This window comes from Jaculus jaculus, chromosome 1, assembly GCF_020740685.1.
Source record: "Jaculus jaculus isolate mJacJac1 chromosome 1, mJacJac1.mat.Y.cur, whole genome shotgun sequence".
In the NCBI taxonomy this organism is placed as follows: domain Eukaryota; kingdom Metazoa; phylum Chordata; class Mammalia; order Rodentia; family Dipodidae; genus Jaculus; species Jaculus jaculus.
This window is the reverse complement of record NC_059102.1, coordinates 314,964,298-315,229,281: the sequence shown is the minus strand read 5'-3', so window position 1 is coordinate 315,229,281 and position 264,984 is coordinate 314,964,298. Positions and strand designations below refer to the sequence as shown.

At 46.7% G+C, this 264,984-nt stretch overlaps 15 protein-coding genes, 2 non-coding genes and 2 pseudogenes across 44 annotated transcripts; 9 read left to right on the top strand and 10 right to left on the bottom strand.

The window, feature by feature from the left end:
* Positions 1 to 31,631: 31,631 nt before the first annotated feature.
* LOC123458234 lies at positions 31,632 to 31,735 on the top strand. The gene has a single exon (XR_006635531.1). It is a non-coding gene; the product is annotated as a U6 spliceosomal RNA (small nuclear RNA).
* Positions 31,736 to 35,090: 3,355 nt separating this feature from the next.
* On the bottom strand, positions 35,091 to 36,745 carry Tstd1 (thiosulfate sulfurtransferase like domain containing 1). Of its 2 annotated transcripts, XM_004671176.2 has the most exons (4): positions 36,556 to 36,745; positions 36,255 to 36,377; positions 35,357 to 35,519; positions 35,091 to 35,266 (listed from the first exon to the last, which is right to left on the bottom strand). In XM_004671176.2, the coding sequence occupies exons 1-4, from the start codon at positions 36,629 to 36,631 to the stop codon at positions 35,215 to 35,217; spliced, it is 414 nt and encodes a 137-aa protein (XP_004671233.2). In that variant the 5' UTR covers positions 36,632 to 36,745; the 3' UTR covers positions 35,091 to 35,214. The 2 variants fall into 2 exon arrangements, with proteins under 2 accessions (XP_004671233.2, XP_044997439.1); XM_045141504.1 differs by having other exon boundaries at positions 35,091 to 35,519.
* A 216-nt stretch (positions 36,746 to 36,961) lies between these two features.
* Usf1 (upstream transcription factor 1) lies at positions 36,962 to 44,711 on the bottom strand. 5 transcript variants are annotated; one of them, XM_045140613.1, is made up of 11 exons: positions 44,560 to 44,711; positions 41,941 to 42,039; positions 40,723 to 40,772; positions 40,475 to 40,590; positions 40,047 to 40,148; positions 39,080 to 39,275; positions 38,771 to 38,858; positions 38,578 to 38,636; positions 38,342 to 38,436; positions 37,965 to 38,093; positions 36,962 to 37,641 (listed from the first exon to the last, which is right to left on the bottom strand). In XM_045140613.1, exons 2-11 carry the CDS (start codon positions 41,946 to 41,948, stop codon positions 37,552 to 37,554), a joined length of 933 nt encoding a protein of 310 aa, XP_044996548.1. In that variant the 5' UTR covers positions 41,949 to 42,039; positions 44,560 to 44,711; the 3' UTR covers positions 36,962 to 37,551. The 5 variants fall into 5 exon arrangements, with proteins under 5 accessions (XP_044996548.1, XP_004671180.1, XP_044996544.1 ...); XM_004671123.3 differs by having other exon boundaries at positions 44,578 to 44,699; XM_045140609.1 differs by having other exon boundaries at positions 44,496 to 44,696.
* A 1,968-nt stretch (positions 44,712 to 46,679) lies between these two features.
* Positions 46,680 to 72,957, bottom strand: Arhgap30 (Rho GTPase activating protein 30). Of its 2 annotated transcripts, XM_045144780.1 has the most exons (12): positions 72,716 to 72,957; positions 60,307 to 60,409; positions 55,248 to 55,392; positions 54,001 to 54,083; positions 53,738 to 53,845; positions 52,665 to 52,792; positions 52,115 to 52,289; positions 51,928 to 52,031; positions 51,774 to 51,851; positions 50,503 to 50,904; positions 49,029 to 49,294; positions 46,680 to 48,939 (listed from the first exon to the last, which is right to left on the bottom strand). In XM_045144780.1, the coding sequence occupies exons 1-12, from the start codon at positions 72,810 to 72,812 to the stop codon at positions 47,350 to 47,352; spliced, it is 3,279 nt and encodes a 1,092-aa protein (XP_045000715.1). In that variant the 5' UTR covers positions 72,813 to 72,957; the 3' UTR covers positions 46,680 to 47,349. The 2 variants fall into 2 exon arrangements, with proteins under 2 accessions (XP_045000715.1, XP_045000716.1); XM_045144781.1 differs by lacking the exons at positions 55,248 to 55,392; positions 60,307 to 60,409; positions 72,716 to 72,957 and adding an exon at positions 54,196 to 54,203.
* A 923-nt stretch (positions 72,958 to 73,880) lies between these two features.
* Positions 73,881 to 96,341, bottom strand: Nectin4 (nectin cell adhesion molecule 4). 5 transcript variants are annotated; one of them, XM_045130490.1, is made up of 10 exons: positions 96,283 to 96,302; positions 96,044 to 96,182; positions 84,454 to 84,813; positions 82,459 to 82,749; positions 79,128 to 79,248; positions 77,698 to 77,846; positions 77,281 to 77,437; positions 76,411 to 76,486; positions 75,955 to 76,029; positions 73,881 to 75,617 (listed from the first exon to the last, which is right to left on the bottom strand). In XM_045130490.1, the coding sequence occupies exons 2-10, from the start codon at positions 96,117 to 96,119 to the stop codon at positions 75,393 to 75,395; spliced, it is 1,530 nt and encodes a 509-aa protein (XP_044986425.1). In that variant the 5' UTR covers positions 96,120 to 96,182; positions 96,283 to 96,302; the 3' UTR covers positions 73,881 to 75,392. The 5 variants fall into 5 exon arrangements, with proteins under 5 accessions (XP_044986425.1, XP_044986424.1, XP_004671182.2 ...); XM_045130489.1 differs by having other exon boundaries at positions 96,044 to 96,341; XM_004671125.2 differs by having other exon boundaries at positions 77,281 to 77,434; positions 96,044 to 96,341.
* An 11,855-nt stretch (positions 96,342 to 108,196) lies between these two features.
* Positions 108,197 to 108,477, bottom strand: LOC101605487 (annotated as a pseudogene).
* A 2,551-nt stretch (positions 108,478 to 111,028) lies between these two features.
* Positions 111,029 to 113,032, top strand: Klhdc9 (kelch domain containing 9). The gene is made up of 4 exons (XM_004671127.2): positions 111,029 to 111,678; positions 111,964 to 112,123; positions 112,203 to 112,401; positions 112,757 to 113,032. The coding sequence occupies exons 1-4, from the start codon at positions 111,152 to 111,154 to the stop codon at positions 112,921 to 112,923; spliced, it is 1,053 nt and encodes a 350-aa protein (XP_004671184.2). The 5' UTR covers positions 111,029 to 111,151; the 3' UTR covers positions 112,924 to 113,032.
* An 846-nt stretch (positions 113,033 to 113,878) lies between these two features.
* Pfdn2 (prefoldin subunit 2) lies at positions 113,879 to 129,367 on the bottom strand. Its single transcript, XM_004671128.2, has 4 exons — positions 129,253 to 129,367; positions 116,131 to 116,219; positions 115,917 to 116,040; positions 113,879 to 114,171 (listed from the first exon to the last, which is right to left on the bottom strand). Exons 1-4 carry the CDS (start codon positions 129,325 to 129,327, stop codon positions 113,995 to 113,997), a joined length of 465 nt encoding a protein of 154 aa, XP_004671185.1. The 5' UTR covers positions 129,328 to 129,367; the 3' UTR covers positions 113,879 to 113,994.
* Positions 129,364 to 132,836, top strand: Nit1 (nitrilase 1). Of its 4 annotated transcripts, none has more exons than XM_045151403.1 (7): positions 129,364 to 129,474; positions 130,056 to 130,151; positions 130,545 to 130,796; positions 130,906 to 131,009; positions 131,188 to 131,321; positions 131,423 to 131,548; positions 132,293 to 132,836. In XM_045151403.1, the coding sequence occupies exons 3-7, from the start codon at positions 130,549 to 130,551 to the stop codon at positions 132,563 to 132,565; spliced, it is 885 nt and encodes a 294-aa protein (XP_045007338.1). In that variant the 5' UTR covers positions 129,364 to 129,474; positions 130,056 to 130,151; positions 130,545 to 130,548; the 3' UTR covers positions 132,566 to 132,836. The 4 variants fall into 4 exon arrangements, with proteins under 4 accessions (XP_045007338.1, XP_045007337.1, XP_004671187.1 ...); XM_045151402.1 differs by having other exon boundaries at positions 129,367 to 129,505; XM_004671130.2 differs by having other exon boundaries at positions 129,399 to 129,656.
* Dedd (death effector domain containing) lies at positions 132,745 to 173,449 on the bottom strand. 3 transcript variants are annotated; one of them, XM_004671131.2, is made up of 6 exons: positions 173,357 to 173,449; positions 171,550 to 171,582; positions 149,010 to 149,398; positions 148,713 to 148,820; positions 147,612 to 147,758; positions 132,745 to 134,313 (listed from the first exon to the last, which is right to left on the bottom strand). In XM_004671131.2, the coding sequence occupies exons 3-6, from the start codon at positions 149,332 to 149,334 to the stop codon at positions 133,937 to 133,939; spliced, it is 957 nt and encodes a 318-aa protein (XP_004671188.1). In that variant the 5' UTR covers positions 149,335 to 149,398; positions 171,550 to 171,582; positions 173,357 to 173,449; the 3' UTR covers positions 132,745 to 133,936. The 3 variants fall into 3 exon arrangements, with proteins under 3 accessions (XP_004671188.1, XP_045007341.1, XP_045007342.1); XM_045151406.1 differs by lacking the exon at positions 173,357 to 173,449 and adding an exon at positions 173,192 to 173,290; XM_045151407.1 differs by lacking the exon at positions 173,357 to 173,449 and adding an exon at positions 172,909 to 172,927.
* A 577-nt stretch (positions 173,450 to 174,026) lies between these two features.
* Positions 174,027 to 193,793, top strand: Ufc1 (ubiquitin-fold modifier conjugating enzyme 1). 2 transcript variants are annotated; one of them, XM_004671134.2, is made up of 7 exons: positions 174,027 to 174,193; positions 188,357 to 188,552; positions 191,939 to 192,006; positions 192,391 to 192,454; positions 192,741 to 192,817; positions 193,057 to 193,147; positions 193,339 to 193,793. In XM_004671134.2, exons 2-7 carry the CDS (start codon positions 188,430 to 188,432, stop codon positions 193,417 to 193,419), a joined length of 504 nt encoding a protein of 167 aa, XP_004671191.1. In that variant the 5' UTR covers positions 174,027 to 174,193; positions 188,357 to 188,429; the 3' UTR covers positions 193,420 to 193,793. The 2 variants fall into 2 exon arrangements, with proteins under 2 accessions (XP_004671191.1, XP_044998370.1); XM_045142435.1 differs by having other exon boundaries at positions 188,214 to 188,552.
* Positions 193,794 to 194,522: 729 nt separating this feature from the next.
* Usp21 (ubiquitin specific peptidase 21) lies at positions 194,523 to 200,329 on the top strand. Of its 2 annotated transcripts, XM_045142237.1 has the most exons (13): positions 194,523 to 194,579; positions 195,382 to 196,002; positions 196,755 to 196,814; positions 196,983 to 197,103; positions 197,287 to 197,398; positions 197,601 to 197,756; positions 198,229 to 198,293; positions 198,540 to 198,643; positions 198,831 to 198,917; positions 199,181 to 199,259; positions 199,459 to 199,566; positions 199,649 to 199,763; positions 199,958 to 200,329. In XM_045142237.1, the coding sequence occupies exons 2-13, from the start codon at positions 195,403 to 195,405 to the stop codon at positions 200,046 to 200,048; spliced, it is 1,698 nt and encodes a 565-aa protein (XP_044998172.1). In that variant the 5' UTR covers positions 194,523 to 194,579; positions 195,382 to 195,402; the 3' UTR covers positions 200,049 to 200,329. The 2 variants fall into 2 exon arrangements, with proteins under 2 accessions (XP_044998172.1, XP_044998173.1); XM_045142238.1 differs by lacking the exons at positions 194,523 to 194,579; positions 196,755 to 196,814.
* Positions 200,330 to 201,033: 704 nt separating this feature from the next.
* Positions 201,034 to 204,741, top strand: Ppox (protoporphyrinogen oxidase). 5 transcript variants are annotated; one of them, XM_004671136.3, is made up of 13 exons: positions 201,034 to 201,340; positions 201,426 to 201,520; positions 201,635 to 201,769; positions 201,890 to 202,005; positions 202,195 to 202,327; positions 202,609 to 202,753; positions 202,863 to 203,053; positions 203,501 to 203,561; positions 203,742 to 203,860; positions 203,939 to 204,049; positions 204,148 to 204,297; positions 204,432 to 204,474; positions 204,556 to 204,741. In XM_004671136.3, exons 2-13 carry the CDS (start codon positions 201,434 to 201,436, stop codon positions 204,696 to 204,698), a joined length of 1,434 nt encoding a protein of 477 aa, XP_004671193.2. In that variant the 5' UTR covers positions 201,034 to 201,340; positions 201,426 to 201,433; the 3' UTR covers positions 204,699 to 204,741. The 5 variants fall into 5 exon arrangements, with proteins under 5 accessions (XP_004671193.2, XP_044998052.1, XP_044998053.1 ...); XM_045142117.1 differs by lacking the exon at positions 201,426 to 201,520 and having other exon boundaries at positions 201,035 to 201,340; positions 201,874 to 202,005; XM_045142115.1 differs by lacking the exon at positions 201,034 to 201,340 and having other exon boundaries at positions 201,874 to 202,005.
* An 85-nt stretch (positions 204,742 to 204,826) lies between these two features.
* B4galt3 (beta-1,4-galactosyltransferase 3) lies at positions 204,827 to 211,852 on the bottom strand. Of its 5 annotated transcripts, none has more exons than XM_045141892.1 (8): positions 211,773 to 211,852; positions 210,833 to 211,005; positions 209,647 to 209,943; positions 208,657 to 208,892; positions 207,598 to 207,788; positions 207,348 to 207,470; positions 205,737 to 205,841; positions 204,827 to 205,613 (listed from the first exon to the last, which is right to left on the bottom strand). In XM_045141892.1, the coding sequence occupies exons 3-8, from the start codon at positions 209,906 to 209,908 to the stop codon at positions 205,340 to 205,342; spliced, it is 1,191 nt and encodes a 396-aa protein (XP_044997827.1). In that variant the 5' UTR covers positions 209,909 to 209,943; positions 210,833 to 211,005; positions 211,773 to 211,852; the 3' UTR covers positions 204,827 to 205,339. The 5 variants fall into 5 exon arrangements, with proteins under 5 accessions (XP_044997827.1, XP_044997830.1, XP_044997829.1 ...); XM_045141895.1 differs by having other exon boundaries at positions 209,647 to 209,921; positions 210,833 to 210,907; positions 211,773 to 211,810; XM_045141894.1 differs by lacking the exon at positions 211,773 to 211,852 and adding an exon at positions 211,510 to 211,699 and having other exon boundaries at positions 209,647 to 209,921.
* Positions 211,853 to 224,576: 12,724 nt separating this feature from the next.
* On the bottom strand, positions 224,577 to 235,439 carry Adamts4 (ADAM metallopeptidase with thrombospondin type 1 motif 4). 3 transcript variants are annotated; one of them, XM_045151488.1, is made up of 9 exons: positions 234,434 to 235,439; positions 232,990 to 233,313; positions 232,660 to 232,792; positions 230,202 to 230,372; positions 228,257 to 228,543; positions 227,971 to 228,157; positions 227,547 to 227,722; positions 226,209 to 226,386; positions 224,577 to 225,630 (listed from the first exon to the last, which is right to left on the bottom strand). In XM_045151488.1, the coding sequence occupies exons 1-9, from the start codon at positions 235,088 to 235,090 to the stop codon at positions 225,185 to 225,187; spliced, it is 2,559 nt and encodes an 852-aa protein (XP_045007423.1). In that variant the 5' UTR covers positions 235,091 to 235,439; the 3' UTR covers positions 224,577 to 225,184. The 3 variants fall into 3 exon arrangements, 2 of the variants coding, with proteins under 2 accessions (XP_045007423.1, XP_004671195.2); XM_004671138.2 differs by having other exon boundaries at positions 225,228 to 225,793; positions 226,211 to 226,386; XR_006637675.1 differs by lacking the exon at positions 224,577 to 225,630 and adding an exon at positions 225,733 to 225,793 and having other exon boundaries at positions 225,999 to 226,386.
* Positions 235,440 to 239,498: 4,059 nt separating this feature from the next.
* Ndufs2 (NADH:ubiquinone oxidoreductase core subunit S2) lies at positions 239,499 to 257,453 on the top strand. The gene is made up of 14 exons (XM_004671139.2): positions 239,499 to 239,640; positions 240,197 to 240,303; positions 245,159 to 245,349; positions 249,580 to 249,700; positions 249,850 to 249,962; positions 250,414 to 250,488; positions 250,621 to 250,698; positions 250,835 to 250,920; positions 251,169 to 251,288; positions 254,950 to 255,079; positions 255,583 to 255,678; positions 255,853 to 255,936; positions 256,981 to 257,038; positions 257,223 to 257,453. The coding sequence occupies exons 1-14, from the start codon at positions 239,546 to 239,548 to the stop codon at positions 257,258 to 257,260; spliced, it is 1,392 nt and encodes a 463-aa protein (XP_004671196.1). The 5' UTR covers positions 239,499 to 239,545; the 3' UTR covers positions 257,261 to 257,453.
* LOC123458212 lies at positions 246,789 to 246,892 on the top strand. The gene has a single exon (XR_006635509.1). It is a non-coding gene; the product is annotated as a U6 spliceosomal RNA (small nuclear RNA).
* LOC105944955 lies at positions 247,097 to 248,104 on the bottom strand (annotated as a pseudogene).
* A 481-nt stretch (positions 257,454 to 257,934) lies between the features above and the next one.
* Fcer1g (Fc epsilon receptor Ig) lies at positions 257,935 to 262,716 on the top strand. Its single transcript, XM_004671140.2, has 5 exons — positions 257,935 to 258,090; positions 261,556 to 261,647; positions 261,783 to 261,809; positions 262,239 to 262,259; positions 262,367 to 262,716. Exons 1-5 carry the CDS (start codon positions 258,039 to 258,041, stop codon positions 262,427 to 262,429), a joined length of 255 nt encoding a protein of 84 aa, XP_004671197.2. The 5' UTR covers positions 257,935 to 258,038; the 3' UTR covers positions 262,430 to 262,716.
* The last annotated feature ends 2,268 nt before the right edge of the window (positions 262,717 to 264,984 follow it).

The following is a 264,984-nucleotide window of genomic DNA, read 5'->3' as shown; positions in this document are numbered from 1 at the left end:
ATTTTGAATTTTATTTATTCAAGAGGTGGGTGGGAGGGAAAGAAGCAGATAGACAGAGAGAATGTGTGGGGTTCTTGGGGAATAGAACCTTAGGCTTCACAGGCAAACGCCTTAACAGCTAAGCCATCTCTCCAACCCTGTTACATCATTTTAAATTGAAATTTATGCCCAACATCTTTACTATTTGCAGTTCCTATTTTACAGTCATTTAATTTTTTGTTGTTGTTGTTTCCAAACTGTACAATTGCTTTCATTTAAACGATGTCCTTGAACCAAGCATAGTGGCTCACACTTTTAATCACAGACAGCTCTTAGAAGCCTGAGGTAAGAGGATCAAGTTCAAGGCCAGAGTGAGTTCCAGGTCAGGCTGGGCTAGGGTGAAGACCTGCCCAAAAAAGGGGAGGGGCTGGAGGGATGGCTTAGCGGTTAAGGCATCTGCCTACAAAGCCAAAGGACCCACGTTCAACTCCACAGGACCCATGTAATCCAGATGCACCAGGTAGTGCATGTGTCTGGATTTACTTTGCAGTGGCTAGAGGCCGTGGTGCACCCATTCTGTCTCTCTGTCTCCATGTGCTTCTCTCAGTAAAAAATGAACATTTTCTGGAGCTCCAAAGAACATGTGCAGATAGACTTGTGAGTTTTGTTAGTTGCTTACAAGTTGGCTTGTCAGAAAATGTAATATTGTTTCATCACAGGATGACGAACTCTTCATCAATGTAGAGAGTGATTTAATGTTAACTGTGCTAAGGACATCCAAGTTGCATGTAGAAAACAAAACAGCAAGAGTCAGACATGGTGACACATGCCTATAATACCAACACTTGGATGGTAGATAGAGGAGAATCAGGAGTTCAAGGTCAGTTTAAGCTATATGGTGAGTGGTAAGTTCAAAGCCAGCCTGGAACATAAGATATCCTATCTCAGAGAAAGATTATAATTCTGCAAGTAAAAAGTTCTCACTTTTTTCTAAAAGGATGGTATTTTTTAACTTATTGCCTCTTTTACCTTTCTCACATTCCCATTTCATGATATGAGCCAGAGTTTCCACTCATGGATGTACACAATTTATATAATGTTTTATTTATTATTATTATTTTGGATTTTCTTTTTCTCTTTCTTTCTTTTTTTTTTTTTTTTTTTTTGTTTTGGGGGGGTTTTTCAGGTACGGTCTCACTCTAGCCCAGGCCAACCTAGAATTCACTATGTAGTCTCAGAGTGGCCTTGAACTCATGGCAGTCCTACTTCTGTCTCCCAAGCATGTGCCACCACACCTGGCTCTTTTTTTATATATATTTAATTTATTTGAGAGAGGAAAAAGACAGAGAGAGAGAGAGAGAGAATAGGTGCACCAGGGCCTACAGCCACTACAAATGAACTCCGGATGCATGTGCCACCTTGTGTATCTGGCTTACCTGGGTCCTGGGGAGTCAAGCCTTGAACCATGGTCCTTAAGCTTCACAGGCAAGCACTTAACTGCTAAGCCATCTCTATAGCCCAATTTTTTTTTTTTTTTTTTTGAGGTAGGGTCTCACTGTAGCCCAGGCTGACCAGGAATTCACTGTGTATTCTCAGGCTGGCCTCAAACTCACAGCTTTCTTCCCATCTCTGCCACCCAAGTGCTAGAATTAAAGGCATGCACCACCATGCCTGGCTTGTACACAATTTAAAATAGTATTTGTTGGTCTGGAGAGATGGCTCAGTGGTTAAGGTGCAGTTAAGGTATTTGCCTGCAAAATCTAACAACCCAATCTCAATTCCCCGGTACCCACATAAAGCCAGATGCACAAAGTGACATATACATCTGGAGTTTGTTTGCAGCAGTTAGAGGTTTTGTTGTTTTTTTTTTAATTTTTTTTTAATTTATTTATGTGAGAGCAACAGACACAGAGAGAAAGACAGATAGAGGGAGAGAGAGAGAATGGGTGCACCAGGGCTTCCAGCCTCTGCAAACGAACTCCAGACGCGTGCGCCCCCTTGTGCATCTGGCTAACGTGGGACCTGGGGAACCGAGCCTCGAACCGGGGTCCTTAGGCTTCACAGGCAAGCGCTTAACCGCTAAGCCATCTCTCCAGCCCCAGTTAAAGGTTTTAGTGCACCTATTCTCACTCTGTTTCTCTGTCTCTGTCTCTGTCCCTCTCTCTTTCTCTCTGTTTGCAAATAAGTAAATACATAAATTTCAAATAATATCAAGCACCCACTGAGTGCTCTAAGGAAACACAAATAGCTATAAATCACAATTCAGACTAATTACAAAACTAATCCAGGGGCTGGAGAGATTGCTTAGCAGTTAAGGCGCTTTTCCTGCAAAGCCATAGGACCCAGTTTCAATTCCCCAGGACCCATGTAAGATAGGTGCACAAGGTGGTGCATGCATCTGAGGTTCCTTTGCAGCAGTTGGAGGCCCTGGCATGCCCATTCTCTCTCTCTCTCTTTCTCAAATAACTAAGTAAAATATTTTTTAAAAAATTAAACCAGTAAATACAACTCTGTAAACCAAAAAGAAGCTTTGTGTTACTAAATTGAAACAAATATTTGGGTGCCTGCCAAGAGCAAAGGTTTGTTTTTACTCTCAAAGGAATTAAGTTTTAAAGACAGATACACGCACAAAGCCAAGAATGGCTTTGAGTTCCTGATCACAGGTGCTGCTATGCAAGTTGTATTCACAAAATTAGCACTGTGGGAAGGCTAGCCTGGTGGTACAGGCCTGTAATCCCAGGTACTCAGAAGATTGCAAGTTCAAGGCCTTTTGGGTTACAGGGTATAAATTCAAGGCCAGCCTGAGTCACTTAGTGAAGCTGTTGCAAATGAAAAAGAGAACAAAGAAAAAACAATAGAGAAGCCAGACTCAATGACTCATACCTTTAATCTGTGTACTTGGGAGGCTAAGGTAGAAAGGGCACTGTGAGTTTGAGGCCAGCTTGGGCTACAGAGTGAGTTCCAGATCAGCCTGGGCTAGTGAGACCTTGCCTCAAAAAATACAAAAAAGGGAGGGGGGAGCTAGACGGATGACTCAGTAGTTAAGGTTCCTGCCTGCAAAACCTAGCAACCCAGATTTGATTCCTCACTACCCACATACAGCCAGATGCTCAAAATCATTTGCAGCAGCTAGAAGCCTGGTGCACCCATTCTGTCTGTCTGTCTGTCTGTCTGTCTCTCTCTCTCTCTCTCTCTCTCTTTTGGGGGGAGGGAGTTTCAAGGTAGGGTCTCGCTCTAGAGATGGCTTAGTGGTTAAGGAGCTTGCCTGCAAAGCCAAAGGACTCAGGTTCCATTCTCTAGGACCCACGTAAGCGAGATGCACAAGGGGGCGCACGCATCTGGAGTTTGTTTGCAGTGGCTGGAGGCCCTGGCGTGCCCAATCTTTCTCTCTGTACCTGTCTATTTCTGTATCTCACTCTCTCTCAAATAAATAAAAATATGAAAAAAATTAAAAATAAAGCTGGCATGGTGGCACATGCCTTTAATCCCAGCAGTGGGGAGGCAGAGGTAGGAGGATCACCTTGAGTTTGAGGTCATCCTGAGACTACATAGTGAATTCCAGGTCAGCCTGAGCTAGAGTGAGACACTACCTCAAAAAAAAAAAATTATTTGTTAAAGGGTAGAGAAAGGAAGGGAGGAGGATACTTAATAGGTTGATATTGTATATATGTAAGTACAATGATTGTAATGGGGAGGTAATATGATGGAGAATGGAATTTCAAATGGGAAAGTGTGGGGGTGGGAAGGGAGGGAATTACCATGGGATATATTTTATAATCATGGAAAATGTTAATAAAAATTTAAAAAAAAAGAAAAAAAATTATTTGTAAGCAGAAAGAGAAAGGAGACAGACATAGAGAATGAGTGTGCCAGGGCTTCTAGCCACTGCAAACAAATTCCATTTGCATATGCCACTTGGTACATACATCTGATTTTACATGGGAAAAAAAAAAGAAGAAGAAGAAGAAGGAAGAATGGAAGAAAGGGCACATCAGGTCCTCTAGCTGCTGCAGATGAACTCCAGATATTTTACATGGGCACTGGGGAATTGAACTCTGGGGAATTGAACTCTGGCCATTAAACTTTGCAAGCAAATGCTTTTAACTGTGGAATCATCTCTCCAGCCCTGCTTTCTCCTTTTTAGTCAGTCCTGGACTCCACATTCTGAATGCATCTTCTCACTTTAATTAAACCTCTGTGAAAGTGCCTGAACAGACAAGCCCAGAGGTGTGTCCCCTAGATGGTTCTAAATCAAGTCAACAATTAAGGTTAACTATCACATCTTTTTTTCCCCCTGTTTTTTCTTTAATATTTTATTTATTTATATGAGAGAGAATGGGCACGCCAGGGCCTCTACCCACTACAAACTCAAGACACATGTATCCCCTTGTGCATCTGGCGTTCATGACTCCTGGGAAATTGAACCTGGGTCCTTTGGCTTTCCAGGCAAATGCCTTACCTGCTAAGCCATCTCCAGCCCTTTTTTTCCCTTATTTTCACATATGTGTATATATATAATTTGTCGACATCTTCTATACTTACAGACAACAAAACATGGTATTTCTCTCCCCTTCCCTACTTCCCCCTTCATATAACTCTGCTCTCTGTCATATCCCCTCCCTCTCTCCATTAGTCTCTCTTTAATTTGATGTCATCATCTTTTTCTCTGATTATGAGGGTCTTGTGTCTTGCTAGGGACTGCAAGGTCTTGGATATCAAGGCCAAATTCTGTCCGGACAGTTTTATGTCAGGAGTGGTACCCTTCCTTTGCTTTTACACTCTTTCCGTCTTGGAGGGTGTGAGATGTTTCAGTGTTGGACACTCCTTCACCCCTTCTTCTCAGCACTGTGGTGCCTTTTGGGTCATCCCAGTGGTCATCGCCATCTGAAAAGAGAAGCTTCTCTAAACCAGAAGTGAAAGTAGCATTAATATAGGAATATGAACATTAAGTGTAGTGCTTTCAGGGCAATGTAGTGAGAGAAATATATGCATTTATCCAGACAAGAGCAGGCTTTATACCCTTAAGGCTCATGACCTCCCTTGCCATAGGTTTTTGGTTAGGTTTTCAGTACCAGGCATGTATTCCCTCCCATAGAGCGGGCCTGCAGTCCAATTAGAGAGCAGTTGGTTTCCCCCAGAGCAGATATGCCACTCTTGTACTCGTTCATTTATTTGGCCTCTCTGGCCAAACCTGAGGCTTCCAGGGTCCACTGTTTTCACCACTGATGACTTCTGTCTCCCATAGGGCTGCATGCAGTGCAGCTTTTTCCAGCTTTCAGTTGGCTGGGCTACAGTGACTGCCACTCAGCCATGTGAAATATTCTGCAATAGGGTCTTAACATCTCTTTCCATGGAAACCAGGGACCTTGGCAATAGCCTATAATGTTTTGGAGGCAACAGGGACCTCCCTGGCCAACAACTCACTGGAAGTTATCCCATCTCAGGCACTGAAAATTATCTAGTAATGATCTACGGCTTCTGGATGTGCCATTGTTCAAGAAAGTAGATTTTGATATGTCTTATTCAGAATATCTTGAATTTTGATTGACCCTCCCTCAACCTTTCTTTTATTTATTTATTTTTTTATTTTTTTTTTTTTCCCGAGGTAGGGTCTCACTCTGGCTCAGGCTGACCTGGAATTCGCCATGGAGTCTCAGGGTGGCCTCGAACTCTCGGTGATCCTCCTACCTCTGCCTCCCGAGTGCTGGGATTAAAGGCGTGCGCCACCACGCCCGGCTCAACCTTTCTTTTATACAATCTCTTCCCCTGACCTCACTTAGGCCTTTCCCCTCCCTGTAATCTGTTCTTCCACTTACATATATACAATACCATCCCCTTAAGCCCTGCCCTCTCCTCCCTCCCTTATAGCCTTTTTCTATCTTATGGGCTTCTGCTGATGATTTTTGATTCCAGATAACACACGTCTAGACATTTGTAGCTAGGATCCACATGTAAGAGAGACCGTGCAACGTTTGGCTTTCTGGGCCTGGGTTATCTCACTTAGTGTAATCCATTTCCCTGCAAATTTCATAATTTCATTTTTCTTGACCACTGAATAGAACTCCATTGTGTAGATGTACCACATCTTTATTATCCATTCTTCTGTGGATGGACATCTAGGCTGGTTCCATTTCCTAGCTATTGTGAATAGAGCAGCCATAAACATGGTTGTGCAAGTATCTCTAAGGTAGTGAGAAGAGACATTAGGATATATGCCTAGGAGTGCTATAGCTGGATCATATGGCAAATTTATTTTTAGCTGTCACAAAAACCTCCATACTGATTTCCATAATGGCTGTAACAGATTACATTCCACCAACAATGTAGAAGGGTTCCCCTTTTACTGCATCCTTGCCAACATTTATTATCATTTCTGTTTTTTGAATTTTTTAATTTTTTTGTTTATTTATTTATTTGAAAGTGACAGAGAGAGAAAGAGGCAGATAGAGAGGAGAGAAAGAGAGAGAATGAGCATGCCAGGGCCTCCAGCCACTGCAGACGAACTCCAGATGCCTACGCCCCCTTGTGCATCTGGCTAACGTGGGTCCTGGGGAATCAAACCTCAAACTGGGGTCCTTAGGCTTCACAGGCAAGCGCTTAACCGCTAAGCCATCTCTCCAGCCCTATCATTTGTTTTTTTAATGGTAACCATTCCGACAGGAGAGGGATGGAATCTCAAAGTAGTTTTAATTTGCATTTCCCTGATGGCTAAGGATGTAGAACACTTTTTTAGATGTTTACATGCTATCTGTATTTCTTCTGATGAGAACTCTCTATTTAGTTCCATAGCCCATTTTTTGATTGGGCTGTTTGATTTCTTATTATTTTGTTTTTTGAGTTCTTTGTGTATTCTGGATATTAATCCTCTGTCACATGTGTAGCTGGCAAAGATTTTCTCCCATTTTGTAGGTTGTCTCTTTGCACTATTCACAGTGTCCTTTGCTATACAAAAGCTTTGTAATTTCATGAGATCCCAGTAGTTGATTAGTGGTTTTATTTTCTGAGCAACTGGGGTTAATTCAAGAAGTCATTACCGGGCTAGAGAGATGGCTTAGCAGTTAAGCGCTTGCCTGTGAAGCCTAAGAATCCTGGTTCGAGGCTCCCTTCCCCAGGACCCACGTTAGCCAGATGCACAAGGGGGGCACGCATATGGAGTTCGTTTGCAGTGGCTTGAGGCCCTGGCGTGCCCATTCTCTCTCTCTGCCTTTCTCTCTGTGTGTGTCACTCTCAAATAAATTAAAAAAATGAACAAAGAAAAAAAGTCATTACCTATGCCAATATGTTGAAGGGTTTCCCCTACCTTTTTCTCTAGTAATTTCAGAGTTTCAGGTCTGATATTAAGGTCCCTGATCCACTTGATTTTGATTCTTGTGCATGGAGAAAGTCAAGGATCTTTTTTCATATTCCTACATATAGATAACCAGTTTTCCCAGCATCACTTGTTAAAGAGGCTATCTTTTCTCATCAAATGGCTGTAGCTGCCTAGATTAACATCTGGGTCCTCTATTCTGTTCCATTGATCTACATGTCTGTCTTTGTGCCAATACTATGCTGTTTTTGTTACTATGGCTTTATAATATAGCTTAAAAGCAGGTATGGTGATACCACCAGTCTTAATTTTGTTGCTCAAAATTGCTTTGGCTATTCAAAGTTTTTTTGTGCTTCCAAATTAATTTTAGGATTCTTTTTTCTATTCCTGCAAAGAAAGTCACTGGAATTTTAATGGGGATTGCATTAAATGTGTAGATTGCTTTTGGTAAGATTGACATTTTAACAATATTGATTCTTCCAATCCAAGAACATGGGATGTGTTTCCATTTCCTTGTGTCTTCTGCAATTTCTCGCTTGAGTGCTTTAAAGTTCTCATTGTATAGATCCTTCATGTCCTTGGTTAAGCTTATTCCAAGGTACATTTTTGGTTTTTTGTTTTTTGGTTTTGTTTTTGTTTTCTTCTTCTTCTTTTTTTTTTTTTTTTTTTTTTGAGTTAATTGTGAATGGGAGAGATTCCCTGATTTCATCCTCCACATGTTTATTTTTAGTCTGTAGGAAAGCTACTGATTTCTGTGTATTTATTTTGTATCCTGCTACATTGCTAAAAGTGTTTTTCAGATGGTAACACCCTATTGCTGAAGACTCCACACACTTGGTCTGAAAGGCCACTGAGAAATCCTGCTGGAACTGAGCTGATAACCTCCTCCATGTAGACCAGCTGACAGAAAGCTGGAAGAAGCCATTCTGCATGCAGTTCAATGGGAGAAAGAGAAATCACCAGTGAAGATACTCAACAGTGGACACTGCAAGCCTTATATTTGCCCAGCCAGGCCAAATGAGCCAATGGGTGCAATAGTGGCATGTCCTGTCCTGGTGGGAACCAACTGCCCTCTAATTGGACTGGAGGCCCGCTCCATGGGAAAGAATACATCCCTGATACTGAAAACTTAAAACAGGGATAGTCATAAGCCTTAAGGGTATAACATCTACTGCTGTCTAGCTAAATGTTTTTTTACTATGCTTATCAAACTACCCAGTAAGCACTTGTCTTAATATTCATACCCTTATATTAATGCAACTCTCACTTTTGGTAGAGAATCTTCTCTTCTCAGGTGGCAGTGAACTTGGGATGATTCAGAAGGTATCATGGTGCTGGAAAGAAGTGACTGGAGTGCTCAGTACTGTAATATCTCTATCATACCTTCCAAGGCTCAGGGTCTAATGTGGAAGAGGTGGCAGAAAGAATGTAAGAGCCAAAGGAAGGATAGGACTCCTTACAATGTGCTCCCCCCAGACACAAAATGGCCTGGATATACATGACTTCACAGTGCCTGACACTACCTACACAAGACCATCATAAGAGGAGAAAAAGATCATGACATCAAAATAAAAGAGAGACTGATTGAGATGGGGAGGGGATATGATGGAGAATGGAGTTGCAAAGGGGAAAGTAGGGGGAAGAGGGTATTACCATGGGATATTTTTTATTTTAAAATATTTTTTGTTCATTTTTTATTGATATATTTGAGAGTGACAGACACAGAGAGAAAGACACATAGAGGGAGAGAGAGAGAATGGGCGCACCAGGGCTTCCAGCCTCTGCAAACGAACTCCAGACGCGTGCGCCCCCTTGTGCATCTGGCTAACGTGGGACCTGGGGCACCGAGCCTCAAACCGGGGTCCTTAGGCTTCACAGGCAAGCGCTTAACTGATAAGCCATCTCTCCAGCCCCCATGGGATATTTTTTATAATCAAGGAAGTTGCTAATAAAAATTTGGAAAAAAAAAAGTGTTTTTCAGCTCTAACGGTTTCCTGGTAGTTTTTAGGTCTTTTATGTGTAGAATCATATCATCTGCAAATAGTGATAATTTGATCTCTTCCTTTCCAATTTGTATCCCTTGTATGAGTGTTGCTTGCCTTATTGCTATAGCTAAGACTTCCAGTACTATATTAAATAAAAATGGGGACAGTGGACACCCTTGTTTTGTTCCTGAATTTAGTGGAAAAGCTTCAAGTTATTCTCCATTTAGTATTATGTTGGCTGGAGGTTTGTCATAAATAGCTTTTATTATGTTGAGATATGTTCTTTCTATTCCCAGTTTCTGTAATACTTTTACCATGAAAGGATGTTGAATTTTGTCAAATGCCTTTTCTGCATCTAATTAAATGATCATGTGATTTTGTCCTTCAGACTATTTATATGATATATTACATTTATTGATTTGTATATGTTGAACTATTCCTGCATCCCTGGGATAAAGCCAATTGGTTGTAGTGAGTAATCTTTTTGATATTTTCTTGTATTATGTTGACAATTTTTGCATTTATGTTCAGGAGAGAGATTGGTCTGTAATTTTCTTCTTCTTTTTTTTTTTTTGTTCTATCTTTGCCTTGTTTTGGTATCAGGGTGTGCTGGCTTCAGAAGGAGATCGGTAGAATTCCTTCCTTTTCTAAACTTTATGGAAAAGTTTCAGAAGCAGCAGTGTTAGTTCTTCCATTAAGATGTGATAAAATTCACCAGTGAATCCATCTGGGCCTGGGCTCTTTTCTAGTTGGGAGACTTTTTATAACTGCTTGGGTCTCTGTACTTGTTATAGGTCTATTTAAATGGTTTATCTCATCTTTATTTAATTTTGGTAGGTCATATGAATCAAGAAAATCATCTAGGCTTATGCATTTATTTGCCTGCAAGGCCTAATGACCCAGGTTCAACTCCCCAGTACCCATGAAAAGCCAGATGCACAAAGTGGTACAAATATCTGGAGTTTGATTATAGTGAGTAGGGGCCCTGGAGAGCCCATCCCCATCCATTCCCCCCACCCATTTCTCTCTGCTTGCAAATAAATAAATAAATAAAAATATGTGAAAAAAATCATCTATTTCTTTCAGATTTTCAAACTTAGAGGCATATGTATTCTTAAATTATGTCCTTATGATTTTCTGAATTTCTTTGGTATCTATTGTAATGGTGCTTTTTTCATCTCTAATTTTATTTATTTTTATCTCTTCTCTCGCTTCTTCTGGTCATATTTACAAAGGGTTTATCAATCTTGTTTATCCTTTCAAAGAACCAACTCTTTGTTTTAATGAGTCTTTGAATTTTTTGCAGTGGAGGTTTCTATTTCATTAATTTTTGCCCTAATCTTTATTATTCCTTCCCATCTATTGATTTTTGGTTTGCCTAGTTCTTCTTTTTCCAAGGCCTTAAGGTGAAGCATTAAATTGTTTACTTGTGAGCTTTCTAATTTTTTTGTTGTTTTCTTTTTTTTTTTCTTTTTTGAGGTAGGGTCTCACTCTAGCTCAGGCTAACCTGGAAATCACTCTGTAGTCTCAGGGTGGCCTCGAACTCATGGTGATCCTCCTACCTCTGCCTCCCAAGTGCTGGGATTAAAGGCATGCGCCACCATGCCCGGCTTCTAATTTCTTAATATAGGCCCTTAGAGTTTAAATTTCCCTCTTAGGACTCCCTTCATTGTGTCCCAAAGGTTTTGGTATGTTGTATTATTATCATCATTTGATTCTATGAATTTATTGATTTCCTTCTTGATTTCTTCAATGACCCATCGATCATTCAATAGTGTACTGTTTAGTCTCCATGAATTTCTGTACGGTTTGTAGCTTTTCTTGTTGCTGATTTGCAGTTTAATCCAATTGTGGTCAGATAGGATACAAGGGATTATTTTAATTTTCCTGTATTTGTGGAGATTTGCTTTGTATACTAATAATATATAGTCTATTTTGTTGTTGTTTATTTTTATTTATTTAATTTGAAAGTGACAGAGAGAGAAAGAGGCAGATAGAGAAAGAGAGAGACAGAATGGGCACCCCAGGGCCTCTTGCCACTGCAAACGAATTCCAGACACGTGCGCCCCCTTGTGCATCTGGCTAACATGGGTCCTGGGGAATCGAACCTTGAACCGAGGTCCTTAGGCTTCACAGGCAAGTGCTTAACTACTAAGCCATCTCTCCAGCCCTATAGGGTCTGTTTTAGAGAATGTTCCATGTGCTGCTGAGAAAAATGCATATTCTACAGCGTTTGGATGGAATGTTCTGTAGATATGTTAGGACCACTTGTTCCATAACATCATTTAATTCAGATGTCTGTTTATTTTTTGCCGGGATGACCTGTCAATTGATGAGAGTAGAGCATTGAAGTCTCCCACTACAACTGTGTTTGATGTTATCTGTGAACTTAAGTCTAATAGTGTTTGTTTGATGAAACTGGGAGCCCCCATGTTAGGTGTATGTATGGGATATTGCTTACAATCATTGAAGTTGTCAAATAAATTAATTTAAAAAATTAAAAATAAAATAAAAATCAGCCCAAAGTATGCAATTGTGGGTATTAAAACAAACATTGTCTCATAACACCAAAATCCCTAAGGGTGTGTGTCGTTCTGCACCCTTAATCTTGTCCGCTGGGAGGTAGAGATTTCTGTTCTGAATTGCATTCCAGGTCAACCTGGATCTGATCAGACGCAGCCCACAATAATGACAGAACCAAAAGACAAAAGCCCTAAAAATATGAAAGCATCAAAGGCAACAATATTCAACCCCAAAATACAGGGTATTTGAAAATGGTAAAGCCAACCAAGAATATATGACCCATTTCCTGCCCTGACAAGGAAAAGAGATATTGGCTCTTCCAATACAGGTCTATGTAGCTGTTTTTTGTTGTTGTTTGTTTTGTTTTGTTTTGTTTATTGTTAGTCGGCCTCGATACCTTTGGGGGTGGCTTCTAATCTCACCAATGCCGAGTGCCCTCCTCCATCCCTCGGCATTGTGCTGTGGGGCTGAACGCCGGAGGTTCCCGGTTCTGATGGTGGGGGACGGGAGAGTTCAGACTTCTGGAGTTGCTCTACTTTCAGTAGCTCCTTAGTTGATCTCAGCTGTCTTTCCTTAAGATTTCTTAACTTTGCAAGAAAGCTGATGAAGTTGAAAAATCTGCTGTTTGTTCTCTGCTGCTGCTGCTGCCGCCGCCTGGCGCGCCTGCCCGGTGGGTGCACAGAGCATGGATCGCGGGTGCGATCGCCTCAGTGGGACTCTGGCTATTTTCCTCCTTTCTGTTGGATCTCGGTCTCTCAGGCTTCTCAGCTGTGTCTAAGAATAACTTATACTTCACTTTTCAGAAGAAGAGTGTATTTTGCTTAAATCCCTCCCTAGGCTGGTTTGGCATGGCTATTATGCCGCCATCTTACCCAGAAGTCTTTTTTTTTTTCCCAAGGTAGGCTGACCTGGATTTCACTATGTAGTATTAGGGTGGCCTCGAACTCACAGCATTCTTCCTACCTCTGCCTCCAGAGTGCTGGAATTAAAGGTGTGTGCCACCATGCCTGGATCTCATTGAAGTCCCCCTCCCCTCAAGCAGGGTTTTGCTCTAGCCCAGGCTAACATGGAATTCACTATGTAGCCTCAGGGTGGCCTTGAACTCATTGTGATCCTCCTACCTCTGCCTTCCCAGTGCTGGAATTAAAGGTGTGTGCCCCCACACCTAGCTACACTGAAGTATTTTTGTTGTTGTTTATTTTTATTTATTTATATTTGAGAGAGACAGAGAGAGAGAGAGAGAAAGAGGCAGAGAGAGAGAGAGAATGGACACGCCAGGGCTTCCAGCCATTGCAAACGAACTCCAGACAGTGTGCCCCTTGTTGCATCTAGCTAACGTGGGTCCTGGGGAATCGAGCCTCGAACTGGGGTCCTTAGGCTTCACAGGCAAGTACTTAACCACTAAACCATCTCTCCAGCCTCTACGCTGAAGTATTTTTGAAACTTAATTTAATTTTATTTTAGTTTTGGTTTTCTTTTTCTTTCTTTCTTTTTTTTTTTTTTTTTTTTTTTTTTGGTTTTGCGAGGTAGGGTCTCACTGTAGCCCAGGCTGACCTGGAATTCACTATGGAGTCTCAGGGTGGCCTCGAACTCAAGGCAATCCTCCTACCTCTGCCTCCCGAGTGCTGGGATTAAAGGCATGCACCACCACGCTTGGCTTATTTTTAGCTTTTTGAGGTAGGGTCTCACTCTAACCCAGGCTGACCTAGAATTCACTATGTAGCCTCAGGGTACCTTCAAACTCAAGTCCATCCTCCTACCTCTATCTCCCAAGTACTGGGATTAAAGGTGTGGACACCTGGCATTAAATAAAGAATTATCTATTTGCAAGAGAGACTATGGATGGACACAGCAGAGCAGATGCATGTACTACTTTGTGCATCTGGCTTTATACTGGAATCAAACCCAAGCCAGCCAGCTTTGCAATCAACTGCCTTTAACCACTGAGCAGTCTCTCCAGCCCCCTCCCCCACCATTGAACGTTTTTCTTCAAGGTAGGTTCTTACTGGAGCCCCAGCTGACCTGGAATTCACTATGTAGTCTCAGGGTGGCCTTGAACTCACAGCAATCCTCCTACCTCTGCCTCCTGAATGCTGAGATTAAAAGCATGCACCACCACACCCAGAAAAATTTTATATTATTTATTATTTCCAAGTAGAAAAAGATAGAAGAGAGACAGAGAGAATGGGTGCACCAGGGCCTGTAGCTGCTGCAAATGAACTCCAGGTACATGTACCACTTTATACATCTGGGTTTACATAGGTACTGGGAAATCAAACTCAGGTCGTTAGGCTTTGCTGGCTAGCACCTTTACCACTGAGCATTCTCTCCAGTCCCTCCAATGAACTTTTTGCTCTTCCTGCCTCAGTCTTTCTGGTGCTGTAATTATAGGTGTGTGCTTTTATACCTGGAAATACACGCTTTTCTTTTTTTTTTTAATTTTTATTTATTTATTTGACAAAGAATGAGGGAGACAGGAGAGAGAGAATGAGTGGGTGCGGCAGGGCCTCCAGCCACTGCAAACAAACTCCAGATAGCGTGCTTCCCCTTGTGAATCTGGCTAACATGGGTCCTGGGGAATTGAACCTGGGTCCTTTTGCTTTGCAAGCAAACATCTAACCGCTAAGCCATCCCTCCAGCCCTACACCCTTTTCTTGTACTCATGGATCGATCATTAACAAAAACTAGCTACAAGCCAGGATGGTGGTACATGCCTTTTATCCTAGAACTTGGGAGGCAAAGGCAGGAGGATCGTTGTGAGTTCAAGGCCACCCTGAGACTACAGGTCAGACTGGGCTAGAGCAAGACCCTACCTCGAAAAAAAGAAAAAAAATTAGGCTACAATGTTAAGTATTCAAATTACATAGCGTATGTTTTCTGCCCATGCACAGTACTGGTTAAATGAGTTGGTTCATTTTGTAACAATGTATCTAGCTGCACACACATATCTGTTTTTATTTATTTATTTATTTATTTTGAGACAAGCTTTCACTATGTAGCATAGCCCAAATTCCATCCTCCTCTCTCCCACATGCCTGGGTTCTTCCATCAAATGTCAATGATGTCTGTGCTATTATACATACCTTTTAAAATAAAAATATGCAATTATATGTACGTTTTAAAAAATATTTTAATGATTTATTTATTTGCAAGCAGAGAGAAAGATAAAGATAGAAGAGAGACAGACAGAGAGATAGAATAGATGCACCAGGGCCTCCAAACACTGCAAATGAGCTCCAGTTGCACGCACCACTTTGTGCATCTCGCTGTACATGGGCACTGGGGAATTGAACCAGGGTCATTGTCAGGCTTTGTAAGCAAATGCCTTAACCACTAAGCCATTTCTCTAGCCCTTTAAATTTTATTTATTTATTTGAGAGACAGAGAGAGAATGAGCGTGCTAGGGCTTTTAGCCACTGCAAACAAACTCCAGATGCATGTGCCACCATGTATATCTGGCTTATGTGGGTTTTGGGGAATCAAACCTGGGTCCTTAGGCTCTGCAGGCAAGTGCCTTAACTGCTGAGCCATCTCTCCAGCCCCTCCTTTTATTATTTATTTATTTTGTGTTTCAAGGTAGGATCTCACTCTAGCTTAGGCATACCTGGAATTTACTATATAGTTTCAGGTGGCCTAAACTCATGGTGATCCTCTTACCTCAGCCTCCCTAGTGCTGGGATTAAAGGCGTGCACCACCCAGCTTTTTTTTTTTTTTTTTTTTTTTTTTTGAGGTAGGGTCTCACTGCAGTCCAGGCTGACCTGGAATTCACTATGTAGTCTCGAACTTATGGCAATCCTACTACCTCTGCCTCCACAGTGCTTTAGGTTTAAGGCACTTTAGCTTTAATCCATTGCAAATGAACTCCAGACATAGGCGCCATTTTGTGTATCTGGCTTGATGTGGGTGCTGGGGAATCGAATCAGGACTATCAGTCTTTGCAAACAAGTGCCTTTGACCACTGAGCTCTCCAGCCCCATCTTTATTTTTTTATTTTTTTTTATTTTTGAGGTAGGGTCTCACTCCAGTCCAGGCTGACCTAAAATTCACTATGTAGTCTCAAGGTGGTCTTAAACTCACAGTGGTCTTCCTGCCTCTGCCTTCCAAGTGCTGGAAGTAAAGGCATGCACCACCACACTAGACTAATCTTTTTTTTAAAGGGTATTCATATGTATGTATGTATGTATGTATGTATGTATGTATGTGTGTATATATATAGTTTATTTATTTATTTCAGAGAGAAAGAGAGAGGGACAGAATGGGCACTCCAGGGCCTCCAGCCACTGCAAACAAACTCCAGATGCATGCATTCCCTTGTGTATCTGGCTTATGTGGGTCCTGGAGATTTGAACCAGGATCTCTGGCTTTGCAGGCCAACGCCTTAACCACTAGACCATCTCTCCAGCCTGCCCCAAGGGTATTTTTTTAATATTTTATTTTATTTGAGAGAGAGAAAAAGATAAATAGGCAGGGAGAGAGAGAGGAAGAGAATTGGCACACTAGGGCCTCCAGCTGCTGAAAATGAATTCCTGATGTGTGCGCCCCCTTGTTCAGCTGGCTTTCATGGGTCCTAGGGAATTGAACCTGCGTCCTTTAGCTTTGCAGGCAAGTGCCTTAAGTGCTAAACCCTTTTGTTTGCTTCTTTCTTTCTTTCTTTTGGTTTTTCAAGGTAGGGTCTCACTCTAGTTCAGGCTGACCTGGAATTCACTATGGAGTCTTAGGGTGGCCTCGAACTCACAGCAATCCTCCTACCTCTGCCTCTTGAGAGCTGGGATTAAAGGCGTGAACTACCATGCCGGGCTGTTGTTGCTTTAATAATCTTAGGTTTTGCCCCCTGTGTTGAGGGTTTCTTATAGCCTTTCTTTCTCTCTCTCTCTCTCTTTCTTTTTCTTGTTTTTCGAAGTAGGGTCTCACTCTAGCCCAGGCTGATCTGGAATTCACTATGTAGCCTCAGGATGGCCTTGACTCACAGCAGCCCCCCTACCTCAGCCTCCTGAGTGCTGGGATTAAAGTTGTGCATCAAAAAATAAAATTAGGGCTGGAGAGATGGCTTAGCGGTTAAGCGCTTGCCTGTGAAGCCTAAGGACCCCGGTTCGAGGCTCGGTTCCCCAGGTCCCACGTTAGCCAGATGCATAAGGGGGCGCATGCGTCTGGAGTTCGTTTGCAGAGGCTGGAAGCTCTGGCGCGCCCATTCTCTCTCTCTCCCTCTATCTGTCTTTCTCTCTGTGTCTGTTGCTCTCAAATAAATAAATAAATAAATAAATTTAAAAAAAAAAAAAAATTAAATTTAAAAAAATAAAGTTGTGCATCACCACATCCTGCTCTCTTAAAACCTTTCAAAGGGAAAAAAATGCATATGTTTTTATTTTAAGTTTTGCCTGTATGTGTGTGTAATGTGGTGTGTGTGTGGTTTGTGCATTTGTACATTTCCTTGCATGCCCCATGTCCCAGCCTGTGGGAGGGCTTGTTTCATTGCTCCTCTGCCTGCTCTTGTTTTGAGCTGGAGTCTATTTTTACTGCTGGTGGAGATGATTCTCAGTCTGTTCCCCTGAGAAACTAAATTTACAGGATGTGTGGCCACACCTAGCTGTTGCCTGGGATCTGGCGATTTGAACTCAAGGCCCCTTATACCCTTCCTCCTGCTTGCCCAGAAAGCACACTTAGCTGCTGAGCATCTCTCTAGCATGGGTTAAATTTTATAACTATCATTTTACAGATGTAATAAGAGTTGAACTAGGTGAAAGTACATTCTGATGATTACTAGGTGCTAAGCCAGAACTGGAACTTGGAACTCTCCACAATAATACACTATACTCGTGAGTGCTATCTTCAAATTTCTCCTTCCCACTTTCCCTGGAAATGACTAATTTCAGTTACTGCATATATGTCAGGTTCTAGTTTCACATCTAACCAATGACATAAGGGCTGGGAAATGGCTTCGTGGGTAAAGCGCTTACCTCTTAAGTATTAGGATCTCAGTTCAGCTCCCCAGTTGCCACATAAAATGCTAGATATGGTAGCATGCGCCTTAAGCCTAGCACTGGAGAGGCAGAGGCAGGTGAATCCGCAGGGCTCATTGGCTGTGTAGTCTAGCTGAACTAGTCTAGGTTCAGTGAGAGACCCTGTCTCTACAAATAAGGTAGAGGCTGGGGAGATGGCTCAGTGGTTAAAGGTCCTTGCTTGCAGAGCCTTATAGCCTGGGTTTAATTTTCCAGCATCCACATAAAAGATATACAAAGTAGGCTGGAGAGATGGCTCAAAGGTTAAGACATTTGACTGCACTGCCTAACAACCCTGGTTTGATTCCCCCAGTACCCAAATGCACAAAGTGCCACATGTATCTGGAGTTTGTTTTCAGCAGCTGGAGGCCCTGGCATGCCCCTTCTCTCTGTCTCTCAACTTGCAAATAAAGAACTTTTTTTAGTAGATGCAGCTGGGCATGGTGGTGCACACCTTTAATCCCAGCATTCAGGAAGTGAGTTTGAGGCAGCCTGAGCTAGAGTGAGACTACCTCGGAAAACAAAAAAATGCAAAAAGTGGCACAAGCATCTGGTGGCAAGAGACACTAATGCAAGCACATGCATGCGCGCGTGCACACACACAGACACACACTCAAATAAATAAGTTAAATAAAAAATATTTTTCAAGGTAGGGCTTCAGCCCAGGCTGACCTGGAATTCACTATGTAGTCTCAGGGTGGCCCCAAACTCACAGTGATCCTCCTACCTCTGCTGGGATTAAAGGCATGCACCACCACGCCCAGCTCCCTTGCTCTCACTCTTGTTTGGAGAATCTGCCTTATTTTATAGATGGCCGAGAGAACAGAGGAGAACCAAGATCCATCAGTAAGATGTTAGCCAACTTCCCACCATGAGATGTACCACCTCTACCACATCTGCCACAGCCCAGAAGAAACTGTAAGGGAGAACTGAAGGGATAGTTTAGCGATTAAGGCACTTACCTGCAAAACCAAAGAACCCAGGTTCAATTCCCCAGGACCCACGTAAAGCCAGATGCACAAGGTGGCGCATATATCTGGAGTTCAAATGCATTGGTTTGAGGCTCTGGTGCACCCATTCTCTCTTTCTGCCTCTTTCTTTCTCAAGTCAATAAATAGATAGCTTATAAAAAAAAAAAAAAGAAAGAAAAAAGTAAAATAGCTTATAAAAAAAAGAAAGAAAGATCACTGTGAGTTCAAGGCCACTGTTGCAGTCCAGTTCACATTGCTGGTAGAAATCACCCAACCAAGAGCAGCTTCTGGGAAAAAGAGATTTATTTTGGCTTACAGGTTCAAGGGGCAACTCCACCATGGCAGGGGAAAACGATGGCATGAGCAAAGGGTGGACAACATCCCATGGCCAACATAAGGTGGATGACAGCAACAGGAGGGTGTGTCAAACACAGGCATGGGGAAACTGGCTATAAAACCCATAAGCCCACCCCCAACAATGCACTTCCTCCAGGAGGTGTTAATTCCCAAATATCTATCAGCTGGGGACCTAGCATTCACAACACCTAAGTTTATGGGGGACACCTGAATCAAACCACCACATTCCGCCCCTGACCCCATAAACTGATATCCATACATGATGCAAAATACAATGCATTCAGTCTGACTTTAAAAGTCCCCACAGTTTTTATCAATCTCAATGATGTTCATACATCCCCATAGTCCAGGATCTTTTAACTGAGCCATAATACCAAAAAATAACCTCAAAAACCCCATAATGGCACAGAATATTCACACTGCAGTAGATGGCATTGGGCATAGCAAAGAAACATTCAACCAATTCAAGATTTAAAACAACCAGGACAAGCATCAAACTCTGTAGCTTCAAGTCCAGCAACTCTAGCCAGTGACAAATCTTCAAGTCCGATAATTCTAACCAGCAACAAGTCTCTGGCATTCCAATTCCACCCCTCCAGCTAGGCTACTCACAGTCCTGGGAAACTTCATCACCAGCAGCTCCTTGGCAGCCATCTCATGGTCCCGGCATCTCCACTGGGTCTCCACTGCAAGCCACGGTTCATCCTCATGGCCCCATGGGGTCTCTGTGCAGGCAACCAGCAAACCCGCTTCACACTGCCCATGGCCATTTCCAAATCACAAGACTGTGTTGCAAACTCAATGACCCTCTTTCCAGCATTTCTTATATTCCATGATACCAGGTAGGTGCCAGTTTGTTAATCCAGGGGGGAATAAAGCAGACTTTGAAGAACAGGACACTCCTTGAGCACTCAGGCCCCTTCAAAAGAGTTGACGTTCTTCCTGTTGCTCCAGCGCAGGTCAGCTAGCCCAATCTCAAAGGTTGTAATCTCTCAGTTGCAGCTGAAGGGGCAACAGTTCACCCAAAGATTTTTCTTTCTATGCCGCATCCCTCTGCTCACACCAGTTCATTTCTACGCAAAGCAACCCTGCACAACTTCTCAGAACATGGGCATAAGAGCAAGCTCCTCACACAAACTGCTAGCCCAGTCCAGGTACAGCTCTTTCTCACCTTCATAAACCAAACCTCACAGTCCATAGTTTTTACTGTATTCAGGTCTTGCAGCTCAGACCAGAACAGTCCATCAAGCTGTACTTACAGCACTGCAAGGCATCTCTTAGACCAACGTTTCAACTCCTTCCACCTTCCTCTTGAAAATCAGCTCCAAAAGGCCAAAGCCACACAGTCAGGTGTCTAGCAGCAACCCCACTCCTGGTACCACTTTACTGTTACAGTCCAGTTCACATTGCTGGTAGAAATCACCCAACCAAGAGCAGCTTCTGGGAAAAAGAGATTTATTTTGGCTTACAGGCTTGAGGGGAAGCTCCATGATGGTAGGGGAAAACAATGGCATGAGCAGAGGGTGGACATCACCTTCCTGGCCAACATAAGGTGAACGACAGCAACAGGAGGGTATGCCAAACACTGGCATGGGGAAACTGGCTATAAAACCCATAAGCCCACCCCCAACAATACACTCCCTCCAGGAGGCATTAATTCCCAAATCTCCATCAGCTGGGGACCTAGCATTCACAACACCTAAGTTTATGAGGGACACCTGAATCAAACCACCACAGCCACCCTGAGACTACATAGTGAATTCCAAGTCACCCAGGGTTAGAGTGAGAACCTATCTTGAAATCCTCCCTCAGGGCTGGAGAGATTGCCTAGTGGTTAAGGCACTTGCCGGCAAAGCCAAAGGAACCAGGTTTAATTCCCCAGTACCCACACAGAGTCAAATGCACAAAGTGGCGCATGCATTTGGAGTTCACAGTGGCTAGGGGCCCTGGTGCACCTATTCCTCTCTCTATCTGCCTCTTTAACTCTCTCTTAAATATTTAAAAAAGAATCCCGACCCCCAATTTGGCTGTGGTGGTTCATGCCTTAATCCGAGCACTTGAAAGGCAGAGGTAGGAGAATCACCATGAGTTTGAGGCTACCTTGAAACTACATAGTGAATTCCAGGTCAGCCTGGGTCAGAGTGAGACCCTACCTCAAAAAACAAAACAAACAAACAACAACAACAAATAAAGAAATCCAGAGGCTATAGAGAACTTATCACCAAATTAGACTGCCAAAAGGCCTTCTATGGCTCAGGAAATATTACAGAAGAGTGGTTAGAAAGATTGTAAGAGCCACAGATTGGGAAGGAATATCCTAAGGAACAGTTCCCTACTACCCCACAAGGACTGACTGAGGCTTTTCATGACTGTGTAGTGAATGCCATAACCCCACTGAGGAGAGTCTCCAGGGTAATGGGAACTCAGGCAAGGGGACAAAAGAGAATAACCTGTTATAATTAATATAAAATAAATTAAAAATATATATACATCTATATATTTTGTTTGTTTGAGGTAGGGTCTCAGTCTAACTCTGGCTGACCTGGAATTCACTCTGTAGTCTCAGAGTGACTTTGAACTCACTGCAATCCTCCTACCTCTGCCTCCTGAGTGCTAGGATTAAAGGCGTGTGCCACCACGTCCGGCTTTACTATAACATCTTTAATTAAAAAAATACCATGGGGCTGGAAAGATGGCTTAGCGGTTAAGAGCTTGCCCGTGAAGCCTAATGACCCTGGTTTGAGGCTTGATTCCCCAGGACCCACGTTAGCCAGATGCACAAGGGGGCGCACGCATCTGGAGTTCGTCTGCAGTGGCTGGATGCCCTGGCGTGCCCATTCTCTCTCTCTCTCTCTCTGCCTCTTTCTCTCTCTGTCTGTCACTCTCAAATAAATAAATAAAAATAATAAACACACACACAAAAAAAAAAAAACCACGGAGACCTGGAGAGATGGCTTAGCGGTTAAGGCATTTGCCTGCAAAGCCAAAGGACCTCTGATTTGTTTGATTTCCCCAGGACCCACATAAGCCAGGTGCACAAGGGGTGCATGCATCTGGAGTTCATTTGCAATGGCTGGAGACCCTGGCACTCCCACTCTTTCTCTCTCTCTCTCACTATCTCTGTCTGTCTGTGTGTGTCTGCCTCTTTCCCTCTCTTGCTCTCTCAAATAAACAAATAAAAATTTTAAAAAACACAGTGGAGCCACGCATGGTGGCACATTCCTTTACTCCCAGCACTCAGGAGGGAGGCAGAGGTAGGAGGATTGCTGTGAGTTTGAGGCCACCGTGAGGCTATATAGTGAATTCTAGGTCAGCCTGGAGTAGAGTGAGACTCTACCTCAAAAAAAAAAAAAAAAAAAAAATGTGGAGAGCCAGGCATTGTGGTGCACACCTTTAATTCCAGTACTTGGGAGGCAGAAGTAGGAGGATTGCTCTGAGTTCAAGGCTAACCTGAACTACATAATGAATTCCAGGTCAGCCTGGGCTAGAGCAAGATCCTACTTGGAAAAACCAAAAAGTGGGGGGGGAAAGTAACATGGAGTGGTGGGTGTTGTGACACACACCTTTATTTATATATTTGTTTTTTTCAAGGTAGACTCTCACTCTAACCCAGGCTGACCTGGCAATCACTATGTAGTCTCAGGATGGCCTTGAACTCACAGCAATCCTCCTACCTCTGCCTCCCTCCCAAGTGCTAGGAGTAAAGGCATGTGCCACCACACCAGGCTTTATTTTTATTTATTTGTTTGTTTGTTTGTTTGTTTCCAGGTAGAGTCTCGCTCTAACCCAGGCTGACCTGCAATTCACTGTGTAGTCTCAGTGTGGCCTTGAACTCACAGGTATCCTACTATCTCTGCCTCCTGAGTGCTGGGATTAAAGATGGTTTAGTGGTTAAGGTGATTGCCTGTGAAGCCTAAGGACTCAGGTTTGATTCCCCACTACCCGCATAACCCAGATGTACAAGATGGCACATGTGTCTGGAGTTTCTTTGCATTGGCTAGAGGTTCTGGCATACCCATTCTCTCTCTCTTTCAAATAAGTAAGATATTTTATTTAATTTATTTATTTATTTATTTGAGAGCAACAGACACAGAGAGAAAGACAGATAGAGGGAGAGAGAGAGAATGGGCACGCCAGGGCTTCCAGCCTCTGCAAACGAACTCCAGATGCGTGCGCCCCCTTGTGCATCTGGCTAACGTGGGACCTGAGGAACCAAGCCTCGAACCGGGGTCCTTAGGCTTCACAGGCAAGCGCTTAACCGCTAAGCCATCTCTCCAGCCTAAGTAAGATATTTTAGAATAAATAACATGAGCCGGGTGTGGTGGTACAAGCCTTTAATCCCAGTACCCGAGGAGGCAGAGGTAGAAAGATCACCATGAGTTCGAAGCCACCCTGAGACAACATAGTGAATTCCAGTTCAGCTTGGGCTAGAGTGAGACCCTACCTTAAAAATAATAATAAGGGCTGGAGAGATGGCTTAGTGGTTAAGCGCTTGCCCGTGAAGCCTAAGGACCCTGGTTCGAGGCTTGGTTCCCCAGGTCCCACGTTAGCCCGATGCACAAGGGGGCGCACACGTCTGGAGTTCGTTTGCAGAGGCTGGAAGCCCTGGCGTGCCCATTCTCTCTCTCTCCCTCTATCTGTCTTTCTCTCTGTGTCTGTCGCTCTCAAATAAATAAAAATTAAAAAATTTAAAAAAAAATAATAATAAAATAAAAATATAACAGGGAGAGTTGGGTCAGTAGTTAAAGGGACTTGTTTGCAAAGCCTGACAGCTGGCTTCAATTCCACAGTACCCATGTAAGCCAGATGCTGAAAATGGCACATGCATCTGGAGTTGGTTTGCAGTTGCAAGAGGCCCTGGTATGCCCATTCCCTCTCACTCACTTGCTTTCTTTTCACCAATTAAAAAAGAAAATTAAATATAACATGGAGTGGTGTGGTGACACATGCCTTTAATCTCAGCACTCAGGAGGCAGAGGTAGGGGGATTGCCATGAGTTCGATCCACCCTGAGACTACACAGTGAATTCCAAGTCAGCCTGGACTAGAGTGAAACCTTACTTAAAATATATGTGTGTGTGTGTGTGTGTGTGTGTGTGTGTGTGTGTGTGTGTGTATGTATATCATGGATAAATCAGATGTGGTGGTACATGCCTTTAATCCCAGCACTTAGGAGACAAAGGTAAAAGGATCACCCTGAGTTCAAGGTCATCCTGAGACTGTAGTGAATTTCAGGTAAGCTTGGGCTAGAATTAGACCCTACCTCAAAAAAACAAAGAAGAATCTACCTCAAGAAAACAAAAAATAGGACTCCAGAGATGGCTTAGCAGTTAAGGCATTTGCTTGCAAAGCCAAAGGACCCAGGTTCAATTCTCTAGGACCCACGTTAGCCAGATGCACATGGTGGCGCATGCGTCTGGAGTTCATTTGCAGTGGCCGGAGGCCCTGATGCACCCGTTCTCTTTTTCCCTCTCTCTCTGACTCTAATAAATAAATAAAAAATCAAAAAACTAAAAACAATAATAAAATAAAATAAAAATAACATGGATTGTCACTGAGGACACCCAGCATCAACCTCTGGCCCACAAATATGCACACGTGTGCACCCCCACATATATGAGCATGTATGCACACATGCCAAAAATGAGAGAGAGAAATGAAGGTTACAATGCAGTGTGATAAGGGCAACAACAGAGCTATGTGCCTGAGCCAGTTTTGCATCTTGTGTCCTTTATGGAATCCAGTTACATAATTTTATCTATTTTTGTTCTCCTGAATTAAAAAAAAAAAAAAAAAACCCTCTTGGGGAGAAGAACAAATCTGCCAACTACATTCTCCTAATTCTTACAAAATTCTTAGGGCACAAAGTGCTGGAAGCTTCCCAAGAAGAGGAAATGAGGGAAAGCCAAGGTCAGAAAGACGGAACTCTAGTCTTCCTGGGACACTAAGGAAAGGGCAGAGATTGGGGGGAGACCGGGGCTGGAAGGGAGGTCTGGAGAGAAGGGGGGATGCGGGAGGCACACAGGGAGGGGCTGGGACTGAGCTCCAGCGACCAGGCAACAAAGAGCTACTGTAAATTATCAAGTCTGACTGATAAGATAAAAATGCTATTTTAAGATTGGCCAGGCAGTAATAGTTCAGAAAGGCTGGAATTAGAAGATTCTGAAGGTCAGAGGGTAGTGAGCCTCACCAAACACCTCCTGGGAACTCACGTGCAAGGCACTGGAGGTTGGAACAGCTCCTGCCTCTTAAGTCCCGCCCAGTCAGCTGCGAGAGACAAAGAGCAAAACTAGTGTGACAGATATGACAACACAGGCATTGGTGAACATCAACATAGGATGAAAGAGAGGGGTGTCCTTTTGTATAAAAAGGAAGGCAGAAGGTGGCAGGGGAGTACCCACAGCTGGCAAGCCCTAGTGCTCAAGGCCCTTTTGTCACAATAACCATGAGGAAAGAGAAATCTTTCAAGGGTGAGTGACAGATGGGATCAGCCTAGCTGAGTTAGTACTCAATGAGGGAGAAAGGAATTTTCCTTCCACAGGGATCAGAACAGAGAGAGCAGAGTCAGTGTGCCGGGCCAGGGAGGTTGACTTATAATATAAGGGTTCTCTCCAACCCTCAGCTATGAAGATGAAAGAAGCAAAAGAAAGACATTACCAGAAAAAAATAAAAATAAAAAAGACATTACCAGATCAGGAAGGTGGCTAGAAAGCTAACTAACTGATGGCGTTAGAAGATAGAAAGTGCTTGCCTAGAAGCCAGGCATGGTGACCGAGGCCTGTAATCCCAGCATTTGGGAGGTGAAGGCGGGAATATGAGTTTGACACTAGCCTGGATTATGTAAAGAGACTATTAAATGCAAGCTAGGCATGGTGGCACTTGCCTTTAATCCTAGCACTCTGGAAGCCAAGGTAGAAGGATCGCCATGAGTCCAAGGCCACCCTGAGACTCCATAGTGAATTCCAGGTCAACCTGGACTAGAGTGAGATCCTACCTCAAAAAAACAAAAACAAAGCCGGGCGTGGTGGCGCACGCCTTTAATCCCAGCACTCGGGAGGCAGAGGTAGGAGGATCGCCATGAGTTCAAGGCCACCCTGAGACTACAGTCGATTCCAGGTCAGCCTGGACCAGAGTGAGACCCTACCTCGAAAAAACAAAAACAAAAAACAAAAACAAGCCAGGCGTGGTGACGCATGCCTTTAATCCCAGCACTCGGGAGGCAGAGGTAGGAGGATCACCGTGAGTTTGAGGCCACCCTGAGACTCCATAGTGAATTCCAGGTCAGCCTGGGCTGGAGTGAGGCCCTACCTCGAAAAAAAAAAAAAAGGGGGCTGGAGAGCTTTTTTTTTTTTTTTTTTTAAGTATTTATTTGAAGGCCAGGCGTGTTGGCCCAGTACTCAGGAGGCAGAGGTAAGATCACTGTAAACTCGAGGCCACCCCAAGACTACATAGTGAATTCCAGGTGTCATCCTGGGCTACAGTGAGACCCTACCTCAAAAAGAAAATTATATATATTTGAGAGAATGGGGGCACCAGGGCCTCTATCCACTGCTACTCCAGACACATGTGCCACTTCGTCCATCTGTCTTTATGTTGGTACTAGGGAATTGAACCAGGGTCCTTAGACTTGGCAGACAGCACCTTAACTGCTGAACCATCTCTTTAAAAAAAGAAGTCTTTTTGTTTATTATTTATTTGAGAGCGACAGACAGAGAGGAGGGAGGGAGGGAGAGAGAGAGAATGGATGCGCCAGGGCCTCCAGCCACTGCAAACAAACTCCAGATGCGTGCGCCCCCTTGTGCATCTGGCTAACGTGGGTCCTGGGGAACCAGGCCTCGAACTGGGGTCCTTAGGCTTCACAGGCAAGCGCTCAACTGCTAAGCCATCTCTCCAGCCCCTGAACCATCTCTTCAGCCCATGTTTTACGTTTTATTGTAGGTGAACTATGTCTCAGTACCTAGTAAAGAAATGCTCTAGTCAAGTGGGGTGATGCACACCTTTAATCCCAGCACTGAGGAGGCTGAAGTAGGAGGATCACTGTGAGCTCAAGGCCAGCCTAAGACTACATAGTAGATTTTAAGTCAGCCTGGGCTAGAGCAAGACCCTACCTCAAAAAACAAAACAAAAACAAAAAAAAAGCTGCAATCTATAATGAAAAACAAGACAAAAACTAAGAAAAGTTCCCTATCTCTGTGAGAATCCGTGGGATTTGGTTATTTGGGGAAGAGTTAACTGACACCTGCTATTTACCAGACCATGCTAAGAGTTTGTCACTCATCCTTATCTCCAGACCCAGGATTTGGGGGTGTGGCTCAATTCCCAGCACCAGGAAACTAAACACTAGATTTAATGAAGTCAGGCTAATCTCAGAAAGTGGACTAGTAACTGTAACTGAAGCTGGAGAGCCCAGATGTAAGGAAGAATTTAGAGTGTCAGCTGAGAGATAAGGGATGTGTGACTGGATGCAGTCCAAATTAAAAGGAAGCGGAAAAGGGGGTGAAAAAGAAACCACGGGGTGGGGGGAGCTGGAGAGATGGTTGAGCAATTAAGGTGATTGCCTGCAAAGTCAAAGGACCCAGGTTCAGTTCCCCAGTATCCACGTACAACAGCTGCACAAGGTGGAGTATATATCTGGAGTTCGTTTGCAGCTTGCAGTCTCTGCCTCTTCCTCTCTCAAATAAATAAATAATGATGCTAATAATAATAAAGAAGCCAAGGAACACAGGATTAGCCCAAGCTAACCTCAAACTCATGACGATCCTCCTACCTCAGCCTCCCAAGTGCTGGGATTATAGGTGTAAGCCGCCACACCCAACTAATAAACTTTCTTTGGTCACTTGGAAAAATCATAAAATTAGGTTCCTATCTGAGCTACCCCACTCTTTCACAGATAATGGAATAATTTTTGTCTGTTTTTTTTTTTGGAGACAGGGTCTCACTACATGGTTTAGACTAACTCAATCTTGCCAGCCTCCTGAGTGCTGGGATTACATATGTGTATTATGGCTGGCAGGAATAAACTTTTCTTTTTTTAAATGTGTGTTAAGGTCAGAAGGCAACCACAGGTGTTCCTCCTCAGGCACCAGCTGCATTTTTTTTTTTTTTTTTTTTTTTAAGATAAGGGCTCTCACTGGGCTGGAACTCACTAATTGCCAGAGCCCCAAGGGTCCACCTGTCTCTGCCTTTCCAGTGCATGGCTAACAAGCATGTGCCACCATGCCCAGCTATTTTGTTTTTTAATTTTTATTGGCAACCTCTATACATACACACACTGTACCATGATCCTTATCTCCTCCAACCCTTCTCCTCCACTGAATTCCTTCTTTCCTAGTCCCTATATGTATGTATGTACACACACACACCCCACACGTTTGCTTTCTTTTTTTTTTTTTTTTTTTTTTTTTTTGAGGAGCTCCACCAACACCAGCAGGATGCTGGGTCTCCTTTTTTTTTTTGGTTTTTCGAGGTAGGGTCTCACTCTGGCTCAGGCTGACCTGGAATTCACTATGTAGTCTCAGGGTGACCTCGAACTCACGGCGATCCTCCTACCTCTGCCTCCCGAGTGCTGGGATTAAAGGTGTGTGCCACCACACCCAGCTTTTTTTGGTTTTCTGAGGTAGGGTCTCGTTCTAGCTCAGACTGCCCTGGAATTCACTATGTCGTCTCAGGGTGGCCTCAAACTCACAGCAATCATCCTACCTCTGCCTCCCAAGTGCTGGGATTAAAGGCATGTGCCACCACACCCAGTTTTTTCTTAGGTTTTCCAAAGTAGGGTCTCATTCTAGTCCAGGCTGACCTGGAATTCACTATGTCGTCTGATGGTGGCCTTAAACTCACAGTAATCCTCTGACTTCTGCCTCCCAAATTCTGGGATTAAAGGCATATGCCACCATACCTGGCTTCCCTGCTCCATTTATGTTTGCTTATTTTCTGAGGTAGGATCTTACTCTAGCACAGGCTGACCTGGAATTCACTATGTAGTCTCAAGGTGGTCTCAAACTCATGATGATCCTCCTACCTCTGCCTCCTGAGTGCTGGGATTAAAGATGTATGCCACCATAACCTGCTCCCTGTTCTATTTTTTAATGTTTATTTACTTATTTATTTATTTACTTGAGAGACAGACAGAATGAGTGCACCAGGGCCTCCAGCCCCTGCAAATGAACTCCAGAAACATGCACTTCCTTGTGCATCTGGTTTACATGGGTCCAGGGGATTGAACCAGGGTCCTTTGGCTTTACAGGCAAACAATTTAACCACTAAGCCACCTTCTCCAGCCCTCCCTGTTCTATTTTGAGGTCATCATTTTTTTCCTCCTTTTATGCAGGTCTTGTAGCAGGTAGCTTCAGCCTCTGTGAGGTCATGAATGGCACCACCATCTGTGTCTGGAAGGTAGCACTGTAAGCACTCTTCCCCTTCTCTTGGCTCTTCCTTCCATTCTTTCCACCCAGGCAGTTAAGAGTGCCAGGGCCCCAACCCCAAAGTAAAGATAGAAATGTCCTTAAATCTGCAATCCCCACTTTGCTGGAGATCAAAGGATGACATCTTATCTCTTGCCTAAAGGAGTTCCCTAGATCTGTTTTTCTACAAAAAAAACCTAAATCCCTACTGGGAGGGAGGAGCCCTTTTCTAGAATTTAAATGTAATCCTGACATTGTGGTTGGTCAAGTTCAGCCCCCAGAACTTGGTGTCATAGCTGCCCTCTTCCTGAGCCAGCCCCTAGCCCAGACCAATCAGCTGCCGCTTACCTGAGCCTGAAGGCTGTAAATAGATGTGTACCAGGAGACAAGCTTTCTTGGGTGGCCCCAGCTCAGCCTGGGCTGAGATGAAAGGGGACCCCAACTCTTATTCCCACATGGGCTCTCTACCCCCTCCTGCCCTCCACATGGCAGGAGCTCTCTGCACTTTCTTCTCTGTCCTTAATCTAATCAAATCTCCCTAGCTCAGTGCAGATTTAGTTCACCAGAGTTCTGCAAATTGACACAGCTACACTCACCTTGACTCTGCCGTCTCCATTACTGTTGCCTATCTATAGCAGCGTCTTACTATGCAGCCAAAGCTGGACTAGAACTTCTCACCACCCTCCCGCCCTCAGCCCTTCCGGAATGCCTCTGCCGCCTGGGTGCTGGAATTACTGGATACAGGTGGGGACCAGCACACCAGCTCTGTGCTGCTTCCTAAAGTTTAAAGAGAAGGAAGAACTGGGGTAGCTCCATGGTAGGGCACTTGCCTAACGTGCCCAAGATCCTCAGTTCCATCCCCCAGCACTGAAAACAATAGAAATAATCAAAATCCAATGTGGGATAAAACAGGCTTTAAAAAGTAGAGCTGGAAGCCAGGTGTGGTGGCGCATGCCTTTAATCCCAGCACTCGAGAGACAGAGGTAGGATCACCATGAGTTCAAAGCCACCCTGAGACTACATAGTGAATTCCAGGTCAGCGTGGGCTAAAGTGAGACCCTGCCTCGAAAAAAACAAAACAAACAAACAAAAAAAGAAGAGCTGGAGAGATGGTCCGGCAGCTAAGGCGCTTGCCTACAAAGCCTAATGACTCATGTTTGATTCCCCAATACCAGGTGCATAAAGTGGCACATGTGTCTGGAGGCTCTATTGTGCCCATTGTCTTCTGTCTCTGCTTGCAAAAAATAAATAAAATGTTAAAAAAAAATAAAAAGGGGGCTAGAGAAATAGCTTAGTGGTTCAAATGCTTGCCTGCAAAGCCTAAGGGCTCAGGTTCAATTCCCAAGCACCCACGTAAACTAGATGCACAAGGTGGTACATGCATGTGGAGTTCATTTGCAGTAGCTGGAGGCCCTGGCATTCCCATTCTCTCTATCCACCTCTTTCTTTCTTTTTTTGGTTTTTTGAGGTAGGGTCTCACTCTGGCCCAGGCTGATCTGGAACTCACTAGGTAATCTCATGGTGGCCTCGAGCTCATGGTAATCCACCTACCACTGCTTCCCGGGTGCTGGGATTAAAGGCATGCGCCACCACGCCCAGCAATCTTTCTAATAAATTTAAAAACATAAAAAGGGAGAAAAGCTTCTTAAAAAACAAAAAAAATAATAAAGTCTCTCTAAACCTTACCCTCTGGTCTACAGATTTTAATTATTTAAATCCATAAGAATCCAGGGTACCCTAAATTTGTTGGTGCACCGGCATATTGGAGTATTGCCAACGAACCCCAAAATTCCTATTCACTATCATCTCTTTTGCAATGGTTCCTGAGCCTTGAAGGGTGTGATAGAGAGGTTTCTGTGCGGAATACTGCTGTCTCTTCTTTTCAGTACCTTACTGAATTTTGAGTCTCTCTAGTCACCCAGTGCCACCTGAAAAAAGAAGCTCTTCAAGTTGAAAGTGAGAGGAAGTCGGGCGTGGTGACACATGCCTTTAATCCCAGTATTTAGGAGCCAGAGGTAGGAAGATCGCTGTGAGTTTGAGGCCACCCTGAGAATTCTGGGTTAGTTTGGGCTAGAGTGAGATCCTAACTGGGGGGAAAAAAATAGAGGTAAGTGCTCTCATTGGCAGTACATATATTAAAATTGCAACAATACAGAGATTAGCATGGCGTCTGCACAAGGATGACATACAAATTCATGAAGTGTTCCATATTTTTAAAAAAATATTTAATTTAATTAATTAATTTGACAAAGGGAGAGAGAGAATGGGTGCGCCAGGGCCTCCAGCCACTGCAAATGAACTCCAGATGTGTTGTCCCCTTGTGTATCTGGCTAACGTGGGTCCTGGGGAGTTGAACCTGGGTCGTTTGGCTTTGCTTTCCCTTCCTTGCCAAGGTTGGTAGGGTCTCCTAACCCAGGCTGTCCTGGAATTCACTATGTAGCCCCAGGGTGGCCTCAGACTCATGGCCAACCTCCCATCTCTGACTCCCAAGTGCTGGGATTGAAGGTGTGAGCCAACATGCCTGACTCATTTTTTTTTTTTTTAAAGTGAGAGTAGCATTAATATATGATATGCTGATCCTTTTGCCCTCATGGGTTCTAGGAATCTAATTCAGATTTTCGTGCTTTTCCAACAAGTACTTTGTCAACTGAGCTATCTGTCTTAGTCTTTGTTTTGTTGGAGAGGCAGGCTCTTGCTATGTACCTATTGCTGATCGTCCTACCTCAGCCTTCTGAGTGCTGGGATTATAAATTTGTGCCACTATACCCAGCTTATATCAAACAGTTGTTTAAAAAATATTTTTATTTACTTGCAAGAAGAAAGAGAACCGGTGTATGAGATAATGGGCACACGAGGGCCTCTTGCCACTGCAAATGAACCCCAGATGCATCTGGCTTTACATGGTGTGGTGGTTTGATTCAGGTGTCCCCCATAAACTTAGGTGTTCTGAATGCTAGGTTCCCAGCTGATGGAGATTTGGGAATTAACACCTCCTGGAGGGAGTGTATTGTTGGGGGCCGGCTTATGGGTTATATAGCCAGTTTCCCCATGCCAGTGTTTGGCACACCCTCCTGTTGCTGTGGTTCACCTTATGTTGGCCAGGGGGTGATGTTCACCCTCTGCTCATGCCATCATTTTCCCCTGCCATCGTGGAGCTTCCCCTAGAGCCTGTAAGCCAAAATAAATCTCTTTTTCCCTGAAGCTGCTCTTGGTTGGGTGATTTCTACCAGCAATGCGAACCGGACTGCAACATGTGGGTACTGGGAAATCCAACCTGGTGTCGGGCTTTGCAAGCAAGCACCTTTAACCACTGAGCCACTCCAGCCCCCAAAATACATTTATTTTTCAAGGTGGAGGTCTCACTCTAGCCCAGGCTGACCTAGTATTCACTCTGTAGTCTCAGGGTGGCCTCGAACTCTAGGACCCACATAAGCCAGATGCACAAGGTGGCACATCCATCTGGAGTTCATTTGCAGTGGCTAGAGGCCCTGGCAAGCCCGTTCTCTCTCTTCTTCTCAAATAAGATTTAAAAAAAAATTTTTTTTTGTTCATTTTTTATTTATTTGAGAGTGACAGAGACAGAAAGAGGTAGATAGAGAGAAAGAGAGAGAATGGGCATGCCAGGGCCTCCAGCCACTGCAAACGAACTCTAGACGCGTGCGTCCCCTTGTGCATCTGGCTAACATGGGACCTGGAGAATCGAGCCTCGAACCGGGGTCCTTAGGCTTCACAGGCAAGCGCTTAACCACTAAGCCATCTTTCCAGCCCAAGTTTTCTTTTTGAATAAGAAAAAATATTTAGGGAATTGGCTTGGTAGTTAAAGACACTTGGTTGTAGCCACTCACATAAAGCTGGATTGGCATTTGCTTATAAAATACTCAGGCATGCCTGTGTGTGTGTGTGTGTGTGTGTGTATCACATATATATATATATGTATATATGTATATATATGTATATATATATGTATATATGTATATATACACATACACATGCAAATAAATAAAAATTCAAGTTAAAAAGAAAATATGTAAAAAAATATTAAAAAAAAACTAAGTACTAGTTGCTGAAACTAGACTCACTGTACAGTAGGTATATGACTTCCCTCTAGCATGGTGCATTGTTTGATGCATATCCTTTGAGATACAATTTAATGACAGAGTTTTCATTTTTTTTGGCACTAGGAATTGCATTTAAAGCCTTGCATATGCTAGGCCAGTACTCTACCACTGAGTTGTGTCATCATTTATCATTGTAAATGAATACAAGGTGCATGTACCACTTTTTTGTTATAGTTTTTTCAAGGTAGGGTCTCACTCTAGCCCCGGCTGACTTAGAATTCCTATGTAGTCTCAGGGTGGCCTGGAACTCTTGGAGCTCCTCCTACCTCTGCCTCCCAAATGCTGGGATTAAAGGCCTGTGCCACCCACCCCCAGCAACTTTTTGTTTTCAATCAGAGAGAGAGAAGACAGAGAAAATGGGCATGCCTGGGCCTCCAGATGACTCTGCAAATGGACTCCAAGATGCATGTGCCTCTGTGCATCTGGCTTTATGTGGGTACTGGGGATTCGAACATGTGTCGTCAGAATCTTCAGGCAAGCACCTTAACCACTGAGCCATTTCTCCAGCCTTTTATTTTATTTTATTTTATTTTATTTTGTTGTTGTTGTTGTATTTTTGAGGTAGGGTCTCTGGGATTAAAGGCGTGTGCCACGCCCAGCTTTTTTTTTTTTTTTGTTTTTCGAGGTAGAGTTTCACTCTGGTCCAGGCTGACCTGGAATTCACTCTGTAGTCTTGGGGTGTCCTCAAACTCACAGCAATCCTCTGCCTCCCAAATGCTGGGATTAAAGATACACAATACCACACCTGTTTTTGTTTTTTTTTTTTTTTTTGGTTTTTGGTTTTTCGAGGTAGGGTCTCACTCTAGCTCTGGCTGACCTGGAATTCACTCTGTAGTCTTGGGGTGTCCTCAAACTCACAGCAATCCTCTGCCTCCCAAGTGCTGGGATTAAAGATACACACTACCACACCTGTTTTTTTTTTTTTTTTTTTTGGTTTTTGGTTTTTCGAGGTAGGGTCTCACTCTAGCTCTGGCTGACCTGGAATTCACTCTGTAGTCTCAAGGTGGCCTCGAACTCAAGGCGATCCTCCTACCTCTACCTCCCAAGGGCGGGGATTAAAGGCATGTGCCAGCCACCACGCCCAGCCTTTTCTCTTTCTTAAGGTCATTCTGACGTGTATCTTGGGTTGAAAAACCCAAGCATACTTGTTCCTCCGCAAACTGCTACAATTTGGGTGATGGTGAGAAGTAGAAGAATGCTGGAAGCCAGGCATGGTGGCGCATGCCTTTAATCCCCACCCTTGGGAGGCAGAGGTAGGAGGATCGCCTTGAGTTCGAGGCCACCTGAGACTACAGAGTGAATTCCAGGTCAGCCAGAGGTAGAGTGAGACCCTACCTCGAAAAACCAAAAACCAAAAAAAAAAAAAAAAAGGCTGGAAGGCCAAATGATACAGGGCCAAATGGATGAATACTAGAAACATTTTTTGGCGTACAAATTAAGTGCTTTCAATACTATGATTAAATGCTCTTTATTTGAAGTTTTTGTGTGCAGAAGCACCATAATAACTTGTTCAACACAGCTCCTTATTACCCTCAAAAGGAGGGATGGGGATTAGGGCCAATCCGTAAACCACTTTTTACCTAAATCTCTCGACCCATTCCTTATAAGCCCCAGCATAGTTTCGAGCCCTGTGGAGAAGGAGGGGTAAAGGAAGGATAGGTCCAGGAGGCAATCCCCAAGTCACTTCCCAGCTAGTACGCCTGTGCACCTTGCCATACCCTGTATATCCAAGGTTATGGGCTATCTGGGTGGCCTGGTGGCCCCGCCTGCCAACCTGACAGAAGAAAATAAGGTTCTGGTCTTCCCGCTTTGGCTTCTCAGCAGAGTACAAAGCCTGGAAAGCTGCGGGCTCCATCTTCAAGGCACTTTCCAGCTCAGCCACTAGGAGAGGACAAAATGAAAAGCCCGTGGCGCACCCAGGTTCTGAATTTGGCCTGCAAGAGCTGTGTCCTGGTGGCAGGCCAAATCTGCACCCCACCCCCATCTCCAGTCCAAGAAACAGCCAACAACACAAGGGTAGGGAGTCATCCAGTGCAAGCACTTCCTGAGTCCCACGGAGGCACAGGAAGATCAGGTGAACTGGGGTATCCAGCCTCGGGGAGGTGAAGCCTTCTGCAGTTGGTCCACCCCTCTCACAGCCCGCCGTCCCCAGACTGGATCGGCTGGTTCTGCTGCCAGGATTTGCCTCCATTCAGCCCTTTGCTTCCGGAAGCAGAGGGCTGGCTTGAGTGAGTGTATGGCCCCCACCCCCACCACACACACACCCGCTAAGATCCTCAGGGCTCACACACACACACACACACACACACACACACACACACCCGCTAAGATCCTCAGGGCTCACACACACACACACACACACACACACACACCCGCTAAGATCCTCAGGGCTCACACACACACACACACACACACACACACACCCGCTAAGATCCTCAGGGCTCACACACACACACACACACACACACACACCCGCTAAGATCCTCAGGGCTCACACACACACACACACCCCGCTAAGATCCTCAGGGCTCACACACACACACACACACACACACACACACACACACACACACCCCGCTAAGATCCTCGCACACGGAATTCCTCTCTAGCCCATACCCGGGATGTTGAGTGCCCCGGGGATGGTCCCAGCCGCGGCCTCCTCCCGAGTTCGCACATCGAAGAGCCGGGCTCGGCCTGAAGCTATCAGCGAACAGAGCTCCGGGAGCGAGACAGTGGGCACTGAGAAAGAGAGGCATGACAGCTTTCAGGGAAGGGTGAACGCAAGGTATTGGCCATCACGGTGCCCCTTTTGCCTGGCAGTGCCCCAACCCGCTGGGGTTGCTCTTGTAGACCTCATCTCCACCAGGGGACCTGCAGGCAGTCCCCACCCACCGGGGACCATGTCTCCTTCAGGTACCTCCAGTCATGACGGGTGCAGCCATTCTGGGTTGCAGAAATTCAGCTCCGGGCGGCCCCTTGGGGGACTGCAGCATCTCCCCCACCCTCTCGGCCAAAATGGGAGACCGGAACCGGAAACGAAGGCCCCGTCTTAGCACAAACCCCGCCACACCGGTTGGTGGTGCTTCTAACACCCGTCCAGCGGAGAACTCCTTAACGATTGTCCAGCGTGAGCTGGACACACTACCCAGGTTTGGCACAGGCACCTGGACTCGAGGTAATGAGTACAGGAGCTGCACCCCACCCTCATAGTGTCCCAACCCTTACCGGTCAAAGGGTAATATGCCCGCCCCCACACACACACAAAAGAAAAGTAGACAACTGTGGCTTTGAACAATTTTATCTTTAAAAAAAAAAAAGAAAGGAAATAAAAAGAACCACCCCTACACAGGGAAAGGCCCCAAGTAGGTCCCAGCCTATTGTTCTCCCTGGCTTCAGAGACTTCTGCATAGGGCTCAGCTGCTTGCTGGGCCATCTCCAGTTCTCGGGCTGGCAGGCCTGCTTCGATCCTTCCCATCCTTCCTTCATGTGAGTAAGCCTGCTCCTCAGTCACCAGGAACACATGGGGGCCTGGGCTCCCGGAAAGGAAGAACCAGTGGAAGAGCCAGATATCACTTGTTGGCAGACCCTCTGCTGGGCACTCTAAGCAAGCACAGGGCAAGCCCCCCATTTAGTGTGTCCAGTGTCCATCACGGAGACAGCACATGCATTGTGCAAGAGAGGCACAAGGGCCCAGGGACTGCATGGTGGGGGAGGGCAAGGCTGTCCACGTGCCACGCGTGTTTAACACCACACACTGCAGGCTCCTATACCACAGGGCTTCAATTCAAAGACATGCCTTCCAAACGCCCCAGTCCCATGCCGGAAGTGGGCAGTGAAGGAAAGGGACACGAGATTAGTCTGCTGCTCCTGGGCTATCTGCAATTCCCGGCTCCAAGCCCCTGAGTCCCCAAAGTTAGTTGCTGTCGTTCTTGATGACGACCTCTAAGCCATGGTGCCGTAACTGAGCTCGAAGCAGCAGATTCTTGTTTTTAAGGTCTTCCACCTGACAAGGGAAGGAGAGCGTTAAGCAGACTAGATAGAAAAAACTGGCAGCTGGGTGTAGTGGCACATGTTTTTAATCCCAGCCCTAGGGAGGCAAAGGTAGGAGGATCACTGTGAGTGCAAGGCCTCCCTGAGACTACATAATGAATCCCAAGTCAGCCTGGGAAAGAGGGAGACCCTACCTTGGGGAGGGGGGGAGAAAAGGAAAAAGTGGTAATGCCAAGCCACATAGCCACTAGTAAAGAGGGAAATGTGTAGTGTTCCCAAACCAAGTCAGAGGCTTCAGGGCTGCCAAGGGGCCTACACGGGGGTGAGAAGTCTGACCTGCTGTCGGAGAACATCATTGTCCAGCTGCAGTTGGTCTAGCCCCTGCAGTTCTTCAGATAACCGGTGGTTACTCTGCCGAAGCTCCTGAATATAATCGCAGGCTTTGGATAGAATTCCACCTTTACTCTGCAAGACAAACCCATTAAAATGAGGGCTAGGGTCTAAGACAGTTAGCTTGCTTTCCAAAAGCACGTTCATGCTTTGGACCTCAGTTTCCTCTCAGAATGGTGATGCAACATCTCCCATGGATATAAGCACCTCAGGAAGAGATATGAAAAAATTCCTGCCATCTGTGCCCCTCTCCACCACTTCTGGGAACAATACCAGGAGACAGAATTCAGGCCTCCTGCCCACTACCAGGGTCTTTTCATGACCTGGCCAGACTTGGTGCTCTCCATAGAGCAGTCTGGGATGATCTTAGACAGCTGCACGATCCAGTTGTTGATCTTGTCCCGACGGCGGCGCTCCACTGTGGGACAAAGTGGAGAATACAGTGACCAGAGAAAACTCACCAGTCTCTAGGGTCAAGGACCAGCCCCCTTCCCCTCGCACAGCACTGCTGCCCGCTCCCACCAAGCAGCACCTACCTCCACACCTGGATCTTACCTACCTTCATTATGCTGAGCCCTGCGTTTCTCATCCCGAGTTGTCCGGGGAGCCTCTGACTTCCTGACAGCACAGCCAGGGTGGCCAGAGTGAGGAAAGGACAAAAAGGTAAAATTGGAATTTAGGCTGAAGACTTATACAGGACTTAGCTGTTATTAAAATCACTCAGTAACCAAGAAGAGACAAGGGTCACTCACGGGGAGTAAGGGTGGGTCCTGGGGGCAATTGAGCGCTGGCTCCCTCCCTGCAATACTTCTTGTGGTGACATCATCACAAAGAACTGACCTGTGAAGATGTGGGGTGGTTTCTGTCAGGACTTGGGAGCAGGAACCTCACCAAGGCCCATGGAGCCTTCTCTGAGAAAGTGTTCCCTCGTGCTGGTGGGGTAGCCCCAATTTACTGTGATCTTAGAGGTCAGTTAAAGCCATGAGTTAAATAAGGCCACTCCCCCCAGCCACATTCCACAGACCAGCCCCTCCAGCCAGCATCTCTGTGCAGCATCTCACCGGTGCTGGGAGGAGTTGCCTGCCCCAGCAATGCCTCTGAGCCCTGAGTGGTAACGACAGCAGCTGTGCTCCCAGATGTGGTGCCCCCTGCTCCGTCTCCCACGGCAGTGCTGGGGAAGTAAGCATAATGTGTCTCAGCAGCTGTCCCCTCTGTGTCAACTGCATCGTCACTGCTGAAGGCACCCTGGATCACTGCCTGCAAGAAACAAGAGAACAGAGTCCAGTCAGACACCTCTTTCCACTCTGCAGCTTCTATCATTTAATAGAAGGAAGGAGAAACATCTAGAAAGACAGTGCCTGCCTGGCGTGGTGGCACATGTTTTTAATCCTAGCATCTAGGATGCAGAGGTAGGAGGATCAGTGTGAGTTTGAGGGCAGCCTGAGACTACATAGCGAATTCCAGGTCAGCCTGGACTAGTGAGGCCCTACTTTGAAAAACAAAAACAAAAACAAACAAACAAAAAGCAGTGCCTAGTGCCTTGGGTTAAATCAGCCAGAGATGTTCCTAATTGCACTCTCTTATTGAGGCCAGAGGACAACCTAAGTATCATTCCCAGGGGTGCCATCTACCTCCTCTGAGACAGGGACTCTTCACTTTAGCCCAGGCTGACCTGGAACTCACACTGTAGTCCTAGGCTGGCCTTGAATTCACCATGGTCCTCCTACCTCTGCCCCCAAGTGCTGGAATTAAAGGTGTGTGCCACCATGCCCAGCTGAGACAGGGTCTCTTCCTGGCTTGGAGCTCACAAAAAATCCTGGCCAGTGAGTCTTAAGTATCCTTCTGTCTCCACCTCCCCAGCACTGGTATTACAGGTGTGTACCACAGTGGGCATTTATGTGGGTGCTGGGTTTGAACTTGGGTCCTGACATTCATACAGCAGTACTTTATCAACTGATTTTCCCAGCCCTCTCTTTTCCCTCCTATTGCTCAGAGCTCTAGTCCCCTCCCCAGCTTATTCTCCCATACCTGGGTCATGGATTGAGTGGCAGGATAGCCACTGATGGCACCAGTACCCTCAGTCTGGCCATCTAGCTGCCCCTCAGACACCTGGATCACCCTGTACATCACCTAGAAGCAAAGAAGAAGGGGGAAGGAAAAACAGAGAAAAGAGTAAGTACTAAGAGCCCCAAGGCCTCTAAGAAGGCATTTCTTGGATTGTGTCCCAAGAGCCCTTCAGAGACAGACTCAGCTGTTCTCCCTTTTTTCCCCATACTGATGCCCAGCCTGCCCTACCCTACACCAATCTCTCCTCCAAACTTGCTACCAGCCCCTCCCTCCAACAGTCTATAGTTTGATCTCATCCTCCCAGCCACAGCTCCCCAAGACGTGTTCAGGTACCTCCCTTAATCCCAACCCCAGGTTAACACCTGCAGCCACCTGGCCCCCTCCCTTACCTGGCCCCCATTCTCAGTTCGGAAGACGTACTTGACGTTGGGATCAGGGAAGGTGGCAGCTGACTGGATACTGGCGATGGCCACACTAGTTGGGTCCTCCCCAGTAGCCACTGCACCTACATGAAAAGAGCCATGGAAAGGTCTGTGGACATACAGCTCTTTTTCTGGTCCATTAACAGTCACGTACACACACACTGTACAAAAGGTAGACCCATCCAAGGGGTGAGAGACCATGAAAGAACACTCACCTTCCTGAATCTGAACTGTCCCCTCTTCCGTTTCAGCTGTTTTCTGCTGCCTTGTTTGTGGTAAGAAGACAAAGGTATTAGTGGTGACTAGTTAAAAAGGAGTTCAAAGGAAGGGAGGAAGGGGGGGGCAAGACAAAAGAAGGTATTGGCAGAGGAATATGATAAAATTACATTAAGTTCAAGTATGAAAATGGTCAATTAAGGAAAATAAAATTAGAGCTGGGCATGGTGGCGCATGCCTTTAATCCCAGCACTCGGGAGGCAGAGGTAGGAGGATTGCAGTGAGGTCAAGGCCACCCTGAGACTACAGAGTAAATTCTAGGTCAGCCTGGGCTAGAGTGAAACTCTACCTCAAAAAACCAAAAAAAAAAAAAAAAAAAAAAAAGAAAAGAAAAGAAAGAAAGAAAGAGATATAAAATTAAGGGCTAGAGAAATGGCTTAGTGGTTAAGTGGTTAAGACACTTTCCTGCAAAGCCAAAAGAACCAGGTTTGATTCCCCAGGACCCATGCAAGCCAGATGCACAAGGTGGCGTGCATGTGTCTGGATTCTGTTTGCAGAGGCTGGAGACTCTGGGGCACCCATTCTCCATCTGTCTCTTCCCCCTCTCAAATATATAAACAAACAAAGAAAAAAAAAATTTCTCACCAGGCATGGTGGTGCATGTCTTTAATCCCAGCACTTGGGAGGCAGAGGTAGGAGGATCACCATGAGTTTGAGGCCACCCTGAGACTACATAGTGAATTTCAGGTCAGCCTGGGCTAGAGTGAGACCCTACCTTGAAAAAAAAATTCTAAACCTTAAGAGAAAAAGAAAATTAGAGCCTGAACTAGAGCAAGACCCTACCTCAGAAAAAAAGAAAGAAAAGAAAAATTAAATTAAAATAAGATGTGAGTGAGAAGCTTGTTGGCCTAGCAACATATGGATTGAAAATTCATTGGCATTCCCAACAGATGCTGGAGTCAGGTTATTATCATGGCAACTAGTATTTACTACTTACCATGTACATAGGCAACAGGCTATTAGCACTTAACACATACTGTACTACTGAATACTAATAACAGTACTCTGAAGCAGGTAGTCCTACTTCCATTTTACAGACAGAGAAACCAAATCCCCGTGCTGGTTGTGACAGATCTGGGCCTGAATGCCAGACAAGTGCTCATATTCATTCTCCCAGGTCACCCCTCTTTCATCTCAGACACCACTTCTTCACTCACCCCTTCATCTCTCTGTGAGGGGGCTCATCCGAGGAACGGGTCCTTTTTTTGGAGGTCTTCGTATCGTCTCTCCTGACTCACAGGCCTAGGTGCTAAGTCCTGGTAGAAATCATGGAGACTGCAGTGAGTTTAGGAAACTGAACCGCTTCCCTGGTTCTAAAACCAAAGCTCCATGAAGACATGGTCAAGAAAATAACACACAGGAGACAGCTTCCCCATTCTGATGCCAGACTGGCCTGCTGTGACTAAAAGAACCTTAGGGGTGTGGTAGATCACACCTGTAATTCCAGCACTGGGGAGGCTGAGGCAGGATGATTTCTTTTGAGTGTAACTTTGAGGCTAGGGCTGGAGAGATGGCTTAGCAGTTAAGGCACATGCCTGTGAAGCCTAATGACCTGGGTTTGATTCCTCAGAGCCCATGCGAAGCCAGGTGCACAAGGTGACAGAGGCATCTGGAGTTTGTTTGCAGTGGCTAGAGGACCTGGTGCATCCATTCTCTCCCTCTCACTCAAAAAAAAAATTTTTTTATACTTTATTTGAGAGAGAGAAAGAGAGACAGGGAGGGAGAAACAGGCAGAGAGAAAATGGGTGTGTCAGGGCCTCAAGCCACTGCAAACCAACTCCAGATGCATGTGCCACCTTGTGCATCTGATTACATGGTTCCTGAGGAGTTGAACTTGGGTCTTCTGGCTTTGCAGGCAAGTGCCTTAACCACTAGACCATCTCTCCAGCCCTCAAAATATTTTTAAAATAAAAATAGCCAGACATGGTGGCACATGCCTTTAATCCCAGCACTTGGGAGGCAGAGGTAGGAGGATTGCCGTGAGTTCAGGGCCACCCTGAGACTACATAGTGAATTCCAGGTCAGCTGGGTTAGTGTGAGACCCTACCTTGGAAAACAAAATAAATAAATAAATAATATAAAAATATGTTTGGGGATAGTGAGGAGGGAGGCAGGGAGAGAGAGAACACTTTTCAAATAATGTTCTTCACCCCTTCATTATCACTCTAACTCCCACTGGGCAGGAGATAATTATACTGGAAGATTGAGAAACATTGAGAAACAATGTATTTTTGGATGGTTTGTTATTAAGGCTATTATGATCTGCTAAAATAACTTCGTAAGAATTAGCAAGGGCAGTATTTAGACCACCACTATCAAAAAAGTATCATGCATTAACACTTCTTCCAGCTTCTCAGACACAAACTATACATGAAGAAAGTCCAGTCCTCGAACCTGGAAAAGGAATACCTGGAGCTTTTTACCATTAGAAAATCTTCACTGCCGACAAAACCTAGATTTAGCCCTTGGGCCCTATTCTAAAAAGGCTCTTGTTTGGGGGTGTCCAGATTTATAACATCCGTTATAGACTCTACAGCCCAAGTGCATCATATTCAAATGCCTTCTCTATTTTATTCAAGACTTCCTGTAGAGCAACACAGTTGCTAAAATGTTGCCATGGCAACTCCAAATCAACGGAGCCCTTAGGAGGAAAGGGAGAGCAGGAAAAAAAAAAAAAAAAAAAAGCTCCAGTCTCTGAAGAAGAAAAGACAATGGGGAGGAATCCATGGACTAGGTGCCTCTGTCTTAGGACCCTGACACCCTGCCAGAGAACAGGAAAAACAAAGAACTGAGCGCAAAGACATACCCAAGGAGAAAGAGCTACACAATGTTGACAAAGCCAAAGATAATCCCAACACGAACAGGGACAAGGCTTTGGTAAATTCTCCAAGCTTTCCTAGCCAACAGACATCTTTAGCCTTGGAAAGCCTGTGTCCGAGGACAACTGATCACAACAACGAAAAGGAACTGAAAGTAAAACTGCGTGTAGGAAGTAGCTCTGCGGGGAGCTCCAGTCTCGAAGAGGAAGTAGCGCCAGTGTTTTGGGACCACTTAGGTCTCCATCCTCAAAGGAGAGGAGGAAATGTCCATTGGAGGTTCGTAGAGCTGCCGGCAGGAGGCAATGAAAGAGGGAAGGAGGCACTCCGTAGCCCACAGCTGTCAGCTACAGACAGCCCCTCGGGGCGGGGTGGGGGGAGAAGAAGACATCAGACACCGAGGTTAGGCTACTTACTCAAATGTTGGTTGCACATCCGGAAGCATTTCCTGAGCATTAAGGAGATGTGACACAGAAACGAGGACGGGGTGCATCCGATTTGCACGGTCAAAAAAGAGGGCCCAGCAAATGCCCGTGCTAAGCACGGACACAAAAGCGAGAAGAAAAACGACCAAGTCCCCAAAGAACCCCGACGCCTTAGACCTAAGCCCGAGAATGCGGCGCCTCGCTGCAGGCCCACCAAACCAAGCAGGCGCTTCGAGAGCCAGGCGTCCCCCCGAAGCCCGCGTGGGGAGCCCGGCTGCGCTCGGCCCGCGCCCCGGCGGCTCCGCGGAGGAGGCGGGGAAGGACGCCGGGGGCTCCGGGACAGCGCCGGAGGGTGGGGACGCGCGCACGGCGGGGCGGGAGATCGGCCCGGCAAGCACGGCAGGAGCCCAGGAAGCGGACACGGCCCCCTCCCCACAAAACAAAGGCGCCCTGCCCCACGAGTTCCCTGACCTGAGAAACAAGGAACACCCGGGCCGCCGCGCCTCGCTGCTCCACCCCGGCTCCAGGCTCTCACCGAGTCCTGCACACTCACTGGCCCGAGCCGCTGCGGTCGTCAACTCCTCCCCGACAGGGTTCTCACTCTCTCTCCCGACCCAGGTATCGCCATAGACAGCTGCTCATGCGCAAGCCCAGCCGGCGGCCATGTTGGTAAGGGGCGGAAGTGCCTCCTCGACCTGCCCAGCCTACTCATCGCCTCTGAGCCGCCCCACTTCCGGTCGCTCCATCTTGGTGAGGGGCGTTAAGATGCTCGGGTGTGCGGGGTGTAACTGGCGTCCAAGAGCTTGGGGGAAGATGCCGCTGGGAGCTTAGAGGCTTCCAACCATAACAAGAGAGAAACGACTGATTTGTACTTCCATTCCTGTGCCTAGGTGGAGCCTTAGTTACAGAAGAAAAAAAAAAAGGAGGAGAAATGGAGCGCTGAGGTGCCATCTTTAACAAGGGCAAATTAGGAAGCCATCTTGGATTGGGGCATCATTTTGAAGGATTTCCAAGCGGAGATCCAGATATTTCAGGGCATGTAGATTTGGGGTATATTTTATTGTATTTAGTGATAGCAGCTACTCAACCCCAAACCCCAGCGCTTCCAATTTTCTGAGGCTAAGTACTTATGACAAGAATCTTGATTCCCAGTCTTCTCATTCAGGATGTACCTTTATGGATTTAAGCAGTGATAATTGTAGGAATTCAGATCCAGGCACCATTTAAACCATGATCTTAAGTTCACCTTTGAGATCTTTGGTAGTCTTTTATTTTTTATTTTTGAAACATAGAGACGGAGAAAGAGGAGAGAGAATTTGCTTGTCAAGGCCTCTAACAACTGCAAAATAACTCCAGAGGCATGCGCCACCTTATGCATCTGGCTTTGTGGGACCTGGAAAATCGAATTTGGGTACTTAGGCACGCAGCTTAACCCCTAAGCCATCTCTCCAGCCCCTTGGCAATCATTTTGACTCAACTGACCCTTAGTTTCCTTATTTGTAATAGTGAGTACCAGTCTGCCTTTAATCCCAGTATTCCAGAGACAGACGTTAGAGGATCACTGTGAGTTCAAAGCCAGTCTGGGACTACAGAGTGAGTTCCAGATCAACCTGGCCTAGACCCTACCTTGAAAAAGAGAGAGAGAAGAAATACTGAGTACCACCTTTACAGAATTGTTTGTGGGTTAAATAAAATCAATTGTGAAGTTTTCTTTCTTTATTTCTTTTCTTCCTTTCTTCTCTCCTTCCTTCTTTCCTTCCTCCCTCCCTTCCTTTCTTTCTTTCTTTATTTGGTTTTATTCAAGGTAGGGTTTCACTATGGTCCAGGCTGACCTAACCTGGAATTCATTACATAGTCTCAAGGTTGCCCAGAACTCAAGGCGATCCTCCTACCTCTGCCTCCCAAGTTCTGCGATTAAAGGCGTGCCCCACCACGCCTAGCCTAAGGGTAAAGTTTTTGTTTTGTTTTGTTTTGTTCTTTTGAGATTGGGTCTCACTCTAGCCCAGGCTGACCTGAAATTCACTATGTATTCTCAGGGGGGCCTTGAACTCACGGTGATCCTCTTACTTCTGCCTCCCGAGTGCTGGGATTAAGGGCGTGCCCCACCACCCCCAGTTAAGGGTAAAGTTTTTAGGCACACACAGAAACCTAGTCCAGTTCCTGGCATAAGGTGGAACATTATGTAAATCAAGTTTCTCTTCCTCATTTCTAGACCACTGTGAACCCCAGTTCTAGTTTCTAGCCACAGGTTTCCTTGACAACTGAGGAAGCATACCCAAACAAGAAAATAAATGAGATACAGCCAGTGTGATGGTGTATGCCTTTAATTCTGGTACTCAGTAGGCAGAGGTAAGAGGATCGCTGTGAGTTTGAGACCACTACATAGTGAATTTAGGTCAGCCTGGATTAAAGCGAGACACTACCTCAAAAAAAAAAAAAAAAAAACCAGAGAGATGCATCATATATTTATTTGACAAACACATAAAAATATGTTTTCTCTCACCTAAGACTTTAATAAGAGTCATGAGTCCCAACACTATTTAAATGTAAAAATAAAACTTTTATTCTGAGCCATCTACCACTACCACAGTGGGGCCTGTGGCCCCCATCTGTATGGAGAAGCAGTGCCAGAATCAGAGTAACACCATTCTGGAACTTTTCTTAAAATGGGAGAAAGTCATTCTAATGGACAAAGGAGGAGCCAGAGGGATCTCTACTGGACCTCTCTTCTGCAAGGTAATTGAAGGCAGACAATGTTATACATTTCCTTCAGCAAACAGTGGAGGACATCAAAGAGTTTCTTGGACATTTTTCTCCTAATCTGGAGCTAAGAGGGTCAGGAGATATCCAAGGATCTTAGGAACAAAACACAGATACCTGGTTTTTCTAGATGTGTGGGCATTTCTATCTAACCTGGCTAGGTTCCCTTCTTTTACTCCAGGCTTCCATGAAGTCCACAGCTTCAGAGGAGGACAGGAGCTTCTTGGAAATCCCCAGTGTGTTCTTCACTTTGTGAAACCCCTTAAACTTTCTACCCACCCGGTGTTCCCTTTGGTCAATGACCAGATTGCATAGGAACAATATTTTACAGTATTTCACCTAAGAGATCACCTAAGTGCTGTGTCTGAGACAAGCCCAAGTAAATCCAAGGCAGTGCCTTCCATGGTCAAAAAGAATGGCCGGGAGGCCAAAGCCCATGGAATGCAGTACAGCTGCTCAGATGGGAAAGACAGCTATAGTGCTCAGACTGAAGAGACAGCTAGGAGGGGACTCCAGAAAGTCAACATCATTTACTGGTCCCCTTTGCCTAGAACTTTGATCCTCATTACAGCCCGTCATCTTTCTCAAGGTTAGCCTGTGTTTCAAATGCGTATGTTCTGCGCTGGGGGGACATAACAGAGATAGGGGGATGGGGCTCTCTAGGGGGCAAACTAAGCCGACTCCGTGCCTCAGACTTTTCTGTGCCTTCAGGTGGGAGTTCCAAGTAGCTAAGGGGCCGGAGAGAATGGGTAGGGATCATGCTACAGGCTGAGGTTCTGGGGTTGAGGTTATATTCTCCAGGTCCAGTACAGGTCTGGGCCCGCTGAAGTCCCTGAGCCTCAGTCCTGTGGCGTTCCCGGGCCAGGGCCACAGCAGCATCAAAGGAAAGACTGCCTCCATTTCTCCAAGAAGCTCTGGAAGTGCGAGACCCCAAAGCCCTTTCCGTAGGAATCCCGTCGAGCCGTCCAGGCTTTGGACATGGGCTGGCAGGTGCAACATGGATCTTGCTACACGTTACACTGGGCATCTTAGCAAACTGTGGTTTGGGAGGCACTACAGGCACAGAGCGGACCTGTTGTACCTGAACCAGCGTGGAAGCCAGGCGCATGCCCACCCCGCCAGCAAAGCCAAAGGAACTGGGCCACAGGTCACATCCCTCAGGACTGAACTGTCCCTCCGGCTCAGGTGGCAGTGGGAAAGGCTGTTCTGTCTCAGAAGCCTGTGCAGTGGACTCTTCAATACTGTCAGCTCTCAGGGACATGCCACGTGGCCCTTCAGAGAGAGCTGCCTCCTCACAATGGCCACTTACAGCCCTCCGGTCCTCAGCTTCTACATCGTCATTCCCTTGCATCTTGCTTTCTCCCCGCTCTTCAGCTGCTGCTCCTGGCCTCCCACTGTCTTCACCATCTCCTTGGTCTTTTCTTGCCTTGTGGTCCTTATTAGCTCTGTGCCCTTGGCCCTTATCCTCTTGCTTGGGTACAACTTCTTCCCAGCTCTCGCTGGCAACCAGTTGTTCCTGGGCCCAGTGCTTGAGGTCCTTTCCAGCTGCCACTGGGGCTTTCTCTCCTTTCTCGAGCTCTTCTCTCTCAATCGCTCCTTCCTCGTCCTCATCTTTATTGCATCCTCCCTTTGGCCCTTCCACACATTTCGTCTCCTCCGTACTTATGGCCTCTGGGCCTTTGGATTTCTCTCCCTTGGCCTCTGTCTCTTCGCTACTTCCTCCTTCAGAATCTGCCATCGCCTCTTGGCTGCCCCTGGCCTCCCTTTCTTTCTCACTAGCCTTTTCCACCTCTGTTTCAGTCCCTGGACTAGACCCAGCTTCTACCTCGATGTCTGATGTGCTCTTGGGCTGAGCCTCAGGGTTTTCCTCAGCTGCCCAGCATGTCCGATCTTCTTTAGTCTGTAGCGGGGGTTGTTTCCCACCCCCTGTTGCCTCTTCCTTCAGATTCCCTACACCTTCCAAGCTCCTGGGTTTAGGTTCCAGAAGGGGACTCAGGTCATCATAGGCACTCAAGAAGATTTCCTCCCCATTTTCTTCCTCCACTTCAGGCGTGAGACCAGCAGTGTCCAGGGAACAGCAGCTGGGGGCCAGGACATACTGTGCCTCATCCAGAGACAGGTCATCCAGGGGTGGCTCCACAGAGAACTCTTCCACCTGTAGGCCGCAGCACTGTGGGTCAGGATCAGGTCACCCTGGCCACCCCCTGGATTCCATACCCCCAAGCCCAGTATGCTCCTCCTTACCTGAGGCCCAACTCCCAGGAGCTCCTCCAGGTAGCCCATCCCAGGGTCGTCCTCCCCAAGGGAGAAGGCTGCTCCTGTTGCTCTTGCCTGGGCCACTTCCCCATCCTCCGCCCCCACCCACTCAGGCTCTGAGCTGCTCGAGTCCTCTAGGAAGGAGAAGGAATCCTGCACCTCTTGGGACAGGGAATCCTCCAGGGAAAGAGTCATGTCTGCCGGATCTGAGTCAGCCAGGGGACCTGGGACTGGTCCTTCCTCCGACTTCTCATCTGTTAAGAAAAAGGTACCCTGGAAATACAGAAGTGAAGGCCAGTCCTGACCCTTTCTGAGACAGGTCTTCCTGGCATGGATGTGACAGGGGCTCAGTACTCCCAACACAGATACCCCACATGTGAGTCTGCCCAGACTAGAACTAATACCCTCGCCATTATTTTGTAGCTGCTTCTCTTAAGGCTCCACCAGGGCCATGCACTGTGCTTCCTATTTTATAATACAGTTCCTTTCTCTTTTCTGAAAAATAAATCATGTAGGAGATTGTCCCTATTTGTTTGTTTATCTACTTATTTTTATTTATGTAGTTTTTTTTTTAAACGGTCTCACAGTGTATCCCTGGCTAGCCTGGGATGTGCTATATAGACTTGCTATGTTAGCCTCAAATTACCTGTGATCCTCCTCTCTCTGCCTTCCAAGTACCAATGTCTTACTGTGTTGTTGTTGTGATTTTTGTTGAGGTATAGTCTTCTGTATCTAAGGCTGGCCTCAAACTCAGGAATGTAGCCAAGGATCACCTTGAACTTCTGATTCTGCCTCGACCTCCTAAGTGCTGAGATTACAGGTACACACACCCACACCGAGTTACTACAGTGCTAGGGTTAGGCAGACTCTATCAACTGAGTTACATATTCTCAGCCTCCACAATAAATGATTTTTCTAAGGTCACACAGCCAATTAGTGGCACAGCAAAATTTGGAACCCAAGTCTACTTAACCCTATAGCCCATATCCCTTCCCTCTATCCTATGCTGCCTCATAGCTTTTTATCAGGGACACTTTTAGGAATAGGAATCAGAGCAAGGATTTGCCTCTTCCTATATAAATCAGTAACAAATTTGACTCCACTGCTGTAATAGAAGGATAGCAATGTCAGCAGATGATGAGGAAATGAAATGAGCAAATACCTGCAGAATGCCTGACACAGCCTTTGACACATAGTAATAGGTGCAGCTGTCAGATAGTTACAGTGACACAAAGTCATCTATCACATAACTTAGTAAATCCCTGCTATATGTGTCTTACACAGACCCCTATTTTGGGGACATTATCATGGTCATGTAACGGATTCCCCAACCTCGAATCCAAGGAAGCCAATGAGGGTAATTCCTCCAACCCCTAAGAGCTGAGGCCTCTGGCTTTCCCAGGCTACATCCTCAACAAGTTCTAGGCCCCTCTCCAGTCCTGGGGAATCTCTGGGTTCTCACCTGGGGGGCCAGGGCCAAGGCCAGAGCCTGGGCCAGGACCAGAAGCAAGGCTTGGCCGGGGCTGTAGAGCGGGACACTCAAGACCACGAGTAAGCCGGGCCAATGAGACATTGGAGATGATGTTCGGAGGCACATTGAGGATAGAGGTTATGTGTGCTGGGAGGTTGACGTTGTAGGGGTCTGAGATGTGGACCCCAGCACAGCGCTCTGCACGGCTGCTGCCCACAGCTCGGGTGGCTAACCGGCTAGCCTGTGGGGTGCCTGGCTCAGAGTTCACACCGCCCAGTGTCTCCACTTCAGGATCCTGTTCACCTTCTGCTATTTCCACAGAATTGTTCTCCAGGCTCTCAGGTGTCAGTGAACTTGACTGGAGACTGCTAGGTCCTACGAGCCCTTCTGGCTCTGTAAGGAGAGAAAGGACCAAGTAGTCAATAGCCTGAGCTCCAAAGGGCCTCACAGCTCAGGAAGACTCTGGGAGAATGCTCTCTGCTTTTCAGTTCCTTGGACCCAGTAAAACCTGAAAGGTACCAGGCCCAGCTTCCTTTGGCCACTACTATAAACCCTTCCTCTAGCCAGTAGGTCTAAAACCACACCAATGGGCCTCTTCCCTACCTGCAGATAGAGTCACTGGCTGCCATCCCTGCCTCTTCCCCACAGAATCCTCTTCATGTACAAATACTTGTGAACACATTCATGGATTAGAATATAAGCTCATGCTATAAATTTGGCATCAATCACAGGAGCTGGTATATAACAGGCACTCATTAAGTATTTTTGGAGGGCTAGAGAGATAGCTTAGTGGTTAAAATGCTTGCCTGTGAAGCCAAAGGACCCAGTTTCAATTCCCCAGGACCCAAGTAAGCCATATGCATAAGGTGGTGCATAAGTCTGGAGGACGTTTACAGTAGTTAGAGGCCTTTGCACATCCATATTCTCTCTCTTTCTCTCTTTCAAATAAATAAATGAAAATAAACTATCAAAAAACACTTTTGGCCAGGCGTGGTGGCGTACGTCTTTAATCCCAACACTCGGGAGGCAGAGGTAGGAGGATCGCAGTGAGTTTGAGGCCAGCCTGGGACTCCATAGTGAATTCCAGGTCAGCCTAGGCTAGAGTGAGACCTTACCTCCAAAAACCAAATATATATACATATACATATATATATATATGAATCACTGAATGCAGAATACAGTTGGCTTCATTATGAATGTCCATGCCCATGCTGTCGCTCTACAGAACACACACACACAACGCATTGCACACCTATACTCACCATCACTGGCTCCAGCTGCAGCACTCAATGAGTCCATGCTCCTGGCTGGCCGCAGTGATCCCTTACTGGATTTGTCCTCTGCAAGAGAAGCTGGATAGCATCAGGGCCTTGCATGACCTCAGCAGAAGCCCATCTCCTACCATCCCATACTCACCCCTGTCCTCAGGCCCTCGTGGAAGTTTACGTTTTGTCTCATGGCCAGAGCGACCCAAATTGAAGATAGATCTCCACTTCCTGACCTTCAAAGAACCCTTCCTCCTGCGGGTTGTGAAGAAATCGCTAGGGGTGGAATCTGAGGATTGGTGCAGGTAGGGGAGGAGGGCTCCGGAAGGAGGACTTACTTGTGCTCTGCGATCTCAATGATAGTGTGGTAGGGCCGGATCTGTGGGGGTCCATCGCCAGCCTGCAAGATGCTAGGCAGGTGGTAGGGGAGAGACCTGGGCATGAGGTCCTCAGCGCTGCCCGATGCCCGCGTCCCTGGAAGTGACCGCCATCTATTCTCCATTTCTGCACCGGCTAGAAAGAAAATGAATTTGGCCAGACAAGAACAAAGCCAAGAGTGGGACCTCAGATTCCCAGCCCCATATCTCCCCTCACCAACTAACAGGATATATTTAGAGACACCTGGAGACAGGCCCCTCCCATGTCCAAGAGGTGTCCTCATGACCAAAGAAGGCCAGGAGATCTCAGGACAGTGGCCTTAAGATTCAGAGTCTATACTGCACTATCTCTCTAGGTCCTATCCATATGACTACCACCACCATATCTCTGTAAGACTCAGTTTTCCTATCTGAAAAGTGGGGAGACAGAACTAAGTGGCCTTCTGGTTCTCTGTAACATGATTCCCTAGACAAAGAGTAGTGGTAGGCTGTGGGCAAGAAGGACACTGACCAGAGAGAGTAGCACCCCCGAAGAGCTGGTCCACATGGGTGAGGATGAACTCGACGACAATGGACTGCACGCGCACCTCCATGAAGGCCGCTGTCCCATTGAAGCCTGAGGCCTCTATGTCCTTAGACCTGTGGGGATATGGAGTTATTCTTCCCTATCCCCTAATGCACTTTCCCATCTAAATTTTTCCCTCCTTGTCCTTAACCCCATTTTTACCTCTTAAGCCATATGTATGATTCAAGTTTCAAATACTACTGCCTTCAGGAAACTTCCTTGGTCACCCTCAGGGTTAATCTCTGCTTTCCTTACATACTTCCTTGCACTGTGGTACAAAGCAGGCCATGAGAGTTGCCGTAATTCACCATGCCTCGTGCAACACGAATGTGGGAGGGTATGGAGCCCAGTTCTCGACTACACTGTAAGACACTTGCTCAAACATTTGGCAAGGGCCTAGAGGGTTCTCTCTAGTCCCTGAGCTCAACAACACCGTGCGTGTAGAAAAACACAAAGGCCTTGCTTTTCAGGGCTTGGCTTCTGGAAGGTTCATATGGGTGGGGCTCATACCACTCAACTACTACTTTTATTTATTTATTTACTCAGTTATTTATTTATTTTTGGTTTTTCGAGGTAGCCCTGCCTGACCTGGAATTCACTGTGTAGTCACAGGGTGGCCTGGAAATCCTGGCAATCCTCCTACCTCTGCCTCCCGAGTGCTGGGATTAAAAGTGTCCACCACCATGCCCAGCTTTTGACTTCTGTTTTGAGGCAGGTTTTCATTGTGGGCCAGGTTGACCTAGAAGTCAACACCATCCTCCTACCTCGGCCTCTGACTGCAGCAATGATGTACGTGAGCTAACACACACACACACACACACACACACACACACACACAAACGGCTGCACATGACCGCTAAGGAGCCTTTTTGTTTTGTTGAGCTTTGTGAGAACCCCTCACTCCTCTCAAATTCACCCACACAGCCACACCCATCCTCATATATCTTGCTACAACAAGATGAGCCTTTCAGAGGCGAGTCTCTCCAGCATCCCCTCACACCGCTCACACATACACCCACCTCAGCAGGTTGGGAGCCCACACAATGGCCAAATTGCGAGCGTGCATGTTGGTCTGGGCACGGAATGAGGCCATGTGAACCAAATGCCGCATGAGAAACTCCAGCGTCCTACAAAAGTGAGGCAAGGATCATGTAGGAAACATGAGTGCAAGGGTTGGCTTGGAGCTGGGATAGAAAAGCAAGCCTCTAGGGGAGAAACCAACTGGGCAATAGGTGAGGTCGGGATACAGGTCTTGGGGTGTAAGGGATGGAACCCCACACACCTGTAGTTTGGGACAGGGAGTTCTCGAAGCACCTCTAGGATCTTGACCAAGCGATCCGGCTCTAATTGCACTGCCACTGCCTCCTGATTGGTGACAAGGGTACAAGAAGGAGAAATTGACTTAGCAGTCACCTCCTTCTTCAAGCTCCGCATCAAACTCTAAGGAACAATCCGCTGTAGTCCACAGCGCCCCCACCTGGATCTTCGAGGCACCACGCATAGTAAAAAGAGCTCCACATGAACAGAGTGGGGCGTGTGTGTAATCCCAGCATTCTGGAGGGAGAAGAGGCCTCAGAAAACAAAAATAAAATAATAAAATAAACCAAGGACTGAGGTGTAGTTCTGTGGTAGAGACAGTGTCTAGCATTCACAAAGCCAACCCCTAGAACCATAAAAAGAAAGCTTGGAAGTTAGGGCCCACACAGGACAGCAACTGAACCGTTCTTACGCCACTTACAAACTGTGTGATCTTGGGCGACTTAGTGCCAGTCCCTGCCTCAGTGTCCTCACTGGTGCAGCTCTGGCCTTGGCTGCATCAGTGTGCCCACCCTGTGCTTATCCCAGGGACTGCAAAGTTGTCTCAAGGTGTCCAGGAAGGCTTAACCCACCCAGGCTAGTCTATGTAGACTAAACAGGGGATGCTGTGACCCAGGACCCTGCAGCGCTGTTGTGCTCAGAAAATACACCTTCCTTTTTTTTTTTTGGTGGTGGCTGGGACACAGGGTTTTGTTATAATTCCCAGGCTGGTCTTGAACTCTGGGCCCCAGCAATCCTTTTGCCTCAGCCTCCTAAATAGCTGAAATTTTATTTTAAAAGCATCACTCAGTTCAGGATGGCTTTTTTTTTTTCATTTTCTCATGCAAAAGCTGGTCAACACATAATTAACAGTTAGTGGAAAGAGCCCTGAAAAGGTTTCGATTTTCTAAAGAAGTGTTTTGTTTTCTAACTGTAGGGCAACTCTGGTGTGGGTGCTTTCCAAGGCCTTCCAGCTTGGACAATCTGGCCTTTACTTCCCCTAAGCCTTAGGGAAGAGACACTGTGGAGGGAAAATGAAGATAAGAGGGATTGGCAGAGGCTGGGACGGGGGGGGGGGTGCTGGGAAGTTCAGGGAGGAGGGGTCTCCCCAGGGATGCTTTACTGTCATTCAAGACCACTCCGATGCTGGCTGACGTGTACACACCGGAGATGTCAAGGTTGGAACGGACTGCCCCTGAACCCTGTCTTCCACCCATCTGCCGCTCTACTCACGGCAAATTTGTCATAGAGCCGGTACGTCAGCAGGGGGTCTGGCAGTTCTCTGAAATAAGCCTTGCACAGGGACGATACGCAGTGAATGTCCTGGAGGTAAACATCCCGCCGAAGGTCTGGCTTCCGCTCTGCCTCAAACTCCTGCCTGGGGAGCGGGGGAGGCAGAGTGGTCAGGAGTGGTCAGGATCGGAGAGGACAAATTTGGGGAAGAGGAGGAAGCTGTGAGGTGAGCTCCAGGCAGGGTCACGGGTCGACACATGTGGGACTTGTAAGAACATACACACATGCATGCACGCCCGCACACGCGCTCATGTTGGCACGTCTGTATGTACTTGCCATCTATGTATCAACAAGTATAAAGCATTTATGTTCTTTTCTGTTTGTGGTTTTTTTGTTTGTTTGTTTGTTTCTTTTCCAGGTAAGGTCTCACTCTAGCCCAGGCTGACCTGGAACGTAATCTGTAGTCTCAGGCTAGCCTCAAGCTCCTCCTAATTCAGCCTCCCAAATGCAGGGATTATAGGCATGAGACACCACACCAGGTGGGGTAGCTTGAATTTATGGCCCCTATAGAGTCAGGTGTTACTAACAGTGAGTTTGAAGCTTCTGCTCCTGCTGGGGTGGGACACATGTGACTTGGGGGCAGATCCTGATTTTAGCCTGAAGGTGTGCAGAGTGACTGAGCTCTGCCTGGGGGTTCCCGGGTGTGCTTGGATCTGTGTAAAGGGGGCCAGCTTCTTCCACCATTATGGAACTTCCTCTGGATCTGTAAGCTTCAATAAATCCTTTCCTCCTAGAAACTGGGTCTGGTTTGGAAGTTCATTCCAGCAACATAAAGCTGTCTACTATACCAGGTTAAGACATTATATGTTGATGTCTAGATTTGGCTATGAAAATGGGCATGTGGTTAGGCAAGTGGATTTTTGCATGACCAAAGATAAGCCAGGGACACCACTGCCGGTGTGAGCAGCAGTGATGGAGTTCACGGGAGTCGGTAGAACTGGGAAACGGAGCAAAGTAAGCACTTTTGGGTAAACGTAACACCGGATTGATGTAGCGTTTGCAGAGAAGCACAGGTGTTAGGCCTCATGGCCTTGCTGGGATTGGGCACAAGCAAACACAGAGAAAAACGTAGATAACCTGACATCACAGGAGCTTTTACCGGGGCTCGGGTGTGGTGCTTAACACCTGCGGTCCCAGCACTTGGGAGGCTGATGCGGGAATGTCCCGGTAATTTCAATGCCAGCTTCACCTACTTAGCAAGTTCCCAGCAACCCAGGGCTAATAGAAATACTATGCCTCAAACCTTCCACCACCCCTTCAAAAAAAAGAACTTAGTCTAGATACGATGGATGGTTCATACCTGCAATCTCACTGCTCAGGAGGCTGAGGCAGGAGGATCACCATGAGTTCAAGGTCAGCCTGGGCTACAACAGTAAGTTCCAGGCTTGCCTGGGCTACAGAGTGAGACTTTGTCTCAAAAAAGAGAAAAAAAGCCGGGCATGGTGGTGTACGCCTTTAATCCCAGCACTGGGGAGGCAGAGGTAAGAGGATCGCCTTGAGTTTGAGGCCACCCTAAGACTCCATAGTGAATTCCAGGTCAGCCTGGGCTAGAGTGAGACTCTACCACACAAGACCAAAAAAAAAAAAAAGAGAGAGAGAGAGAGAGAGAGCAAGAACAAAGAAAGAAAGAGAACCTTTTGGGCTGGAGAGATAATTTAATGATTAAGGTGCTTGCCTGAAAAGCCTAAGGACCTACAACCCACCTAAACCAGATGCACATAGTGGCGCATGTGTCTGGAATTCTTTTGCAATGGCTAGAGGACCTGGCATATCCATTCTCTCTCTCTCTCTCTCTCTCTCTAAAAATAAATAAATAAAAGTATATTTTTAAAAAGAACGGGCTGGAGAGATGGCTTAGCGGTTAAGCGTTTGCCTGTGAAGCCTAAGGACCCCGGTTCGAGGCTCGGTTCCCCAGGTCCCACGTTAGCCAGATGCACAAGGGGGCGCATGCGTCTGGAGTTTGTTTGCAGAGGCTGGAAGCCCTGGCGCGCCCATTCTCTCTCTCTCCCTCTATCTGTCTTTCTCTCTGTGTCTGTCGCTCTCAAATAACTAAATAAAAAAAAATTTAAAAAGAACCTTTGGGCTGGAGAGATGGCTTAGTGGTTAAGCTCTTGCCTGTGAAGCCTAAGGACCCCGGTTTGAGACTTGATTCCCCAGGACCCACATTAGCCAGGTGCACAAGGGGAGTACACATCTGGAGTTTGTAGTGGCTGTAGGCTCTGGCGCGCCCATTCTCTCTCTCTCTCTCTGCCTCTTTCTCTCTCTGTCTGTCACTCTCAAATAAATAAATAAAAATAAACAAAAAATTTAAAAAGAACCTTTGAGGGCTGGAGGGATGGCTTAGCAGTTAAGGCATTTGCCTGCAAAGCCAAAGGACCCAGCTTCAATTCCCCAGGACCCATGTTAGTCAGCTGCATAGTGGCTGGAGGCCCCAGCACACCCATTTTTTTTCCTCTCTCTCCCTCTTTCTTTGTCAAATAAATAACAATAAAATATTTTTAAAAAAGAACCTTTGAGCCAGGCATGGTGTAATCCCAGAATTTGGGAGGTAGAGGTAGGAGGATTGCCAAGAGCTCGAGGCCACCCTGAGACTCCATAGTGAACTCCAGGTCAGCCTGGGTTAGAGAGAGACCCTACCTTGGAAAACAAAAAAACAAAAACAAAGAACCTTTGAGTGTCAAAAGACAGTATCAATAAAAGACAGTATCAATAAAGTGAATCCTAGGTTGAACTCCAGCACCATGGTGGGTGGTGGGTGGGAGGGGTGAGAAGAAAAGTGAAGATAATCCACAGACTGGGAGAAGATATTTATGAAGCATTCATCTAGTATTCAAAACATATAAAGAGCTCTTTTTACAAATCAATGATTTTGTTTGTTTGTCTTTGGGTTTTTTTTTTTTTTTTTTTTTTTGAGGTAGGGTCTCACTCTAGCCCAGGCTGACCTGGAATTCACTATGGAGTCTCAGGGTGGCCTCAAACTCACAGCGATCCTCCTACCTCTGTCTCCTGAGTGCTGGGATTAAAGGCGTGCACTACCACACTTGGCTAAATCGATGATTTTTTTTAATGGAATTTAAAAAAATTTTTTATTCGTTTATTTGAGAGCAACGGACAGTAAGAAAAAGAGGCAAGGAGAGAGAGAGAGAGAGAGAGAGAGAGAGAGAGAGAGAGAGAATGGGTGCACCAGGGCTTCCAGCCACTGTAATCAAACTCCAGACGTGTGTGCCCCTTGTGCATCTGGCTAATGTGGGTCCTGGGGGATCGAGCCTTGAACCAGGATCTTTAGGCTTCACAGGCAAGCGCTTAATCACTGAGCCATCTCTCCAGCCCCATGAGTCAATGATTTTTTTTTTTAAATATTTATTTATTTATTTGAGAGAGAGAAAAAGAATAGACATGTCAGGGCCTCTAGCCACTGCAAATGATTCCAGACAAATGCGCCACCTTGTGCATCTGGCTTATGTAGGTCCTGGGGAATCAAACCTAAGTTCTCTTACTTTGCAGACAAGTGCCTTAACTGCTAAGCCATCTCTCCAGCCCATAAATCAATGATTTAAACAGTCATTTCTCAAAAGAAGTACACAAATGCACGATCAGCACATGAAAAGACGTTGAACATTGCTTGCTGCTAGGAAAGAACATGTATAAATCACAGTGACATGGCAGCTCCACCCACCAGCATGGTTACAATTAAAAAGACAGTCAGAGATGTTGGCAGGGGTGTGGAGAGATTGAACTATCCCTGGCAGGGATGTAAATGGCACAGCTGTTATGGAAAAGAGTTTGACAGTTACCTGGAAAGTTCAACACAAAGTTTCATAAGACCCGCTACTCTGCAGTATGTGCTTAAAAGGGCTGAAAATACATGTTCACGAAAACGTGTACATGTTTATAAAAGAATTTGTTCATGCCAGCCAAAAGGTGGAAACAAACCAGATGACTATCAAGTGACAAATGAGTAAGAAAATGTGACATAGCCAGAAAGGAATAAAATGCTGGTGCATGCCACAACACGCATGAACCTTGAAAGCATTCTAAGTGAAGATCTAGACATACAGACACATACTGTGTCATTCCATTTATATGAAATAGACAGATCCCTCCAGACAGAAAGTTGAGAGGCTAGGTGAAGGAGAACAGTTTCTTTGGGAGATGCCAAAGTGTTCTGGAGTTAGTGGTGATGGTTGCAGGTTATGCAATGCTTTTTTAAAATTTTGTTTATTTTTATTTATTTATTTGAGAGCGACAGAAAGAGAAATAAAGAGGCAGAGAGATAAAGAGAGAATGGGCGCACCAGGGCCTCCAGCCACTGCAAACGAACTCCAGATGCATACGCCACCTTGTGCATCTGGCTAACGTGGGTCCTGGGGAATTGAGCCTCGAGCCGGGGTCCTTAGGCTTGACAGGTAAGTGCTTAACCGCTAAACCATCTCTCCAGCCCCAATGTTTTGAATGTCCTAAAAACCACTTACTTGTACATCTGCAAATGGTAAATTTTATGTTATACAAATTATATCTAATTTTTTAAAAATATTATTTATTTATTTGAGAGAGACAGACACAGAGAGAAAGACAGAGGGAGAGAGAGGGAATGGGCGCGCCAGGGCTTCCAGCCTCTGCAAACGAACTCCAGACGCGTGCGCCCCTTTGTGCATCTGGCTAATGTGGAACCTGGGGAACCGAGCCTCGAACCGGGGTCCTTAGGCTTCACAGGCAAGCGCTTAACCGGTAAGCCATCTCTCCAGCCCTATATCTAATTTTTGAAAAAGGTAACTGGGTATATGTGGGAGGGAAAATGTGGAGATATGTGTGTGTGTGCGCGGCGTGTTGGGGCAGGAGGACCCATGACCATGCCTGTAGAGACGACACAGCTCCTCCCTAGACAATACTGTCGCTATGCTTCCTTCTCCCACCTCCTCTCCCCTCTGCTGCTCTGCATAGCAGCTCTCACCAGAGCCCCCTGACCTCCTGGCCACAGAGCCCGCCCACTCTGACTCACCGGAGCTTCTGTATGTTGGAGGAGACCCCTGAGAGGCGGTAGATCCCGTCCACCACTCCATACTCCTCCACGAACTCTGCACAGCTCCTTAGCACCTGAGGCACTGACAGATGGGCAGAGAAAGGGTTAGAAAAGTGGAGAGGCCAGAGATTGGCCAGGACTCTGAGAAACAGAAGCATCAGGGAAAGGGGCTCCTGGGGATGGAGGACAAAGTTTATGGAATAAACAAAACTCGGCAGATTTTTACAGGTTAACAGCTCCAAACTCTCTGTACCATCTCTACCCTTGGTCTTGGAGCCTTGACATAAACCCTTGCAGTGAGGGGTGGGTTACATGCTGCCCACTGTGCTGACCACTCCTTTCAGTAGTATCCCTCCCATTTATTTTTTAAGATTTTTGAGGTAGGGTCTCACTCTAGCCCAGGCTGACCTGGATATTCACTATGTAGTCACAGGATGGCCTCAAACTCACAGTGATCCACCTACTTCTGCCTTCCAAGTGCTGGAATTAAAGGCACGCACCACCATGCCTGGCTATACCCTTTTTAATTTTTTTTTTTCACCACTCTTGGCTTGTACCTTTTTTTGACTACCAAGTATATTCTATTTGTTGTTTATGATTTACACAGAATATTATCAGCTGTGGTTGTAAAACAATAAACCTTTATAACTGGGCTTTTGAAAAACTTGCATTCTATTTTTTTTGTTCATTTTTATTTATTTACTTGAGAGTGACAGCCAGAGAAAGAGGCAGATAGAGAGAGAATGGGCACGCCAGGGTCTCCAGCCACCGCAAACAAACTCCAGACGCGTGTGTCCCCTTATGCATCTGGCTAACATGGGTCTTGGGGAGTCGAGCCTCGAACCGGGGTCCTTAGGCTTCACAGGCAAGCGCTTAACCACTAAGCCATCTCTCCAGCCCAAAACTTTGCATTCTATGTTAACAGTCCATATATATTTAACACCTTATATGTAAATCCAGATCACAAATAAATCTTTTCTTTTTTTTTTAAATTTTTTTAAATTTATTTATTTGAAAGCAGCAGACACAGAGAGAAAGACAGATAGAGGAAGAGAGAGAGAGAATGGGCACGCCAGGGCTTCCAGCCTCTGCAAACGAACTCCAGATGCGTGCGCCCTCTTGTGCATCTGGCTAACGTGGAACCTGGGGAACAGAGCCTCGAACTGAGGTCCTTAGGCTTCACAGGCAAGCACTTAACCGCTAAGCCATCTCTCCAGCCCACAAATAAATCTTAAGAAGTTTGCTTAGAGGGCTGGAGAGATGGCTTAGTGGTTAAACGCTTGCCTGTGAGGCCTAAGGACCCCGGTCAAGGCTCGATTCCTCAGGACCCACGTTAGCCAGATGCACAAGGGGGCACTTGCGTCTGGAGTTCGTTTGCAGTGGCCAGAGGCCCTGGCATGCCCATTCTGTCTCTCCACCGGCCTCTTTCTCTCTGTCTGTCGCTTTCAAATAAATAAAAATAAACCAAAAAACAATTAAAAAAAAAGAAGTTTGCTTAGAGATAAACAAATCAGAAACACACACACACACACACAAAGACCCAACATGAAAGTAACTTTTTTAAAAAGCTTCTTTTGGGGGGCTGGAGAGATGGCTTAGCGGTTAAGCGCTTGCCTGTGAAGCCTAAGGACCCCGGTTCAAGTTCGGTTCCCCAGGTCCCATGTTAGCCAGATGCACAAGGGGGCGCACGCGTCTGGAGTTCGTTTGCAGTGGCTGGAAGCTCTGGCGCGCCCATTCTCTCTCTCCCTCTATCTGTCTTTCTCCCTGTGTCTGTCACTCTCAAATAAATAAATAAAATATGAACAAAAAATATTTTTAAAAAAGTTTTTTTTGCAATATTTATTTATTTATCAATTTATTTATTTGAGAGAGGGAAGCAAAGGCAGAGAATAGGTGCACCAGGGCCTCTTAGCCATGGCAAATGAACTCCAGATGCTTGCACCACCTTATGCATCTGGCTTACGTGGGCACGAGAGAATCAAACCTGGGTTCTTAGGTTTCACAGGCAAGCATCTTAACTGCTAAGCCATCTTTCCAGCCCTATTCCTGTATTATTAATGCTGACATTGACAGTTAGGTTTGGGCCAGGCAGGGTGGCACGTGCCTTTAATCCCAGCATTTGGGAGGCAAAGATAGGAGGATTACCATGAGTTCAAGGCCACCCTGAGACAACCGAGTGAATTCTAGGTCAGCCTGGGTTAGTGTGAGACCCTACCTTAAAAAACCAAATGAATAAAAAATAAAATAAAATAAATGAAGTTAGGTTTGGGCTGTGGAGACAGCTTAGTGGTTAAAAGTGCTTGTTGTATAAGCATGATGACCAGAGTTCAGATCCTCAGAACCCTCAGCCTGGGCTACCTCAAAAAATTATATATACACACACACACACACACACACACACACACACACACACACATATTATAGAGAGAGGGAAAGAGAGAGTAAAAGAGAGTATGGGCACAACAGGGCCTCCTTCCACTGCAAACAGACTCCAAATGCATTTTGCCACTTTGGGCACTATTAGGTTTAGCAAGCAGGTACATTTAACACCTGGGCCATCTCTTCAGCACTATTTTCTTATTCCTGTATTATTTTTATTTTATTAATTTAGTTATTTGAGAAAGAGAGAGAGAGTGTGGGTGCACCACGGCCTCTAGCCACTGTAAACAAACTCCAGACACATGTGCCACCTTGTGCATCAGGTTTACATGGGTCCTGGGGAATCAAACCTGCGTTCTTTGGCTTTGCAGGCAAGCACCTTAACCATTGAGCCATCTCTCCAGCCCTACTACGGAATTTTTATTTTTTTTTTAAATATTGTCAGTTCTTTATTTGCAAGCAGAGACAGAGAGATGGGGGGGGAGAATGGACATACCAGGATATAGTGCCACTACAAACGAACTCCAGATGCATGTACCAATTTGTGCATCTGGTTTGATGTGGGTATTGGGGAATCGAACCTCGGTCCTTAGGCTTTGTAGACAAGTGCCTTAACCAATGAGCAATCTCTCCAGCCCTAGAATTCTTATTTTTTTATTTATTTTGTTCTTTTGAGGTACGGACTTACTATAGCCTAGGCTGACCTGAATTCACTATGTATTATTCTCAGAGTGGCCTTGAAATCACAGTGATCCTCCTACCTCTGCCACCTGAGTGCTGGGATTAAAGGCATGTGCCACCATGCCTGGCTCTGTTGAATTTTTTATTTTTTTATTTCGGTTTCTCAAAGTAGTGTCTCACTCTAGCCCAGGCTGACTTGGAATTCACTATGTAGTCTCAGGGTGGCCTCAAACTCATGGTGATCCTCTTACCTCTGCCTCCCGAGTGCTGGAACTAAAGGTGTGTGCCACCATGCCTGGCCTTCCAGAATCTTTTTTAAAATTTATTTTATTTTATTTATTTACTTATTTGACAGAGAAAGAGGGAGAGAAAAAGAGAGAGAAAGAGAATGGGCACACCAGGGCCTCCAGCCACTGCAAACAAACTCCAGATGTGCCCCCTTGTGCATCTGGCTAACGTGGGTCCTGGGGAATTGAGTATAGAACTGGGGTGCTTAGGTTTCACAGGCAAGCGCTTAACTGCTAAGCCATCCCTCCAGCCTGCATCTGCAGAATTTTTTTTAAATCTTTTTTTTTTTTTTTTTTTTTTGAGGTAGGGTCTCACTCTGGTCCAGGCTGACCTGGAATTAACTCTGTCATCTCAGGGTGGCCTTGAACTCATGGCAATCCTCCTACCTCTGCCTCCCGAGTGCTGGGATTAAAGGCATGCGCCACCATGCCCGGCTCTTAAAAAATCTTTGAAAATGTATTTTTATTTGAGACAGAGAGAGAAGGAGAGAGAGAATGGGCGCACCAGGGCCTCTAGCCACTGCAAATGAACTCCAGACACATGTGACACCTTGTGCATCTGGCTTACATGAGACCTAGAGAATCAAACCTGGCTCCTTAAGCTTCCTAGGCAAGCACCTTAACTGCTAAATCATCTCTCCAGCCCTCTGTAGAATTTTTAAATTTTTATTTATTTATTTTTTATTTGAGACACAGAGAGAGAGGGAGAGAGAGAGAAAGAGAGAGAGAGAGAATGGGTATACCAGGGTCACTACCCACTGCAAAAAAAAAACTACAGACACATGCACCATCTTGTGCAGCTGGCTTACATGGGACCGGGAGAATTGAACCTGGATCCTTAGGCTTCACAGACAAGCACCTTAAACATTAGGCCATCTCTCTAGCCTCCTCTGTAGAATTTTTTTTTTAATTTTTGTTTATTTATTTATTTGAGAGTGATAGACAGACAAAGAAAGAGGCAGGGGGGGCGGTGAGAAAATGGGTGCACCAGGGCCACAGCCACTGAAAATGAACTCCAGATGCATGTGCCACCTCATGCATCTGGCTTATGTGGGTCCTGGGGAATTGAGCCTCAAACTGGGGTTCTTAGGCTTCACAGGCAAGTGCTTAACCACTAAGCCATCTCTCCAGTCTTCTCTGTAGAATTTTTAAAGGGAGCAGCAGTCTTGTGGGCAGAAGAGGCAAAGCAAAGGAGTAATTTTGAGAGAGATAGAGGACAGACAGACAGACTAAGAGAGAGAATGGGCACACCAGAGCCGCCAGGCCCTGCAAATGATATGTCCATATGCATATGTCATTTTGTGCATCTGGCTTTGTGTGAGTAGTAGAAAATCAAACCCTGATCTTTAGGTTTTGCAGGCATGCACCTTAACCACTGAGCTATCTCTCCAGCCCAAGGTATATTATTTGGAGGCACTTTCTCTGGTAAGAAACTGAAGGCTATTCATTCTGACATTGGAAAGTACACAAAAAAGTTGCTGACCTTCAAATGGGTCATTTCAGGAGAGAAGCAGCTATGTGCCCAGCCATGTATTAACTTCTAGTTCCCATTTAATTCACAATCGGAGAGAGATAGAAAAGAAACCAAGAGAATGAGCACACCAGGGCCACCAGCCATTGCAAAGGAACCCCAGATGCATGCGCCATTTGGGCATCTAGCTTTACATGGGTACTGGGGAATTGAACTTGGGCTGTTAGACTCTGCAGGCAAGTGCCTTAACAACTGAGCCATCTCTCCAGCCGCTAGTTCTCATTTAACAAAGTATCAAAGAATAATGAGTGCCCAGATGTAACCAGCTATAGCTAGGATTGAACTCCAAAAGTGCACAAAATTGTTTTCTCTCTCCTGACCCTTGGCCCCTCCCTGTCACTGGACTGTAAGCTCTTTACGGACAAGATCTAATGTGATACAGCTATGTTTTCTGACAGCAATATAGCCTCAAAACAGTGTATCGAATCCCAACTCAAATGCCAGCTGTAAAGCATTTGCTGCACACACATCCAGCCCCATACCATCTGTTGCAGTCCGGGTCGCATTGCTGGTAGAAATCACCCAACCAAGAGCAGCTTCTGGGAAAAAGATTTATTTTGGCTTACAGGCTCAAGGGGAAGCTCCATGATGGCAGGGGGAAATGATGGCATGAGCAGAGGGTAGACATCACCCCCTGGCCAACATAAGGTGGGACACAGCAACAGGAGGGTGTGCCAAACACAGGCAAGGGGAAACTGGCTTTAATACCCATAAGCCAGCCCCCAACAATACACTTCCTCCAGGAGGCATTAATTCCCAAATCCCCATCAGCTGGGAACCTAGCATTCAGAACACCTAAGTTTATGGGGGACACCTGAATCAAACCACCACACCATCCAAACATTGATTGCTTACTTTAGAAATGCAGATTGGTGGCTGGAGAGGTGACTCAGCAGTTAAGGTACTTGTCTGCAAAGCCTAACGACCCCAGTTCAATTCCCCAGTACCCACGTAGAGCCAGACGCACAATGTGGCATACATATTTCAAATTCATTTGCAGCTGCTGGAGGCCCTGGTATGCCCATTCTGTCTGTCTCTCTATCTCTTTCTATTGGTAAATTATGTATATGTATGTATGTATATATATGAAATACCTTATATATGTGAAATACAGAATAGCAGGGAGTGGTGGCACAAATCTTGGAAGGCTGAGGTAGAAGGACTGCCATGAGTTCAAGGCCACCCTGAGACTACACAGTGAATTCCAGGTCAGCCTGGGCTAAAGCAAGACCCTACATTGAAAAATAAAAAAAGGAGCTGGGCATGGTGGTGCACACCTTTAATCCCAGAATTTGGGAGGCAGAGATGGAGGATCCTGAGTTCAAGGCAACCCTGAGACTCCACAGGTCAGCCTGGCTAGAGTGAGACCCTACCTCAAAAAACCAAAAAAGAAAAAAGGAAATACAGAATAGTTTATATACACACCTCAGTGTGGTATATACAACCATCACAAACCAAGTCCAGTGTGGTAATGTTGAGATGGTAGAACATTTAAGGAGGGACTTAAATTGATGGTAATTAGGTCATGGGGTTCTATCTTTTTTTTTTTTTAATTCTGTTTTTTCGAGGTAGGGTCTCACTCTAGTCCAGGCCAACCTGGAATTCATTATATGAAGTTTCAGGGTGGCCTTGAACTCATGGCAATCCTCCTGTCTCTGTCTCCCGAGTGCTGGGATTAAAGGTGTATACCACCATGCCTGGCTTCTATCTTTATGAATGAATTAATAACATCTCTTGGATTTTGTTTGTTATATTATGTTGGTGAGCACATGTTTTGTTATAATTTGAGGAAGAGTCTTTATATGTGAAATACATATAGCTCAGGCTGGGATAATAGATGTGTACCACCAAGCTTTGAAATATTCTCTTGGACATAGGTTAGATCTCATGTGACTAAATCAGGTCTCAAAAGAGAAGGTACATAAAGGCCACCCCATGCTCTTGGTCCCTTCTGTATACAGCCAGTTTTCTTTCCATTTCTTCACCATATTGTTTTACAGCAGGGGAGCCCTTGCCAGGATGCCAGATGCATAAAGTGGTGCTGCATTTGGAGCTCTTTTGCAGTGGAAGGGGCCATGGAATACCCATACTTTTTCTCTCTCTTTCTCTCTGTGCTTGCAAATAACTAAATAAAAATATCTTTTAGGAGCCGGGTGTGGTAGCACACGCCTTTAATCCCAGCACTCGGAAGGCAGAGGTAGGAGGATCGTCGTGTGTTCAAGGCCACCCTGAAAGTACATGGTAAATTCCAAGTCAGCCTGGGCTGGAGTGAGACCCTGTCTCAAAAAACTAAATATATATATTAAGCTCGGAGATTTCCAGTCAGCCTGGGCTAGAGCAAAATCCTACCTCAAGACAACTAGAAAAAAAATCTCATAAGAATACATCTCAGCTGGGCATGGTGGCACATGCCTTTAGTCCCAGCACTTGAGAGGCAGAGATAGAAGGATCACTGTGAGTTCAAGTCCAGCCTGAGACTATATAGTGAATTCCAGCTCAGCCTGAGCTAGAGTGAGACCCTAACTCAAAACATACCCCCCAAAAATACATCTAAAACACTATTTCCCTGCAGGGCCCAATGGTACATGCCTATAGTTCTAGCTCCTGGGGAGATCAAGATGGAGGGTTACTTGAGCCCAAGCACGCAGGGCTAGCCTGCAACAGATGAGACTTCATCTTAATATGTGAAGCAAGCCGGGCATGGTGGCACACGCCTTTAATCTCAGCACTCGGGAGGCAGAGGGAGGAGGATCGCTATGAGTTCTAGGCAACCCTGAGACTCCATAGTGAATTCCAGGTCAGTCTGGACTAGAACAACACCCTACCTCAAAAAACCACACACACAAAAATTGATACAAGTCCAGCCTGATGGTACACACCATTAATCCCAGCACTCAGAAGGCACAGGCAGGAGGATCGAGGTCAATCTGTAACTACAGATTGAATTCCAGATCAGCCTACCTTGAAAAAAAATAAAATAAAATAAAATTGAAACATGGTCTGGAGAGATGGCTCAGTGTTTAAGGTGCTGGCCTGTAAATCCTAAGGACCAAGGTTTGATTCTTCAGTATCCAATATAAAGCCAGGTACACAAGGTAGCACATGCATCTGGAGTTCATTTGGAGTAATGAAAGGCCTGGGTGAGCCCATTCTCTCTCTCTCCCTCTCTCTCATAAATAAATAAATAACAGGAACAGAATACCATCTTCACTTCTGAACCCTTTGCTCAGTTCTCACAGTCATCTCTATTTATTATGTATTATTACAGTATTATAATACTTATTAGACAAATGGAAGTCTTGTCTTGGTATCTAGCACAGCAGTGAAAAAGAAGGTACTCAATGTTTATGAAATGATGCAGCGAATTATCAGTCAGCTAAAAGAATTGCTGACATCTCTTGGAGATTCAGTAAAGGATATGCTCATGACAAAACTGGGTCTTGGGCTGGAGAGATGGCTTAATGGTTAAGATGCTTGCCTGCAAAGCCTGAGGACCCACATAACTCTCCAGATGCACGTAAGCCAGACACACAGGGTGATGCAAGTGCGCAAGGTCACACATGCGCACAAGATGGCACACATGTCTGGAGTTTGAATCCAGTGGTTGGAGGCCCAGGAGTGCCAATTCTCTCTCTCTCTTTCTCTCTTTTTCTCTCTCTCTCTCATAAAAAAAAAAAAGAAAAATATAAAAACAAACTAGGTCTCACCAGAGAAATTCCTCCCATATGTCAGTGTGTTTCTTCCAGACCCCTCATTTTACTCTTTGTAGGCCTTCTGAGTCTGAAATGGCAACCACTAGGGAACCCAAAGCCCACTTCTAAGAACCACAGTGCTAACAATGGTGTGCGTGCAGAATCCTGAGAGTGAGTACCTCCTTAAAAATGAAGGACCGGGCTGGAGAGATGGCTTAGCGGTTAAGCACTTGCCTGTGAAGCCTAAGGACCCCGGTTCGAGGCTCGGTTCCCCAGGTCCCACGTTAGCCAGATGCACAAGGGGGCGCACGCGTCTGGAGTTCGTTTGCAGTGGCTGGAAGCCCTGGCGCGCCCATTCTCTCTCTCTCCCTCTACCTGTCTTTCTCTCTGTGTCTGTCACTCTCAAATAAATAAATAAAAAATTAAAAAAAAAATGAAGGACCTAGGGTTGGGTAGTTAGGTGGCTCAGTGGCTAATGGTGCTTACTTGCCAAGCCTGATGGCCCTGGATTCAACTCCCCCATGCCCATGTAAAGCTAGATGCACAAAGTACGGCATGTGTCTGGAGTTCTGCACAGCAGCAGGAGGCCATGGTGTACCCATTCTCTCTCTCTCTCTCTTCTTTCTGTCTCAAACAAATAAATAACTTAAAAAAAGAAGAACCAGGGATGCAGGACTCTCACATGATCTACTAGCAAGTGGGTCCTCAAGCTTGGGCCCTTGTCACCTTTAATTAACTGTAGTCCCAGGTCTGTGGACTACCCATATCTTCAGGAACTGTTCCCATTTGCTAGAGGCCCTCCTCCCCAATCCTGTCCTCAGGTTCTCAGCTCTGAATGTTCCTCATCGGAGCCACTGCTCTATCCTTGGATGCCTAATGCTGCACCAACTCTTTTGGCCACCACACTGCTCTGCTCACTCCCAGTCTGCTGGCTGGACTTTCTGGTGTACACCTGTCATCCCCGCACTCAGGAGGTTAAGGCAGGAGGACAAGCCAGCCTGGGCAAAGTAGTAAGATTTTTTTTGTCCCCCCCCAAATCAAATAATAGTCTGCTGCTGTCATCTAAAATCCTAGATCCTTGGCACACAAACAGCTAGCAAACCAGATCTTCCCATTTTAATCTCTCAGCTGACTTTGAACTTCCAGAGTAGGTCCTCAGAGAAAGCATGCAAAGGCTGAAGGAGTCAAAGCTGTGGAGGAAATGAGTCAAGAAATGTTGTGGGGGGGAGGGACAGGATCAGAGAGATGGGGGGTTGGGAAGATAGCAATCACCATCAGAGAGATGAGGTCAGAGATACAATTTAGAGACAAGGTTGGGATGACGAAGTTAAAATGCTGAACACATGAAGGATATGGGCAGTCAAGGAGAAATACCTAAAGCAAGCCTGAAACCTAACGGAGATATCAAAGTGTGTGCAGAACTTGAGAAAGATAGATCCTGGGCTGGAGAGATGGCTTAGAGGTTAAGGTGCTTGCCTACAAAGCTAAGGACCTAGGTTTGACTCCCCACAACCCGTGTAAGCCAGATGTGCATAGTAATACATGCATTTGGAGTTGATTTGCAATGGTTAAAGGCCCTGGCATGCTCATTCTCTTTCTCTCTAAATAAGTAAATAAATAAATAGATGGATAAATAATAAAATATTTTAAAAAAGAAAGGGATCCATTTGGGGACAAAGAATTGGTCTAAGGTGGAGCAAGGTTCTAAGGATAGTGACATCCAAGATGACCAGGAATTACCAGTTAACCAGAGGCAGACCTCACTGGTGTGGGCTTTCATTTTCTTGCTGGGCCTTGGGTTAGAGAGAAAACCATCACCACCAACCTCCCTCAGTCCTATCACTTGCCATCTTTTTGTGCCAGGAAGGGTTGCATGCTCTGCTACCCTTACATCCAACTCTCCCCCCTTGGGTTCCGGTGAAGTTCTGAAGACGGCAGAGGGTACTTCCCACCTGCTCCGGGGTTCACCTGGAATCAGGACGCAGCCGCCACATGCTTATTCCTCGGGAGAGAATGCCCTCGCCTGCTGGGAACAGAGACCGTAGCAATGGTGGGCCTCAGAAGTAAGACCTGGACTGTTTGGGGGACCAGGGTTTCAAGAATAGGGTTGATGAAGGAAACCCCAGGAAAGGACCATGCCAGAGCAAGGAGGCTGAACTGGGAGGCTTGCAGAAAGCTAGAACATCGTCCCTAATTAAGTACTGAGGTTCTCAGACAAGAATCATCTAGAGAGGAATGCTTGTAAAGCAGTAAGGCCTATGCCACAACCACCTGGCCTAGGAAGAAAAGGAAGGGAAGGCCCAGAGAAGTCTGCCTTAGCTGTTTAACACTCTTTCTTGGGGCCCAGCCTTTCCCTTAATGGAGGCCCATAGGGATGGGGGCCCTCTTGGGGAGGAGAAAAGGGGAAGGAGGTATCTGGGGACACAAGGGCGGGGCCAAGAGCAGGAAATGAGTTGGGAACCACCAACACCCTCCCTTCAATGCAGGCACCACAGCCAGAGAAGAGGACAAAGAGGAAATGACAGATTGGGGTGGGGTACAGTGGGGGGGGGTGGTAGAGAATCATGCCCTTCTCTGTAAGGCACTCAGCGTGTGGCAAACAAGATTGGCCATACAGTCAGGATACCTTCAAATCACATTAAGAAATGGCTTTGAGGGCTGGAGAGATGGCTTGGCACTTAAAGCATTTTGTCTTCAAAGCTCAAGGACCTAGGTTCAATTCCCCAGTACCCATGTAAAGCCAGATGCACAAGGTGGCATAAGTGTCTGGAGCTTGTTTGCAGTGGCTAGAGGCACTGGGACACCCATTCTCTTTGTCTCTCTCTGTCTCTTATCTGCCTCTCTCTGAATTATATATATATATATTTTTTGGGGGGGGTTCGAGGTAGGATCTCATTCTAGCCCAGGCTGACCTGGAATTTCCTATGTAGTCCCAGGGTGCCCTCGAACTCACAGCGATCCTCCTACCTCTGCCTCCCAAGTGCTAGGATTAAAGGCGTGCGCCACCACGCTTGGCCTAATAAAATGTATATTTTTTTAAAGAAATGGCTTTGAGTGGCTGGTATAGGTCATGAGTCTGTTGTTGTCCCTGGTCCTGCTGGCTTCCAAATCCACTTCACTCCAAAGTAGCTTGGAGGAAGAGCTGAGGGAGCTGCAGACAGCCCCAACGCCCACCATCCTTTGAAACTTCCACTCTCAGCATTAAACTAGGACTAAAGTCATCTCCTTCACTCTTCCGGTGTTCCCCCTACCAGCAGCTTCTCCCCTTGAACTCCACTTTGAACCTGTTCCACCTTTGCACAGCGCCTGTAGAAGGAGGCCGCCCCATCCCAATCTCTCCAGCGACCCAGCAAGCCTGCACAAGGACGCGCTCCTTGCTGTTAAGCTAGGATGCCTGCTTTCTCTCTCCCCAGGTGGCATCCTCAGAACCGCCGGGGGCCTTCTGAATCCTTGCATTCGGACCCAGAACGATCTACTGTTCCTTCACTCTCCTCACTCGGTCATCTTCACCCCCACTCTCTGTGTTCTCAGTCACTGTTCCTGTACCTGTATGTCCAAGCTCTCCCCTCACTGCTCCCTGGGTGAGTGCATCCTTGAGCCCTCAACCACCCATCCATCCCTCCAAATCGACACAAGGGAGCGTCTCTTGAGCCACGTTTCTTGTCTTGTGTGCTCATAGGCCTCTTGGGTAATGACCCTAGGCCACTGCCATTTCCTCAGAAGCACCAGAAGCTGCTCGAACCCCTTAGACCAGATCAGACTGGAGACACCTGGAGTCTGGCCACCAGCCCACCCCAGCTCCCCGTTGACCTCCTTACCCTCCTGGCCTGAATGCTGCAGATGCTCCTGCAAGTCGCACCCAAACACTCGCTCCTTGGGGTTTCCCTTCTTCTTTCCTTTCTGCCGAGACTTCATGGCAGGAGCCCCAAGCCCGGCCACCTCTGTCCCCCAAGACCTTTGCCCCTACCAGTCTCCCATGGGATCCCAGCCAGTTGCTGGGATTTGCCCAGCCTCAGGGTGAGGGGTGGGGGCAGGCCTCCAAACTAGGGGTGGAGTTTGGCCCGGGTAACGGTAACGGACAGCAGCTCTTGCCTCTGGGGCCTTGGCCACACGGAAGTGGATATGGAAGAGGAAGCTACCAGGACCCAGGAATGAAGCTGTGTCTCGTGGCCCAGCAGAGCACTTGCCCTTCTCGCCTGCGCAGCTCTTGGGGGGGTGAAGGGGAGCGCCAGGAAGCCGTGCAGCTCCTCAAACCCACTTCCTGTTAGAGCATCTTTCAACCACAGGCCCTGGGGTGGGGGAGGTAGCCAACACATCCTCACCCATTGCTGGGACTTTACCTATTGGTCAAAGGGACTGTGATGTCAGAGCCCTGGGGTGGAGTGATGGTGCCTAGGGCGTGAGCAGGTGACTGACATCCCTAGAGACCCAAATTCTTGGGTGGGACACAGAGACCTGAGGTTTGCCTGGGAGCAAGGCAGCACAGGACTGTGTGGGGCATGCCCAGGAGCGAGCAGGCTTCTTGATGGGCCTGTCCCTTTGGTCAAGCCTCATTTCTTCACAGAGCCTCACTTTCCATGCATTTGACAATGAAAGGCACCCGCTAGACGACTTTTAAATTCTTCCGGTTCTCATAGTCTGTGGAACGAACTCATTTAACTTGTGTTTCGGTTTCTTTATCTGTAAGAAAGGTACGAGGTTCTCGTGGTTCTCTACCTCCAACAGCTATTTTAAGTTTCCATACAAGATTCAAAACACTTTGCAGATTAAGAAATTGCCTATCCCAGAGGAGGTTTGTAGCTCCTACCGGAAGATTCTCAGAGATAGCTGAAGGCCTTGTAAAATCCCATTCTTTCCCCTTTTCCTCCTGGCTGCTGGCATGGGACCCTTGCCCTGCCCGGAGAGGGACAATGGCGCTGAGACAGGGCATGTGGCACTCGGGCCTTACACACTTCGAGGGACAAGACAGGAGCCACGCAGAAAAGGTTTTATCTGTTTATTTAAAAACAGAATATCATTTTATGTACAAATATGCACATATTTACACAAAATGTACACATTAGGATCCCAGGTGGTTGGGTTCCACTCAGTTCTGGGCTGGGCTGGGCACCTGGACGGGAGCCTCTCCGTTAGTAAGTCCAGCAGATTTCTGACCACATTGAGTTTGGATACTAAACCTCAGTATTCTGGTTGAGTATGTGTGGCTGGGCCAACGAAAAAATAAACTTCTAACCCCAACCCCCATCCAGAAGAACCCTGAATTAATGACCCAGAAATCTCTGGGGAAAGATGTTCTCACCCCAGCACCTCCTTCCCCTCACCTGAACTCCCCACCTTTCCTCAATCTGTCCCCCACTATCTCTGTCCCCTACATAACCAAACCAAGAACCCTTGAACACCAAGTCCCAGGAACTTCTCAAGGGACCACAAGCAATTATGGAGACAACTAAAAAAAGAGGTGAGGCCAGGGGGAGAGTAGCAGGGCCCCTAGGGATTAGCACCCCTACACCTTCCTCCCTCAGCTACTGCCCACTGCTCTGGTTCCAGACGCCACCAGGTGTTGGTCCCCCCGCCCCAAGGTGCTCCACAGATGTAGATGCCTTACAATAGTACCTTTCCCAATCTCAGGAAGGAACCCCTGGGGTGGGGTCTGCACGAGGTCCAGCTTTGTTGAACGCCTGTGTTGGATGGCCTCATTTAAGCAAGCCCAGTAACAAGAATGCAGATAAATCAAAAAGAGGTTTGTTTTCCTCTTATGAAGGGGGTCTGAGCAAAACTCTGAAAGGTTCCCTGAAGGTTAATTTACAGAAAGTATGTACATCCAACAGGCCTACCCACAGGCCACCAGAGGGCAGAGGGCTTCTGTAGCAGTTCAAGCCTCTGGCAGACCCCTGGATGGCTGCTTCACACTTGCCCAGGGCTCCCAAGTGATGGGAGGGCTCCTCCCCAACTTTTAGAGGCCAGAGTCCACTTCCAGCTATGCCCGCACATCTGGATCTGGCCCACAGTCTCCACCTCTTACCTCCAATCTCTGCATCACTAATACTGCTCTGGGGTCTGAGGAAAATATCTGCATCTGCAGGCAGAGGTCACACACAGCCACATGACACAAACCGAACCTAACAGTGTTCCACACGCAGACTCAAATCCTGGAGCACACATACCGCCATTCACTTGGACATAACATGACAATATAATATACACTATGACAGTCACTCTTACATGTACATATCACTGGTGAACACTTACACACACACACACACACACACACAAACACACACACACACACAGTGACCTACATATACGGTGGGAGGAACTCAACCAGTGGGGCCCTCCCGATGAACAGAAGGGTTGGAGGTAAAGGTTGGAGCAGTCAGTGGAGTGGGGCGCATCTTCCTAAAAAAGCGTAGACATTTAAGGAGGTCCCTTAAGATGAACTGAAGTCCCCCATGTCAGAGGAAGGAGCCAGGCCTAGGGGAGAGAGGCAGGCCTGGGTCAGACCAGATGCCCCCGCCCATTGATGTATATGCCATTGCCCGTGGGCTTGGCCCTCAGGGTCCCATTCTCCTGTACAAAATGGTTCATGGCCTGTTTGATGCCTTCATCCTGATCTTCCTCTTCCTCTGCCCGCCCAGAGCTTGGAGACAGCAGCTCGGTCTGTGTTTCAATCTCCCTCACTGTGGTCAGCGTGGAGTAACTGCGGCCCTCGGGCTCTTCACTCTAAAGACCAAGGACGGACGACAAGTCGGAAGCGAGACGAGGCAGGCAGATGCCGCGGGGGGCTATCTATCGGGGGGCTATCTATCGGTTGGGTTGAGGTGGCACAGCAGGGGTGATGGCGTAGGGGTTGGGGATGGGGAGGGGGCCAGGAACAGTTGCTAGGCATGGGGACAAGAAGACAGAGAACAAAGGCATAGCAGAGAAGCGGGACACGGGCCGTGTGAGCCAGGGCTCAGGCTTGGGGGCTGGTAAGGGGGCTGCTGACACACCCCGTTTGGGGCCAGGAGAGGGGCCCGAGGAGAATGGTCGGGACACCAGTGGGGCCGGGGGGCCTCACCATCACAGAGCAGCTACTGTTGTCCTTGAGACTATCAGGGTGGCCCTCGGCTCTCAGCCCTACACTCTCCTCCGGCTGTTGTGGGGAGGGCCGGACAGGGAGGGGGAAGGAGTTAGAACAGAGCTCACTCTCCTCCCCTCAGCCTCTTCACCCCTCATCCTCCACCAGCCTCCTCCCACAGGTCCATAGTTTGCCTGACAAAGACAACCTCGTCCCCGGCTGCCACCCGAAATCCACCCCAGACCCAGTGCTGACGGTGGATTCCTAGAGCAGCCCCCAGGCCAGTACTGGGGACCCTTTGCAAGGCATCTTAGCAGACCCAAAGAAGCTACAACCCACAATCCCAGCCCCAGCTAGGAGCCACTGGGGAGGACGTCACTTCTGTCTGCAGAGGACCCAGGTCCAAGCACACCTGTGTGGCTATACCCCGCACATGCTGCCGGCCTTGGCACGCACCTGGCTCCTGGGGTCCGTATGATGGGAATGCAGCCTCCGGATGGAGTTCTCCCTGGTCAGGGTCAGCTCCTCCTCACTAGGAAAGACAAGAGCTGTCACGAGCTGAAGGCTGAGGTAGCCTCCCCAAGTGAGTCTAGCCTGGGTGCACCTAGGAGAGACAGCTGAAGGGTACGGATGCCATGCTAGCCCCGCAACTGTTAGCGTGTGGCTGTAGGTGGCAGTGTGGCTGAAGAACATGGGTGTGCCACAAGTAGGTGACACCTGGACCAATGCATCTGAGCTTCCCTCATCCATTGGTGGTCCAGATCCCAATACCCCTCACCTCCCCAAAGACTCCACCCACCTCTGGTCCATCAACTCCCTGATTATACAGGCCATGCGTGGTGGTGTACACCTCTAATCCCAACATTCAGGAAGCTGAGGTAGGCGGATCGCTGTGAGTCTGGGGCTTCAGAACGAATATCAAGTCAACCTGCGCTAGAGTGAGTCCCTACCTTAAAAAAATAAAAATAAAAAAGCAAGCCCGGGCTGGAGAGATGGCTTAGCGGTTAAGCGCTTGCCTGTGGAGCCTAAGGACCCCGGTTCGAGGCTCGGTTCCCCAGGTCCCACGTTAGCCAGATGCACAAGGGGACGCACGCATCTGGAGTTCGTTTGCAGAGGCTGGAAGCCCTGGCGCGCCCATTCTCTCTCTCTCCCTCTATCTGTCTTTCTCTCTGTGTCTGTCGCTCTCAAATTTAAAAAAAAAAAAAAGCCCTTCCTGATTATTAGGCTACCCAGTCCCCTCTCTCTCCTCTGCTCTGCGCCACCTTCTGCTTGCTTCCTCTTTGTTCTCAGCTCAGCTCGGCACACTGGGGAGCAGCCAGTACTCACTATTTCTGGGTCATCTGCTGGGCCTTGCGTCGGTGATACCGGGACATGAGCACCACCACCACCACCAGAAGGCAGAACAGGAGAGCCGCAATCACGCCCACCACCACCACGGAGGCTGACACTAGGTCCACCTGCTTGCCTGGGTCCTGAGGGTCTGCTGGAAACAGGCCAGTGTCTGAGGTGCATGCCCAGATCCCTCCCTGATCTATCCCCGCCCACAGTGCCGCTCACACATGGTCTTCACGGGGCACATCTACACCCACCCGCTCAGCCTGGCCTACTACACCAGACACCATCCGCCACTCCCCAGGGAATACTGCCCCACTTCCTTCTCTCGGTCTTGCTCCCCGTTGCCCATCCACTCCAGGCCCTGGGCCCAGACACCCTGGTCTCGGTCTCCCCAACCACTGTGCTTACCGAGAACATCCACAGTGACTTGAGAATCTCTCGAGGAAAGTTCATTGCTCACGTGGCAGACGTAGATGCCGCTGTGCTCGGTGGTCAGTGGGGGAAAGCCCAGAGTGTCCCCTTCCACTCGCACGCCACTAGGCAGAGGTGCATCGAGCCTGCAGGACAGGTAAGCTGAAGGGTGCCGGCTGGGGCAGGCTGAGGCTGCCACCTCCCAACGTGCCCAGGCAGCTCTTCACACCCCCCCTCCTCCATGACGTCACCCAGAGCCTCCGGCTGTTCCCACGGTGCCCTACCCTCCCCTAGGCAGGTCTAGGCAGAGGCCCCTTCTCTCTGCCACCCAGCCTGACCCGGGCACCCCCGCACACACTCAGGGAAGATCCACACGCATGCCATCCTACATGCTCCCACAGGGATCACGTCATCCAGCGCTAGGTACCAGATACACATGCTATAAAATCCACACAACAGGACGCTCCACTCCTAGCTGAACCGGGCTCAGAGGTACTTGGAAAGTGTGACTGCATGCTCCAACACCCATGATGCTGCATGGCAGAGTACACAAACCTAGCCCCAGGCATAAGGCCATCTGTATCACTCATGTCCACATGTTAGAACATGCCTGTCATAGGCTTACATACATGTACACCCTACCCTACCCATCCCCCAATTCTCTAGACATTTAGGCTCTGGAAGACAGCCAAGAGCTCTTGAGGGAACTGGTTGGATGTGGGTGGGTATTCTCAGGTGCTGGCAACATTGTGGTAGTTATGGGAATATTAATGCAACAAGAGTTACAGTCAGCTGTCTTTTTGTCTCATGCATTTTAAGGGCTCATAAATACATAATAGCAATATTCAATACTCAGTTATATTTCATAATTCAAAAGTTAAGAAAAAAAGCCAAAAATGTATCCTTATGGGTAACCATATACCCTAGGTTCTCTGGAATAAGTCTGTAATATTTGGTGATTATGCATATATATTTTTTCAAAGCTAGGGTCTTACTCCAGCCCAGGTTGACCAGAAATTCACTCTGTAGCCCCAGGCTGGCCTTGAACCCACAGCGATCCCACTACCTCAGCCTCCCAAGACCTGGGAAGTTTATGTGTGTGTGTGTGTATGCACATGCACACGCACGCACACACACACACACACACACACACACACACACACACATAGCATTTCCAGGTAGGTCTCACTGTATCCCTGGCTGTCCTATAACTCACTATGTAGTCTCATGGTGGCCTAGAACTCATGGTGATTCTCCTACCTCTGCCTCCCAAGTGCTGGGAAGAAAGGCGTGCACCACTGTGCCCAGCATATTTTTGTATTGTCTTGACACGTGGCCCAATTTATCTAGAGTTCGCCGCTCATATTGACCACATGCTGGCACTGAGAGAGAAGGACCCTAGTCCCAAACTAAGCCCAGACCCTTACCGCGTCCAGTTGTACGAAGGAGGAGGCTGCCCTTCGCTCAGGCACTTGAGTGTAGCTCCTTCTCGGCCAACATGCCATAGCTTTTGGTCCTCAAGGCCCCGAACAGAGGCCTCAGCAAGGACTGGAATGGGAGGTTGGAGGAGAAAAGAGATTGATACCCTTCAGCATGTGCTTCCTCAAAGCCCCCAACCCTGCCGCACCCTGATGGCACAGTTTCCCCCAGCCCTTTGCCATCCCGCACAGGGGTTGCCAAACCTCACCAGGCTCCACCTCTCTGACAGCTCCTGGTCACATGGCTCTCTCTCCTCTCTAACCTCAGCCTATATTGGTTTACCTTTGCCATAAGCCCACAAGTACCTCAGGGAAATGATGTGTCACTTTTTTTTCTGGATCTCCTGTGGTGTCCAGCCTAGTGCTAATCAGAGAACAAGTGCTGGGTAATTGCTGGCCAATTCTTCAAGGGCGGAACAATCCCACTGGTTCATTTGTTTCTCTAACAAACATTTGTTGATTACCTACTGTGGTGGTTTGTATTTCAAACGTCCCTCACAGACTCATGTGTTTGGGATTAAGCCTTATGCTTGATGCCCAGCTGGTGAAGCCTTTGGGTGGTGGAACGTTGGAGGAAGTGTGTCACTTGGGGCAGACCTTGAGGTTTATTAGGCCAGCTCCACTGGGTGTTCCTGGCCTGCTCATTCTCTTTCTTTCCTCCCTACTCTGTGGAGATGGCATGCCTGGCTTCCTACTATTGCTGTGTCTAATGAGGAATCTACCCCTCTGTTGTATAGCAATCTCTTTTAAAGTTTATTTTTTTATTTATTATTTTTGGTGTTTCGAGGTAGGGTCTCACTCTGGTCCAGGCTGATCTGGAATTAACTATGTAGTCTCAGGCTGGCCTTGAACTCATGGCGATCCTCCTACCTCTGCCTCCCAAGTGCTGGGATTAAAGGCATGTGCCACACACCTGGCTTAAAGTTTTTATTTTTATTTATTTATTAGAGACAGAGAGCAGAAGAGAGAGAGAGAGAGAGGGAGAATGGGCATGCCAGGGCTTCTAGCCACTGCAAACAAACTCCAGACAAAGGTGCCACCTGGTGTAGCTGGCTTATGTGAGACCTGGAGAATCGAATCTGGCTCCTTAGCCTTAACAGCTAAGCCATCTCTCCATCCAGCAATTTCTTTTGAATTTAAACATCCCCACCCTAGCAAGGCTCAGGAGACTCAGGAGGGAAACAAGTCTGTGAAAGCTAAAACTTTAAAGATCACAAGGCCCTTTCCCAAGGATATAGAAAGAGTAAACAGCTGCTAACTCTCCCACCAACTGAGTGCTGAGCTGTCTGAAATCCTGCAGATATAGTTTCTGTTAGGATTTTTGGGGGGACGAAGGAGTGGAGGGGTTAAGTGGTAGGGTCTTGCTTTAGTCCAGGCTGACCTGGAATCCACTAAGAAGTCTCAGATTGGCCTCAAACTCACAATGATCCTCCTGAGTGCTGGGATTAAAGGTGTGCGCCACCACGCCCGGCAGGGCTGTCATCTCTGCTGGAGTGAGCTTTTCTGGCCTCGGTCACTCAAGCTCTGCTAAGTAACCTCTCACCTGAGCTCTGTCAGCAACCTCAGTAAATTCACCAGATTTGGATTTTGGTTCAATTCCCATCGCTGATGCTTTATCTGAGGTGATTAGACATGTGTTCCCATCTCCCCAGAGAAAGAAGTTTCATGCAACGCCTTAGAAATTATAAACTGAGCCAGGTGTGGTGGCGCACGCCTTTAATCCTAGCACTCGGGAGGCAGAGGTAGGAGGATCACAGAGAGTTTGAGGGCACCTTGAGACTACATAGTGAATTCCAGGTCAGCCTGGGCTAGAGTGAGACCCTACCTCACAAACAAACAACAACAAAAAAGAAATTATAAAAGGAAATAAACCTTTTCCTTCCATAAAGCTGCTTCTGGTTGTGTGTTTTGTCCCAGCAATGAGAAGTAATTGCTGAACCTACTTGGTGGCAAATGCTTGAAGTCTAATGCTGGAAGCGGCCACCTGCAGTTTACTGATCGCTCCCCTGGTTTATGACCTGGGTGAGATGCTTTGCACTCACGGCTGCTAATCCTCCTCAAAATCCTGTAAAGTTGGTATAATTACACTCATTTTGCTGATGAAGAAAATGAAGCCTAACAAGATTAAATACCAGTTGGTAAATAGCAGAATGAGAGCTTATCCCAAGTCTGTCTCCAAACCCTAAACTGTATATTTTGCAAGATGCATTCAACTCCTTCTTTGTACCTGATTCTCCCAGTGAAACAAGGCAATCTTTTCTGTAAAGATGGGGACCAGGCCTGGAGAGATGGCTCAGCTGTTAAAGGCGTTTGCCTGCAAGACCTGATGACCTGGTTTGATTTCCCAGTACCCACATAAAGTCGGAGGCACAAAGTGGTACATGTGTCTGGAGTTCATTTGCAGTGGCATGCTCATTCTCTCTCTCTCTGTCTCTCTCTCTGCACTTGCAAATAAATAAATAAATATATATTTTTAAAAAGGACAGGGGGTAGCCGGGTGTGGTGGCGCACGCCTTTAATCCCAGCACTCGGGAGGCAGAGGTAGGAGGATTGCCGAGAGTTCGAGGCCACCCTGAGACTACATAGTGAATTCCAGGTCAGCCTGAGCCAGAGTGAGACCCTACCTCAAAAAACCAAAAAAAAGCCAGGCGTGGTGGCGCACGCCTTTAATCCCAGCACTTGGGAGGCAGAGGTAGGAGGATCGCCATGAGTTCAAGGCCACCCTGAGACTACAGAGTTAATTCCAGGTCAGCCTGGACCAGAGTGAGACCTTACCTCAAAAAACCAAAAAAAAAAAAAAAAAAAAAAAAAAGGACAGGGGGGCTGGGGAGATGGCTTAGCGATTAAGCGCTTGCCTGTGAAGCCTAAGGACCCTGGTTTGAGGCTCAATTCCCCACGACCCACGTAAGCCAGATGCACAAGGGGGCGCACGTGTCTGGAGTTTGTTTCCAGTGGCTGGAGGCCCTGGAGAACCCATTCTCTCTCTCTATCTACCTGCCTCTTCCTCTCTCTGTCACTCTCAAATGAATAAATAAAATAACAAAAAATTAAAATAATAATAATAATAAAAAAAGGTCAGAGACCCTGCAAGTCCGAGAGGTCTCAATGATTTGCTAACGTTGTTTGGATTGGGCGTCAGGTCTTCTGCTGGGCTAGTGCTCTCTCATATACTGTGGCCTCCTGAACCTTGGTTGGACAGCCTGGCATGGCTCAGGGTCAATGTCTCACGAATCCTTTCAGAACCCATAAAATCCCCCTACTCACAAATCCAGGTACTCACAGGCCACTTGGAGGGTGTGGGTGATTCTTTGGTCTTGGAGCAGGCCAGGATGGGACACCACACAGGTAAGTGGCTGTCCATTCATGCTTCGGCTAGGCACTAGGTGAAACTCTGAAGTGACAGCAGCAGAGCGTGAGTGCTTGAAAGAGCGGCTGGATACCGTGCCTTTGACCTCTGTGTCCCAAGTCACACTGGGCGCAGGGCTGCCCTCAGCAGTGCAGGAGGCTGCCAATGTCAGGCCTTGGCCTTCCTCAAGTGGTGGACCAGGATTCAGGGAGGGCAGGGGAGGCACTGTGGATAGGAGGGGAAGGAGGTCACAGATCTGCACAACCTCAGTGCATTCCACTTCAGTCTTACCTACTGCAAACCTTAAGTGGCTTTCCCTTCTCTTAATTCACTAATAAAGGTACCAGATAGGTGGTAGAATTTCAGGTGATTTTTTGTCTTCTCTATTGTTAGATTTTTTTTTTCAATAATGTGCATGGGTCATTTAAAAAATAAAAATAACAAAGTAATTTAAAAACTAATTAGATATTATCTACATAATAATAATAGCCACCGCTTACTGTGCCAACTATTATGTTAAACACTTTACCAATGTTATCTCATTTTATTCTGCTAACAAACTAGTGAGGTAGGTATTATTATGCCTATTTTTCAGGTGAGGAAAACTAAAGCTCAGGGAGGTTAAATGATTTGTTCCAGGTCATCAGCTTTTAGATGACAAAGCCTAGAGTCACAGATTCATACTCAGGATGTTTTCTTATGCGTGTGTGCTTTTTGATTTTCGAGACAAGGTCTCACTAAGTAGAACAAGTTGGCTTCAAAGCCTCTATCCTTTTGCCTCATCTTCCTGTTGGGATTATAGAGTGTACCACCATGTTTGGATTTTTTTACACTCATTTCTCCTTCCATGTGGACAAGGAGAAACTACAAAAGCTTTCAGTCCAGCTTCAAAATATTAATAGCCCAAGCACATAATAGAAAAGACAACTTGAAATTTGACCACAGGTCCAAGTTGAGGACACGTGCTCATGGTGCACAGCGGTGATTTAAAAGGTGTCTATGATCTCAGACCACATTCACCAAAAGCCCAGGGACCAAAAGAAATATTGGCCCCACTAGACACCTTAAGGCCACCCCATAGCTGGGCTTCATGTCCACATTTAAAACCAAGGAGCCCAGGATGGGGAAGGGAGGCTTTGAGTTGGTGTCTTTGGTGAAACTGTGGCAGGAGCCAGTAGGTGCAGCTTGGGAAGAGTAGATTTGGGTGGAACATGACAGAGCTCTTCAGCTCTTTAAAAGGCTGTGGGGCAGCCCATGCTGTCTTGTTCAGGAGGAGATCTCAAGTCAACAGAAAGAAGAACTTTCTAGTATATGGATTGGGGTTATCTGGAGAGAACTTTTGGATTGCGTGGGGGGAGGAGTTGAATTGTCCTCCCTTCATCCCTATAGGATCTTTTTGTTTGCTTGTTTTTCGAGGTAGGGTCTCACACTAGCCCAGGCTGACCTGGAATTCACGCAGTAGTCTCAGGCTGGCCTGGAACTCAGAGCGATCCTCCTACCTCTGCCTCCCGAGTGCTGGGATTAAAGGCGGGCGCCAGCCACCACGCCCCGGCAAAGGAGGCCATCTTTTTTTTTTTTAAATTATTTATTTATTTATTTGAGAGCGACAGACACAGAGAGAAAGACAGATAGAGGGAGAGAGAGAGAATGGGCGCGCCAGGGCTTCCAGCCTCTGCAAACGAACTCCAGATGCGTGCGCCCCCTTGTGCATCTGGCTAACGTGGGACCTGGGGAACCGAGCCTCGAACCGGTGTCCTTAGGGTTCACAATCTAGCGCTTAACCGCTAAGCCATCTCTCCAGCCCAGGAGGCCATCTTTTATGCCTGCTCCGTCTCTGCCCCACCTGCCTCCGGCTGCTCCGCTCTCGGGCTCTGGGCCTGGAGTCGATCGAGGTCGCTGTGCGCACACACCCGGCAGCTCTGCACTTACCCAGCACGCGGAGCCGCATGCGCGCTTGGAAGCTGCCCGCTGGGAAGGTGCTGACTCTGCACTCGTACTCGCCCTCGTCTGCTTGCACGGCGTTGCGCAGCAGCACAGAGCCGTCCAGAGGGTCCCTGGGGGGCGGCGGTTGCTCCACGCGGTCCTCATAGGCAGAGCTCACGTGAAGCCCGTACTTGGAGTGTAACAGGGCCAGTTCCCGGGTACCCTCGTTCGCGTCCACTCGGGCCCATGCCACCTGCCCCACCTGCTCATCGGGATCCCCTCGGTAGAAGCAGGGCAGCTTGGCATCCTGGCCCAGCACCACTGTCACCAAGTCCGAAGTCTCCAGCTCACCCGCGGGGCATCGGCCTGCAGGGGGCAGAGAGGAGCACCCTGGATTAGGGGCACGGCCAGAGCTGGGGAATCCACTCTGGGTAAAGACAGCAAACAGCCAGAACTCTAGGAGCTTTTTGTGCTTGCAAAGCGCATTCAATTCATTACCTCATTAGATCCACAAAACATTGCCAAGAGGTAGGCGTTATTATCGCCATTTAACAGATGAGGAAACTGAGACCCGCAGAAAGGAAGTGGCCTGCCTAAGGCCACACAGGTGATTTCGGGAAGACTCACCCCTTTTGCAGCCTCGGATGCTATCACAGCAATTCCAAGATGGGATAACAGAACCAGAGACCCAGCCCCTCCCCTCGGGGAGATCACAGCCCTCAGGCAGATGGAATTTCCATACATAGAAATAGGAAACCAACACTCGGGAGGCAGAGACAGGAGGATCACCCTTAGTTCAAAGCCACCCTGAGACTACATAGTGAATTCTAGGTCAGCCTGGGCTAGAGTGGAAAAACCAAAAAAAGAAAAAGAAAAAGAAATAGGGAAAGCCATGAACAAATTCACAGGAGGCTCAACCTACTGAAGGGTTTTGTAAAAGTGAATGGTTTCCGAAGGCATGACCAGGAGCCACAGGAAGGGCCCAGCCCTGCTGGTGTCTGGGATGGAGGATGTAGGCAAGGACCAGCAGCCCTTCAGGACATTCTTTTCATAACTGGAAGGTTAGAGACCTGGATTCCCAGAGAGAAGGACATATTCCATGTGGGAGGAATGGCATGAATGGAGGTTTAGAGGCAGGAATGAATGAAAGGGCTCTGGTCAGAGGCCCGGAGAAATGAGGTCAGGGCAGACACACAACAAAAGGGTCAGAATGTTGAGGCGAATCAGAGGAGCAGGGACAAAGGGACAGGTGCCTTATTCTTTGATGTGGAGCAGTATGAACTCTCAAGGATTTGGGAATCAGATATATGCATTGTGCAATTTGACCTGCAAGTAAGAATCCTTTCCTGCCTCATGGAACCTGAGGTCTTTTAAGAGGAAGAGAAATATATGAAGTAATAGATATATAAATATAGATATGGTATAATGCAATGACGATTGCTTTTCCTCCTTCCTTCTTTCATTTTCTTCCTTCTCTTTCTTTTTTTCTATTTCTTCTTTGAGACAGAGTCTCACTTTATAGCCTCCAGGCTGGCCTCTAACTCACTATCCTCCTGCTTCAGCCTTCCGAGCACTGGATTTACAGGATGAGCCATCAAGCCTGGCTTGCAATGACGGTTTCTGATTTAATGTTTACTAGTGTGTTGTAGGTTAGTTGTGGGATGGGGTAGTCACTGGGGGAGTCATGAGGGATCATTTCCTGCACGAGTTGGGTAAGATCAAGAGGCAGGGAAGACCCAAAAGGTATTCTAGGCAAAGGTTCAAGGTAAGCAAACACCCAGGAGGTGGAGAGGCTGGCTCGGTCAGGAAGCAGAGAAGAGAGGACCCAACCTAAGGCAGGGTGTGTGTGTGGAGCAGGAGTGGAAAATATAGCTGGGGTAGGGTGGGGCTAAATAACTCAGAACCTTCCATGTCAGGCAAAGAAATTCAGATTTGGTCAAGAGGAAAAAGAGTCACTAAAGTTCCCTTAGCCAGGAAGTGACATGAGGCAAGTGACAATATTCAGTGTGACCAGAAAACCGACAGATTGAAGATCCGATGCTCACCAGGAGGCTGCAGATGCAGCCCTAACAGAGGCAGGCAGAGAGATGGGGACCATTCCTAGGGGAACTTTGATGAAGGGGATGGATTTGATCACTGGCTAGAAAGCAAGGTGAGGGAGAGGGAAGATCCAAAAACAACCGAATGTCAGGGGTTGGAGCAATGGCTCCATCGTTAGAGTACTTGCCACACAAGCTTGAGGGCCCGAGTTTGGACCTTCAACATCCACATAAATGCTGGGAACGTGTGGCAGCCCACCGTACGCTCAGCATGCCGAGGCAAGCTGGCTAAGTACACTAGCTGGGTCCTTGAGTGCTGTGTTCAAGTGAGAGACCCTGTCTTTTTTTTTTTTTTTAATTTCTTTTAAAAATATTTTATTTATTTGAAAGAAAGAAAGAAAGAGACAAAGAGACAGAGAATGGGCTTGCCAGGGTCTTCAGCCTCTGCAAGTGAACTCCAGATGCATGTGCCATCTTGTGCATCTGGCTTATGTGGGTCCTGGAGAACTGAACCTGGGTCCTTTGGTTTTGTAGGCAAGCACCTTAACCACTAAGCTATATCTCCAGCCTGAGAGACCCTGTCTTAATACATAAGGTGGATGGACTGGGGAAATGGCTTAGTGGTTAAAGCATTTATCTGCAAAGCCTAAGGACTCCAGTTTGATTCCCCAGGACCTATGAAAGTCAGATGCACAAAGGGGTGCATGCATGTGGAGTTCATCTGCAGTGGATAGAGGCCCTGGCATGCCCATTCTCTCTTTCTCTCTCATTCAAATACATAAAGAAATAAAATATTTTACAAAATAAATAAATAAGGTAAAAAGTGATGAAGGAAGACACCCAACACCAACTTCTTGCCTCTACATATATGCTTATGCATGTATCCCCCCCCCACACGTGCCTACAGACATATGAACATGCATATACACAGACACATACCAAAAATATATATATATATATCTGGATTTCCAGGATGAGCAGCTTCTTAAGGAGACAGGGCATGGGAAAGTTCATGGTTATAAAAAAACAAGTGTAAGCCAGACGTGGTGGCACACACCTTTAATCCCAGCACTCAGGAGGCAGAGGTAGGAGGCTCGCCATGAGTTCAAGGCTACCCTGAGAGTACGCAGTGAATTTCAGCTCAGCCTGGGCTAGGGTGAGACCCTACCTCAAAAAAACAAAACAAAACAAAACAAAAAAACAACCAAAAAACCAAAACCCCAAGTGTAATGGGGCAGGAGAGATGGCTCAGTGGTTAAGGTGCTTGCCTGCAAAACCTAATACCCCCAGTTCAATTCCCCAGGACCCACAAAGCCAGATGCACAAGGTGGCACAGGTGTCTGGAGTTCATTTGCAGTGGCTAGAGGCCCTGGCGTGCCCATGCTCTTTCTCTGTGTATGTCTGTATCTCTCTGCTTGCAAATAAACAAAATAAAAAACTAAACAAATAAACAAAAAAAATCCCAAGAAAATAAATATAAAACCCAAGGGCGAGGGCAGAGCAGAAGAGTGCTCTGGAGAAGTAAGACCTCTGTCTTAGACTGTATACCACAGCAGCTCCCAACAGGCTACAGCCCCTGCCTCTACCCAGCACCCCACATGCCCTGTTGTCCTTCACCTCTGCTCACACTGTACCCCTGCCGGGAATGCCCTCCTCCCTCTGTCTGGTTGCTCCTACTCATCATTGTCTGGCAAACTCCTACTCATGCCTTAAGACTGTGCTTAGGCATCATTTCCTCCTGGATGCCTCCCTCCCCGCCCCCACCTCAGACAGCCCTGAGTGCTTTCTTCCTGTGTTCCCCTGGCACACTGTTTTCACCCCAGTTATATCATTTTAACCCACAGATTGTACTTGCTATATATATATTTTTTTTTCGAGGTAGGGTCTCTCTCCACCCCAGGCTGACTTGGAATTCACCATGGAGTCTCAGGGTGGCCTCGAACTCACAGCAATTCTCCTACCTCTGCCTCCCAAGCACTGGGATTAAAGGCGTGCGCCACCATGCCCGGCTTGTACTTGCTATTTTCTTCTTTGCCTCCTACACCATATTGAGTAGATACAGGGTCATATATCACTTATGGAAACTTGGTTTCTGATTTCATGTTCAGTAGTATGTGGTCTCCATTCTTCTACTTGAATGTGTATTGACTAATGGAATAAATGAATGAAGCCAAGCACGTTGGCCCATACTGTAATCCCAACACTAAAGAGGCTCAGGCAAGAGGATCTTAAGTTATGGGCAGCATAGAAAGATACCATCTCAATACCCAACCCCACCCCAAACAAATGAATGAATTAATGGTCAAATCTACGAGTGAGTGAGATATGCAGGAAATAACAATTCTTCCTTGGTTGGGCTGGGCAGGGACAGTGTTGGCATGGCAACCTTGGGGAGGCAAGTTAGCCTGGCTATCTGGGTTCACTGCCAAAGGAGGAGCTCTGGACTAAACTGTGGAAGAAAGGAGGGATAAAGAGAAGCAGACATCGGGAAGGATGGCTTAGCGGTTAAGGCATTTGCCTGCAAAGCCAAAGGACCCAGGTTCAATTCCCCAAGACCCATGTTAGCCAGATGCACAAGGGGGCACATGCATCTGGAGTTCAACTGCAGTGGCTGGAGGCCTTGGCGCACCCATTCTCTCTCTCTCCCCACCTCTTTCTCTGTCAAATAAATAAAAATAAATATTAAAAAAATAACAAGAGAGGCAGACATGAGGAGGAAGTGAAGCACAGAGTGGACTCGAGGGCTCCAGTGAGGCACAGGAATGGGCTCTTGTGGCCCCACCGGCAGGAGTGGAAGGAGGGAGGACGGTGCTGGGAGGGTCCAGGCTGGACGGGACAGACCTGCAGGGCCAGATACCAGGGCCCTGACCTGCCTAAGCTGATGTTGGTCCCACCCAGCCCAGCCTAGGAGTCCAGCTAGTCACCTGTACCCCTCCCAGGCACCCCCTCCTGGCACTGAAAGGAACAGGAAGTTAAAAAAAAAGCAGCTAGGATGGGCTTAGGATAAGAGGTCCCCAGCACACTTTCCTTAGCACATTGGTGTGGATGCAGGTCACAGTGATGAGAGTGCAGAATAAAATCCTTCTAAAGACTATTTCTTTTATTTATTTATTTGCAAGCAGAAAGAGTTAGACAGAAGAGAGATGGATGGAGAGAGAGAATGGGTGCACCAGGGCCTTCAGCCGTGGCAAACAAGCTCTAGACACGTGCTCCATGTGGCACCTCTGGCTTTACATGGGTACTAGGGAATCAAACTCCAGCTGTTAGGCTTTGCAAGCAAGTGCTTTAACCACTAAGCCATCCCTCCAGCCCATGACTATTTACGAGACAACGTCAGAGACATATTTTCCATATCTATCCCCATACTTGCCAAGCACCTGTCCCCTCCTTACCATAAATCACCCATAGCCTCCCCCTCCCAAAATAATACCCCTTTAGGACACAGCAGGAATTGGACACCTAGCACATGCCTGAATCCCAATCCTCCATGTCCCTACCTGCAAGTCCAAGAGCCTCACCCCCCAGGGACAAGCCCAAGTGTTGCAGAATAAGAAACCCAGTACAATGAGGAATTTCCTTTTGCATCTCTCCTAGACTCCCCTCTGTCCAAAGGTTCAGTGGGAACATCTCCAGCAATGGCATCATCACACTCCTCTTTCTGACCTTCCCCTTCTGCCCATCCCCTAAACTGCAAGAGATGACCAATAAAACTCAGACCCTTATGTCCTTGTCCTGATCTAAACAGACCCAGGAGCCTGGGCTTCCAGGCCAGGGCAGGCCAGAACTGCCTCCTCCTCTCCTCCACCCAGTGCCTGGCGTCAGCACGATGATGTCATCAGACTGAAGGAGACACACCGCCTGCCTGATGAGGTCACCCTCTGGGCATGTGGTGGCCAGGCCAGGCCAAGCCCACGGACCCTTTTGCTGCAAGTTGTTTGCTGAGGCTGATGGACTCTAGCTTGCTGGGCACTCCCCTTGACTCTCCTCACCCCTCGTCTCAAGGAGCACCAGGACGCTGGTCAGGAGTCTTGGTGACTCAGAAGCTGCCACACAGCAGCAGGCTTAGCCACAGCCGCCACCACCTTGCGCAAGGGAGAGAACAGGCCCAACTGGCCAGACGGGATCCCTGCCCTCAGCCTCCTCCACCCCTGGCCAGGCCCCCTCAGGCCTCTTTGGGGCCCTGCCCTTTGTGTACCCCGCCCGCTCCCAGACAGGCCCTCCATTCCTGCCTTGGGCTGGTTGGCTACACCCCACCCTGTGCCTGGGTCCCAACTTTCCTTTCTGTGTCTCTGATCTCAAAAGGGGAAACTGAGGTTGGCACTTACATGGCAACATCTTTGGAGAAGATTTTTTTTTTTTTTTTTCAAGATAGGGTCTCTCTCTAGCCCTGGCTGATCTGGAATTTACTATGTAGTCGCAGGCTGGCCTCAAACTCACAGCGATCCTCCTACCTCTGCCTCCCAAGTGCTGGGATTAAAGGTGTGCACCACCATGCCTGGCAAAATCTTTTGTTTTGAGAGCCTTTGTATCCATCAGAATTCTCTATGGATATATTGACATATGAGGGTTATATACATGAAAATGTCCTAGACAAAAGCCTGTGTGTAGAAGGAATGAAATAAATGTGTCTTTTGCTTTTGAATATATAGGTATCTTTTTTTTTTATTTTTATTTTTTTTGGTTTTTCGAGGTAGGGTCTCACTCTAGCCCAGGCTGACCTGGAATTCACTATGGAGTCTCAGGGTGGCCTCGAACTCACAGCAATCCTCCTACCTCTGCCTCCCAAATGCTTGGATTAAAGGTGTGCGCCACCACGCCCGGCTCAAGGTATCTTTTTTAAAAAAAGTCTATTTCATATTTTTATTTATTCGAGAGAAAGAGGCAGGGAGGGAGAGAATTGGTGAGCCAGGGCCTCCAGCCACTGCAAACATATTCCAGACGTATGTGCCACCTTGTGCATCTAGCTTATGTGGGTCCTGGGTAATCGAAGCAGGGTCCTTTGGCTTTTCAGGCAAATGCCTTAAACCACTAAACCATTTCTCCAGCGCTGTATGGGTAACTTTGGATGAAGGTCTGGTCAGTCTTTCTAGTTCACATGCATGGGAGGCCATCTCCTTGCATGAACTTGGAAGTGGTTCACACATACATGTATTTATGTCTTCTCTTCAGAGGAGTATATGTCTTACTTTTCTATGCCCAGAGGGAGGAGCTATGTATTAGCTTGTGTGTGAGCATTCGTGCATGCACCATTCCGTGTACATCTCACACCCTCTGAAAGCATGGGGTGCATTCCTGTCCTGCAGGGCTCTGCACACATAGTAAATATTTTGATGTCGTTTATCTTGGCTTCTGCTCATCTGTCTCAGCTGCCCTTGGTCAGTAGTGTATGGCTCTGAGCTTCCGCCTGTGCAAACTGTCTGAAGTGTTGCCCCTGGCCTCCCTCCTCACTTCACCCCAAGACTTGAGGGCAAATTCATCTCAGGCTCACGGTGGAGGTACCCAGAGATGAGGTCACTGTCCCTCAGGTGATGGGAAATTGCCACCAAGGCTCCTCAACAGAACAAAACAAAAGCTCCCTCTCCCCTGTTCCTTAGGTTGCTACAAATAAACACCCATCCTTCTTACCCACGCCCCTGGGCCCCCCAGCACTTCTGGCCCCCCAAGTAGGCCTCTCCCTGGGAATCTCCGTCAGGGCTCTGCCGCTTGCCACCACCAGAAAAACCAGCTCTGGCTCCAGGCCTGGGGTTAGAGCTGTCTAGTGTGGGTTTGGTGGGAAGGGGGGAATTTGTCTGGGGCTAGGGGGAGGGGTCTAAGCCACCTAGGGTCTCATTCTCCTTTGTTAACTCTTGCCTCCCTTCAGTACAGCACCTGCTCCACCAGAGAAGGCTGGAGTTGGTTTAGGGTAAGAAAAGACTCTGAGAGGAGTCTACCACCCCCCAATCCAGGACAGGTGGCATCAACAATGCAAATCCCTTTTGGTGCCCCCACCTCCACCCCTACCCATAGCCTTGGCCTTGGCGCTCTCTCTCTCTCTGCCTTCACCCACCTCCCTCATTTGCCACCCTACCATTGTCCTAAGCCCCCAGCTTAGTGAGAGCTTCCCAATCCGGGCAAAGCGCCCACCCACAGATTAATGTCTGGGGAGTGGGGAGGGGGCGGCACCCCAATCATAGATGGAGAGAACAATGGGGGAGGACGGTTCTTAAAGCAGCCGGGCTCTGGCCCAGACACAGCTCCCAGCACAGATAAGTCTCCTAAACCCCCAGGAGCCAGAGTCTGAGCCCCGCTGAGTCACCACAACAGCCACACTGTGGGTGGGAGACCCAGAATTTGACTTCTCTCAAACTCCTGAGATCCTAGCCCCCACCTGACCAATTTTATGCCCCCCGCCCCCCCACTGCTGGCCAGATCTGCCTCACCGCACAGGACAGCCTCCATCTCAGCTCTTAGGGCACATCAGTTTTAGAGGAAAAGGGGGGGGGCAGAAAACTGTGGGAAGCTCCCCGTTCGCTCCGTTGTGCTGTTGTGCCCTCCTTCATGGGAATGACTTCCCATGCCCAACTGCTTGGTTTAGACTCCGTGCTCAGATCTAGACCACCAAGCCTCCTCTGTTCTCTTCACTCCTGACTCAGTTTGCTTCATCACCATCCCTTCTCTTAGCCTAATCTTTGTGGTCAGTGTAAATTTTGGAGGCCAGAAAATCTAGGCATTCTTCCCTTGCAGGGCTTGTTTCCCACAGTGGCTAACACCCTTTCGCTTTGCCTGAGGAGCCCAGGATTCTGAAGTTATGGTTCAAAAGTTGGAACAGTGCACAGTGAACTCCTCATCACTATCCCTGCTGCTGGGGTCTCTTGATCCCAGCCCCAGAAACACTTAGGACAGAACCAGGGTCACTGGGGCCAAGGGATTCCCTAGGGAGCTCCTAGTACTTCACACTTGGGTGGGGAAACCACATCTCCCCTTCTGGCCTCTTTGGGCTTGAGTAGGTCCCACAGGAAAGCGCCTGCTCGCCTCTGTAAACAGGAGTAGAAAAGCAGGGATGGGGCACCTCCCTTTCTAGGAAACTAATCTGGAACCAAAAGCTGATTCTAACCCTTAGAAGACAAAACTCAGAATCCGAAGAACCACTCACCACCCCCCTCCCCAACCCAGTCCTTCAAGGACTGCTGGGTGCCCACAGAGAGCTAGGAACTAGGATCCTATGGAAGAATGGTTCTCAGATTTGGGCCCCTCAGCCCTAGGGCAGGAGATGATGGAGGGAGGAGGGGGATGGGACCTCACCCGGAAACTCATCCCATTAAGGACAGACAAAGAGCTGTGGTGTCAGGCGCCTCCCAAGCCTGGGCTCCTCTCCCTGTCAGGGGTGGGGCAGGGCCCTAAGGCTCAGAGCTCTAATAACCCAGGAGTTGGGTGGGTGGGTGTGTGGGGGGGTGGTCAGTTTTCAGTAGGGCCAGGAAGACAGTATTCTGGGGAAGGGTCTTCTCAGCCACTATGCGACTGGTCAGCACCCCACTTCAGCCAGGAGTTGTACAATCACAGGGCCGTGGTAAGTCAGAGCTGGAAGGTGTGCAGAGACCAACCAGTCAGACCTCCCTCTTGGTCTAGTGAAGTTGAATTTCTTAATTGCTCAGGGCCGCTTAGTAAATTAATAGCAGAAATGGGATCGGAACTCAGGGCTCTTAATTTCCAGTCAAGGATTGTTCACAGACATGAAAAAGCTCCAGCCTCCTGGTGCCACTAAAGAGATGCCTACATACAGAGGCGTCGGAATGAGGGTGGGAGTGGAAATGGGACCAAGGACTTGGGGTCTGAGTTCTCAGGGATCCCCAAGTGCAGCCTTCAGCTCTGTGAAGTCTATGGCAGCAGTAGAATGGAACTGTACTGGGTACCGACTTCCCAGGCAAACCTGGAGACAGCCTTTCTTCCTAGCTTCTCAGACACTGGGTGAAGTCAGGGGCACTTTAACAAGGAGCCTCCTTTCTCCTTCTCTGGGCTTCTCTTAGAAAGAACAGGTTTACATTATGGAGAAGCAGGTAGGAATCGCGTTTGAGTCACAGTGCGTCGCTAGCATCTAGCATCCTGGCAGTACCCAGTGCATGCTTGTTCTTTAATGAACAAGGAGCCTGGAAACCAAGGCACTGACTCTGCTTACGTTTCTTACACTGGGCAGTCTGGCAGATTTCACCTGCCTATCTGTTCCTGTCAGTTTTCCCATCTGTAAAATGAAGGCATTGGAATGGTGATCTCTTTGATCCCTTCCAAGTCCTAAGACAGCATGACTCCATTCTTCAGGTGTGGGTAGATCCTACGGGAAAGCGCCTGCTGGGTTCCCTGGCCCAGCAGGAGGCCCCACCCTCTTGGCCTAAGCAAGTGAGCAGGACTGTCTGGAAGATGGGAATTAAGAGACAGGGGTGTTGGCGAAGGTGGCAGAGGTTGGAGCTCAGTATCCTAGATTGGAGGCTGGGCAGCAACCCTCCCGTTACAAGACCAGAGGGAGACAGCCCCCACTCTTGTCAGCTCAGTCACCCAGGCCTTGTTCTCCTCCTGAGCTTCAGCTGAGAATGGGGGTGGGGAATCATAGTGAGGTGCTGCTGGACAAATGGCACGCCCCGGTTACTTCTCTTGGGCCTGAGTATCCTACTGCCCTCTCCAGACAGGGCCTCATCTTTCTAAGGAGAAAGATTTCCCATTACACTGGCAACACTCTATGGCATCCCTCTGTGGTCTCACTATGCACACATTCTCTCCCCTTGTCTGACAGTGACGGGTGCCTATAACATCTGCTCCACATAGCTTAAGCTGGCAAGAAAGGAGGAGAAGTATAAGGAGTTCAGCAGAGAAAATAGGGAGGTGAGAGACAAAAAGGATGGCCTGCTACCATAGATGCTCAGCCACCTGAGTAACCCATATTGCCACCCTACCCCTTCTAGCTTGTATGCTCCTGGAAAGACAGCGGTCAGACTGAGAGGAGACCTAGCTTCTCTGTAGTTCCCCAACAGGCACTGGAGTCCAGGTACCCTGGACTATCATGGAGAGGAGGAGACAGAGATGCCCATTCACTCCCCGGACATCAGGTTTCCTGCACCTGGTGACTGCTGAGGCCAGCTCAGCCCTGAGTCAGTCTCAGCTTTAAGCAGCAGTCTGGGAGCTCAGTGGATAGGCAGGCCATGAAGCCACCAGGAAGTCCCCCAGGTGAGTAGGGTCCTCAGGTCCCACCTCTCTGCCCATCGGCACCAGATTATTAAGATCTCTTCACCCAGAGACAGCTCATGCCTAGACAAAGCTTTGGCAGAGGCGGTTAGGGACCCCAGACATCAGTATCCTTGCCCGGGGGCAGAAAGGGGACTTGACAGGAAGAGCTACGGTTAGTCCTTCTCGGGGCACTGCTGCCAGTGGAGACGGGAGAGACTGGCTCCTCCGTCAAGAGTACAAGGGGAGAATACGTGTGCGTGCGTGCGTGCATGCATGCGTGCAGGTGTGTTTATGTATTCGCGTGTGCGTATCTGTGCCAGGCTGGGCTCAGAAGCAAGGGTCCTGATGGCTCAGGAGAGTCCTACCTGTCAACGATACCAGGATCAGCAGCAGCAGCCAGGCTTCAGGGCCCCACATCTCGGCTCCCAGGGACAGGGGCATTGGTTCAAAGGCAGACCTGACCAATGATTCTGAAGTTCCACGGAGTTCTCCCTGGGAGCCGCTCTGGAGCCGAGAAGGAAGTGACCGAGTGCCCCTTGGCACTGACTCCCCTGCCTATTCCCCTCGGGTCTCCACTAGGGGACCCAGCCCCGGGTTTACCCACCCAGCCGTGGCTACCCCCAAGAAGCCGTGACGGGAGCGCTGAGCTCCCCCAGAGCTGCTTCCCACGCCGTGGCCAACAACGAAGGCAGAAACCTGGGAACCTGCTAAGCAGGTCAGAACAGGTGCGTCTCCGGGGGCTGGGCCTGGCACGGAGAGGAGACTCCGCAGCCACCGCCCCCACGGCCCGGGCTAGCTAATGGGCGCCAGGGAGGGAGGGGAGTTGGGAAGAACCTGGGTGCGGGCAGTGAGAGCCCATCCTCACCTTTGGGCTTTACTTGTGGAAGGGGCTGCGTAGGGAGAGGCAAGGGCATGGGGGGGGGCAGGGAGTTCTGGGGTGTCTCGAAGAGGGAGGCCCTGGGCCTGGGCAGGAGGAACAGAGCCCTTGTAGGTGGCACGGAATCCAAGCATCTCACACCCCAGCCAGGCTTGCTGCCTCCGGGGGGCCCTTGACAAGTTCCCCAAACTGGCGGAGGGGCTCAGTTTTGGAATCGGAGAAAGCCAGGACTGAGGAGGATTGTGGCCCATCCGCTCCGTTCACTGAGGAGAAAACACGCTCAAACTGTGGAAGGGACTTGCCAGAGGACGCATAGCTTAGTATGGTAGCTTGCTCGGACACCTCTATCCTGGAGGCGGACAACTAGCTCAAATACCCTTAAAAAAATCATATTTATTTATTTGAAAGAGAAACAGGCAGATACAGAAAGAGAGAGAGAGGCCGGGTGTTGGCTGTCCCCGAGCCTCCAGCCACTGCAAAAGAACAAGGTGGCATGGACCACCTTGTGCATCTGGCTTACATGGGTCCTGGGGAATGGAACCTGGATCCTTAGGCTTCGCAGGCAAGCACCTTAGCTGCTAATGTATCTCTCTAGCCCCTCAAATACCCCTTTCTCTTTGGCCTCTCACTAAATAGAAGCCAAAGACTGCACAGGAATTAGTCAGATGGAGTGTGGGTTCCCAGCTTCCCTCTTAGAGCCCTCTCTCTGACAACTTGATATCTGGCCAGGAGTCCCAAAAGTGCATTCGCACAACCTTAGCGGAAGGGCTTTTCCAGCTCTTTCTAGGGCCATTTACCCCACAGTCATGGAGAGGGCTACATGTCCGGACCTTGCAAGGACTATCTTGATTTCAAGCACGCTGTTCCTGTACTCCAAAAAGCAGACCTCATTTGCCCGTGGTAACAGCAGGACGTAGTGTTGCACGCCTGTAACCCCAGCACTACTCAGGAGGTAAAGGCAGGAGGAGCGGGAGCTCAAGGCTGGCCTTGCCTATGGGCGCACCAGGGCCTCTAACCACTGCAAATGAACTCCAGATGCACGTGCCACCTTGTGCATCTGGCTTAATGGGGGTACTGGGGAATTGAACCTGGGTCCTTTGGCTTTTCCAGCAAGCACCCTTAACCACTAAGCCATCTCTCCAACCCAACTAATTCTGTTTTTATTTTTAATATTGTAGTTTTATTTATTTGAAAGAGAAAGAGAGAGAGAGAGAGAGAGAGAGAGAGAGAGAGAGAGAAGCAGATCTATATATGGGGGGAGGGGGAAGGGATAAAAGAGGTACACCAAGGCCTCTAGCTGCTGCAAATGAACTCCAGATGCACATGCCACCTTGTGCATCTGACTGTACGTGAGTCCTGGGGAGTCAAACCTGAGTCCTTTAGCTTGGCAGGCAAGCATCTTAACCACTAAGCCATCTCTCCAGCCCTATGAGACTAATTCTTAAAAAAAAAAAAAAAAAAAAAAAAAAAAAAAACAATAAGGCTGGGGAGATGGCTCAACAATGAAAGGCACTTGCTTGCAAAGCCTGATTTCCTGGGTTTGATTCTCCAGTACTCATGTAAAGCCAGATGCACTAAGTGGAGCATGCATCTGGAGCTCACTGCAGTGGCAGGAGGCCAGGCACACCCCTTCTCCATTGCCTGTCTCTCATAAATAAATAAAGACAAACCAAGAATAAATAAAGTAGGGCTGGAGAGATAGCTTAGTGGTTAAGGAACTTGCCTGTGAAGCTTAAGGACCCATGTTCAACTCTACAGATTCCATGTAAACCAGATGAACAAAGGTGAGGCAAGCGCAAGGTTGCACATGCCCACTAGGTGATGCAAGTATCTGGAGTTCAATTTCAATGGCTGAGGCCCTGGTATGCCAAATCTCTTTCTGTCTGTCTCTCTCACTCTGTTGAAAAAAAAAAAAAAAAGAATAAAAGAATACATTTTTTCTTTTTTTAAAAAAAGAGCCAGGTGTGGTAGCCCATGCCTTTAATCCCACCACTCAGAGGTAGGAGGATCACCATGAATTCAAGGCTACCCTGAGATTACATAGTGAATTCCAGGTCAGCCCGCACTAGAGTAAGACCCTACCTCAAAAATAAATAAATAAAATAAAATAAATAGGATCTGGTTGTGGTGGTGCATATCTTTAGTCCCAGCACTGGGAGGCTGAGGTAGGAGGATCACCACAAATTTGAGCCAGCCTGGGGGCTACAGAGTGAGCTCCAGGTCATCCCAGGCTAGAGTGAGATCCTGCCTCAAAAAACATCCCAATAGCAATAATAGTAACAATAGCAGTACGATATTTTTTTGTTTGTTTGTTGAGGCATGGTCAGTCTCTAATCTAGGCTGACCTAGAATTTACTCTAGTGTAGACTGGCCTTGAACTCATGGTGATTCTCTTTCCTTAGCCTCTCAAGTGCTGGGTTTATAGATGTGAGCCACGGAGCTATTTTAACAGTAACTTTTTTTTTTCTTTTTGGTTTTTCGAGGTAGTGTCTTACTCTAGCTCAGCTGGCCTGAAATTCACTATGTAGTCTTAGGGTGGCCTTGAACTTATGGTGATCCTCCTACCTCTGCCTCCCAAGTGCTGGGATTAAAGGCATGTGCCACCACACCTGGATAACAATAATAATTTTTTAAAAATATATTTTATTTATTTATTTGAGAGAGAGAATATGTTTCAGGGCCTTTAGCCACTGCAAACTAACTCCAGATGCATGTGCATCTGCTTATGTGGGTCCTGGGGAATTGCAGGCAAGTGCCTTAACCACTAAACCATCTCTCCAGCCCAACAATAATAATTTTTTAAAATTTTTATTAACATTTTCCATGATTATAAAAAAAATCCCATGGTAATTCCCTCCCTCTAATAATAATTTTTTTTTAAATTTATTTATTTGAGTACGACAGACACAGAGAGAAAGATAGAGGGAGAGAGAGAATGGGCGCGCCAGGGCTTCCAGCCTCTGCAAACGAACTCCAGACGCGTGCGCCCCCTTGTGCATCTGGCTAACGTGGGACCTGGGGAACCGAGCCTCGAACTGGGGTCTTTAGGCTTCACAGGCAAGCGCTTAACCGCTAAGCCATCTCTCCAGCCCTCTAATAATAATTTTTAAAGACAGGTAAATATAGTCATATCTTGGAGAAGAAAATATATAGTATTTTTGTTTGTTTGTTCTTTGTTTTTCGAGGTAGGGTCTCACTCTAACCCAGGCTGACTTGGAATTCACTCTGTAGTCTCAGGGTGGCCTCAAACTCTCGGCGATCCTCCTACCTCTGCCTCCTGAGTGCTGGGATTAAAGGTGTGTGCCACCATACCCGGCTAGTCTTTTTTATTATTTAAGAGAGAAAGAGAGAAAGAATTGTCATGCCAGGGCCTCCAGCCACTGAAAATGTACTCCAGACACATGTGCCACCTTGTGCATCTGGCTTGGGTCCTGGGGAATCAAACCTGGGTTCTTTGGCTTTGCAGGCAAGTGCCTTAACTGCTAAACCATCTCTCACCCTGAAAATATATAGTGTAAAAGCTTGCAGCAGTGTACTCCTGTCTAGAAGGGACAGAAGAGAAGAATGCAGCAGCAGAATGGGGAGAGGTCAGAAACATGGATATTTTGTGCCACAACCCCACCAACGGGCATTATTTATTTATCTGGGTGGAAGGACAGAACTAGAGCTTTCTGCTTGCAAGCTTTCTACCACTAACCCACATCACCAGACCTCATACCTGTCACACCTTATTCATCTCTCAAAACTGACCTCAAATGCCATCTCCCATGAAGCCTTCTCAGCTTCTCCCACTCAAAATTAATCTTTCTCTCTTCTATTCTTCTTCAGTCTTTGCTAATCCCTTTATTACAGCTTATGTACTCATAATTTGTGCACATCTTATCTCTTTAACTAAATTGTAAGCTTTAATTCAAGAAACATTGATTGAGGCCTGCTGTAAAATGCCAAAGAGTTGGTACATGTGGTAAACTGAGGGATGGGATGAGAATTACCCTCTGCAATATCCTTGGAAGTAGGCTTGTTTTATGATCTTGTCTCAGTCATCCATGCTAAGACAGTTCTCACGCGGTGCCTGTGGGAGCTGAATGCAGCTTGCTGAAGGTAGGCATTTCTGAATAGATGTCGGGACAGAGATGGTGGTAAGGTAGAGTGAGCAGGCACAGATCCCAGCTGATCATGAGTTACCATCCTGAGCCTGGGCTCTATCTTGGACTTGAACCCTGCCTCTAGGCTATGACCCCCATCTCTTGATGCCACCTCTCAGCAATGAGCATGATGGCAACCTCGTTCTCAAGGGCTATTTCCTACAGGTCAGAGGCAAACTCAAGAGCCAGGCTGGATGCCAAAACTTCCTAGTTTCTCTCCACCTCCACTTTGGCAAACCCCTTCCCCTCTACAGGACTCAGGACCCCACCTATGCCAGGGGACCAGCCCCACCCCGATGCTGCTTTGAGATTCAGTGCGGCAGGGTGGGGTAAGACCAGGGGGGATGGGAGGGGGAGCATCCTGTATTATAATTATAATTATCACACCTTGGATCCTATCACATGCTTTTAGAGGAGCACCTTTCCTTCCCACGGATTTAGCCCTCCAGGTACAGGAAACCACAGGATAAACTGAGGCACGGGGGTGGGAAAGCAGTTAGATCACAAGTTGGGTATCCAGTTTGCTCCAGTCTTTCCAATCACATATCCGCCTCCTTCCAAAGTGCTGCTAGTCAGGATGCATCTCTGAGCCCCTGACTGAGACACAAAACCACTCACTCCCACTCTGCCCATGTGGAGCCCTAAAGGGAGACAGAAGGAACTTTCAAGAGGTACTGTTAAGGTGGTGACTGTACCCATGTCTTCATAGGTATGCTCAGAGTTCAGTAAAGGCCAGAGGCAGGCTTCAGTTTGGGACCTAGGGTATACGGAGCCTGGAGTGTTCCAGGCAGCCACTCAGGCCTTTCCCTGAAGCAGGGATCTCTCTCTCCTCATCTGCCACATACCTATCTGCCACTGCTTTTCGTCCCTTCAGTCCCATAAGCCTGAATGTCTCACAAGGGCTATGCTTTGCAGGACTATGCCTCATACTTAGGCCTTTCCTCTTATTCTGGGATGCAGCCTGGGTGAGACACATTTCAGGGTAGGGAGGGAAGAGGCCTTTTCAAGACCGATGCCTATGTTCTGCACTCATTGCTTTCTTCTACACTGAATTCCCATTCCCCACATACCTTTCTACCTACCCTCCTCCCACCCACATTCTGAGCCTTAAGAATGGGAACAATTCAAGCCATGGCGACATCCTTAGCATGTGTATTTGTGTGACATCACTGCGTGCATGCCTGGAAGTGTGCATTCATTCAATAGACATTTAGTGAATATCACTTTGTGCCAGACTCAAGGGAGGTGACCGAGGCATATTACACACGATCCCTGCCCTCAAGGATCCCTCCGCCAGCAGACAGACCCATACATAAACAGCTATAATACACAGTCTTTACACCCTGCATTTCCCTCGTGTCTGTGTACGTGTCATGCATATAATGGGACTGCCTCTCAGCTGAGGATGTTATCTGCGTGTGTCCAAGCATCCGCTTAAACCCTTCTCTGTCCTCCCGACAGGCTGCACACCTAAGCCAAACCGGTTGGAGAGGGTTGTGCTGAAAGTTTTGTTTGTGACAATGGGACTTCAAGTGAGTCAGGGAAGGACAAGAATGGGTGGGGTGGGGTGGGGGAGAAGAAGAGTGAGAGTGAGGGTCAGACTGAGTGAGCGGGGGAGGGAGTGGGTCAAAGTGGGAAGGGCTTGGGGTGGGGTATCAAGATGGGTCTGGGGTAGGAGTATATCAAAGAGGTTCTTAGTGAATGATATCCTGTTTGTTTGTGGTTTGATTCCAGGTCAGACAAGGGTCGGAGACTGGGGGGAGACTCTTGGGCTTTGGGAGAGAGGAGGGTAAAGAATCAATCAGAATGCAACTAGGTAGAATCATGGGTGTGGAGGACATGTTTGTGATCCATTTCTGTACAGCTCTGTCTCTCAGTGTGATAAGCTCTTGCTGATTTACTCAATGCCTGGGTTCCTGCAGAGTCTCTACAGAAAGACAGGGATGCTGGCTGATGTGGTAGAAGATTACTCACAACTGGACTTGCCACCATTTCCAGAACCGAGGCTGTTGCAGGAAGCATTAGATTCACTTCTCCTTCCTCCTCCTTAGAGTGCCCTTTAGCCATGGAGGTGTAGAGAGAGACCCCTATGCTGAATATAGGAGCTCCACAAGCTTCCCCCACTGAGAAATAGATGCCTTCACTCTAACTTTTGGAGCTTTGCTGGCGCTACACTGGGATGATGGCATCTTGTTTTCCAAGAGTTTTTTTTTTTTTTTGAAGTAGGGTCTCTCTCTAGCCCAGGGCTGACCTGGAATTCACTATGAAGTCTCAGAGTAGTCTTAAACTCACGGCGCTCCTCCTACCTCTGCTTCCTAAGTGCTGGAATTAGAGGCGTGCACCATCATGCCTGCCAAAGATATTCTTTTATTATTATTAGCAGAGAGACAGAGAGAGAATGGGCACACTAGGGCCTCTAACACCTGCAAACCAACTCCAGACTTATGTGCCACCTGGCTTTATGTGTGCTCTGGGGAATCAAATCTGGATTGTTAGGCTTTGCAGGCAAGCGCCTTAACCACTGAGCCATCTCTCCAGCCCTTGTGTTCCAAGATAGTGTATCTAAATGTTGCTGTGAGCTGTGTTGTTGTCATCTGCCAGTCCCACAGGCTTATTGGTTCCTCAATACCCAGCCCCATCCTTTAATGGCAACCACATTTCCTGGTCGCCCAACAACATCCCTTTGAGCTCAGGGGGCTGGGTTCATTTGTTCCTCAAGAGCACTAAAGCTGGAGTGAGCTTCCCAGGAACAGAGATGGCTAAACACAAGGTACATTTGGGGTCTGTTTCTCATCATGCCCAGTTGTATGCAGAGCCTCTCTTCTTTGCTCTTACAAGCTTTTATAAACCCTGCCACAAAATTAGGGACCAGAATATGGGGTGAGTCTTCGTTATTGTCCCTGTGTCCATGGATGGACTGGCCCTTTTAGAAGCTCTTGGAATAGGTCCTAGAGGGTACTGGATGAGAATAGGCGTTGTCAGGGAACCAGTCTTCCATGTAGGAATGGCAGCAGAAGAAGCACCAGGGAGAAGGGGGTAAGAGGAAAGGTAAGGGAGATCCTGGGGGCTTGGTGAGAGAATTGATTCTAGGGAGGTCCTTGGGCTGTGCTCCGAGCCTATATGCTCCCAGGCCCCATGTCCAACCATACACAAAGAGTGAGGCCAAGGAAGATTGCTCAGTGGTTAAGGTGCTTGCCTGCAAAGTCTGACTGCTCAGGTTTGATTCCCCAGTACTCACATAAAGCTAGAGGCACAAAGTGGTGCATATGTCTAGAGTTGGTTTGCAAATGGTCTGGTTACCCATACTCATTCTTTGTCACTCTCTCTGTCTGCCTTTCTATGTATGACTCATATGTGTGTGTGTGTGAGTGTGTGTGTGTATAATTTTTTAAAGTGAGGTTGCTCCAGGAAGACTACCTGTTAGGTGATGAAGGCAGTTCTCAGTCTGGCTTGATGCCTCCCCAAACCTCAATTTCTTCTTCACTTTCAGAAGTGGCATAAAAGAAAAAGGGGTAGGTATCAAGAAACAGAGCAACTGAGGTGGAGGAGTGTCAGGAGGGCCCACCACTCATTGAGGAGCTATTGGCAGTTAATGGTTGCTAGTGGGGACAGAGATTTGCTTTAGTGGCATAGCCATTGGTGAGTTACCCAAGCTCTAGTAAATCACCCCTTGCCCATGCTCATGTAAGCAACCCTTATTGAACTCACTAGGTCAGCAAAAAGAAGGAAGGAGGAGAAAGAGGAGAGAAGGGAAAGAAAAAAGGAGAAAAGAAAGAAAGAAAAAGAAAGGAAGGAAAATGAAAGTAAAGGACTAGTTGGGAAAATTAAGGAGTTCCTTTGGCAGGAATGGAAGGGGGCAAAAGATGGTATTGAGAGAAGAATATGATCAAAATATATTACAGGGCTACAGAGTGGCTCAGAGGTTAAGGCGATTGCCTGCAAAGCCTAATGACTTGGGTTTGATTCCCCAGTATCCACGTAAAAATAGATGCACAAAGTGGCACATACATCTAGAGTTCTTTTGCAGTAGCTAGAGGCCGTGGTGTGCCCATTTTCTCTCTCTCCCTCTGTCCTTGCAAATAAATTTAAAAAACTTTTAATTGCCAAAAAAATTAAAATAAGGAGCCAGGCATGGTGGTGCACACCTTTAATCCCAGCACTTGGGAGGCAGAGGCAGGAGGATTGTCATGAGTTCGAGGCTATCCTGAGATTACATAGTGTATTCCAGGTCAGCCTGGGCTAGGGTGAAACCCTACTTGAAAGAAGACAAAATAAATTTAAAAAATAAAAAATAAATTTAAAAAAAGAAAGAAAGAGAGGGTGAGAAAAAGGCAAGTTGTCTGTTAGTGATATCAGCAAGGTCAGAAGCCCTGGTCTAAAAGGAAAGAGTAGAGGAACAAAGATTGGCATCTAAGCTCCCTGGCCAGCCTGCTTCCCTCTCTGGCCCAGGCTTGCACACACTCAGATCTTCTATGGGGAAATCCTACTCTTTGAAAGAATCCTACCTGCAGCTCACTTATGTCTTTATCAATATTAAGGTCTTAAAACTGTGGCAAGGGGACCTAAACTGCTACTACAATTCTAGAATGCAGCTAAAGAGAAGAGGTCTGGCCATTCCTGGAAAGCTGCAAAACTCTTTGAAGGAGATTTAGACAGCTGCTCTGTGGGACCAAGATAAAATGGTAGCAACCCAAACAGAGCAACAGGAGGTTAGCAACAGTGAGAGGCAGGTGGAGACTTATAGACAGAGAAATACACTGGGATAGAGAATAGCTAGGCATTAGGGTACATGCTGTGATCCCAGTTTCTTGGGAGGCTGAGACAGAAGTGTATCAAATTTGAAGCAGCCTGGATAACTTGACTCAAATAATTTTTTTTAAGGGCTAGCCCAGGCTGGTTATGGTAGTACATGCCTGTAATCTCAGCACTTTGAGAACACTGACAGGCAGATTAACATAAATTTGAGGTCAGTCTGGTCTATACAGTGAGACCCTGTCTCAAAAAAAACAAAAAAGTAGGAGGGCTGGAGAGATAGCTCAGCAGTTTAGGTGACTGCCTGCAAAGCCTAAGGACCCAAGTTTAATTCCCCAGTACATATGTAAAACCAGATGCATAAGGTAGCACATGAGTCTGGAGTTTGTTTACAGTGGCCACAGGCCCTGGCATACCCATTCTCTCTCTCTCTCTCTGCCTCTTCTATCACTCTCTCTCAAATAAATTTAAAAATTTTTAATTTGAAAATGGAGTAGGGGGCTGTGATGTAGCTCAAGTGGTAGGATGCTTCCATAGGTGTAGGGCTCAATCCCTAGTACATGGAAAAAGAGAATTTCTTAAAAGATATATCAAAGACTCGGTAGTTAAAGGTACTTGCTTGCAAAACCTGTGGCCAAGTTTTGATTCCCCAGTACCCACATAAAGCCACATGCACAAGTTCCTTTGTAGTGTCAAGAGGCCCTGTGTGCCCATATAATCTGTCTCTCTCCCTGTGCTTGAAAATAAAAATATTTTTAAAAAGACATTTCAAAAAATATCTTGACAGAGACAATTGTGAAAAAGGAAAATTCAAAGAGACAAGGTGACTGAGACCACATTTAAATGAGAAAAACCTTAAGAGAAATTTCTGGATGCTTACTTTCCCATTGCTATAATTCCTTAGACACTCCCCCAGTCCCCATATTTTTAGGCAGGGTCTTACTCTAGCCCAGGCTGACCTTGAACTCACAGCAATTTTCCTATCTCAGTCTCCCAAGAGTTGGGACTAAAGGCATGTGCCACCATGTTGGGCACCATGGCACCCTCTTTTGCCATGAGTTCTCACACTCAACAATGACCCAACAACACTATTCTATCCAACAGTGCAAAATTCTTCAACAGCACAGGTTCCTCCCAGATTGTTTAAAAGCCTTTTCTTTCTTTTTAAAATTTATGTTTATTTATTTATTTGAGAGCAACAGAAAGAGAAAGAGGAGAGAGAGAGAATGGGCGCGCCAGGGCCTCCAGCCACTGCAAACGAACTCCAGATGCATGCTCCCCCTGTGCATCTGGCTAACGTGGGTCCTGGGGGAATCAAGCCTCAAACAATTAGGCTCAGAATGGCATGGGGTTAAGGAAGTCAGGTGGAGAAGATCTGAAGAACTGGGTAGCCTGGGAGATACAGGGAGAAGCAAACTCTTGAGAGTGTGACTAAGACTCCTTGAAATGTTGACAATTAAAGATGATTCCAGGGTCCAAAACATAGAAGGCTGAGAGCTGAGCATGGTGATGCATGCCTGCAACCCCAGCAATCAGGGGCTGAGCCAAGAGAATAGCTACAAGTATGAGGCCAGCCTGGTCTGCATAGCAAGACTGTCAAAAAAAAAAAAAGGTGGGGGGTGAGGCTGGAGAGATGGTTCAGAGATTTAGGTGCTTGTCTGCAAAGCCTAATGATCCAAGTTTGATTCCCCAGTACCCACGTACAGCCTGAGATGGCACGTGAATCTGGAGTTTGATTCCAGCAGCTAGAGGCCCTGGCATGCCCATATTCTCTGTCTCTCTTCTCTCTCTGCTTGCAAATAGGAAAAAAAAAAAAAAAGATTAAAAAGAAATGAGAAGATGGAGTAAAAGGTTTGTGAGGATTTAAGGCAAGGAGGCATGGATTTGAGGCTGGGACAGATATCTCGGTCTGGGAAACACAGACCACTTCAGATGCCATCCAGAAGTATAAAAGTACGTGTCCTGCAAATGCAGATCGACAGGCTCATACTCCCCTCCTGCTTCCTGTTTTCTCTGCTGCCTTCCTCAAAGCAGTGGCTGCTGCACCTGCTGCAATGAGGTGGAGCAGAACTGGAGTGGGTACAGGCAGAGTGTGAGGCCAGATGCCTACTTCAAAGTACTCTGAGCTAGTGATAGCTGAGGGGGAAAGGTACACAAAGCTGAGAGACAGAAGCTGGGAAGGGCCCTGGGGTGGGGAGGCCCTATTTCTCATAAGGAGAGCAGAAAATAAGACTGGCAGAACAGCCAAAGACTGGCAAAAGCAAGAGTCTAAAATGGGTATGCTGGCCAATAAGGTTTAAGCAAAATGACCCCACCCCTCCAGGCAGCACCTTGCCTAATCCAAGGAGTGTGTCAGATCTGGGTCCAGCTGTTGGGAAGTGAGCCAGTGAGAAGCCTTAGGGAGAAGATTGCCTTTCAGATTCCAACTAAGGATGTTAAAAGTTAGGTAGTTTTTGGTGTGTGTGTTTAAAACCAAGGTCTTCTTATGTAGCCTAGGGTGGCCTGGAATTTGTGGCAGTTCTCCTGACTCAGCTTCTCTGGTGCTGGGACCAAAGAGCTTTGTAGTTGTTTAAAATATATACATACACCTATGTATACACACACATATATATGGCTATATATATGCTTATATTGCTTAAGATCAACATGTCTGCAGGCTTCTTTCTCTGAATGTCTTGTCCATGTGAAAGGGGCAATTGTACAGTCTCCTACTTTCTACATTGGATAAATCTTTGTTTCAACTCTCAGTGGACAACTAGTACGACACCATCTCCCCAGACACAGAGCTTTGGAATATTCCATTTTGTTGATTTATATGTCTCTTCATAATTTCTAGAGTAGTCACAGTTTCTTCTACATCTCCCAGGATCATAGTCAAGTGTTGGTCATGAGCGTGTAGTCTGCCGCAGAGCTCCTGGTCATTTCTCATCTTCACATAAATTCATTCACCCAGGCTGAGCCTGATGAGCTCCAGGGGCTCTTCTATGGTGTTGGCAGTCTGTTGCTGATCGACATCGTTTGCCATGTTCCAAACCCTGCAACCCTCTGGTTGAATTTTTTACATAATTTTTTAAAATTTTATTAGCATTTTCCATGATTATAAAAAAATATCCCATGGTAATTCCCTCCCCACCCCAGAGTTACTTTTAAAGACTTTTTTTTTTTGGGGGGGGGTAGGGTCTCATTCTGGTCCAGGCTGACCTGGAATTCACTATGTAGTCTCAGGGTGGCCTCGAACTCACGGCGATCCTCCTACCTCTGCCTCCCAAGACATTTTTTATTTTAGTTTATTTTTATTTATGAGAGAGAGAGAATGGATATGCCAGGGGCTTCAGCCACTGTAAACAAATTCCAGACACATGTGCAACCTTGTACATCTGGCTTACATGGGTCCTGGGTCTTTTGGCTTCACAGGCAAACACCTTAACCAGTAAACCATCACTCCAGCCCTTAAAGACATTTTATATTGGCAAAGTGAAGATCCTGCCTGCCAGAAATAGGGAGATCTGTAGGTGAATGGTCAAGACAGAAAGCCATTGTTGAATCTCAGCATAAGATACAGGTCAGCTCAGCCCTGGTCAGTCACTCAGGAGGCTGAAGCAGGAGGGTATCAAGTTTAAGATCTGCTTGGGCTACAGAATGAGTTTAAGGCCAACCTGAGAAATTTAGTGAGATCCTATCTCAAAATAAAAAGGGGGGTGCTGGACAGATGGCTTTGTGGTTAAGCACTTGCCTGTGAAGCTTAAGGACCCTGGTTCAAGGCTCGATTCCCCAGGACACATGTAAGCCAGATGCACAAGGTGGCACATGCGTCTGGAGTTCGTTTGCAGTGGCTAGAGGCCCTGGCGTGCCCCTTCTCTATTTGCCTCTTTCTCTCTCTGTCATTCTCAAATAAATAAACAAAAAATAAAAATAAAAAACAAGCTGTGTGTGGTAGCACAAGCTTTAATGGGGAGGCTATAGGTAGGAGGATCATGGTGAGTTCAAAGCCAGCCTGGGCTACAGAGTGAATTCCAGGTCAGCCTTGCCTGACACCCTGTTTCAAAAATAATAAATAAATAAAGAGCTGGGGAGATAGGATATGTTGGGATATGTGGAAGAGTGTTTTTTGGCATGTGTGAGATCCTAGATAACAAATGGGAGGGGGCAAACATGTAGTCTCTCTGATTGTGCCTTCTTCCCACAGCCTCCCTAGGCTGTCTTCTCTGAAGACCAAGTGTTGGGATCAGGGACTGGAGAGATGGCTCAGCAATTAAAGGCGCCTGCTAGCAAAGCCTGATGGCCCTGGTTTGATTCCCCAGTACCCACGTAAAGCCAGATGTGCAAAGTGGCACATGTGTCTAGAGTTTGCTGCAACAGGAGGTACTGGTGGTGCCCGTTCTGTCTCTCTCGAATGAATGAATGAAACAAAAGAGCTGGGAACCAGAAGGGGAAAGCCCTGCAATGCTGTCAGTTCCCTGAGTCACAGGCCCATTTCTACAGAGGCCCTTTCCACTCTCTTTGGTCTCAATTTCTCAGGCTAATGGGGAACAAGGTCACATGAAGAAACTAAAGGCAAAAGTAGAAGCCATACAACCCACTGGGAAACACAGACTGACACAGCTGAGCTGGTAGAAATCTTTCTTAGTTTCTTCCTGCAGCTGAAACCAGTCAGCCTGGATCTGAGTCTGTTCACTCTTCAGTGGGCCCTGGAGAGGCAGAGTTAGGAAGCTCAACAGCTTGGTTTGAATAAAAGGGAAATGTCAGGGAGAGGCAGAAGTCTCTTTTTCTCACTCCTCCCTCATTTCACCCCCACCCATCTTCTAAGGCTGGGCAGCTTGCGCCCTGGATCTTATCAGGAGAAACTCCCTGCCCTTAATCCTGGCTCCAGATGCCACAGTGCCTGTTTCCATGTGTTCTACGAATCTAATGAGGCAAGATGAAATAATGATTATTCTTGTATGACTTAATAGTGAAAAGACATACATATCTCAAGTATGTGTCTCTCTTCTCCCTCCCTCCTCCACAGCGCCCCTCCCCCCATGCGAGTGCTCTCTCTGAGACTGGACTGTACTACCCTCTAGTGGCCAGAACGGAAAGGCCACTCAATCAGTACCTTGAAGGACTTACCAGACATCTCAGGGCTAAACCAAAGGACATTTTATAAACGAGAAAGATGAGGAGGCCTAGAGTTAGAATAGCTGGAACTAGAGGCCAAACCTCCTGGCTCCCAGATCACTTCTCAGTTCACTTTCATTGCCCCCAGCTCTGACTAGTTTTCGCTTCCTGATCTCATCCCGGGAAAGTCAGTCCGAGTTAAATACCCTGAAGCCAACACAGGACACAGCAACACCCGCGTCTCTAAGACCTAATCACAAGCTAGCTGGCGGATGCCAGGGGTTATTCTGAGGGACTGTGTGCGGCCCACCTTCCTGAGGTTACTACGTCTTTCTGCACACAGATCACAGACCGCGAGCCGCCGCCGCCCAATTCCCGCAGCTATCCAGGTCTCCATAGTTACCAGCGCTTTGCGGCCTCGGGTTTGCAGCCGTCGCGCTGGAGCAGTGGTTGCTGGGTAACGGAGAGGATGGGGTGGCTTGAGGTGGGGATCTGGTGTCTTCTGGGAAGAGGACGTTCCTAGGGAAGCCCATGCTTCGAAGAAGTGCCTGGGTCCACGTGAAGGGCTGCGACCCCGGGCGCCGAGCCCGCTGCCCGGCCCCATGGCGGGGGCGGTGTCCTCGGGTCGTACGGGGGGCTCGGCCTGGGCGTGGCGGCCGGTGGCGCAGGACGCGCTTCTGGCTCGGGCCTTCCATTCGTGCACCGAGTTGCGCGGACGGTTCTATCTGGTCGGGGGTCTCCTGGCGGGTGGAGCGAGAGAGCCCAGCGGCGACACAGTGGTCTTTGATCCAGCTCGGGACCAGGCCGTGCAACTGGTAGCCCCGGGCGGCCCCCGGCGCAGTCACCACGACGCGGCGTCCGTGGGGGGCCGTTGGCTGTGCGTGGTGGGGGGCTGGGACGGCTCACGCCGCCTCACCACCGTGGTCGTGCTGGACACCGAGCATAGCACGTGGGAGACGTGGACTGCAAGCCCTGGTAACTGTCCCCCGGCTGGCCTCAGTAGTCATACGTGCACTCGCCTCTCGGACCGAGAGCTGCGGGTGTCCGGCAGAGAGGGGGGGATCCGCACCCAGCGGCGTTATGGAAGCATATACACGTTGAAGTTGGACCCAGGCACCCGCACCTATAGGTAAGGTACCTCAACCTTTCACAGGCACACCCTTCTACACCCAGCAAAAACAAAAGCAAAACAAACTTCCCAGGCAATTTGTCGCCTTCATTACCCCAGCAACCTCCCTCCTGGAATCTCCCAGGAAGATTGGGAATTTGACCCATGCATGAGTTTCTCTCTCTGACAAGGGCAGCCCAGTAAAGGACAGTACACTTACATTTTTCTTTCTTCTTCTTCTTCATTTCTTTATTTTTTTTTTTTTCAGAAAACCCCACTCAAGTCCGAATTTCTGTGTATCAACAGCTATAAGGAAGATGGCTGCCATACGACCTCGCGTTCAGGTCACTGTGCTGCCCTGCTGCAAACTCCAGGCCCCCACCCACGTCATCAGCTGTTGCTCTTTGGGGGTTGCAACTCGGCTGAACCAGAAATAGCAGGACAGTGGAGCCATGGGAAAATTAAGGTATTAGCTATTCACGGTTTGCTTTAGGTGGGACTAAAATTGCAACCCCAAATCCCTTCACACTTCTTTCTCCCCAAAGGAGGAACCACCCAGTGCTCCTCAACTGACGGAAAAGCTTGCAAGGCTTGTGAGCAGTGGGCAAGGGTCCCAGAGGGGGCCCCAAGGACTGCGGCATCATTCCTGTTCTGTCGTGGGGCCCTTTGCCGTACTGTTTGGTGGAGAATCTCTGACCAGAGCTAGAGATACCATCTGCAATGACCTGTACATCTATGATACCCGTGAGAGCATTTCTGAAGGGGGAGAGGGGAAAACCTAGACTGCAGAAGGTAGCTGTAGTGATAGGGTAGAGATGAAGAATTAGTTGAAGTAAATACAGAGTGCGGGACATGAGGGCGCACACCTTTCATCCCAGCACTTAGTAGACTTGAGGTAGGAGGAACGTTGAGAGTTCTAAGCCAGCCTGGGTCTACAGAGTTGAGTTCCAGGTCAGCCTGGGCTATAGTGAGACCCTACCTCAAAAACAGAAGAAACCCCCCCCCCCAACATATACAGATTATTAGATATTTGAAGGTGTTGAGGCAGGGTAATGAAAGGTTCATGTGGTAATAACCATCCTTCGCCACTACCCAACAGGCAGTTCTCCACCTCTGTGGTTCCACTTCCCATGTGCAGACCGTGGGCTGAGACGCATGGGTCATCGCACTTGCCTTTGGAATGATAAGCTGTACCTGGTTGGGGGTTTTGGTGAGGATGGCAGGACAGCTAGCACACAGGTTTGTATCCTGGACCTCTTCATCTAAGTAGTGCCAAGACACATAGCCAAGCCTGTTTTGCTTAAATCTGTACAGCATTTATCACTAGAGCTATTGCTCATTTCAAATGCTTATTAAACTTCAATCTGAAAGTGAACACTTTGCCTCTGAGTTTTTGGAAGGGCAGTAAATGAGGAGACACATCTTTATTTGCAAGGGAAAGGACAAAGTATGGGTCCTTTCTGATACTTTGTGCCATTAGCCTGTTGGAAATAAAAACCAGGGCTGGCTTAGTGGTTAAGGTGTTTGCCTACAAAGCCAAAAGATCCCAGTTCGATTCTCCAGGACCCACATAAGCCAGATGCACAAGGGGGCACATGTATCTGGAGTTCATATGCAGTGGCTGGAGGTCCTGGAGCGCCCATTCTCTCCCTCCCTCTAATAAATACAAGTAAAACATACTTTAAAAAAAAAAAAAGAAATAAAAACCAGAAATCAGGGCTGAAGAAGAGACGGCTTAGTGGATAAGGCACTTGCCTGTGAAACCTAAGGACCCAGGTTCAATTCCCTGGGACCCATGTAAACCAGATGCACAAAGTGACACATACATCTGGAGTTTGTCTGCAGCGGCTAGAAGCCCTGGCATGCCCATTCTCTCACTATTTGCCACTTTCTCTCTGTCTCTCTCAAATAAATAATTTTAAAAAGAGCACACAAGGGCTGGAGAAGATCGCTTAGTGCTTATGGCATTTGCCTGCAAAACCAAAGGATCCCCATTTGATTTCCCAGGACCCATGTAAGCCAGATGCACAAGGAGGTGCATGTATCTGGAGTTCATCTGCAGTGACTGGAGGCCGTGGTATGCCCATTCTCTCTCTACCTCTTTCTCTCTCTCAAATAAATAAATAAAATATATATATTTTAAAAAAAAAACAATTTTATCTTTTGCTCTTAAATAACTTTTACCCCTAATAGAGAGAAAGTTTCAGGCTACAGCTAAGCATTCTGACCAAAACATTTAATTAACAAAAACATATTACAATCGCAGATAAAATAATAATAATAATACAGAGAAATTAGAAGTGGGAATCAGGATAAAAAATGCAGAGGCCTTGGTTCCTAGGAGACCAACACTCCAGCTGAGCTGGCCTTAGCTCCAGCTCCTTCTGAGTTTTCCTTAGCAGCTGGCTTCTCATCTTCCCCCATGAGACGAATGTTGTGCTTTTCCCGGAATTCATTGAGTTCTTTCCCCTTTGCCTGAAGTTGCTGTGACAATGTCTCAATGATCTTCTGTATCTAGAAGGCAAGGAATTGTATGTAGATTGCAGATCTCCCTTGGACTATGGACTATGGTGAGGGGAAGTGAAACCAATGTGATACTTCTAACCTCTAGCCATGTATTAATAGTGGGACACAGACACTCCAATGATTCCTTTCTCAAACATGGAAGTTTATAAACTCTAATGCACAACAGGAACCATCCGGGCTGCCAGTATTTTTCTTATCTATGCGTGGGTGCATGTGTCACCATGCACATGTGGAGGTCAGAGGACAGCCTGGGGTGTTGGGCCTTGACTTCCACCTTGTTTGAGACAGGGTCTCTTGTTTGCCACTTAGTGCACCAAGCTGGCTGACTGAAGAGCTTCCAGAGATTCTGTTTCTGCCTCCCACCTCACCTAAGTGCAGGGATTAAAGGTGGAAGCCAGCTTTATAAAGTTCAGCTTTATGTAGGTTCTGGGGATCCAAACTCAAGTCCTGACATCTATAGCAAGCACTTTACCCATTAAGACATCTTCCTATTTATTATTAATTGTTTGTTTATGGTTTTTTTGAGGTAGGGTCTTTCTCTAGCCCAGCTGACCTGACTACATAGTCTCAGGGTGGCCTTTAACTCATTGTGATCCTCCTACCTCTGCCTCCCAAGTGTTGGGATTAAAAGCGTGCACCACCACGTCCGGCTATTATTTATTTATTTTTAAGATTTTATTTATTTATTAGAGAGAGGGACAGACAGACAGAGAGAAAGTGAGAATGGGCACATCAGCGCTTCTATCCACTGCAAACAAACTCCAGACGCATGCACCACCATGCACATCTGGCTTACATGGGACCTGGAGAAATCAAACCTGGGTCCTTAGGCTTTGCAGGCATGCGCCTGAACCACCAAGCCATCTCTCTAGCCCTGTTATTTATTAAAAATATTTTTTATGTTTTACTTATTTGAGAGAGAGAAAGAGATAAAGGAAGAGGCAGAGAGAAAGGGCACGCCAGGGCCTCTAGCCACTGCAAATGAACTCTAGATGCATGTGCTACCTTGTGCATCTGGCTTACATGGGTCCTGGGAAACCGAACTGGGGTCCTTAGGCTTTGCAGACAAATGCCTTAACTGCTAAGCCATTTCCTCAGCCCCCTATTATTTATTTTTAAAATGTCACTTATAATACTCTAGTATCTTTTCATCATGTGTCAATCTTATCTTTCCTATATTATTTATTTAGGTGTAATCCACGCTGGCTTTCAACCTAAAATGTCCCTGCCTCAGACTCTTCAGTAAATTGATTACCAACACACAGCATAAGCAATACACTTCTGCTTTTTCAAGCATCACAGTATTTCTAAGGTTCTGGATCCTTGGGATACAGGAGAGAGCACAGTGAGTTGCATTTAAACTAGTCCTTGGCTAGAGGTGGGGCTCAGTGGTAGAGCACTTAACCTAGCATGCACAAGGCCCTGGGTTTGATCCCATAAACTAGTTCTTTTTGTGATTCTGATAGTTATTCATGGACTATACTGTGAGAAATGCTGCTCTAATCCCCTGCCAACTCAACCACATCAAAGAGCCATGAAAGGGCTCCTAGCCAGCAACTCCTTATGTAAGAGTAGGACTTAGTAGTACTGTTAAGTGGCATAGGCAAATGGGCTATTATAGCTTCAACATGGAATTTCTACCCAGACTTTCCTCCTCATATTCTCTAAATCCTTGGCCACACCTTCCTAGCTCCCTGGAAGCCCCAAGCTTCTACTCAAGGATTCGTGCTCACCTGCTCTTTGTTATTCTCCAAGGCAGGTAGCACTTCTTTGACTGTCCGCTCTACCAGCACACCTCCAACCATGCGGTAGCACCTGCGGGTTTCATCCACCTCCTTCAGTGTATCAATCACTAGGCTGGGGAGAAGGACAAAGCAGGCCTTTAGAGTCCACTCCCACTCTACTGCAACCCTCCCTCACAAAGTGGCCCATCCAAGTATTCCTCACTTGTGCTCATTCAACTCCATCTCCAGCTCAGCTGCTTTGGAAGCCAGGCCCCGCTGTTCCTGCCGAAGGCGATTAAAGCCAGCAATAACCTAAGAAGTTGTGAGAGATGAGACACAGAAATGGAAGAAAGTAAAAATAGCACAAAGAGTACCAAGTTTTACAAAGGGGAAGTAGTGGATACCTACCTTGGAAAAGGAGTAGAACAAGTTTTTATTTATGTATTTATTTATTTTGGTTTTTTGAGGTAGGGTCTCTAGCTCAGGCTGACCTAGAATTCACTATGTAGTCTCAAGGTGGCCTTGAACTCATGGCAATCCTCCTACCTTTGCCTTTCAAGTGCTGGGATAAAAGGTATGCACCACCATGCCTAGCTTGAAATTTCTTACTTTAGTCTGTGTAGAATTTCATTCCACAGGAGGCAATTACTGAGTTGCCTGCATGTGTAAGACATCTGCTAAATGTGAAGATATTCAGCAATGGATCTGGACTGCAGGTGGCAGAGGGGTGTGTATAGAGCTGCATTTCCTGGAATACTGCTCCACTAGTTAATTCCTTTTCAAATCAGTATCCCCCCCCTTTTTTTTTTCTTTTTGCTTATTTTATGGTCTCATGTAGTCTACGTTGGCTTCAAACCTGATCTTGAACCCTGGAGCCTCCTGCCTTCATCTCCCAAGTGCCGAGATTACTGGTATTAGTGTTCCCTTTTAATGACAAATATAGTTAACTATCAAAGAAAACTTTAATCACTTCTTTTTCGTTTTATTTATTTGGGGAGGGGCAGAGAGAGAATGGGCATGCCAGGGCCTCTAGCCACTGCAAATGAATTCCAGACACAAGTGCCACTTTGTGCATCTATTTGGCTTATGTGGGTCCTGGGAAATAGAGCCTGGGTCCTTAGGCTTCGCAGGTAAGGACCTTAATTGCTAAGCTGTCTCTTCAGCCAAAAGAACTTTACTCACCCCTTTTCTTCGTCAAACTTTTAGGGCTGATTGTATGCAGGCTCACTGCCTTTACTTCATTCTCAACCCATTTTAAGCTGTCTTCTGTTGTATTAGTTATTAAACTATTACTGATTACTAAAGTATCACTGCAATGATATTGAATGGCCACCTACATTAACTGCACAGCCAGTGGGTTTTCTCAGTGCTCAATCTGTTTCTTAAGCCTCTCTTGCTTTAATAATCGACAAAGGACAGCAAAAAGAATCATCTTTAAGTGTCCCCTGGCGCTCAAATCCTTGTATTGCCATTGACTTGTGGATGACTATTTCTCTGTTCACTTATAAAATGTAACCAATATGTAGTAGGACAGTGTCAACACTGGTGCTATTGACATTATCAAGCAGGTAACACTTTGTTGTGGTGAAGTCTTGTGCATGGTGTTTAGCCATATCCCTGGACTCAACCCACTGAAAGCCAGTAGCAACTCCTACTCTTAGTAACTACAAATGTCTCCTAGGGGAAAATTCTCACCAGGTTGAGAGCTATAGCCATAAAGTTAACATAGAGACCTAAACTGAGATGTCCAAACACTGACTCAATGTAGGTCCTTCTATGCACCTGGGTTTCTAGGACCCTTTCTCTCCTTTCTCTCAATCCTTCTTTCCTTTTTTTCTGAAAATTTCATTCTCTCTCATTCCTGCAATGGATGCTTGTTTTGGCAGCACATATACTAAAATTGGTTAAGGTATCTGCCTGCAAAGCCAAAGGAACCAGGTTTGATTCCCCAGGACCCATGTAAGCCAGATGCATCAGGTAGTGCATGTGTCTGGAGTTTGTTTGCAGTGGCTGAAGGCCCTGGCATGTCCATTCTCTCTTCCTCTTTCAAATAAGTAAAATAAAAATAAATAAATAACAAATAGCCGGGCATTATGGCACATAGCTTTAATCCCAGCACTGAGGAGCAAAGATAGGAGGATCACTGTAAGTTTAAGGCCACCCTGAAACCACATAGTGAATTCCAGGTCAGGCTGGGCTAGAGTGAAACCCTACCTCAAAAAACCAAAACCAAAACCAAAAAAAAAAAAAAGTCGGGTATGGTATAATAAATGTATGTCAATAATCCCAGCTCTTAGAAGGCTGAGGCAAGAGGATCATCTTGAATATGAGGACAGCCTGGGCTACATGTAAGACCCTAACCAAGAGACCAAACTTCAAGAATTCATAGGATTGGAGAGATGGCTTAGTAAGGGCACTTGCCTGTGAAGTCTAAGGATGTCATATCTCTTTCCAGATGCACAAAAGTGATGCAAGCATAAGGTTGCATATGTGCACTTGGTGGCACAAATGTCTGGAATTCAATTACAGTGGCTGAGGCCCTGACATGCCAACTCTCTCTCACCTTTTCTCTCTCTCTCTTTTTTTTTTTTTTTTTTTTTGAGGTAGGGTCTCACTCTGGTCCAGGCTGAAAAAAAAAAAGAATCCATGGGCTGGGCATGGTGCTGGAGGCACAGGCAAGAGGATCATTTTGAATTCAAGAACAGCCTGAGACTACATAGTGAATTCTAGGCCAGAGCAAAGCCCTACCTTGAAAAAAACAAAGCCAGGCGCAGAGGCACACGCCTTTAATCCCAGCACCCAGATGGCAGAGGTAGGAGGATCACCATAAGTTCAAGGCCATCCTGAGAATACAGAGTGAATTCTAGGTCAGCCTGGGCTAGAGTGAGACCCTACCTCAAAAAACCAAAAAATAAAAAAAATTAAATTAAAAATAAAATAAAACCATTAAGGTATAGAATCTATTGAATAGATTTATGTGGGGGGGGGTGAGTGAGGAGAGTGTGTCTTGCTACATGGTCCAGGCTGGCCTCTTAATGTGCAGCTATCTGTCTGCCTCAGTCTCAAGAGTGCTAGGATAGGATTGAATAGCTGGGCATGGTGACTCAAGACCATGCCTAGCTATTCAATGAAATTATAGTAGAAAAGTTCCCAAATGTAGGGAAAGAAGTAGAGATTCAAATACAAGAGACAATTAGAACCCCTAGTAGACATGACTAGAAAAGAACCTCCAAAGCACACTACAGTTAATATGCCCAAACTACAAAACAAAGACACAATATAACAAGTTGTAAGAAACTTGTGGGTAGCTCATGCCTATAATCCCAGCACTGGGAGCCTGAGGCTAGAGAAGTACCCTAGTTCAAGGCCAACTTAAGTTAATAGTTGCAGGCCAGCCTAGGCTACAAATTGAGACCCTGTCTCAAACACCCTCCCCCCAAAACAAACAAAAATGCTGTTAAGTGCCAAGCGTGGTGGCACACAGCTTTAATCCCGGCACTTGGGAGGCAGAGGTAGGAGGATCGCTGTGAGTTCAAGGCCACCCTGAGACTACAGAGTTAGTTTCAGGTCAACCTGAGCCAGAGTGAGACCCTACCTCGAAAAGCCAAAAAAGCTGTAACAGATAAATGCTAATTCATTTACAAAGGCAAACAGAATATCAAACCTCCCCAAAGAAACCCTAAAAGCCAGGGATGCAAAGATTGGTATATTTCAAGCCTTGAAAGTGAGTAAATGCTAGCTAAAATTGCTACATCCAGCAAAGTCACCTTTTAAAATAGATAAAAGGAGCTGGAGAGAGGCTTAGCGGTTAAGGTGCTTGCCTGCAAAGCTGAAGGACTTCAGTTCGATTCCCCAGTACCTATGTAAGCCAGATGCACAAGGTGGCACATGTATCTGGAGTTCGTTTGCAGCGGCTGGAAGCCCTGGCACGCCCATCCTCTTTCTCTCTCTCTCTCTGCCTCTTTCCCTCTCTCAAATAAATAAATAAAAATAAAATAGACAAAAGGGCTGGAGAGATGGCTTAGGGGTTAAGGCGCTTGCTGGTAAAGCCAAAGAACCCAGGTTTGATTACCTAGTACCCATGTAAAGCCAGATGCACAAGGTGTCATTTGCATATGGAGTTTGTTTGCAGTGGCTAAAGGCCCGGTTGTGCCCATTCTCTCTCTCTCTCTCTCTCTCTCTCTCTCTCTCTCTCTCTCTCTCTCTCTGCCTCTTTCTCTCTAAATAAATATAAATATTTTTTAAGAGACAAAAAAAAAAATACATTTGGAGACAAGCACCAAACTAAAGCAATTTGTGAACACCAAGCCAGCACTGCAAAAGACATTAGAGGACTAAACACAGAACACAGTCTTGAAAAAACTTTCAAGAGAGGATTAGAACAAAGGCGAACTAAGGCTCTATCATGTTCTTGAGCTGGGCAAGGTGACCTACACCTGTAATCCCAGTATTTGGGAGGTTGAAGTCAGAGAAGCAAGAGTTCAAAGCCAGCCTCAACTACAAACCAAGTTTGAGGGCAGCCTCAACTACACAAGACTGCCTTGAAAAAAAGAAAAGAAAAAACTCACAATGTCCAACACAGTAACCAGAAAACTCCTAATAAAACAAGAGAGAAGAGAACCATCGGGGCTGGAGAGAGGGCTCAGAAATTAAAGGCACTTGCTTGCAAAGCCAGGTGGCCTGGGTTTGATTCCCCAGTACCCACATAAAGCCAGATGCACAAAATGGTGCATGCATCTGGAGTCTGTTTGCAGTGGCAGGAGGCCCTGGCATGCCCATATTCTCATATATTCTCTCATAAAATAAAACATTTAAGAGAAAAAAATTGCAAATCTCTTGTCTCCAGGAAATAGCTTAGTGATACTGCCCAGCTTAAAGGCAAAATTTATAATTAGAAGAAAAGCAAAGCCTAAAAATTTAGAAAATTCACAGCTCAAGCAGGTGCTATTCACTGTACAATGGCAGAAAGGCCCTGTCGGTATTTTGGAGAGCTTGGAGGTTGCCCCTCCCATCACAGAATCAGAAAGTTAGGGTCGTGGGGACAGAAAGAGCTCACAGCTCAGGGCTACCACCAGCCTGTGGTGCCCACATTCTGGCATGCTCCAATTATTCAGGTAGAGCTGTAATGCATCACCAGAGGTCACTAGCAGTAAGCCTTAGCTACTACTATTGGTGTTAATTCTGCAGGCATAAGGACAGCTTAGCAACCTAGGACTCCACTTGTCTTGAGCTATGTACACACCCCTCTCAAACAATGTACCTTAGCAACCTTGCCTGCAGAGAGCTGCATGTATACCCAGTTCCAGCAATGGTACTTCAAACAATGGAAGAAGTTTCTCTGCCCCAGCAACCTTTAATAACCCCCTTTTGGATTAGTTTCCATTCAAGTATGCCCTGGAACATGTTCAGGAACTAATGGCAAGAGGCCAATCCAGCCTGAACCAGTTTTTGGTGCATGTGCAATAAGACAAACTGTGTCCTCCGAGTGAACTTTAAGGGAGAAAAATCCCCTGTTTACCATCCTACGCCCACGCAGGAACTGAACATACATATCATTCACGTCAGATGCATGGGAAATGACATGCACAGTAGAGAAATACTGACATAACCGAAGCTGTCAATCAAAACAAAGACCACCCAATAAACCAGCCCTAGCACTCACCTCCTCCTCTTTCTGGGCCCCATTAAAGAAAGCCTCAAACAATAATCCATGCTACTGAGCACTGTGACTCAAGAAGCCTGCTACTCTCTGTTGTTTTTAAAAAATATTTTATTAATTTGAGAGCGAGAAAGAGGGAGAGAGAGAATGAGTGCTCCAGGGCCTCTAGCCACTGAAAACAAACTCCAGACACATGTGCTACCTTGTGCAACTGGCTTTACGTGGGCTCTGAGGAACTGAACCTGAGTCCTTAGGCTTCATAGGCAAGTGCCTTAAGCTCTAAACCATCTCTCCAGCTCTACTCTCTGTTCTGCTTTTTTTTTTTCTTCTTTGAGCTTGCTATTTATTTATCTGAGAAGAAAAGAGCAGAGAGAGAGAATGGATGCACCAGGGCCTCTAGCCACTGCAAACAAACACCCAGATGCATGCACCACTTTGTGCATATGGCTTACATGGGTACTGGGGAACTGAACCTGGGTCCTTAGGCTTTGCAGGCCGGCACCTTAGCCACTAAGCCATCTCTCCAGCCCCCCCTTTTAAAAATATTATTTATTTATGAGAGCGAAAGAGGCAGAAAAAGAGAATGAGCACACCAGGGCCTCTAGTCACTGCATATGACCTCCAGACACATGTGCCCCCTTGTGTATCTGGCTTACCTGGGTCCTTAGGCTTCGCAGGCAAATGCCATAACCGCTAAGCCATTTCCCCAGTCCCCTAGCCCCTTGTTTTGTTTGTTGACCCTGCCTTTTTTTTTTTTTTTTTTTTTGTATTTTGAAGTAGGCTCAGGTAGTTCAGGCTGATCTGGAATTCACTATGTAGTCTCAGGATGGCCTTGAACTCACAGTGATCCTCCTACCTCTGCCTTCCAAGAGCTGGAATTAAAGGTGTGCACCACTACACGTGGCTACTTTTTAAATTTTTATTATTTATTTATGATAGAGACAGAGTGGCAGATAGAGAGAATGGGAACGCCAGGGCCTCTAGCCACTGCAAATGAACTCTAGATACATGCACCATCTTGTGTACCTGGCTTTAAATGAGTACTGGGGCTTTGCAGGCTAGCACCTTAACCACTGAGCCATCTCTCCAGCCTCTGACTTGACTCTTGTTTTGCTCTTTCTAATAAAAATTTCTTGCTGGAAGCTACCAGACAGAGACTACCTGTTAAAGAGGCATGGCTTGCTTGGCCTAAATTTCAAAGGATGTGCTTGGACTCATGTTCAACTCTCCAGGTCCCACATAAACCAGATGCACAGATATACAGATCTGAGATATAAAGAGAACACTCCTGGGACAATGTCTAGTGAAGCCCAGGCAGCCACAACGATCCCTGATAGTAGAGTTGAAGCAGTGTGCAACTCCAACCCAAGAGCAGAAAGCACAGACTGGGCCCAGCAAAGCCATAGAGGTACAGCTGCCAACAATTTGGAGGCTCAACCCTTGTCCCAGTATTTCCAAAAGGTAGTACATGGAGTGGAAAATTATTATGGAATTTTAAGACTTAATGCCTGCCCTCTTGAACTTTGGGTTTGTTTGCTTGTTTTTTGAAGTAGGGTCTTCTCTAGCCCAGCCTGACCTGGAATTCACTATGTAGTCTTAGGGTGGCCTTGAACTCACTGGGATCCTCCTACCTCTACCTCCCAAGTGCTGGGATTAAAGGAGTGCGCCACAATGCCCGGTTCCTCTTTAACTCTGAACTTAAGGCCTTTGAGAATGTCTATCCCATGCCTGCCCTGACACTGTATTTTGGAAGATAGCTTGTTTTCACAGGCTCACAAATGTCACTGGACTTTTGAGTTATGCTGGAATAAGTTAAAATCTTGGGGACTGCTGGGATAGAACAATTATATTTTGCTCTGTAAGGATATGGAGTTTCATGAGTCAGGGTGTAGAGCTAGGCAAGCAATGTTTGTTCACTCCAAACACAAGCTGAACTTTAGCTGTCACATGGCAGGGGTTTTTGTTTGCTTGCTTGTTTGAGACAGGCTCTCATGAAACCAGGCTGGCTTAGAACTTGATATGCAGTTGAAGATGGCCTTGAACTCCTGATCCTCCTGTTTCTACCTGCTCCCCACCCAAGTGCACCCAAGTGAAGTAGATCACCAGGACCTGCTTTGTAACAGAGTTTTTAAAAGGTGACTGGGTCACAATGCCGGATTTCAGGACAGCTGGTTATGAAGTGAAGCTGCTGCTCCTTATGCTTTCCCTTCTGCAAGCACTCAGTGCCTGCCTTCCACCCTCTGCCATGTTACAATATCCCTGCCAATGCCACCACTATGCCCGTATTCTCAGCCTCCAGAACTTCCACTCAGAAACTACTCGGTCTCTATTATGTATTATACCATGCATAAAATAGACCAACACAGCTTTTTAAATACACACACACAAACCCACCAACCCACCCATAAAGGAGGGTCTCTCAAAGAATATATTCCAAAATGGTAAGAATAGTTACCACTGTATAATAGGATTATAAGTAAATTTATTTCCTACTTTGTACTTTTCTCCCGTGTTTTCTTCATTTTCTACAATAAATGTATTTTTTTATGTAAGAAAATAAATAGTACAACAGCCGGGCGTGGTGGCACATGCCTTTAATCCCAGCACTTGGGAGGCAGAGGTAGGAGGATCGCCAAGAGTTCAAGGCCACCCTGAGACTACATAGTGAATTCCAGGTCAGCCTGAGCCAGAGTGAGACCCTACCTCGAAAAACCAAAAAATAAAAAATAAAAAATAAAATAAATAGTACAACATACCTCCTCCTGTGACTCCCTCACTCGTTACATTAAGCAGTCCCAAATTTGGGGGATGGAAAGATGACTCAGCAGCTAAAGCAGCTTGCATGCAAAGCCTGCCTAGGTTCAATTCCCAAGTGTGGTGGTGCATGCCTGGAATCCCAGTACTTGGGAGGCAGGAGAACTGGCACAAATTCAAGGCCAGTTTGTTCTACATAGAGAAAGTCTGTCTCAACAAAACGAACTATACATAACAGAAGATAAGTGCCTACTAGCATAATGTGTTTCTTTTTCTTTTTCTTCTTTTTTTTTCAAGGTAGGGTCTCACTCTAGCCCAGGCTGACCTGAAATTCACTATGTAGTCTTAGGCTGGCCTCAAACTCACGGCAATCCACTTACCTCACAAATCCTAGGATTAAAGGTGTGCACCACCACACCCAGCCTCTTTTTAAAAAAAAAATATTTTATTTTTCTTTATTTATTTGAGAGAAAGAAATAGACAGAGAGAGGGAGGGAAAGAGTGCCACTGCTAACAAATTCCAGATGCGTGTGTCCCTTGTGCATCTGGCTTATGTGAGTACTGGGGAGTTGAACCTGGGTCCTTTGGCTTTGTAGACAAGCACCTTAACCACTAAGCCATCTCTCCAGCCCCTAATGTGTTTCTTTTTTACAAAAAAAAAAAAATTACAAGCAGATAAAGAAGAGGAGGGACTAAGGGTAGGAGGAAGAGAAGAGAGGGGAGGAAAAGGAAAGGGAGGGGAAGAGAGAGAGAATGGATGCACCAGGGCCTCCAGCCACTGCAAATGAACTCCAGATGCATGTGCCACTGCATCTAGCTTTACGTGGGTACTGGGGAATTAAACCTGGGTCGTTAGGCTTTGCAGGCAAGCACCTTAACCGCTAAGTTATCTCTCCAGCCCAACTAATAAACTCCTGACACATATGGCCCCTTGTGCACATGTGCAACATTGTGTGTTTGTGTCATTGTGCATCTGGTTTATGTGGGACCTGGAGAGTTGAACATGAGTCCTTAGGCTTTATAGGCAAGCACCTTAACTGCTTAAACCATCTCTCCAGCCCCATTTTTTCATTTTTCAAAAATCTTTCCTATGGTACCATTATCCACTAGAGACAGAAATCTGAGATATACTTATTGTCCTCTTTCTCTTCACATTTAAAATTTACATTCATTTATTTGTTTTTTTTTAATTTTTATTTTATTTATTTATTTTTTTTCTAAGGTAGGGTCTCATTCTAGCTCAGGCTGACCTGGAATTCACAATGTATTCTCAGGGTGGCCTCGAACTCTTGGCAATCCTCCTACCTCTGCCTCCCGTATTTGTTTTTTTTTCTCTTTTTGTTTTTCAAGGTAGGGTCTCACTGTGGCCTAGGCTGACCTGGAACTCACTATGTAGTCTCAGGGTGGCCTCAAACTCTTGACGGTCCTCCTCCCTCTGCTCCCCTAGTGCTTGGATTAAAGGCGTGCACTACCACGCCTGGCTTCTTTTCTGAGGTAGGGTCTCTCTTTAGCCCAGGCTGACCTGGAATTAACTATGTAGTCTCAGGGTGGCTTTGAACTCACGGCAACCCTCCTACCACTGCCTCCCAAGTGCTGGGATTAAAGATGAGTGCCACCACACCTGGCTCATTCATTTGGAAGGAGAGAGAGATAGAAGGGAGACAAAGAAAATGGTGACCCACGTCCTCCAGCCACTGCAAACAGATTCTAGATATATGTGCCACTTTGTGCACCTGGCTTTATGTGGGTACCGAGGAATGAAACTAGGTCGTCAGACTCTGCAGGCAAGCATTTTAACCTCTGAGCCATCTCTCTAGCTTCACATTTAAATCTTGCAATCCGTCTCAAATTTTAAATTCAGTGTCATTCCAATAACAAGCAGTTCAAGCCAAAGAGCCTAATTTATTTATTTATTTCGGTTTATTGAGGTAGGGTTTCACTCAAGCCCAGACTGACCTAGAATTCACTATGTAGTCTTAAGAGTGGCCTCGAGCTCAAAATGATCCTCCTACCTCGGCTTCCCAAGTGCTGGGATTAAAGTCATGTACCACCATTCCTGACACTTTTTTAAAAAAATATTTATTTATTTATTTTCTTTTTTTGAGATAGGGTTTCACTTTAGCCCAGGCTGACCTGGAATTCACGATGTAGTCTCAAGGTGGCCTTGAACTCACAGCGATCCTCCTATCTCTGCCAATCCTCCTACTACCTCTGCCGCCCAAATGCTGGGATTAAAGGTGTGTACCACCACACCTGGCCTTAAAAAATAATTATGAGAGAGACAGTATGGGTATGCCAGGGCCTTCTGCCACTGCAAACAAACTCCAAATGCATGATCACTTTGTGCATTTGACTTTTATAATAATCTTTTAAATATTATTTTTATTTATTTATTTGAAAGAGGGAGGAGGAGGAGAGAGAGAGAATGAAATGGGTGTGTAAGGGCCTCTGCCACTGCGAACAAACTCCAGACAAATGCACCACCATGTGTATCTGGCTTACATGGGTACTGGGGAATTGAACCTGGGTCCTTCAGCTTCATAGACAAGTACCTTAACTGCTAAGCCATCTCTCCAGCCCAACCTCAGGGCTTTTGAACAGTTTACCTCTAACCAGGAAACCTTCCAGTTCTTTGATTAAGTTTTCTCATCCTTTAGAATTAAGCTGAAGGATTTTCTCCTCTAGAAAGCACAGGGTAGCTTGCATTTATTAAACATATTCTGTAATCTAATCACTGTGCAAAAAACTTTGCATGAATTTTACACCTAATACTCTAAATATAATTATGAAGTATAGGAACTATTGTTTTTACAGCTAGGGGAGGATAAGAAGTAACTCATGGGAAATCTTTAAGTCTATAAACAGAATCCAAACACAGATTTAGCTGACTCCAGTGGGTCTTTTGTAGCCATCCCGCTATTCCTAGGCTTCCTTTTTCCATCCACCTGCCAAATCCTAAACCTCTTTTCACTAGGAGCCACTCCTCAAGCTGACATAAAGGGACTTCTTTACCTGTGGCTCAAAGTTTTACTGTTTCAAGACTGGGTCGTACTCTGTAGTACAGGTTAGCCTGAAACTCACTGAGTAGTCCACACACAGCAATTCTCTTGCCTCGGCTTCCCAAGTACTAGGTTTCAGATGTGAGCCACTGTGCCTGGCTTTTTATTCCCAAATGAGCCTGTAAACATCTTTAAGACAAGATCTGTTTCATTTACCTCTATTCCTGTGGCCAGCTGTCTAGCACATGGCACACCCTCAAAAAGTTAGGAGGATCCTTCTCCCCACTATGTCAGAAGCTACCTCATACAACAACCCCAAATCTGTACTTTATACTTAAAATTTATATCTATTTCTTTGAGGGGGGGAAGGGAGGGAGGGAATAGGCATGGCAGGAAATCCAGCTACTGCAAACAAGTCCAGAAGCATGCACCACCTTGTGTATCTGGCTTACATGGGTCCTGGGGAATCAAACCAGAGTCCTTAGGCTTCGCAGGCAAGTGTCTTAACCACTAAGCCATCTCTCCAGCCCTATAATTTGTATTTCTTTAGAACACTCTTCTTTTACCTCATACTAGCATTGTACACGTCTTTTTTATTACTCCAGACTATGTTCTTTGACAGCAAAGGATAGGTTTCCAACTCACTTTGCAGATACTCTGGCGTGTACTAACTGTTCAATAAGTAACTAACAAATGTACTCATTAAAATAATCTTTGAAAAGTCTGGTGTGGTGGTGCACGCCTTTAAATCCCAGCACTAGGGAAGCAGAGGTAGGAGAACTGCTATGAGTTCGAGGCCAGCCTGAGTGTACATAGTAAGTTCTAGGTCAGCCTGGGCTATAGTGAGACCCTACCTTAAAAAATAAACAACTCGCCGGGCGTGGTGGCGCACGCCTTTAATCCCAGCACTCGGGAGGCAGAGGTAGGAGGATCGCCGTGAGTTCGAGGCCACCCTGAGACTACATAGTTAATTCCAGGTCAGCCTGAGCTAGAGTGAGACTCTCCCTTGAAAAAAAAAAAAAAAAAACAAAAAAAAAACAAATAAATAAATAAACAACTGCTGTAGGGTGGGTGTCGCATACCTTTAGTCCCAGGCTGAGGTAAAAGGATCTTGTGAGTTTGAAGTCAGCCTTGTTTCTGATCAGTCTGGACAATAGTGAGTGACTGCCTCAAACCTCTCCCCGCAAAAATATTCTTTAACTCCACCCCAGCTGAACTCAGGGCCTCCTGAATGCTAGACCCAACCCCAACTATTTTAATTTCTGTCGTGTGGTTTTCTCCTCGCATCGATCAAGCACTGGCCCCACGATTCCCAAACCACACAAGGTTTTCTGATCAATTTATCAGACGTCTGCCAACGTAACAAACAAGCGGGGGTAAAGCAAGGCCGGATCAGAAAAGGGTTTCTCCGAAGACTTCTCGAGGCATGCGTCCTGAGGCTCGAGGAGCAAAGCCCGCGAGCCAATCTAGCCGACTCCCGGAGCAACCGTAGTGTACGTGGAACGCGACCTCACGGGCTGAGCGCGCCGAGTCTCGTGGCTCTGCAGTGTCACGACTGTCAACGCGGGGTCGGGGTCACCTAACAGACTACAACCAACTCACTGGCCTAACCCTCGGGGACCGTCACCGTGAGCCACGGCGGGCCACATCCCCCGAAGCGTGCCGACGAGGGGTGGGTATGCAAGCCGGCTGCCCTCCGACCAGGCGCCCTCCGGGGCCCGGGCCTCCAGACTCACCCAGCCGGCGGGGGGCGTGGCTCCCACCGACGCCCGCCTCCTCTTCTACCCCCGGGGCGGGCTCGGCCGGCCTCTCCGCGGACCCTCCCTCTACGGTGGGGATGTAGGGCCGCAGTGAAGGCCGGCACGAGCCGCAGACCCCCGCCTCCCACGCAGACCCGAGCACCCCCGGTGCCCCCGCGTTCTGCGCTCCTCACCTGCTCGGCCGACACCGCCCCCTTGGCCGCGCCGCTCCCGCTGCTCTTGCCCACACGACCGCTGTTCTCCGCCATCTTCGCCGCCTGCTGGGCTTCCGGCCTGCGCAGTCCGGCCCTCTGCGTCACATCCGGTCCAGGTCACCGCCCACTTGATCCTGGCGCTTGTAGCTCTCCGCAGCCCTTACGATCCGATCCCGCGAATGGTTTGGGCTGTGTCTTCGCGTAGGACTTACTCTCTATCTCGCCCGCTGGGGTGAATTCCACGTGTGGTGCTTTAACTTGTGCAGCGGAGATTCTGATCCCAACGGGAGCAGGGAAGGAAGGACGAGCTAGCCGGAGGGTGGAGGCGCGGCCTGGGATCAGTCTTGGGCTCCCTGCCCGCCTTGAGGGGGTGGGGGGCGAGGGTAAGCTTCCCCGTGGCGATTATTCTGTCAGGGTGGGGGATATGCGTTGAGCCAATACAGTTGTGCAGGTGCACAGTCGAGAGGTTTGGGGAAACGAGAAAGGTTCCCCGAGATGACCGGAATTGCAGAAACGTTTGGGCCGAGGTGGGGGGAAAAAAGATTGTTTAGTGTGAGATAACTGGAAGTTGAGGTATTCAGGCACGGAGCATAGTCCGTTCCTCCATCGTCCCATTTTATGATCTTTTCCCACAGCGGTAACAGTAAACGTGTTTTTGAAGCCTTGGGGGAGGGGGTTATTGGCAGGACCCTGATTCAGTCTATGAAGGAAGACAGCAGAGAAGTCTAAAAACTTAATTGCTTAACGGAGGGTTTGGTGGCCTAATTTCTCACCTTCCTCAGGCTGGGCTTCATCACGAGGCCGCCTCACCAATTCCTATCTCTTCTGTGTAATGGACTCCGGATACTTCGACTCTCAGAACTTTGCACTCAGCCCAGGTAACACGTTTTGTTGTGCCCTTAGTACCTGAGACACATAGGTGTTCAATCAGTGTTAACTGAATGGTGGGAGAAACAAAGGTGTCACCATCCTCACAACGTTTGATAATGAGCAAACCAGCAGCTGTTAGTATGCCCTATAAGAATGGAAATCATTAGACACGGTGGAGCCCACCTATAATCACAGCACTTGGGAGGTGGAGGCAGGATCAGGAATATAAGCTCATCCTTGGCTATATAGCAAGGCCAGTCTGAACTACAAGACCTCTTACTTCAAAAACAAAAAAGAAAAATAGAATGAGATGCCTTCCCAGTTGAGCTCCTATCATTACAACTTGGATTCCCCCAAGCTAGGAAATCTGAGAATCCTGTCTGTGTCATTCCCAAACCTAGAGCCATGGCTACTTCTTCTTCTTCTTCCTGGGAGCTGCCCCTCGTGGCCGTGTGCCAGGTAACCTCAACACCCAGCAAGCAACAGAACTTTAAAATGTGTGCCGGACTGATTCAAGAAGCTGCCAGACTGGGTGCTTGCCTAGCATTCCTGCCTGAAGCATTTGACTTCATTGCACGAGACCCTGCAGAGACACTACGCCTGTCCGAGCCGCTGAGTGGGAATCTTATGGGAGAATATAGCCAGCTTGCCAGGTAAGGGTTTAGGAAGGACAGTGTTGAACATGACAGTGTTCCTGGATTGTCAGATATGAAGGTAAAGTCTTGAAAAGAGTTGTCAGCATCCCCTCCCCCGCCCCCCCAGGGACTGTGGAATTTGGCTGTCCTTGGGTGGTTTCCATGAGCGTGGCCAAGACTGGGAGCAGACCCAGAAAATCTACAATTGTCATGTGCTTCTTGACAGCAAGGGTGAGAGTTCATGAGCCTTTAGCCTGCCTCTTCCCGGGCTTTTCTACCTTAAACTCAAATCCTTCAGGATTTTCTCATGGGGGGGGGTTGTACTTCTGTTCTTAAGTCTATAAACTATATTCTCTTTGAGAGAAGTTAGGCTGGGCTTCTACCCTATATTTTTTCTCCCTTACTCTAGGATCAGTAGTGGCCACTTACAGGAAGACACATTTGTGTGATGTAGAGATTCCAGGTCAGGGCCCTATGCGTGAAAGCAACTCTACCATACCTGGGCCCAGTCTTGGGTCACCTGTCGACACGCCAGCAGGAAAGGTGGGAGAAGAGGGGCATAGGAATACATTGAAGTGGTAACACCCCTCAGGTGGTAATAATCAAACAGGACAAGGAGGTTAAGTAGGCTGTTCTCATTTCAGGTCGGTCTAGCTATCTGCTATGACATTCGGTTCCCTGAGCTCTCTCTAGTACTGGCTCAAGCTGGGGCAGAAATACTTACCTATCCTTCAGCTTTTGGAACTGTTACAGGCCCGGCCCACTGGGAGGTAAGAGGACATCTCTTCAAAACTTAAAAGGCTTCCTTTAACCTTATTCTCATAGCTACACTCGGTGTGTGCTTTGATTTCGGGAGGCACAGGCAGGAGAACTGCTGCAAGTTCCAGGCCAGCCAGAGCTACAATGAGACTTTGTCCCCCCCCCCCAAAAAAAAACACCTTATTTGCAGTGACTAAAGGCCTTGGCATGCCCATTCTCTCTCTCTCTCTCTCTCTCCCCCTCCTTATCTGCCTTTCTCTCTCACACTCAAATAAATTTTTAAAATATTTAAAAAATAAAAGTGAAAAAAAAAAATCTTGGGCTGGAGAGAAGATGGCTTAGTGGCTAAGGTGCTTTGCCTGCAAAGTCTAAGGATCCAGACTCGATTCCCCAATACCCACATAAAGCCAGATGCACAAAGTGGTGCATGCATCTGGAGTCCCTTTGTAATGGCAAGAGGATCTGGCATGCCCATTCTCTCTCATTCCTTGCAAACAAAAATTTCAAAACAAAGCAACAAGAAAAAAAACCTATTCTTCCTTGGCCTTAGCACTGAAAGAATTTTCTCCTTCTTTCCACCTAGTGGGAAAATTCATTCCCTAGGTAGTTGTTGCTCATATTCTAGTTAATGTAGTAAGTCATTACTCCTAGGCAGTGATCAGAATGGTCACAATGGGTAGATTGCCCATAGTGCCTGTTTCTTATCACTTCCTTATTGCTACATGTATTTGAACAAACACAAATCTAATCCTCAGGTGTTGTTGCGAGCCCGCGCCATTGAAACCCAGTGCTATGTAGTGGCAGCAGCACAGTGTGGACGTCACCACGAGAAGAGAGCAAGTCATGGCCACAGCATGGTGGTAGACCCCTGGGGTACAGTTGTAGCCTCCTGCTCTGAGGGACCAGGCCTCTGCCTTGCCCGAATCGACCTCAACTTTCTGCATCAGATGCGCCAACACCTGCCTGTGTTCCAGCACCGCAGGCCTGACCTTTATGGAACTCTGGGTATGGGTCAGCTGCTCTCGTAAGGGTTTTAACTTCTGTGACTTGAGACCCCATTGTGAAGTGATGCTGTTGCTGTAGCTTGTGGGCAGGATCAAGCACAGCCTCCTTACTTGCAGAACCTTAAACTCTCAATGACACACAAATTCAACTTCTTGGGAAAGAAGCTGACCTGAGCTCAGATTGTACTTTCAGAAAAGTGGAATTTCATATAGTCACTGTTTATTTCATGAAAACTGAAGTTATGCTGAGGGCTGAGCAGCACTGGCATTGAAAAAAATATAATAATAATAACAACATCTGTGTCTGGACATCTCCTTTGGGAGCTGGAAGGGGAGGTGGCATTGTACCTGCTGGACAAGGCTCCAGTTCTAGGTCTCCTGGCTCATTCAACATACCTCCCTACCTAAAAAAAAAGTGCAACACTCAGTGCATATCCTAGCCCCTTTCTCCCAGGCACAGGAGTAGGAGTAAAGTAGAAAAGAAGGAAGGAAAAGGAGGAAGTGATACTGAATTACTTCACTTTCTCCCATGGTGCCCTTTGCCCAAGCCAGAAGAAAGCAAAGGGAAAAAAGCTGCAGTGTTTGTTGTTTATTTCACATGAAAATGGAAGTGTCTCACTCCCCTCTGTCAGGGGAGTGTACTTTAATGAGCAGCCTCTACCCCATCGAACCTGTGTATGGGTGTGCATACGCGCGCACACCCACACACACAGCAGTTAGGAGAGTTATTAGGCTGACCTTATCCTCCTATCTGTTGCTCCCTTGAAGAGGGTTTGACAAAGAGAAAAGGAAGGAGCCACACCAGGCAACAGTTTCAAGCCATGGAATGGAGGAAAGAAGGCAGAGAGGAGCAGCACCAGAGGCCAGGAGAAAGCGGAGAGGGCCACAGCTTCTTTGTTTTTAAAAAAATTCTATAATTTGGAAGAAGGTGGTGATTAATTTCCAAAATACACTTCCGAGTCCCACCTTCCACACAGCTCCCTTACTCACAGCCCTTTGGTTTGTTTTTTTTTTTTCCCAGACAAAATTTAAGAGCCCTCATAAAGCCAGAAGTATTGACAACCCCTCGATGCACCCAAAAGCAGTGTTCACTTCAATCCCTTACAAAGACTACGTTCTATAGACTTTATCCCTATACATTTGTCTTACGGCTCAGTGGTAAGGTGGCTGTAGAGACACACATTAGAGGGTAATTGGAAACAGGAAATGGGAAGCCCAGGCACATGGGTGCAGGGAGGGGTGGGGAATACCACTTCCACTTTCCTTTGTCTTTTCCTTTGGAAAAAAAATGCAGTGTGATTGGTTGGAAGGGTAGAGAACAAACCCCAGAACAGTATGTAAGCTCCAGAGGTGGGTGGTGGGAACAGCTCCCAGAGAGGTGAGGAGAGGAAAAGGTCAGGGCAATGCTTGCAGCATCAAGTTCCTCAGGAGTTTCTGTCGGCCAAGCTCATAGTCCTCCTCATCCACATTCACCAGCAGCTTGATGGCTTCATGGCCCACAGCTTGCTTGAGGGAGTCTGTGATGAAGACACCTTTAAGTGCCTCTAGTAATGAGCCATTGATGTAATCGCGCCAGAATGCGTCGAGGTAGGTGAGCTCAGAGAACTTGATGTCACAGATGATGGAGCCTAGGTCCCGGGACTTGAGAATGGTGTTGGCCTGGTTAAAGCGCTCAAACTGGCGCTCAAGTGGGTCCTGCTTGTTGGAGAAGACATTGCCTTGCAGAGCAGTCTCATGCTGGCAGTATTCAGCCCGAACCCGCAGTCTGATGTCTGGAAAAGAAGGTATGAGCAGAATAGTTTACAGTGAGACATGAGCTCACAACCCAACTTTGAAAAGCTAAAATGAAGAACAAATTAGAAACGATCCCCTCACACTACCCCTACCTCTTTCCAAGGACTAGTTCTTTTCTATGTATTTCTGAAATTTTTGCCTGAATGCAGAAGGTTCCCTTACATAGGACAAGCTCTGATCAGTATTTCCATCACTCACATATGACATCTTTTTTTTTTTTTTTTTTTGAGGCAAGCCAAACAGACTGGCCTTTTTTATTTTGTGCGAGAGAATTGGCACACCAGGACCTCCAGTCACTGTAATTGAAGTCCAGATGCGTGCACCACCTAGTGCTCATGTGTGACCTTCTGCATTTGTATCACCTTGTGTCTGGTTTATGTGGGACCAGGAGAACCCTTAGACTTTGCAGGCAAGCGCTTTATCCACTAAGCCATCTCTCCAGCCCTGGAATCTTTCTTACAGAAGATACTTCCTAATTAAGAAGACATAGAAAGGGCTGGAGAGGTGGCTTCGTAGTTAAGATGTATGCCTACAAAGTGAAAGGATCCCAGTTTGATTCTCCAGAAACCATGCAAGCCAGATGCACAAGGGGGCACATGTGTCTGGAGTTCGTTTACAGTGGCTGAAGGCCCTGGTGTGACCATTCTCTCTCGTGTGCTCTCTTTTCCTCTGCCTCTTTCCCTCAAATAAATAAATAAAATATATTTAAAAAAAAAAAGAATGGGCTGGAGGGATGGCTTAGTGGTTAAGGCATTTGCCTACAAAGCCAAAGGACCCAGGTTTGATTCCCCAAGACCCATGTTAGCCAGATGCACAAGAAAGTGCAAGTGTCTGGAGTTATCAGTGGCTGGAAGCCCTGGTGCACCCATTCTCTCTCCCTTTCTCTGTCAAATAAATACACAAAATATTAAAAAAAAAAAAAAGCCGGGCATGGTGGCACACTCCTTTAATACCAGCACTCGGGAAGCAGAGGTAGGAGGATTACCGTGAGTTTGAGGCCACCCTGAGACTACATAGTGAATTCCAGGTCAGCTTGGGCCAGAATGAGAGCCTACCTCAAAAAAAAAAAAAAAAAAAAAAAAAAAAAGCACAGAAAAGACTCCTGGGTAAGATGGTGGTATAGGAAACATGCCAAAGCAACCTAGGGGGAACTAAGCAGACAACAAAGTATGCTCTTTTTAAAAAACTGAAGGTGGAGCTAGAGAGCGCTTAGTGGTTAAGCACTTACCTGTGAAACCTGAGGACCCCCGTTTGAGGCACTATTCCCAGTAACCTCGTAAACCACATGCACAAGGTGGCACATGCATCTGGAGTTTGTTTGCAGTGGCTAGAGGCCTTGGTGCACCCTTCTCTCTCTCTTTGCCTCTTTCTCTGTCACTCTCAAATAAATAAAAATAAATCGAAAGAGCTGGGCGTGGTGGCACACACCTTTTAATCCCAGCACTCGGGAGGCAGAGGGGGGAGGATTGCCGTGAGTTCGAGGCCATCCTGACACTCCATGTGAATTTCAGGTCAGCCTGGGTTACATTGAGACCCTCAAAATAAACAAAACAACAAAAATCAAAAGAAAATGAAGGTGTATAAGAAAGTATCAAGCACAGCATGGAAGTAGAAGAAATCCAGAGAGTCTAGAGACCACAGAAGCAGCTCCAGCAGTGGCATGGGTCCATGCAGCTACCAGGCTCTGCCTGACTCACAGGAGAAATGAGGTGAAGGGATTTTCCACTTACACCAGCCACCTCCTCACAAACGCAAGAAATTTGAAGGGGAAGACAGCAGGAACAAGCTGAACAACTCGTGGAGAAGAGGATCCTGGGGACCAGCTTCACAGCTCTGGTACAACTTCAAGCACCCTCCAACCACCCCCTGCCCCACTATTGACAGCAACCACCAGAGACCTGGGTTACAGAGATCAGCTACAGTGTCTAGCACCAGTAATCAGAACAATTACCCACCAACCCAGCCAGCCTACCTGAGCCCACAGCACATGAAAGAGGGATCAGGGCTTAGTGGTTAAATGCTTGTTTGTGAAGCCTAAGGACCCTAGTTCGAGGCTCAAAGGCCCAGTACCCACATAAGCCAGATGCACAAGGTGGCACATACATCTGGAGTTTGTTTGCAGTGGTTGGAGGCCCTGGTGCACCCATTCTCTCTCTCTCTCTCTCTCTCTCTCTCTCTCTCTCTCTCTCTGCCTCTCTCTCTCTGCCTCTTTCTCTTGCTATCTGTTGCTCTCAAATAAAAAACAAAAGATAAAAATAAAATAATTAAAAAAGAAGGAAATCAGGTGTGGTGCACGCCTTTAATCCCAGCACTCAGGAGGCAGAGGCGGGAAGATCACTGTGAGTTTGAGAACACTCTGAGACTACATAGTGAGTTCCAGGATCATCCTGAGATAGAGTGAAACCCTACCTCGAAAAACCAAAAAGAAAAAAATGAAAGAAAAGAGGGACCAAAGCCATCCCAAGAGGTAACAGGACATACTTAGACCAAGTCAGTACCTGTCAAAAAAAAAAAAAAGCCTGCAGATATATATAGATATAGGCCTGCATTTGAAGTGCTAATTGCACTTTCCATGTCAGGGAAAATTATGATGGGTGGTCGGATTTGCCATTCTTTTTTGTTTGTTTGTTTCAAGATAGGGTCTCACTCTAGCCCAGGCTGACCTGGAAGTTCCTATGTAGTCTTAGAGTGGCCTAGAACTCACAGTGACCCACCACCTCTGCTTCCCAAGTACTGGGATTAAAGGCGTGCACCACACCTGGCTTGAATTTGCCATTTTTTTTCTTTCAAATTTTTATTAACAACTTCCATGATTATAAAAAATATCCCATGGGATGGAGAGATGGTTTAGCTGGTTAAGTGCTTGCCTGTGAAGCCTAAGGACCCTGGTTCAAGGCTCGATTCCCCAGAACCCACATTACCTAGATGCACAAGGGGGTGCACGCATCTGGAGTTTGTTTGTAGTGGCTGGAGGCCCTGGTGTGCCTATTCTCCCTCCCCCCCCCTTTCCCTCTTTCTCTGTCTGTCACTCTCAAACAAAAAAATTTTTTTGAATATCCCATGGTAATACCCTCCCTCCCCCCACTTTCCCCTTTGAAACTCCATTCTCCATCATATCCCCTCCCCATCTCAATCAGTCTCTCTTTTATTTTGATGTCATGATGAATTTGCCATTCTTAAATAAGCTATAGTTTGAGGTTGTCATTTGTTGCTTCCTGATTTATAGTCCTTTGTCTCTTCTGTCATTCATGGGAGCAGGGTCTCACTCAGCCACAGGATGACCTGGAACCCATTACAGATCAGAAATCTCAGCCTCCCAGTTGACAGGATTAAAGGTGTGGACAACACACATCCTTAGGGACTAGGACTTTGTTAGATGATCTGTTTGTTTTAATACCTACTCTTAATAAATACTCTGTGCTGGTTTTCATTGAATGTGTACATTGTTCAGTTAAATTTTAGAATTTGCCTGTATTTTGCTTCACCCAGCCTACTATACTTGCACAGCAGGCAAAACCAATGCCTAGAGTCACTGTTGCTGTTACTCTGAGAGTCATTTTAAAGCCACACTTAGCATCATGAGTTCCTATCCAAAAGATATATAACATTATATTTACACATGTAACAATACTGCAGATAATTACAAAACCCAAGCATCAAATTGCCCAAGGTGCAAAAATCTCTACATTATGATACAAGAAACACAAAAAAATCAAGACAATATAATTCCACCAAAAATTATAAATTCATTAGAAGTGACCTTCGGTGATACTGATTTAGATGAAATGCCTGAGAAAGATTTCAAAAGAATGATCACAACTATGTTAGAAGAAATCAAAGGAATCAAAGAAGACACAGTAAACCAATTTAATAAAATAAGGAGGTCAATACAAGACATGAGTAAGGAAATAGAAATACTAATGAAAAACTAATCAGAAATACTAGGAATGGATCTAGGTATGATGGCACATGCCTTCAATCCTAGCACTGGGGAAGCAGAGGTAAGATCACTGTGAGTTTGAGACTACACAGCAAACTCAAAGTCAGCCTGGGCTAGAGCAAAACCCTACCTCAAAAAGTCCCCTCCCCCTCCAAAAACAGAAAAAGAAATACTAAAAATAAAAAAGTTAAGTCAAATAAAAAATGCTGTAAAAAATTTCACCAATAGAATGGATAGCATGGTGGTTTATGCCTTTAATCCCAGCACTCAGAAGGCAGAGGTAAGAGGATTGCCATGAATTGAAAACCACCCTAAGACTACATAGTGAATTTCAGATCAGCCTGGGCTAGAGTGAGACCTACCTCAAAAAACAAACAAACAGAAAAGGTCACTTTATATTGATTAAAGGAACAACTCAACAGGAAGACATTACAATTCTAAACATATACGCACCTAACAAGGGTGCTTCCCAATTTCAACAAATAAACACTATTAGACTCAAGGTCACAGATAACACCAAGCAGAACTGTAGTGGGTGTCTTCAATACCCCACTTTCGTCACTTGACAGGTGACCCCAACAAAAAATAAACAGACATCTTGATTAAATGAAGTCACAGAACAAATGGATATAACATATCTACAGAACATTCCATCCAAATCTTACAGAATATACATTTTTCTCAACAGCACATGGACCATTCTCTAAAATAGACCATATATTACGAAACAAAGCAAATCTTAGCAAATATAGGAAAACTGAAATAATCCCTTGAACTCTATCTGATCACAATGGGATTAAATTACAAATCAATAGCAAGAAAAGCTATAGAGCATACACAAAATCATGGAAACTAAACAATACACTTCTAAATGATGAATGGGTCAATGAAGAAATCAAAGATTCATAGAAGCAAGTGATAATGAGAACACAACATATCAAAACCTTTGGGACACAATGAAGGCAGTCTTAAAAGGGAAATTTACAGCTTTAAGAGCCTATATTAAGAAATTAGAGGGCTGGATTGCTTAGTGGTTAAGGCATTTGCCTGCAAAGCCAAAGAGCCCTGCTTCAATTCCCCAACCCACGTAAGCCAGATGCACAAGGTGGTGCACGCGTCTGGAGTTCGTTTGCAGTGGCTGGAGGTCCTGGTGCGCCCATTCTCTCTGTCTCTCTTTCTCTCTCTGACTCTCTCAAATAAATAAATGAAGAAAGAAGAAATCAGAAAGGTTACAAGTAAACAATTTAATGCTTCACCTTAAGGCATTGAAAAAAGAACAAGGCAAACCAAAAATCAGTCGACAGGGAGAAATAATAAAGATTAGGGCACATGGCTTAGCGGTTAAGCGCTTGCCTGTGAAGCCTTAAGGACCCCCAGTTCTAGGCTCGGTTCCCCAGGTCCCATGTTAGCCAGATGCACAACAAGGGGGCGCATGCATCTGGAGTTTGTTTGCAGCAGCTGGAAGCCCTGGCATGCCCATTCTCTCTCTCCCCCTCTATCTGTCTTTCTCTCTGTGTCTGTCGCTCTCAAATAAATAAATAAAAAATGGACAAAAAAATATTAAAAAAAAGATTAGGGCAGAAATTAATGAAATAGGAACAAAAATTATAATTAATAATAATAATACACAGAATCAATGAAGCAGAGTTGGTTCTTTTAAAGAACAAGCAAGATTGATATATCCTTAGCAAATCTGATCAGAAGAGAGAAGAGACACAAATTAATAAAATTAGAGATAAGAAAGGCACCATTACAACAGATAACAAAGAAATTCGGAAAATCATAGGGACATACTTTAAGAATATACTTCTCTAAGTTTGAAAACCTGAAAGAACTGGATGATTTCCTAGATTTATATGACCTACCAAAATTAAATCAAGATGAGAGAAACCATTTAAATAACCTGTTTATAATAAGCACAGAGATCCAAGCAGTTAAAAAAAAAAAATCTCCCAACTAAAAAAAAGTCCAGGCCCAGATGGATTCACTGATGAATATTACCAGACCTTCATAGAACTGACACCAATGCTTCTTAAACTTTTCCATAAAATAGGAAAGGAAGGAATACTACCAAAATCGTATGAAGTCAGCATCACTCTGATACCCAAACCAGGCAAAGACAGAACAACAAAAAATTACAGATCAATCTCCAAAATGAACATAGATACAAAAATTTTAAGCAAAATATTGACAAACAGAATACAAGAATATATCAAAAAGATCATACACTCTGACTAAGCAGGCTTTATCCCAGAGATGTAGGGAAACTGACAAATGTAATACACTATATAAATGAACTGAAGGACAAAAATCACATGATCGTCAATAGATGGAGAAAAGGCATTTCACAAAATCCAACATCACTTCATGATAAAAGTCCTAGAGAACCTGGGAATAGAAGGAACATCTCAACAAAATAAAGACTATTTATGATAAACCTACAGCCAACATAATACTAAATGGGGAAAAACTTGAAGCTTTTCCACTAAAATTAGGAACAAGACAAAGGTGTTCACTCTCCCCACTTTTATTTAGTATAGTACTAGAAGTCTTAGCTTTAGCAATAAGACAAGAGACACTCATAAAAAGGATACAAATTGGGGCTGGAGAGACAGGTTAGCGGTTAAGCGCTTGCCTATGAAGCCTGAGGACCTCAATTTGAGGTTTCATTCCCCAGGACCCACGTTAGCCAGATGCACAAGGGGGCACACGTGTCTGGAGTTCATTTGCAGTGTCTGGAGGCCCTGGCACGTCCATTACCCCCCCCCCCCATCTGCCTCTTTCTCTTTCTCTCTGTCACTCTCAAATAAATAAATAATTTTTTAAAAAGGATACAAATTGGAAAGGAAGAGATCTAATTTTTATTATCTGTATATGATATGATTCCATACATAAAGGACTCCAAAGACCCTACCAGCAAACTGTTAGAGCTGATAAACACTTTTAGCAATGTAGCAGGATACAAAATAAATACACAGAAATCAGTACCTTTCTAATAACAAACATGCAGAGGAACTCAGGGAATCACTCCCATTCATAATTACCTCAAAAATAATAATAAGTACCTTGGAATAAACCTAACCAAGGAAGTGAAGGATCTCTACAATAAAAACTTTGAAACACGCAAGTGAAAAATTGCAGAAGACACCAGGAAATGGAAAGACATCCATTGTTCTTGGATTGGAAGAACCAATATTGTGAAAATGTCAATCTTACCAAAAGCAATCTACACATTTAATGCAATCCCCATTAAAATCCCAATGGCATTATTCTTGGAAAGAGAACAATCCTAAAATTCATCTAGAAGCACAAAAAACCTTGAATAGCCAAAACAATTTTGAGCAACAAAAGCAAGGCTGGCAGTATCACCATACCTGATTTTAAGCTATACTACAAAGCCATGGTAACAAAAACAGCATGGTACTGACACAAAAACAGTCTTGTAGATCAATGGAACAGAATAGAGGACTCAGATGGAAATCCAGGCAGCTACAGCCATCTAATTTTTGACGAAAATGCCAAAAATATATATTGGAGAAAACCTCTTTAACAAATGGTGCTGGGAACAATGTATACCTGTATGCAGAAGGATAAATAGATCCTTACCTCTTGCCATGCACAAGAATCAAGTCCAAATGGATCAAAGCTGAAAATATCAGACTTGAAACTTTGAAATTGGTAGAGAAGAAAGTAGGGGAAGCCCTTCAACATAATGGCATAGGCAACGACTTGCTGAAAATAACACCAGTTGCTCAAGAAACAAAACCACTAACCAACCACTGGGATGAAAACATCTATTGTATAGTACAGGACACTGTGAACAGAGCAAAGAGGCAACTTACAGAATGGGAGAAAAATATTGCCAGCTATCCATCTGACAGGATTAATATCTAGGATATACAAAAAACCCAAAACTAAATTTCAAAAAGTCACACAACCAGATTGAAAAAAGGTATAGGAAGTCAGGCGTGGTGGTGCACACCTTTAATCCCAGCACTTGGGAGGCACAGGTAGGATCACCCTGAGTTCAAGGCAAGCCTGAGACTACATAATGAATTCCAGGTCAGCCTGGGCTAGAGTAAGACCCTACCTCGAAAAAAGAAAAAAAAAAAAGACCTATGGGGGCTGGAGGGATGGCTCAGTGGTTAAGGTGTTATCCTGCAAAGCCAAAGGAACCTAGGTTCAATTCCCCAGGGCCCAAGTAAGCCACATGCACAAGGTGACGCATGAGTCTGGAGTTCATTTGCAGTGGCTAGAGGCCCTGGCACACCCATTCTCTGTCTCTCTAATAAATGAATAAAAATAAATTCATTAAAAAAAAAATTTTAATGGGCTATGGGAGCTGGGTATGGTAGTGCATGCCTTCAATCCCAGCACTCGGGAGGCAGAGGTAGGAGATCACCATGAGTTCGAAGCCACCCTAAGACTATGTAGTGAATTCCAGGTCAGCCTGGGCTAGAGTGAGACCCTACCATGAAGGAAAAAAGGGGCGGGGGGGGGGGGTGCTATGTAACTAAATAGAGTTCTGAATGGGCTGGAGAGATGCTTAGTGGTTAAGCGCTTGCCTGTGAAGCCTAAGAATCCTGGTTCGAGGCTTGGTTCCCCAGGTCCCAGGTTAGCCAGATGCACAAGGGGGCGCATGCGTCTGGAGTTCGTTTGCAGAAGCTGGAAGCCCTGGTACGCCCATTCTCTCTCTTTCCCTCTATCTGTCTTTCTCTCTGTGTCTTTCGCTCTCAAATAAATAATAAAAATGAACAAAAAAATAAGAGTTCTCAAAAGAAGAAATACATATGGCATATAAATATCTACTAAAATGTTCTACATCCTTAGCCATCAGGGAAATACTTTCAGATTTGATCCCATTCCTGTTAGAATGGCTATCATGGAGCCACGCAGAGCCCTGGGAGGGGCGCAGCATCTGGTGTCACAGGCAGCAGGGCCAGGGCTGCAGGAGGGGCGTTCAGGCAGACAAAGCAGCTAATGAATGGGCATGCCCGCAGTGTCATCCACAGCCTGCGGGCCCGCAATGTGTCGAGCCAACACCTTAGGAAGTATAGAAGGATCATGTGTGGGCAGTCAGCATGGTGGGTCTCCTGTCTGAGACCAGAAGCAAATCTTTGCTCCACACACTGGTGTCCACACTGAGAAGCATTGATTAGGAGCACCACTGAAGAGAATACTCTGTGTCCTGTGACAGGGTGCCCATGTGCATTGCACACTTTGTTTCCAGTACATTCGTGATCAGCCATATGAATAAAAACACTTCAAAGATGGTATTATTATGAAAAACTGAAGGAATCTGCATCTGGGGCACCAGTGAGCATTTGGGGCAATTTTATTGTGGTTTGTATGTATGTAAGTAGAAGAACAGATTAATGGGGGTGAAAAGTCCCAAAGTGAGGTCAGGGGAAGAGATCGAGTAAAGGAAAGGTGGAGGGAGGGCTAATCAAAATCTAAGAGGATATAAATAAATCAGATGGAATCCTACTTTTTTGGACAATGGAATAGTCAGGAGCCATAGATTGTTGCTAGAAAATTCTCAGTGCCAGGGATGGGATACCTTCCAGTGAGTTGTTGGCCAGGGAGGTCCCTGATGGCGCCCCTCCCCCCCCAACCAAATCATAGGCCGTTGCTGAGGCCTTTGGATTCCCACCAGGAATAGATGGTAAGACTCTATTGCTGAAGACTCCACATACTTGGGCTGCAAAGCCACTGAGAAATCCTGCTGGAACTGAACTGATAACCTCCTCCATGTAGATCAGCTGCCAGAAAGCTGGAAGAAGCCATTCTGCATGCAGTTCAATGGGAGAAAGAAATCACCAGTGAAGATACTCAACAGAGGACACTGAAAGCCTTATATTTGGCCAGCAATGCCAAATGAGCCAATGGGTGCAACGTCTATCATCGTGGGAACCAACTGCCCTCTAATTGGACTGGAGGCCCGCTCCATGGGAGGGAATACATCCCTGTTATTGAAAACTTAAAACAGGGGTAGTCATGAGCCCTAGGGGTGTAATGTCTGCAGCTGTCTGGCTAAACATATATACTAGGCTTATCAAACTGCCCAGTAAGCACTTCTCTTAATGTTCATACCCTTATATTAATGCTACTCTCACTTTTGGTAGAGAATCTTCACTCTTCAAATGGCAGTGACCTTGGGATGACTCAGAAGGTATCATGGTGCTGGAAAAGAAGTGACTAGAGTGCTCAGTACTGCAATATCTCAATCACACCTTCCAAGGCTCAGGGTCTGATGTGGAAGAGGTGGTGGAAAGAATGTAAGAGCCAAAGGAAGGGTAGGACTCCTTACAAAGTGCTCCCTCCAGACATAAAATGGCCTAGATATCTAAGACCTCATTGTGCCTGACACTACCTACACAAGACCATCATAAAAGGAGGAAAAGATCATGACATCAAAATAAAAGAGAGAATGATTGAGATGGGGAGGGGATATGATGGAGAATGGAGTTTCAAAGGGGAAAGTGGGGGGAGGGAGGGTATTACCATGGGATATTTTTTATAATCATGGAAGATTGATGATTTTATAATCATTTGTTATGATTTTATATGATTTTATAATCATTTGTTAATAAAAATTTGAAAAACAAAAAAGAATGGCTCTCATCAACAAGACAATAAATGTTGGTGAAGGTGTGGATAAAGAGGAACCCTTCTACACTGTTGATGGGAATGTAATATGGTACAGCCCTTGTAGAAATCAGTGTGGAGGTTCCTGAGACAGGTAAAAATAGATTTTGCCATATGACCCAGCTATAGTACTCCTAGACATATATGCCAAGGACTCATTGAATTACCTTACAGACACTTGCTCAACCATGTTTTTTACTGCTCTATTCACAATAGCTAGGAAATGGAACCAGCCTAAATGTCCCTCAACTAATGAATGGATAATGAAGATGTGGTGTAATTATACAATGGAGTTCTATTCACCAGTAAGGAAAAATGAAACTGGGCTTGAGAGATAGCATAGTGGTTAAGGCACATGCCTGTGAAGCCTAAGGACCCAGGCTTGATTCTCCAGGTTCCACGTAAACCAGATGCACAATGGTGGCACCAGTATCTGGAGTTCATTTTCAGGGGCCAGTGACCCTGGCATGCCTATTCTCCCCCCCTCCCTGCCACCCCATCTCTAATGAACTAACTAAATAATAAAATCTTTAACAAAAGAAAATTATGAAATTTGCAGGGAAATAGGTGGATCTGGAAAGGACTAAGTGAGGTAACCCAGGCCCAGAAAGCCAAATGTCACAGAGTCTCTCTCTTATGTGGATCCTAGCTACAAAATGTTCAGACTTGTGTGTGAGTTGCAGTAAAAACAATCGTAGCAGAGGCCAGTAAGCTAGAAAGGGCTGTAAGGGAAGGGGGAGAAGAGTGGACTTAAGGGGATGGTATGTATATATGTGTGTGCATGTGTGTGTGTGTGTGTGTGTGTGTGCATGTGCATATATATATGTAAGTAAATAAACAGATTACTGGGAGTGGAATGGCCTAAGTGAGATCATGGGAAGAGCCTGAGTAAAAGAAGGGTGGGGCAGGGTTAATCAAAATTCAGGATATTGTGAATAAGTAATATGATAACCTACTTTTTTGGATAACAGCACACCCAGAAGCCATAGACTGTTGCTAGAAAAATTTCAGTACCAGGGATGGTATCCCAATCCAGTGAGTTGTTGACCAGGGAGGTCCCTGATACCCCCAAAACATCACAGGCCATTGCGGAGGCTCTTGGTTTCCCACCAGGAATAGATGGTAAGACCCTATTGCTGAAGACTCCACATGCCTGGATTGCACGATCACTGAGAAATCAAGCTGGGGCTGAGCTGAAAATCTCCTCCCTGTAGACCAACTGACAGAAAGCTGGAAAAAGCTGCACAGCATGCAACCCTATGGGAGAGAGAAGTTATCAGTGGAGATAAACAACAATGGACACTGCAAGCCTTAAGTTTTGTCAGCTAGGCCAAATGAGCCAATGGATGCAATAGTGGTATGTCTGTTATGGGGGAAACCAACCATTCTGTAATTGGACTGGAGGCCCGCTCCAAGGGAGGGAATTGCATACCTGGTACTGAAAACCTATGATGAGATAGTCATGAGCCCTACTAGGGGTATAACACTTGCTGGTATCTGGCTATGTGTACCTATTATGCTCACCAAACTGCCCTGTAAGCACTTTACTTAACGTTCATACCCATATATTAATGCTACTCTCACTTTTGGTTAGAGAGGTTTCTCCTTTCAGTGGACATTGACCACTGGGATGACTCAAAAGGCACCACAGTGCTGAGAAGAACTGATGGAAGGAAGAGTGTTTAGCACTGAAATATCTCTATCACACCTTCCAAGGCTTAGGATCCATTGCAGAAGAGGCGGCAGGAAGAATGTAAGAGCCAAAGGAAGGTAGGCCTCCTTACAATGCGATTGTTCAGACAGAAACTGGCCTCAATATCCATGACTTCACAGTGCCTAGCACTACCTTCACAAGACCCTCTTAATAGAAAGAAAAGATGATGATATCAAAATAAAAGAGAGACTAATGGAGAGAAGGAGGGGATATGATGGAGTATGGATTTGTGAAGAAGAAAGTGGGGTAGGGGAGGTAGTTATCATGGTTTACTGTCTGTAAGTATGGAAGCTTTCAATAAAAATAAATAAATAAATAAGGCATCCAATTAGGGGAGGAAAAAGGCAGCACAGAAATTCACTGAACACTTGGTTCATCCTATACTCTAACATATGACCTAGTATTAATTACAAAGTAATAAAATACAGTTTCCATAAAGGTAAGTCCCAGAGACTAAACCTGCCTTTTCAATAACAATCAAAGAACTTTGCAGTAGGGCTGGAGAGGATGGCTCTTCTTTGCAAAGTGCACAGAATGGTGCATGCATATGGAATTCATTTGCAGTGGCTAGAGACTCTGGCATGTCCCTTTTCTCTGTCTCTCCTCTTTGATTGCAAAAATAAATAAATAAATAAATAAATAAATGGCAATATTTAGGGCTGTAGAGATGGCTTAGTGGTTAAGATGCTTGCCTGTGAAGCCAAAGGACCCAAGTTCAATTCCCCAGTATCCACATAAGCCAGATGCATAAGGTGGCAAATGCATCTGGAGTCTGTAGTGGCTAGAAGCCCTTACATGTCCATTCTCTCTCTACCTGCTGCTTTCTTTCTCAAAACATTTTAAAAAGTGATAACTTCATCTTAAAATATACTTTTTAAAAGAGCTTTGCATTAATAACACACAGTGCCAATCACCTAGAAGTTCTTTATATTTTTCCTCAAGTATACATCACTAGAATTCTTGAACTTCCTCACCACATGTCTGCTTTTCCTTGGGGTCTGGTGTCACTGACTTCCGGCGCTTACGCTGGCTCCCAAGTGTGGTTCTCCCTCGGGCTGGCCGCTTGCTACACATCTGGGGACCCGAAGTAGGGCAGCACACCACAGGATAATGGGGAGGCACTGATAAGACAAAATGGGGAACATAGTAGGGTGAAAGCAGAACTATGAATACTTGTAATATTTAAATTATTTAGATATCACTAAAAGCAGTATCAACAATATACATTAAGAGCTGAGGGTGTGGCACAGTGGTCAAGTGTTACCATAGCATTTATGAGGACCTGAATTGGGTTCCCAGCACTAAAAATTAAATACAGAAGCATTGGGTGTGATGGTACAACTCTGTTATCCTAGTACTCTGGTGGTAGAGGGCAGCCTGGATTACACTGAGAATTCCAGACTACCCTAAGATACATATCAGTATATTATTTCAAAACACAAACAGAGGGCTGGAGAGATGGCTTAGCAGTGAAGCACTTGCCTGTGAAGCCTAAGGACCCTGGTTCGAGGCTCGATTCCCCAGGACCCACGTTAGCCAGATGCACAAGGGGGTGCATGCGTCTGGAGTTCGTTTGCAGTGGCTGGAGGCCCTGGAGCGCCCATTCTCTCTCTCTATCTCCCCCTCTCTTTCTGCCTCTTTCTCTCTGTCTGTTGCTCTCAAATAAATAAATAAAAATAAGCAAATTAAAAAAAAAAAACACAAACAGAAAACCTAAGGTAATGTGACCTGAAAGAAAGACATTATGTGAAGTCAATCACAGCACCCAAATGAAGCAATAACACATCCTATGACTTACTCATTTATTATTTTTTCGAGGTAGGGTCTCCCTCTAGTCTAGTCTGGGTGATCTAGAATTCACTGCGTAGTCTCCCAGTCTGACCTTGAACTCACAGCAATCCTCCTACCTCTGCTTTCTAAGTGCTGGAATTAAAGGTGTGCACCACCACGCCTTGCCCCTGATTTATTTTCATGGGAAGATGTGGGGGACACTGCATCCTTCAATTGGTGTTGGCAAAACCAGAAATATGAGATTACTGGTCTTTTACTTACGGAAATTAGGAAAAACTTCTTACCTGTTTTAGAGGGCTGGGGAGGCCTCGGGTCTGGATCACTGAGGGCTCTGGGGGTCACATAGCGAATTGATGTCTCCTCCAGATACTTGTCTACAAGATCAGGGCACACTGCAGGGGGAGAAGGAGTCACTCAAGCAACAACACCCCTACCTTCTCCCAATGGGCATCAAAATTTATTCACCTACGTATTCCCCAGGGTCAAGGCCTCCTCCCTCTTAAGATTCCTAGGCTGCTCACTCCTGGCCTCCCATGCTTCTTGTCTGATTCAAGTGTCCCCGGACCACAATAAACCCTCACCAGCCCGTCTCCGCTTGAGGGTGACATAGGGCAGAAGGTCATGGCGAGTGATGATGCGCAGCAGCTGCAGCACCTGTCGAAAGTTACTCTCGTCACAGCGTCCCTGGCGCTCCAGTGCCAGTAAGAAGTCCCGTCCATTTCGGATGAGTCCACGTTCATGGTCGTCAATAACATCAACAAAGAGGAAGGAAAGCACACGAACATCTCTGTGTGTCAGGTGGGTGCCCACGATGTCAAACATGCGGTGCAGGCTGTACAGCCCGTGCTCCTGCTCACCATGCTCTTCTGGCCACACCTGGCTTGCCCGCCGCTTTAGGCCCGCCATGCTGGGGCCTCAGGAACACAATGTTTTCCAGAATCTCTGCTCAGTAGCTGCAATCCCCAGGGTACTGTAAGACAGTACAAGAGCCCATGATTCACTCAAGGCAGGAGCCCTAGGGGAGTAACGCCTGCTCTTATCTGGCTAACTGCACATATTATGTCCACGAAACTGCTTTGTAAGCACTTTTCTTAATGTTTCTACCCATATATTAATGCTACTCTCACTTTTTCTTTTTTGGGGGTCGCAGGGTGACCTCAAAATAAAGACAATCCTTACCTCCACCTCCGAAGGGCTGGGATTAAAGGCGTGTGCCACCGCACCCGGCAACTCTCACTTTAGGTTAGAGAAGCTTCTCTTTTCAAACAGCTGTGACCACTGAGATGACAAAAGTCACCACAGCTGGGTGCGGTGGCACACGCCTTCAATCCCAGCACTCGGGAGACAGAGGTAGGAGAATCACCATGAGTTCTAGGCCACCCTGAGACTACACAGAGAATTCCAGGTCAGCCTGGGCTAGAGTCAAACGCTACCTCAACAAACAAACAAACAAAAGAAAATGAAAAAGTCACCATAGTGCTAAGAAGAAGTGACAGTGGAGTGTTCAGCACCGAGACATCTCTATCACATCCTCCAAAACTCAGGGTTCATTGTGGAAGAGGGGATGGAAAGAATATAAGAGCCAAAGGAAGGGTGGGACTTCTTACAATACCATCTTCCAGACACAAAATGGCCTGGATATCCATGACCTAGCAGTGCTTAGCACACCTACAAAAGATCTTCAAAATAGAAGGAAAGGAGGATGACATCAAAATAAAAGATACTAGGGCTGGAGGGATGGCTTAGCAGTTAAGGAGTTTGCCTGCAAAGCCAAAGGACCCAGGTTTGATTCCCCAGAACCCACGTTAGCCAGATGCACAAGGGGGCGCATGCATCTGGAGTTTGTTTGCAGTGACTGGAGGCCATGGTGTGCGGGCGCGGGCCCCTCTCTGCCAAATAAATAAATAAATAAAAATAAAATATTTTAAAAAGAGACTAATTGAGAGGGGGAGGGATATGATGGAGGGTGGATTTGTGAGGGGGGAGGGAATTATCATTAATTATGGAAGCTGTCAATAAGAATTTTTGTTTTTGTTTTGTTTTTCTAAGGTAGGGTCTCACTCTAGCCCAGGCTGACCTGGAATTCACTATGGAGTCTCAGGGTGGCCTCAAACTCACGGTGATCCTCCTACCTCTGCCTCCTGAGTGCTGGGATTAATGGCGTGCACCACCACACCCGGCAATAAGAAAATTTTTAAGGGGCTGGAAAGGTTAGGGCATTTGCCTGCAAAGCCAGAGGATCCCAGTTTGATTCTCCAGGACCCACTTAAGCCAGATGCACAAGGGGGCATATGCATCTGGAGTTTGTTTGCAGTGGCTAGAGACCCTGGTGTGCCCATTCTCTCTCTCTTTCTTTCTCTCAAATAAATAAAATAAAATAGTACTGGAAGTCTTAGCCATAGCAATAAGGTAAGAGACACACATAAAAGAGATACAAATTGGAAAGGCAGAGATCAAATTATCATTAGCAGATGACTTGATTCTATACAAAAAGGACCCTAAAGACTCTACCAGCAAACTATTAGAGCTGATAAACACCTATAGCCATGTAACAGGATACAAAATAAACACACAGAAATCAATAGCTTTCCTATATGCTAACAACAAACACACAGAGGATGAAATCAGAGAATAACTCCCATTCACAACTACATTAAAAAAAAAAACTTAGCAAAGGGGAAAGTGCGGGTGGGGGGGAAGTATTACCATGGAATATTTTTTATAATTATGGAAAATGGTAATAAAAATTGTGAAAAGAAAAAAAAATGAAAAAAAAAACTTAGTACCTTGAAACAAACCTAGCTAAGGAAGTGAAAGATCTCTACAACGAAAACTTTAAAAACACTCAAAGGAGAAATTGCAGAACACACTATGAAATGGAAAGACATCCCTTGTTCTTGGAACGAAGAACCAATACTGTGAAAATTGCAATCTTACCAAAAGCAATCTACACATTTAATGCAATCCCCATTAAAATTCCAATGGCATTCTTCACAGAAATAGAAAAAAAAATCCAAAAATTCACTTGGAAGCACAAAAAACCTCGAATATCTAAAACAATTTTGAGCAACAAAAATAAGGCTGGTGGTATCACCATACCTGGTTTTAACCTATACTACAGAGCTACAGTAACAAAAACAGCATAGTACTGGCATTAAAACAGACATGTAGATCAATGGAACAAAACAAAGGACTCTGATGTAAGTCTGGGTAGCTATAGCCACTTGATATTTGACAAAAATGCCAAAAATACTCATTGGAGAAAAGACAGCCTCTTCAGCAAATGGTGCTGGGAAAACTGGATATGTATCTGAAGAAGGATGAAAATAGATCCTTATCTCTCTCCATGCACAAGATTTAAGTTCAAATGGATCAAAGACCTTAATATCAGACCTGAAACTCTGAAACTGCTAGAGGAAAAATTAGGCATTGGTCTTGGCAATGACATTCTGAATATAACCCCAATTGCTCAGGCAATAAAACCACAGGTTAACCACTGGGACCTCATGGAAATACAAAGCTTTTGTACAGCAAAAGACACTGAATAGAGCAAAGAGGACCTATAAAATGGGAGAAAATCTTTGCCAGCTATACATCTGATAGAGGATTAATATCTAGGACATACAGAGAAGTCCAAAAATTCAATAATAAGAAATCAAATAACCCAATTAAAAAATGGGCTATGGAACTAAACAGATTTCTCAAAAGAAGAAACACAGATGGCATATAAACATCTAAAAATATGTTCTACATCCTTAGTCATCAGAGAAATGCAGATTAAAATTACAATGAGATTCCATCTCATTCCTATCAGACTGGCTACCATCATGAAAACAAATGACCATAAATGCTGGTGAGGATGCAGAAAAAGAGGAACCCTTTTACATTGTTGGTGGACAATCCGGTCTAGCCATTGTGGAAATCCGTGTGGCAATTCCTGAGACAGAAAAATAGATCTACCACTCCTAAGCATATAACCTAAGGACTCGTCTCACTACCTTAGAGATACGTGCTCAACAATGCTTACAGCTGCTCTATTCACAATAGCTAGGAAATGGAACCAGTCTAGATGTCCCTCAACTGATGAGTGGATAATGAAGATGTGGCACATTTACACAATGGAGTTCTACTCAGTGGTAAATAAAAATGAAGTTATGAAATTTGAAGCAAAGATGGATCTGGAAAGGATTATACTAAGTGAGGTAACCCAGGAACAGAAAGCCAAATGTTGCATGTTCTCTCTCATATGTGGATCCTAGCCACAGATGATTGGACTTCTGTGTGGGTAGGAAGAAAACTCAATAGCAGAGGCCAGTCAGCTAGAAAGGAGATATAAAGGAAATAGAAAGGGGGGGGGGACTTAATAGGATGGTATTGCATATATATAAGTAGAAGAACAGATTAATGGGGGTGAAAAGGCCTAAGTAAGGTCAGGGGAAGAAATTGAGTAAAGAAAAGGTGGAGGGAGGGCTAATCAAAATCCAAGAGGGGGGCTGGAGAGATGGCTTAGCGGTTAAGCACTTGCCTGTGAAACCTAAGGACCCCGGTTCGAGGCCCGATTTCCCAGGACCCATGTTAGTCAGATGCACAAGGGGCACATGCATCTGGAGTTCGTTTGAAGTGGCTAGAGGCCCTGGCGTGCCCATTCTCTCTCTCTCTCCCCCCCTCCCTCCCTCCACACCTACCTCCCTCCCTCTCTCTCTCTCTCTCTCTCTCTCTCTCTCTCTCTCTCTCTCTCTCTGCCTCTTTCTCTCTGTTGCTCTCAAATAAATAAATAAATAAAATAAACAAAAAAAATCCAAGAGGATATAAATAAGTCATATAAAAACCAACTTTTTTAGACAATTGAACACACAGGAGCCATAGACTGTTACTAGAAAATTTTCAGTGCCAGGGATGGGATACCTTCCAGTGGGTTGTTGGCCAGAGAGGTCCCTGATGCCCCCAAAACATTATAGGCCATTGTCAAGGCCCTTGGTTTCCCACCAGGAATAGATGGTAAGAACCTATTGCTGAAGACTCCACATACTTGGGCTGCAAAGCCATTGAGAAATCCTTCTGGAACTGAGCTGATAACCTCCTCCATGTAGACCAGCTGACAGAAAGCTGGAAGAAGCCATTCTGCATGAGTTCAATGGGAGAAAGAGAAATCACCAGTGAAGATACTCAACAGTGGACAATGCAAGCCTTATATTTGGCCAGCTAGGCCAAATGTGCCAACAGATACAATAGTGGCATGTCTGTTATGGAGGAAACCAACTGCCCTCTAATGTGACTGGAGGCCCGCTCCGTGGGAGGAAATACATGCCTGATACTGAAAGCCTACAACAGGGGTAGTCATGAGCCCTAGGGGTGTAATGTCTGCAGCTGTCTAGCTAAATGTATATACTATGCTCACCAAACTGCCCAGTAAGTACTTTCTTAATGTCCATACCCATATATTAATGCTACTTTCACTTCTGGTTAGAGAACCTTCTCTTTTTCGATGGCAGTGTTCTTGGGATGACTCAGAAGGCACCATGGTGCTGAGAAGTGACAAAGGAGTACTCAGCACTGAAATCTCTCTGTCACACCTTCCAAGGCTCAGGGTCCATTGCAGAAGAGGTGGCAGAAAGAATGTAAGAGCCGAAGAAAGGGTAGGACTCCTTACAACGTGCTCCTCCAGACACAATATGGCCTGGATATCCATGACCTCACAGTGCCTGATACTATGTACACAAGACTATCATAATAGCAAGAAAAGATCATGACATCAAAATAAAAGAGATTGAGAGGGAGAGGGGATATGATGGATACTGGAGTTTCAAACGGGAAAGTGGGGTAGGAAGGAAATTACCATGGGATAATGCTTACAATCATAGAAGTTGCTAATAAAAAATAAAACTAGCCAGACGTGGTAGTGCACGCCTTTAATCCCAGCACTCTGGAGGCAGAGGTAGGAGGATTGCCATGAGTTTAGGGCCACCCTGAGACTACATAGTGAATTCTAGGTCAGCCTGGACCAGAGTGAGATCAAAAAAATAAAAATAATTAAGTTAAATAAAAATAAAATTAAAAATTAAACAAATAAAAAAGCCAGGCATGGTGGCACATGCCTTTAAAAGAAAAAAGTTTTTAAGGGTTGGGCTGGGCATGGTGGCACATGCCTTTAATCCCAGCACTTGGGAGGCAGAGGTAGGAGGATCACCGTGAGTTCGAGGCCACCCTGAGACTACAGAGTTAATTCCGGGTCAGCCTGGACCAGAGTTAGACCCTACCTTGAAAAACCAAAATAAAAAAAAAAAAAGTTTTTAAGGGATGCATAGATGGCTTAGTGGTTACGGTGCTTGCCTGCAAAGCCTAAGAACTCATAGTTGACTCTCCACATCCCACATAAGTCAGACACACAAGGTGACGCAAGCACACATGATCGCACATGCACATACGGTGGCACACATGTCTGGAGTTCAGCTGCAGTGGCTGAGGCCCTGGGGTGCCAATTCATTCATTCCCTTTCTCTCTCCGATAAAAAAATAACAATAATAAAAAGTTTTTAAAAGGGGGGTGGAAGCCAGGCATGGTGGTGCACACCTTTAATCCCAGCACTTGGGAGGCACAGGTGGGAGGATCGCTGTGAGTTTGAGGCCACCCTGAGATGACATAGTGAATTCCAGGTCAGCCTGGGCTAGAGTGAGACCCTACCTCAAAAAAACAACAAAAAAAAAGTGGGGGTGGGCTGAGGAGATAGCCACTAAAGCAACAAGGCCTGTGAGTTAACCCTGAGTTTGATTCTGAGCACCTCTGAAAACAGCTGGGTGTGGCCATGCACTCCTTTAACTCCAGTCCTTTGTGGGGAGCAGAGATCAGAGTATTGCTGAGCTCATTGGTCAGCCATCCTGACTGAAAATGGCAGCTCTAGGTTCACAGACTCTGTCTCAAGGAAACACATAGATGAGAGACATCAGAGAACACCCAAAGTTCTCCACCCTCCGTGTGCACGCAGGGCGTGCATCTGCACACACACATGCCTACATACTATACATCCACACATATGCCATGCCTATGCAAGAAAAGAGAAAGGGGCTGGAGAGATGGCTTAGCGGTTAAGCGCTAGCCTGTGAAGCCTAAGGACCCCGGTTCAAGGCTCGGTTCCCCAGGTCCCACGTTAGCCAGATGCACAAGGGGGCGCACGCATCTGGAGTTCGTTTGCAGTGGCTGGAAGCCCTGGCGCGCCCATTCTATCTCTTTCCCTATATCTATCTTTCTCTCTGTGTCTGTCGCTCTCAAATAAATAAATAAAAAATGAACAAAAAAAATATTAAAAAAAAAAAAGAAAAGAGAAAGGAGGACAGGACAGACGTGTCAGCAGTTAAAGGTGCTTGCTTGCAAGCCTCCCAAAGTTCAATTACACAGCACCTACATAAAGTTAAACTCAAAGTGGTGCATGCGCCTGTAATCTCAACACACTTAGGGTAGTGGGAGGTGGAGCATGGAGAATCTATAAATTCCCCAGCCAGATAGACTGGCACAGGAAGTGGCAAAAACAAAACAAGGGAGACCCTCTGTCAAGCAAAGTGAAAGGAGTGAACAACACCAAGGCTGTCTTCCGACTTCCACTCATGTCCCATAGTGTGAGTGCATGCCCATGCACACACACATGCACGCACACACTTAGAAAAAAAAAACCAGTTGGGTGTGGTAGCACACATCTTTAATCCCAGCATCTGAGAGGCCAAGGTTAGGAGGAACACTGTGACTTTGAGGCCACCCTGAGACTCTATTGTGAATTCTAAGTCACCCTGGACTACAGCAAGAGCCCACCTCGAAAAACCAAAAACATTAAAAAAAAAAAAAAAAAAAAAAGGAAAACAGGAGATGGAGAGATAGCTCAGTGGTTAAAGACGCTTGCTTACAAAGCCTGACAGCCTGACTCAATTCCCCAGTACCCACATAAATCCAATGTATTCTCTCTCTCTCTCTGCCTGCCTCTTGCTCTCGCTCAAGTAAGTATGCCCCCTCTCCCCCGCAGGGTCTTGTTCTAGCACAGGCTGACCTAAATTCACTATGTAGTTTCAGGCTGGCCTTGAACACACAGTGATACTCCTACCTCTGTCTCCTATGTTCTAGGATTAAAGAGTAAATAAAAATATTTTTACAAAGGAAAGAAAGGAAGGCAGGCATGGTGGAGCATGCCTTTAATCCCACTACTCAGAAGGTAGAGGTAGGAGGATCACCGTAAGTTCGAGTCCACCCTGAGACTACATAGTGAATTCCAGGTCAGCCTGAGTGAGAGTGAGACCCTACCTCGAAAACCAAAGGAGAAAAAGAAAAGAAAACGCTTGAAGAGATGGTTTAGTGGTTAAGGCCCAGGTTTTATTTCTCAGGATTCACCTGAGCAAGATGCACAAGGTGGCACTTATTTCTGCAGTTTGTTTACAGTGGCTAAAGGTCCTGGCATCCCCATTCTCTCTATCTGCCTATTTCCATCTCTCTCTCTCAAATAAATAAAATAAATTTTAAAAAAAGAAAGAAATAAAAAGCCAGGCATGGTGATGCACGCCTTTAATCCCAGCAGTCAGGAGGCAGAGGTAAGAGGATCACCGTGGGTTCGAGGCCACCTTGAGACTACATAGTGAATTCCAGGTCAGTCTGGGCGAGAGTGAGAACCTACTTAAAAAAACAAAAAACAACAACAAAAAACCAGACACTCTTTTGCAAAGCCTGATGGCCCAAGTTCTATTTCCCAGTATCCATATAAATCCAGATTTATGAGGCGCTGGTATATCGATTCTCATTCATTCTTGCCCCCTCCCTCCACCCTGCCACACCTTTCTGTCTCTTGCTCTCAAATAAATTTAAATATATATATTGGGGGGGGGGGGGTTCGAGGTAGGGTCTTGCTCTAGCCCCGACTGACCCAGAATTCACTACGTACTATCAGGGTGGCCTCGAACTCATGGTTATCCTCCTACCTCTGCCTCACGTGCACTGGGATCAAAGGCATGCATCAGCATGCCCAGCAAATAAAGCATTTGTAAAAAAGAAAAAGAGCTTGGGAGACTGCTCAGTGGTTACAGGCATTTGCTTGCAAAACCTACAATCCTGGGTTTGACTCCCAGCACCAATGTAAAGCTAGATGCAAACGCCATGTGTGCACATTCCCCTAGCACCCCAGTAAATAAAGATTTTAAAACTAAAGTAACTGCTATTTTATGTCATCCAGATTATTGTTCTTGCTCCCAAGTACTGGTTCTGTTGCCCTAAAAACTCTGATTTTGCTAGGCATAGAGGCACATGCATATAATCGCAGCAGTGAGGAAGCTGAGGCAGGAGGATCTCTAGTTCCAGACTAATCTGTAATATGTGGTGAGATCCTGTCTTACAGAAACTACAAAAAAGAGAAACTTTATTTCTCCCCTCCCACTAGATCATTTTGTGTGTGTGCAGATGTGCACTCTTGCGCACTCCTGTGGAAGCCAGAGAAGGACAACAGGTGTCATCTTGCTCTTTCACCCTGTTTCCTTCAGACAAGGTCTCTCAGTGAACCAGGAATTTGACATACATTTGGCTATACTGGATAACTAGTAAGCCCCTGTGAATCCCCCATCCCTGCCCCATTCAATTCTAGGGTAACAGGCATGCATGGCCACACCTTGCTTTTTCTTTTTTTTTTCTGAGGTAGGGTTTCACTCTAGCTCAGGCTCTCCTGGAATTCACTATGCAGTTTCAGGGTGGCCTCGAACTCACGGCGATCCTCCTACCTCTGCCTCCTGAGTGCTGGGATTAAAGGCGTGCACCACCACGCCCGGCTTTTTCAAACCTTGCTTTCTATCTGGGTGCTAGGGATCTGAACTCAGGTTCTCATGCTTCCACTGCAAGTGTTCCTACCCACTGAGCCATTTCAGTGTATTTCCTAAATACAGCCAAAATCGAGAAGTAGAGAATTCACTTTATAATACAGAGGCTCTAGCAGAAGAACTTAAGGTTGTGACAGGGAAACTGAAAATGTTTAGGCAAAGATGGTAGTGCACCCCCTTTAATCCGCACTCAGAAGGCAGAGGTAGGAGAATTGCCGTGAGTTCGAGGCCAGACTGAAACTACATAGTGAATTCCAGGTCAGCCTGGACTACAGCAGTCCCTACCTTGAAAACAACAACAAAAAATGTTTGGTTCAAACTGTTTAAAAAGATTGTTTGGGGGCTGGAGGGATGTCTTAGCAGGTTAAGGCAGTTACCTCTAAAGCCAAAGAACCCAGGTTCAATTCCCTAGGACCCAGGTTAGCCAGGTGCACAAGGTGGCATGTGTCTGGAGTTTGTTGGCAGTGCCTAAAGGACCTGACATGCCCATTCTCCAGCTTGATCTGCCTCTTTCTCTCTCTCAAATAAATTTAAAAATAAATAAATTTTTAAAAATTGGGCACACTCTCCTGTTGCTATTGGTCCACCTTATGTTGGTCAGGAGGTCATTTTCCCCTACCACTATGGGATTTCCCCTCAAGTCTGTAAGCCAAAATAAACCTTTATCCCACAAGCTGCTCTTGGTCGGGTGATTTCTGCCAGCAACGCAAACCTGACTGTAACTGTAAAGTTGGTACTGAGGAGTGGTGTCATTTGCTGCTAGACACCTGACTGTGTGGCTCTGGCCTTTTGGAGCTGATCTTCTAAAGTAATGTAGGAGGATTTGAAACTTTGGCCTAAAAGACACCTTGCAGTGCTAGAACTACAGCTTGATGGACTATTCTGGTCAGAGTTAAAAGACCTAAATTCAGTAAGAACTATGGATTATGAGGTTCAGCTTATGAGGGTGAGAAACAGCTTTGCCTGGACTGGGCTAGAAGCAGTTTGTATAAAAAGCTTGCTGCTATGCCCAGGTCCTGACAATTTGTGCAGGGTTGCTTTGAGTAGAAATGGACTGATATGATGGCAGTGACCTTGGGATGACTCAGAAAGCATCATGGTGCTCAGAAGTGACAGAGGAGTACTCAGCATGAAATATCTCTATCACACCTTCCAAGGTTCGGGGTCCATTGCAGAAGAGGTGGTGGAACGAATGTAAGAGCCACAGGAAGAGTAGGACTCCTTACAATGTGCTCCCCCACACACACACAATGGCCTGGATATCCATGACCTCACAGTGCCTGACACTACCTACACAAGACCATCATAATAGGAGGAAAAGATCATGACATCAAAATAAGAGAGACTGATTGAGAGGGGGATATAATGGAGAATGGAGTTTCAAAGGGGAAAGTGGGAGGAGGGAGGGAATTACCATGGGGTATTGTTTATAATCATGGAAGTTGTCAATAAAAAAATTAAAAAATAAAAGAAATGGACTGATGTGAGGGATATGGCACAGATATGAAATCTTTGGGCTGATACTTCAGCCCATTCAGCTGCAATTATATGAGATTACAACCTTTGAGACTGGGCCAGTTGACCAGCACTGCAACAGAAATGAATGTAGACTCTTGCAGGGGACTGAGTACTCAAGGAATGTCCTGTTCTTCAAAGTCTGCTTTATTGCCCCCCCCCCCCCACCGCCCTCCGATTAACAAACTGGTACCATACCTGGTATTGTGGTATATAAGAAATGCAGGAAAGACAGGGTCATTGAGTTTGTAACACAGTCTTGTATTTTGGAAATGGCCATGAGCAGTGTGAAGCAGGTTTGCTGGATGCCTGCATGGAGACCCAATGAAACCTTGAGGATGACCCGTGGCTTGCAGTGGAGACCCAGTGGAGATGCCAGGACCACAAGATGGCTAAGAGCTACTGGCTCCAGATGAAGTTTTCCAGGACTGTGAGTAGCCTAGCTGGAGGGGCAGAATTGGAACTCCAGACACTTGTTGCTGGTTAGAATTATTGGACTTGGAGACTTGTCACTGACTACAGTTGTTGGACTTGGAGCCATGGAGTTTGGTGTTTACCCCGTTTAAATCTTCTATTGTTCAATATTTCTTTGCTATGACCAATGCCATCTTTTGCACTGTGAATATTTATTCTGTGCCATTATGGGATTTGGGGGGATTTTTTGGTATTATGGCTCAGTTAAAAGATCTTGGATGCCAAGTGTGGTAGCGCACGCGTTTAATCCCAGCACTCGGGAGGCAGAGGTAGGAGGATCGTCATGAGTTCGAGGCCACCCTGAGACTACACAGTGAATTCCAGGTCAGCCTGAACTAGAGTGAGACCCTACCTCAAAAAACCAAACAAACAAAAAATCTTGGACTTGCCGGGTGTGGTGGCGCACACCTTTAATCCCAGCACTAGGGAGGCAGAGGTAGGAGGATCGCTGTGAGTTCGAGGCCATCCTGAGACTACATAGAGAATTCCAGATCAGCCTGGACTAGAGTGAGACCCTACATCAAAAACAAAAAGATCTGCGTGAGAATGAAAATACTTAGTAGCAGAGGCCAGTAAGTTAAAAAGGAGACATAAAGGGAAGAGAAAGGAAGGGAGGAGGGTACTTAATAGGTTGATATTGTATATATGTATGTACAATGATTGTGATGGGGAGGTAATATGATGGAGAATGGAATTTCAAAGCGGAAAGCGTGGGGGGTGGGGAGGGAAGGAATTACCATGGGATTTTTTTAATAATCATGGAAAATGCTAATAAAAATATTAAAAAAAAAACAAAAAGAAAGATCTTGGACTATGAGAATGTTTGAACATCATTAGGATTGATCAAAACTATGGGGACTTTTAAAGATGGACTGAATGTATTGGATTTTACATCATGGATGGTTATAAGTTTATGGGGGCCAAGGGCAGAATGTGGTGGTTTGATTTGGGTGTTCCCCATAAACTTAGGTGTTCTGAACACTAGGTTCTCAGCTAATAGAGATTTGGGAATTAACACCTCCAGGAGGCAGTGTATTGTTGGGGGCGGGCTTATGGGTAGTATAGCCAGTTTCCCCATGCCACTGTTTGGCACACTCTCCTGTTGCTATTGTCCACTTTATGTTGGCCAGGGGATGATGTGATTTTTCCCCTGCCATTATGGGGCTTCCCCTCAAGTCTGTAAGCCAAAATAACCCCCCCCACACACACACACAAATTGATTTTAGACAAAACAAAACAAAACAAAAACCAAATTCTAATCAGGCAGGCATGGTGGCTCACACCTATATTGCCAGCACATTGGAGAATGAGATAGGAGGATTGCCATGAGCTCAAGGCCAGCCTGGGCTACAGAGTGAGTTCCAGGTCAACCTGGGATACAGTGAGACTCTGCCTCAAAAAAGGGGGCCTAAGATGGCTTAGTGGTTAAGCGCTTGCCTGTGAAGCCTAAGGTTCCAGGTTTGAGGCTCGATTACCCAGGACCCATGTAAGCCAGATGCACAAGGTGCCGCATGCATCTGGAGTTCGTTTGCAGTGACTGGAGGCCCTGGTGTGCCCATTCTCTCTTCCTCTTTGTCTGTCGCTCTCAAATAAATAAAAATAAACAAAAAAGGGGGGAAGGCTGAAGAGATGGCTCAGCAGTTAAGGTGCTTGCTTGAAAAGACAGACAGCTCAGGTTTGATTCTCTAGTACCCACTTGACCTAGATGCACAAAACGGTGCACCCATCTGGTGTTCCTTTACAGTGGCAAAAGGCCCCACTATGCCCATATTTTTATTATCTCTCCCTCTCTCTCCCCACTTCTCCCTGTCTTTCTCTCTGCTGACAAATACTTTTTTTAAAATCCAAGAAAAAAAGCCAGACGTAGTGGCACACGCCTTTAATCCCAGCACTTAGGAGGCCGAGGTAGTGGGATCACAGTGAGTTCAAGATCACCCTGAGACAACAGCCCTTCCTTATCCATATAATTTAACAAACCCCTGTCAAGGACCAAGCACAGTCTTACATCCTTATATACTTTGTCATTTGATTAATAAAGTTCCTCCATCATCCTGAGTAATTTCATTAACCAATCATCTAGTTTAATGACTTGTTTTTAATTTAATTTAATTTTTTTTTCGAGGTAGGGTCTCACTCTATCCTAGGCTGACCTGGAATTCACTATGGAATCTCAGGGTGGCCTCGAACTCAAAGCCATCCTCCTACCTCTGCCTCCCAAATGCTGGGATTAAAGGCGTGCGCCAACACGCCCAGCTCTAGTTTAATGACTTTTAACTCCACTCCAGTAATTCAATTTACTGTCCTATCTGAGCATACCATTCAGTATTGTCCCATCCTCTGATTGCAACCTCCAATCACATGATCCGTTTTAAATTCTTTGATGCTACTTCAAAATATTTATTAAGACTGGGAATAGTGGTACATGTTTTAATCCCAGCACTAAGTAGGCTGAGGTAGGAGGACTGCCATGAGTTTAAAGCCAGCCTGAACTATAGAGTGAGTTCCAGGTCAGCCTGGAGCTAGCATGAGACCCTATCTTGAAAAACCAAAAAGAAAAAGGTATTTATTAAATCTGCCCTACCTTTCACTTCTATGGCCACTGCTATGGTTCAGATTCTAACAATCTCTCACATGGACAACTACAACTGCTTCTTTTAAGAAATCTCTCTACCACTAATTTTTTTCTTTCTTTCTTTTTGATTTTCCCCATCTTTTAAAAAAATATTTTTATTTTATTTTTTAATTTTTATTTATTTATTTATTTGAGAGACACAGACACAGAGAGAAAGACAGAGGGAGAGAGAGACAGAATGGGTGCGCCAGGGCTTCCAGCCACTGCAAAAGAACTCCAGATGCAAACTCCAGATGGGTGCATCCCCTTGTGCATCTGGCTAACATGGGTCCTCGGGAATGGAGCCTCAAACCGGGGTCCCTAGACTTCACAGGCAAGCACTTAACTGCTAAGCCATCTCTCCAGCCCCTTCTTTGGTTTTTTGAAGTAGGGTCTCACTTTAGCTCAGACTGACCTGGAATTCACTACATAGTCTCAGGGTGGCCTTGAGCTCACGGTGATCCTCCTACCTCTGCCTCCCCAGTGCTGGGATTAAAGGCGTGCAGCCTGCTCCCCCTCCCCTTTTTTTGAGGCAGGGTCTCATTCTAGCCAAGGCTGACCTAGAACTCATTCTGTAGCCCATCATGGCCTCAAACTCATGGTGCTCAGCCCCTTGAGTGCTGCAATTAAAGGTGTACACCACCTCTATACCATTTTTTTAATGAATTTCTTTATTTGAGAGAGATGTAGAGGCAGATAGAGAGAAAGGGCATGCCGGTGTGTCCAGCCACTACAAACGAACTCCAGATGCATGTGCCACTGTGCATCTGGCATACGTGGGTACTAAGGAATCGAATATGGGTCCTTTGGCTTTGCAGGCAAGTGCCTTAAATGCTAAGCCATCTCTCCAGACCCCCCATTTTTTTAAATCCTCTTTTTCTTCTTTGTTTTGTTTTTCAAGGGAGGGTCTCACTCTAACAAAGGCTGACCTGGAATTCACTATGGCATCTCAAGGTGGCCTCGAACTCATGGCGATCCTCCTACCTCCGCCTCCCGATTTCTGGGATTAAAGGTGTGCATCTCCATGCCCGGCTGTCTCTGTACCATTTTTTAGGCTATCCCTTTTGCCTGAATTTTCTTCTCATTTCTCTATCTCACATTCCCATAACTACTTTTTCAGATGGCTAATTTCTACTCATAAGAGTTACCTCAAATGCTATCTTCAAACTGCATTTTCTACACCACAGCTAATTAAGTAATCCTCTTCCATGCTCTTAAGCAACATTGCATATTTTCTTTATATTGGTGTACCAAAATGGTTTGTGTGCTTAATATTTCATTAGGTCCTCCAATTCACAGGACAGAAGCAGATCCATCTTTATTCTCTGAATGCACAGTAGCAGACAGCTGTAGAAGCAGCGATCAGCACAAAGACTAAAGCTAGAAACTGAACTGCAAGCTGGAATGTAGCTCAACTGGTACAAACTGAAGCCCTATGTTGATCTCTCAGCACCACATAAATGAGGCATGGTGGCACATGCCTATAAACCAGCACTTGGGGGACAGAAACAAGAAGATCAGAAGTTCAAGGTCATCCTTGGCTACATAGTGAGGCCAGCCTGAGCTACAAGAGACCCTGTTTAAAAAGGGGGGGGGATTCCAGGTCAGTCTGGGCCAGAGCAAGACCCTATCTTGAAAAAAGAAGAAAATAACAACAACAAAAACACAGGACTGAGGAGTTGGCACAGTGGTTAACAGCACTTGCTTGCAAAGCCTGCCTGGTTGGGTTTGATTCTTCAGCAACCATGCAGAATCAGCCCCAAGTGACACTTACATCTGGTGTTCAGATGCATCAACAGGAAGCCTTGGCATGTTAATACACGCAGGCACACACACACATATGCAAGTAAATATTAGCATTAAAAACAAATGAGGGGGCTGGAGTGATGGCTTAACAGTTAAGGCATTTGCCTGCAAAGCCAAAGGACCTCAGTTAGATTCCTCAGGACCCACATATGACAGCTGCACAAGGGTGGCACATGCGTCTGGAGTTCATCTGTAGTAGGCTGGAAGCCCTGGCATGTCTGACTCTACTCTTCTCTTCTCTCTTCCCTCCCTCCCCCCCACCCGCTTGCAAATAAATTTTTTTAAATATATTTTGAACAAAAAAAAAAAGAAAAAAAAAAAAAAAGAACCAGGTATGGTGGCACACTCTATGAATTCAAGGCCAGCCTGAGATTACAGAGTGAGTTCCAAGTCAGTCTGGGTTAGAATAAGATCCTACCTTGAAAAAACAAAACAAAAACTGAATAACAACAAAAACAAAATGCATGAAAGTCCAAGAGTGAGAGGACTCCACCAAAAAGAGACATATACAGCCAGGCCTGGTGGAACATTCCTAAATCCCAGAACAAGGGAAGCTAAAGCAGATAGTAAGTTTGAGGCCACCTGGGCCATACACTAAGACCCCATCTCAGAGAGAAAGAAACTCAGTTACCATGGATATACTATGGCTAGCCAGAACTGTTTCCGTACCTTAAAGAATACCCATACCACATCACCCTACTCAGTAAGAAGTGATTCTGTCCATTTTATATACCACGAATCTGAAGCTAAAATGAGAAGTTATATACATAACTCATGCTAGAATGTATATTCAGCATGCATGAGGCCTTAGATTCTATCCCTAGCACCAAAAACAAAGAAGGAAAAATAGAAGCCAGAAATGGTGGTGCACACCTTTAATCCCAGCACTTGGGAGGCAAAGGCAGGAGGATTATCATGAGCTCAAGGCTGACCTGAGACTACAAAGTGAATTCCAGGTCAGCCTAGGCTAGAGCAAGACTCTACCTCAAAAAACTAAAAATATATTTTTTTAAAGAAAGGAGCCAAATGTGGTGGCGCACACCTTTAATGCCAGAACTCAGGAGGCAGAGGTAGATCATCATGAGTTCAAGGCCACCCTGAGACTACATAGTGAATTCCAGGTTAGCCTGGGTCAGAGTGAGCCTCTACCTCAAAAAAAAAAAAAAAAAAAAAAAAAATTTAAAAAGGAAGGGGTCAGGTGTAGTGAGTGGCTCACGCCTTTAATTCCAGCACTCAGGAGGCAGAGGCAGGAGGCCACCCTGAGACTACATAGTGAATTCCATGTCAGCCTGGGCTAGAGTGAGACCCTACCTCAACCCCCCCCCCAAAAAAAGGGAAGGGAAAATAGAAGCACAGTGATGAGGGTTCAGAAAGGTAAAGATCCAGTAGAGCCTGGTCGCCATCCCCAACTCTCAAAAAGCCAAGATGTGAGGACAAAGAGACTCCTTACAAAAAGGGAAAGGGGGGCTGAAGAGATGGATCTGCGGTTAGGACACTTGCCTACAAAACCTAAACACCCCAATTTGATTCCCCAGTACCCACATGAAGCTAGATGTACAAAGTGACACATGCGTCTGGAGTTTGTTTGTAACAGCTGGAGCCCTGGCGCACCCATTCTCTCTATCTCTCTTCTATCTTTCTGCTTGCAAAGAATAAATAAATGGGGAATGCTCATCCTGGAATCTCAGGGCATGAGTTCTGAAATGTGAAAAGGAAATATAACCCACACATAGGCTTGAGAGCCCAGGTAATCCCCCAAAGCAGGGAAACAGCTGGGAAAGAGCCATTCAACTACAGATGAGTTCTCCTTGTTTCCTTATCTCTGTTCACCTGATGTCACTGGCTACAGATCAAAGTGCTGAGAAAAACCAAGGTCTTCTTCACAGCAGGCAACAGAAGAAAACTGAAAACTCCTTAGAGCCCCTCAACTTTTCCATGTCCCTCTACCACCTGTTCCCTCTGGCTAGCTGTTGATTATGCAGAGATTATGCAGGTAGGTTTCACATTAAACCAATGGGAAGAGCAGGGTATTCTAGGGTTGCCTAACTCAAAGTGCCCTTAAACCTCAAGCAATTAAAAAATATCCCCTCATACTTTGCTCTGATAAAATGAGGCAAAATACAGGTAAATACAATAGTCCTAATTATACACTGGTGTAATTCCACAACAGGACTTAATCCTCTAAGGGTTAACTCCCTTCATTTGAGAGGGGAAAGAGGCACCTTCTATCCCAGGCTGAATCATCAAGGCACCAGGCATTCTATGTCAGTGGTTCTCAACCAGGTGCAAATTTGCCCCCCAGGGAACACTTGGCAATGCCTGGACACAATTATGTTTGTTATGCCTGGGGAGAAAAGGTTATTATGAGCATGTGACAAGGCCAGCAATACTGTTAAATAACCTATAATGCACAAGACAGTTCTCTCCACAACAAAAATTTATCTGCTCCAGGGGCTGAAGAGGTGGCTCAGTGGTTAAGGCACTTGCCTGCAAAACCTAATGACCAGAGTTTGATTCCCCAGTACCCATGTAAACCCAGATGCACAAAGTGGTACATGCATTTAAGAGTCCATTTGCAGTGGCTGGAGGCCCTGGTGCGCCCATTCTCTCTGTCTCCTATCTCTCTCTACTTGAAAATAAATAAGTAAAAGTAAAAATAAATTATTTGGTCCAAAATGTCAATAAAGCTTAATTTAGGTGGAATGTGATGAACTATCAAAAGAACACACACCACTTTCTATACCAGCTGTACAAATGGAAGCATCAGGTCTCTCCAACCCAAACCCATCGAACTGTATTCCAGAAGAAAAGAAAGGCCAGGGCTGGAGAGATGGTTTAGTGGTTAAGGCACCTACCTGGGAAGTGTAAGGACCCAGGTTCAATTCCCTAGAATCCACATAATCCAGATGCACAAAGTGACACATGCACACAAGTGTCTTTGCAGAATTCTCTCTCATAAATAATAAAAATAAATAAACAAACTTTAAAGAAAAAGAAAGGCCAGTCAGACTTATTTAACTCATAAGTCCCAAGTAGCACAAAGGAGTTTTATCTCAGCCCAGCCTGCCTCCTCCATAACCTGCTGTTACCATTCAGGTGAATAGCAGGTGGCAGAGATATACTTCCTTCTGGTCCATCCCAGGAGGTCTACTCTGACCTAGTTCAATCTGGAGTTCTGCGGGAATAAGAGAAATGGCATCCTCTTTAAGACAGACAAAAAGGATATTGCTCAGAGGCCTCTCATTTATAAAGTCCTGAAACTAGATAATATAGCAGACCCTTCCTTGTTAGCTCACTAGTCATACTTACATTACTTATTTAATGAAGCAAAACATAGCAGAAGTGAAAGTTTCCCAAGGACACATCCTCAGGAAAAATGTCAGGGGGATGGCATGCAGGCTAATAGGCAGGTCTCCCCACTTAATTATCATCTAGGACTGTAAATTAACTCAGCAACCCAGTCAGGTGGTCTAGAAATCTAAGTTCAGGATTAAAAGAATGTCACCAACTTCCTCCTAAACCAAAATATTCTCAGCTTTCTCTGTGCAGGAAGCAAAGAAGTTCAACTTGAAGATCTTCAATGAAAGATGTCAGAGTAGTAACAAGAATGGGCTGGAGCCGGGCGTGGTGGCGCACGCCTTTAATCCCAGCACTCGGGAGGCAGAGGTAGGAGGATTGCCATGAGTTCAAGGCCACCCTGAGATGACAGAGTTAATTCCAGGTCAGCCCGGATCAGAGTGAGACCCTACCTCAAAAAGCCAAAAAAATTAAAAAAAAAAAGAAAAAGAAAAAGAAAAAGAATGGGCTGGAGCCGGGTGTGGTGGTGCACACCTTTAATCCCAGCACTCGGGAGGCAGAGATGGGAGGAGAGCCATAAGTTTGAGGCCACCCTGAGATTACATAGTGAATTCCAGGTCAGCCTGAGCTAGAATGAAACCCTACCTTAAAAAAAAAAAAAAAAAAAAAAAAAAAGTATGGGCTGTAGAGAGGACTGCATGGCAAGGTGCTTGCCTGCAAAACCTAACAACCAGGATTCGTTTCCCCAATACCCACATAAAGCCAGATGTACAAAGTGGCACATGGATCTGGAATTCATTTGCAGTGGCTAGCAGTCCATTCTATTCATAAATAAATAAAAATATTTTTTTTAAAAAAGAGCCCGATGTGGTGGCACAAGCTTTTTAGTCCCACCACTCAGGTGGCAGTTGTAGGAGGATAGCCATGAGTTTGAGGCCACCCTAAGACTACATAGTGAATTCCAGATCAGCCCTCAGGAGGTAGAGGTAGGAGGATTACTGTGACTTTGGGGCCAGCCTGGGACAGAGTGAGTGCCAGGGGAGCCTGGGCTAGAGTGACATCCTACCTCAAAAAGGAAAGAAAGAACTCAACTGCCAAAAACTGAGAAAAACACTCTTGATTCCAATGGCTGGGGTGAGTTTGAGATACTAACATGATGTGTTAAAAAAAAAAAAAAAACTTTAAAAAATATTTATTTATTTACTTGAGAGGGGGAGGAGACAGATACACAGAGATAAATGGAACACCAGAGTCTCTAGCTACTGCAAATGAACTTCAGACACATGTGCTACCTTGTGCATCTGACTTATATGGTCTTGGGGAATTGAACCTGGGCTCTTTGGCTTTTCAAGCAAGTACCTTCAACACTAAGCCATTGCTCCAGACCCTAAAAAATAATTTTAGAGCTGGGCATGGTGGTACATGCCTTTAATCCCAGCACTTGGGAGACAGAGGTAGGAAGATCACTGTGAGTTCAAGGCCACCCTGAGACTACATAGTGAATCGCAGGTTAGATTGGGGTAGAGTGAGACCCTACCTTGAAAAGCTCCCCACCCCCGCCAAAAAAAATTAAATATTTAGCCTGGCATAGTGGCACACACCTTTAATCCCAGGACTTGGTAAACAGCAGTAGGAGGATGGCCATGAGTTCAGGTGACCATGAGACTACATAGTGAATTCCAGGTCATCAAGAGCTAGAGTGAGACCCTACCTTGAAAAACAAAACAAACATGGAAGCCCTGGCGCACCCATTCTCCTCTCTCTCTTCCCCTCTTCCTCTGTCAAATAAATAAATATTTTAAAAGAGTATTCCTTAATGTAAAATTTAAAAAAAGAAAGAAAAACAAAACAAACAAACCAAAAGTACAACAAAACACAGTTTTATTGCCGGCATGGTGGCCCATGCCTTTAATCCCTGCACTAGGAAGGCAGAGGTAGGAAGATCGCTGTGAGTTCGAGGCCACCCTGAGACTACATAGTAAATTTCAGGTCAGTCTGGGCTAGAGCAAGAACCTACCTTAAAAAAAAAAAGAGCTGGGTGTGGGGGCGCACGCCTTTAATCCCAGCACTCGGGAGGCAGAGGTAGGAGGATTGAGGATCGCCTAGAGTTTGAGGCCACCCTGAGACTACATAGTGAATTCCAGGTCAGCCTGAGCCAGAGTGAGACCCTATCTCAAAAAACAAACAACAACAACAAAAAAAGTTATTTATTTTCAAGCAGAGAAGAGAGGGAGGGGGAGAGGAAGAAAGGATGGGCACAATAGGGATTCAAGGCACAGCAAACAAACTCCAGACACATGTGCCACTCAGTGCATCTGGCTTTACATGGATACTGGGGAATAAAACCCAGGCCAGCAGGCTTTGCAAGCAAGTGCCTTTAATTATTGAGTCTTCTCCTCAGTCCACAAGGTGGTTGGTTTGCTTTCCTTTGGTGCCTGCACATAGTAGACAGGCACTCTTCCACTACGCTACATTCCTGCCTAGAACAATTCTTGATTCTTTTCTGAATTTCCAGGAGTGCTAGTTTATTTGTTTGTTTTCCTTATCGAGAGGTCCAAGTTAGCCAAGGGCCTGTGTGTTTGTGTGTGTATGTATGTATGTATGTATGTGCGTATATTATATATATAGAGAGAGAGACAGAGAGTGAGAGAGAGACAGAGACAGAGTGTGTGTGTATGTGTATGTATGTATAGAGAGAGAGTGTGAGAGAGAGACAGAGACAGAGAGAAAAACTTCCTCCTTGATGGTCATTCTCCATGGGGTGCCCACGACTAAGCACTCTTGTCTCATCCTGTACAGGGATGACTACTCTAACTTTTGAGGCACTCTGACTTCTCTGAAGCAGAGGATGTGTAGAAGAAATAAGTAATGTTTTAAAATGAAAATGGTGGTTTAGTTTCTTCCTTACAGGAATGATATCTGTACTTCCACAAGATAACTAGAAATGTTTGACTTTCTCAGAAACATTTAGAAGAGGGTCACATAAAAGAACAACAACAACAACAAAAAAGACATGAGTGGAAGTAAAAACTATACGGGAAATCTTAACAATACTTAAAAAAGTTTCTTGCTGGTGGGACTAGGAAAAGGTAACCAAATATATCTGAAAATCATAGTTACATAGTATATTTTCAAGAGAAGATACCAGGAACTTTGCACAGTTAGGGGAGAAAGAGAAAGTAAACTAGAGGAAAAGCCTTCTCATGGAAATGTACCTTAGCAACCCTCTAATATCAACAATTTGGTAGACAATGTACAACTTTCCATATGTTAAACAAGGTTCACTCAGAGCTGAGCAAGAAGGCTAGCCAGTAACAAACCAAACCTGGGAGAGCTTGTCCCAAGACACCTAATTTCCTCTTTTACTTCCTCCTATCTACCACCAGTTACTAGAAAAGAGTGAATGTAGCAAACCTTAATGAACTCAGATGAGTGAGTAAAACTCACTAGCATCTACTTCATTAACTGGCTTCAACCCCAATGCAGTTCCATTCCCTTCCATTGCTTAAAAACTATACATACATACATACATACATATATATATAATTTTTTTTAATTAAAAGTTTCAGACTTCAGACTTACCTCTGCAAGTGACTTAAGTTCCCAGGTCTCTTCCTAGCACAAGTTTCAAAGCCAGCAGAAAAACAAAAACAAAAACAAAAAAAACAAATAAGGTAGGGAAAGAGTCAAATTTGAAGTTTTATTTTGAAACTTCCAAGGCCCAGAGTTTGTCAATCTCAGAGGCAAAAACTTAAGACACTAAAGCCATTTTATCGGACTGCTTCACTCCAAGCTAAGAAGAGAACTCACCCACAACATAATTCCCAAGCTCTGTTAGTCAATTAACAAAATAATATCAACTCCAAAAACTTCCAATCTCAATGGCTCATGGCAAGAAAGGTCTCAATTCAACACCTTCTGGAGGAAACCATCATCCTGGTACCTTCTCACCTTCCTCTTTAATGTCTTATTCCACCTATTTTGTTACAACATAAGTGTTAACAGAGAACTGGGAGGAAAGTGGTCACAGCTTTAAAAAAAAAAAAAAAAAAAAAAAAAAAAAACTATTTCATTTATCAGACGGGAACCATCCTTCAAATTCCATCTTCACCCTTTTAGCACACCATGAGAACAAAATATTCACCGGAGCAACATCCACTCACATCTACATTTTGGTAAGGGATGTTTTATTGACCCCCTCCTCACGCTTAAAACAGGAAAAGGAGGCTGTGAAAGGAAGGCACATTTAATAAACCTGACTGCCTAGATGCGGGGCTATCACTCCTGCGTCCTCCTCTGACTTCTAGAGCCTCCCACCTTGGCACATAAGGGTACAGTACAGCTGTGTCTCTTCCTCCATTCTTATATTGTTAATTGCTATAAACTAGAAAAGTGCCTTACTCATCCATCCTGGACACCAGTTTTCCTATTCTCCCTTTTCGTAACCAGAAAAAAACAAAACCAAAAAAAAAAAAAAACAAGAGCAATAAGCAAGAGTCTTTTGGAAAGCAAATCCAGTTGAACCTTCATTCAACCCCAGTTCTCCAAACACACATGACCATTCCCTCCTGCCCTTCCCACCCTATTAAAAGCCAAGGGCCTGGCAATTAAAACTGGCTGCAACTGATGCTATTTAACTCTGCTGTCTTTCTCTCCACAGGGGAAAAGAAAACCTCTAAACCTGTATCGCCCGAGCGGTCCCACTGCCCTATCCCAGTCCCATCCCATTCCCCTTCCTTCCAAACTTTCCTCTCAGTCTCTCACTTTCTCCATGACCTCCTCACACCTACACTCTCTCCATTTCCCAAACCTTCCCTCTCTCCTTTTCCACCCAAATTCTCCCCTAGGCCCTTCCCCCTCCCACTTGCAATTTTACCACTTTCAAAACCTCCCGTGACAAAACGTCTTGAGCCCAATTCTCACTTTCTCCCACGTCCTCACCACAGCACTCACGGGAGTCCGGTCCTGCCTTCAACCACATGCCACCAGCCGGCCCCCAGTCCCCTTCACACCCTCGGCCTCTCCCGCCGGCCCCGACCCCTTTCAATCCGCGGGATCGCGGCCCCACTCCCCCACCTGGGCCTCCCCCACACCCCCGGCCGGGCCCAGCCTGGGCCCTTGTTTACGCCCCTCCCCACGCTCCCACTCGGGCGCCTCGACCCCTGCCCTCTCCCACAGTTGCCATCGCCCCTGCACGCCCCCCTCGGCCCTTCCCCTCCCCCACCTCGCAGCGTCCCGTCACCTCCCTCTCCGAGGGTTCTCAGGCTGGACGTCGCCGCCACCTCCCCCTCTACTTTCCTTCCCCAAGCCCTGAGCGGCCCCGCCCGGCCCCGCCCCGCCCCGTCCCACTCGACTCCCCCTCCCCACTCCGGCCTGCCCTCCGCCTCACTCTCGGCTCAGGCTCGGCGCCGCCATGTTGGATCCATCCGCGCTGCTCTCCCGGGCCTGTCTCACGGCGCCGCATCCGGGCCCCAGCCGCCGCCGCCGCCGCCGCCAGCGCCGCCGCCGCCGCCGCGGGCGTGGGGGAGGGGAGAGGCGGGCGGGGGTGGCTGCATCCTGAACAGCGCCTCCCGGAACCAGGCCGGTTAGTGTCGGCTTCGAGACCATAGTGAGGCATGAGCCTGGGTAGCCATACTAGGTGAGGGCAGCCTGGCAGCGGCATTAAGCTGGGCATGGATAGCTTCACCTAGGGAAGACAGAATGGAGATCGGCGGCCATCTTGCTTTGGGGCAAGCTGGCAACGCTGGGTTTTGTTTTTTTTTTTTTTTTTTTTTCCTTAACGACGACTGCGGGGCGGTACTGAGGGATGGGGAGGGTAACATTCTTGAAGGTGGAAGCATTGGGGGCGCCCGAGCTGGCTGGTGTCGGGCTTCAAGGCCTATTGGGAAGAGTGGGCCTGGCAGCCATGACGTAAAAGGGCGGAATAGCGCCGGAGTCGGGTTGCCTGGTGAACTTGGGTGAAGGTTCAAGATCTAGGCTTAACCTCTGCTGTGAACTTCCGGTCACCCGGACGTTCTGTAAATCGGGATCCGGAGCGTAAAGCGCCGCTCAGAGTCTTTCGGAATCCGTTCTTTCAGCCTTTGCCTTTTGCGCTCTCGCTTTCCGTAGGAAGTGCTCGCCTAAGCGCAGTCGTGGAGGCCTGTGGGGAAGTGGATTGGTAGGGCCCGGTGGGGGGACGCACGTACGCTCGGGAGCTGCCCACTGCCTGGTATGGCTAAAGAAAAAGGTAATACGTAAGGCCTGTGAGATAGGGAGGGGCCAGATGACGCCAGGTCTTGTTCATTGATTTTATCCTAAGGGCAACGAAGACGCTTTGAAGGGGCTATGCAGAGGTGTGAACAATTATATTTGCATTGTAGAGAGATCACTGCTTTGCCGGGCAGGGGCATGCTGGTGCAACTCTGGATCCTAAGGCAGAAAGATCGCTGGAGCCCGAGAGATGGAGGCCAGTTTGGACTTAAAATAAGCAGGGAACAGGCTGAGGTATATAGCTCAGTGATGAATATGTGCTTAGCGTAGGTGAAGTCTCATGTTCAATTTCCAGAGGTCCTTTCCCAAAAAAGAAAGATTATCGCTTACGATGTGAAGGTTGGTTTGGAAGGGACAAAGTGGAAAAGAACAATTGTGAAGCTCTTAGCTAAGGTAGAGATGGTGGTGTAGTGTGGATAAGGAGATAGATTTAGTGATAAGATATGATTATTTTCACTTGGACAATTGGGTAATACTGATTTCGTTTTGGGGGAGAGAATGATTCTTAGATGTTTGTAGGGTATTTGTTAGGAATGTGAATATTAAATAATGTGGGTCGGATATCCAAAAGGTTTAAAGTGTGTTTCTCTGCACATACATAGCTGTTGAGACCATGCAATAAATGGATAGACTGGGACTACAGAAAGTTCCAGAACACCCTGGGCTAGAGTGAGACCCTACCGTGGGGGGAAAAATGTTAAATATAACAGAAATCTGGTGAGATGTGAACTAAAATGTGCCATTTGTGTTTTGGAACAAGAAAGCCACTTGGAAAATTTGGAGAAAGCAGTTTCATAAACACACATGGTAGAAACCAGATTAATGTCGGAAGGCACAATGTATGAAGACACTTCAGCGGGGCATGGTGGCATACACTTGTAATCCCAGCATCACCGAAGCTAAAACAGGAAGATTTCTGTGACTTCGAGGCCAGCCTGGGCCCACATAGGGAGAAGCAGGCCAGCCGAGCTATCTATCCAGACCCTGCCACAAAAACCAAAGAAATAATAATAATGATAATTTGGTTTTCATGGTTGACTGTATATTAGTAAGATGTTGCACCTGCAAAAGGAGCTTAAGGTAACCTTACCTCCCAGGTGCTGCGCCACTTAGCAAAACCCTGCCTCAACATCTTACCCTGGTCGTCATCAATTTGATTGTCATCCAAAAAGAAAAAGAAAACAGCAGCAGCTGTACGTGGTGACACATCCCTTTAATCCCAGCACTTAGAAGGCAAAGACAGGATAGCTGTGAGTTTCGGGTCAGCCTGAATTAGAATGAGACCCTACATTGAAAAAGCCCAAAATAAAAGAACATGCTGGTGAGGATTGGAGAGGAGGAGACCTTTTTACACTTCATGAGCATGTTAAATTGGTGCTCCCATTATGGGAATCAGAATAGGGATTCCTCAAAAAACTAAAAACAGGGCTGGAGCACTTGCCTGCAAAGCCCAAGAACCTGAGTTCACACGCATAACAGGGCATGGTGGAATATGCCTTTAATCCTAGTACTTGGGAGGCAGAGGTAGGAGCCTCACCATGAGTTTGAGACCAGCCTGGGATTACACAGTGAATTAGCCTGGGCTAGAGTGAGATTCTACCTTTTATTTAAAGGGTTGGAGAGATGGCTTAGCAGTTGGGGCCCTTGCCTGCGAAGCCAAAGGACCCAGGTTTGATTCCCCAGTACCCACGTAAGCCAGATGCACAAGGTAGCACATGTTTGGAGTTTGATTGCAGTGGCTTGAAGCCCTGGTGTGCCCATTTTTTTCTCTTATCTCTCTGCCTCTTTTTCAAATAAATAAAAATAAAATATATAAAAATAAAAACAAGGGCAGGGAAGGTGGATTGGGGGGTTAAAGGCACTTGCTGGCAAAACCTGCCAGCCTGGGTCCAATTCCTCACTATCCATGTAAAGCGAAATGTGTCTAGAGTTCATCTGCAGTGGCAAGAGGCCCTGGCAAGTCAATGCTTTCTCTTTTGCTCACAAATAAATTTTTTTTTGGTTTTTGTTTTTCCAGGTAGGGCTTTGCGCTAGTACAGTCTGACCTGGAATTCACTATACAGTTTTAGGGTGGCCACAAAGTCACTGAGATCCTCCTACCTTTGCCTCCCAAGTGTTGGGACTAAAGGCGCACTCCACCATGCCCAGATTAAAAATAAATAAATAAATAAAAGACTGGCTGGAGAGATGGCTTAGCGATTAAAGGCATTTGCCTGCAAAGCCAAAAGACCCAGGTTTGATTTCCCAGTACCCACTTAAACAAGATGTACAAGGAGGCTCATGTGTCTGGAGTTCTTATGCAATGGGCTGGAGGCCCTGATGTCTCTCTCTGCCTCTTCCCCTCTCCCTCCCTCCCCCAATTAATAAATAAAATATTTTTAAATAAATAAATAATTTTAAAAAGAAGACAAAGTGTGAATATGAATAAAATACAAGATATGCTTTAGGACAGAGTCATAAGAAACCCAACATTTTCTGTGATGACTAAAAGTTTTACCAGGCGTCAATGGATTTATCAGTGACTCTCTGCTGCCCCCATGGGGATGCTTTTTGTTCCAAACAAAAAACAACCCTGTCTCAGCAACTCTATCGGCTAATTAGAATTTAATGTTTTCTGTGATTGTTTGTTCAGTTAAATAAAAATGTTCTCATATTCTACCCTATTCTCCATATTTCTTATATAGCATATCAGCAAAATGAATTTTTCAGAAAAGATAAACTTCCTGTGCCTGCCTTGTTGGTTTATGCCTACATCTCAGCACTCTGAGGCAGAAGGATCACAAGTTTAAGGCCGATCTGATCTACATAGTTTCAGGCAAGCAAGAGCTACAAAAAAAATAATGAAAAAAGGGGGCTAGAGAGATGGTTCAGCAGTTAAGACCATTACCTGCCAAGCCTAAAGGAGCAGGTTTAATTCCCCATTACCCACATAAAGCCAGTGCACAAAGGTGGCACATGCATCGGAAGTTCATTTGCAGCTCTGGAGCCCTGGCACGCCCATTTATCTCCCTCTCCTTACAAAGAAATAAAAATAATATTTCTAAGTACTATAGGGCTGAGGTTGTGGCTCAGTAATAGAGCGCTTGTCTTACATATAGGTGGCCTAAATTCAATCCCCAGTACTCTTCCTGCCAAATTAACAGTAAATTAAGCCCAAAGGAAGTAAATGAAGAAATATGCACATAAATACTGCTAAAAGCAGACTGAGAATGTAGCTCAGTGGTAAAGCACTTGCCCAGCATACATGAAGCACCATGTTCCCTGGGTTCAGTACCCAGCACCTGGGGTGGGGTGATATAAATGTTTTGAAGCAGTTCCATGTCTTAAGTATTTATTAAACGTGTGCAAGGTGGTGAGTGGACAAGGCTTTTGCTGCAGCATTATCGTAGCATCAGGAAGGGATGGTTGAATTGATTATGATAAGTCCATCCCAAGGGATACATGTACCAAAGAGGAGGAAGAGAAAAAGTTGGTAGATATGCATACATTCACATGGAATAGTCTATAAACACTCAAGCAAGAAAAGGCATGGAAATTGTATAGTATGCTACTACTTACAAAAGTGTTCCCCGCCCCCTCAGGTAGGGTCTCACTCTATCCCAGGCTGACCTGGAATTCACTATGTAGTCCCAGGCTGGCCTTAAACTCCTGGTGATTCTACCTCTGCCTCCTGGGTGCTGAGATTAAAGGGGTGGGACACCACGCCCAGCTAATCTGACCCTTATCACTCCACCCACTGCAAACAGACTCCAGATACTTATGCAACCCTATGCATCTGCCTTTACATGGGTACTGAGAAATTGAAGTCAGGTTGGTGGGCTTTGCAGGCAAGTGTCTTAACCACTGAGCTATCTCTCCAGCCCCAGAAGAAGATTTTTGTTTGTGTTTGTTTTGAGATAGTTTCATTTAGCCCAGGCTGGTCTTGAACTCCTGATCTTCTTGCCTCCCCCTCCCAAATGCTGGTATTATAGGAGTTTGTGGCCATCTGGCCCAACAAGTAGTTTTTAAAAGAATGTAAGTGTTATGCTATAGAGATCCAAAAGTAATAATGTGTAAGTGTCTTAGTCATGTTCAACCAGTGGTTAATCACACTTTGGGACTTTTCCCCCCATACTGTTCTTTTTTGGGCTATTAATAAAAATTTAGGCCTTTTTTTTCCTGCTTAACATGTTTGTTTTTAGATCATTCCATCAGATCATCATTTGAAGATGTTTTGAAGGAAAATTTGCTTTACCCCTACAGTAACTATTGATTTCTAGGAACATCTCCCATTCTGTTATAAATGACCATCTGGAGCCAGGATTGGTGGTGCATGCCTTTAATCCCAGCACTCAGGCGGTAGAGGTAGGAGTATCGCCATGAGTTCAAGACCACCCTGAGACTACATAGTGAATTCCAGGTCAGCCTGGACTAGAATGAAACCCTACCTTATAAAAACAGAAAAAGGGCTGGAGAGATGGCTTAGCCATTAAGGCGTTTACCTGCAAAGCCAAAGGATCCCAGTTCAATTCTCCAGGACACACTTAAGCCAGATGCAAAAGGGGGCACATGCATCTGGAGTTCCTTTGCAGTGGTTGGAGGCCCCGTTGTACCATTCTCTCTCTCTACCTCTTTTTCTCTCTCAAGTAAATAAATTCATAAAATATATTAAAAAAAAAATCTGGCTATTTGCTGTTAACTAACATAGCAGTGTATTCCCCCAGGCCCTCTTGTCTGTTTAGAATCACATACTTCCCAGGCTTTCTCCTTGCCTGCATATCTAATGTACTCTGATTCTTTAAGGCACAGTTATAATTTATTTATTTTGTTTTTTTTCCAAAACTTCTGCCTCCTGAGTGCTGGGATTAAAGGCATGCACCACCACACCCAGCTTATTTTTATTTATCTGGGGAGGGCGGGTAGTGGTTAGAGGTAGGGTCTCACTCTAGCCCAGGCTGACCTGGAGTTCACTATATATCTCAGGGTGGCCTCAAACTCACAGTGATCATCCTACTTCTGCCTCCCAGGTGCTGGGATTATGCCTGGCTAATAAAACATTTTTTTTAATGAGTAACCTTAAAAGAGAACTGGTGAGATGGCTTAGTGGTTAAGGCACTTGCCTGGGAAGCCTAAGGACCTAAGTTCCATTCCCCAGTACCCATATAAGCCAGATGCACAAGGTGATGCATATGTTTGGAGTTCCTTTGCAGTAGCTGTAGGCCCTGACACCCATTCTCTCTCCCTCCCTCCCCACTTTCTATCTGTCTTTTCCCCTCTTTCAAATAGATAAATTTAAAAAAAAATTTTTTTACAGAATAAGTAGGGGCTGGAGGAATGGCTCGGTGGTTAAGGCATTTGACTACAAAGCTAAAGGACCCTGGTTCGATTCCCCAGGACCCACATAAGCCAGATGCACAAGGTGCATCATTTCCAGTGGCTGGAGGTCCTGGTGCTCCCACTCTCTCTGTGTGTCTCTCTCACTCCTTCAAATAAATGAAACTTAAAAAAAAAAAATGATGGAGAATGGAATTTCAAAGGGGAAAGTGTGGGGGGAGGGGAGGGAATTACTATGGGATTTTTTTTATAATCATGGAAAATGCTAATAAAAATTTAAAAAATAAAAATAAAAAAAGCCGGGCATGGTGGTGCATGCCTTTAATCCCAGCACTTGGGAGGCAAAGGTAGAAGGATCACCATGAGTTCAAGCCCACCCTGAGACTACATAGTGAATTCCAGGTCAGCCTGGGCTAGAGTGAGACCCTACCTTGAAACTCACACACACAAAAAAAAAAAAAAAAGAGAGAATAACCAGGCTGGAGAGATGGCTTAGCAGTTAAAGCACTTGCCTGCAAAGCCCAGGTTCAATTCCCCAGGGCCCACATAAGCCAGATGCACAAGGTGGCACATATATCTGGAGTTCATTTGCAATGGCTGGAGGCCCTGCCACGGCACACTCATTCTCTCCTCTCTTCCTCTCTCTCTCAAAAATATTTTTTTAAAAGGGGGAGGGGCATGCTTTAGAATGCTCTTTTGCATGTAAAGCACAAACTGTGCTTCAGTTTTAATGTACTTCTGCCTATTAATTTTTATGGGGAAGAAAAACATTCTGTTGAAGGGAAGTCAAGTTGGTTGAAAGAGCACAGCCCAAGTCAAACAAGGACTGACTAGATGCAAAGAGATAGCTACATGATTTAAAAGAGTCACTGCTCTGACAGTGCTTATTTTAAGAAAAATACTGCTGGAAAAGTTACAATTTCTACTACGTTCACCATCTCTAGTGAGATCTGATGTGTTGAAGTTATGTTTTGATTTAGCACACAGCATGTTCAATGATGGTTACTCGCCTCGTACAAGACGTGGAGAAGAATCCTGACACCTCCTGTTTTGTAGTATGTCCTGGTGTCATTTTCTGTGAATGTGGTCAGGTAGAGTTGTTTCTGTGATTGTCATTGGGCTTTTGTTTGTTTGCTTGTTGAGGTGTAGGGTCTCACTGTAGCTCGGGCTGACCTGGAATTAACTGTGTAGTCTCAGGCTGGCCTTGAACTCATGGCAATTCTACCTTTGCTTCCCGAGTGCTGGGATTAAAGGTGTGGGCCACCATGCCTGGCTCTTGTCATTGAGCTTTGAAAAAAAAAATATTTTATATACATACATACATACATATATGTGTGTGTGTGTGTGTCTGTTTTGCTGAGGTGGGGGTGGGCTAAAGCCATAGAAAGAAATGTGATGTGTGTGTCCAGTATTACTATTTTTTTCTGTTCTTTTTTTCTCAAATATTATTAACATTTTCTATGATTATAAAAAATATCCCATGGTAATACCCTCCTTCCCTCCGCCCCCGCTTTCCCCTTGGAAATTCCATTCTCCATCATATCCCCTCCCCATCGCAATCATTCTACTTACATATATATGCAATACCAACCTATTAAGTACCCTCCTCAGTATTACTATTTTTTGTTGCAAGAAGAGTTGAACTATTTTTGATAACAAGAGTAAATGGTGGAAAATGCTTCTTAGTTGTCTTTATTTGCTTGCCAAGCTTTGAAATCTTATTTAATTCCCTTAAGTGTTACTCATGTCTTATGAAACATGCATTTACCTAAAGTTTGTAACAGTTTGTGTTGAACCAAGATGCCCAGCTATACAAACTTGTAAATCTGTTTTTTATTCACTAATGATCACTGAAAAAAAAAAAATGACTAGAGCTGGGCGTGGTGGTGCACACCTTTAATCCCAGCACTGGGGATGTACAGGTAGGAGGATCACTAAGAGTTCCAGGCCACCCTGAGACTACAGAGTGAATTCCAGGTCAGCCTGAGCTAGAGTGAGACTCTACCTCGAAAAACCAAAAAAAAAAAAGACTAAAAATAAGATTGTACACAAGGATGATTAGGATATGTTTTGCAAATATCCCAAGCTTTCCTAATATTATGATCTTAAGATTCAAGGATTACTTCATTGCTTCCCAAATATAATAATCTTATGTGTGCGTGCGTGCGTGTGTGTTTAATGCATGCGAGGTTGGCAATATAGACAAAAGTGAAAATCAGTATGTGAGGACCTGTATTGTTATGTAATATTGCCAGTGATGAATTCAGGTGTTTTAAGCAAAAGTTTCTCTTTTTGGTTTATTTTTTTTATTTATTTATTTATTTGAGAGCAACAGACAGAGAAGGAGGCAGAGAGAGAGAGAGAGAATGGGCATGCCAGGGCTACCAGCCACTGCAAACGAACTCCAGATGCGTGCGCCCCCTTGTGCATCTGGCTAACGTGGGACCTGGGGAACCGAGCCTCGAACCGGGGTCCTTAGGCTTCACAGGCAAGTGCTTAACCGCTAAGCCATCTCTCCAGCCCAAAAAGTTCCTCTTTTTTATGCTGGTATTCTCACTGCCACATTTTTAGAAATCTGTATTACACCTTAAATCTATCAATAAATGATAGTTTTCTTTAAAAAAAAATAATAAGGAATATCCTAGCTGGGCATGATGGTGCATGCCTTTAATCCCAGCATTTGAGAGGCAGAGGTAGGAGGATCACTGTGTGTTCAAAGCCAGCCTGAGACTACATGTGAATTCCAGGTCAGCCTGGGCTAGAGCAAAACCCTACCTCAGGGGGAAAAAAAAAAAGGAAAGGGAGAAAAGTATAACCTAAATTCACATAGCTGAGCATATGGTACACATATATAAACTGAACATTTGGGAAGCAGAGAGCCCAGGTGAGAGGCCTGCCTGACGAGGCATGTTGTTGAGTTTAAGAATTACAGCAGGGACTGAGGAGATTGCTCAGCAGTTAAAGCTAACTTTGCACATGCTTGCAAAGCCTGTCACTCTGGATTGATCCACGTTGGATTCCCTAGTACCCATGTAAAACCAGATGCACAAAGTGGTGCATGCATTTAGAGTTTGTATATAGCAGTAAAAGGCCCTAATACACCCATTTTCTCTCTTGTCTTTTTCTCTCCTTGCAAATAAATACATAAGTAAATAAAAAAGAAATACAGGCTGGAAAGATTCCTTAGTGGTTAAGGTGCTTGCCTGTGAAGCCTAAGAACCCAGGTTTGACTCCCCAGAACCCATGTAAACCAGACGCACAAGGTGATGCATGTGCAAAGGTGGCGCACGCATCTGGAGTTCAATTGCAATGGCTAGAGGCACTGGCACACCAATTCTCTTTTCCTCCCTCAAATAAATAAAGTATTTTTTAAAAGATTAAAACTACTTCCACTTATTATTTGAATTTCATTCTAAAATCCCATTATGTAAATTGTGATACTACATGTTGTATGTACATTGCTGTGACAATGCCTGATGGAAGCAACATAAGAGGACAGGTTTATTTTGGCTCACAGTTTAAGAGATACAATCTATTATAAAGGGAAGGCATGGCACCTGGGGGCTGCTCAGTTCATGGTGGCAGGAGCTTGTGCCTTGTTCACATCGTGCCCAACAAGCAGAGAGCTACAACCTCAAGCAGGTATCACCTTCAACATCTGCACCAAAGGCCTTAAATTCACCAGCTAGACTCTATTTCCCAAATGTTCCACTTCCCAAAGCAGCACCACCAGATGAGAACCAAGTCTTAATACAAATGAGGACTGGGACCCCTGGTTCAGTAGATGAAGTGCTTGCTGTACAATCATGAAGACCTGAGTTTATATCCCCAGCACCAACACAAAAATCAGGCACAATGGCAGCTACCTGTAATCTCAACACTGGGGAGATTGAGAGAGGATCCTTGGGATTTACTGGCAAGCTAGTCTAGGACAATCAGTGACTCTAGTTACAGTGTCAGACCCTGTCTCAAAAAGTAAGGTGCTCTCCTCTGGGCTTCACAAGTGTGCATGTAAATATCTGCATCATACTTAAAAGCACTACACATCAAATAAAAAATGGTACTGAAGCGGGGTGTGATGGTGCATGCATTTAATCCCAGTTCTTGGGAGGTAGAGGTAGGAGGATTGACATGAGTTTGAGGCCACCCTGAAACTACACAGTGAATTCCAGGTCAGCCTGGGCTAGAGTGAAACCCTACCTTGAAAAAAAAGGGGGACTGGAGAGATGGCTTAGTGGTTAAGACACTTGCCTGCAAAGCCAAAGGACCCAGGTTTGATTCCCCAGGACCCATGTAAGCCAGATGCACACATCTGGAATTCACATCTGGAATTAGTTTGCAGTGGGTGGACGTCCTGGTGTGCCCATTCTCTCTCTCTCTTTCTCTGTCTCCCTATTTCTGTATAACTCTCTCAAATAAATAAACTTGTTTTTAATAATAAAAATGGAGCAAGGTGTGGTGGCACATGTCTTTAACCCCAGCACTCAGTAGGTAGAGGTATAAAGGTTGCCATGAGTTCAAGGCCACCCTGATACTACATAGTGAAATTCAGGTTAGCCTGGGCTACAGCAAGACCCTATCTTGAAAAACCAAAAAATAAAAGCCAGATACACAAAGTGGTGCATGCATCTATGAGTTTGTTTGCAGTGGCTGGAGGCCTTGGTGCGCTTGTGCGCGTTCTCTCTCTCCCTCTCTAATAAATAAATAATTAAAAAAAAAAAAAAAAAGACCAGAGAGTCACAGAGGCTTGCTTCTTGGCCAATATGACTGAAAATGGTATCTTCATGAGAGAGAGATTGCATCTCAAGAAACACAGAAAAGCAATAGAGGAGGATATTCAGTGTTCTCCTTTGGCCTCTGTACATGGGCAAACACATCTGCACACATGTGCATACACTACACACCCCATACCACACATAGTACCCATAAATGCACATGGAAAAATTCTTTTAAGCCTGAGACCCCAAAACAATACAGGCTACTGACCAGTATAATAGGAGGAAAATATGCCAAGCATGGTGGTGCATGGCTTTAACCATAGCACTTGGGAGGCTGAGGTAAGAGGATTGCTGTGGGTTTGAGGCCACCCTGAGAATACATAGTGAATTCCTGATCAGCCTGGGCTAAAGTGAGGCCCTACCTCAAAAAACCAAAAGCAAAATAAAGAGCTGGAGAAAAATGGATTAGTGGTTAATGCACTTGCCTGCAAAGCCAAAGGACCCAGGTTCAACTCCCCAGGACCCACTTAAGCCAGATGCACAAAGGGGCTTCCACATCAGGAGTTCATTTTCAGTGGCTGGAAGCCCTGGCATGCCCATTCTCTCTCTCTCTCTTTCTTAAATAAATATAAATAAAATATTTTTTTAAAGAATCTATTGTTGAAGACACCACTTGCTTCAGTGAGAAGTCAGGCAGAAACGGCTGGAAGCCTTCTCCCCACTAGGTAGCTGTGATAATGCTGGAAAGTGTTATGCAGGCTGCTGAGGGAGGAAAATCATGAACAGTCTTACCCAGTAGTAGTCTTTGCATGCTACACAACCAATCAGCCAGGCAGGGTGTGCTCATTAGTGCAATAGTAGCATGGCTATTATGGGAGTGACCAGTTGCTTTCTGATTGGATTTGAGATGTACCCCACAGGACAGAATTCATGCCTGGTACTGTAAATCTGATCAAAAGACTAGCTGAGGATGACAAAATTCCTAGTAGGGGCCTGGAGGGATGGCTTAGTGGTTAAGACACTTGTCTGCAAAGCCTAATAACTCATGTTCTTCAGGTCCCTCTAAGCCAGATGCACAGTGATGCAAGCATGCAATGTTGCAGATGCACACAAGGGACGCACACATCTGGAGTTCGTTCGCAGTGGCTAAAGGTTCTAGCACACCCATTCCCTCTCTCTTTCTCTGCCTCTTTTTTTCTCTCTCTTAAAATTTAAAAAAAAAAAAACAAAAAAAAAAACCTAATGGGGAAGCTGCTTTTTTTAATTGGTTGGGTTTTTTGTTTGTTTTGGTTTTTTTGAGGTAGGGTCTCACTCTAGCCCAGGCTGACCTGGAATTCACTGTAGAGTCTCAGGGTGGCCTCGGACTCAAGGCAATCCTCCTACCTCTGCCTCCCGAGTGGTGGGATTAAAGGCGTGTGCCACCATGCCTGGCTGTTTAATTGGTTGTTTTTGAGGTAGAGTCTCAGTCACTAGCCCAAGCTGACCTGGAATTTACTGTAGAGTCTCAGGGTGGCCTTGAACTCACAGTGATCCACCTATCTCTGCTTCCCAACTGCTGGAATTGAAGGCGTATGCCACCACACCCAGCCATTTTTGTTAAATGAACATGTTATCTCTCAAACTGTTTCTAAGTATTTATGTTTATGCCCACAGATTAGTGTTGTTCTCACTTTTGGTCAGAAAAGCTTTTTTAGTGGGTTCTGGATATTACCAAAATTCATGACTGGTCAAAGTAATTAGAATAAATGACAAGTGCTCAGCAATAAATGAGACATCTATATCATCCCCTTCAAGGACTGGTAAAGAGCCAGATGTTGATGGTTGCAGGGAAGAGCAAGACATTTTCCTCAGAGGTTATATATAGCCACTGGTAAGATGCCCATGCTCATGCAAGCAACTCTTAGTAAACTTAATGATCTCCCCACACCTCCATAGCCTTAGCCACTGCAAAGGAACTACAGACGAGTGTGCCACCTGGTGTGCATGCACCACCTGTGCATATGTGTTATTTTGTGCATCTGGCTTACATGGGTTCTGGGGAGTTGAGCCTAGGTCTTTTTGGCTTTGCCCACAAGTGCCTTAACCGCTAAGCCATCTTTCCAGTCCTGTATCCCATATTTTTATGGACGACATGTATAAAATGCTAACAGATTAAAAAAAAAAAGCCATGAGCCAGACATGGTGGAACATGCCTTTAGTCCCTGAGTTCGAATATGAGGCCAGCCTGGGACTACAAAATGAGTTCCAGGCCAGCCTGGGCTAGAGTGAGACCTTGCCTTGGAAAAAAAGAAAAAGGAGCCGGGCGTGGTGGCGCATGCCTTTAATCCCAGCACTCGGGAGGCAGAGGTAGGAGGATCGCCGAGAGTTCGAGGCCACCCTGAGACTACATAGTGAATTCCAGGTCAGCCTGAGCCAGAGTGAGACCCTACCTTGGGAAAAAAAAAAAAAAAAAAAGTAAAAGGGCCAAGTATGATAGTGTGCCTGTAAGCCCAGCACTTGAGAGGTGGAGGCAACAGGATAAGGAGTTCAAGACTAGCCTCAGGCTGGGCATGGCAGACCAAGCCTTAATCCCAGCACTCAGGAGACAGAGAGATAGAAGGATTACTGTGAGTTCAAGGCCACCCTGAGACTACTAGTGAATTCCACACTGAGACTCTACCTCAAGAAACAACAACAGCAAAAAAAATGTAGGGCTCAGCCATTGAAATTCCAGACTAGCCTAACTCAAGTCTTCTAGTAACTTCTAAACTTTGACAATAAGAATTCTCAGCTGTGAGAGACTGATTGAGATGGGGAGGGGATATGATGGAGAATGGAATTTCAAAGGGGAAAGGGGGGGTATTACCATGGGATATTTTTTATAATCATGAAAAATGTTAATAAAAATTGAGAAAAAAATAAAAATGAATTCTCGGCTGGGGCTGGAGAGATGGCTTAGCAGTTCAGGTACTTGCCTGTGAAGCCTAAGGACCAAGGTTCGATTCCCCAGTACCAATGTAAACCAGATGCAAAAGATGGCACATACTTCTGAAGTTTGTTTGCAGTGGCTAGAGGCCCTGGCATGCCCATACTCTCTGCCTCTTTCTCTCTCAAATAAATAAATTCTCAGCTGGCCTTGATAATGCACACTCGGGGGTCTGAGGCTGGAAGATTGCTAAAACCCAGTCTCAAAAACGGGGATGCGGGGAGCGGGTGCCTAAGGAAGCCTAAGGACTGGTTGGAGGCTCGATTTCCCAGGTCCCACGTAAGCCAGATGCACTAGGGGGTATGCATCTGGAGTTCGTTTGCAGTGGCTGGAGGCCCTGCCTCGTCCATTCTCTATCTATCTGCCGCTTTCTCTCTCTCTCTCTGTCACTCTCGAATAAATAAATTTACATATATATGTATATATATATATACATACATACACACACACACAGGTTTTTTGAGGTAGGGTCTTACTGTAGCCCAGGCTGACCTGAAATTCACTAAGGAGTCTCAGGGTGGCCTCGATCCTCCTACCTCTGCCTCCTGAGTGTTGGGATTAAAGGCGTGCGCCACCACGACCGGTTTATAAATAATATTTAAAAAAAAACTTTAAAATAATTCTCTAATTCATTTGTTTAAAAATTCTTCAAGGGTACTGGAGAGATGGCTTAGTAAAGGCGCTGGCTTGCGAAGCCTAAGGACTCAGGTTTGATTTCCCACAACCCACGCCTCTGGAGTTCATTTGCAGTGGCTTGAAGCCCTGGCGCGCCCATTCTCTTTTCTCCCCAATAAGTAAATAAAATATTTTAAATAATTTCTTCAAGGTAGAGACTATAAGCGAAGGAGGCGTCCTTCAAACAGAAACACGTAAACTGAGCATCCTACGGAGACAGTCCTGAAACAACTGTCCAGATTGGAGAAGGGTGTTGGATTTTTCTGATATTGCTTCTGAGCATGAGCGGAAGTCACACTTTGAGCCCTCCGGTGGTTTAATGACAGGTGCCATCTTCAGGAACGAGTAACCCGTCTTCATTCTGTTCTGGATGCACACACAAGTCGGTGACCACGTGCAATTTCTGTCTCCGTGACAAGAAAATAAGGAGGGCGTCAGCGAGGTTTTGACACAGCTCATCTTCCCGTAGTAAAGATGGCGGCGCCCTGAGCGTAAGTTACCGGCAACACCACTTCCGCATTTCTCTTGCGCCCTGGTCCAAGATGGCAGACGAGGCTACTCGGCGGGTTGTGTCTGAGATCCCAGTGCTGAAGACTAACGCCGGACCCCGAGATCGTGAATTGTGGGTGCAGCGACTAAAGGAGGAATATCAGTCCCTTATCCGGGTCAGTAGTACTCGTGTGGTCGGCGGTGTCGCAGAGGGGCTGCGGCTAATTAGGTGTCCTCAGGAATGGGCTCCGTGTGGAAGCCGCTTCCGGTTTTTAAGTTTAGTTAAAAATTCATGGAAATATTCTGACTTCGGGGCCGGGGGATTACAGATTGATGTTGGGCAGAATGCAGAAAAGCTTTATGTTAGGAGCATAGTAGTGTTGGGCTTCAAAACTAAAAGCAGCAGTATTTTAGAGTTACGTCTTCTGTAAGGTGACGTGTCTCTCAGGCTCCAGATGGATGTAGGAAAAGGGGTCAAGGTACTTTATTTTTTTTTTCGAGGTAGGGTCTCACTCTAGTCCAGGCTGACCTGTAACTCACTAAGTAGTCTCAAGGTGGTCTCGAACCCACAGTGATTCACCTACCTCTGCCTCCCAAGTACTGGAATTAAAGGCGTGGACCACCACGCCCGGCTCCAAAGTACTTTTTAGGGTCCTAAATCCCAGACCACCTCTGCGCTCCTCTTAATTTTTCCAATGTTAGGAATGTTAGGAAGGCAAGTTTAAGGTGTTAGGTGTAAAGAGGTAGGGATCTGAGCTTTTAGTTAGAAACTTTACATCGCAGCTAATCTTTATCTTCATTATAATGTAATTTCAATCTGCTTCAAAGGTCAGCAGATATCCTACCTCATGTATTCCTTCACTAAAAAACATTTATTACGCTCCTAGGACCTAGTGAGGAGAAACAAACCCAAATACGGAGGATCCTAGGTAAACAGAAACAGTATCTTTCAAACAGTGTTTATGTGCAGGAAGAGATAGAAATATGACTAGTATGTTTTCCAAGGATAAAGGATACCTAATCCATCTCAAGTTTTCTCAGAGAAGGTAATACTTGAGCTGAAACTTAAAGAGTAAACATAGTGGCCTGATAAAACATAAAGGCAGGAGAAAGACATTTGAGGCAGGAGAACATCATAAGCAAAGGCATGCAAACTAGAAACGGTCTGATGTAAACCAAGTGTGTTTTATATCTGTAATCCCAGCATTTGGGAAATTGAGGGAGGAAGATTGCAGGTTCAAAGCCAGCCTGGACTATATAGCATTCCATGCAAGTCTGGGCTACATAACAAGACCCCGTTTCAAAATAAACAAACTACAACCAGTAGGTGTATATGAAGAAGCAAGTAGATCTAGTAGTTGCTAGTGCATCACATGTGAAGCAGGAAGTGGTAAACAGGCTGAGGAGATAGGCTTGAGCCTTTGAATTGTATTTTGGAGCTTTCTTCAATGTCTTTATAGGATTTTAACCTAATGACTTACATGGTTGGATTTGGGTTTAAAGGGACAGCTGAGAGAAAAATACGATTGACAGATGTAAGATTGAGAGTGGGAGTCAAGTTAAGAGGCTGTCATTCCCCAGTGTGGTGGTGCACACCTTTAATCCCAGCACCTGGGAGGGAGGGCTAGGAGGATTGCTGTGAGTTCAAGGCCATTCTGAGACTACATAGTGAATTCCAGGTCAGCCTGGGCTACAGCAAAACCCTACCTCAGGGAAAAAATAAAAAGAGGCTGCCATTAATCCAATTGAAAGTAAGATGATGATCTAAAATAGACAGCAATTCCAGGCCTTACAGTACAGGCCTTTGATCCCAGCTACTCAGGAAGCTGAGGCAGGATGATCACAGGTTCAAGGCTTTCCTGGTCTACAGAGTGGGTCCAAGGCCCAACCTGGGCAACTTAGTGAGACCTTGTCTCAAAATTTAAAAGTGGGTTAGGTATGGTGGTATGTGCCTGTAATCTCAGCACTCAGGTAGGGGCAGGAAGAATTCAGTGAGTTCAAGGCGAGCCAACCTTGGCTACAGCGTGTGACCCTGTCATAAATAGCAGAAGGTAAAATCAGTAGGATGTCATGAAAGATTGGTGGCACAAAATGGGACAAAGGAAAGGGAGGGTCAACTATGATTGCCAAACATCTGGCTTAGGTGACTGCCACTGCCACTGCCACCTGAGATTGAGAACCCAAGAAGAAAACCAGCTCTAGAAAAAAGGATAATTCCCAAGTGGGAGTGCTAAGTTTTTAGTTTTATGATAAATCAGGTAGAAATTGAAAAATATGGTTGGATACTAGTCTGAAATTCTGATAAAAGGTATAAAAGGGCTGGATAGATGACTCAGCAGTTAAGGCACTTGCATACAAAGCCTAACAACCCTAGTTCAATTCCCCAGTACCCACATAAAGCCAGATGCACAAAGTGGTGCATGCATCTGAAGTTCATTTGCAGTAGCAGAAGGCCCTGGCATGCCCAGTCTTTCTGTCTTTCTTCTGTCTTTCCCTGCTTGCCAATAAATAAATAAAATATTTTAAATTTTTTTCATATTCATTTATTTGAGACAGAGAGAAGGACAGAGAGAGAGAGAGAGAGAGAGAGAGAGAGAGAGAATGGGCACACCAGGCTGCTAGCCACTGCAAATGAGCATATGCCACCATGTACATCTGGCGTATATGGGACCTGGAGAATTGAACCTTGTTCCTTAGGCTTCTCAGGCAAATGCCTTCACTGTTAAGCCATCTCTCCAGCCCTTAAAGAAAAATTTTTTTCATTTATTTTTATCTATTTATTTGAGAGAGAGAAAGATACAGAGAATGGATGCACCAGGGCCTCTACGCACTGCAAACGAATTCTAGATGCACATGAATTCTAGATGCGTGCGCCCCTTTGTGCATCTGGCTTATATGGATCCTGGAGAATTGAACTTGGATCCTTTGGCTTTGCAGGCAAGCACCTTAACCACTAAGGCATTTCTCCAGCCCCCTTAAAAAATTTTTTTAGAGGCCTGAAAGGGGCTGGAGAAATGAGAGCTGGCTTAGCAGTTAAAGCATTTGCCTGTGAAACCTAAGGACCCAGATTCAATTCCCCAGTTACCCTCGTTAGCTAGATGAAAAAGGTGGCACATGTATCTGGAGTTCATTTGCAGTGGTTAGAGACCCTGGCACACCCATTCTCTTTGACTGCCTCTCTCTCTCAAATAAATAAATTTAATTTTTTTTAAAGGGCTGAAAGGTAAAGATTTGGGAGTCATTGGCTTGTGAGTGCTAGTGAAAGCTAGCAGGAAAGGAAGACTCCATAGAATGAGTTTGTGGGCTGAGGGAAGGCACTATCAGAAGTGAGGAAAAGGTGCAAACTCAGTCATGAATGTTACCTTCAAATATTTTGTGCCTGCTAAATTATAGGTAGCCCAAGTACTCTATTCTTTGCTTTAGGAAAGCCTCCCACTTTCTTCCATTTTGCTTACATCAGAAAAACATACTGACGGGGGGGTGGGGGGGCCTCTTCTTTTGCAAAGAGGGGCCTACTCTTGGCCCCAACTCCTTCTTCAAAGATTTCATTTTCTGCTTTTAGTATGTGGAGAACAACAAGAATGCAGACAATGACTGGTTCCGACTGGAGTCAAACAAAGAAGGGACCCGGTAGGTAGAGTCTTGGGACATGGGAGGGAGTCTCACCTGGCTTCAGCAATTTGGTATCCCAATGTCCACCACCAGAGCTGCTGTGCATCATGTTAGCTGACTCTACTTCCATAGCTCTAGAGTTCCCCAGTTCCTATCCCATGAGTCTTCTAAGATGGTGGCCTAAGCCACGGTGCCCTTTGAGTATAAGAATGGGAAAATTGGCCGGGCATGGTGGTGCACATCTTTAATCCCAGCACTCGGGAGGTAGGATTACAGTGTGTTTCAGGCCAGCCTGAGATTACATAAAGAATTCCAGGTCATCCTGGACTAAAGGGAGACCCTTCCTCTTGAGGGGCAGGGTGAGAATGGGAACATTTAACTGAAGTTTGGTCTTTATTACAGGTGGTTTGGAAAATGCTGGTACATCCATGACCTCCTCAAATATGAGTTTGACATTGAGTTTGACGTGAGTGTGATGGCATGGGAAACCTAGTAGAAAAGAGTGATTAGCTGATTAACAAGTTAATCCTTCTTGAAGGAGCCAAAGAGAGCTTGTAAAGTGGGAGAGAAAGCTAAGGTTTCAAGCAAAAATAAGTTACAGTAATCCCCATGTCTAGAATCTTAGCATGTATATGCTGCTTGGGGAGTTGACTGAACAGTTCAGTTCAACCAAGAAATATATGTATTTGATTAATTAGTTCATTTCTATCTTGATTCTCTCTTGTTTTATTAAGGCTTTATAATTTCTCCAGATTCCTATCACATATCCCACTACTGCTCCAGAAATTGCAGTCCCTGAGCTGGATGGAAAGACAGCAAAGATGTACAGGTAGGACAAGTAAGACATGAGAAAAATCAAAGAAGGTCTAAGAGAAGAGTTCAAGGGACAGAAGATTTTTTTTCTTGATAGCCTAAAGGGGCTTTAGGCCTACCTGTGCTAAGCCTGGGCAAAGTACTTAGCTGGCCTTGTTCTCAATTTTGAGCACTAATTATCTTCCTGTGCTCCCAGAAGGCTTCTTTGTATTGTGGTCAGTTTTGCACATCAACTTCCTCTTGTCCCTCTCACAGGGGTGGCAAAATATGTCTGACTGATCACTTCAAGCCTTTATGGGCCAGGAATGTGCCCAAGTTCGGACTAGCTCATCTTATGGCCCTGGGGGTAAGTGTGGTATATTTGGTATATGAAGGGGAGAGGGAGGGATGCAAGAAAAGTAGGTGAGAGTAAACATGGGGTAACAGTGTTATCTCTTGGGTTTGTTCTCCCAGAATCTCTTCCAGGAAGGAGTTTCTGGTGGAACAAGAGACATCGACTGGGCAGTAGTAATCTCACAAGTCTCCCTTGTATTGCAGCTGGGTCCTTGGCTGGCCGTGGAAATCCCTGATCTGATTCAGAAGGGCGTGATCCAGCACAAAGAAAAATCCCACCAATGAAGGACCAAGCCACTAAGGCAGGAGAGGGGGACTTTGGATAGGGCTACTTTCCTGTGTGTCACTCTTGTCCCTCATATGATGGCTTCTCCCTGCATCCCTTCACCTCTGGCTATTACTAAATAGCTGCAGAAGGCAATGCTGGGGGAGGGGACCCACACAGTACTGCCACAGAGTTTCTAAGTTAAGCTATGCAGGGAGGGGGAAAGACTTGGGCCTCCAAAAACCAATAAGCAATTTATATCCCCACCTCAAGTAGAACAATGGAAGCCTCAATCTTGGAGACATAGAGGATAATTGACAGTGAATGCATAGCTTGCTTTTTTGTTTGTTTGTTTCTGGAAACAACCTCTCAATAAAAACTGCTTCCTGTGGTAGTCTGTGGTTCTTATTGGTGGCTGGATGGGACGGCACATGAACAGCTGTCGTAGGTTACGAGGGAAGAGGAAATGGATGCTGTGTTCAGGACCTATGGAATGGAAGAAAATCTGCTTTCTCTGCTGCTGAAACTTGCCTTTGTCCTTTAGCAGTGAGCCATACTACTTGAATCGGGAAGGAGCCTGAGGAATGGCTTTGCAGGTCCAGCATTCTCTGCCCTCTAGGGATCTTCCCATTCCTAGGTGGAGCGCTAGATGCTTCTTCACTGGTCTGCGGGCTGGACGTGGGCCTGCAGGCTGCCACACTTGACAGCTCTCTTTCTGGAAAGAGTTTGCGCTGCAAGCCTCTTAGCCATTCTTCGAATTTCAGCTCTACATCCCTGTAGGCCACCGGACGGGGTGAGGAGCCCCTCCTCGGGGACTTGGACCGCTGGTTTAAAGACCACCTTGGGCAACGCCGGGAACTAGCGGTTCTAAAGTTGGCTGCGTTTCCATGGTGTCGGCGGTGGGGCCGTGGGGGCGGGCTCACGCAAGCGCCGAGGAGGCGGGTGGGAGGACTCGGAGTGTGGGCGCGCAGGCGCTTTAGGAGACTGTGAAGCCGGTGGCCGCTGGCCGGGCGGCAACAGTAAAGATGGCGGCGGCCCTTGCGGCGGGAGAGACCTGGGCTACGGCTGCGGCGGGGGCTGCGGCTGGGCTCGCGGGGGGACTGTTCGGGGGCAGTAGGGGGTGGCCCTGAGCTGGAGCCGGACCCCGGCTGGCCTCCCCCGCCGCCTCACCGGGGGACAGGTACGGGCCAGGACGTTATGGCGGGGTGGGTGGGGGAGCTGAAGGAGGACCGCTTCAGGCTCCAGAGGACGTTCTCCACAAAGGCAGGGGCTCCAGGGGCCTGGGAGAACTGGGCTGGAGGGAAGGCAGCATTCTCGGACCGCGGGGACTCTGCCGCCGGACCCCGCAGCCAATCAGCGGCCTCGGCCTTTCTGCCCTCGAGGGGGGCGGACCCGGGCGAAGCCCTGTTGTGATGGGAGAGATGCAGGAGATTAAGGGTCAAGGAGTCACTTGTCCTTCGTCCCTAACCATTGCCTCCAGAGCCCCATTACCATGTTGGAGCTCGGAGGTGGGGGAGGGAACAGATTGCAAATCACCCATTTAATCTGCTTCGTTTGCAACCCCGAGGGGCTGGCAGGGATTGAGGAAGAAACGCTGTCTCTTGGACTGTTAGGCTTGCATCCACACTTCCACTTGACCACAGGTCCAGGGCATATCCCACTAGCCAGGTATGAGGGCTCTTGTTATATAGTATAAGGACAGGTCAGATTGGGACTGTCAGTGGTGTTTTCAGAAAAACTGTACTCTGTAAGGAGGGGATGGGTCATAGAGAGGGTGAAAATGGTGAACTGCAACTGTTCAGACTTTCGTTTACTTAAGGGATACTAAGTATTTTCTTGGTGCCAAACACTGCCAGGTACTGGGGATGCAACAATTGATCTGATGGGTGTGATTCATGCTCTCACTGCATGTAGAAGCCAGCACGCATGGTAGCCTACAATCTCATCTCCCTAACCCAAATGGTGACCTGTCTTTTCCTCAGGTCCAGCCTGCGGTGTCCACAATGCCCCAGGCCTCTGAGCACCGCCTGGGCCGCACTCGAGAGCCACCTGTCAATGTACAGCCCCGAGTGGGGTCCAAGTTACCATTTCCCCCTCGGGCCCGCAGCAAGGAGCGCCGAAACCCAGTTCCTGGGCCAAACCCCGTGTTACGACCTCTGCCTCCCCGGCCAGGTCCCCCTGATGAAAGGGCCAAGAAACTGGAGCTGGGACGGGGACGAACCTCAGGCCCTCGTCCTAGAGGCCCGCTTCGGGCAGATCATGGAGTTCCCCTGCCTGGCTCACCACCCCCAACTGTGGCTCTGCCTCTCCCATCCAGGACCAACTTAGCCCGTTCCAAGTCTGTGAGCAGTGGGGACTTGCGTCCAATGGGAATTGCCTTGGGAGGGCATCGTGGTGCTGGAGAGCTGGGGGCTGCACTGAGCCGCTTGGCACTCCGGCCTGAGCCACCCACTTTGAGACGGAGCACTTCTCTTCGCCGTCTTGGGGGCTTTCCTGGACCCCCTACCCTGCTCAGCATACGGACAGAACCCCCTTCTTCCCATGGCTCATTCCATGTGATATCTGCCCGGCCCTCTGAACCTTTCTACTCAGATGACAAGATGGTGAGGACTTGCCAGCACCCGTGATCTTCCACACTCATGTGCCTCAGATGTGGCTTTCTGTCACTCTTTTCTTCAAGTGCTTTTCTCGACCCTTCATTACGCCAGTGGACTCTTTCCTCCCGCTTTACTTCTGGAGTCTTCTAAGCCCTTTTTTGAGTTGTCTGTGATTCCCCAACTTGGTGTGCCATTCCAGTCCCCAAGGAGTTAACCAGACTATTTCAAATTCTTCTTCAAGTCCTTAGGCCCTTACTTTCTCTTACTGCACCCTCTCTCTGTGGACTCCTCCTAGGCCTAATTAATCCCTGGAGCTGACGAGGGGCGGGCTCAGAACATCTGAACTAATGTGGTTGCCCATTTCCCGAGCTAAGTGAGCTAGGCTTATTGCAGTTGGATACAGCAGGAGAGTGTTCAGGAAAGGGCCACGGGGGCAGGAGGGGGCTTTGGGGGCAATAAGGTGGGGGTGAGGAGCAGCTGGGCAACCATGCCAGTGCTTGGGGAGTTGCCTCAGGAGCTGCAACGCAGGCTAGCTGGGCAGAGGAGTAAGTGGGGAATAGGTGTGACAGCCATGGCTGAATCTGTGGTACACTCAGCTGTGATGGGTCTACTGCTCATGACTAGTGAGGTAGGGAGACCCGTGAAGGAAAGGGGTGGGGTTTGGAGCAGAGATGGGGTTGGGGAGGCTGTTGCTGTTGGAAGATTAAAGTGCCAGGTAGAATATGTGGGAACCCGCTGACTATACTCTGACCTTCCAGGCTCATCACACACTGCTTCTGGGTTCTGGTCATATTGGCCTCCGAAATCTGGGAAACACAGTAAGAGCCATTTTCCTGTCCTTCTATAAAAGGAATGTGAAATGGTGCTGGGGGTGGAGAAGACCTGTGGACATGGGGAAGGCATGTGGAAGGAGAGTACTGAAGCTCTCTAAGGCTTCCTGAGCACCAGTCTGGAAAAGTAATGGCAGTGTCCCCACTGCTCCCCAGTGCTTCCTGAATGCCGTGCTACAGTGTTTGAGCAGCACTCGGCCTCTTCGAGACTTTTGTCTGCGAAGGGACTTCCGGCAAGAGGTACCTGGAGGAGGCCGGGCCCAAGAACTCACTGAAGGTGGAGTAACAGTTCTTTTGTTTGCTTCTCCCCTAGCCCCTTGAGGGCCCATCTGCCAATGCTCATGGCCCTCAACCTAGCAATTATCCCCGTGCCTACTTTCCTGGAGAATGTTTCCTACCAAGTCTCCTCCTACCTGCCTCTTTCAGACATTAACTTCTGTTTCCTTCCCCATTCCAACAGCCTTTGCTGATGTGATTGGTGCCCTATGGCACCCTGACTCCTGTGAAGCTGTGAATCCTACTCGATTTCGAGCTGTCTTCCAGAAATATGTTCCCTCCTTCTCTGGATACAGGTGGGAAAATGGGGGAATAGGATTTCTGTCTGGCCATGTCCAGGGATGGGGCCAAGTAGCTCCCTACTGGAGAGAGTAGGGGCAAACATCATTGTTCTGAGCCTTGACATAGTTTCCGTTTCAGGTAGTAGGGACTCATATCTGTTGGGGAATACTTTCTGTGGACTAGGAAATCGGTTGCCCATATTCTGTCTGACTGTAGCCAACAGGATGCCCAAGAGTTCCTGAAGCTCCTCATGGAACGGTTGCACCTTGAAATCAACAGACGGGGCCGCAGGGCAGCGCCAATCCTGACCAGTGGCCCAGCTCCCACTCCACCTCGCCGAGGAACAGCGCTGCGTGAAGAACCTGAGCTAAGGTAAGAGTTACTCCTCCTTCCTTTTCTCACCAGTAGTTTGTCAACATTTCTTCACACAGAGAACTGAGCTAGTCAGAATTGGAGATGTAGGGTCTGAGAAAATTACTTGAGAAGCAGTATGGAAGTAGGAAGAAGGGGAAGAGGAGGGAGGTGAAGAGTGCAGATTGAGGCAGAAAAATAGTGCTAGAAATGTCACCAAATTAAGGCAAGGGGCATAATTTACAACAAAGGGCATGAAAGGGACTTGAAGCCAGGTGGAGGAAGATGACATGTTCTTCCTCATGTTCATTCTTTTTTCTCAGAGTTCCTGTATTTCCCCAGAAAGTTCCCCAAAGTATTACCCCATGAACTGGAAATTTAGAGAAGGGTGTGGGTATGGAGCAGAGTTTGTGGATAATTTCAGTGGAGTTGAGGGTGCCCAGGGTTAGCTGCTATCTCACAGGTGCTCCCTACTTCCCTTGATCTGTGGTAGTGATGATGATCGAGCCAACTTAATGTGGAAGCGTTACCTGGAGCGAGAGGACAGCAAGATTGTGGGTATGGAATGGGGCAAAGAAATGCGGGAACATGAGCATATGTGGATGGGGGCCTGCAGACCTGAGGGGAAGAAGGTGATCCTATCAAGGGCATGGGAACAAGACAAGAACAATAATGAGCATGTGCAGTGGCATGGAGTTTGTCAACAGTGCTGGTGCTGAGAAAGGAGTCAAGCAAAGGGGTGGGAAGAGAGCATCTTGGACATCCAACAATAACTTTTTCTCCTGCCCCTTTGCTTCTGTCTAGACCTGTTTGTGGGCCAGTTGAAAAGTTGCCTAAAGTGCCAGGCCTGTGGGTATCGCTCCACGACCTTCGAGGTGTTTTGTGACCTGTCCCTGCCCATCCCCAAGGTGGGATTCCATAGGATTCCAGGGGTGGATGGAACATGGGTTCTGTAACCCATCCCTGCCTACCCCTAGAGTATGGGTGGGAGTCCTGTGAGTGTCTAACGTAAAACTGAAGCCTTGGTTGATTTGGAAGATTGGAAGAGGAGGTTCAGAACATGCTGACCCTTACTTCCTCTTTCCCCCCACCCAGAAAGGATTTGCTGGGGGCAAAGTGTCTCTGCGGGATTGTTTCAGCCTTTTCACCAAGGAAGAAGAGCTAGAATCGGAAAACGCCCCAGTATGTGGGGGTTCACAAGGGCTATAATAAGGGTGGAAGACCTGGGGGAACTGAATAAAGAGGTTGCATGCTTCCTTAACATGGGAAATAATAGTTACATGTCTGGATTTGTGTTGGAGTCTCAGATATGTCCTAGTGCTCCTAAGGCAAAGGAGGGTGAACCCCAAAGTAATGAAGAATAGACTACATACATGAATTGGGGTATCAGAAAAGCCAGGTGAGTTGAGGACACACTCACCTAACACAATTTGGTATTTATTTAGGTGTGTGACCGATGTCGGCAGAAAACACGAAGTACCAAAAAGTTGACAGTACAAAGATTCCCCCGGATCCTCGTGCTCCATATCCTACTCTTCAAGTTCTTATTTCTCTTGCCTCGTGTTCTCTTTCCTTACCCTCACTGGGTTTTTGCTAGGAAAATTCCTGCCACTTTCTCTACCATTTCCCAAGATGTGTTGGGGGAAGGGAGTATACAGAATTTAGAACTGAAGTTCCCCTCAGAGATCCTCTCCCTCCCAAATGCTCCTTAACCAGGGCTTAGATCTGAATCGATTTTCCACCTCCCGAGGCTCCATCAAGAAAAGTTCAGTAGGTGTAGACTTCCCATTGCAGCGACTGAGCCTAGGGGACTTTGCCAGTGACAAAGCCGGTGAGTCTGGTGAAGATTGTCCCAAAGAGTCCACAGGAGGTAGTTAGAATTTTGATTGTTGAACTTGATCATGTCTATACAGGGAGCCCTGTATACCAGCTGTATGCCCTTTGCAACCACTCTGGTAGCGTCCACTATGGTCACTACACAGCCCTGTGCCGGTGCCAAACTGGTTGGCATGTCTACAATGACTCTCGGTAAGAACAGCCTTTTATTCAACTCCTGTCCTATTCCACTGCTGCCCTGGCACCCTCCTCTTCTGTGAAGCCCCAGAAGACAGTGCCTGGTGGGAGCCTCTCCTAAACTCCACCTGAACACTGTGAGACTCTCGGGGGGATGAGGGAATATACAGGAATAATTACAGCCACTTCCCCATTTCCCTTCTTTCTAGTGTCTCCCCTGTCAGTGAAAATCAGGTGGCGTCCAGTGAGGGCTACGTGCTGTTTTACCAACTGATGCAGGAACCACCCCGGTGCCTGTGACACCCCCTTGAAGCCCTGACAACCTGTGAAATCCTTCCAACACCCTTAAGACCCCAAGCTCCCCATTTACCTCAGAGACGTCTATTTTTGTGTCTTTTTAATCGGGGAGGGGGAGTGGTGGTTGTAGCTCCCATTATTTTTTTTATTAAGAAGTATCCCTCTACCTGGAGGCTCCCTTGTCTCCCTCCCGATGTACAGAGCTTACCAGGCCCTTACCATGTACAGCCCCCAGAACCTCTGCAGTCTCACTTTTTGTGAATAAATTTATTAAGAAAAAATGACATTCTTATTTGTATTTGTGGGGAGGAAGGAGTTGGAGATACAGAACTAGGTCCAATTGGGAGTTTTCTTGGAATCCAATTTCATTTCTGAACAGATGGGGGCGCTCTCAGAACCCTGGGGAAAGGGGCAGAGGGAAGCCAGACCTATACTTATGCCCAGGCACTGAACTCAAAGCAAACCATGACTGTCATGAAGCTCCACGGAGGCCTGAACTACAGTGGAGGCATTGGGGCGCCGGACTTTACTGAGATGGGTACTGTCCCCAGTGGGCAAGGCACCCAAGAACCCCTGTTGACAAACAGTGGGTACGTTGCCGGGTGGCCCCAGCTCCCGTAGGCCCGGTCTGTTGCTAACATCAAGGAGCTGTTTATGGAGCCTCCTCCCCAAGGACTGGCCTCCAGTGTCCCCATCTCCCATCAAAGCTCGTGGGGCCCTCCCTCCAGAGTTCTCACCCTAGCTGGTCTGGGAAACTCAAGCTGGGGAATGCAAACTCCCAAACTCCAGCCTTCGGCTCTCGCTGGGGAGGGCAGCGGGTGCTACGGAAACTCAACTCCCACTTGGCACTGAACAGGTTAACTTACTCCAGAGAGCTGGCAAACTCCCGCGTGCAGCGTCACTGCAACTTCGGCGATCTCATTGGTGAATGTGATCGTGTGTCCTCCAATCCGGGACCCACCTTCCGAACCCTCCAATCCAGAAGCAGGAAAAGAGGCTGGGCGCGTGCGGGTGGGATAGTGAGGATGGGGCCTCTGCGAGACCCCCGGAGTCGGAGTCGGGGGCGGGGGCCAGGCTTGGAGTGAAGCCCCTGCCAGCTTCAAGACCCTGGGGCCGCCGAGCCCCGCACAATTCTGGCCTCCAGCCGCTGGGCTCGAGCGGGCGGCCGGGCAGATAGCGTGGGCGTGGCCCTTATCTGCAGGCCAGAGGTCCAGGCCTCTATCTCCCCTGGCTCCTGGGCGAGGACCCCACTGTGCCACCCGCACGTACGCGCGCTCTGCCGTCCCTTTAAATCAGTAAGTGCCCGGGAGGAACGAGCGGGAATTCGGGAATACACACTGCCTCCGGGTCTGCCCGTCCGTAACTGGGACCTTTTCCCAGGGGTCCCAATGGGCCGGACCGTGATCGTGCTTGGCGGAGGCATCAGCGGCTTGGCCGCCAGTTACCATCTGATCCGAGCCCCCTGTCCCCCTAAGGTGAGTGGCCCACCGGTGCCAGAGAAAGCCTCATTTAATACTTAAGGTTTCTGGAATGCCCAGCGATGCCCACCTCCACCTCAGCCCCGCGGCTTCGGTGTCTTTTGTCGCCAGGTGATCCTCCTGGAGGGCAGTGAGCGTGTGGGGGGCTGGATCCGCTCAGTCCGTGGATCAGATGGTGCGATCTTTGAACTTGGACCTCGAGGAATTAGACCGGCGGGAGCTCTGGGAGCCCGGACGCTACTTCTGGTGAGAGGCCAGGGGAATGTGAAGAGCGTTCTCTAGGTAGTTACCAGGAGAAAGGGTATTTGGTGGGTAGGTCAGATCTTTCCTTCGTTTCTCCTCTTACTGAGGACGTGTGGGAAGCAGGTTTCTGAACTTGGCCTGGACTCCGAAGTGTTGCCTGTGCGGGGAGACCACCCAGCTGCCCAGAACAGGTTCCTGTATGTAGGAGGTGCCCTGCACCCCTTACCCAGTGGGCTCAGGTAACACCATCTGCTCCTTACTGCACACATCCTTCCACCTTGCCCCAGTCCTCACATCCTTTTACATGTCTTCATCTCCCTGTCAACCTTTCCGACAAAAGAGGCCCAAATGAATGGAAATGACCACCCCCCCTCCAGAGTTGGGAAGGTGAGTCCTGTGCTGTTTTCACTATGTCTTCCTCTACACAGGGGGCTACTCCGCCCTTCACCACCCTTCTCCAAACCTCTGTTTTGGGCCGGGCTGCGGGAGTTGATGAAACCCAGGGGCCAAGAGTCCGATGAAACTGTGCACAGTTTTGCCCAGCGCCGCCTTGGACCTGAGGTGACACTACTCAGAGATCTCAAAACTCTTCCCTTCCTAAACCAGCTGGCTATTCAGACCTAACTCTAGCAGTTCTTTTTTATATCATTTTGGAGATACCTTCCTCATATTGCCTGAATCTCGAAACTCAATGTTGGGAGTGAATGCTTTCCCTTCTTATTTTTAGAGTGGGACCATCCCCTTCTCAAGCCCTCTCCCCCCTCCTTTCCTACCAAGCAGGGGCAATGGAAATTAGTCTGGGTAGCTTATTCCTTAGCCTGAGTCCCAGTCTCACCCTTAAGGTGGCATCTCTAGCCATGGACAGTCTCTGCCGTGGAGTGTTTGCAGGCAACAGCCGTGAGCTCAGCATCCGGTCCTGTTTTCCCAGTCTCTTCCAAGCTGAGCAAACCCATCGGTCCATATTACTGGGGCTGCTGCTGGGGGCAGGTGAGGGGGGATTGGCTCAAAGGGTGAAGATACCAAGGTCTGCCAAAGTGAACTCCTGGGGACAAGGGGCACCATTTTGATCATGTCTTTTTTGCTTCCCCCTCTTCAGGGAAGACTCCACAGCCAGACTCTGGACTTATTCGCCAGGCCAGGGCTGAGCGATGGAGCCAGTGGTCACTTCGTGGAGGGCTGGAGATGTTGCCCCAGGCCCTTCATACACACCTGACCAGTAAAGGGGTCAGTGTTCTCAGAGGTCAGCCAGTCTGTGGGCTCAGCCTCCAGCCAGAAGGGCGCTGGAAGGTGAGTTCCTGGGGTGCAATAAACCTCTGTTGTTTCCATCTTTAAGTGGTTTGGATAGCCCAGGGCTAAAGCTCTGGAGTTATTCATTTCCCTGCCTTAGAAGCCACTTAGATATTGGCTATCCCACGTTCTTATGCTTTGTTTGTGGGCATTCCTCAAGGAACCTTTAGGTGCAAGTCTGTGGGTAGAAGAGGTGCTTGTGAGTGGCTCAGGGATGGGGAAAGAACCACTGCCTCCACTGAACGTTTCAGAACAGCTGTCCTGGCCTGTCTGGCCCACCTCCTGGAGGGGACAGGGGAGTGATTTTTGTTCAGATAACAGTCATATTCTTCATCCAAGGTCAGCACCCAGTTCTTGCCACTTGGGCACCTGGAAACTGAGGTAGCAAATCTCATTTTACCCCAAAAGTGCTCACCACTGTGTCTTTCAAATGTTCTCATCTTCTAGGTGTCTCTAGGAGACAGCAGTCTGGAAGCTGACCACATTATTAGTGCCATTCCAGCTCCAGGTAATGGGACAGCCCCGTCCTGTCCTAACCATCATGAGACAATAGTTATTCCCTCCTGGGAAGCAGGAGCATACCATGTTACAGAAGTGGTTATCCCTGTGGGAGTCTACTCCTTAAGAGAACTGACCAAGTTGTAGTGTGATTGCCTTCTGAGTCGGGTCTCTGCCTTATCTCCTCCAGCACTCAGCAAGCTGCTCCCTGCCGAGGCTGCACCTCTGGCTCGTGTCCTGAGTACCATCACCGCTGTGTCTGTAGCTGTGGTGAATCTGCAGTACCGAGGAGTTCGTCTGCCTGTCCAGGTGTGACAGAGAAGGGAAGAGATAGGCTCAGCTGGAGCCCTTCCCTCCTTTCTGACCTACACGTGTCTTCCTCTCCAGGGATTTGGACATTTGGTGCCATCCTCAGAAGACCCAATTGTTCTTGGCATTGTATATGATTCAGTTGCTTTCCCTGAGCAGGATGGGAACCCCCCAGGCCTTAGAGTGACTGTAAGAAGAGGAAAATTTGCTTAGTGGGGTTTCCAAAGGGCTCTTCTATGCCCCGGTATAGACAAGGCAAGCTGGTCAGTGCTGAATTTCCGGTCTAGGTGATGTTGGGAGGTTCCTGGTTACAAATGCTAGAAGCTAGTGGCTGTGAACTGTCTGAGGAGCTGTTTCAACAACGGGCACAGAAAGCAGCTGCCACACAGTTAGGTCTGAAGGAGCAACCAAGTCACTGCTTGGTCCATTTTCACAAGGTGAGTTGGGGTAAGTTCCCATCAGTTCCTTATTGTAGACCTTGAAGGTAGGCACTGGTATCTTGATCGATATATGTCAATTAAGACCTGGGAAATTAATCAATTCCCCCCACCCCCGTATCCTCTCTCTTCAGAACTGTATTCCCCAGTATACACTAGGCCACTGGCAAAAACTGGGTAAGTCGGGAAAGCAACTGGACTAAGGAGCTAAAGAAGTGTGACCCCAACTACAATGTTCCTTTCACCCTTCCCTTCCAGAGTCAGCTGTGCAGTTCTTGGCTGCTCAGAGGATGCCCCTGACTCTGGCTGGAGCCTCCTATGAGGGGGTTGCTGTCAACGACTGTATAGAGAGTGGGCGCCAGGCAGCAGTCACTGTCCTGGGCACAGAATCTAATAGCTGATCCCCCCAACTCCTAGTTATGAAAATAAAGTTTCTGGAGCTTAGCTTGGTCTTGCTGTTCTGACACCCTATGGACATGGGGGTGAGGGTCTGGTAAAAATGTAACTGGGAGGCAGAAAGCAGAGCAGATGTGAGACAAAGTCCTTTATTAGAAAAGATATCAAAATCCCACCCCCTGAGCCAAGACCAGAAGAGAGAACTACTCCAGCACTGGCAGAAAGGACCCAGGTAGGGGCTTCCTTCACCAGACAGCTTCCTGGGAACCATAAATAGAATAAATATTCACAGAGGTCCCAGGAGAAGCCAAATCACTCTTTGAAAAGAGTGATGTCCATGGATGAGGAAGGGGCTTGGGGTCCAGCCCTGCTCCTACCCCAGGGGACAAGGGACTCTCGGGAGTCACCACATAAAATCATGACATCAAGGATTCACAGTCGTAAGCCCTGGCAGGAGACCCCAAGAAAGAGGGACCCCCAGGTCTAGAGGAGCCCAGCTCCAGTCTAGCAATGAGGAGAGGTCCCTGCCCCCCAGCATAGCACTAGTTTAATTCCCCCACATCCCTCTGAGAGCAGTGAGGAGCTGAGGACGGGGAAGATACAACCCCTTTGGTTCAGTTTCATGATGAAGGTGGGCAGGCAGGAGTCAGGGTGAGCCACGGGGCGCTGTGTGGTTGGCAGTAGGCAGAGGACCAGGCCTAGCTGGGGGCCGGCGCTGCAGCATCTCCTGACGGAAGGCTTGGGAAGAACCAGGTGGGTATCTGGGACCGGAGGCAGACCGGGGACCCCGAGGGTCAGTCCCAATATCTGCAGTGATGTTGGTATAGAGAGGACCCAGCTCTCGAGCCAGCAATCGGTAGGTCAGTGAGTTCATCCCATCTTGTGTCCAAGAGTTCTGAGTGCGGACCAGGAGGTCAAATCTGAGGGTTAGAGGTTTGAAACTAAGATCCAGAAAGGAACAGCCAGGAATCTAGGGGCCTTCAGAAGTTTTCTGGCAGAGGAAACATGAGACTCCAATGATAGTGGCAGGGAGTTCTCCCTACCTGTGGGGGTTTTCCTCGTTGCCCTTATCTCCTCGGTGCTTCACCATCTTATAATGCCCCACAGATGTGGGGGGCCGAGAGATCTTCATCCCAGCCAGACGTACCCTATGGGAAAAGTGAAGGGATCCTGGAGGCTCTGGAGTGGAAGAAAGCTGCTGACGGGTGAACAAGAAGAACAAAGCCAGCAAGGAAGGAATTACATATTTCTGTACACAAAAACCAATTATTAATAGTTTGGGGGAGGAGTATAAGGGGGTGGAAAATCAAATCAAACAGAAAGAAGAAAATGGCTAAAGAGAATTGGAAAAGCTGTCCAGGTAGCCTAGTGCCTAGTACCCTGACACCTTTAAAGAACTGCAGAGGTAGGGTTGTACCTCCTGTATCTGCTACTAAATGGCTTCCTTGGAGTTGCAAGGAGAGAGAAAGAGGTCATTTTGTCCAAGGAATAGGAACTGGAAACCCAAATTCAGAATCTTGGGCCTTTTTTGGCCAGGGTGTTAGTGGTGGGTGAGGGGAACCAGAGATTGAATCCAGGACTGTTTTGCCAAGCTGCACCCCTAGCCCAGCAGCTCTTACTTAGAATAGTGTCCTAGTGAGTTGGAGAGAGGGCTTAGCCGTTAAGGTGCTTGCCTGCAGAGCCTAATGACCAGGGCTCATCCTCCCGTACCCATGACTGCAACACCATGTAAAGCCAGATGCACAAAGTGGCACAAGGATCTGGAGTCCATTTGCAGTGAAAAGAGGCCCTGGCATGTGTGCACATATTACCTCCCTCTTTTTCTCTCTGCTTGCAAGTAAATAAAAAAAAAATTTTTTTTAATTGGGCATGGTGGCACATGCCTTTAGTCTCAGCACTTGGGAGGCAAAGTGATGAGTTCGAGGCCACCCTGAGACTACATAGTGAATTCCAGGTCAGCCTGGGCTTGAATGAGACCCTACCTCAAAAACAAAAACAAAAAAGAATAGTGTCTTAGTTACCTAACTCCTCTTCCCCTCCCGCTACGTGTTTTGAAAAGAATAGAAGCAGGTAATTGGGACCTTATAAGAAACAAATTCTAATTCTGACAGAAGTCAGGATTGAAGATGACATGGGACAGAACTGAAAGAATATATGCATCTAGAATTTGCTAATACACACCCAGAACAGATGAGAATTCATGGAAAGATGTCATCCCAGCGGACAAAGGGGAGGGAGCGGCGGACCCAGCATATTAAGCCCAAATACTCATTTCAAGCATAAAACTGGGACGACAGCAGAAGCTGAAGGTCGGAATGTTTCCCAGCTAAGAAATGAGTGGCATCATGCCAGTGGCACAGGCTGTTTTGTTTTCTTGTTTTTAAGTGTTTGTGGGCCCACATGGAGCATAATCTCTGCCCTGTATCCCAAGAAAAGGGGTACGTTGGTAAGTATAGCAGAAGGCAGAACTAATCTGTCCTATCTCCTCCAGAAATGCAACCAACCAGATCTAGGAAACTGAAAGATGACAGAATGGAAAGCCTGGCTTGAGTAAACTAAAAAGACCAATGACCACGGAGCTAAAGATCAGTGTTGAAAGATGTACAGCCAGGGTTAGGGTCAAGAGGTGGGTGGCAGGAAATCTGAAATCTGACCTGGTAGCAATGTCGTCATCCTCACCACCCCAGCCCCAGTATTCATTGGGGAAGCCATTCATCTTCAGATACTGGTCGGGGGTGAGCGCTGAGACCCCTCCAAAGTACTGAGGGTACGGGAGGCTAGGGAGAAAAAGATCCTTGCATTCCACAAGTCTAGAGCTTCGTCCCTACCCACGTCCCTTTGGCTTTCCTCTTTCCACTGCACAGCCGATTCTCCCGCTTCCCAGCACCTTGCCATGCCCTCTACCTGTATCCAAACTTGTTCATGGCAACAGCAACATGGCGGGGTCCCCGGGGGTCACACACATAGAGATTATGGTCATTTTCTGGCAGGAGGTCCACATCATGCAAGAACAGGCAGTCCCATTCTTCATCACGCAGGGCTTCCCGCACCCCAACATTCAGTAGCTTTGCCCTGTTAAATGTTCCATTTCCAGCCTGAAAAACAATGGAGGGGAACCAGGCTATGCATGGAGGAGGCAGACAGCAGCGGAGAGAGGGGGCTAAGGAGAAAAGAGGGCAATTGAAGTGGGATGTGGGACAAGGCGGATGAAGAGAAAGGCCCAAGCATAGTGGTACATGCCTGTAATCCTCTCAGGCTGAGGCAGGAGGATCTTGAGGTTGAGGCCAGCCTGGACTACAAAGTATGATCTTCTTACAAACACACAATTGTTCTCATTCAATTTTTTTTTTTTTTAAACTTTATTTATTTGAGAGAGAGAGAATGGGTGTGCCAGGGCCTCCAGCCACTGCAAACGAACTCCAGATACATGCGCCCTCTTGTGCATCTGGCTTATGTGGGTTCTGGGAAACTGAACTGAGGTCCTTAGGCTTTGCAGGCAAATGCCTTACCAGGTGCTGCTATTTAGAATTTCTTTCTGACAACCAGTAACCACGGGGAACAAATAGTATGCCAATTATCTCTCTCTCGTTTATTTATTTATTTGCCTCGTTTTTGAGGACACAGTTTTTTCCTCTTCCTCAAGGTCACACGTCACCAATGGCAGAACTACAATTTTAGCCCACACCTGCCCAATTTCAAGTTCAAATAAGCCACTCAACAAAGCGTAATACATGAAAGTGTAGGGCAGTGAGAGTTCTGTAAAGAAAGTAAGAAGCATGGGATTAACATGGAAGAGCAGCTGAGTGCTTCTCCATATTCCACTGTTGGCCCTCTTATAATTATTCCATGGACCATCAGATGAGAAGGGTGCCTGAGCTTCCTTACATGAAAGAAACTGGGGCGGGGGAGGAGGACGGTAGGAGAAGGAAGGAAAAGATAGAATAAAGCAGAGGTAGAGGGTACCTGGTGGATGACATAGATGCCATATGCAAGCTGCTGGCGCTGAAGGAAGGGGTGCAGGTGGTAGAGCAGAAGGCGCAGGTGGTGCTCCCGGGCACGATGGGGTACAATAATGGCTGTTCGGGAGCGAGGTTCACACCCTGCGGGGCGGTACCGGCCCCCTGGTTCTACCCGGGGATTCCGCTCCACAATCTCTGCTATCGATGGCACTGGGCTAAAGGACACTGATACGGGGCCCACTGTTGAGAGGAAATGGCAAACAGATTGGAGGAGCAAGGAGAAAAGACTGAACATCACAGCCTGGGAATACCTCTGGCCTATCCGTTTGGTTCTAGGTTCAGTTCCCCGGGACCCACTCGAAAATCTAATAAGCCATGGTTTCTCCTCACTGGGACGACTCTACAAAGCCTGGAAGGTACAGTCTTCATTTCTTTTTTTATATTCAATTTAATTTAATTGGAAGACAGAGAGAGAAAGAGGCAGATAGAGAGCAAGAGAAAATGGGCACACTAGGGCCTCCAGGCACATGTGCCACCTTGTGTATCTGGCTTTATGTAAGTACTGGGGAACTGAACTCAGGTCCTTAGGCTTTGCAAGCAAAAGTCTTAACCACTGAGCCATCTCTCCAGCACAGGTACATATGGGCTTCTTACCTAGTCTACCTTAATTTAGGTTGACATAGCTTACTCTTGCCCCATAGTAGTTGAAACTCGAGTTGAAAGAAGAGAACAGGGCATGCAGTTAATTAAACCAGAGCTCTTCTACAAGGGCAATAATTCCTAGCCTGGGGCAGGAATAGCCCATAAATGTGCAGGCAGTAAGAAGCTGACCCAAGAGCCTAGTCTAAATTCTGAATTCACAATCCACTGTAACTCAACCTCAGCCACCTTCAGAGTACATTCATCTAAGTCCCACTCCTGCCCAGGACTCCCACACCTGCCCAGGACTCCCTGCCCCCACATCTTGTCCTTGTCACCTTTCTCCTGTACTCACCTAGGAAAGGAGATCGTTCTGGACAGTAGGGCAGAGCTTGAGGGGCTGGAGGACCCCCTGCAGCTATAGGAGCCCCAGGCAGGCGGCTGAGGTTAGTATAGACGTCACGGGGATGAGAGTAGTCAAATGTTGGCCCCTGATCCCGACCAAACAGGGCACTGAGGCTCCGGAAGCCCCCTAGTGACAGGTACATCATGACAGCCAACTGGGAGCCCACAAGCAGGGCCAGTGTGCAGGGCCTTTCCAGCAACCTCCGCAGCATCTTGACTTGAGGTCTGGGAGGGAGAATGGAAGGTTCTGGGAGAGGCAGAAAAGATGCAAGCCGTGGAGGAGAAAGCAGGTAGGTAGCACAAGGGGCAGAAAGGAAATCCAGGCAGAAAACAAGGTCACAGGAATAAGCACAGGTGTACAATTAGTCACGGCAGAACAGAAAGTCACCACCATTAGCCCTATCAAGCCAGGTTTCACTTTCACCCACATCCTGGCAACCACTCCCACCGTTTATCTACTCTGTCTCCCCTCTCGGGTCCCAAATTCATTTCAGAAGACTCTCTGAAGTCCCTTTGATCCTTTTTGTTGTTGTTTTGGTTTTTCAAGGTAGGTCTCACTCTAGCTCAGGTTGACCTGGACTTCACTATGTAGTCTCAGGGTGGCCTCGATCTCACAGCAGTTCTCCTACCTCTGCCTCCCAAGTGCTGGGATTAAAGGTGTGCACCACCATGCCCAGCTTTTTTTTGTTTTTTACACGTGTGTGTGCACAACAAGGTCTCTTGCCCATTTGGCTTGATGTGCACAGCTGTGGAATTGCTTTCCAAGCAAGTACCTTTAACCACTGAGCCATCTCCTCAACCCCTCCTCCAATCTGTTTTTTTTTTTTAAGGTAGGGTATGGCTGTAGGCCAGGCTGACCCCTGGAATTCACTATGTAGTCTCTGGGTGGCCTTGTACTCACAGTTACCTTTCTACCTCTGCCTCTTGAGTGCTGGGATTAAAGGTGTGTGCCACCATACCCAGTCTCCTCCAATAATTTTCTTAGTTATTTTAATTACTGGTTTTTTTTTTTTTTTTCAAATAGGGTCTCACTCTATAGCTTAGACTCTCACCTGAAACTCACTATATAGCCCAGGTTAGCTTTGAACTCTCTACAGCTAGCCCCTCCTATCTTAAAAGGGAAGAAACAGACTCACCTAGGTTCAAGCTGTCTTCTTCCGGATCATGGGGGCTCCAGGGGGTCCCCGAGGGGCAGAGATGTAAGACATTATCTAAAATTGGAAATGCCACAGAGAACAGAGAAAGGCTCCATCGAGCATTCCCGCAGCGAATCTGGGACCAACAGTAGCGGTCAAGGAAAACCAGTCACCTGCATGGGCACAGATCAAGACCACAATGAAGCAGGTTTCCCATCGGGGGAGGTGAAGGAAAATGACTAGCAACAAGAGATGAGAGGCTACACAACGAGTTCGAGACCAGCCTTGGCTACACACGAGACGTAAGACCCTGTCTCCAAAAAATAAAAGGCTGTACTTAACCAACAGGAGTGGGGACAGGGAAACAAGTAGAAGCACCGCCAACACGTTCCAGAAGCAATATGGTCATGACAGGACCTAAGAGAACCCGGGGCAAAGGAGGAAACAGGTTCTTTCCGTTCCTCGCGTTCGGGATCGGGGGGAGCTCCTCTTAAGGGCAGGAGCGGGACCACCTGGCAGCAGCAAGCAAGCGAGCAGCCCGGGAGCGAGCAGGGTGGAGTCCCCCCTCCACCTTTTCACCTTTCTCCGGCCCTAATGGGGGTGGGGAGGTCGGTTACCGAAGTGAGTCGCCCGGGAAGGCGAGGCAGAGACCACAGAGGGTACCTGGGCGGGCTCACCTGGAGGGGCGTGGTCAGCGCTCGGCCCGGGACTCAAGCCCCCGTTCTTTCGGAGCACGCCCATTCCACCGCCCGGCTCTGCTCGGGCTCGCGCCGGCGCCGCCGTACGGAGAGTGAAGCCAGCCTGCCCCGCGTCCACACTTGCACTTGAGATCCCAGCCGTGCTCAGCCTGGTCTCTAGCTTTACCCCACAAGTCCTCACCCTCTCGACCTCCCGAACCTTCGTCCGAGGCCTCGTTCCCCACCGCCCCCAGCCTACATACCTGGTCAGCCTTCCCGTCGTCACCGCCACCCCGACAGCCGGGCAGACATCGCCGCCGCCATCTTGGAAGCGGGCGCTGGGGGCGGGGCCTCGCGTCACGGGGCGGGGCCTCCGGGCCGAGCCTCCCCCGAGCCCGCCGAGCGCCGGGCTCTCCGCGCCGTGCATCCCCGAGGCTCCCGGGCCCTGGGCGGCTCCGGCTCCGCGGCGCTGTGAAGCGGGTGATGCGGAGGGGGCCTTGCACTTCTGGCTCCCACCCCGCGGTCTCCTAACGGGATTCCGTTTCTCAGCATCTCAAGTCTTTTTTTTTTTTTTTTCTTTTTTCTTCCCAAGAGGCCAATGGGACAGGCCCGGGGGCAGGCTGAGCCCTTGCAGCCCAGCGTCAGGGATCGAAATTGTTTCTCGCTGAGGCTATTTTTGGGTTGCACACTGCTGTGTGGCACATTTGTATCCCCTAGGTATCCCGCAGTCCTTGAATTGGAAACAATGAAAACGAGAGTGTGGAGGGAAAGGCAGCCTGCTCTAATGTCAAAGTGTTTCTCTACGTATTAAAGTAAAATTGACACGCAAGATACTTCGTGTTGTGGCTTCCGCTAACCTCTAGCGCATTGCTTTTTTAGATTTCAGTAAGTATTCACGCTTGAGGAAACAATAGGACATTTGAATTAGTCACCGTGTCTGCTTCAAAAAAGCTCCCGTTCTCCCGTGTGTGCCTGGGAGAGGAAAGGATACAAATGATACCGTATGATAAAGCGAGAGGAAAAGATACAAATGATACCGTATGACCCAGAAATGACACCTCATTCACGTAGATTCCCGGAAGGTTTTCCAAAAGTGATTGCTAATGGGAAGCCTGAAGAATTTGTCTATAACATATCCTACTTTGTTATTTTTAAAAGTATTTTATTTATTTATTTGAGAGAGAGAGAGAGAGAAAGGTAGAAAGGAGACAGAGAGAATGGGCGATCCAGGGCCTCCAGCCTCTGCAAACGAACTCCAGAAACATGAGCCACCTTTGTGCATCTGGCTTACGTGGGCCCTGGAGAATCAAACCTGGGTCCCTTGGCTTTGCAGACAAGTGCCTTAACCGCTAAGCCATTTCTCCAGCCCTGTAATTTTTTTATATACCTTATTTACATGAAAGTGAGAGAGAGAGAGAGAGAATGGGTGTGCCAGGGCCTCTTGCCTCCGCACACCAACTCTAGATACCTGTGCCACTTTGTGCTACTGGCTTTCTGGGGGTGCTGGAGAACAGAACCAGTTAAGGCCGACTTTGCAAGCAACCGCCTTTAACTGCTAAGCCCCCTCTTCAGCCCCGCATATCCTACTTCATATAAAGTACTGTCTTCATGGGAATTGTTTTACAACTCAGCATGGATAAGTGACTGCACGTAGATTCTGCCTTGTCTAATTATAGTCTAGTATTTCCACCGACTCCACACTTGTAGGAAAAGAAGTCATTACCTCCATTTTCTTCTTCATGGCTGTGCTCCTGATCTATATGTGTTCTCTGGATTTCCTCCTGTATATAACTGCCAGTTATATACTGTTATAACTGCCAGTTCCTTCATGAGTTAAATGTAATAAACATGTGTTCCATTTTTATTCGGCTATTCAAAGACTCCTTAGCCAAATGTTAAACAGTCTGTTCTGAGTCCTGTTCTTTACCTTTTTCTTTCTTTCTTTTTTTAGAGGCAGGGTCTCATTCTAGCTCAGGCTGACCTGGAACTCACAGCCATCCCCTTACCTCACTAGCATCTGGATGGAATTAAAGCCTTGAACCACCATGCTAAACTGAGTCCTCTTTTTTAAGTAGGTTTTATCTTTGCGCCCTATCTTGAGCCTGCCCAGACAATTTTAGCAAGGAAAAATCCTGCCAAACCAGATAAGCAGGAGATCTGCCCTCTCCCTGCCCCCTCCCTGCCCCCATCTTGATATCTCTCACTCTCACTTGTCTTCAGCAAGAATTCCATTAAGTCCTATTAAGAATTCCCCCACCTAGGAGCTGGGGAGATGGCTCAGTGGTTAAAGATGCTTGCTTGCAAAGTCTGCTAGCTCATGTTTGACTCCCCAGTACCCAAATAAAGTTCCATGTATCTGGAACTTGTTTGGAGTGACAGAGGTCCTGGTGTTCTCTCGTTCTCTTTCTCTCGCTCACTTTCTCTTTTCCTCTCTCAAGTAAATAAATAAAAACATAAAATATCCACTGACTCCCTCATTGTCACATCCCCACATCCCCTTACTGTATTAGAATCGGATCAATCTCACTCACCCGTTTTCTTCTTATATTTGATCTGAATTAAGTTTTCCTTTTTATTTTAAGTGTCAGAATAACTTTTTCCTTTAATAAGTGTAAAACATATTTTTACCTTTTTCTGAAAATTACCTTTTAAAAAAATATTCACTTATTTATTTATTTGAGAGAGAGAGAGAAAGAGGCAGATAGAGAGAGAAAGAATGGGCGCACCATGGCTTCTAGCCACTGCAAATGAACTCCAGAAGCATGTGCCACCTTGTGCATCTGGGCTTAAGTGGGTACTGGGGAATCAAACCTGGGTCCTTTGGCTTTGTAGGTAAGCATTTCACCTGCTAAGCCATCTTTCTAGCACTGAAAATTATTATTATTATTATTATTATTATTATTATTATTATTTTCCTGAGGTAGGATCTTCCTCTAGCTCAGGCTGACCTGGAACTCACAGTAATCTTCACGCCCAGCAAAGTATATTTTAGTATTTTATTTATTTATTTGCAAGCATAGAGACAGAGAGAAGAGAGAGAAAGACAGAGAATGGGTTCACCAGGGCACCGCCTACCCTCTAGCCACTTTGTGCCTATGACTTTACATAGGTACTGGGGAATTGAACCCAGGTGCAATGTTGAACTATCTCTCAAGCCCTCCTATTTTTTTTCCCCCAAGATAGGGTCTTGCTCTAGCCCAGGATGACCTAGAATTCACTATGTAGTCTCAGGGTGACCTTGAACTGACGGTGATCCTCCTTTCTCTGCCTCCCAAGTACTGAGATTAAAGGCATGTGCCATGATATCCAGCTACCCCCTCCCATTTTATTCTTTTTAAATTTTATTTATTTTAAAATATATTTTATTGATTTATTTATTTGAGGGTGAGAAAGAGGCAGAGAGAGAATGGGCCTAACAGGGCCTCCAGCCACTGCAAACAAACTCCAGACCCATGTGCCCCCTTGTGCATCTGGCTTACCTGGGTCCTGGGAATCAAACTGGGATCCTTTGGCTTTACAGGCAAATGCCTTAACAGCTAGGCCATCTCTCCAGCACTAATATTTTATTTTTGTTTATTTATTACAAAGAGAGATAGAGAGATTGGGCATGCCAGAACCTCTAGCCACTGCAAACAAACTCCAGAAGCATGTGCATCTGGCTTGTGTGGGATCTGGGGAATCAAACCTGGGTCCTTAGGTTTTCCAGGCAAATGCCTTAACTGCTAAGCCATCTCTACAGCTCCCCCTTTTATCTTTTTAATATATTGTATTTATTTATTTATTTGAGAGAGAGAAAGAGAGAGAGAGAGAGAATGGGTGCACTAGGGCCTCTAGCCACTGCAAACAATCTCCAGATTCATGAGCCACCTTGCATATCTGGTCTACATAAGTACTGGGGAATTGAAGCTGGGTCCTTAGGCATAGCAGACAAGGACCTTAACCACTAAGCCATCACTCCAGCCCCCTCCCCCCTTTTCTGAGACAAGATCTCATTATGTATGCTGGGCTGGATCCTCTTGCCTCAGTTTCTGAGTTGCTTGGGTTTAAAATGTATTACCACCATGCACAGCTTGAAATTATCTTTTAACAGATGCAGTGTTCCAAACAGAGGAAACCATAAATGCAAAAGTGTGGAAATGAGGAAGAAATTAAGGAGTGTGGAAAATTATAAACAACTCAGTAAGGTTAGACAACAGGGTAAAGGGAATGTTGAGATTTGGGACTGTTGCAGTAAGCAGGTACCAGATAATGAAAGACTATGCACCACTTAAAAGCAGTATGAGGCTAAGGGTGTAGGTCAGTGGTGCAATGTCCTGGGCTCAATCTGCAACACCAAGAATAATAATGTGCCTCCCATAACGCTTGTTACATGACAACATTACCCATCTGATGTGAAAAAAATATATGTATGCTTTGGCTGGGCATGGTGGATCACACCTTTTATCCCAGCACTTGTGAGGCCAACATAAAAGGATTACTGTGAGTTCAAGGCTGCCCTGAATATAGAGTGAAATCCAGGTTAGCCTGGTCAAGAGCAAAATCCTACCTCAAATGGTGTGGTGTATGCCCTTAATCCTACTACTTTGGAGGAAAAAGTAGGAGAAACACTGTGAATTCAAGGCCAGCCTAAGACTGCATAGTGAATTCCAACATATTTGCGTAGGTATTGGGGAATCAAACTGAGACTGTCAGGTTTTGCAGCCAACACTTTAACCACGGAACCACCTCTTCAGCCCTAGCTGGCTTGAAAGCAGTATGTAGCTCAGGCTGGCCGTGAACTCACCACAGTCCTCCTATCTCAGTTTCCTGAGTGCTGGAATTGTAGATGTGCACCACCACACCCAGCAGGATCTTTCTTACCTTTTTCTTATTTTTAAAGTTTATTTATTTATTTATTTATTTGAGAGAGAGAGAGAGGCAGAGAGAGAGAGAGAAAGAGAATAGGTGTGCCTGGGCCTCCAGCCACTGAAAATGGACTTGACACATGTACCACCTTGTGCAGCCGGTTTACATGGGTACTGGGGAATCAAAACTGGGTCCTTTTGGCTTTGCTAGCATGTGCCTTAACCACTAAGCCATCTCTCAATGTATTTTATTTATTTTTGAGAGAGGCAGACATATAGAGAGAATGGGTATGTCAGGGCCTCTAGCCACAGCAAACGAACTCTGGATGCATGGGTACTGGGGAATTGAACCTGAGTCCTTAGGTTTCACAGGTAAATGCCTTAACTGCCAAGCCAGCTCTCCAGCCCTCTTACGTTTTTTTTTTTTTTTTTTTTTTTGTTTTTTTTTTTTTTTCCTGAGGTAGGGTCTTGCTCTAGCACAGGGTGACCTGGAATTCACTATGTAGTCTCAGGCTAGCCTTGAACTCATGGCAATCCACCTGCCTCTGCCCGCCACCACGCCCAGCAAAACATCACCTTGCCATCCCACATGCCTCCCAAGTGCTGGAATTAAAGGTGTGCACCACCACACCTGGCCTTCCAGCCCTCTTGTTTTCTTGTATTATCTATTTGCAAGGAGAAAAAGAAAGAGAGAGAGAGAGAGAGAATAGGAAGAGAGAGAGAATAGGAACTACAAGGCCTCTAACCACTGCAAACAAACTACAGATACATGTGCCATTTTGTGCATCCAGCTTTACTTGTGTACTGGGGAATTGAACCCAGGCAGTCAGGCTTTACATCTCTCTAGCCCTTATCTTTTTCTTGAAACTTATTTTCAAGCCTTATTTGTTTATTTAGCTCTCTAGTGCTTATTTTCATCTACATTAATCAAGAGAGTATGTCCCACTCTATGTTTTTGTTTTGTTGTTTGAGATAGCTCTAGCCCAGGCTGACCTGGAATTCATTCTGTAGTCTCAGAGTGGCCTTGAAGCGATTCTCCAACCTCTGCTGGGATTAAAGGCATGTGCCCCAACTCCCAGAGGGCCCAGTCAATTTTTCTTTTTCTCTCTCTTTCTTTCCTTCCTTCCTTCCTTCCTTCCTTTCTCCCCCCACCCCTCTTTCTTTCTTTCTTTCTTTTTTTCTTCAAGGTAAGGTCTCACCCTAGCCCAGGCTGACCTGAAATTCACTATGTAGTCTCAGGCTGGCCTCGAGCTCCCAGCAATCCTCCTACCTCTGCCTCCTGAATGCTGGGATTAAAGGTGTACGCCACCATGCCCAGCCCTAGTCTATCTTCTATGAGGTTAAATATGTGTAGGAAATGTGTATCAATGTTTGAGGGCTTATGAAGTCTGTTGGTTGACTATAAAGGCTGTAATGGTTGCTTAAATAGCTGCCTCCTCTCCTTTTCCTTCCCAAGGCTAATTAAGAACTCTGAGCCTGTTCCCATATACGGTCTTGTCTGGGGAAGTTGTTCAGTAATGTCGTTCCTCCACCTTCTCGGAACTCCCCTTCCCCCTTCTCTGCTTCCAGAGCATTTTTAGAACTGGTGGTTTCCTCCAGCTGTCAGCTGGTTGCTCTGGCTGCCAATGGCTTCGGCTCCCCCCCAGCAACAGTCAATGAGGAAGGTATTCAATTGGCTCAGAAGCATTCTCCTAGCCAATGAGATGTTAATACATTGAAATCCATTTCTTTGCCCCTTCCTCCTGGACAAGCCCTGACCAATGAGATGCTGCTTTTGTCACTGTCAGGGTGGTATTTTAGAAAACAAAATACCATCCTGCACGGAGAGTAAAGAAGTGGAGCTAGAGGCGGAGTAAAAGCCTAAGTGCCCATTCCACAGCACACTCCAGAAACCTTGGCTCTCCCATCACCACCACCAAAACAGTGGCTGGACAAATGCCCACATTTCTCCTGCTGTAACTGCAGAAGCAGAGAATCTGAGGGGCAGGAGGAGCTTCAAGAAATGGTTCCAACTCACATAGCTTCGATCCTCTTCCCACCTCAAACACATCCTTATGCAAAACACTTATCTCATAAAACTTAGTCCAAACTCTGCTTGAACGTTAGGGCCAGGTACAGTTTTATTGCCCCCTTTTTGGTTTCTTTTTTTTTTTTTTTTTTTTTTTTTTTTTGGTAGGGTCTTGCTCTGTCCCAGGCTGATCTGGAATTCACTATGTATTCTCAGGGTGGTCTCCAACTCAAGGTGATCCTCACCTCTACCTCCTGAGTGCTGGGATTAAAGGTGTGGGTCACCACACCCAGCTTCAGTGCCTCCTTTCTTCCTGTTTCTGCTTCTGCTTGCATACCCACAGCTGAGACAGTTCATGTTGGCACTTATATCCCTAGCAAGAGCTTGTTGGACTTGACTAGGTGGTATAGGGAAGATCATTCTGGAAATATGTCAGGCATTGCCAGAAATTCAGAGATGAGACATTCATCTCTTTGAAGAGATAGCTTTCTCTCTACCTGCATTTCATTGTATGTTCCCAGTCACACAAGCGACCTGAGTTCAGTTCTTTTTCTCTCTCTCCTTCCTAAATATTTTATTTTATTTATTAATCAGAGAGAGAGGCAGATAGAGAGAATGGGCATGTCAGGGTCTCTAGCCACTGCAAAGGACCTCCAGACACATGCACCACCTTGTGCATTTGGCTTCCATGTGTACTGGGAATTGAACTTGAGTCCTTAGGCTTTGCAGGCAAGCACCTTAACCATATCTCCAGTCCCCTCCCTTTCTTTTGGCTTTTCCAGGTAGGGTCTCACTCTAGCCCAGGCTGACCTGGAATTCATTATGTAATCTTGGGCTGGCCTCAAACTCACAATGATCCTTCACACCTGACTAAAATTTTTATTTATTTATTTGCAAGCAGGGAGAGAGGAAGGAGAGAGAGAGAGAGAATGGGTACACCAGGGTGTCAGCAACTACAAATGAACTCCAGATACATGTACCACTTTGTGCATCTGGCTTTATGTGGGTACTGGGGAATCAAACCTGGGTTGGTAGGCTTTGCAGGCAAATGTTTTAACCACTAAGCCATCTCTCCAACCCTCTTTCTTTTTGACAGGGTCTCACGTAGCCCAGACTGGCCTTGAATTTGCTATGTAGCTGAGGCTGGCTTTGAATTCCTGATCCTCCTGACTCTACCTCCAAGGGAAAAATTTCTTATGTGAGTAAGAATCCTACCCAGTGAACAAAATGGCTCCTTTTTTAAAAGGTAGGGGTCTCACTCTGAAGCCACAGGCTGGCCTCAAACTCACTGTGATGTAATCTTCCTACCTTGGCTTCTGAGTGCTGGGATTAAAAGTGTTCACCACTATACCCTACTTAAAGTTTTTCTTTCTTTCTTTCTCTCTTCCTTCTTTCCTTCCTTTCTTCCTTTTTTTTTTTTTTTTCAAAGGTATGATCTCACTTTAGCCAGGCTGACCTGGAATTCACTATGTAGTCTCAGGCTGGCCTGAAATTAACAGCAATCCTCCTACCTCAGCCCCCAAATGATTCTTCCTAGAAATAACATATAGGGGCTGGGTAAATGACTTAGCAGTTAAGCGTTTGTCTGTGAAGCCTAAGGACCCAGGTTCGAGGCTTGGTTCCCCAGGACCCATGTTAACCAGATGCATAAGGTGATGCAGGTGTCTGGGATTCATTTGCAGTGGCTGGCGGCCGTGACATGCCCATTCTTTCTCTCTCTCTGTCTTTCTCTCTCTGTCGCTCTCAAATAAATAAAAAATTTTAAAAATAACATATATACAGTTGGGCGTGGTGTCACAAGCCTTTAATCCCAGTGCTTGGGAGGCAGAGGTAGGAGGATAATCCTGAATTCGAGGCCACCCTGAAACTACATAATGAATTCCAGGTCAGCCTGAGCCAGAGTGAGACCCTACCTTGAAAAACCAAAAATAAATAAATAAATAAACAAATAAAAATAAATTTAAAAGGTTTAGGCACTTACCAGCAAAGCCAAAAGACCCAGGTTTAATTCCCCAGGACCCATGTAAGCCAGGTGCACAGGATAGCATATGCATCTGGATGGAGTTTGTTTGCAGTAGCTGGAGATCTTGGTATGCCCATTCTCTCTCTCGCTCTCTCTTTTCCCCTCTCTCTCTGTTCCCAAATAAATAAAGCAATAAACAAATATTTAAAAAAGAAAGAAAGCACTTGGGAGGCGAGGTAGGAGGATCACCATGAGTTTGAGGCCACCCTGAGACTACATAGTGAATTTCAGGTCAGCCTGGACTAGAGTGAGACTCTACCTTGAAAAACAAACAAACAAAAAGAAAGAAAGAAAGAAAGAAAGTGATTTACCAAGTGTGAATTGCCAAGAACAAGGTAAAAAGGGCTATCGTAATTACCTTCTCCCCAAGGTCCAACCCAGGGCTCCCTCTCCTTAACCTTCATGATGCATTAGGTCCAGGCCTTCGTCTTTACACAATTCATTTATGCCCTTGTCTGACAGGTGTGCGGTTGCTTTGTTTCTCTTCCTGACCATGTAATGCAAAACCTCCTCCTCAGCATGTAACATGACCTGCTGACAGGCAGTCATTTACTGTCTGTGTTTGCCCTGAAACAGAACTCTGCTCACCGTGAGTTAACAATATTAAGTTCCATAAACATGTTGATAGTCCAACTTTTTTTTTTTTAATTTTTGGTAATTTTTTAATTTATTTATTTGAGAGCGACAGAGCGAGAAAGAGGCAGATAGAAAGAGAGAATGGGCACGCCAGGGCCTCCAGCCACTGCAAACGAACTCCAGATGCATGCGCTCCCTTGTGCATCTGGTTAACATGGGTCCTGGGGAATTGAGCCTTGAACTGGGGTTCTTAGGCTTCACAGGCAAGCAATTAACTGCTAAGCCATCTCTCCAGCCCCAACTTTTTTTTTTTTTTTTTTTTTTTGAGTTAGGATATCACTCTAGCTCAGGCTGACCTGGAACTCACTCTGGAATTCCAGGCTGACCTTGAACTCATGGCAATCCTCCTACATGTCTGCTTCCTGAGTGCTGGGATTAAAGACATGTGTCACCATGCCTAGCCAACTTTAAAAAAAAAAATTCTATATTTATTTTTATTTCAGAGAGAAAGAGGCAGATATATATACTTATACATACATATATACATACATATATGTATGTATGTATATGTGTACACACACACACACACACACACACACATAAATGAGAGAGAGAGAATGGGTGCACCAGGGCCCTCAGTCACTGTAAAGAAACTCCAGATGCATGTGCCGCCTTGTACACCTGGCTTGTGTGGGTCATGGGGAATTGAACCTGGGTCCTTTGGCTTCACAGGCAAATGCTTAACTTGAAGCCATCTCTCCAGCCCAACATTTTTTTAAGGTAGGGTTTCACTCTAGCCCAGGCTGACCGGGAATGCACTATGTAGTCTCAGGGTGGCCTTGAACTCACGGCGATCCTCCTACCTCTGCCTCCCGAGTGCTGGGATTACAGGCTTGTGTCACCATGCCTAGCTCAACTTCTTTTAAACATACTTATTTATTTGAAGGAGGCATAGACAAAGGGGTAAAGGGGATGGTCACACCAGGGTCTCCTTCCTTTGTCTCTGCATACAAATTCCAGCAGCACATGACACTAGGGAATCAAACCCAGGGCACCAGGCTTTGCAAGCAAATGCTTTAAGCCACTGAGCCATCTCTTCAGCCCTGGTAGTCCAGCTTTGCTAGCTTGGTGTGGTGGTTTGATTCAGGTGTCCCCCATAAACTTAGGTGTTCTGAATGCTAGGTTCCCAGCTGATGGAGATTTGGGAATTAATGCCTCCTGGAGGGAGTGTATTGTTGGGGGCAGGTTTATGGGCTTTATAGCCAGTTTCCCCATGCCAGTGTTTGGCACACCCTTCTGTTGCTGTGGTCCATCTTATGTTGGCCAGGGGGTGATGTCCACCCTCTGCTCATGCCATCATTTCCCCCTGCCATCCTGAAGCTTCCCCTCGAGCCTGTAAGCCAAAATAAACCTCTTTTTCCCAGAAGCTACTCTTGGTTGGGTGATTTCTACCAGCAATGTGAACCGGACTGCAACACTTGGCAAACAATTGAAGATCACTCTGGCCTCATCCCGTTCTGTTTTGCCTGGTCATGAGGGAGACCACAGACACAGCAGGGAGCAAGCAGAGCAATGGGAGAGAAGTGTGTGGGCTGCCCTTCTCTTACTGCCACAAAAGGAGCAGCCAGCCCCGTCTCTGATGGGTGGCATAAAGTACAGGATGCTATGTAAGTCCCTGCCTGGTATAGAGGTTAGTGGAAAAGCCTAGCTCCAGTGAATACAGCACACACACTCCCACACCCTCCATGCCCGCTTTGCCACCCCACAGTTCCAGCTCCACTTCTTTAGCTGCGTTTGGCAGCCACACAGGGCTTGCTATGGCAGAGTAGGTGCTGTTGTTCTTTCCCATTCTCCCCAACATCACCCTCACCCCAGGATCTACTTTACCTATTGTTCCTCCCTCACACCTCACATTCTGCCTCTAGCAACCCTGCTTCTGGCACTGAAAACTGCAAATTCTCACAGGTCCCACTGCAACCCTTGTCCATGCCTGTCCCATCCATAAGACATAAGACTACCAGGCATGGTGGCACATGCCTTTAATCCCAGCACTCGGGAGGCAGAGGTAGGAGGATAATCATGAGTTCGAGGCCACCCTGAGACTACATAGTGAATTCCAGGTCAGCCTGAGCTAGAGGGAGACCCTACCTCTAAAAAACAAAACAAAACAAACAAAAAAGATATGACTGCTCAGGTTTTTTTCAAGTGAAGCAGAACTAGTCCAGCACCCTCTTGCTCCTCACATATTTTGCCACCCCTGAACAGCCGGCTCCCCTCCCCTCAGATCTTTGTTCATGCTATTCTTTTTGCTTGACTATCAATTCCTGCCTGACCACATCCTGTTCCTCTTATTGAATCCCATTCTAGGAAATCTACTGAGTTTACATTGATTGATTCTGTGGTCACTGTCCCAGTCATTCAGTCATCATAAAGATCACTTGTTATATTACAATAGCCTTTACTATTTGAAAGTAAGAAGGGCTGGGGAGATTGCTCAGTGGTTAAAGGAACTTGCTTGCAAAGGCCGCTGGCCTGGGTTTGCTTCCCCAGTGCAAATGCACAAAGTGGCTCATGTGTTGTTTTCAGTAGTGAAGTGAAAGGCCGACTGATACTCATTCACTCTCAAATATATAAATTTTGAGGCAGGTATGGTGGCACATACTTTTAATCCCAGCACTTGGAAGGCAGAGGTAGGAGTATTGCTGTGAGTTCTAGGCCAGGCAGAGACTACATAGTGAATTCCAGGACAGCCAGGGCTACAGTGAGACCCTACCTCAGAAACACACACACACACACACACACACACACACACACACACACACAATTTATGGGGGCGGTCAAGGTAGGGTCTCACTATAGCCCAGGCTGACTTGGAATTCACCCTGTGTAGTCTTAGAATGGACTCAAACTCACAGTGATCGTTTAAAGATCGATTAAAGGTGCGCCACTATACCCGGCTCAAGTATATAAAATTTAAAGAGAAAATACTTAAATACTTATTCTCAGAGCAACACTATAGAAACAATTATTTCAGCATGGAATCTCTAAGGTTCTGCACCAGTGACTCCAACACCATCCATCTAATAAGAAGCCATACCCCAGTCAAATTCAGATCCATTAGCTCGGGCTCCAGGATTCTACAACATTCCTCAACTCTCACACCTACCACTAAGCACCTGTGTGTGTGTGTCATCCCTTTATTTATTTTGAGGGAGAGAAAAAGGAAGACAGACAGTGGGTGTGGCGAGGCCTCTAACCACTGCAAACTACCCTGTGCATCTGGCCTTATGTGGGTACCATGGAATAGAACCTGAGTCCCATGGTTTTGCTGGCAAGTGCCTTAGCCACTAAGACATCTCTTCAGCCCTACCTTATTATGGACTACACATACCAAGTGATTACTGGGCCTGCTTAATGTGATTGGGACTTGCAGAGGTGAGAGACAGAATGTCCTTTCTCTGAATCCCAGATAGAGTTCTGCCAACCAAAACTGAGCCTAGGGATGAGCGTAGGCATGGCTGGCATGTATTTGTGCCAACTCCAAGTGCTTTATGGACACTGCAGAGGGTGGATGTAGACAGAAGGGGATGACAACAATAATTAACAGCTTCTACTATTTGTTGAGCATCTACTGAGTGCTACAGTGCTTTATTTACATTATTCAGTCCTTACAACACAAATTCCTAAGGGAGGTATTATTATTATTGGCAAATGAGAAAACTAATGCTCAAAGGTGTGGGGCCATCCACATTTGTCTGACTCCAAAAAGAGCATATAAATAGCAGAATTAAATTTATATTTTAAAAATGATAATTTCTAACTCCCTGAAGGTTCACCCTACCCTTGGTGTTTTCTTTCCCAGCTGATAAAATTCAGGGAGAAGAAAGCAGGGCAGGTGGTACCTCAAACATAAACACACACACACACACACACAAACACACAGTCACTCACATACACACACTCACACAACAACCACTTATACTTATCACTGCTTACCTGGATTTCCTAGCCAAGGTGGGGTCCTGTGAATATCCCCAGGTCCCTAATTTGAGCCCCCTTCCCCGATGCTAAATAAAAGTGAATAAATACTAAATAAATACAACTGGGATCCAGGGGCTATGCTGCCTCCCCCCTCCCCGTTCCTGTGACCCGCAGGGCAGAGGGAGCAGTTTAAGGTAGGGGGCCTGTTTCTTAGCCCCTTCTTCTCTTCACCACCTCCATTCATCACTGCCTCCCAGGGCAGGAAACCCGGGCAGGGCCAGCCTGCACCTTACGGTCGAGAGGAGGGGCGGGTCTCACTCCCGTAGCCCCTCCCCATTGTGTCTTAGCTCGCGGCAGCTGTTGAAGCTCCCGGTTCTCCCAGTCCGAGGCCCCGGTGCCCAGAAAGGGCATCCGGGACGGTGAGGTTATTTCCTGCCTGCCCAGGAACGCCGCCGAAGGATCTCCAGAATCTGTGCCCGGCGGTGTAGCCAGTCCTGGGGAGGAGGGCGTGGTGTGGAAGGAGCTGGCCGGGGAACGAAGAAGCTGTACCGGAGGCGTGCGTTCTGGGGGTTGCCAGCCACCAGGACTTGCAGAGTCAAGGGCTGGGCCAGCGGCCCGTGCCCCGACAGCGTCTCGGAGGCGGCCGTGGCTCCGCTGTAGCGCAAGCTGACCGCCCCGGGCAGCGCCACGTCGGTGGGGGAGGGCGTCAGCGTGTATTCTCCATTGAGGGCGTACGAGCCATCCTGGAGCTTCAGGGCCAGGTAGATGCTCTTGAGGCTGGGACTCCCCTGCTGCCGGACAAGGATGTGGGTGGCTCCCGCGGGGATGGTGACCACATTGTTGTAGCCGTACCTATTGGGAAGGAGTAGATGGGGACTTTAACATCTGAATTCTCCTGAGCCTTCTGTGCTGTTTGAGTGCATGCATGCACGTCCGTGTTTCCTCCAGATCAGAGCTCCGAACAAGTGTGGCCTCCCTCTCATCTCTAGACACGCACCCTACCGCTTATAGAAAGCGGTACCCTGCAGCCCCCACCTCCTTGGTGCCTCATTCTTACTTTTCCTCCGAAATTCAGCTGGGAGGTCACCTCCCAAGAAAACTTCCCCGATTCCCTCAAACGCTGTCACAGCTCCTTGCGTGGGGGTACTGTGCTGTAAACTGCCTACTCATCTGTCTCCCAGAAGACTGTAGAAAGTGCTGAGTCACGCCAGGACCCAGAACAGCAACAAGGAAAATAGTAGGGAAAAAAGCAATCAATGGTGAAGAGACCTGAATTTTTTGAAGGAGCCTGACTGCTTGCTGCAGCCAGAACCATCCCCACCGCACACCATGCACTTGTCGAACTTCTTTTTGGAACCAATGACGCGGTCACAGCCAGCGTGGATGCAACGGCCCTGGACACACACTGAGGAGCTGTCTGGGGAACAGGGGGTCCCATCTACCACCTGGGAAGAATAGGAACAATGTCAAAAGTCTTTCTTAATTCAGCAAGGGGTTCATAAACCAAACATCAGGGAAGGGGCATCATAAGAGTTGGGTGAGGTAGAGGGGTGCAGGGTGAGCCCCTAGCCTGTATGAGATTATAGTGAGAATAATACTGTTTTCAGAGCACTGTCTATGAATCAAGAAATGTGAAGCAATGCTTTATAAATGTAAATATAGGCCCTGCAACTGCTATTATAGGTTCAGAAAGATGTCAAACAGAGAAGACAAGAAGGGAATTTTAGGTCTGTCTGAATTCCAACACCAAGCTCTAAACTTGTGGTACTGCCTCCAGATGGACACTAGAGGGCAGCCAACCTGCAAGAATTCTGTGCAGACCAGTGAGTAAGGGAGGGAGCCCTAAACTGCGAGGGCTTGTTTTCCCTTCTTAGGTTTTCAACCCTATCCCTATCCCAGTGGGAATGCCCAGTAGTCTCCAGGAGGTCTGTCCTTTGAGAGACTGGTGGTATGGTGATTGGACAAAGAAACCCGTGGGAAAGGAGAAGCAAGTTTGCCCAAAAGGCCTCACTAGCCACGATCCAGGGTCTGGGGCTTGTTTTCACAATACCCCAACAACCATGGGCAGATGTTCTGAGTGAACCAGTGGCTGTGCTGGCAACTGCGGTGAGAATGCTAGCGGTTGTGGTTATGCTATCTGAGAAGACTGTTGCCATTAGAAAGGAGAGGAACTGCTGGGCGAGGTACACGCCTTTTATCCCAGGCAGAGGTAGGAAGATTGCTCAGGCCGCCCTGAGACTACATAGTGAATTCCAGGTCAGCCTGAGCTAGAGTGAGACCCTACCTCAAAAAAAAAAAAAAGAAGGGCTGGAGAGATGGTTTAGCGGTTAAGCGCTTGCCCGTGACGCCTAAGGACCCGGGTTCGAGACTCAATTCCCCAGGACCCATGTTAGCCAGATGCACAAGGGGGCGCACGCGTCTGGAGTTCATTTGCAGTGCCTGGAAGCCCTGGCGTGCCCATTCTCTCTCTGCCTCTTTCTCTCTCTCTCTGTTGCTCTCAAATAAATAAATAAAATAAACCAAAAAAAAAAAAAAAAATGGAGAAGAACCAAGAACCTGGGGAGTCTGGGAGCACAGATGCAGCCTGGGGGCTTCTGGTCCTTACCCGGGGCTCTAGGACATAGTAGTAGCCCAGTGCCCGGGCCTGGCAGGTGAGTTTGCACTGGTCCCGGGCGGCTACACCCGTGTATCGAGGCACCCAGTCCATGGGCCCTGGGAAGCTCTTGAAGAGGTCCGTGCGGTGGTTGTAGGCAGCACACTGCTCCTCACGGAAGGTCAATGCTGTTAGTGTGAAATGGACAGTCAGAGCCTCTCCCTCCTCACGTTGTCCCTCTACCTGTGCCCTCAGAACTCTAAGGACATCTCTATTCCCCACAGAGTTTCAGGGACAGTTCTGGAAGGATATAATCACTCCCCACTTCCCACCAGCAGCAGGAACAATTTGCACCTCTTGCTCCAGGACTCAGGGCAAATAGTCCTTCATGTTCCACCATCCCTTCCCAAGGCTCCTGTCCCCTCCCAGCCCTCACCTGAGCCAGTTGGGCAGTTGTCAGTGTTGCAGGAGCGGAAGCGGGTACGTCGGCCCTCACAGTACTTGCCACCATTCCGGGGGACAGGTCTTGTGCAGTCCCTGGAGGAGAACTGGACACCACCCCCACAACTCCGAGAGCAGTGGCCCCATGGTCCCCAAGGACCCCAGCCACCAGCCTGTGGAACCTGAAGACACACAGAATAGAGGTAGGATAAGTGAACTCTCTCCTAGGCTTATCTCAAATCCCCATTCATTAAGACTGATACCCTGCCCTGGGATCTCACATTGAAGTCCTTGAGCTGGTCCACATGAAGACAGCGTCCGCCCATGCAGGCCTGTGTAGGTCCACAGGGGGTGCCATCAGCCCAGGGAGAGTGCTTAGTTTGGCACATGGCGTGGCCATTGAGGTGGCCTGAGCACCAGAGGGCAGCACAGGGTGGTGGCAGCTGTGGACAATGATGTGAGTCAGGCCCAAAAGTCAGCTGGCACTGGCGATCAGCATCATAGTCCTTGCCAGGAAAAGTTGCAGGCAGATGCAGGGGAGCCTCTGGTTTGTCCAAGAGACAGTGTCCTGGGAAAGAGTTAAGCCACAAAGTGAGCAAGGGCCTGAGGGGAATATTCAAGATTGCCAGCTGAGTCGGGCATGAGTTTGAGGCCAGCCTGAGACTACATACTGAATTCCAAGTCAGCCTGGACTAGAGTGAAACCCTACTTTGAAAAAAAAAAAAAAAAAAAAAAAAGAACAGAAGAAGAGAAGAAGAAGATTGCAGCTGAGGGCCTGGGGTATCCTCAGCTGCACTATACTAGTTACAAATTGTGTGATAAGTACTAGCTAAATTCTTTTTTTTTCCAATTTTAATTTAATTTTATTTTTTTTCTTTTCACAATTTTTATTAACATTTACTAGCTAAATTCTTTTTTGTTGTTGGTTTTTTTTTTGTTTTGTTTTTGTTTTTAAGGTAGGGTCTCATTCTGGTCCAGGCTGACCTGGAATTAACTATATAGTCTCAGGGTGGCCTTGAACTCATGGCGATCCTCCTACCTCTGCCTCCCGAGTGATGGGATTAAAGGCGTGTGCCACCACGCCCAGCATACTAGCTAAATTCTTGATCAGCACACTTTCTTACTAATCAGGGTGACCAATTACTTACCTATTTTACCTACTTACCTACTAGCTAGAAACACAGAGAGGGGGAGTAACTCACAATGACATGTCTGTATACAGCTAAAGAGAGTAGCAGCCTATTCTTTTTTATTTTTAATATTTTATTTGGGCTGGTCAGATAGTTTAGTGGTTAAGACACTTGCCTGTGAAGCCTAAGGAGCCAGGTTCCATACCCCAGTACCCAGCCAGATGCACGAAGTGACACATATTTCTGGAATTCATTTGCAGTGGCTGGAGGCCCTGGTGTGCCCATTCTCTACACACACCCCCTTCTCTCTGCCAAATAAATAAATCAAAATCAAAATAGTTTATTTATTTATTTGAGAGAGAGCAAGACAGAATGGGTGTACCAGGGCCTCTAACCACTGCAAATGAACTTAAGATACATGTGCCACCTTGTGCATCTGCCTTTACATGGGAATCGAACCTTAGTTGTTTGGCTTTGTAGGCAAGTGTCTTAACCACTAAGCCATCTCACCATCCTCTTTTTTTTTTTTTTAGTAGGGTCTCCCTCTAGCTTAGACTGATTTGGAACTCACTGCAGCTCCAGGCTGTCCTTGAACTCACAGAGTGACATGTAACCCAGGCTGGTCTAAAACTCAATATTTAGCTGAGGATGATCTTGAACTCCTGATTCTCCTACCTCTTCCTCCCAGGTACTGGGATTATAGGTATATGCCACCATGCCAAGTTCTATCATAGAATTCCTGAGTCTTCTTCTCATCAACAACTCTGCCCCATGACAGTCATCCTGCTGTTCTGTGCACTTCATTGAATGTCAAGGCAGCCACCTCCTTTATAGCCAGCCTGTTCCAGTGCTGGACAGTTCTGGCTCAGCAAAGGTCAGCTCCAACTCTATGGATCCAACATTTGCCGCCCCCACTTGTGTTATTGATTTTGGTAGGAAATGAGAATTACGCCAAGTTATCAGCGCTTCTCATCCAACCCCACACAGCAGATGAATCACATGTGGAAGAGTCAATGTGACCTCCCCAGGGAATGAGAATACAGTGAGCAGAAGGAATTGAGTCTCACACAGGGAAAAGGGAGTGCCATTTGCTCACCATAGCCATTGTCCAGGAACTCAGTGATGAAGTGGGCACTACAGGGGGACCAGGGCTCCTCGGGATCCACATGAGCCATGACAGGAGCCATGACGTGGCGGGAGGTGCTCCCTTGCCCATTCAGACTGCCACATGATTTGGAGTTGTCGTGGAGCATGTGAAAAACATGGCCTGAAAAACAAACAAAAAAGAAAAACATGGCCTGTGAGAGAAGAGGCCCTGTTTGCATCCAAGGGTCCCAACCCTGTGCCCTGAAGAGTCTCCATCATGAGTCACATGCCTTTAATAGTGGCACATGCCTTTAATCCCAACATTTAGGAGACAAAGATAGGAGAATTTCTGTGAGTTCAAGGCCAGCCTAAGACTACAGAATTAGTTCCAGGCCAATCTGGGTTAGAGTGAGACCCTACCTTAGACATACAAAAAAAGAAGGATGGGTAGGACTCCTTACAACATGTTCCTCCAAACACAAAATGGCCTGGATATCCATGACCTCACAGTGCCTGACATTACCTACCTACAGAAGACCTTCATAATATGAAGAAAAGATCATGACATCAAAATAAAAGAGAGACTGATTGAGAGGGGGAGGGGATATGATGGAGAGTGAAGTTTCAAAGGGGAAAGTGGAGGGAGGGAGGGAATTACCATGGGATATTGTTTATAATTATGGAAGTTGTCAATAAAAAAAAAAGAAATACAGAAAAAGGGCTGGGTGTGGTGGTGCACATCTTTAATCCCAGCACTTGGGAGGCACAGGTAGGAGTATCATCATGAGTTCAAAGCCACCCTGAGACTACATAGTGAATTCCAGGCAAGTCTGGGCTAGAGAAACCCTACCCTGAAAAAAAAAAGGAGCTGGAGAGATGCCTTAGTGGTTAAGATGCTTGCCTGGGAAGCCTACGGACCCAAGTTTGATTCTCTAAGAACCACATAAGCCAGATGCACCAGGTGGTACGTGCATCTGGAGTTCTTTTTTGGGGGGAGGAGGGAGAGGTTTCGATGTAGGGTTTCACTTTATCCCAGGCTGACCTGGAATTCACTCTCAAGGTGGCCTCAAACTCATGGCGATCCTCCTACCTCTGCCTCCCGAGTGCTGGGTTAAAGGCATGTGCCACCATGCCCAGCCCTTGGAATTCCTTTGGAGTGGCTAAAGGCCCTTATGCCCATTAAGAAAGAAAAAAATACAAATAAAAAAAATTCCCCACCACAAATAAATTAATAATTTTTTAAAAAATGGGCTGGAGGGGCTGGAGAGATGGCTTAGCAGTTAAGGTACTTGCCTGCAAAGCCAAAGGACCCATGTTCGATTCCCCAGGGCCCACATAAGCCAGATGCACAAGGGGGTGCTCGCATCTGGAGTTTATCTGCAGTGGCTAGAGGCCCTGGTGCGTCCATTCTCTCTCTCTCTCTACCTGCCTATTTCTGTATCTCTCTTTCAAATAAATAAATAAATAAAATATTTTTTTTTTAATGTGATGAAGAGATGGCTTAGTGGTTAAGGTGTTTGCCTGCGGAGGCTAAAGACCCATGTTCAACTCTTCAGATCCCATGTAAGCCAGACACAGAAAGTGGCACATACGTCTGGAGTTCGATTATAGTGGCTGGATGCACTGGTGTGCCAATTCTCTCTCGCACATAAAAACAGGCCAGTCTATTGGGCTCGATTAAAAAAAAAAAAAATGGGATGGAGAGATGGCTTAGTGCCTACAAAGCCTAAGAACCCAGATTCAATTCCTCATTACCCACATAGGTCAGATGCACAAGGTGGCACATGTAGTTCATTTGCAGTGGCTACAGGCCCTGGCACACCCATTCTCTCTCTCTCTCAAATAAATAAGTAAATTTGAAAACAACAACAACAACAACAAAAAGCCTCCATCATGAATTTGGTTGCAGCTGTGGATGATCAGCTCTATTCCCCGACCTCACTGATTCACTAATTCTCTTCAAGCACTCAGAAGGTTTAAGATGGAGCCCTTACTGCTTTGTCTCCCCTTCCCCCAAAGGGAAGGCCTTTGTGTCCGTTCATCATTGTAGCCAACATTCTCAATTTATTCACTCACTGTCTCCTCTTCCAAACACATGCACACAAACAGTTCACAAAAAGTTTCCACATTGTTTTTTTCTTGAGGTAGTGTCTCACTCTAGCTCAGGCTGACCTGGAACTCCCTCGGTAGTCTCTGGCTAGCCTGGAACTCATAGTGATCCTCCTGCTTCTGCCTCCTGAGTGCTGGGACTAAAGGCGTGTGCCACCACACCTGGCATACTATTTTATTTAATAGGAAAATCTGTGCCTGCACCCAGAGCAGAGCATGGTTCTGGCCCTGGACCTAGACCTAGGAAGGAGGAAGACACACCATGCGACCCTGTCTTTCATCCCGTGAGCTCACACTCCATCCATCTTCAATCTCTCTCTTATCCACCTCAGTGCCCAGTTGTCCCTCTACCATCTTACCCAGTTCATGGGCGGCAGTGAAAGCTGACTGGAGCCCGTCATCCTCCACAATCGCACAGCTCCTAGCCGGGTCACACACTGTGCCCACGTCAGCCATACCTAGAGTGTCACAAGTGGAGACCCCACACAGGTCCTGTGAAGAGGAAGCATGGAAGATGCTTGGGGCTAAGGTCCAGAGAGGTTAGTGGGGACTTGGGCAGTGAGCACCCGAGCCCTGTCAGAGACCACCCAAGTTAAGCCGTCCGCAGCAGCGAGCCTGGGGCCGGCCGCCACGTGGGCCGCCTCCAGCCTGTCCACCGCAGCCTAACGGGCAGGTGGCGCGGGCCTTACCTGACGGGTGAACAGAATGGCTGTGTCAAAGTGGTTGGGGTCTGAGTCCTCAGGCGTGTTCAGGCTTCGCTGCCAAGCACAGAAGCTGCGTAGCGTCTGGGCGGCGCTGGGCCCCACTTGGGGCCCCTCCTCGCCTGACCCCAGAATCACTAAGCGAGTCACCACCAGGCTGACAGGATTACGGATGCTTGGGTGCTTGAAGGCCTTGGCCGCGGCTGCCATAACGGTCAACAGGTAGCGCTTTAGCCCGGCGCCATGAAATGCCGCCATCTTGTCATCTGCCACCACCAGGGTCTCCACAAATCTACTCAGGGAAGCAAAGCGCTGGAGAAGGGGGGGTGGGAAAAAAAAAAGAGAGAGAGAGAGAGAGGAGATCCTGAAATAGCCTCCCAGACCCATGGATCATTTCTCCCCCCTCCCTCTCTTCCTGGGTCTGGAACTCAGCACAGCCAGCTGGACCTCACATACCCCACAGAATTCCTGAAGGGACTGGGTTGGGCCCTCCCCCCTAAACCCAAGTCCCAGGGCTTTTGTGGTAACGCTGAAGAATCAGCTGTTGGTTGTGAGAAGAGTAGAAGGTTTGCCACGTCTCAGGGCTGAGTGGGCCCCAGAGGTGAAAAGCAGCTGGGACTGCCTGGGGGAGGGGCTGTGGGGTCCCCCCCAGGCCCCAGTGTGGCTGGGGCTGTGGGACTAGGACTAGAGGGCTGGGCTGCAACGTGTCTGCCCTGTGCGGTTGAAGGAACAATTCAGTCAGCAGCTAGGGCCGGGGCCAGATCTCAGCGTGGGGGTGTGGAAGGAGCGTCTGGTCTGGATTAAAGCTACAGAGAAGGGGGAGGAAGGAAGGGAAGAGGGGGAGACCCATGAGTAGGAGGGAGGAAGGAATGGAGCCTTAGGCATCCCTGCAGTCAGCCCACAGTGTGGGAAGGGGATTGACCCGGAGGTATGGGATGCCTTTCCTCCCCTGCCCACTCCTGCCCTAGTTTGCAGTTTGCCAGAACAATTTTAAAGGCAACATCAGAAGCCAGAAGTCATTCCCTCAGGCCTCAAACCTCACTATTTTAGCTGGGGGGGGGGGGGGGGAGAATTGGGGATGAAAATCAGTGGGGCAAAGAAAAGAACTTAGGCCAAACGGGCTGTTAAAAGAGCTTTATTGCTGGGAACTGTGCCAGCAGGGGATGCCATGGAAAAGGTAGGATGGGGAAGGGGAGAGGTTATTCCAGCCAGGAACCTGACCCACCTTAGGCAACCCTCCTAGTGGGTCAGTGATCATAGCTAGGAAAAGCGCCAGGACAGGGATAGACCAGAGCCTTCCCAAGAAAGGAAAGAGGGAAGGCAGAAAGAGGGAATGCAGAAACCATAGCCAGAAGTGGAAGTGGGTGGAGAGGCAGTGAATAGGGGTCAGTAGGACAGACATGGCGGGAGGACAGACTCCAGGGCTGCCTACCTTGGCTCTGCGGGGACTGGGGCTGGGGCTTCCAGGAGGAGCCTTCACGTTGCACATGGGACCTTGGCCGCTGGCAGGACTCTTCCGTCGTAGGATGTGAGCCCCAGGCCCCCCAGCAGAGTTAAGGGTTCCTCCCTCCAGAGGCTGGAGGTGAAGTTCAGCTCCCCGGTACTGCAACACCCCTAATAGGGCTCCCCCATCCCAGTGCAGAGATGCCACGGACTCCGGATCTCCATTGATGGTGCCAGTCAGGTAGGTACCTGGCTCTGCCCCACCCAGCAGCTCAGGTGACTGGCCTAGGTACTGCACTGTCAGCCCCTCCACCTGCACACCAGGGTCCTGCTCCAACTCTAGTAGCAGCGTCTCCCCAAAGGCTGGCAAGCGGTACAGCAGCCTGGCAGGAGCGCCTGAGCCAGGCAGGATGCTGCCATTGAGCTTCTCTGGAAACACGATCTCCTCCTCCCGGGGGAGGGGGCTGGCTGGCCAGGCCGAGGGCAGGAGGGAGGCCAGCAGCAACAGCAGCCGCCACTGTAGCTCGGATGGAGGCAGAGTGTGAAGCGACAGGCAGGGTTGGCCTCTCCGCAGCCAGCGCCCCGCCAAGCCCCTCCCGGGACCTGAGCTGGTCCCGGTGCAGCAGCTGGGAGGGATTGAGGCCATCTGGGACACCAAGCCTTCCACACCCTAACTGTGGAAATCTCCTTTCTAAAGCCTGGGGGCTCGGACTAGTGCCAAAGTCTTAGGCAAAGTTTTCAGAGGGGTTGGGGACGGTTAGAGGAGATGAAGAAAATGTAGCCCTTAAGCTTATTAGAGAGGTCTGTCTCCTCCAAGCCCTCCTCCTGTGTCCTTCTCTCCTGGGTCTTTGTCTCTCCCTGCCTATGTCTTCCTCAGCGTCTCTGGCCTCTCCCTCTGTAACTCTGTCTGGTTTCACCTGAATGCCTGCTCTGTCTCTGCCTCCCTCTGCTGTGCCTTTGTCTCTGTCTCTCTCCTCCTCTGTCTCTCCTGTGTCTGTGGGTCTGCCCCTGGTTTCTCCCCAGCCTCTCTCCCCGCCAGCTCTTTTAAGCATCCAGAGCCTCTGTGATTGGCTGTTCTGTAAGCCACTCACTTCTGACCGTGGGACTCAGAAGATTCATCACTGCTTCCCAAAACCTTAGTTTTTGTCTCCCTTGAAAAAAAAAAGTGGGACTTGCCCAGGGAAGGAGAATCCTAGCAGCCGGATGTAGTATAGGCACTGAGCCAGTTGATGACATAGACTTTCCTCAAACCCCACAATCAGCCCAAAGCTGCCTCTTACCCTTTTTGGTGGGACAGAACCCCAGGGGATATAGAAACTGGGGGAAAGGGCCTGGACAACATGCACAGACAGAATACTGTCCAGGGAAAATTCATTGCTTCTACTGTTAACTTGGCATGGCCTCCCTCTCTCAGGGCTCCCTCAACCTGCCCTCTGCCCTCAGAGGCTAACTTCCAAGGGTGAGCTACCTGGGGAAAAGTGGGTGAGGAGTAGGTAAGGAAACATCAAGAGAGAGCAAAGACAGGAGGTCGTTTGACAAGGCTCAGGATGGGACCAAGCAGCCAGAGGGAAAAGAGAAGGCAGAGAGACAGGAAGGCAAGGAGTCAGTGGTTAGGAATTTTACTGTCCAAAGGTTTGGGATGATTCTGATAATGGGTATATGGAGACAGACAAAAAGCAAGAAGGGAGACGTGCGTGGTGGTGCACACCTTTAATCCCAGCATTTGGGAGGCAAAGATAGGATTTCCGTGGGTTTGAGGCCAGTCTGAGACTACATAGTGAAGCCAGGTCAGCCTAGGCTAGAGCAAGATCCTACCTTGAAAAAAGAAAATAAAAGCAAGAAGGTGGCTGGAGAGATGGCTTAGTGGTTAAGCTCTTGCCTGTGAAGCCTAAGGACCCCAGTTCAAGGCTCGATTCCCTAGGTTCCATGTTAGCCAGATGCACAAGGGGGCACATACATCTGGAGTTTGTTTGCAGTGGCTGGAGGCCTTGGCGCCCCCATTCTCTATCTGCCTTTTTCTCTCTCAAATAAATAAATAACAACAACAAAAAAAAGCAAGAAGGGTTAATGACTCTCCCCACCCCCTGCTGAGGTAGGGTCTCACTGTAGCCCAGGCTGACCTGGAATTCACTTGTAGTCTCAGGGTGGCCTTGAACTCATGGCGATCCTCCTACCTCTGCTCCCAAGTGCTGGGATTAAAGCTGTGTGCCACCATGCCTGACCCAACTTTAAAAAAAAAATTTCATTTTTATTTATTTGAGAGTGAAAGAGAGAGCGAAAAAATGAGCCACTGCAAACAAACTCCAGACACATGCACCACCTTGTGGCTCTGGCTTAAGTGGGTCCAGGGGAATCGAACCTGGGTGGTTTGGCTTTGTAGGATAAGCCATCTCTCTAGCCCCACCCCCTTCTTTTTAAATAGAGGAGGATCTGGGGTCATATCTCCTTTGCTCTACTATCCCTTCTATCCCCCAGGTTCTCCTTTCTTGAGTTACCCCTTCAAAGCCTGGAAGAGCCATTCTACCCCAGGGCTCCTCCTCCCTACTTCCTGACTACCCATTCTCCTGGCTCAGCTCCCAGTAGCTTTCCCCAGGCTCTTGGCCCTGCTCCTACCCACTCTCAACTACCCTAAACCCTCCCCTTTCTTCATGTTAGCCAGACCCTAGCATAGGCAAGACTTGCTCTTTCAGGAACTCAGAACTTCCCAGGGCCGATCTCTGGCCCATACCTTGTCTTGAGAATCTAATAGTTCCTGGAATATCTAGTAATCTGTGACTTCTCATTCTCCATGGGTGAGGAAATATTGGAGGCAGCATTGTAAGATACTGGGAAAAACAGAAGCCCAGTGCTTAGGGTGGGGGAGTGACTGGGGAGAAGGGATGGGTTGGAGAAAGGAAGCAAATGATTCCTTCATTATGTATTGGAAAGAGACTCAGAGAATGAATCCTAGGGTAGACTCTCAAGGTAAGAAAGGAAAAGGTTTAGAAGTGGGGACAATTTCTATTCACCCCACCCTATGGTCACTTGTTTCCCCAGGAAATCCCCAGGAAGGAGAGTGCAGTCAGCACTCCCTTCCCTTTCCCAGAGGGGCACCGCTTCCCCTTGCCCCTGTTCCCTTATTCATTCTCTGCCTTGTCACCTCCTATGCCTACATCATATCCGCCAGAATACTTCCTCTACTCCTCCTTTCCTGCTCAGGTCACCCATACCTGCCTTAGTGCCCACCATTTCCTGATTCACCCACCATGTTATTGTCAGTCTCACCCCTTTTTTTTTTTTTTTGAGGTAGGGTCTCACTCTAACCCCAGACTGACCTGGAATTCACTATGTACTCTCAGGGTGGCCTTGAACTCACAGAAATCCTATCCTCCTACCTCTGCCTCCCAAGTACTGGGATTAAAGGCATGCGCCACCACACCCTGCTGTCAGTCCCACCTCTTGACCCACCACATGGCCCCGATTCTCCCTGGTCCTGAATGGAGGGAGCTGAGTCTGGAGGAGTCAGGCAAAAGATGAGAGCCCAGAAAAGGCAGGGGCAAGAGGAGCTATCACCAGAGGACTCTGACTGCCCGCTTCCATCCCCCCATCTGAGTGAGGACAAAGGGGGTGAGTAAGCCCAGAAAGACAAAGGGCCTTAGAGTGGCAGTAACAGTGTGTGTGTGGGTGTTGGCAGCAGGAAGAAGGCACAAAAGATACAGTGTCTTAGGCAGCCCCCCAAGAGCCCTCACCCCAGTCTCAGCTCAAGCTGTCCCCGGGGCGACCAAACTGCCTAGACTTGACTTCTCCTAGGCTAGATTAAGATAAATATGTGCAGCCTTTACCCACAACATCATCCACACATTTACTGTGTTTGAACTGTATTGAGGGGAATGCAGAGGTAAGGGGACCAAGTTTCTGTCCTGGTTGTGTGGGGGTTGCCTATCCCAGATCTTGGTCAGTTCCCACAGCCAGGGATCTGGCCCCACCCTTTGGTATGGTTCCCATTAGGTCAATTTTCAGGCTAGAAGTCTGGCTTTCTCTTCTTTCTCTGCAGCTGAGAATTCTCTGTGCCACTCCCCTGGTTCTGTCTGCTCTGGTGGGCTGTGTCCCAGGGACCCTGTCTCCAGAAGATCTGGGGAAGGCCTTTTTCCAGTAGGAAAATTATAGAAATTCAATGGGTGGGTGGCCCAGCTGGAGCTGGGCTTGGAAACAGAATGAGAGACAGGAACTCGTCTCCAAGGCGGGGAAACTCTTTGTCCATGAGAATTAGGATTGGAGTCCTGGTGTTACTACATTTCTATGCAATTAGCCATTATTGTGCGGGACGTTGGCAGGGTTAAAAAACATGAGGGAAAAGAGAATGACCAGGATGGAACTGGAATATAAGACATCTCCAAGGGTGCGTCTGTGATTGTGTAGGTACGGGAACCACAAGGATATCAGGGTCACCGACAGAGGATCTCCCCTTCCCATCTGTAATGAGGTGGCTCCTTCCATAACCCTGCAACCTCCATCCACCAGTACTGGTGGCCCTGGCGTCCTCGTCTTTTTTTTTTTTTTTTTTGGCGGAGCTCTCAGACCCGCCCAAGTGATTCGGGACATCTGGAAATTAACTCTTTTGGATCCCATATAGGGAGTAATTAGCAAAGCCTTTGGCTACCCCAGAAGCACAGAAGTTCAGACTCAATCGGTAAGCAGAGGTTGTACTACCACAGGAGGATAACCAAGACCGAAGGGCGTAGGGAAGGAGCCCTCCCACAAAGTGTAGTAAGGGGACATTGAGGAAGGGCAGTTTGCCAGGCGTACGCATATGTGACCAGCCACTCAGCGCAAAGAGCGAGGCTGCCCCAGGCAGGAGCGGCAAGTTTCTCCCTTTCACGCCTAGAAAAGCCAACCCAGAGCCGTGGGAGAAACGCCCTTAGTCAAGATGACGGCAGTCAACGTTATTTAACACGCAAGCGAAGCTGAATTCCAAAATCCGGATGTTGTCTGGCTGGTGATTGACGGGCCTGCCAGTTTCCAAGATGGCGGCTCCGTTGTGCTAACGGATGAGAAGCCTATTTGGAGGTGCCTAGGAGTCACTTCCGCCCGGTTCTCCTTCCCACAGTCGGCCGCGGGAAAGATGGCGGCCCTGAGGGCTCTGTGCAGCCTCCGCGGCGGTGGCGCCCAGGTGCTGCGTTCCGGGGCTGGGGTCCAACTGCCGATCCAACACATCAGGTGAGACGAGGGGAGCCTAAGATGCGTTTTCCCCAAGGCTAGGGTTTCTCGAGTCCGAGGACACCCCAAGGGCTCTGTGACCCTCCTAGTACAGAATGACCCAGGCCTGTGACCCTGCGCGCGCCGGCCTGATTTCTCACGCGTGTAGACTCAGTGTGCCCAGTCTGGTGGCCAGGGAAGGGAAAGGTCTCAAATTTGTTCAGTTAATGGAGTGGGACACCCTGCCTTCAGGTGTGTAATCTGTCTATACCTCCTGTCAGGAGGAGGCAGAGCTTTCTTTCCTTCCTAACCCCCTTTCCTTTCTCCCTCTTAATCTCTTTTCCCTTCTCCCCCTCCACCTTAGGCTTACCCTGAAAAAATTCCTTTTTCACATTCATAGGAATGTGAATTTGGAAATATAATGCAGTTTCGCATGAAGACTGTACTAACTCTGTCAGTGACCTGGCATTGAAAAATACAAGCCATCCTTGCTTATGCCCACTCGAGAATGAATAGGAACACAGGGATTAAACACTTGTTCAGGCACTTTGTTTAGGATCTACCTTTCACTCCTCAGAGGGGCCCGGCAATGGCAGCCAGATGCGGAATGGGCACAGCAGTTTGCAGGACCTGTCATGTACCCCACCAAAGAAACAGCCCACTGGAAACCTCCACCTTGGAATGGTGAGTGCTGGGAGCTGCTGTCTTCAGCCATCCCTGCTCCTAGCTGGTTTCTGAGTAATTTTCAGTCCTGTGTCTCAGGCCAATTATAGGCCCTAATTTACTTACCTTTTCTCTTCCCAATTAAATTCTACAAACATAATAAGAGCGATAATAGCAGCTATTTGTTAAATAGAGAAAAAGGCCGGGCTTGTCGGTACGCACCTTTAATCCCAGCACTTGGGAGGCAGGGATAGGAAGATTGCTGTGGCCACCCCTGAGACTACATAGTCAATTCCAGGTCAGCCTGGGCTAGAGTGAGACCCTATCTCGGAAAACAAAACAAAGAAACCTAAAAAAGAAAAAATAGAGAAGGAAGCATAGTCTCTAATACTCAGAGGTCCCTACTAAATTTAAGTAATTAACATCAACTTTTTAGAGTCAGTACATTTCATCTCTTTAGACAAGGTTGTTTTCCCAGTGGCTCTCAAATTGCTTAGTAGAGAAAATGCTTGCTGCTTAAGCATGAGTACTTGATGTTGGATCCTCAGAACCCATGTAAAGCTGGACATGGTAGCACCCATCTGTAATCTCAGTGCTGCTAAAACAAAAGGGGAGGTGGTGATGGGAAAATCTCTGGAAGCTTGTGGACCATCTAGCCTGGCTCAGACAACGTGGAGAGTGAGGACTGACACCCAAGGTTATCCATGACTCCCACATACATGCTGTGGCATGCACACGCCCACCCTTACAGACACAACAACAAAAACTGAGGTACTTTCAGATACCTTTCAAGAACTTCAGTAACAACAGCTGTTTATCATGTGCTAAACACTTTTTTGTGTGTGCATTATTTTACCTAATCATTACAACAACTCTATGAAGGTATTATTCCAAGTGTGAGGCAACAGTAGTGCAAGAAGATTAAAACAGTTAAGCCAGGTTGTTGTTGTTTGATTTTTCAAGGTAGGGTCTCCCTCTAGCCCAGGCTGACCTAGAATTCACTATGTAGTCTCAGGGTGGCCTCGAATTCATGATTATCCTCCTACCTCTGCCTCCCAAGTGCTAGGTAGGATTAAAGGTGTGCGCCACCACACCCAGCCTGACTATACTACTTAAAAATTTTTTTTTACTTAAGAGAGAAATGGAAAGAGAGTGAATATGAGAGTGTCTGGGCCTTCTGCCACTACAAACGACCTCCAGACACATGTGTCACTTTGTATATCTGGCTTTACGTGGGTAATGGGGAATTGAACCTTGACCGGCAGCTTTGCAAGCAAGCACCTTTAACCCTGAGCCATATCTCCAGCCCCTTGTATCATTTTTTTGCATTCATCTTTACTTGAGTGGTTATATAATTTTTGTTTTATAATTGTTTTTGGTTTTTCGAGATAGTGTCTCACTCTAGCCCAGGCTGATCTGGAATTCACTATGTAGTCTCAGAGTGGCCTTGAACTCATAGTGATGCTCCTACCTCTGCCTCCTGAGTGCTGGGATTAGAGGTGTGCTCTACCATGCTCGATATTATTTTTATTGACTTATTTATATTTTAGAGAGAGAATGGGTGCACCAGGGCCTCTAGCCACTGCAAACAAACTCCAGATGTCACCATGTGCATCTAGCTTACGTGGGTACTGGGGAATCAAACCTGGGTCCTTAAGCTTTGCAGATAAGCACCTTAACCATTAACCATCTCTATAGCCCCCAACATATATATATATATATATATATATATATATATATATATTTTTTTTTTTTTTTTTTTTGAGGTGGGGTTTTACTCTAGTTCAGGCTGAACTGAAATTCACTCTGTAGTCTCAGGGTGGCCTTGAACTCAAGGTAATCCTCCTACCCAAGTGCTGGGATTAAAGATGTGCACCACCACGCCTGGCCCAACTTACTTTTTTTTTGGTTTTTCGAGGTAGGGTCTCACTCTAGCCCAGGCTGACCTGGAATTCGCTATGGAGTCTCAGGATGGCCTCGAACTCAGGACAATCCTACCCTGCCTCCCGAGTGCGGGGATTAAAGGTATGCGTCACCACACCCGGCCCAATTTACATTTTTAAGAACTAGCTCACATCCCACTGTGTACACAAAATCTTCACAGTTATCTTTTAAATATAGAATAGTCAAGCTGCTTACTTGGTAATATAAATTTAACCTGTGTTACTAGTTTTTCACATGTACTTATTTTCCAAGGGAAAGTAAGTTTATACCATCTAGTGAGCTTCTAAAGGGTATAAGCTGTTATTTGGACTGGGGACGTAGTTCAGTTAGTAGAGTACCTGCCTAGCATTCATGAAGCCCTAGGTTCGGTCCTTAGCACAACATAAATGGTGGGATAATCCATGTCTCATTCTAGCATTTGGATTATGGAGGCAGAAGGATTAAGAGTTCTAAGTCACGACCTTTGACTACATAGTGAGTTGGAGGCCTGCCTCAAAGCAAAAAAAGCCTGTGTGGTGACCCACCTGTAATCCCAGCACTTAAGGTTTAAGGCTCAGACAGAAGGATCAATTCAAGTTCAAGGTCATGTGGCACATACCTTTAATCCCAGCATGGTGGGGAGGCAGAGGTAGGAGTATTGCTGTAAATTCAAAGGCCACCCTGAGACTACATAGTGAATTTCAGGTCCGCTTGGGCTAGTACAAGACCCTACCTCAAAAAAATTAAAATAAATAAAAATAAATTATGAAAAAAAAAATAAATTATGAGGGAGGGGAGGGAAATATCATGGTTTACTGTCTGTAAGTATAGAAGTTGTCAATTAAAAAAAAATAAAAAACAAACAGCCGGGTGTGGTGGCACAGGCCTTTAATCCCAGCACTTAGTAGGCAGAGGTAGCAGGATCACAGTAAGTTCGAGGCCACCCTGAGGCTATATAGTGAATTCCAGGTCAGCCTGAACTAGACTGAGACCCTACCTTGAAAACAAAAAACAGACAAACAACGAAAAAACACATTCACCAACTATGAAAAAAAAATGAATAAATAAATCAAGTTCAAGGTCAGCTGGGATTCAGTATCTAAAAAGCAAATAAAAAAAATCTTACATTTAGTAGTAAGCATTTATGAATTTGTTTCCTGATTAGTTGACTATTTGTCTACATTTGGAGTGTATTATATCATAGTAGTTAAGAATGTATAAATCCAGCCGTGTGTGGTGGCACAGGCCTTTAATCTCAGCACTCTGGAGGTAGAAGTAGGAGGATCACTTTGAGTTCAGTGCCACCCTGAGACTACATAGTAAATTCCAGGTCAGCCTGAGCTAGAGTAAGACCCTACCTCAAAACAAAACAAAACAAAACAAAACAAAAACAAACAAACAAACAAAAAAAGGGTGTAAATCCTGGTGTGGAGAAATGGCTTAGCACTTAAGGCACTTGCCTGCAAAGCCAAAGGACCCAGGTTTGATTCCTCAGGACCCATGTAAGACAGATGCACAAGGTGACACATGCATCTGGGATTTGTTTCCAGCAGCTGGTGGCTCTGGTACACCTATTCTCTCTCCCTCCCTCTCAGATAAATAATTAATAATAAAATATTTAGGAAAAAGAATGTGTAATCCTGAAGCTGCAGGCTGAGTTGAGATTGTGTTCTGCACATTAACATGCTCTGTGATTCTGGAAAAGTCATTTGAGCTCTGTGTCCTCAGCCTCGTTAATGAATTTGGGCTAATAACCTACTGCTCATGGTTGTTGTGAGAATTAAACCAGTTAAAACTGGTAAAATACTGGGCTGTAGACATGGCTTAGCAGTTAAGGTACTTGCCTGCAAAACATAAGGACCCAGGTTCAATTCCCCAGTACCCACCTAAGTCAGATGCACATGTGGCACATGCGTCTGGAGTTCATTTGTAGTGGCTAGAGGCCCTAGAGTGCCCATGCTCTCCCTACCTCCTTCTCTCTAAAAAATAAAAAATTAGTAAAATGTTTACAGCATAATAACTGGCACCTAATAAGGACTTAGTAAGTATTTTGTATTATAATTGTTAGTCACACAAACCTAGTCCTAGTGGTAGTCTCAGATTGAGAGCTCAGTGCCAGACTGGGCTACGGAGTGAATTCAGGGCCAGCCAGGGCAACTTTGACCCTGTATCAAAGTAAAACAAGAAGCTGAGTGTGGTTGCACACACCTTTAATCCCAGCATTCAAATGCCAGGGGCAGGAGGATTACAGTGAGTGTGAGGCCACCCTGAGACTACATGGTGAATTCCAGGTCAGCCTGGGCTACAGCAAGACCGTGCCTTGAAACTGCCCCTTCCCCCTCCCCCACAAAAAATAAAGCTGGGTATGGTGACATGGTAGAGTGAGACCCTACTTCAAAAAACCAAAAAATGAAATAAAGCAAAGAGAGGGAGAGTGAGAATGTGATAAAGCTCAGTGACAGCACTTGTCTAGCGTGACCCCCGTAGGTTCAACCTCCGCCACCACATCACAACAAAACAGCAAAAGTTGCTCTATCTCCCCTTTTCCCATTTAGTGGTCATCTTCCTAGTTGTGTTGGAAATGCACAAATTAACAAGGTGTGGATGCCTAGCTGGGAGATATACAGGGAGTAGCTAACTAACTCCTTGCTCCCACAGAATTACCATTTAGGGTTGGAGAGAGGACTTAGCAGTTAAGCGCTTGCCTATGAAGCCTAAGGGCCCCGGTTCAAAGCTCATCATGTTAGCCAGATGCATGTATCTGGGGTTCGTTTGCAGTGGCTGGAGGCCCTGGTGCGCCCATTCTCTCTCGCTCTCTCTCTCTCTCTCTCTCTCTCTCTCTCTGTCTCTGTCTCTGCCTTTTTGTCTGTTGCTCAAATAAATAAGTGAAATTAAACAAAAATTAAATAAGAAAGAATTACCATTTAGCTGTGAACTATTTCCCACTTCTCAGATGTGGACCCTCCAAAGGACAAACAGGTGTCCAACCTGACCCTGAACTTTGGGCCCCAGCATCCGGCAGCCCATGGAGTCCTGAGACTAGTGATGGAATTGAGTGGAGAGATGGTGCGGAAGTGTGACCCTCACATCGGCCTCCTGCACCGAGGCACTGAAAAGCTTATTGAATACAAGACATATCTGCAGGTGTGGGAATAAACAGGGGCCCATTGATGGGATCTGAGTGCTAGCCTGGGACTTTGTGGGTTCGCTGTCCCCAGAACTTCCAGGGAGGAGGGGGTGAGGGGTTACCCCGTTTGTTGTTAAGACTGTCTTGGTTGGAAGGGCTGGGAAGGCACTAGAGTCATTGTTCATCAGCAGTGCTTAGGAGCTGGAGCCACAGTCCTAGCTTTTTTTTTTTTTTTTTTTTTTTTTTTTTGTCTACCTAACTTTGTTTGCTTGTTTGTTTATTGGAGGTAGGGTTTCACTCTAGTCCAGGCTGACCTGGAATTTACTATGTAGTCTCAGGGTGGCCTCAAACTCATGGCGATCATCCTACCTCTGCCTCATAAGTTCTGTAAGGGTGTGTGCCACCATACCCAGCCGTCTACCTGACTTATAGCTGGGGAGTAGCTAACTAACTCATTATCTGGGGCCTCAGTTTCCCTCCTCTTACATAAGTATGTCAAAGCTAGTGTCCCTAAGGACAAAAAAAAGGAAAGAGACGTCAACTCTCCAGGACTAACAACTGATTTTTGTATCTTCCCACTATCTTAAGTTTGTTTTTAAACACTCAGTGAGTCAGAGTGACCAGGAGGAGGTTTGTGACGGAGTTTTTTTGTTTTGTTTTGTTTTTTAAGGAGAACTGTGTGATCCAAATAGTTGAAGGTCAAGTTTGAATGACTTGCATCTGGAATAGGATAGATTTTTAATTTTTTTTTTCTTACTGTCCTGAAAGCAGTAAAGTTAAGACTGAGACCCAGCCAAGTCCAATGACTATGATGGGTTTCTTTTGGGAGTCCGATCAGTGATGGATTCTGGTCCCAGTGTGTATGGGTTAACCCCTGTAGCATTATCCTACGTCACAAATGACATCAGAACAAGAACAGTCTGTCCCAGCAAGAGTCATCTTAGCTCCACCTCCTTCCTGGAAGCTGAAGCTGGTCACTTGGACTACTTAGATTTCTTGTTATTTTGGGAGAAGGACGATTCTATCTGGTTTTCTCCTTCCTTGCTCTCAGATACTCCCATGACTAAGAAAGATTACCTTTCTCCTTCAGTATCTTACTTTTCAGAGAAAGAGAAAGACTTAGACCTCTAAGGTGCTTTTTTTTTTTTTTTTTTTTTTTTGGTTTTTCAAAGGTAGGGTCTCACTCTAGCCCAGGCTGACCTGGAATTAACTATGTAGTCTCAGAGTGGCCTTGAGCTCACAGTGATCCACATACCTGTGCTGTGCCTCCCAAGCCACCCCGCTCTGCAAAGGTGCTTTTTAAGAGAGTAATCACTTGGACCAGAGACTACTGACAGTGATGGCTGTGGCTAGCTCATTCTGGCTTGCAAGAGCATGAAAGTTAATTTTTCAAGAATTTTGTGAACTGGTTGCTAAACAATCATTATTAAAAGTGAGATTATAAAAACTGACATTAGTGCTTGCTTCAGCAGCACATATACTAAAATTGGAATGATACAGAGATTAGCATGGCCCCTGTGCAAAGATGACATGCAAATTCGTGAAGCGTTCCATATTTTTTTTTCGAACTATGACCTTTTATTTTTACTTTGATGCTCAAAGAAAGTCATCAGTTTTGCCTAATTTTTACAAAGAGGGTAAAGAGTATCTATAAAACAGAAGCCTTGAACTAAAGGAAATCTGCTTGAAGATTTTGTATTTTTATATGAGAGGAACAGTTTGGATCTCTCTAGAAAGCTATTCAAAGATTTAGTGGTGTGTAGGGGGCGTTCCTAGACTTATAGTAATTCAGGGTGTCACAGTGCTAAGTACAGAGTGATAGGACAGTGATCACTGCCAAGAGCCTTAGAACAAATCTTGTTGTCACACAATGCAGGTAACAGAGAATGGGATAACAAAAAGTAATCAAGGCGCCAACCAACATTTTTAGGCCGAGCATTCATCATGTAAGTCCAAAACGTATATGCATAGGCAGTATTGGGGTAGAGGTGCCTAAAGCTGTCAGCCAGTGGCACATCCTGCAGCAGTTCCCCAAAGCCTTGGCGCTCCTGGGCGGTGAAACCTGCATTCTTTTTGTTCCCTTTGGGGTTACGAAGGTCAGTTTCTTCGTGAGCCACATCGAGGTCCCCACATAGCACAAGGGGTTTGTGAGCCGCCAAACCCTTCAGAAACTTGCGGAAGGCCTCATCCCAGTGTTGGCGGTGCTCCAGTCTTACCAGACCCCGGCCCGCATTAGGTACATAGGCTGTTACCAGCCACAATCACTCGGCCTTCTTGATCATGCTCTTCCTCACCGATGCCATAAGAAACTTTGAGTGGGCACTTCCTGGAAAGTAGTCCCACACCACTGTATCCTTCCTTGTCTGAAGGAGCTGACCAATCCTGATGAGAGAGGCCAGTCAGTTCTTGAAGTTCTGCTGGGAGTTCTCTGAACATTTGGTCTCTTGGAGGCAGAATATATCAGGGGCTTCTTCCTTTACCCAATCTAGACCTTTCTTCTTAATCCAGGCTCGAAGCCCATCCACATTCCAGGAGCAGATTTTGAGTATGGCAGATTTGCCACTAGGTGAAGTTTTCTGGTCTGGTGGGTCCTCATACAAGACTGGGCCCTCGCCGGCTGCCTCTTTTTCATTTTTCTTTGCTCCTGCCTTACTCTTCTTGGCTTCTGGCTCTATAAGATGAGTAGCCAACCGTGGAAAAAGGTTTGAAACCTCGGTCAAGAATTAACTGTGGATCCACGGAGAATCTCTCCTGTTCCAAACTTCTCAGCATGGTCACGTTCCACATTTTTAAAATAAAAACCAAGCAGATGTCTTAAAGAAATGAGATCATACAAGGTTATGATTTTTCTTTTATGATTTAATACATTATTAAGAACAAAGATAAAACTTAAAACTTTATTTATTGAAATATTAAATGGTACCATGTTGATATGTATATTTTTAAATAATTTTTTATATTTTATTTTTATATATATTTGAGAGAGAAAGGCAGGAGAGAGAGAGAGAAAGAGGTAGATAGAGAATGGGCATGCCAGGGCCTTTAGCCACTGCAAATGAATTCTAGAAGCATGTGCCATCTTGTGCATCTGGCTTATGTGGGTCCTGGGGAATCAAATCTGGGTCCTTTACCTTTGCAGGCTAATATCTTAACTACTAAGCCATCCCTCCAGCCCGATATGTATATCTTTTATAATTTTGTGTGTAGTTAAAAAATAAATTTAAGCCAGGCACACACCTTTAATCCCAGCACTTGGGAGTCCAAGGTAGGAGAATCACTGTGAGTTCGTGGCCAGCCTGCGACTGCATAGTACATTCCAGGTAAGCCTGGGCTATAGTGAGACCTTACATCAAAAAACAAAAACAATGCCAGGCATGGTGGTGCATGCCTTTAATCCCAGCACTCAGGAGGCAGAGGTAGGAGGGAGGATCGCCAAGAATTCGAGGCGACCTGAGACTACATAGTTAATTCCAGGCCAGCCTGAACCAGAGTAAGATCCTACCTTGAAAAACAAAACAAACAAACAAACAAAAAACATAATAAATAACATAAAAAATACATTTAAGCTGAGTATGGTTACTTAAGCCTGTAACCTCAGTACTTGGGAGGATGAGGCAGGATTATTACATGCTTATGGTCAGCCAGAGATACACAGTGAGTTTGAGGCCAATGTGAGATATAGAGACAGACTGTCTCAATGAAATAAACAAATGTAAATTATCCAGGTATGGTGGCACATGCCTTTAATCCCAGAACTTGGGAGGCAGAGGTTGGAGAATCACTGTGAGTTCAAGGCCAGCATAGCACTACAGAGTGAGTTCAGGCAGCTTGGGCTAGAGAGTGAGACCTTACCTCAGGGGAAAAAAAAAATTGTGTGTATGTATCTTTGAGGTATTTCTCTTTATTGTATCTGCAAAATGAAGATACTGTAAAATGACTTGCTATGTTTTTCCTAGGGCATATTTAGTATGTGTCTTAGCTTAAAATTGGCTGTAGTGGGAATGTTCATCCTGGGAATTGCAAGCATGACAGATCAGGGTCCTGTCGTCATTTTGGAGGGTCAGTTCTCAAATACTTGATGCTAGTTTTAAACCAGCACACTAGTGTTATTGGGACATTTCATTCTGCTTTGCTAGGAAGGCTTATGTATCACTGACTTCCAAAGCCTGTGGGGAGGACAGTTTCCTGCAGCCAGACTCTGGGATCCTGGGCCAGGAGGTATGAACTAGATTCCTTCCTTTTCCTAGGCCCTTCCCTATTTTGACCGGCTTGACTATGTATCCATGATGTGCAACGAACAGGCCTATTCACTAGCTGTGGAGAAATTGCTGAATATCCAGCCTCCTCCCCGGGCACAGTGGATCCGAGGTAGGTTCTGCTGCCCATGGTGAGACAGAACAGGGCCTGCCTCACCTCTTTCTCATCTTGGAGCATTGAACTCAAGATTAGTATTCAGACCCCCCAGTTTGAATGGATCCTTGGCTCCTACATCTTTTCTTGTCTTTACCTCTCCACAGTGCTGTTTGGGGAAATCACACGGATTTTGAACCACATCATGGCTGTGACCACACATGCCCTGGACATTGGTGCCATGACCCCTTTCTTTTGGATGTTTGAAGAAAGGGAGAAGGTATATGAGGGAGGCAAAGACAGGCATAGAGAAGGAAGTACAAGAAGTAGAGTACAGGGCTGGAAAGATGGCTTAGCGGTTAAGGCGCTTGCCTGCAAAGCCTAAGGACTCATGTTCAACTCCAGGTCTCATGTAAACTAGACACACAGAGTGACACAGGCATGCAAGGTTGCACATGTGCACAAGGGGGCACACGTGTCTGGAGTTGATGGCAGTGGATGAGGCTCTGTGCCCCAGTTCTCTCTCTTGCTCTCTCACATATCAGAAGTAAAAATTAAAAAAGGCAGTCTGTTGGGTTTGACAAAAAAAAAAAAAAGAGTATGAAGGAGACATTTGTCTATGTGCTGTATCATGAGGAATTGGTTGAGCACAAGAAGGCAGGTGGGGCTGTGGGTTACTATGATTTAGGGGACCAGGACGCTGTCACTAATTCTTAGTGTGTTCTGTCCAGATGTTTGAGTTCTATGAGCGAGTGTCTGGAGCCCGAATGCATGCTGCTTACATTAGACCAGGAGGTGTGCACCAGGTAAGTGGCTGTTCGGCCTCTTTCCTATGTGACCACTGGAGGGCAGTGTGGGCTGAGGGAAACTAACCCTGTGCTGTCTGTTGACCGGTTCTGTTTAGACCTTATTCAGTATCACGTGCATTTGGCTTCTAGGACCTACCCCTTGGGCTGATGGATGATATTTATGAGTTTTCTAAAAACTTCTCTCTTCGGATTGATGAAGTAGAGGAGGTAAGATACAAGTCAGTGGGGAAAATCTTTCTCCAAAAACCTTTTGTTTGTGTTCTTAGTTCCCAAATGTAGAGAAATACATAGGTTTTTGAAAATTGTTCTGAACATTTAACCCACCAGTATTCACAATCAATAGATGCTGACCAACAATAGGATCTGGCGAAATAGGACAGTCGACATCGGGGTTGTAAAAGCAGAAGACGCACTTAATTACGGATTTAGGTAGGACAACGTACTTCCCTCCTTGGGGGGTGGAGTGGGAGTGGGGAGTTAGAGTTGGTTTTCAGGATGTTTGACAAGAAGGATTAGCTCTTCCCTACTACTTCCCTTCCTAGATTATCACAACCATTAAAAAAAAAAAAAGACTGGTACCCTTCTTGCCATGTCCTGAGATTATGCCTGTATGGGAGGGGCAGGGAAGCTTTTCTCGGTCTGTGCAGTGTGGTCCTTATGCATGTTACACCTTACAGTGGGGTGATGCTACGTGGCTCAGGTATCCAGTGGGATTTGCGGAAGACCCAGCCCTATGATGTTTATGACCAGGTTGAGTTTGATGTTCCTGTTGGTTCTCGAGGGGACTGCTATGATAGGTAAGGTCTAAATCCTCACTTAGCTCATTACCCCTGCCTGGCTTTTAAAATTTTCTACTTGTTTATTTATTTATTTTGAGGTAGGGTTTCACTCTAGCTCAGGCTAACCTGGAATTCACTATGCAGTCTCAGAGTGGCCTCGATTCACAGCCATCCTCCTACCTCTGCCTCCCGAGTGCCTGGCTCAATTGTGGCCATGTGCTGGGGCTCAATGGGGTCCTTGGAGAGAAGGAAAGGGGCGCGGTCACTCTGGGAGATGAGTTCTGAGAAGGGACGTGAGGAGGGACATGTCTGTGCCACATGGATGCCCACAGCCTAGTGGGGGCGGGGGCCGGGGAAAAGGTTCCCTGAAGACCAGTGAACAGATAAACTAAATCAAGGAATGGCAACTTGGCCCTTCATAAACGGGGGAATTCACCACATGGGCTTCACCCAATGCGGTCTCATCTATAAAGACTCTCAGAGCCCTGTCTCCAACCCCCTTCCACTCTCCCCATCCCTCCCTCCATCGCTCCCTCCCGCCTCTCCCTCCATTTCCCCATCACCTCCCACTCCCCCCCCTTTAGTCCTCCATCCCCCCACTCGCATCCTCCCACTCTCCCTATCCCCCAACACACTCCCATTCTCCACCCCCCATCACTACCCCTGTTTCCCCCCATTCTCCCCATCCCCCACCACTCTCCTATCCCTCCCCACTCCTCCTATTTTCCCCCTCCCCATCCCCCTACCATTCTGGCATGTTAACCCAGCCACTCAGGAACTGCTTCCTGGGATAAGTGATTATACCTCTGGGTTAAGAGAAGGGAAGGTCACCTTCCCTACCTGTGTAGGACACCCAAGGCACCTCCCTCATAGAGCATTTCTCCCCTCCTCCTTAACACCCATACTTGGTCCACTCGTGCCCTGCTACAGTATGTGCATCCTCTTTTCTCCACTTCCCTCCTTCCTCTGGTGTACACACCCCCTTTCTTCTGCCTTCTGCCTTATTTTTTGAGAGAGAGAATGAGAATGGGCCCATTAGGGCCTCTAGCCACTGCAGACTAACTGAGGTAGCTGTCTTTTGTGGATCCTGGGGAATCAAACCTGGGTCCTTTGGCTTTGCAGGCAAGTGTCTTAACCTCCAAGCCCCCTTTCCCTTCTTTTTCTTCCCCTCTCCTTCCCCATTATAATAAAATATTAGAGCAAAGAGGCTGTCTATCCATTGTGAACCCCCAAACCTAACAGTATCTTTTAATATCTGGAGTGAGTAGCCTGTGATAATTAAGGAGAAACAGGAAAAAGAAAGCTTTTCATAGGCATTCAGCCAGGAACAAAGGCCCAAGGAGAACCATGGATGCCACCTTGCCTGCCCAGGCAAGACTAGAACCTGCATCTGATCCCTTCAAGATGGCTGCAAATAACATTCCCTGGCAGCAACTTCCTCCTCTTTCCTCTCTCAACATACCTGGGTGGGCTGGCCTCTTCTATGTCAGACCCTGGATTCTCCCAACCAGTGAGGTCTCTCCCTTACATACCTGAGTCTGATGGCAAGACTCATCCTAATTGGATGTCTGGCCCATATAAATGGGCTGTCAAAATCTCCTTCTTGATTATTCTCCTGGCACCAGACTCTCCTGGCCCCTGCTTTGGTAAGATCCTCCCCCTTCTCAGACTGATTGGGAAGAAGGTTCAGAGAGAATTTCTGGGCACTTTGTTTTGTTTTGGGGTGTTTTTCTTTTTACTACATGTGTGATTTTTTTCAGTAAGCTCTGAGCTCTTTACTCTCCAACCTCTTAGCTTTTTCTGGCCCCTTATGTGAAGGTGAAGGTGAAGGGCTTGCCATCTGCTTTGCTCTGTGTATGTGTGTGCATGTGCGTGCGTGCATCCTCTCCCAAGGCTTCTTCCCTGGAGGTTTCTCCATCTCGCCTCTCACAGTGGAGCTGGGCGAGGAGAATTCCCTCTGGGTAGTCTTTCAGCTATCCTTACCCTGTATCCTAAAATAAACCTCATAATTTACTTAAAAAAAAAAAAAAGAATTAGAAAGAGACTTTTATTTTTGTTTTTCAAGATAGGGTCTCACTGTAGCTCTGGAACTCACTATGTAGTCTCAGTGGCCTTGAACTCATGGCAATCTCCTACCTCTGCCTCCCAAGTTCTGGGATTAAAAGTGTGCATCACCACGCCCCACTGCGGCTGCTGCTCCTTCTTTTAATTTATTTATTTGAGAGACACGGAGTGGGGGGGGGGTGTCAGATAGCGAGAGAATGGGTGTGCCAGGACCTCCAGCTGCTGCAAACGAACTCCAGACGCATGAGCCACCTTGTGCATCTGTGTATGTGGGTCCTAGGCAAGCCAACCTAGGTTTTTTGGCTTTGCAGACAAGCTCCTTAACTGCTAAGCCATCTCTCCAGTCCTGCCTGACTTTCCTTTTAGACAGTTTCTTTTTTGCCTCACTTTCTAGTATCTTTATTTGTTTACTTGTTTTCCAAGGTAGGGTCTTGATCTAGCCCAGGCTGACCTGGAATTCACCTTGTAGTCTCAGGGTGGCCTTGAACTCGTGGTGATCCTCCTACCTCTGCCTCCTGAATGTTGGAAGTAAAGGTATGCGCCACCGTACCTGGCACTTCCTAGTATATGTAGGAGCCCATGCAGTGTGTTACACTAGGTTTACTTGGGCTATGACTCTAGTTCAGAGGTGTAGCAGGAGTGTGTGGTATTCACAAGGCCCTGAGTTACATCCCCAGCACACATACCAAAAAAAAGTTAACTTTCCCATATATGACATCTATGTTTTAAAATATTTTATTATTTATTTTATTTATTTGACAGAGAAGGAGGGAAAGAGAGAGAAAGAATGGGCGTGCCAGGGCCTCCAGCCACTGCAAACGAACTCTAGACGTGTGCACCCCCTTGTGCAGCTGGCTAACGTGGGTCCTGGGGAGTTGAACCAGGGTTCTTTGGCTTTACAGGCAAATGCCTTAACTGCTAAGCCATCCCTCAACCCATGACATCTGTTTTTAATCTTATGCCATCCCGATTTGGCAGGAACTAGTTTGAACTGCATTTATAGCCGAGGAAGCTAAAGCCTAAAAGTCAGAGATTAGTCTGTTAGTGCTTGACATTGCAGTCCTTTGAATCCAGTTCTTTTTCTATTAGATTCTAAGCTTCAAAATCCAACCCTGTTTATTGACTCTGGATGAGGTTTGCTGCTGTTTTGTTTGTCTTTCCACTTGACTCATCTGTTCTGTAGTTCAAACTGTGCTTAAGAGGCTCAAAAAGGAAACACTTCAGGACCGGGCATGGTGGCACACACCTTTAATCCCAGTACTCAGGAGGCAGATGTAGGAGAATTGCCATGAGTTCGAGGCCATCCTGAGACTACATAGTGAATTCCAGGTCAGCCTGAGCTAGAGTGAAACCCTACCTTGAAAAGAAAAGAAAAAAAAAAAAAAGAAGAAAAAAACGGAAACAACAAAAAATACCGTAGGGTTCCTTTTTTTTTTTTTTTTTTTCATTTTTTTTTTCTTCAAGGCAGGGTCTCACTCTAGTGCAACCTGGATCTTACTCTGTAGCCCATGCTGGCCTCAAGCTCACAGTGATCCTTCTATGCCAGTTTCCCAAGTGCTGGGACTAAAGGTGTGCACTGCCATGCCCAGCTCTGAGTCTGTCTCATTAACTTCAGGTACCTGTGTCGAGTAGAGGAGATGCGCCAGTCCATTCGAATCATTGCTCAGTGTTTGAACAAGATGCCTCCTGGAGAGATTAAAGTTGATGATGCCAAAGTGTCTCCACCTAAGCGAGCAGAGATGAAGGTTTGGCTGCAGGGCAGGGAAGGAAGATGGGGTGTTGGAAAGGGATCAGTAACCAGGGAACAATATCCTTTGATTGAATCCTTCCTTTCAGTTTTCCTTTTCCAAATAACTCATTGTGTAAGACCCTGAACCTTGCATAGCTCTCCTCTTTTCTTTTTTTGGTAAATATTTTAAATTAATTAATTTATTTATTTGAGAGAGGGGGAGGCAGATAGAATGCCCACACCAAGGCCTCCAGCCACTGCAAATGAACTCCAGATGCATGTGCCCCCTTGTGCATCTGGCTAACATAGGTACTGGGGAATAGAACCTGGGTCCTTAGGCTTAGCAGGCAAATTTCTTAACCGCTGAGCCATCTCTCCATCCCAGATCTCCTCTTTTATTCTGTCTTCTCTGCTTCCTGGCTTACCTTGACAGGTAGAAGTTACTGTTTCTGCTGGGAGAAGGCTTAGGGACAGGAGTTTGGGTCTGGTTTTCTGATGTTTCCTTTTTCCCCACCTCAGACTTCCATGGAGTCACTAATTCATCACTTTAAGCTGTACACTGAGGGCTACCAAGTTCCTCCAGGAGCCACATACACTGCCATCGAGGCTCCTAAGGTAAGGAGAGAAAGGGAAGGAAAAGACCATTTGTGGAGTGGATGGTCGGAAGTAGACATTCAACAAAATGCTCACTTGTTGATGACAGAGGACATGAGGATGAACAGATAGGTTTTGTTGGCAGAGAAGAATGTTCTTCCCATTAACTGGGCATCCAACCTTCTTTCTTGACAGGGAGAGTTTGGAGTGTACCTGGTGTCTGATGGCAGTAGCCGCCCATATCGATGTAAGATAAAGGCTCCTGGTTTTGCCCACCTGGTAAGATCCAGTCCCAATGATTCTAACTGAGCACAAATAATTTATTGATCTATTGACTTTAGTTGAGGTGTTTTGTTTCATTTTTGATTTTTTTCAAGGTAAGGGTCTCACTCTAGCCCAGGCTGCTCTGGAACTCTGTAGTCCCAACATTGACCTTGAACTCATGGTGATCCTCCTACCTCTGCCTCCTGAGTGCTGGGATTAAAGGCAGGTGCTATACATGCCTGTCTACTTGAGTAATTTTGTTTGCTTATTTGATTCTTTTTTTTTTTTTGGCATTTTCATGATTATAAAAAAATCCCATGGTAATTCCCTCTTTTTATGTTTTTTAAGGTAAGGTCTTGCTCTAGTCCAGGCTGACCTGGAATTCCTATGTAGTCTCATTGTGACCTTGAACTCACAGCAAGCCTCCTTCTGCCTCCCAAGTGCTGGGCTTAAAGGCATGCGCCACCATGCCCAGCCTATTGTTCATTTATTTATTCATTTATTTTTGTTCTGTTTTGTTTTTCAAGGTAGGGTCTCAGGATGGCCTTGAACCTTTGGCAGTCCTCCTACCTCTGCCTCCTGAATGCTGGGATTAAAGCTGTCTGCCACTACACCTGGCTCTTTTGTTTTGTTACTCTGGATTTTTCTGTGTAGCCCAGACTAGTCTAGAACTCTCTGTATGGATAATACTGGCCTTGAACTCATGATTCTCTAGACTCAGCATACCAAATTTTGGAATTAGACACATGAGCCCATACTCAGCTTGGGTGAGATTATTTATTTATTAATTTGAGAGCAACAGAGAAGGAAGAGGCAGATAGAGAGAGAATGGACACGCCAGGGCCTTCAGTCACTGCAAACAAATTCCAGATGCATGTGCCCTTTGTGCATCTGGCTAATGTGGGTCCTGGGGAATTGAGCCTCGTACTACGGTCCTTAGGCTTCACAGGCACTTAACCACTAATCCATCTCTCCAGCCCATTGGGTAAGGTTTTTATGAACTCTCCCTCTACCCTGCAGTCTGTACTAACTTTCCTGTTGCCCTCCTTGTCTCTCCAGGCTGGTTTGGACAAGATGTCTAAGGGACACATGCTGGCCGATGTCGTTGCTATTATAGGTATGAGGCCCATTATGTAGTCGAGGTGTGTAAGACAAGGGGTTTGAGATTCTGACTGGGAACAGAAACTAATACTCCTTGTTAAATAGCGGTTATGTCATAGCCTCACAGCCTGGACCTCATGGACACAGTGGTGCTTTCTGGAACTCTGGTAACACTATTTATCTGTCCTATGACCTTCTAGGTACTCAAGATATTGTGTTTGGAGAAATAGATCGGTGAGCAGGGCAGCAGCCTTTCATCTCCTTGCCTACCAGCTTCCTCCATGAAGCCCGTCTTGTCGGAGAGAAGGTTGTGTGTGTGTCTGTGTGTACACACACATATACCTGTTGACTTAGCTGTACAGGCTTTCTGTGCATGTACTAGAAAAGAACAAATTAAAATAAATTAGCCGCTTTGTGGCCCTTATGCTCAAGTTCCTGGTATGTTTTTCTTGGTGACTTACGTCTTTCTTTCACTTTGTATTTAAGTCTTGCCAGTTTCCCTGCTCATGTCCACTCCCCCTCTGACTCTTGCCCTCTCCACTTCTCCATTTCCCCTTTCCCCTTTCCCCTCAGTTCCACCCTCCCCAGCCTTCTTAGCATCTACACAAGCTGGTAAACTCGTCTGGTGAAGACGAGGTATACAGTTCCAGGTAGGAAGGAACGGGCCTAAGAGTCTACGGGACTCTCAGGTGACAGTTTATCTTTAATGCCAGGGGTCTTTATGAAATGTGGCCGAGGGAGACAGCCTTTCCCAAACATGAAAGGCTGCCCATTCCGTGTTAACAGGTTGGTCGCTGAAACAGCTGAGGCTTAGAGGCCAGATCTCCCAGCTCCTCTAGTTGGCCCTTCCGGGAGCCGCCCGGTCTACTGCAGGAAGGGGAAGGGGCCAAAATGTGGGGGAAGGCGTGGCAGGAAGGGGTAACTGTGTGGTCAGGGAACTGCTGGCTGGTGCGCAGCTTCGCAGTTCTGTGGGAGCTTCTGATCCCAGCTCACAGCCCCTCCGTCCCCTGCCCAAGATGATGATTCCAGCAGTGATCTTGCTCTTGCTCCTCTTAGTTGAACAAGCAGGTAAGTCAGTGGGTTTGGTGAGGGCCACATAGCTGGACTCCAGAGTAGGAATCAAGAGCGAGAGGACTGGAAAATGGCTTAGCAGTTAGTTTTAAGGCACTTGCCTACCAAGCGGAAGGATCCAGGTTTGATTCCCTAGAACCCACATAAGCCAGGTGCACATGGTGGCGCATGTGTCTGGAGTTTGTTTGCTTGTGGCTAGAGGCCCTGGAGTGCCTATTCTCTTTCTCTTTCCCTTTCTCTGAATTGGGGACAGAAAGAAAGCTGATAGTGGGCAGGTGGGTTCAGGGCTGAGGCAGATGTAGAGATCTTGAATCTAGTCCCATTGGGTCCCCCACCTGGGCACTAGCAATTGCTCTACCTATATGGCTCTTTTCTTCCCTTCTTCCATACTGAGTTTTCAGGACTGATATGAAGTCAGTTTGTCAAGGGAAGAGGCTATTTGTAGGCCATGAAGAGTTGTTCTGGAATGTTCCACTCATGGGGATGCCCTGATCTCCAGTTAGTTATATACAAAGCCCCTTTAGGAAGAGAAGGAATTGGCTGTGTGTTTGAGAATGAGGCAGGGCAGACAGAGTAGGCATATTGCTGTTTCTGGGGTCCTCAGAGCCACACCATTCTGTCAACAACTGATAAGAGGAAGGGCAGCATAAAGTACCCTGTTCTAGAGACTCAAACTTTAGCTGAGGCCTAAGAGAGGGAAATGGCAAAGTCCTGGCTGCTGGCAGGTACTAGTTTGCTTAAGAACTCCATTTAGGTTTTGCTTACTTCTTTGGGTTGTCTGTGTGGGAAGACTGTCTATGTAAGGTGTGACTTTTGTTTTTCTTTATAGCAAGCAGGGGGGGGGGGCGGTGAAGAGAGAGAATGGGCACACTAGGGCCTCTTGCCACTGCATATGAACCCCAGACACATGTGTCATTTTTTGCATCTGGCTTTACGTGGCTACTGGGGAATTGAACTAGGCTGTGAGGCTCTGCAAGCAAGTACTTTAACTGCTGAGATCTCTTTCTAGCCCTTTTTTTTTTTAAATATTTTTAAAAATTTTTTATTTATTGAGAGCGACAGACACAGAGAGAAAGACAGATAGAGGGAGAGAGAGAATGGGCGCACCAGGGCTTCCAGCCTCTGCAAACGAACTCCAGACGCGTGCGCCCCCTTGTGCATCTGGCCAACGTGGGACCTGTGGAACTGAGCCTCGAACTGGGGTCCTTAGGCTTCATAGGCAAGCGCTTAACCACTAAGCAATCTCTCCAGCCTCTCTAGCCCTTTTTTAAAAAGTTGTTTTTATTTATTTGAGAGCAACAGAGAAAGAGAGGGCACACCAGGGCCTCCAGCCACTGCAAACAAACTCCAGATGCATGCACCCCCTTGTGCATCTGGCTTATGTAGGTCCTGGAGAATTGAGCTTCGAACTGGGGTCCTTAGGCTTCATAGGCAAGCACTTAACTGCTAAGCCATCTCTCCAGCCCTAGCCCTTGTTTTTGTTTATGAGATATGGTCGCATACAGTCCAGGCTACGCGAGAACTTACTATGTAGCCTATATCCATGGCTGGCCTTGTACATACTCCTGATCCTTCTGCTTCCTCTTCTACCTTGCTTGGCAAGGAGTTTTGTAGAGGATTGGCTTGGCAACAGCTGGGTGTTTTGTTTTTTGTCTTATTGTTTATTTGAGAAAGAGGCAGATAGAGAGAATGGGCACACCAGGGTCTCTAGCCACTGCCTTGTGCATCTGGCATACATAGGTCACAGGGAACCTGGGTCTTTAGGCTTTGAAGGCAAGCGCCTCAACCACTAAGCCATCTCTCCAGCTCAACAGCTATTTTTTTGAAGTGGGGGTATTAATAAACTCAGGGAAACTGAAAGAGAATGCTTAGGGAGCAGTTTCATGAGCCCTGCCGAGAAGGTGGAAGAAAGTATTAAGTGAGCCACTGGCCTGTTGCCATGGATAAGGAAGGGGGCCAAGGCTGTGGCTCATAAATGAAAGCACAGGCTTCGGAGACAAAATACCTTGACTTGAGTCCCAGTTCTTGCTTAACTCTGGCCTGGAATGAGTTGTTTAGCTTTTCTGGGTGTCTGGGTTCCATCATCCATAAAATGACAATGCTGATGTTTCTCTCGCAAGGTAGTTTTGAATTGATACAATAGTGTGTGTGTGTTAGAATAAAAAGTACTGTGCTGATCAAAGTAACTTGACATGTGTTGGTAACATGCATCCTCTCAGTGTTAATATAGGCTGGGAGCCATCTCTGGAGCCCAGACTCTATATGATCTTTTGAGGCAGGGCCTTACTATGTAGACAGAATGATCTCAAATTTATGATCCTCCTGCCTCAGCTTCCCAACTACTGAGATTATAGGTATATTCCACCATGCCCAGCTCCTATGAGATCATTTTGTTGAGACAGGACCCCACATTGTAGCCCAGGCTGGCCTAGACTCATCATGCAGCCCAGCATGGCTTCACACTCAGGGCAGCTCTTTTGCCTCAGTCTTCCCAGTGCTGAGATTATAGGCACAAGCCACCACACACAGGTCCTATGTGATTTTTTTTTTTTTTTTTTTTTTTTTTTAGTTGCATAAAACTTCCCTTGGCAGAGATCGAGAGTGGGTAATAGGGCAGAATATGGGGAGGAACCCATTTTTGTGGTCATTCCCTTGAGCTGTGGCTGTTGTTTTAGCTTCATGGTCAGTGAGTGGTATCTAAACAGCCTAGGAGAGCAGACCCCTTGTTCTTCGTGTGGTGTCTCGTGAGACAAAACTATGAAGCTGAGAAGATGACCAATAATAGAGTAATTGCCTTCCCTCCCTTCCCCGGCTCACATCCTTCCTGTCCAGCCCTCAGCTACAGGTCATAGGACTCAGAAGAGACATTGTGGTTTCTTCTCTGAAATTTGCCACAGCCTCTCTTCCTCCTCCCCCTTTCTGCTGAGGTTTTTGTCTCAACCCAGTGAACTCAGATGAGTCCTTGAGGTGGATGAAATGCCTAGTGGTCTGATGAACCACAAGGCTGAAAAGGGGAGATTTGGGACTGAGGGGGAAGTCTTCATTATTGTATGTAAGAACCCACCACAGGGCTGGGGAGATGGCTTAGTGGTTAAGGTGCTTGCCTGCAAAGCCAAAGGACCTCGGTTCAATTCCCCAGGACCCACATAAGCCAGATGCACAAAGTGGCGCATGTGTCTAGAGTTCATTCTGTCTTCCTCTGCCTCATTTTCTCTCTCACATAAATAAATAAAAATTAAAAAAAAAATTAAAAAAAAAATTAAAAAAAAAGAACCCACCACATTTCCTATCCGACCCTAGGCTGTGAGAGAGAAGAGAGAGAGGTTAACAGAAACAAGACTCCAGAGAGGGAGATGGAGTTTGTTTCCTTGGACAACTCCCTTCTAGGTGCTGTCCTATCTCCTGGAGCTCTTTCCCTTCTCTCTTCTGAGAAGTAACCATGGGCACCCTGTGTCCCCCTAGCTGCCCTGGGGGAGCCTCAGCTGTGCTATATCCTGGATGCCATCCTGTTTCTGTATGGTATCGTCCTCACCCTGCTCTACTGTCGACTCAAGGTAAGCAGGTGGGGTGAGGGCTGGACTGAGAAGTGGAAGGGTGGTGGGAAGGGGAATGAAAGGGGTTCTGTGGTTCAGAAGGAAAGGGGTAGGTCCCCAACTTCTCCTTTACTGGTTTCCTTTCCCTCACTCCAGATCCAAGTGCGAAAGGCCAGCAATGAGGTATGGACTCTTTTTCCTGTGCCTGGCTGTCAAAGATTTTAAACTCTCAACTCTTCTGGGTATTAGCCTCTGGTCTGATGCCTGTGGGAGGGCATGTGTCTTGGGTGCTAATCTTCATTCAACCCAGAGGCCCCTCTCTCACCTGAGGGTATGTAGCACCCTGCCAGCTCACCAAGGTACAAGTAAAATATCTGGGGCAGCAAAGAATCGCAAGGTGACAAGGAATACATGAGAGAGTTGTGTGTTGATGTATGTTTGCAGACATGAGGGCAAACATATATTCCTATCTCAGAGTAACCATGTGAGTGCCCTCTAGCCTAAGGTAGCTAACACTAACATTAACCCTGAAACTGCCCCGGGGAGAAAGGAGATGCTGAGCCCCTTAAGGAGGTGTGGGTCTCTAATGTCTTGCTCCTCCTGTTTCTGCAGAAATCAAATGCTGTTTACATGGTGAGTGACCCTGCTTTCTCTACAAAAGGGTCAAAAGAAGAGGGTGAGGTGGGTGGGGCCTGGTTATGGGCTCAAGCTTAAGATCATCCTTTGACTCCCATCTGCAGGGCCTGAACACCCGGAACCAGGAGACTTATGCGACTCTGAAGCATGAGAAACCACCCCAGTAGTTTTAGGACAGACGTCCTCCCTCATAGTCTTTGGCTTCTAATTCTCTTCCAAGCTCTCATGACTGGCATCATGTATGACTTCATTTTGTTAGTGCCAAATGACCCTCCCATGTAATTATGCTAGCTCCAACTTAAAACCCATTAGTACCTTCTCCCTGTTAAAGATGTATGCTCAGATGCTATCCACTGGTATTTACTTTTTCAACCCATCCGTTTTCTTTTCCCCATCTCCAACTTCCACTCAGTAATGGAGAGGGAGTGCCCACAATAAAACTGTCATATATTCATTTGTTCATGTATCATGTATTGGGTCAACTTCTAGGATTTGGTTGGATACTGAAGGTGCAGCTTTAAAAAAAAATGTGTGTGTGTGAGAGAGAGAGAGAGAAAAAGAGGTTTATTTTGGCTTACAGGCTTAAGGGGAAACTCCAAGATGGCAGGGAAAAACAATGGCATGAGCAGAGGGTGGACATCACTGCCTCACCAACATAAGGTAGACCATAGCAACAGGAGAGTGTCAAACACTGGCATGGGGAAATTGGCTATAACACCCATAATCCCACCCCCCAACAATACACTGCCTCCAGGAGGTGTTAATTCCCGAATCTCCATCAGCTAGGAACCTAGCATTCAGAGCACCTAAGTTTATGGGGGACACCTGACTCAAACCACCACATTCCACCCCAGGTCCCCATAAACTGATATCCATACATGATGTACAGTACAGTACATTGAGTCCAACTTTAAAAGTTCCCACAGTTTTTATCAATCCCAATGATGTTCAAACATCTCCATAGTCCACGGTCTTTTAACTGAGCCATAATACCAAAAAAAAAAAAAAAAAAACCCAAAACCCATGATGGCGCAGAATAAACATTCACAATGAAAAAGATGGCATTGGCCATAGCAAAGAAATATTCAACCAATACAAGATTTAAAACCACCAGGGCAAACATCAAATTTTGTAGCTTCAAGTCCAACAACTCTAGCCAGTGACAAAACTCCAAGCCCAATAAACCAGCAACAAGTCTCGAGTTCCAATTCTGCCCCTCCAGCTAGGCTACTCACAGTCCTGGAAACTTCATCTGGGGCCAGCAGCTCCCCTCAGCAGCCATCTCATGGTCCCGGCATCTCCACTGCCGTCTACAGTTCATCCTCACGAGGCTCCATTGGGTCTCCATGCAGGCGTCCAGCAAACCTGCTTCACACTGCCCATTTTGCAAACACAAGACTGCCTTGCAAACTCAATAACCCTCTCTTTCCTGCATTTCATATACTCCATAATACCAGGTAGGGTGCCAATTCGTTAATCTGGGGTGGGGTGGGTAATAAAGCAGATTTTGAAGAAACAGGACACTCCTTGAGCACACAGGCCCCTTCAAAAGAGTCTACATTCTTCCTGTTGCCCCAGTGCAGGTCAGCTGGCCCAATCTCTCAATTGCAGCTGAGTGGGCAATAGTTCACATAAAAATTTCATTTTTTGTGTGTCATATCCCTCTGCTCACACCAGTTCATTTCTATACAATACAACCCTGCACAAGTTCTCAAGACCCAGCTATAACAGCAAGCCTCTCACACAAACTGTAGCCCAGTCCAGACAAAGTTCTTTCTCACCCTCATAAGCCAAACCTCACAGTCCATAGTTCTTACTGCATTCAGGTCTTTCAACTCTGACCAGAATAGTCCATCCAGCTGTACTTATAGCACTGCAAGACATCTATTGGACCAAGGTTTCAAATCCTTCCACATTCCTCTTGAAAATCAGCTCCAAAAGGCCAAAGCCACGTAGTCAAGTGTCTAGCAGCAATCCCACTCCTCAGTACCACTTTACTGTTGCCGTCAGGTTCACATTGCTGATAGAAATCACCCAACCAAGAGCAGCTGGTGGGAAAAAAGAGGTTTATTTTGGCGTATAGACTTGAGGGGTAAGCTCCATGGTGGCAGGGGGAAACGATGGCATGAGCAGAGGGTGGACATCACCCCCTGGCCAACATAAGGTGGACCATAGCAACAGGAGAATGAGCCCTAAATTTTTTTAGATTTATTTGAGGGCTGAAGAGATGGCTTAGTGGTTAAAGTGCTTGCCTGCAAAGCCTAAGGACCCATGTACAACTCTCCAGATCCTACTAAGATGCACAAAGGTGAGGCAAGCACAAGGTTATACATGCCCACTAGGTGGCACAAACGTCTGGAGTTCAATTGCAGTGGCTGAGGCCGTGGCACACCCATTCTCTGTCTCTCTTTCAAGAAATGTTTTTATTTGAGAGAGGCAGAGAGAGAGAGAGAGAGAGTGGGTGTGCCAGGGCCTCCAGCCACTGCAAACGAACTCCAGTTGTGCTCCCTTGTGCACATGTGCAACATTGCGCACTTGGGTCACTGTGCGTCTGGGTCATGTGGGACCTGGAGATTTGAACATGAGTTCTTAGGTTTTGCAGGCAAGTGCTTTAACCACTAAGCTATCTCTCCAGCCCTGAAGATGCAGTTTTTACTAAGACAAATTCAGTTCCCAATGTCACAGGACTCAGTCCAGTGGACTTCAGAGCTACTTTGCTCAG

What these genes read in the sequence shown, in the direction of transcription:
- Klhdc9 (XM_004671127.2), top strand. Translation starts at nt 111,152, where the DNA reads ATGGCGGGGGCGGTGTCCTCGGGTCGTACGGGGGGCTCGGCCTGGGCG. An exon ending in CCAGGCACCCGCACCTATAG is followed by an intron (nt 111,679 to 111,963) that starts GTAAGGTACCTC and finishes GTGTATCAACAG; the next exon opens with CTATAAGGAAGATGGCTGCC. An exon ending in GGAGCCATGGGAAAATTAAG is followed by an intron (nt 112,124 to 112,202) that starts GTATTAGCTATT and finishes TTCTCCCCAAAG; the next exon opens with GAGGAACCACCCAGTGCTCC.
- Fcer1g (XM_004671140.2), top strand. Translation starts at nt 258,039, where the DNA reads ATGATGATTCCAGCAGTGATCTTGCTCTTGCTCCTCTTAGTTGAACAA. An exon ending in CCTCTTAGTTGAACAAGCAG is followed by an intron (nt 258,091 to 261,555) that starts GTAAGTCAGTGG and finishes GTGTCCCCCTAG; the next exon opens with CTGCCCTGGGGGAGCCTCAG. An exon ending in TGCTCTACTGTCGACTCAAG is followed by an intron (nt 261,648 to 261,782) that starts GTAAGCAGGTGG and finishes CCCTCACTCCAG; the next exon opens with ATCCAAGTGCGAAAGGCCAG.
- Ndufs2 (XM_004671139.2), top strand. Translation starts at nt 239,546, where the DNA reads ATGGCGGCCCTGAGGGCTCTGTGCAGCCTCCGCGGCGGTGGCGCCCAG. An exon ending in GCACTTAATTACGGATTTAG is followed by an intron (nt 250,921 to 251,168) that starts GTAGGACAACGT and finishes TACACCTTACAG; the next exon opens with TGGGGTGATGCTACGTGGCT. An exon ending in CGAGGGGACTGCTATGATAG is followed by an intron (nt 251,289 to 254,949) that starts GTAAGGTCTAAA and finishes CATTAACTTCAG; the next exon opens with GTACCTGTGTCGAGTAGAGG.
- Tstd1 (XM_045141504.1), bottom strand. Translation starts at nt 36,631, where the DNA reads ATGCTGCAGTCCCCCAAGGGGCCGCCCGGAGCTGAATTTCTGCAACCC. An exon ending in TGCACCCGTCATGACTGGAG is followed by an intron (nt 36,378 to 36,555) that starts GTACCTGAAGGA and finishes TCTCTTTCTCAG; the next exon opens with TGCCCACTGTCTCGCTCCCG. An exon ending in CGGGGCACTCAACATCCCGG is followed by an intron (nt 35,520 to 36,254) that starts GTATGGGCTAGA and finishes GTCCTCTCCTAG; the next exon opens with TGGCTGAGCTGGAAAGTGCC.
- Ppox (XM_004671136.3), top strand. Translation starts at nt 201,434, where the DNA reads ATGGGCCGGACCGTGATCGTGCTTGGCGGAGGCATCAGCGGCTTGGCC. An exon ending in GAGCCCCCTGTCCCCCTAAG is followed by an intron (nt 201,521 to 201,634) that starts GTGAGTGGCCCA and finishes TTTTGTCGCCAG; the next exon opens with GTGATCCTCCTGGAGGGCAG. An exon ending in TAGTGCCATTCCAGCTCCAG is followed by an intron (nt 203,562 to 203,741) that starts GTAATGGGACAG and finishes TATCTCCTCCAG; the next exon opens with CACTCAGCAAGCTGCTCCCT.
- Nectin4 (XM_045130489.1), bottom strand. Translation starts at nt 96,119, where the DNA reads ATGCCCCTGTCCCTGGGAGCCGAGATGTGGGGCCCTGAAGCCTGGCTG. An exon ending in CATGCGGCTCCGCGTGCTGG is followed by an intron (nt 82,750 to 84,453) that starts GTAAGTGCAGAG and finishes TCCTATCCACAG; the next exon opens with TGCCTCCCCTGCCCTCCCTG. An exon ending in CCACACCCTCCAAGTGGCCT is followed by an intron (nt 79,249 to 82,458) that starts GTGAGTACCTGG and finishes CTCCCATTCCAG; the next exon opens with TCCTTGCTGAGGCCTCTGTT.
- Adamts4 (XM_045151488.1), bottom strand. Translation starts at nt 235,090, where the DNA reads ATGGCCTCAATCCCTCCCAGCTGCTGCACCGGGACCAGCTCAGGTCCC. An exon ending in CCATTCTGTTCACCCGTCAG is followed by an intron (nt 232,793 to 232,989) that starts GTAAGGCCCGCG and finishes TCCTCTTCACAG; the next exon opens with GACCTGTGTGGGGTCTCCAC. An exon ending in CTCCTTCAAAAAATTCAGGT is followed by an intron (nt 225,631 to 226,208) that starts CTCTTCACCATT and finishes TCCCCCACCGAC; the next exon opens with GTGGCGCTGCCCGGGGCGGT.
- Nit1 (XM_045151402.1), top strand. Translation starts at nt 129,453, where the DNA reads ATGGTTTGGGCTGTGTCTTCGCGTAGGACTTACTCTCTATCTCGCCCG. An exon ending in GAACTTTGCACTCAGCCCAG is followed by an intron (nt 130,152 to 130,544) that starts GTAACACGTTTT and finishes TCCCAAACCTAG; the next exon opens with AGCCATGGCTACTTCTTCTT. An exon ending in TGTGCTTCTTGACAGCAAGG is followed by an intron (nt 131,010 to 131,187) that starts GTGAGAGTTCAT and finishes CCCTTACTCTAG; the next exon opens with GATCAGTAGTGGCCACTTAC.
- Usp21 (XM_045142237.1), top strand. Translation starts at nt 195,403, where the DNA reads ATGCCCCAGGCCTCTGAGCACCGCCTGGGCCGCACTCGAGAGCCACCT. An exon ending in TCCGAAATCTGGGAAACACA is followed by an intron (nt 196,815 to 196,982) that starts GTAAGAGCCATT and finishes ACTGCTCCCCAG; the next exon opens with TGCTTCCTGAATGCCGTGCT. An exon ending in CATGTCTACAATGACTCTCG is followed by an intron (nt 199,764 to 199,957) that starts GTAAGAACAGCC and finishes CCTTCTTTCTAG; the next exon opens with TGTCTCCCCTGTCAGTGAAA.
- Arhgap30 (XM_045144780.1), bottom strand. Translation starts at nt 72,812, where the DNA reads ATGAAGTCTCGGCAGAAAGGAAAGAAGAAGGGAAACCCCAAGGAGCGA. An exon ending in ACGAGGGCCTGAGGACAGGG is followed by an intron (nt 51,852 to 51,927) that starts GTGAGTATGGGA and finishes CTTCTCTTGCAG; the next exon opens with AGGACAAATCCAGTAAGGGA. An exon ending in TGCAGCTGGAGCCAGTGATG is followed by an intron (nt 50,905 to 51,773) that starts GTGAGTATAGGT and finishes CTCTCCTTACAG; the next exon opens with AGCCAGAAGGGCTCGTAGGA.
- Pfdn2 (XM_004671128.2), bottom strand. Translation starts at nt 129,327, where the DNA reads ATGGCGGAGAACAGCGGTCGTGTGGGCAAGAGCAGCGGGAGCGGCGCG. An exon ending in ATGGAGTTGAATGAGCACAA is followed by an intron (nt 116,041 to 116,130) that starts GTGAGGAATACT and finishes CCTTCTCCCCAG; the next exon opens with CCTAGTGATTGATACACTGA. An exon ending in TGGAGAATAACAAAGAGCAG is followed by an intron (nt 114,172 to 115,916) that starts GTGAGCACGAAT and finishes CTTGCCTTCTAG; the next exon opens with ATACAGAAGATCATTGAGAC.
- Ufc1 (XM_004671134.2), top strand. Translation starts at nt 188,430, where the DNA reads ATGGCAGACGAGGCTACTCGGCGGGTTGTGTCTGAGATCCCAGTGCTG. An exon ending in TCAAACAAAGAAGGGACCCG is followed by an intron (nt 192,007 to 192,390) that starts GTAGGTAGAGTC and finishes TCTTTATTACAG; the next exon opens with GTGGTTTGGAAAATGCTGGT. An exon ending in AGTTTGACATTGAGTTTGAC is followed by an intron (nt 192,455 to 192,740) that starts GTGAGTGTGATG and finishes TAATTTCTCCAG; the next exon opens with ATTCCTATCACATATCCCAC.
- Dedd (XM_004671131.2), bottom strand. Translation starts at nt 149,334, where the DNA reads ATGGCGGGCCTAAAGCGGCGGGCAAGCCAGGTGTGGCCAGAAGAGCAT. An exon ending in TCCCCAGCCCTCTAAAACAG is followed by an intron (nt 147,759 to 148,712) that starts GTAAGAAGTTTT and finishes TTGTCTTATCAG; the next exon opens with TGCCTCCCCATTATCCTGTG. An exon ending in CAAGGAAAAGCAGACATGTG is followed by an intron (nt 134,314 to 147,611) that starts GTGAGGAAGTTC and finishes CTTCTTTTCCAG; the next exon opens with ACATCAGACTGCGGGTTCGG.
- Usf1 (XM_045140613.1), bottom strand. An exon ending in GAACTGAGAATGGGGGCCAG is followed by an intron (nt 40,149 to 40,474) that starts GTAAGGGAGGGG and finishes CTTTGCTTCTAG; the next exon opens with GTGATGTACAGGGTGATCCA. An exon ending in CAGGGCTCAGCATAATGAAG is followed by an intron (nt 38,437 to 38,577) that starts GTAGGTAAGATC and finishes TTTGTCCCACAG; the next exon opens with TGGAGCGCCGCCGTCGGGAC.
- B4galt3 (XM_045141892.1), bottom strand. Translation starts at nt 209,908, where the DNA reads ATGCTGCGGAGGTTGCTGGAAAGGCCCTGCACACTGGCCCTGCTTGTG. An exon ending in GATGACGACATTGCTACCAG is followed by an intron (nt 205,842 to 207,347) that starts GTCAGATTTCAG and finishes CTTTTCCCATAG; the next exon opens with GGTACGTCTGGCTGGGATGA. An exon ending in AACGAGGAAAACCCCCACAG is followed by an intron (nt 205,614 to 205,736) that starts GTAGGGAGAACT and finishes TCTAACCCTCAG; the next exon opens with ATTTGACCTCCTGGTCCGCA.